General features: G+C 36.3%; 22 protein-coding genes, 5 long non-coding RNA genes and 1 pseudogene across 51 annotated transcripts in view; 16 read left to right on the top strand and 12 right to left on the bottom strand.

Annotated features, from left to right (window-relative positions):
* The window catches only part of LOC145223081 (slit homolog 1 protein-like), a 28636-nt gene extending 21997 nt beyond the window's left edge, over positions 1–6639 (bottom strand). For all 4 annotated transcript variants that reach the window (XM_080089394.1, XM_080089396.1, XM_080089397.1 and 1 more), the window contains exons 1-4: positions 6149–6639; positions 6020–6091; positions 1576–1722; positions 1342–1499 (exon numbers count right to left, since the gene is read on the bottom strand). In XM_080089394.1, the coding sequence (XP_079945520.1) occupies positions 1342–1499; positions 1576–1722; positions 6020–6091; positions 6149–6324 (553 nt within the window). In that variant the 5' untranslated portion in view covers positions 6325–6639. The remainder of the gene's footprint in view (positions 1–1341; positions 1500–1575; positions 1723–6019; positions 6092–6148) is intronic.
* A 2548-nt stretch (positions 6640–9187) lies between these two features.
* LOC145223082 (attractin-like protein 1) lies at positions 9188–27186 on the bottom strand. Of its 2 annotated transcripts, XM_080089398.1 has the most exons (10): positions 26126–27186; positions 25279–25351; positions 24359–24489; positions 23118–23267; positions 17337–17407; positions 15948–16771; positions 12381–12574; positions 10969–12302; positions 10688–10897; positions 9188–10448 (listed from the first exon to the last, which is right to left on the bottom strand). In XM_080089398.1, exons 1-10 carry the CDS (start codon positions 26427–26429, stop codon positions 10122–10124), a joined length of 3618 nt encoding a protein of 1205 aa, XP_079945524.1. In that variant the 5' UTR covers positions 26430–27186; the 3' UTR covers positions 9188–10121. The 2 variants fall into 2 exon arrangements, with proteins under 2 accessions (XP_079945524.1, XP_079945525.1); XM_080089399.1 differs by lacking the exon at positions 23118–23267.
* Positions 27187–35169: 7983 nt separating this feature from the next.
* On the top strand, positions 35170–36994 carry LOC145225295 (uncharacterized). Its single transcript, XM_080091986.1, has 3 exons — positions 35170–36316; positions 36418–36605; positions 36744–36994. The coding sequence occupies exons 1-3, from the start codon at positions 35236–35238 to the stop codon at positions 36948–36950; spliced, it is 1476 nt and encodes a 491-aa protein (XP_079948112.1). The 5' UTR covers positions 35170–35235; the 3' UTR covers positions 36951–36994.
* Positions 36995–42190: 5196 nt separating this feature from the next.
* Positions 42191–46272, top strand: LOC145222960 (uncharacterized). The gene is made up of 3 exons (XM_080089229.1): positions 42191–43098; positions 44845–45389; positions 45676–46272. The coding sequence occupies exons 1-3, from the start codon at positions 42318–42320 to the stop codon at positions 46171–46173; spliced, it is 1824 nt and encodes a 607-aa protein (XP_079945355.1). The 5' UTR covers positions 42191–42317; the 3' UTR covers positions 46174–46272.
* A 425-nt stretch (positions 46273–46697) lies between these two features.
* On the bottom strand, positions 46698–63649 carry LOC145222959 (rho guanine nucleotide exchange factor 38-like). Of its 9 annotated transcripts, none has more exons than XM_080089219.1 (17): positions 63316–63649; positions 62608–62730; positions 61418–62448; positions 57554–57713; positions 55559–55625; positions 55204–55384; positions 54464–54556; positions 52825–52994; positions 52471–52676; positions 51769–51937; positions 51508–51706; positions 49584–49733; positions 49381–49524; positions 49218–49322; positions 48753–48890; positions 47842–48025; positions 46698–47788 (listed from the first exon to the last, which is right to left on the bottom strand). In XM_080089219.1, exons 1-17 carry the CDS (start codon positions 63476–63478, stop codon positions 47340–47342), a joined length of 3732 nt encoding a protein of 1243 aa, XP_079945345.1. In that variant the 5' UTR covers positions 63479–63649; the 3' UTR covers positions 46698–47339. The 9 variants fall into 9 exon arrangements, with proteins under 9 accessions (XP_079945345.1, XP_079945347.1, XP_079945351.1 ...); XM_080089221.1 differs by having other exon boundaries at positions 47842–48022; XM_080089225.1 differs by having other exon boundaries at positions 48795–48890.
* Positions 63650–74812: 11163 nt separating this feature from the next.
* Positions 74813–81371, top strand: LOC145222418 (suppressor of tumorigenicity 7 protein homolog). Its single transcript, XM_080088529.1, has 15 exons — positions 74813–75078; positions 75314–75396; positions 75910–76042; positions 76533–76587; positions 77073–77188; positions 77342–77420; positions 78890–78944; positions 79003–79102; positions 79162–79259; positions 79343–79454; positions 79916–80091; positions 80366–80516; positions 80581–80673; positions 80916–81064; positions 81131–81371. Exons 1-15 carry the CDS (start codon positions 74883–74885, stop codon positions 81224–81226), a joined length of 1692 nt encoding a protein of 563 aa, XP_079944655.1. The 5' UTR covers positions 74813–74882; the 3' UTR covers positions 81227–81371.
* A 1280-nt stretch (positions 81372–82651) lies between these two features.
* LOC145222422 (suppressor of SWI4 1 homolog) lies at positions 82652–87087 on the bottom strand. 3 transcript variants are annotated; one of them, XM_080088533.1, is made up of 5 exons: positions 86116–87087; positions 85344–85890; positions 84551–84647; positions 84260–84370; positions 82652–82944 (listed from the first exon to the last, which is right to left on the bottom strand). In XM_080088533.1, the coding sequence occupies exons 2-5, from the start codon at positions 85871–85873 to the stop codon at positions 82669–82671; spliced, it is 1014 nt and encodes a 337-aa protein (XP_079944659.1). In that variant the 5' UTR covers positions 85874–85890; positions 86116–87087; the 3' UTR covers positions 82652–82668. The 3 variants fall into 3 exon arrangements, with proteins under 3 accessions (XP_079944659.1, XP_079944660.1, XP_079944661.1); XM_080088534.1 differs by having other exon boundaries at positions 86121–87087; XM_080088535.1 differs by having other exon boundaries at positions 86801–87087.
* A 3115-nt stretch (positions 87088–90202) lies between these two features.
* On the top strand, positions 90203–96006 carry LOC145222420 (armadillo-like helical domain containing protein 1). Of its 2 annotated transcripts, XM_080088531.1 has the most exons (9): positions 90204–90513; positions 90596–90762; positions 90997–91073; positions 91318–91427; positions 91978–92072; positions 94707–94823; positions 95182–95390; positions 95452–95529; positions 95589–96006. In XM_080088531.1, the coding sequence occupies exons 1-9, from the start codon at positions 90266–90268 to the stop codon at positions 95658–95660; spliced, it is 1173 nt and encodes a 390-aa protein (XP_079944657.1). In that variant the 5' UTR covers positions 90204–90265; the 3' UTR covers positions 95661–96006. The 2 variants fall into 2 exon arrangements, with proteins under 2 accessions (XP_079944658.1, XP_079944657.1); XM_080088532.1 differs by lacking the exon at positions 95452–95529 and having other exon boundaries at positions 90203–90513; positions 95182–95405.
* Positions 96007–99403: 3397 nt separating this feature from the next.
* Positions 99404–111847, bottom strand: LOC145222419 (serine/threonine-protein kinase STK11-like). Its single transcript, XM_080088530.1, has 9 exons — positions 110704–111847; positions 109776–109979; positions 109518–109601; positions 108760–108849; positions 107895–108027; positions 107160–107296; positions 104976–105161; positions 102364–102469; positions 99404–100384 (listed from the first exon to the last, which is right to left on the bottom strand). The coding sequence occupies exons 1-9, from the start codon at positions 110832–110834 to the stop codon at positions 100100–100102; spliced, it is 1356 nt and encodes a 451-aa protein (XP_079944656.1). The 5' UTR covers positions 110835–111847; the 3' UTR covers positions 99404–100099.
* Positions 111848–116080: 4233 nt separating this feature from the next.
* LOC145222416 (uncharacterized) lies at positions 116081–117544 on the top strand. Of its 3 annotated transcripts, XR_013859329.1 has the most exons (4): positions 116084–116551; positions 116643–116755; positions 116965–117064; positions 117393–117544. It is a non-coding gene; the product is annotated as an uncharacterized LOC145222416 (long non-coding RNA). The 3 variants fall into 3 exon arrangements; XR_013859328.1 differs by lacking the exon at positions 116643–116755 and having other exon boundaries at positions 116081–116551; XR_013859330.1 differs by lacking the exons at positions 116965–117064; positions 117393–117544 and adding an exon at positions 116919–116946 and having other exon boundaries at positions 116081–116551.
* Positions 116988–118601, bottom strand: LOC145222417 (uncharacterized). Of its 2 annotated transcripts, none has more exons than XR_013859331.1 (3): positions 118055–118601; positions 117345–117720; positions 116988–117052 (listed from the first exon to the last, which is right to left on the bottom strand). It is a non-coding gene; the product is annotated as an uncharacterized LOC145222417 (long non-coding RNA). The 2 variants fall into 2 exon arrangements; XR_013859332.1 differs by lacking the exon at positions 118055–118601 and having other exon boundaries at positions 117345–117474; positions 117551–117616.
* Positions 118602–123806: 5205 nt separating this feature from the next.
* On the top strand, positions 123807–131042 carry LOC145222415 (vacuolar fusion protein CCZ1 homolog). The gene has a single exon (XM_080088527.1). It carries the CDS (start codon positions 125425–125427, stop codon positions 126712–126714), a length of 1290 nt encoding a protein of 429 aa, XP_079944653.1. The 5' UTR covers positions 123807–125424; the 3' UTR covers positions 126715–131042.
* Positions 131043–132355: 1313 nt separating this feature from the next.
* LOC145222414 (uncharacterized protein KIAA2013 homolog) lies at positions 132356–143553 on the top strand. Of its 2 annotated transcripts, XM_080088525.1 has the most exons (13): positions 132357–132619; positions 136257–136463; positions 137803–137973; positions 138216–138371; positions 138788–138909; positions 140541–140754; positions 140844–140949; positions 141292–141407; positions 141702–141931; positions 142091–142226; positions 142289–142371; positions 142707–142858; positions 142917–143553. In XM_080088525.1, exons 1-12 carry the CDS (start codon positions 132444–132446, stop codon positions 142856–142858), a joined length of 1869 nt encoding a protein of 622 aa, XP_079944651.1. In that variant the 5' UTR covers positions 132357–132443; the 3' UTR covers positions 142917–143553. The 2 variants fall into 2 exon arrangements, with proteins under 2 accessions (XP_079944652.1, XP_079944651.1); XM_080088526.1 differs by lacking the exons at positions 142091–142226; positions 142707–142858; positions 142917–143553 and having other exon boundaries at positions 132356–132619; positions 142289–142366.
* A 4173-nt stretch (positions 143554–147726) lies between these two features.
* LOC145224711 (twinkle mtDNA helicase-like) lies at positions 147727–151152 on the top strand. Its single transcript, XM_080091271.1, has one exon. It carries the CDS (start codon positions 149052–149054, stop codon positions 151035–151037), a length of 1986 nt encoding a protein of 661 aa, XP_079947397.1. The 5' UTR covers positions 147727–149051; the 3' UTR covers positions 151038–151152.
* Positions 151153–151727: 575 nt separating this feature from the next.
* Positions 151728–152261, bottom strand: LOC145224712 (uncharacterized). Its single transcript, XR_013859721.1, has 2 exons — positions 152062–152261; positions 151728–151779 (listed from the first exon to the last, which is right to left on the bottom strand). It is a non-coding gene; the product is annotated as an uncharacterized LOC145224712 (long non-coding RNA).
* Positions 152262–156584: 4323 nt separating this feature from the next.
* On the bottom strand, positions 156585–157809 carry LOC145223453 (uncharacterized; annotated as a pseudogene). Its single transcript, XR_013859477.1, has 3 exons — positions 157378–157809; positions 157257–157324; positions 156585–157119 (listed from the first exon to the last, which is right to left on the bottom strand). The product of XR_013859477.1 is annotated as an uncharacterized LOC145223453 (transcript).
* An 8094-nt stretch (positions 157810–165903) lies between these two features.
* On the top strand, positions 165904–167451 carry LOC145225120 (uncharacterized). Its single transcript, XR_013859809.1, has 3 exons — positions 165904–166178; positions 166342–166414; positions 166594–167451. It is a non-coding gene; the product is annotated as an uncharacterized LOC145225120 (long non-coding RNA).
* Positions 167452–172947: 5496 nt separating this feature from the next.
* LOC145223452 (uncharacterized) lies at positions 172948–180129 on the bottom strand. The gene is made up of 3 exons (XM_080089877.1): positions 180015–180129; positions 175489–179939; positions 172948–175425 (listed from the first exon to the last, which is right to left on the bottom strand). Exons 2-3 carry the CDS (start codon positions 179510–179512, stop codon positions 173621–173623), a joined length of 5829 nt encoding a protein of 1942 aa, XP_079946003.1. The 5' UTR covers positions 179513–179939; positions 180015–180129; the 3' UTR covers positions 172948–173620.
* Positions 180130–185393: 5264 nt separating this feature from the next.
* Positions 185394–224686, top strand: LOC145222386 (sushi, von Willebrand factor type A, EGF and pentraxin domain-containing protein 1-like). Its single transcript, XM_080088492.1, has 55 exons — positions 185394–185527; positions 186503–186572; positions 186650–186733; positions 186831–187012; positions 187652–187798; positions 188977–189223; positions 193850–194065; positions 194544–194684; positions 195895–195969; positions 196236–196427; positions 196508–196640; positions 196992–197095; positions 197328–197465; positions 198264–198452; positions 198932–199117; positions 199300–199502; positions 199732–199886; positions 200072–200195; positions 200613–200806; positions 201242–201334; positions 201498–201728; positions 203300–203522; positions 203754–203937; positions 204023–204271; positions 205046–205238; positions 205427–205568; positions 205780–205882; positions 206362–206569; positions 206806–206971; positions 207262–207396; positions 207552–207666; positions 207883–208003; positions 208870–209068; positions 209475–209583; positions 209882–210061; positions 210210–210345; positions 212267–212400; positions 212602–212792; positions 212865–213063; positions 213133–213318; positions 213523–213721; positions 215568–215689; positions 216136–216283; positions 217163–217302; positions 218449–218636; positions 218769–218866; positions 218940–219097; positions 219220–219378; positions 219449–219537; positions 219603–219782; positions 221372–221503; positions 222759–222928; positions 223069–223241; positions 223453–223586; positions 224035–224686. The coding sequence occupies exons 1-55, from the start codon at positions 185453–185455 to the stop codon at positions 224188–224190; spliced, it is 8598 nt and encodes a 2865-aa protein (XP_079944618.1). The 5' UTR covers positions 185394–185452; the 3' UTR covers positions 224191–224686.
* LOC145222388 (lysyl oxidase homolog 3-like) lies at positions 224213–234990 on the bottom strand. 2 transcript variants are annotated; one of them, XM_080088493.1, is made up of 15 exons: positions 234762–234990; positions 234037–234217; positions 233175–233326; positions 232606–232817; positions 231608–231803; positions 231213–231399; positions 230945–231126; positions 230569–230724; positions 230334–230508; positions 228990–229076; positions 228742–228901; positions 225485–225679; positions 224783–224846; positions 224608–224719; positions 224213–224542 (listed from the first exon to the last, which is right to left on the bottom strand). In XM_080088493.1, exons 1-15 carry the CDS (start codon positions 234843–234845, stop codon positions 224484–224486), a joined length of 2202 nt encoding a protein of 733 aa, XP_079944619.1. In that variant the 5' UTR covers positions 234846–234990; the 3' UTR covers positions 224213–224483. The 2 variants fall into 2 exon arrangements, with proteins under 2 accessions (XP_079944619.1, XP_079944620.1); XM_080088494.1 differs by lacking the exon at positions 234762–234990 and adding an exon at positions 234520–234678.
* A 2886-nt stretch (positions 234991–237876) lies between these two features.
* On the top strand, positions 237877–239897 carry LOC145224834 (uncharacterized). The gene is made up of 5 exons (XM_080091422.1): positions 237877–238072; positions 238675–238853; positions 238932–239084; positions 239386–239496; positions 239556–239897. Exons 1-5 carry the CDS (start codon positions 237988–237990, stop codon positions 239766–239768), a joined length of 741 nt encoding a protein of 246 aa, XP_079947548.1. The 5' UTR covers positions 237877–237987; the 3' UTR covers positions 239769–239897.
* Positions 239898–240458: 561 nt separating this feature from the next.
* On the top strand, positions 240459–242592 carry LOC145223451 (uncharacterized). Its single transcript, XM_080089876.1, has 3 exons — positions 240459–240830; positions 241035–241881; positions 242048–242592. The coding sequence occupies exons 1-3, from the start codon at positions 240459–240461 to the stop codon at positions 242590–242592; spliced, it is 1764 nt and encodes a 587-aa protein (XP_079946002.1).
* A 1403-nt stretch (positions 242593–243995) lies between these two features.
* Positions 243996–246402, top strand: LOC145225437 (uncharacterized). The gene is made up of 7 exons (XM_080092145.1): positions 243996–244090; positions 244164–244339; positions 244522–244612; positions 244845–245089; positions 245339–245492; positions 245699–245875; positions 246180–246402. The coding sequence occupies exons 1-7, from the start codon at positions 244037–244039 to the stop codon at positions 246303–246305; spliced, it is 1023 nt and encodes a 340-aa protein (XP_079948271.1). The 5' UTR covers positions 243996–244036; the 3' UTR covers positions 246306–246402.
* On the bottom strand, positions 246138–260505 carry LOC145225435 (uncharacterized). Its single transcript, XM_080092139.1, has 18 exons — positions 260386–260505; positions 258509–258603; positions 257791–257963; positions 256061–256248; positions 255734–255978; positions 255245–255415; positions 253659–253767; positions 252907–252996; positions 252391–252844; positions 250892–250976; positions 250536–250629; positions 249761–249852; positions 249184–249397; positions 248807–248957; positions 248362–248440; positions 248060–248117; positions 246923–247018; positions 246138–246859 (listed from the first exon to the last, which is right to left on the bottom strand). Exons 2-18 carry the CDS (start codon positions 258583–258585, stop codon positions 246620–246622), a joined length of 2616 nt encoding a protein of 871 aa, XP_079948265.1. The 5' UTR covers positions 258586–258603; positions 260386–260505; the 3' UTR covers positions 246138–246619.
* Positions 260506–262946: 2441 nt separating this feature from the next.
* On the top strand, positions 262947–265771 carry LOC145225438 (sideroflexin-5-like). The gene is made up of 7 exons (XM_080092146.1): positions 262947–263320; positions 263563–263736; positions 264418–264609; positions 264681–264837; positions 264913–265114; positions 265184–265301; positions 265382–265771. The coding sequence occupies exons 1-7, from the start codon at positions 263273–263275 to the stop codon at positions 265457–265459; spliced, it is 969 nt and encodes a 322-aa protein (XP_079948272.1). The 5' UTR covers positions 262947–263272; the 3' UTR covers positions 265460–265771.
* Positions 264882–272945, bottom strand: LOC145225436 (mucolipin-3-like). 4 transcript variants are annotated; one of them, XM_080092140.1, is made up of 14 exons: positions 272527–272943; positions 272316–272460; positions 271919–272065; positions 271648–271826; positions 271475–271576; positions 267310–267406; positions 267039–267251; positions 266815–266979; positions 266647–266754; positions 266318–266448; positions 266151–266259; positions 265999–266088; positions 265794–265930; positions 264882–265730 (listed from the first exon to the last, which is right to left on the bottom strand). In XM_080092140.1, the coding sequence occupies exons 1-14, from the start codon at positions 272706–272708 to the stop codon at positions 265685–265687; spliced, it is 1851 nt and encodes a 616-aa protein (XP_079948266.1). In that variant the 5' UTR covers positions 272709–272943; the 3' UTR covers positions 264882–265684. The 4 variants fall into 4 exon arrangements, with proteins under 4 accessions (XP_079948266.1, XP_079948267.1, XP_079948270.1 ...); XM_080092141.1 differs by having other exon boundaries at positions 266830–266979; positions 272527–272942; XM_080092144.1 differs by lacking the exon at positions 272316–272460 and having other exon boundaries at positions 272527–272593.
* Positions 272946–275886: 2941 nt separating this feature from the next.
* Positions 275887–277825, top strand: LOC145224342 (uncharacterized). Its single transcript, XR_013859621.1, has 2 exons — positions 275887–276783; positions 277007–277825. It is a non-coding gene; the product is annotated as an uncharacterized LOC145224342 (long non-coding RNA).
* Positions 277826–280595: 2770 nt separating this feature from the next.
* On the top strand, positions 280596–282422 carry LOC145224341 (4-hydroxyphenylpyruvate dioxygenase-like protein). The gene has a single exon (XM_080090812.1). The coding sequence runs from the start codon at positions 281185–281187 to the stop codon at positions 282358–282360; it is 1176 nt and encodes a 391-aa protein (XP_079946938.1). The 5' UTR covers positions 280596–281184; the 3' UTR covers positions 282361–282422.
* The last annotated feature ends 3580 nt before the right edge of the window (positions 282423–286002 follow it).

Below are 286002 nucleotides of genomic sequence, written 5' to 3'. Positions count from 1 at the left end.
ATAACTGATTTAAATCTCCGTTAGATGTTTGCTTCCAAAACATGCTTCACCTGCCATGTCCAATTTTGCAAGCTTTGTAACACAATTCTATTTATGTAACGTCACAATTGAACTTCTATGTGTCATTGTTTCGTAACATAAACAACAATTGTCAAATCAGGTCACATTCACTGCTCATTTGAATTGTATTCGAATCTATTCGGCGAAAATATGTAGCAAAATATTCGCGATTACTCCTAGTCTGGAGGTAGTCGACAATTCGAATTGTTTTCGTAAAAGTGAAGTCATGTATGCGATTTTACATATCTTACGTTACCAAAGGCTGACAACAATTCGAATTGTATTCGTACAAATGTAGTCATGTATTCGATTTACGATTTGTTACTTTGACAAAGGCCGACAACAATTCGAATTGTATTCGTAAAAAATATTGTGTATTCGAATTTGCAAATTCTTAGGTTGGCAAAAACCTACAACAATTCGAATTGTATTCGAATAACTTTACTCAAGCTTTTGTATTCATGAATTGTTGGTTCAAAAGATAACATCAACTATTCGAATTGATTTCATGCACTATCGAACGAAAACCAAAATCATTCGAATACAGCACGAAGGTGGCAAAACCTGTATTCGAATGCATTCGAATACGAATTGCCCCATGTCTGCTTATTACTTTACCTTATTGAAAACATTACTATGACCTATTTTGAAACATTTATACTCCATACATTCTCTAAACTTGTTTCGCATTGGTCCTATAATAGTTAAAAATTGTTACAAGATTGTTTGTTTCTCCAGGCAGTCCTATACAGGTCGCCTTCATCAGGGTAAACTAGTCGCATTCAGTGTTATTTACCCTGATGAAGACGACCTGTATAAGATGTCGAAACGTCGGAATAAAAATACATTTGCCAGAAGAGTTCTATAAACTTGATATTACGCTTGGCAGCAATAGCTTATATATATATATATATATATAAGTAATATATTTGCCTTTATAAGACCACAGGTACATTTTGTTTATAGTGACATAAAAACAGATAAGACTGTTTCACACTTCGAGATATAACAAGTAACCGCTGGGGCTAAGAGTCAAATGAAACAGTTGGCACATCTACATGAGGGTATCTAACAGCTGGGAAAGTTTCATCCAAACCCATCAAAAATGGCATATTATAGTGCATGAACAAACCCCCTTGCAGAAAAAAAACAGTAAAATCAAGATGCAGCCCACCAGGAAAAGGAACAAAAAGTTAATTGCTCTTGCAGTCTGTAGGATATAATAATATAAAATACACATTTGCATGGTAAAGGATTAAGTCAAGTTTTGATTTTGTTCACCTGGACATGGAAGCTGACTGGTCTCAGTCAGTGGAAGTAGCTGCATGTTTTGGGGTATAATGCACACTGCAGACACAGTCAGTGTAGGTTGCAGTACCATCCATTCAGTTAACCATACAAGTTGACAATTACAGTGAAGCGGATTGGATTGAAGGTTTCTAAACAAAATAGAGGATTTGCAAGAAGTAGCTCACTGGTCAAGCAACAAATCCTCTTTTGTCCAAAAACACATACATCATTCTTAAATTCACCAACTGATCTCCAAATATTGTTGATGGCACTGCTGAAAGATTGTTGTTGTTCAGCAGAAGTATCTCTAGATTGATCAGTGATTGAAAAGATCCCTCTTGTATGCATTGTATCTTGTTATCATTAAGATGTCTGGATGCAAAAATACACGAAATTTTTTGTATCCACATTCAAATGTGTACCTATCATTTTTCCCGGAATTATAAAAAAAGCAAACAGAAACAAATGGATATTAAAGAATTACTAGTATATGTATCTTTTCTGTTTATATTTATTATTTCCAAAGTCTACATCCTATTTAATGGCTATGCACACACACTATTTGTCATACTTGCAATCATTACACATTGTTTCCTAATTTATAGTGTGTCCATATCATTATCAGATATTTAACTGTTCTAGCAGGCAGAAACGAATGGGTCCCCACACATGTGTGTCTGCAAATTTGTGACCTGTTGTTGTTGTTTGTTTCATTTTACTGCGTCATGCTCACAATGACTCCAATGTTGAGCTGCCTGTTTTTAGTCCATTGATCATTTTTTATTTGATATTTTTCAGTTTTAGGCAGTTGGTGACTTCAATTTAGTTCAACCCATCAGGAACCACTGGGTTGAGCAATGTCGCTCAAGTTTCTTGCTCAGGAAAACATTAGCGACAGAGATAGGATTAGAACCCACAACCTTGTGATCACAAGGCCGTTGCGCCAACCACTCAGCGAACTTGGCAACCTTATTAATGTGGTGCGATCATTTTAAATGCAAAACAAAGGAGAATAATGCTTTGGTCAACATCCATTACATCATTACTACGTTATACATTAGGTAGTAAAAAAGAACAGAAAACTATGTGCACAATTTGTTTGATAATTTAACCTTCCAATGGACTACTTACCTCTAAGCTTGTTTAGCAGTTAAAAATTTCACCAGACAATTAGTATTACTCACATAAACAAATTACCAAACCAAGTTGCGGAAAAGCATCGTTTCAACTGTTGAACGAAAAACAATATGTGTAAGTTGACCAGCAGTAAACTTTGGCCTTGTACGCTAGTCAAATCGAGAACGAAGATTTAATGACGTTTTAACGAGGGTTTGGTAACACGATGTATTGGAAACTTATTTAACGTTGACGAGTTAATTCACTGTCGAAAATTACGTGAGACAAATCGTTCTTAATCGTGTTTCGCAAAACGTATATGTTGACCTGCAGCTGCATCTCACCGTTCTGCACCCAAGATAGTCTCCTTTTACCGTTGTTTTGGTCCCAGGCAGTTTTTACGTTTGGCGTTTGGAGCAGTTGTGTAAATCGAAGTTTGATGAGTTCATTTCATTCCATAATAATAAATAAATATGTACCAAAACTAAAAACGCCTAAGATAAAAATATATACAACCACATAGCCCTAAATCAGTGGTTTTAAACCTTTTTCGTGAAATCGCCCCCTTTCGTCGTTTTAGTCAAAATCGCATCCCTATTTTTTATTTCCGCACAAAATTGAACTAGATTTACCAAATTAAAAGTACAGTATGGGACGCGCTGGTATAGGAGATGTGAAAGCGAGACAAGTTTAAATAAAAGCTATATATACCGTTATATTTGAAAGATATTGCCCGTCGTATACGAAGCCATAATTTAGTGTCCCCTGTTACAAACTAGAAGAGTGGCTTTCTGATATACTTCCATTTTATATATTCTATACGATATTTACCAATTTACTATACACATCATTTGATCTACACATATGATTGTTTTTGTAAACAAAAACTAATGGGTCCCCACACGCGCGTTTGTGCGGATTTACAGTAAACAAATGTTGCGGTGATTTTTACATTCAAGGACAAATTTTTAGAAAGCATTAACCCAACAATAAAAAAAATTGTTCGTATTCTTTTTGCACTATTATTGTCATGTAATTACAAAATTAAAAAAACGTAACAAAGACTTAAATCTAATCTCTTGCTTTGACCCAGATATAGTCCTCCAAGGTCGGGTTTTGAACACAATTTTGTTTGCAAGGCGAATAAAAACTGATCGTAAGTTGGAGTTAGCTAAGTCGTATAGCGTATCTCCCAATTCTTGTATATATTTGAACAACTAGTATTTTATAATCGCACCCCTAACTCCCGAAATTGTCACAATCGCCATCTCGGTGAACAAAATCGTCCCCTGGGAGGCTGGGAGGGTGATTTCGCCCTGTTGAAGAACCCTGCCCTAAACTAAGCTACTTTACATCACAGCAGCAAGATCAACTGCGAATGGAGTTATCGTACGGGGTGGTGAATCCTTTCGTCCAAAAAGGCATTTTATCGACACTAATGTAGGCCGCATGGACAATTTCTCAGGCCTAGAACAGTGGTTTCCAAACTATTGAGTATTGATTTACATTACCGTTGATTCGCAAGTTTCTGGAGTGGGATTCACAGCCCAAGCTGAATACAATTATTGTTTAAGGTTAAGCTAAAAAGATTTAGCACGAAAACTGAAGTTAACAACTAAAAAGTAATTTTCACTTTTTTCAATGTGGAATTTACTTTACTTAAATTCACTTGATTACGACAAATCAATGATCTAAAAGCAGTTTGTGACATCACAGACCTGATTAATATATTAGATCATGTACAAACAATTGCATTCTTTGTCAATAATGATGGAATAAAGGAGCATTGATCTGACATCATGTACGATTGTAGAGCCATGGGCTCTTGGCGGTTTCACGAAAGTCGCTCCGTGAACCATCAAGGGACCATGCATGGATTCTACTTGGGCCAGCGGCCTTTATCCCTGTAGTAACCCATTGTAGGGTTATAATTTACTAACGTACAGATAGGCAGTTGCAGCTTGATTTCAAACAACCCCAAAATTGTGCTGTTTTTGTAGGGCATCTTAATCTAGGATTTTAGATGAACCCGAACCCGAAAATACTTAAGTTGTTTTCAAACCGAAGCCCGAAAAACATCATCAAATAGTAACCCGAAACCTAACATGAACCCATGTGACAAGCGAAACAAGCCCTAATTGAAACGCAGGCAGAAGATTATCCAAAATTGTCACACCTTAAAGTGAATTTAAAAAAACTAACAAGAAATATACTTCCATAGTATTAGACGATCTCTCGGTAGAAGAGCAATCTGCGTAGCTTTGTATAGGCTACACTTGGTTACGAAACACACAAATACCAACATTGGCGGTTGCTACTCTAGTTACATTGCGACCACGGTGTTGTGGATAAGCTACATATTTGTTAAGTCTTGGCAAAGTTTGAACTTGAGATAAGTCAAGTCGGTAATTCTTCCTTTTAACGGAGATCGCGGGTAATACAATCGGGTTGCATATTCCTCACGCAAAAGGCCTGCTTCGGCCACATACGTACCAGTTGTCAAGTCAGATTGGTGAAAAATCTTTCATAAAACTGTACGTTCGCTGTGTAATGACAAGAACATGCCACACAATAAGGCTACTTCACATACCGTGTCTTCAATTTTCTCCCGATTTTTGCAAAAAATGCACTACATACGACCTACATGATACATACGCGCTGGCAATTTATAAAACAAATGACCTTACAACTGTGTGTAGATGGTCTTTGAATTTAATCTACGATGAGAGATATTCGATTTAACGTCTTTGTTTTTATGTCGCAAACAAACACAAATATTATGAGAATATTCAATAAAGTTTTATCATGGATCTAGGATTGATTCCTGAAATCGTCACAATATCAAACTTTGCAAAACATTGTATTCTGCGTGTCAATGATAGGCATACAACTTGTGGAAAATTCAACTACCAGTATTGTCCGAACTTTTGTCGCGTGAAAGCTGTAAGTGGGACATTTGGCACCAAAGAGGCAAAGACTGTAAGTTGTGCGTTTCAGATTGTTTAAACAGAGAACGGTTCTGCTCTAGTTAACAAGCGTGACCAAAAATTGCCCAACACCTTGCATGGCAGGAATGCGTATTTTGCTTTTGCGACTTAACAATTAAAGTTTTATTGACGGTTGTGTTGACTGATTGAAAAAGGCATTACCCGATGATATTTTTTGCAAGAAATCGTCAAGTTCAAAAACTTCAAGAATGGGTTTAGTAATAGTTTTTAAACACAAATGCAGTAAACAGGTAAATTTTTACTGCGATGTTCGTGTGAATCACTACACTCAAATGTTTTCCACCCGCACACCGTCATGGTCGGATGACAGTGGAATGCGGCTTACGCATGCCACAAACGTCTGGTTCGGCCCTAATAGCTAACTTATGTAAACAAGGCGGTTGTGGCACATTGTGTGACCACCAAGCTTCTGGTGCAGTTGGAGAGATCGCTTACAACAATAGTTAGATAATTATTACATAATTTTCTTATTTGATATGCGATAATTCTCCGCAAAACAACAAACTTTATTAAAAATATAATTAGGTATCTTAGCAACCACTTACAGTTTGCGCAGTTCTGTTTGGCCAGCAAAGTCGTTTCTCAAAACTCGTGAAATATTGTTGTGCTGCAAATATCTAAAAAAGTGTTTTCTGGTAATTAAAAATCCTTTAAAGTTAACATTAAATACCTACATTCTTTCCGTTCTGTTGGATATGCCAAAAGGTACCACATAAAGGCCCGCAGCACGACATGAAACAACCTTTCCGTTGCAGTAGCAACCTTCTGGACATGCTGACGACAACGACACAGACATATAAATGACCACCAAAGTCACGCAAACGGAAGTGCATTCAATAAACGATTTCATTTTCCTCGTCTTACTGTGAAAGACTTTTTAAAGTACATTTATCTTTGCCGTTGCCATATAACACATTCACTTGTCTCCGAGGCACGTAGAATGAGGTTTTACCAAGCTGGTGGTGGTCGTTCTTGAGCGCTTAACCTTTTTCGTGAAGTGGTATTTTTTCCAAGTCACAGTACTCCGCTTTGCTGTATGGATGCCTTTGTGCACTAAACGTTCAATTATTTGAGTTTGAATCTAACAGTAACCCTTAACGGCTTTGGTAAGGTTGATAAAGCAAACATACAGTGTCCACATGTAAGGTTCTTGAAATGATATCCGTTATGCATGGCGTCGCCGTTGTCCCCGTTGGCAATGCGATTCATAGCCAAAGGCGTAGTTTCTTTTGTTTATGGCTGTTAGTGCAAATGACGAAATAAAAAATGAATAGTTCTTGTTTAACTATCAACACTGAAACAGTTGCTGAACGTAGGCCTATAAATGTTTTTTACCTTCTCCTTTGACCATAATAGCGTATTTTCCGTCGGTGAACGAACATTATCTACAAAATGTCTTTTTTCAGAGTTTGGCTTTTTTCTATTTTATGGCCATAATAAAAAAAAGTATTCCCATTTCCAGTAGACATCGGTTATCATGTAAGTTGTAGACAGGTTTGCCATCGACATGAAACCAAAAATAAGTACAAACGAAAAATTAAATTTTCATACGAAACGATTTGAACAAATCTTTGCATTTTTACGAGCTATATGACATATCATATGCAATATTTTGGCCAGAAACAATCCGTCGCAGCAACTCCAATTGTTCGTAGAAAATGCATCTAACAGCTCGGGTCTAGGTTTACTTTTACTTGTAGCACGGATTTGATTAGTATAATTGTTCAAAATAAGACAAAAGAAGGACTCAAGTCAAAAACAAGGACATTTCTTAGAAGTAGGACTATAAATTTTTTTAAGACATTGCCCTTCAAAATATGGACAAATCTTAGAAATAAGAACGGTATGGCAACCCTGTTCATAGGTTAAACCAGTGGTTGTCAAACTTTTTTTGTTGCGACGCCTCTGTAAAAGTTTTCGGGACTTGCAACGCACCAGCAAATGGGGGGACAGTGTGCCATGGCCCCCCCGTCAAGAAATTTTGACCGGCTGTTTTAGTATTGAATCTTGCAATTTCAGACAAAACTGTAAATAGCAATGTTCGTAACGCATTGATGCTCGTCACACATCTCAATAAACAATGCCAATCTGGGCCACTTGGCGCCCAACTGCGCGTACGACGTCACAATGGATTTTATAATAGCTTTGTTATGTCACACTCATACAAGTGAAGATAATTCACAATATGATTAAGAGGCAACCAGCCAACCACTGTTAGAAACAACTGTGTCGAGTGTTAAAAAGTGTTACATGTGTACGATCGAATCGTGACTATACGTTCGTTACTTACAGCAAGAGTAAAGGCTTCACAGGGCCTTAGGCTAACCAGCATTTAGTGGATATTGCGAGTTTAGTAGGCACAACAGGTGCTAACAGAGAGGTCTACACAGTCACTTGCAAGATGGCGCATTTTCCGCCGCAAGGTGGCGCAAAATATTTTGTATTAAGTGATCAGCACTGGGCTTAAATAATAATACTATGAAACCACAATAATTCAATCAATAGTACTACAAAATTTGAGCCCAATCCGCCAATGTTTAAAGGTTTGACCACTAGAGGTGTTTTGAGCAACAACCGTTAATGCTTCTGACTACATAGGGCTGTTAACAACCCCCTAACGGCCATGGCGCAAAAACGTCCACCAAGCAACTCACAAACACAAGTAACATACGACTGGTTGCTCTTGTAACACTATTGGGCCACAGAAATCTTTCGTTTGTGGTGCCCAATAACATACAAATACGTTTTACACTTTGGGGGCTAGTGGGTTGAATGTTGGGGCTACATGGTTGAACACAACAATCAACACCTCTAAATGGCCTCTTCTTCAAGCTATCCAAATTTCAGCCCATTCCGACATGTTTAAAAACTCACCCATTTTATCAATGGGAAGCACATCTACATAACTATATTTACCATATGTGTAAGTTTCATCCAAATCCATTAAACATTTGATGGCAAAACGAGTCGGACAAACTTTGGGGGGTAAAAAAACATTTTAGGGGGCTAGCGGGGTAAATACTGGGGTTATCAACACAAACAAAGTCGGATGCACATCTACATAACTATATCTACCATCGGTGCAAATTTCACCCAAATCCATTAAACATTTGATGGAAAAACGAGTCGGACAAACTTTGGGTGAAAAAAACATTTTAGGGGGCTAGCGGGGTAAGTACTGGGGTTATCAACACAAACAAAGTGGGATGCACATCTACATACCTATATCTACCATCTGTGCAAATTTCATTGAAATCCATCAAACATTTCATGGAAAAACGAGTCGGACAAACTTTGGGGAGAAAAAAAAAGAAAAAACAATTTGAGTTAAATCAATATGTGTCCCCTTTAGGGAAGGGGACCCATAAATACAACAGGTACAAAAATACACTTTTTTATCCCTATTTTCATTTTTTTAATCAGATTTACTTATTATCCTAAAATTTCGGTTTGATCGCAAGCTGCAGGCAATGTGTCTGCAATATGTTAATAGTAAATACCCGTTGGACAGCTATAATTTTTACTTTTTGTTTTTCTGCCTAGTCCTTGTTTGTTAAGTATGTAATTGCAAAAACGCGCTGTTCACATTTCTTTTCACATTCTCTTCATCATTAGTCGCATTAGTTATTTATCTCTAAATTGCAAATGCCGCTACGATATTATCCTTCAACTCAAACACTGTTTTGGCCTACGGACAATAGGATCACCCTGAATACTACAGAGCATATTTACTGCATTTTCAAGCGTCTATAAATCTTCATACAAGTGCAGGTTTAAACAGAGAAATAAAGAACAAAATATTTCAGGCATATAAATTCCCGCCGACTTGTTTTTCAAAAAATATTTGTCATTGCAAGGGTGTTTTTGGATAGTGAAGAACGTGGCAACAACGCGAAATTTTATCGAGAACAGAAACACGCAATGTACAACATTACAGATACTTACACAGTGATATTGTACTGCTATAGAACTTCTGTGTGAAAAAATTAATAACTTGAACAGGACGCACAAAGGACAATAAAACAAAAAAATTCCATTGTTAAACAACGTGCAAAGTCAGCCCTAAAACAAATAACGTCCCAATTTTGTAGATAAGTGAAAACTTAAACCAAGTGACCAACTGTAGATAAAACGTAAAAGAGTTGTAAACCACTAGGAAACCGTGCTTCCGAAACGAAGGTATTAAATCTGCCCATGTCTAGAGAATAGAATTTTAGTGTCGTTTCTGTATTTGCACCAATTTGCCGTGAAAACCGAACTACAGCATTACCTTTTCGCCAAAGAGCCTTCAAAATGATTTGTCAATCGCACATGTCGCTGCGCCAAAAACGCTGGACATACTGAAGTATTTGTCACCAGGTTGCTGGGACAACAAAGTGATGCTTTGATTAACAATGCGCAATTGTTTTAGCGAACATCGTATTTGACACTTCTAACAATCCTAGCACATAATATCACTTCTAAAAAATACTAAACGGTTTACGATTACGGGATTTAACAAGCTGCTTTGCTGTTGTGTTCTGTTTATTAGGATGTAATTCTCTTCATTTTTTCAAAAGTTAACCATAAACTTTAACCATGAGAACTGGTGGTACAGTACTGGCTTTGTTAAAAACTTAGTTGTTGAAATAAGCTGCATGAGTGTGCTTACGAACTGTTTTGCTTGCATGACGGCAACATTTGAAGAAAGCTTTCATTGTAAGTGTTGTTTTGGGACTCACAAACCATTTTTAACCTTCGTGACTTTTCCAATGCAAGAGTCGTACCAAACATGAAAGATGACTTGCCAAACGTTCTCATAATGTTTGCTTCAAAACTATACTGTTTGGTGTTTTCTGTATCCTCACTTTCAGATGGCATACACAACACCACTGTCATCAGACATACAGAGTCTGTGGAACATTTCTCTTCACACAATGCAGTTTCAGCATTCAAGTTAATTTCTGATTGAGGGCTGCATGCGTTTTCTTTCACCTGAAAAACAAACATTTAAAGTTGCAGCTCACAGGAACCACTAAAGCTGCAAAAAGCAGCAATTAAAAGTAAGAGATTGGGCTGTCAGCTATGAAAAAAATATAAGTCATAATGTGTTCTCATAAAAAAATGTACAATGGCAAAGTGTTTTTTTGGCTTCATTGAAGGTTTTGAAGACTAATAAAACTAAAGTTGCTAAAATAAAAAAAAATGTTTGATAACACAATTGTTTAACAAACCAGTAATTCATCACAAATCAAGTTCATTCCAGCAAATGGCCTTGCTGCCATCTGTTTTAATTCAACTGCCCGCGTTGCCCGGAGTCGGTAAGCATCATACATTATTTTTAGCTTCCATGTCAATGCTGCCATAAATAGGATCACAAGAAAGGAAGAAAATAAGATCAGCAAAATGTGCAGGAGTCTGTTACTTCGCTGTATCAAGGATATCTGCAAAGATCATTGCCTTTTAAGGACTAAAGTATTCTTAAATACACTACTAACACAAAAAAATGTATTACCTTAATTCGACAAGGAACTTGTATATCAGTCACATGTATTAAGATTGTAGAATTTAAGTTGGTCCCCAAGCTGTACTGGTCTGCATTAAATGTATACTGCAAGCTTGAAACGTTTTGAGCTTCCACAGTACGGTGTGCCTCGTTTTGAGATGTCACTGATGATCCTAAAGTAATTGTCACAGGCTTCTCAGATTCAAAACTCATTTGTACATCATCCTGGGCAACTGGAGTGTTCTGAAAGTTGATCCCTGTAATGTATTCATCAGCAGGTATGGTAAAGGTAAACTGAAATTGGTAGTTTTCTGTAAGTTTGTAGTAACAAGTTCCATTGTTGGTAGCATTTCCAATGTATCCAGAACTGTAGTCACACTTTTCACAAAAATTTCCAACAACACCTTTCGTAAAGCAAAAACAGTTGCCAGACAAAGCATGGCAGTTTGTTGCTTTGTTATTACAAGCACATTCTTGGCAACTGCCACCATTTAATGCTTCCCCAAAATAGCCTTCAGAACATCTTTGGCATTGCAATCCACTTGTGTTGTTCTCACAGTGAATACATGTCCCATTAGCAAAACACTTACTATGTCCATTGCATTGACAGCTGGGACATGTTGAAAAATACCAACTTTTTGATAGACATTTCTCATTGCTATGTGTATTGCCAATGGCAATTGGCCCTTGGTCGGCCCCATTCAAACAAAATCCACGGCCAGTTTCAGTCCCATCATCGCACCAGCCACATTTACTGTTTCTTTGACACAATGTGCAAGTTTTTAGGGATGAGCAGTTGTAATCTCTACAGGTTTGTTTGACGTTTGTCCATTCAAAGCACTGACCATATGGAAAGTGGACAACATAGGAATTGGTTGGAATGCATTGATTCTTGTTAAGACACCACATGCACTTGGAGTTGGAATGTTTCGTACAGTCACTACAGGTTAATTGTTGGTAGCATGTTGAATTAATGTTGCACACTGATTGTGCTGTACTGCCATTTTTACATTGACCATTAACCCACTTGCATTTTGAATCAAAGCTTTCACACTGGAAACAGTTCTTAAATTTAGAGCAATAATTGTCATCATTGCATTTTGATAAACATGATGGATTATTTTTGCTGTAATGACATGTATTTTTATCTTCGCAGTAGGTGCAGTTGTACAAGTTTGACAAACATGCCTCACATCCTGAATATTCTTGGCACTTTTTCTCAAAATCATCATGTGACAAGTTTCTACACAATGGATCTATATTTAAATTGACTGTGTCAACAATGGATGAGGTGGAAACACATTTTCCACTGTCCCAGATGCACTGTCCTTCGTCAAATGTACCTTAATTGAAGCACAACAGTTAGACCGTTACATGCAAATGATCACTGAGTAATTGAAATGAGCAATAAGGTTATTTACCATTGCAAATTGATTCATTTGCCTGATGATAGTGACATGGAACTGGGTTGTAAGTAAGAATATTTGGTATCATTTTACCATTATATCCACTAGTAACAAAAATATTTGATAGTCCATTAGTGGTCAATACTACAGCCTTGTGCCCAAATCTTTCAAAATCAACAGTAAAATTTGGTGTTGGTACATACTTCCACCTAAACATAAGAAATATTTTTGCTTTAGGTTTATAATCCTCTATTCTGGATCAGTTGGGCAATTTTTAGTTTCTGCGGAAACCTTCATTTAAAAAAAGTTATTTGTACCAAATATCACAAGGTTAAGATCTATGCTCTCACACTAAAAACCATTGACAACGATGGATTCCACAGTGTTATAATATAAAACTAGAAAGGTGGCTTTCCTATATAGTGCCAATTTATATGTTCGATTTTCTTTTTAAAAATTTACTCTAAACACCATCTGACCTACTAACATGATGGTTTTTGCCTTGCAAAAATGAGTGGTCTCCAAGGATGAGTATGTGCAATTAAGTAACAGTAGTAATATGATGTGAATATTTCTAAAATCCGGCAAGGGCACAGGGGGTTGTAAAGGTAACCACTAGGCCGATTGGGCTAAAATTCTAAGCAGAAAACAAAAAACCCACTAAAAACAAAACAATTGTTTAAAACTTTTGACATAAAGGACCAGTAAACCTAAACGAATATTTCTGGGTACGGGTGAAAAAGGTGTCAGTCCACATATTTTTTTCAGGTTAAATGCTTTCAAACATTTTGCCCATGCATCCCGGGGATAATAAATTAATTTAGTCATTTTCATTGCTGAATATTTGTAGTTTTTTCAATACCGATCCGCGATAAATTTTCAGTTTAAAAACGGTCCTCAATACAAAAACGGTTGCCGTCCCCTGTTCAATTCGGACATTGGTGGGGTAAATGTTAAAGCCACATGGTGAAACACAATAATCAACACTAACTAGAAAAGTAGCTTTCTGATATACTTATCAGATTTTATATATTCTATACGATATTTACCAATTTAATATACTATACACAATTTTATCTGCACATATGATCGTTTTTGCTTGCAAATGGGTCCCCACCCGCCTGTCTATGCGGAATTACGGTAAACCTATGTTGCGGTTAGTTTTAGATTCTTAAGGACAAATTTTTCACTAAGCATTAACTTAACTTAAAAAGTTTTTGTCCATATTCTTTTTGCATCATTATTGTCATATAATTACAAAAAATCAGTAAAAAAAGAACGGGGAAAATATTTTTAATTTAAACTCTTGCTTTGACCTGTGTATTGTGGTTCAAGTTCAGTTTTTAAACACAAATTTTCCTAGAAAGCCTTAACTGTTATATTAGACACTATATATAAAAAAGTCGTTTGCTACAAAGGTATACATAACAACTTGTTTTTCACTTAACTTTGTTTCACAAAAACGACTGTTTAATGACCTTTTGACACTGTTTTTGACAGCATGCAGTCCTTAGTGTTCAACAATACCGTTTAGCCTAATTTATACATGACTTAAGTACTGATTCTTGAATTAATTTGTCAAAAATAAAGAAGATATGTTATGACAAAAAATTCTTAACTGTGTTGTAATGCCTACAAGTTGACCTTTAGTGACCCGTTGTTATGCGACGGCCAAGCTAACAACGAGAATTTAAAGACCATTTATCGCGGCGTTCGAAAAAGTTAAGTTTATTTTGTCATATTTATGTTGATCAGTGGTGTTTTGCCTGACATAAACAAAACCGCAGTACGTTTATCGAGTTTAAATTACGTCTTAGGTGTAAAACCTTCGCCAAAACTGAAACTGCGCGTGATAAGTCAATTAAACGACACAGCATTGCTGCACAAAAAAATAAGCTGATTTCTAATCACCCAAACGACTGTCTCGTAAAACGTCTGTGCGGACGTCAAGCTGAGCAGTGAATTCCTCCCTTGGGACTTATATCTGACTGATAGCATACACATATTATGGGTTGTAAAGGTAACTGGCAAAATTTTAAATACTAAACGAATTTTGAAATATTTCAGCACCATAGGGCTTGTATTTCTGGCCTGAAACTAAAACCGATTATTTCGGGGTTTAAAGGGTGAAAAATGGGTGAATCCGAAAAAAATAGTCAGCACAGCCGTTTTAAAAAATTTACGTTTTGGGGGCCTGTGGGTGAACCGTTGGGCCAATCGGGGTCAAACTTCAGGAGGATCAAATTTGGATTATTAACTAACATCTCTGTAAATTTGAATAAATTTAAAGCACTCTTTCTTGACCAAACGCGTCTCACAAACCAGCGTTAGACAGAAGAAAAAAAATTTGGACAAAACAATATGTGTCCCTTTTCAGGGAAGGGGACCCATAATAAATGGCAACATGCTATCCTAATTTTATAATAAATTTACATGCTATCCTAATTTTATTCAATTCGGACATTGTTAAAATGATTCACTCATTTTAGTGGCCTAGTGGGGTAAATGTTGGCGCTACAGGCTGAAACACAACAACTGACACATGTAATGGCATTCTCTGCAACAGGGGTGACAAACACATAGCCTGCACATGCAGCCCTCCAAGAGTAGTGTGGCCCACAAAGTTAACTTTTAGAAGTTATGTGTTTTACTCGGAATACCATGAGTATACTATGTCATGCTAGTGAGTTTACATGACACAAACATTCTATATTAGTGGCATATGCAATTTTTTAGGATGATCGAAAATACCTATCTTTAGAATCCGGAATTGTGATTGTTGCATCATTGTATGCCATTGTTTTCACACAAAGCAATAAAGCACAGATTGTTCTTTCACTCTGCTACACTGTATATCTGTTTGTTATTTATTACAATATTGTTTTTTAATGTAGTTAATGGCATTAACATGGCGGGAAAAAGTGGGAAAGTTGGGAAGTTCCTTCCCGGGAAATCGGTCCTACTCGCGGGAAATTTGTGTTGGCCGTTTGTCTGACAGGTGGACAAAAAGTCGAATATAGATATTGCAGTAGAATAACGTAACACCGCCAGCTTCTGTTAGTTTGTTAAAACCGCCGATATCATGATGCACGATGTCTCTACATTTTAAGCTTGCAGCAGTGCGCAGGTCAACACACTGCATGGCGTATGGGTTTGTTCGCTATGTGTGTGCACATTGGGGCTATTAAGTCCAACAAAAAACAAAACATCTGTATAACTATATTTACCATCTGTGTAAGTTTCATCCAAACCCATCAAACATTTGATGGAAAAACGTTTCAGACAAACTTTGGGACGAAAAAAAGATACAAATCGAGTACAATCAATAATTTAATACGTTTCTCCTTCAGGGAAGGGGACCCACACTAGTCAATAGTTGTTGTTTTTTTGTTTAAAATATCTTTGCCAAAACAAGTTCTTTGTGCCACAATTTTCTTACTAAATGCAATTTAGTGTTAGGAGTTTGAAACCATACTGCAATGCCTTTCACTTTTTTGCAAAATGAAAGATGTAAAGTTTATTTCTAGTTCTCTGTTCAAAATAAAGATTTGTCCATTTGTGCATCTTATATTGAAGTTTTACCTGTTACAATAGGAGTTGTATGTCAAAAAATCAGATGAGTAGCACAATGCTCCAGTGCTCTGGCTTGTGTCATTGTGCGTGTTGCCTCCAAATACATACATTGTCCAACCATAAAACACTGCTGAGTGTAAGTACCTTGGACCTCCTCCATTTTTTACTATCCTCACCCAATTTGTCCTTGGATTATACACAAAAGTGTCCTGCGAAAGACCTGACACCCCATATCCACCATGTACATAAATTTGACTTCCATACTCATCATATGCAGATGAATGACCATAAAATCCAGATATTTTTTTTCCAAACAGTTTTGGTCGACTCCATAGTTTTTGTGTAGGGTTGTACTTGTACACAAATGAACTATACTCCTCAAATGGATGGTAACCAAAAAATACAAACATGAATTCTGACGTATTAGAAAGCTTCACCAGATTTGCTGAGTGACCCGAAAGTGTAAGGCTTGAATGATATTGACCAGGAACATTATCAAAAGTAGTATTGTATGAAACCAAGCGCCATGTTGAAAGTGTTGTATCGAATTCCCATAAATCATTCACACTGGTTTCATTTTCACATAACTTTCCTCCAAATACAAGCAACTTATTGTCGTAAAACACCATACTGTGGCTGTATCTTGAAGGAGGAAAAGTTCCATTATTTTCAATGATGAGCCATTTTTCAGTTGAAGCATTATAAGCTACAAGTTCAGAGTAAGGGTCTACAAATGCAAATCCACCATACATCCACATGACATCTATATCACTGGCAACATCAAAAGATGCTCTTGGGGTAATATTGGGGGGAATGGACAGTGCTAACCAATCCTGAATACAAAATATAATTGCATTATATTGTTGTCAATTGCAATGATTTTAACATTAACTGGAAAGTTGGACTTTATATTTGTAACTTATATATTCTCCATTCTTATCCAATGCTTATTCACATTTTTCACCATACTTACAAATACAACTGCAGTAAATTTGTTACCTTATGTTTGGAAAAACATGTTGGTGAAAAACTACAAAGGTGGTATTCCTATGTATTTGCAATTCATACATTCAATGTTCTATTAAAAAAAATGATAAAAGACAAAAACTATGTGTAAAGGACAAAACAAACACCCCTCTCAGGCAAGTCACCCACACTTACAAGGAAAAATACAATTTACAGTTTTGTGCTGTGAAAAGGCACATGGACCATGAGTAGTATATAATAGTTGTACTTTATATTTTCAACGTTTGTAATAATGTTTCTGAAAGTTAAAATGGTAAAAATATCAAAATGTATTTTACACAATTGCTTTTTTATAAGCTCTGTCTTAAAGTTTTGTACTTTTTTTGTATACATATACAAACCGGAAAGCTCAGCTAACCAATTAATACTTACTTTTGTTTCAGCATTCACTTGATATTTACATGCAACTCCACTCCAACCATCATCACAAATGCACACACCATCTGTAATTATAATGTTAGAAAAAAACTAGAAAAAAGGCTTTCTGATATACTTCCATGTTATATATTGTATGTCCTATTTACCAGTTTCCTATAAACATAGTATGATCTACAGATATGATTGTTTTTGCAAGCAAAAACGAATGGGTCCCCACACGCGTGTTTGTGCGGATTTATGGTAATCAAATGTTGCAGTTATTTTTAGATTCTTAAGGACAAATTTTTTGCAAAGCATTAACTCAACCTTAAAAGTTTTTGTCCGTATTCTTTTTGCATCATTATTGTGATATAATTACAAAAAAACAGTAAAAAAGAACAGGAAAATACTTTCAATTTAATCTCTTTCTTTGACCTTAATATTATCGTTTAAAGTCAGTTTTTAAACACAAATTTTCCTAGAAAGCCTTAACTGTTGTTTTAGACACTATAAATTAAAAAGTCGTTTGCTACAAAGGTATACATAACAACTTGTTTTCAATTAACTTTGTTTCGCAAAAACAATCGTTTAATCACCTTTTGACACCGTTTTTAACACCATGCAGTCCTTACTGTTCAACAAAACCGTTTTACCTAATTTATACCTGACTTAATATTGATTCTTGAATTGATTTGTCAAATATAAAGAAGCTACGTTATGATGAAAAAATCTATGTTGTAATGCCTACAAGTTGACCTTTAGTGACCCGTGGTTATGCGGCGGCCAAGCTGACAACGAGAATTTAAAGACCATATATCGCGGCTTTCGAAGTTAAGTTTACACCTTTATGTTGCTTGACATATACGAAACCGAAACCAATTTATCGAATTTAAATCACATCGCAGGTGTGAAACCTTCAACAAAACTGAAAATGTGTGTGATAACTTAAACAACACCTCATTGCTGCACAAAAAAACAGCTGATTTCTAATCGCCCATACGACTGTCTCGCAAAACGTCTGTCCGGATGTCAAGCTGAGTACTCCCGCTCTGCTGCCTTAATCGTAAACCCGTGAATTACTCCCTTGGGACTTATATCTGGATGATAGTGTAAACATATTATGGGCTGTAAAGGTAACTGGCAAAATTTTAAATACTAAACGAATACCCTGCTCAAACAATTGTTAACATTTTCGAAAATTGTTAACAAATTTCAGCACCATAGGGCTTGTATTTCTGAACTAAAACTAAAACCGAATATTTCGGGGTTTAGGGGTGAAAAGGTGAATCCAATAAAAAGTTACAAAATTCTTTAGTATGCCTTACATTGCACCAACCAACCAAGCATGAAACTCCCAGATTATGTGCTATAGTCAGTACAGTCGTTTTAAAAAAAATCGTTTTGGGAGCCTGTGGGTGAACCACTGGGTCGTCCAGGGTCAAACTTTAGGAGAATCAAATTTGGATCAATAACTAACATCTGTCCAAATTTGAAAAAAAATTAAAGCTATTTTTTGACCAAACGCGTTTAACAAACTAGCGTTGGACAGAAAAAAGAAAACAAAATACGGACAAAAACAATATATATAATATACATAATTAAAATTGTGAAAACAAGTTATGTATAGATATATAGGGGGCCCATATCTATCTATACATAATTTGGGGGGACCCATAAACATGCTAAACCAGGGGTGGGAACCTACTTAGTACTGCGGGCCGCATGAATTGCACAACATTTTCGGGCGGGCCAAATATTTTTTTTTTTTTTTTTTTTCAAATTCCGTGTAATAACACCCTAAGCACACAAGTGATTTTATATTTCATCGCATCAGATTTGATTTTTTGTTTGCTGTACTTTGCAACAAACAAGGCATACAGGTTTATCACTTAATTCGACTAAAATCTGTCCATTCTTTCTGGAACACCCTAGCTCCATTATACCGAATATATTTTATGTAACAATATAAGGATCCACGCTAATAACTCTAAAATAAATTTAAAACTAAACTAGAAGGGTGGCTTAGCACATATTGCCCTTGCATATACACTATAACCTATTTTAAAACATGAATATATTTCCTATGCTTATTTTGTATTGGGTCCCATATTAGCCATCGTCTTTTATAACTTTAAGCCGTTTCTGCAGGCAAAAACTCATGGGTCCCCACACATGCAAAGTTGAAAATAATGCAATTCAAGAGATAACCATGAGAAAGTCGGGTGTTGTAAGGTAAAACACAGTGATCGGCACTGGGCTTAAATAATAATACTATGTAGAATACAAACTATAAAATTAGATTCACCTCAGATATTGTTTGAAGTATGTCCTATTTAACGTTTTAAAAAACTGACCCATTTTAGGGGGCTAGTAGGGCAACTAATTGGGTTCGACACACAAACTAAAAAATATATAAAAACCACAATGACTCAATCAATAGTACTGCAAAATTTCAGCCCAATCTGCCAATGTTTAAAATTTTGACCACTAGAGGTATTTTGAGCAACAGCCGTTAATGTTTCTGACGTCATAGGGCTGTTAACAAGCCCCTAACTGCCATGGCGCAAAAACGACCACCAAGCAACCCACCAACGAGCAACACTGGTTGCCCTTGTAACACTATTGCTCCAAAGAAATCTTTCGTTTGTAGTGCCCAGTAACATACAAATACGTTTTACACTTTAGGGGCTTGTGGGGTAAATGTTAGGACTACAGGGTTGAACACAACAATCGACACCTATAAATGGCATACTATACAAGAAATCCAAATTTCAGCCAATTCTGAAACTGTTTAAAAACTCACCAATTTTAGGGGGCTAGCGGGGTAAATACTGGGGTTATCAACAAAAACAAAGTGGGATGCACATCTACATGAATATATCTACCATCTGTGTAAATTTCAGCCAAATCCATCAAACATTTGATGGAAAAACGAGTCGGACAAACTTTGGGTAAAAACACCCATTTTAGGGGGCGAGCGGGGTAAATACTGGGGTTATCAACAAAAACAAAGTGAGATGCACATCTACATAAATATATCTACCATATGTGTAAATTTCAGCCCAATCCATCAAACATTTGATGGAAAAACGAGTCGGACAAACTTCCGGGAAAAAATACCCATTTTAGGGGGCTAGCGGGGTAAATACTGGGGTTATCAACAAAAACAAAGTGGGATGCACATCTACATAACTATATCTACCATCTGTGTAAATTTCAGCCAAATCCATCAAACATTTGATGGAAAAACGAGTCGGACAAACTTTGGGAAGAAAAAAAAAAGGAAGAAAAAAAAAAAATTTTCCGAGTAAAATCAATATGTGTCCCCTTCAGGGAAGGGGACCCATAAATAGTGGTTTTCCGATATATTGCCAGTTTATATATACTACATCATACTTAACGATGTATCACATATACCATTTACTATATTTATAATGGATATATATTTCGGACCTACATTTCATTGGGTAACATAATTGTTTCTGCAAGCATAATCTAATGGGTCCCCACACATATGCATATGCGATTTGGTAACAGTAAAAATAGGGCACAATCATTGTTAGATATTTACCAATTCACTATACACATCATTTGATCTACACATATGATGGTTTTTGTAAACAAAAACTAATGCAGGGGTGGCCAACCGGCCAATGCCTAAGAGCCACCTTTGTTATTGTGTTACCACAAAGAGCCACATTATAAACATTGGCCAACATGAGCGACCTGTATTAGCCAGATTTATTCTAAATGTCGCACACAAACATAATAATGACACAATCTGACTTGTACAGACCCTGGGCCAGTCATTTTTAACAATGAATAATTTGCACTGTCTTACACACAATCTCTCATTTTAACGAATCCCACAAACAAAAAAATACAAATTAAAATTTTCTTTTTTTCTCTTACTATCAGTAACGGACGGTGAGATTCATTCAGATTTTCCCTCCTTTGAACTTTGCAGTACTTTCATTTAACGTGCACGCGCCCCAAAGTAGGCGTCGAGTTTTACAAAAAAGCAAGATGGTGAAACTAAATTCATTGCGACGTCACTAATGCATTCAACACCAACAATAGTCAACTCCACGACCAAGAGACAGACTGCCCATCAAATAACATTGGTCATAACCCGAAAAACAACGGATTGAAACATTATTAATTTTGGAACACGTTGTTGCAAATATTGCTGTTGCTTTGCGTCTGATTTGCATTGTACGAAACTATGAGGAATCATTCATTGTTCAACAATTGAATATGTGCCATCATAATCAAGCCATTTACCTAATAAAGTTACAGTTTCAAGGCAAGGTTTGTGGCCTTACCGATAGTAAGTTTGTTTAAAAGCAAAATGTCATAGCCACAAACTAACCAAAATTTTTTTAGAAAGCATTAACTTAACCCAACAATAAAAATTTTTTGTTCGTATTCTTTTTGCACTATTATTGTCATATAATTATAAAAACATTAAAAAAGAACGAAACAAATACTTTAATTTAATCTCTTGCTTTGACCCAGATATTGTCTTCCAAAGTCGGGTTTTAAACACATTTTTTTCTGGAAAGCTGTAACAGTTGTTTGCTACAAGTGTACACATAACAAATTGTTTTTCATTTAACTTTGTTTCGCAAAACCATTGACCTGTAGTAACCTCTCAGGGTGCACATGCCAAATGACTGTTTGACCTATTGACACCGTTTTCAATAGTATGTGGTCCTTACTGTTCAACAACACCGTTTAACCTAATTTATACTTGCCTTGAGTATTGATTCCTAGATTTATTGCAAAAAAACGCTACGTTATGACGAAAGAAAGTTCTGAACTGTGTTAGTAATACCTACTAGTTGACCTTAAGTAACCCGTGGTCATGCAGCGGCCGACCTGACAACGAGCATTTAAAAAAAACATTTATCTTGCAAAAATGTCAAGTTTATTTTTTCAACTTTATTTTGATTAACGAGTTTTGCTTGACATATACGAAACCGAAGCACGCTTATTAGGTTTTAATCACGTCAAGGTGTGAAACCTTTGCCAAAACTGAAAATGTGAGTGATAACTTAATAAAACGAAATAGCATTGCTGTGCAAAACAGCTGATTTCTGATCACCAAAACGATGTCTCGTAAAACGTCTGTCCGACATCAAGCTGAGCCTTCCTGCTATCGTAAACCAGTGAGTTACTCTCTTGGGACTTCTGCCTACAGTGTCTTTCTTGACCAAACGAGCGTTAGACACATTTACGTTTCGGGGGCCTGTGGGTGAACCGCTGGGTAATTCGGGGTCAAACTTCTGGAGGATTAAATTTGGATTAATAACTAACATATGTCCAAATTTGAATAAATATGAAGCACTCTTTCTTTACCAAAGGAGCGTTACAAACCAGCGTTAAAAATTTTACGTTTCGGGGGCCTGTGGGTGAATCCCTGGATCATTCAGGGTCAAACTTCAGGAGGATCAAATTTTGGTTAATAACTAACATCTGACAAAATTTAAACAAATTTGAAGCAGTCTTTCTTGACCAAACGCATATAACAAACCATGTTTCAAAAATTTTGCATTTTGGGGGCCTGTGGGTGAACCGCTGGGTAATTCGGGGTCAAACTTCAGGAGGATCAAATTTAGATTAATACCTAACATCTGTCCAAATTTGAATAAATCTGAAGCACTCTTTCTTGACCAAATGCGTATAACAAACCAGCGTTAGACAGAAAAAAGAAAAAAAAAATACGGACAAAAACAATATGTGTCCCCTTCAGGGAAGGGGACCCATAATTAGGTTTTAACATACATTTCGTACCTGTACATACTCCACGATCAGAGCAGTTGTACAAACACGTATCAATGGAATATGAAATGTTGAAGCCAGACAATCTGTATGCAACATCACTGTAAAACTGTAAAAATGCTGTCCCAGATTTTGCAAGTAGTTCTGGATAGTGTGTTGTTTCTGTCAAAACATGCACATTCACACAAAAAATGCAGACAAAAGTTATTTAAAGGTTTACAAGTTTTATATATACAACCATAATTGTTTGTGATAGATTTGATTAAACTGGTTACATGCAAATGTATAACTGACACAAAATCATTTTTATTGTCAGTCATTTGCTGCTTAACTTGATTACATTTTGTATATTCGTGTAAAGTTCACAAAAAAAACTGAATGTACTTAGGAACATTAACTATACACGGACTTAAGTAATTTGATCATAAACATTACTGCCAAGGTACTGGTGTATATAGAATACATTGTTCAGAAGTATCGACAATCTCTGTTGTCATCATCACTAATGATATGTGTGAAGACAATGGCATGCAATTACGACACAATATAAAAATTTGCCCTAACAATTGGAATTGGTCATTTTCAACAGGAGGAAGTAAAATTTTGACCACCTAAAAACTTTTGACCAATTTTGCAACAACCTGTTAATGCCTCTGACATCATGAGGCTGTTTACACCCCTTTAACTGTCAACTGCATAAACATCCACCAGACAACCTACAAACATTAGTAACATTTGTTGCATTTATAACACCACACAAATCTAACGTTTGTGGTGCGCACTAACAACATTTTACACTTTGGGGGCTAGCGGGCTAAATACTGGGTTTGTCTTGACAAACGAAGCAGATTGCACATCTACATAACTATATCTACCATATGTGAAAGTTTCATCCAAATCCATTAAACATTTCATGGCAAAAGAGGGCGGACAAACTGAAGGGCGGAAAGAAAAAAAAGAAAAAAAAAAAGAATAGAATATTAGAATACCTTACATTGCACCAACCAACAGAGTATAAAACACCTAGATCATGTACTTCAGGCAGTACAGCTGTTTTTTTAATATGTTTAGGTGGTCTGTGGGTGAACAGCTGGGTCATTCAGGGTCAAACTTCAGGCGGATCAAATTTGGATCAATATCTAACATCTGTATAAATTTGAAACACAGAAGGGGACCCATAATTAGAAAGAGAAGAATTTGGACCAGATTGTTTGAACACTTATTTTACTTTTGTTTTACCACATGTATATTACCATTGATAGCAACCAATCCACTGTATGTCCCTATTAGGGGACTAAATGCTGAATCTCCATCATATATGTAGAGATAATCCCAACCACATTCCGATCCAAACTCCAACAAAGTCAATTTTAGGGAAGAATGCCTAAGTTGTACAAATTAAAACACATAAATAATGTTTCAAAAACTTGTTGATGTCAAAAAATAAGGTAACCACGCAAATCTAAATATAGTTGACCGTGTAAATTAATCAGTTTTAACATATTCAGTAAATATTATACTTTATTTTTTGCACATATTCATGATTTAAATAAATATTTTTGTCCAGGCTGTTGTTGTAGCTATTAATAGTTAAACCACAATGCAACAGACAGTCCCTTGACTAATTTGTTTTCGTTTTGTCACAATGTTTTCTTTTTGTTCATGTATGTTTTGTTTTATGATTTGTGCACAAATAGCGTCTCATGGAGTCCTAGAAAAGTTTGTCACTTGTTGAAATGAGTAACTCTCTGAGTTATGCAGGTTAGAAATGTCAGAAGACCCCTACATCATGAAACAAAAAATAACCATAGTCATCCTTAACCAATTAATTTGGATAAAGTTGGTGAAGTTTTGTATGACATGAAACTGTAGTTCACTAGTTATTATTTAAAAAAAAACGGGTAAATTAATCAAAAACTTATCTTCTTGAGTACTTGTGTATATCGAATACATCATGCAGACGTTTCAACAATGACTGATGACGACAACGGTACAAGTGCTCTGGCAGTTATGTTTTTGATTAAATTACATTTTAAGTCTGTGCACAGTAGTACCTTTGGTGATATTTCAGCATATTTATTAAATTGTTTGTAAATGGTATATATTTTAGCAATAAAAATAAACTGCCATAAAAAATCCTTTAACATAAACCAACTTTACTGTTGTAACATACTTGATTGCTGGTTTTATAAGCCAAGAACATGCACTTGAGTTGAGATAAGGATGAGGACCATCAGTTATGTAACCTGACAATAAAACATTTTTATCCTACCAATTAGAAACAACTATTTTATATGCTTTTTTGCGTCATGCAAGGTTGTGGTCTTTGAAAGACAGAGACTTTCCCACATAAAATTGATGACTTTCCCACATATATATACTAGTGATGGGACGATACCAGGTTTTGAAGCGAGTACCAATACCGAGTACCACATGTATATACCTTCGATACCAAGTACCGAGTACGATTACCGAGTACTTAAGTCTAGTGTTGTACTTAGTTGTATATCACTAGCTAATCTATCTGCCATGGTCGCGGGTACAGGCGCGTACACACACATGCCGAAAAATGTAATCACCACGTGATAGCGAAAAAGATATCTGTAAACTGGCGGAACTTTTTTCCACTTTTGTGCTGTCCAAAGCAAATATTGTCATAAAGTTGCCCGTGTTCTTATGGTATAAATTGGCCTTCGGTACTCGCACGTTGGTATCGAAAACTGAAACAAAATATTTCGATACCGAGTACGAGTATCGATACCATCGATACCGAGTACCGGGTACTCGTCCCATCACTAATATATACATATGACAGTTTAGTTGGCAATAAAAGTACTGCACTTTCAATTTTAAAAGAAACAATGGGTGCCAAAAGGGGCAACAATCAGATACTAATATATTTGACATTTGTATAAATTAAACGAATTAAAAACGGAATGGTCTATGACCACACAACAGGATGACCAAGAGAAATGTAAAAAAACTTGTCGTATGTTGAATACTAATACTCTAACACCTACCAGAGGATTGATTTACCATCACTCTGCCATGGCAGTAATCACACAATGAACCACCCCAACCATTTGTACAAATACATGTACTGTTAGTGCATGTTCCCATGAAACATTTCGATTCCTCATTTTTGCTTGCAACAATGTCAGTATTCTGACAGAATGAGAGAACATGACCAAACATCATGTTGCATAAAAATGCAGCTCCTAAACATACATGTAGGAACAATCCCATTGTTCCCTGTCTAGATTTTTTAATAATTGTAGTTTCTGCCAAAGTTAAAGCTGGTGGTAAAAACTTTCTTTTGTTCATTCTCAGCTCAATATGTTCTCTAACTATATTAAAGAATGGACCATGCAAGATGAAAATATTCAGATGATTTTAAACAAATCTACCAGTCCCACAGCCTCTATAATATTGAGCCATCAAGGCATCAACCATGTTTAAAACTAAGACAATATTCCAATTTCGTTTTTATCATTCTGGCAGAATATTTTTGTCCCAGAGTCCCAGACAACAACTAAAAATCCTTCACAAAATGTTCAAAGTGACCATACAAATTTGCTACTTTAGATTGAAAAAGAAGAAACCCTACAATTTAAAAGAATGTGTAGTGTCTAGTGTGCTTGTTAGAAATAAAGCGCTTTGAAAACACAAACAAGCATAAAATAAAAGCATCAATACAAAAAAGCAAGATAAAAAATGCCACCTAAAAATTTAAATTTGACCTGAGAGCTGAGACTGAGACCAAGTGTTAAGTTATGTGACTTTTACTTTTATAACATACTTAGTAATACTAATAGTATCACAACATTCACAATTCATATGCAAACAACCGACGTTATGGAATAACATCCTATTTTACAATCTACAACATGCCTGGCAGTGGCACCAACAGCTTATTTATACTCATTACTGAATAGTACTGATCTACATTTAAGGACATCATGCAAGTTTTAATCGGCAAACGTCCGACGTAGTACGTAAAATTCTGAAAAAGCGCAACTTGTCTAAAACCCGCAACTGCAAGGAAAGTCGAAAACCAGCTCAAATGCGTTTGCGTTCAACTGGCCGCAAGGCATACATATCACAAAAGTTTATGCATAAGCTTTCATAAAAAATTACATAAAAAGTAACTTAAACACTTGGTTTCTCACCCTTATTTAGTTCCCAACCCAGAATTTACCCTGCTCTTTACGCCATCTATCCGAATTTAGCAATCTTTAGTGATTTTTGTTCTCACGTTTATGTTAGTTAGTAGCTTCATGCGTAATCTTTAAATGCATGTCAAGCAAAAAAATGCTTTTTGACAACCGGCAACCAAAGTCTACATAAAATTCGTATTTATTTTTGCTAAATTTTTACGTAATAAAGTACTTGCAACATGCAAAAACTTTTTTTCGCTGGCACTAAGTGTTGTACCATAGTCTTTACACATGTAAAGCCCTACGAGGCGATTTTTATGCGACCGCTATGAGATGGTCTCTTCTACAAAATTGTTTAAAGTCTGGTCATACGATCCGTATTTACTCCATTGTAAGCCGCCCTCTATTGTAAGCCGCATGTTGAGGCAGGGCTGCCACTCCTTTGGGATTTTTCCCAAGATCTTGGGATTTCAGTGCTGAGCTTGGGATCTTTGGAAAAACTTTTTAAACCTTGGGATTTTTTAAAATTATTCGTTTAATACGATTAAGATACAATTAATACTATTGTTGCGAACAAAAATTATCCTTTTGCAAAAATCATCTTTTCATGTAACGATTTGCGTAACATTGCTTCATCATTTTTGTGTTCGAGGCCGTGTAAGTTGATTGAAATTCCCTGTCAAAACTAGTGAGTCAGGCCAGTAGGCTACTACAGGCTTTTCGATGTATCATGTGCCAGTAAAAAAATGTGCAAAAAAATATCTTTTCTTTTGTATTTTTCTGGTATTTCTTGGCGTCTTTTCAAAGATTATGTTGCCTGTGCCAGCTAGGATTTAAACTGTGTATTTGCCATTTTTTGGTTATCTTGGAATTTTTGGTAAAAGGAACCTTGGGATATCTTAAAATTCTCAGTGGCAGCCCTGTGTTGTATAGGGCGCCGTTGTCGAATAAATTAAGTTGCAGCAAGATGGCTAACTTGCGACTCAAGATAGCTAAGTTGCTGCAAGATAGCTAAATTGCGGCAACTTAGCTAACTTGCAACAAAACTTCGCTAACTTGCGGCAACTTAGTGTTGCAACTTAGCTATCTTGCAAGTTTTTTGCTTGTTTTCAAAACAGCCTTAAGGCGCCGTTATCGAAATAATTAAGTTGCGGCAACTTAATTTATTCGACAACGGCGCCCCATAATAATGTAGCCTAAGCTGCCCTCGATTGTAAGCCGCTCGCTGGAATTTTAGATACTATTGTTTTTTTAATATGGCAATAACTACAAGCAATTATATTGCTGTGAAGTGTAAGTCATCAGTTTGCTGAGTCAGCAATTATTGTCATAGTAAAAACTAGTGATGTACCGAATCGGCTAATTTTCGAATTTTCGGTTTTGCCGAATAAATTCGGCCGAATGAACCGAATCATTTATGACGTCACGCGAAGCTGTACGCTACGTGTTTGACGTGAAAAAATGTTTATCTACCAGGCAATTAGTGCAGGATAGTTCTGTTTCGTCCTCATTTAAGTTTTGTGAGGTTTAAAATTGCCTCAAGAATGATTGGCAACCTGCCAATGAATTACTAATTTTTTTGACTATGGGAAAAACGACAATGTGTTTAAAAAGGTAAAAATCGACGCCATTTTCGTTATGTTTGGGCTTTTGAAAGATTGCGTGGAGCTTAATAAGCAGAAAAGACACGTTTTACGCTTCAAATTTGTGTTCGTAAAAGATTCGGTTTCGGCCGGATCGCAACAAATTATTCGGCCGAAACCGAATCTTTGCAAATAATGAGCGATTCGGCCGAATAAATTCGGCAAACCGAATATTCGGTACATCTCTAGTAAAAACCTTCTCTGCTTTTAATTGTTTACCGCAGTGGTTCTTCACTGCTGGGAAACTTCCCACCATGCAGCGGGAAAATATAAAGATGCTGAGGCAAATTGTAAAGTCAATAGAACCTAAATTGTTGTTTCCATTTTTTCTTTGATATCTTAATTAAGTCTCAAATTTTGTTATTAAAGACTATTAATGTTAATGTACGGCACAAACGTCTTCATAAAAAGAACAAAGGGGAAAAATTAAACTTGGTGGCTGACTTTAATGGGAAGCTATAGGCTATTATCCTAATTTGCTATAAATGATTTGATATAACATCTACGTATTTAGTCCAGCAAAGTGCATGAACTATTAATGTAAACAATAGATTTTTTGTGTTTTCTTCCTTTCGGAGCATGAAATTATTAGCAGGACTTCTTTTCCTACCGAACCCCACCATGTATACCTAACAGGGTTGATTATTTTATTCGGACCCCCTCGACTGGATTTATGTGGCTAAATGCGATAAATGCAATGCTTGCTATGTTGGACAGACCAAAAACCCGTTTGCTGTACGATGGCGCGGACGCAGAGCATCTTGGAAAACTTTTAATTACACAGAAAAAAACGACAATGCAGCATTATTGCGACATTACGCCAGCAACCACAATCATATTTTAAAAAGAAAACCTGACATCGCCACATGTTTCTGTATTACCTTTGTTGAAAGCCCTAAAAAAGAAAATTTAGACATGTGCGAGGCCAAATGCAAAGGATATTAAACGCCAAAATAAACATTCAAGAAATGGTCCTTCCTCCGGTACGGTAAAAACTCCATCGGCCCCCACCGCTGTTGTTATCTCCCTGCATGCGCGTACCTGTTCTACCTTTTGCTTCTTATCTTTATTTTTTTTTCTCGCTCGATCCTGTGCCCAGTGTTGCGCTTGTTTTGTTTTGGATTGAGGTTGGTTCAGTTAGCTTTGACAATTAGTAACAGCATCTCTTGTTTTATTGTCATATTGTTTTCCTGCTTTTATTTTATTTATTTTAGCGTGTTTGTTTTGGCACCCATTTTTATTTCGTATTTGTATATCGATTACAGGAACTGATGATGCCACATAGGCGAAATATATATTCCTTCATTAAAAACCGACTGATTCTGTTTAACCAAGGATTTTACAGTCCACTGGTTTTAATGTATTATTGTCACAAGTTATGATGAAAAAGTAGCTGCAAACGTATTTTGGAGTTACTTTTTTTGTAGGATACTTCAGTCCCGTCTTTTAGTCATGTCTAACAAACGCTTTTCCGTAGTCCTGTCTAGCGCTACGAGAACTATATGTAAACTTTCTCACAGTACCGTCTTTTAGTCACGTTGAAAATGCTCTTTTCCGTAGTCCCGCCACTCCCGTCGTTTAGTTTGGCACTTTTCCCGTCTGTCCCTTCTTTTAGACCTCGATTTCCGTCGTCCCGCATTCTCGTATTTTAGACAAGTCCGTTAAAAGGCGCGACATAGTTGAGGGCGCAATTGGTGGATGAGATGGTAGACGCGCTGCAGCTATACACCGTTGAACGACAAATTTGTTAAAACGTATAGTAAATGATGCCTTATTTTGGCAATCTCCTTGCAAGCAAAGCACAGGAATGCGACGATTTAGCGTCATTGGTTCATGATCCTGTAGGAAACTTGAGAAGAAAAAAAACTAAATCAGCTCTTCTCAAACTGGGGTCTGTGGTCCCTTGAGGGTCCGCCACGCGATTTCAGGGGGATCGCGAGGAGCTTAGAGTTTTTCTACAATCTTATGTAATATGAGATCTTTCGTGTGTATAAGCAACAAATAGATAGACGAATTCAGCCTTTGTTTTCACAAACATTTAACTTTTCTTCAAGCGGTTCCTCTACAAAAATACATTGTAGCTAAGCGGAATACCTGGCTTCTTTTAAAAAAGTCGGATATACTTTCTCTGGTAATGCTGAAAAGGGTTCATGCAGTTACTTACACCAGGGGCGCACAACATGGGGAAATATGTTTCATGTGTGCTGAAATATATGTACTGGTGACAGTGACATAAGTAAAACTTTACATATTATAATTTTGGATTTCAAAAATGGTCTAAACACCTTTTTGGGGACTGGAAAGAGTTTTACCAGCATAGAAGCCATATCATGTTTACGCCTTTTTTTAAGACAATTGTGTGAAAAAAGGCACCACACGCGTCACAATAAGACGGTGACGTCATTCACAATAAAGACCGATATATATATAATGTTGGTTGGAGGGACTCCTATGAATTCCCCCCCCCCCCTCCCCACTCACCAATATTTTTCAATGTTTGCTTTAAAAGAGAGAAAAACGTGTACTTTTTCCCCGAAATATCCCACATACACAACGTAGCTATTTCTTATTTATCGTCGGTTTACGGGCAAGTTGTCGCCCTCCTCTATGCAGGGTGTACTATAGTCGGCCGTGCTGAGCAATATTATTATTTTATCAAAGGTTACAAACAAAGGCGATTGGTTGCGCACAATCCTTGAATTTATGTTTAGTCGTGTCTGAGATATAACTTATTGAGATAAAACTTTTAAAAGAAGTAAACTAACTCGGTAACCTTAAATTTCGTTTTGAAAGAAGTACAAATATTAAATGTCCTCGAAAATTTGGCACGTTACACATCAAAGTTCAAACATGAAATATCTGGTTAAAAAAGTTGCATGCAATTATAGATGCTAGGCTAGCTGTTTTTTTGTATTTCAATTTTGAGGTCGTTTCAAAACTAACTGATCAACTGTAAAAATAAAAATGTAACACGACAAATGTGATAGAATGTATACCCAAACGTTCCATGCGCAATCCGAAACTGATTTTAATGGTCTCATTATTTAGTAGTCAGCCCACTTTTCAACCTGTATTTGCGTGTTGTGACGTCTTTAAAAACTGTCACTTCGTCAAATTTTACAAGCTGAAAAAGTCCCGTTAGAGGTCAGGTCGCGGCTCAAATAAGAAAGTGTTGCGCGGTCCACTTATGATAGGCCTACCTTCCATCCCCCAAAAGGAGGACAGAATGTTGAAAAGAACATGAAAAAATAAAACACATTGTTGAAAAGAACATGCAAAAAAAAATTAAAGCCTTAGAAATTAGACGGTTCAGAATAGTTTCGATAAAGTACAATACTAAATTAAGCTTGTATTTTCAAAAAATGTAAAATGTACCTGTGTTCTTTAAAAAATGAGCTGAAGATGTATATTTGGCTGTTTTCAAAGGCATAATTGTCACATATATATTTGATAAATCAGAAATTCTTTGAAAAGGAGGACGTCTGGGCGTATTTTCTTGTCCTCGGAGGACAACTTGTTTTTTGTTAAAATGGAGGACATGTCCTTCAAAAAGAGGACGTATAGTAGGCCTAACTTATACTCACAAGTGTTCTAAGGCCCGCAGTTTCAAGTGCTTTGTAGCGTCCTGGATCTCAGGCCCAAAAATAACAGCGCTATATGCAACTTTTCAAAAAATCTAAATCAAAATATGTTCTGTCTCAATAGAGACTGCTTAAATTGAAACCTTTCTTGACAAAATTAGTATCCGTGCTGATGATGGCTAAAATTATTTTATCACACGGTGGCGTATGTAAGCCGCTAAACGATCTTTCTGTTTGCACACAAAAATAAGCCTACCTCACCGATCGAACTATACACCAATCTTCTCAATTGCAAAGCAAACAGATTTCGTATTTTCGCGATTGTATATAATATAAGCGTTACATTGGTTGTAATTTTTTGCTATGTTTATGCACAGTATAACCCGTTTGAAACAGGTAGTTTTTATTGCGTACAGGTATTTTGCTCCAGTCGTATGTACAAGTGAAATAGTTTTAAAGACAGTAAAATAATTTTTCTTTGAAAGACCAACCAATTATTTCCACGTTAAAAGAGCACAAAGAGAAAAAAAACTTGACAAGACTGTAGAACACTATAAAGCAGTGTTTCTTAACCTTTTTAGCGCTCGTACCCTTTGAGCTTTCATTAAATTTTCTCGTACCCCTTGTCTAAAATGGCCGACGGAAGTTAATAAAATGGTAATAATAGGAATTAACATAATTGTAATAATAGGTATTTATAACTTGCGTGCTGGATGCATGCATTAAAACAGTATTGTAAGTAGTACAAAACCAACCCGTTTTAAACATATAACAAAGTAACTTGTTACGCATTCTTTACAAATATGTCTAAATACGGTATGATTTCACCCAGCATGTCGTACTCCCTGCTTTAGTGCTTCGTACCCCCAAGGGGTACACGTACCCCTGGTTAAGAACCCCTGCTATAAAGTGTCGCTTAGTCAAATACGGTCGTTTCCAATAAAAGTGTACGATGTATCAACAACAAAATCTCTGTGGTGTACGTTTTTTTGACAGTTTGTTTCCAACGTCTGTAGCACTTCATACGAATATTTAACCTAAAAATGAGTCACAAAAGTTGAGTTTAAGTTGAAAATTTTTAAATGACTTGAAAAAAGTTAGAAATTTGAATCACCAAAGACGGTTCCGGCACAAATATTAAAATATTTTAAGAATAAAACCCCCGAAGGTTTTTATTCTAAATGCGTTTTTGAAAAGTTAACCAAGTAAGTACTGTTATATGTTTACTGCAAAACTTTGTTTGCATATATTTGAACAGAATTGCTATTAAAAAATGGAAACGTGATAATTTTAGTTTGTGACAAAAATGTCAAAAAAGCACCTTCCAAAGGGTCATAATATTCTTAACAGAAATAATAAAAGCAAAAACCAGACCAACTAAAAATTTCTGTGTCTTGGCAATTCTCGAAAAAAGTGTAGTTATATAGCCTATAGATGTCAACAATAAATGAAGATTAAAAAGGGACAGGTAGAAGCAGCTTTTACATACGTATCGCATTTATGCTTTTCTAAGGTGTTATGTTTTTCATTACTTTACGTTTACAAAACCGTAACAAATAAAACTTGAAAACAGAAACAATATTGACCATTCAACCGTGACCTAACGATAAAATGCTGGTGATTGTGTCGTAATCTGATAAAGGTTGCTATTCTTAGTCGTTTATGAAATCGTCTTCGTTCAGATTACAAGCACTTGCGGAGAAAAGTCTGATTGACAATAGTCGAAGAGATTAGTCTTAACAGCCTGAATTAAGGAATTGAAAGACACAGAAAAGTTGTCGCAAGCCGGGCCGCTTTTTACTTAGTCGTTGCATGCAAGGCTTACTTGATGCTGGCTTTTGACGAAAAGTTTAGATTTGTTAAAGTTTTTTTTTCTAGTGGTATTTAAGAACTTCTCTCTTGTCGCTGGTTCAGTAACATGGTACATAGTGTTTACAGGCAACTTGCAAGACAGCAAGTACTGTTTACGACATAAGTGGTACAAAACACTTGACGATCGAATCTGTTTCACACAAATTGAACAATAGAGACGATCAGAGACAAGAAAGTAAGCGGCACGTCCTTTTATCTTCCCGTTAAAAGTTTTATTGCCCTGCACTCGATCAGCGAGAATTATCCCTATTATTTTCATCACCTAGCAATTGATATGTGTCATTACTGTAGAAGATGGGAGGGTGTGTGGAAAAACGGTTTCTAACGTTTTTTCTGAGATTTTATCGGACATCTATTATTCGAATTGTTGTTTAGATAAGAGGACCATTTTATCCTGAATGGTGCGACGAGATGTCATCGCAAATTTCACAGTCGAAATTATCTGTGCTAGGTGTCGCAGCTTATATTGTTCTGCGGATCTTCAGTTACGTTGCAGTCGCGGTGACACACGTATCACGTTTACTGCTGTTGCACTCATTAAGTAAAGAGACAAGTTATGGCGATGATGTTAATTGTAGTTCATAGTCAATACCTTCAGTTAAAATTAGGATTGGGACAATTACAGTTTTTCTTTTGGACCTGTTACAACATTATGTAGTTTTTAGAAAAAAAGATTTTATTTTACTCGTGACGCAGCCTTAGGAAAGAACCACTCTGACAACCGTGCGCACGCCACAGGCAAAGTCTGAGTGACAAAGTTACTTGCCGTAATAATGTTTTAACATTGTATGTATTGTTTAGAGTTTAAAGCGTTGTTATTATTTGTTGCAGATCAATATACAATTGAAAAATAGTATAATAATAATTATATTTGAGTATGATTCTCAACCAAAAGCGTCCGATCAAGGACATGATTTCCTCGGGAATTTTTTTTGAGAAGCAGAAAACGAGATTTGACATTGCTTCACTCGTAGCTGGAGAAAGTAAAGATATGAACGTAACTGACAAAGTAAGTTTACTGAGTGGACCATCATCAGAAGCAAAGCGTTGTCGACGAAGTCGTGAGGAACATTACCACCCATATTTTCATAGGAGATCACCAGACAACAAGTATTCGAACTCAGTTTCAGCATACAAGAATTGTGCAGACAGTAACATAAGCGATTATAACAGCTTTATGACGAAATGGCAAGATTGCTATTCACGGGATACTCGTGGAGAAGAACTCAAAGCGGCAAAAACGCCCGGGAATTTTAGAAGCGATGAGTTTAAAGATGATTTAAATATGGATGAGAACAAAATCAGGGATATTCAACATTCACAGTTGGATAAAAATCGTTCATTTCGCGCGAGTGCGATGTCATCCCGAATATTCCCGTTTCACGCGTTTCAGCGCCCGGAGACAAGCAAACCCGCTGATTTTTTCAACAATGCTGATGTCTGCAAAACCTTAAGTAAAGTAAAAAGTGAACGGGGTCCAATGGAAACTTCAAACTCTCCGTCAGATACAACTTGTTCCTTGGGTTTGGATCCAGAAGATACAATCACAAGCAGTCAGGCTCAAAAAATTACAGAAACTGCATTACTGAATTCACAAGAACAGCAGGATACATGCATGCAGCGATTGAATGTTCCAAATCACCTATTGTCATTTACACCTCCGGCGATAAAGCCTGACAACATGTTAGAGCATTTATCGCGACAAGCATTTTTGCAAGTCGCTACAACCAACTTCCCTGGCCGTGTTGGTTTACCTTTGGCCGCAGGAATAGCGGCATCGTGTATACCCAGAATGAACCCGCTTCATACATCGTGCCCCACTACTTTTAAAAGCGGAGCTGGTCCCCAAGTCCACAGTGCATTTCCTGCACATACGTCGTTATCGCCACCGACATTTAACAACCAATGGATCCTTCCACAATCTTCAACTGGAGACAAATTTCAGTACCACATTGCAGGTAGTGGTTATTAGGCCCCACTAAAAGTGTTACATGATATTTCATTGAATAATAACGCTTTTGAAAATTTTAGCACCAGTTTTAATGAGTTTGTTTGTTAGATCCACTTCTTCGAGCGCGTTTTGGCTTTTTGATCAATAATCCGTTCCAAAGAAAACCGAAACGGATACGAACTGCGTTTACACCTGGCCAGCTTCTTCGTTTGGAACATGAATTTGACAAAAATCATTACGTTGTGGGTGCAGAACGGAAGCAACTTGCCCACACACTAAAACTTACAGAAACACAAGTAAGTAAGAACCAAGTAAAAAATAGAAAAACAACTTTCAAAAACGAAACGGTTTTTGTAACATGACACTCGGAAAAATACTTTCTGCTAAATAGGTTTACCAGAATAGCTATTAAATGTACTTGTTTTTTCGTGCAGGTAAAAGTGTGGTTTCAAAATCGACGAACTAAGTTTAAACGCCAACGAATAGAAGGAAAAGGTACCTCCCAATACGAAACCGAGCGACAGGAATGCATCCCTGAAGAAAGCGAAGTTCTTTCAACGGACGAAGAAGATATATATGACAATATACCACAAGAAGATAAAAAAGAAAACAAACTGCCATGTGTAATAACCACCGCATGAACAAATAAATGAGTTCAAAAAAAAATAAAAACGATTGCCATAAACTACAATGTGTGAACGAAATCTAAATAACAATGGTTAGTATTAGCAAGGTTCTGAATATGTCAAAGCAAAACAATACAGATTGTTGTTTGTTGAAAACAATTATAAATTAGTTGCGAAATAATGAAAAAGGCGTTTTTTGCGTTTTGAATTTTTATTTTAAGTTTAATTGCACAGTTAACAATACCAACTACACGGACAGCAATAAATTAATTACCCACTTTGAGGTTGATTTTTATAAAAAAAGATTTTCTCTCGAATTTGTATGTACGAAATACCGATAACCACTTTGGTGGCTTTGTGCCACTTGAAGAAAATTGTTAAGTAGCTATACCAGGTCTTTATACAGACCTATCACTGCCGTTTATGTAATTTCTCTTCCGGATTAAACATTTTTTGGTTAAAGAACTGCCAATCAAATTTGTTGACAAAAGGACAGATTAGGCTGTAGTTCTGCACTAGTGGAAAAAAAGAGTTTTTATGAGTTGCTTAATTATTTACAATTCGAAATAAGGTAATTCGTCTGCTTTTTCTCTTAATCTTGTTTTTTGGAAAATTCATTTTCGCAAATTACGACAAGATATAAGTGATGACGATATGGGGTATTGTCAGTAATCTTCACATTTTAGCCCTTTTATGACGACAATATCGCAATCGAACCAACTCAAATTACAAATTTATTTCAATTTAATCCACTTCTGTAATGCAAAAATGAACAAAAGTCGATTACAAAATAAATATTTTATGGGAGAAGTCGCAAAATCGTCCATTATATGTGACAGCCAGCAAACGTAGGCTAATTTTATCTGATGGTACTGTCTTGAAACAGCATATGCTTACATGATATTCGTCCCTAACGTATATTATTTACATACAGTATAAAAACAAACGCCAAAGAAAAGAACAAAATGATAGCAGTTTTGTGGTAAACCCTTTGTTTTTGTATCATATTGCAGTTAAGTGGAGCAGGAAAAGGTGCTTTGTTCGTAATGAAGTCGTGAATTATGAATTGGTCCTGGAGCCATGCATTCGTTTAAACATCAAGTAGCAATTAGTTGCTCCATTTTGAAATAGGCGCGGGCGAAAGCAACACGCCAACTAGCATATCGGTCTACAGACCCACAAAGTATTTAAAATGTTATTGCGTGGCGTCGAAGATTTTATCAGGAAGTAATCTATCTTATTTTAACACTGTTTGGGGGATGAAATTTGCATGAGGCTGCCCACGGGATCCCATCTGAAACATTAGTGCAAGGATACGCGGTTCAGCATGACCAGGAATAATGACGTATGCTACTCGACACACAATTACTTTTGCGGATGAAAGAAAATGCGTCGCTGGTTAAGCTGGAGTATACTGGCTGTTTTAAAATCATAGTGAATACTTTTAGAAAGGATACAGTAATCTATAGAACTTTATTAAAAGGTATTAAAAAATCGAACATATAAATCTCTCTGTGATAAAGAAAATAATCACCCAGCGGGGAGTCTTTGTGTTCTCAAAATAGGTACGAAACGGTGTTGGCATGTGGCGACCACAAATAGCAGGCACTTGGCCTGTTCCCGCGCGCCAAGCACTTTAACTGCTAATTACGAGGTGAAAAGTATGCGTTGATCAGTGTAAATGCGATAAACGGGTAATTACTGTGTGAAACATTCCAGTTCCAACGTTCGGACACCTGCGAAAAACACGTGCGGTAACGTAATGTGGTTATGAAATGAAGTCACGGGAAGGACAAAGGTTAAATAATGTCTACATTTAATTGTGTCCATGTCTATGTTAACTGTATAGCGCTTTCAAGAGTACTTGCCTGTGCATTACGCATGATAACAAAACAGTTTTTATTGAAAGGAATGCCGCCTTTAATGTGTACAAAATTTTCAATTGTTAGACAGGGTTTTATAGCAAACGTTCGACTTGCCGCGGGCGTACAGTTAACGTACATTTCCCACTGTAATGGCAGTGAAATTTAGATAGTATTGTGTTCGTGTCAGTAATTTGTCCATCGAATATAACGATAAAAGCAACATAAATCAGACTTAAAAAGAGCGAAGATTCTGGAGTATTTAAACAACTTAAAAAAAATAACTTCAAATTTATCCCTCGAACTTTGTTAAAACGAACTGCAACGTTGTAGACACCACATCAAAATAAATAAATAAATAAAACCACAAGCGTTTCTTGCCCTCCGAGGATAAAAAACCTCAAGATTTGTTGACGTAACTTTATTTACATAAATGTAGTCATACCAGTATTAAAATAAAAGTATGCTGGGAGTTTTTAAATATGGGACATGTGCATTACAATGTTTATTGGAAACGTACCAAAAGCCAAAAAAAATCTGTCAGACTTTTCATAACAGCGAAACATGTTGTTTTTTAATTGTCATGTTGTTTTAACCAACACTCTTTTTGCGCACACTCAAAAACAAGTAAGTGTAGCGCCAAAATCGGAAATTTCCAGGTTTTTAAAAATCGTCTTGACGCTAGATGGTGCACAGAGCCATCCGTACTAAATTCTCAATTAATCAAGGACAGGATGGGCAGGAACTTGGCCGAATGGTCCAGCGCGCTTGACCCACATGCAGACATAAAAAACCTGATCGGGATTCGTCCCCGGGAGTGTCCTGGGTTCAAACCCCGTGAAAAAAAATCAAGGACAGGATGGGCAGGAACGTGGCCGATAGTCCGACGCGCCTGACCCACTTACAGACATAAAAAAACTGATCGGGATTTGTGCTCGAAGGCGTACTGGGTTCTAAACCGGTTAAAAAATTCTCAATTACTCGAAGTGTTTGACCAGCACACCAATAAACAGGACTAATCGAGACTCGTCTCAGGACCTGGAACTTCCGACAGTGATCACAGCGGTTCCAACAAATCAGAGCTATGCGGAATAACTACAGCAAATACATATTGCATAAGTCGCTACATCGTGAGATATGCTTTTTAAACATTTTATGCAATCAATGCTAGTATTGAAAATATAAGTTTCCGACTTTTGCATATGATATCCAAGTTCTCCTAATAAAGTAATTTTGACACATGAAATAATAAGCGGTACAAAATGTAACTTTAATATCAATTTCAAACGCGTGCAGCTTATAATTTTAAACTGTTTGCAAAAAAAATGCAACTGATTTAATTTATTCACCAAACAACGTTTCGACAGGATTTCTTTGAATCTGTGTAGAATAGATACATAAATGTATACCCAGCACAGTGTTTTAGCCGTAAATTAAAAGACATATTTGAGGTCCTCATATAACGTCTCAGTCCAGGATGTGGACCACGATCCGCCCATAAAGTAACGCTGAACTCGACTCGTTAAACCAGGGGTGGGCAACCTGCGGCCCGCGGGCCGCATGCGGCCCTTTAATACAAATTCTGCGGCCCGCACAGACGCTTGGATTTCAAAAGTACTGGCAAACGAGTCCAATTATTACATATTTTTGAGCTGATTAATGCCTGATGCTAGTTTTCTGCAATCTGGCAAAATGTGGCTAGAATCAAATACGAATTATACTGGTATAGTTAAGCATATTTGGTAAGAATCACTTTGTGTGATGCACATGTGCGGCCCTCGATCAACTTTTGACATTTATAATTGGCCCTATAGTAACAAAGGTTGCCCACCCCTGCGTTAAAGGGTAAATGAGAAAAAAGCACCCATCAGCAAAAAAGATTTACAAAACATACTATACCTGAATATGTTTTCTACAAGATTATGCATCCTTGTACGATCGATTTTTGGCAACAACCGTTTTTGACAAATTTTCTAGAGCAAGTAGTTCCCCAAAAAACACGATTGTTTACAGCAAGAAACAAGGCCAAAAATTTAGTTTGCGTACAGAACAAGTCGTGTATTGGTGGAAAATATGTTTACATCATTGCTTCAAATTTTTGCCACGTTCGTGGATCACGTGGTTAAGAGGGTAGATACATTTCTTCAGGAGGCACACGTCCTGCGCCAGTGGTTCTCAACTGGTGGTCCATGATCACTTTTATAATTGGTGTCAAACTGCTTGTTGTGTATGTTGACTTAATCCTGTAAATGTAATAAACTTAAAATATTTTTTGGGAACAATAAATGATTTAAGCATTTGTCGACATCTTTATTTTGTAACCAACCCTGACAGATCAGACAACTTTGTTCTGTGTGATTGTTTTAAAACAAAGATTTCTTACATCTACATGACCAGCAAATAACGCTGTAAATATAAACAAGTTGATTCGTCATTTGTAGTGACTTGAGATGCTTTGTGCATTATTACGCGGAACGTATAATCCATTTGTTATGGATGTTCTAAACCTCGGCACAATCTGTAAAATTATATTTCTCAAGGGTGAATTAGTGAATCTCGCCTCGTGTAATTTATATCAAAGCGTTTTTATTTAGTTTGCTACGGAACTCAATGTCACATCGACTTAACCGCGTTAACATCAAACCTTGTTCACTGTTTAATAACTATTAAAACTATATTCTGTCCTCGCTACTGCCACCGTGTAACCGCGATTTCACACAGCCGCCGAGATTATAAGTGTTTCTCAGCGGGATAGCACCACGGCGCACCCTTTAATGAATCAACATTTGTCGTTGTTTTATATCGATCGAAACAATAAAGTTGATGCTATATTTTGTTTCATTGCAATATTAAAAATCTTACGCCGATTTTGTGTCGCTATATCTGTTTATGCCATAAAAAATGCAATGGTGCTTTATGTTTCCTGTCAATCCAAAAAGGCAGCAAGAGGCGCTTGCTTTTGCAAAGTCAACCGAGTCAATCTAAGTTGACAGTGCATAAGTGATGTAAACATGTTGACTTAAATCTTAGCATGCACAAGGCTTCGTAAAAACATGTCTACGACACAAGTGCAGATATAGGCCCTGCGTGGGGTTTAAATTAAGCGTTCGACATCTTTTTTCGCCATTAGGGCGTTCGTTGTTCCGCCATTTAACATTCCCCTAACGATTTGTTCTGCTCCGTCTGTGTCCCATGTATCAAGAAGTTAATTGATTTTGCGGCGCCGAGCAAAATTCGTGTGAACATAGTGGGACATTTTGTTTATGACTTATTACAGGCAATAGGGATGGTTTATGGTCGTATCTCGCGCCTGAACAGATGGGGCGCACTTATATCAGCAACCGAAGCGAATCAGTCGATCATTTGCCTGGATGTGAATGCAAACTCACAAGGTTTCTTAGGAGGTGAATCGTAGTTTAGACAGGAAAACGTTTCTCCTTGTACCCGACGTTAATGTTTTTTGTACCTTATTCGCAGCATTCCAGTTCTACTTATTAATGTGTAACTTAACAATTGGGAAATGTCGTTGATCTGCAGCAATCCCCTTAACATAGAACCGTCGGAAACAGCAGAAGAAATGATTCAAAGCGAAACAGAGAAAGTCCAGTTGTCTTCTGATTCCACTGAGTGCAAAGAATACCAGAAAGATATAAAGTCGACCAATAAAAGCGAGTTTTCCATTGCAAATATTCTTGGTTTTAGGAAAGAAAAGTTACCACAAAGCGATTACAGCGTGGAAAGTCGCCGAAACGAAAAATGGCGAGATGTAGCCTTGCTGAAAGAGTCAAAAATCAACCAACAAAATATTTGTAACTTGGGATCATCAAACTATCGCCAAACAGACAATTCAAGAAAAATGTCGCAAATCAGTCCAAACATTGATGGACGATCTTTCAGTGGTGACACAAATGAGGAGTTACAAGAAAACGTCAGAAGACACCAAATAATGTTGGAGTCGGTTCCTCATGACGCACCAATTGAAGACAGAATTCCATTCAACAAGGATGTTGGTTCAAGCTCAACAAATAGTTTGTCACATCATAACATACAAACACATGATTTGAACAAACCTCATGGAATGTCGTGTTGCAAAAAGCTGTCACCGGCATGGAGAATTTGGCAAGATTTTGCTTTGAGGCATCCGGCAACAAATGCAATGTACCTTTTGCAATCGAATCAAGGTTTCCACCCCTACTTAAATCGCTTACAGGAAATGAAGAGTAGTTTTGCTTCAACATTTATGAACCAAATCTCACCACCAACGTATCAGCAAACCACTAAAGCTAAAATTACCACGACAGGTAAGCACTTGTTAAAATGTAAAATAACTTTGCCACAGCGTTAATTTAAGGAAAGGCAGATAACAAAGCCTTTGATGTCAAAATAACAGAGTTTTAAGCACAAAGCAAACATGTAAAAAAATATACATTTATCGCAATATTTAGGGCAAAACATCGGGCAATGGTTGTTTAATATAACAAATATATTATCCGAAAAGGCGAAGATTAGGCGGATTTTTGTTCATTTCAAGCAGTAAAATAAAACTTAAATCAATTCAGCAACTGTAATCATCTTGTGAAGTGAAGCGTGTTTGATTGTGTGAAATTGGCGTGAACGGACGGCAACACCCGGCTGAGCCGAATTCAACAATCGTTTGAAACTACTGTATTAAAAATGTGTGGTCTAACCGCAACTAAAATGCGCAATGCAATTAGACCAAGTGTTTACCACTTATCGTAAAATTGCAGCAATACTTCGGTAATACGTCTATCAATGATTCGGTTAAAAATATGTCCCACATATATGTGGCATTACCTTTAAAATATTGCTTGTAATATGTGTTTTCCGCCACGATGTAAAATAAAACTAGGTCAACAATAATACTCATTCATATCATACATTTGCCAAGGCTAATGCAACGACTATTTTGTTTTGTCATAAACTGATCCGTATTTCGGAAACGTTGCTTGTTGCTTATTTCTTTGATCCATTTTACTTGCCATAGTTTCGCAATACGAAGGGCTGACATTAAGTACAGGTTATAGGCTAGGGTTGCGCAATCTGCAGCTGATGATACAAGTTTGTGCGGCCGCGCATCTGCTTTTAAATGTAGTGGCAAGGCATTAATTAACACTCTTGCACTGTTTACCTGTATATTTGACTTTTGAACCTGACGTGAATACAACCGCGAAAGTGTTGTAAGCTCATTGGCTGCAAACATAACATAACAAAATAAACAAACGACAGCAAACACGCAATATAGAATTATGAATTGTGACGTAAGAATTAGTTACGGATGATGAGCAATTAGTTTAGTTAGATCTCGGGTGCACAACCTACGGCCGCGTAGATGAATTTATGCGGGTAAATGTAATGCGCATTAAAATACACGTACTGGCGGCCGTGAATTGATTAACACCTTTTTGTTGGACATTTAGCTGCGAAAAACTGGTTTGAACGGATTTTACAGGCATGGAAACATTTACTACACCGACCCAGTAGCAATGTGTGCCAACTTTTTTGTACGACTATTATGTGCACAAACAACGTAACATTTCAGAAAAAGACGTCATACACAGTTAACACTGATTGCCAAATCGTCAGCTAAATCAATGAATAAACATCAAAAATATAAAAACGAAAAAAAATAGGAACACATGGCGGCCGTTGGTATGATAAGGACATGTGATGTGGCCGTCATGGCGAAAAGTTTGTGCACCCCTGAGTTAGATCATTAAATCTGTAATCAAAGTTAAGATAAATAAAAAAATGGTATTATTAGATAAATAGAATTTTTTTAATCGAGCTTTTACAATATTAATTTACAAAAACATATATAACACCTTCGCTTTTGTCAATAGCGAAAAGGTATGTGCACTCCTTAGTACAATTAAACGAAAAGCGCTTGCGAAATGTTCAAGCACTTTAGGACCAACTTATTAAGCAGATACAGTCAAGTTTTTAAAATAACGTGTTTTTTGAATGTATATCATAAAAACCAAAAAAGTCATAAACCCTTCCAAAGTTGTTTGTTCGTATTTTGATAGGTCGTGGTCAATCCGATGACGATTACACTGGATCTCTAATACCAGAACTTACAGAATTCAAAAGAAAAGTGGAACAAAAAGATTTACCTGTCGATCGTTCTGTGCCCCAGATGAAAAGAAAGCAAAATAAAATAATAGACCTGTTTAGTGATGAGGAAACGGGGATTAAGGAACGTGAAAAAAATCAAGATACAGAAGAAAAACTACATACAAGACATAGCTCATTGGCTGAAACTAGTAAACACGGGGAAAGTCGATCATCATCTCGTATGTCGAATTACTCTTCACACTCAAGCAGCTCTTCACCGTTGAAGAGTAACCATTCGGACATTGACAATTCCCTTGTTCCTCCCGAAACAAACAATTTGCGTGAAGGAAAAAACGTCGCTAATTCCAATTTCACTGAACCAAGAAAAAAGAAAACGCGAACAGTGTTTTCTAGAAATCAAATTTTTCAGCTGGAATCTACATTTGACCTAAAGCGCTATCTTAGTAGTTCCGAAAGAGCGAGTTTGGCAGCAAATTTGAATTTAACAGAAACTCAGGTAAGAGAAAAATTTGATTACTTTGTTTGTTGCTTTCCAATCTTATAATTTAAAAAGTCAACCCACAAAAATGATGGAACTGCTGTATTAAGTTAAAGATTGGAAATTAGTCACAAGTTAACCCCAAAAATGCATATATATGGCTCTTTGCGAATTTTCCACTGCATTTACCTCAATTAGACCATGGCCAGACAATGTGTTCTAAATTAGTCAATCGCTGAGTAGCTGTTTTTTCAATCTTTAACTTAATACAGCAGAAAACCTAAAACGCGTTAGCAATTTGCAGATAAAGATCTGGTTTCAAAACCGAAGAAACAAATGGAAGCGCCAGATAGCATCTGATGTTGATGGGATTGGATATGCATCAAATATGCCAAATCCTCTGTTCAATACCAATTCTTTAACACCGACGGGGCACATTAATCATCGCTATACAATGTTACCCTCAGTATTCAGCCAAACTACCCTTCCATGTCGCGCATCAAGATACAATCCATTGCCACGTTTTCCGTTGTCCAACGAGCAGCAAAGTTACCAGTGGCCCAACTTGAAGTTGCCCCAAACCAACGAATCTGAGCGTGGAATAACATCAACCCTAGCGTATTATCCCCGTGCTATGATGGTGGCTGCGGTTGCAGCAGCAGCGTCTAACGGTCGAGGTTTTTCTCTTGAAGGACAGACAGTTGGAAGTGTAACAAACAATTGGTGTGCTAAAACAACTTCGCCAGTGGAACTACCAGCAAAAAGAGAAGAAAATAATACTTCGCGTGCACTTTCCACCTAGCGTCATGTTTTTATTTGACTTCATGTACATCATCGTTTTTTGTTGTCTATCAATACGTACCCTAACTCACGAAACATAATAAAGTAACCAGCTGTTGAAGTGGTCACTCCCGTGAGGTCAAAGTGATCTATTATCTCATTCATATTTTATACATCGCTTCTCATAACCTAAACGGCAATTTTCTTGATTTTTATATTCATTTAATTACTGTTATTGATAAATCACTGCACGAGAACGCGGCAAGGGTTACATTAGCATTAATGGAAGGGACGGGCGAATCGATCGTTGACGATATAAACGCACTTCGACATTGTCCTCACTATGTTCCAGCAATCTATCCAGGTTTTATCTATTCTGTTCAGTTGGAGGACTAACAGCCATCTTTGTCACGCCATGTAAATTGACCGATTGGTCACCAAGGAAAAGCGATGCAGCGGTTTCCACTGTTAATAATTAATGAGAGAATATGGAACTTGCGGCTGCCCAGTGGAGCTTTTAATGGGCGACGATCAAGAACACACTGCTCAGTTAACGATTTTATTGAGTGCGTTATAACGACAATCTTGACAAGCTCATTTGCCTGTCTAATGTTTTATGATACACAAGGAGGCCAACGCGGCAAAATCACGTTCGAAAAAGAACAAAGATTTTAAAATGACTCATGGGAATGAGAATAGAGAAAGACGCAGCATGACGCAGGAACAGGTTGTTTGACATGACAATCCATTATCTCGCTCTCCGTGCACTTAATAGACGGAATCCCGGGAGTGCAACTTATTTATTAGCGACTGACAATACGACGGCTGTGAATTTTATCCTGAATTAGTTTAATTTTGCCCGGGTCCGATTTGCATTAGCGCGACATTAATGCAATGCAATAATGGGCTGCACCCAAGCGTCAGGATCGAAACTGATGTGGTGGCTTCGCGCCACATGCTTAGTAGGCGCTAATCTGCTTTAATTAGCTTAAACCATTAATGGAGCGTATCAAGCAACAGAACAAATTTTCAATCAAGCAGTGTCGACAGCCAACCACCAAAGAAGTATGAATTCTTGCAAAATACATTAGCGGCCGGAGCAACAAACACATGGGATGGTTAGCAGGATGATTGGGGAATCGATATTTGTCACTTTTACAGCAAGATCAAAGTATAAAAAATATAGATTTACAAATATTCAGCTTTTATCATGTAGTTAGAAGGAACGTATCCCTGATGACCAGAACTGTTTGACATCAACCACCATTCCTCGTTTCCTTCCAAATCTCTTGAGACAATCAGAGTTAAAATTTCTCCAGATTTTACAGATAATTCCAGGGTGGAACGCGCAGTAAAGTCATATTCAACACGGTAATACTGCTTGTGACTGATTTCGCCATATTCCAAATCATCCAACATTTCATCCTCATCGGAGTAGGGATCTTGTAAGGCGGAGGAATGTTGGGAGGAATTAGAACTTACGTTACTACCCGCAGTTTCAGTATCTGGAATGTGTAATGTGGATGGGGACGACACGTTTGTGTATGGACATGCATCATGTGGTGGTGAATAAACGCTGTCATATGTTGGTTGTGTATAGGGAGATAAAATCTTTACAGGAACAAACCCTTTGACAACTAAAAATAAAATAAATTAAACTTTTATTTTGTATTTTTTTGTAATTTCCTACCTCCACTGTCAACAAACCACCGATCTGTGTTTCCCATTGGATCCTGTTTTTTCATCACAGCCAAAAGTTCATTAACATTACAATGCAAGTCCACTTCATTGTTTGGTTGCCATTGTTGATTTGCAACATACAAACTTTCCGGTGAAAACTTGCTTATCAGAAGGTTGCGATTCTCCAAAGACTGCTGAAATTTTGTTCTTTGTTACAAATATGCATGAGTAGCATGTTCAAAGATATGAAAGAAAGTGTAACGTATTCTCTTTAAATCCCATGCTTTAATACAGGGGTCACCAAACTTTTTTCACAGAGGGTTGGATAATTTTAATAATCATTCGCAAGGGCCGCAAGGGTTACAACCCGTCGAAATCTTTCTCAAACCGGAACTCGTAAAGGCAGTTTTGACGGGACCGACAAGGACTTCAGTCGTTTTACAATCTAGTTTGTATTTAGACGGTACCGCTGTTAAGTTGCACAAGTGTCTCATCTACCAACTAATGCTCCATTATTCTATCACAAGTAACAAAAGAAGGCAATTATTCGCCCACAATTAATATTCTTTGCTCTGTCTGTGACGTAACAAACCGCTTTTGGATCATACCTATGTGTTGTTTTTTGATTAGACGAGCAAAACTATTACTAGAATACAGTCTGAAGGTTTAAGCAATCTTATTACAAAATGTTCCATACGTTTTGTTAAACCAAAAATACCTTCGCGGACCATACAAAATGACTCCGAGGGTCGGATCCGGCCTGTGGGCCGTAGTTTGGTGACCCCTGGTTTAACACAAAGCATAAACAAGACGTAGAAATATATCGGTAACTTTATTCATTTGGTTATTTTTTAGGTTTAAGATTTTCAAGTTAAATTTTCCCTATACATTTATTTAAATACAAAGCAATTTGGTGACGACCTGTAAATGAGGCGACGAAGGTTCATCCTTGACAGGTTTCACCTTATTAAATGATCCATTTGAAATTCTTCTTAATGAAGTTGTCAAGGCACCGAATGAAGGAGGAACAATGGAATATTGGGACAGATCAATAATTGCCTAAAAGTTGTGATAACCAACAGAAAATTTTGATCAACTAAAATGTTCTTTCAACATACATTGATTACTATTTTGAAACATATAAACAAACAAAACTGGTATAAAATAGACAAGCGGCTTTAAAAGTATATGCACTAAACTTAACCCTGCTTCTCTGAAACCCATTGGCTTTTTTATATCATGGTGCTTTTTACATCATGGCTTTTTATATCAACACTATAAACTGTAAAAATCAACATTTAGTTCAATTTAAACTGTGTTCAGGAAAAGTTTAGCCTTAGCCAAAGATATAGTGGGTTGTGGAGTGACATCTGTGTTTAACCTTACTTGATTATGCAAACTTCTGTATGCTTTTTCAAAATCATCTTGGACAGGTTCTGTAACCATCAATGATTCTGTTTGTGTCAACAAAGCGAGTATTGATGCAAGTTCCTTAGAAAATCGGGATTTACAACAAGGTGTCTTCAACACAAAAACAAACAATCAATACCTCCTCAGTATCCTTTTGAAATTCAATGTACAATTCCACAAAAATAGTAGAACACATCTGCAAAAGGCTTTTGGACAACTCACACAGTTGGGGCAACTCATCGAGTAGTTGTTGGTTCAAAGCTTCATAAACGTTTTTTGCCATCTGTTTGTTTAGGAGCCACAACATAAAATCATGTTTTACAAGCAATAGCAAAAAATTACCTGAATCTTTTCCTGTGATTCTCTGTTTTTTTGACAGTTTTCAAAGTCCAAAAGTTTATCAAACCTTTTTTCGATAATTGCCTGTGGGCCTCTAAAACGCGCAAGTAAAGATGTGAGTGGTGAAAGAACTCGCAGTTGTACTTGGTCATGCTGCAAAACATGTTTTATAAATATCCATTACATACTGAAACAAATCCGGTAAAGTTTACAAGAAAGGGCACAATCATTCTACAGCATACACACAAAACAAAACCTATATCAGAAACATGTAACAAATACCAAGTATTGACTAACTCAGTGGTTCCCAACCGGGGAGGAATTCCTCCCTAGTGAGGAATTTTATGAGTTTAGGGGAGGAATTTCATAAAAACTGAAAAAAAAAATCCTTGATGTTGAGGATGACTTGCGTTGTGCACTCTCACGAACTGCGCCGCATATACAACTACTTTCACAATGCAAATAAGAGCAAATTTTGCATTGAGTTGTAATGTGAAATAATTTGTTTTTCGTCTTATGGGGAGGAATAAATAGTTCGAAAATGGGCAAAGGGAGGAATGTAACAAAAAAGGTTGGGAACCACTGGACTAACTAAATAACTTCAACTTAAATTTATAATGCCAAAATCTACGTACAAGCATAAAGGGGCAAAATAAACACACAAACAAACTAGAAAGGTGGCTTTCTGATATACTTCCATTTTATATATTCCATATGATATTTACCAATTCAATATACACATCATTTGATCTACATATATGATTGTTTTTGCAAACAAAAACGACTGGGTCCCCACACACGTGTGTGTGTGGATTTACAGAAAACAAATATTGTTAAGGACAAATTATTAGAAAGCATTAACCCAACTTCAAAAAAGGTTTTTCCGCATTTTTTTTGCATCATTATTGTCATATAATAGTTCTTCAGTAACCTATTGTGGTGTAGTCACCGAAAGACCGTTTAAAGATCTTTTGACATGGTTTTAAATAGCACGCAGTCCTTAGTGATTAACAATAACGTTTCTCCAAATCTATATTTAACTTATGTATTGTTTCTGGAGTATATGTGTTAAAATTAAAGAAGCTATGTTGTCACAAAACATCATTTTTAACTGTGTTCTGCATTTCCTACAAGTTGACCTTCAGTTGTCATAAAGCGGCCAACTTGTCAATGACCGTTTAATGACTTTTTATTGCATCTTTGGAAAACATCGTTTTTTACCTTCATGTTAATCAACAACGTTTGCCTGAAATGTACAAATAAATCGAAATATCGTTTTAATCACTTTATGATACAAAACTTTCGCTAGAGCTGAAAATATGCGTGCTAACTTAATAAAACCACATAGCATTACTGCGCTGATCTCATCATCAAAAAGACTGCCCCGCAAAATGCCCGTTTATGCGTCAAGCATCGATTTCCCGCTATGCAATAAATCGCCGCTTTTGCAAACTGGTGAATTACTCCCTTGGGCTTTCCAGTGTACACATATTATGTGCTGTAATGGTAACCATTTGGCCATTGAACCAAAATTTTGAACACTAAATGAGTAACCCACTGCAAACAATTTTTTTCTTAAAATTTTACCTTTTAGTACATATCACGGGCTTACATTTCTGACCTAAGGGACTGGACCTAAGGGACTCAGTACAGCTGCTTTAAAAATTTTACGTTTTGGGGGCCTGGGGGTGAACCCTTGGTTATTCGGGGTCAAACTTCATTAGGATCAAATATGGATAAATAACTAACATATATGTAAACTGAAGCACTCTTTCTTGGCCAAACGTGTATAACAAACCAGAGTTAGACAGAAAAAAGAAAAAAAAATACGGACAAAAACAATATGTGTCCCCGTCATGGAAGGGGACCCATAAATATGAGACAAAACAACCCAATTTTCAAACGCACCAACATAAAGCAAACTTACAAAAGAGCCATAAATTTGTTCTGAAATGCGTCGTTGTGTTGTGCTTAATTGGGTTAAAGTAGCTGATGAATCAGAAGCAAACAATTCTGATAGATCTTCATAAACCAACAATTCAGACTGCAGCCATTCTTTACATCGAGATCCAAAGTTTTCCACATTGTGTGTAAAATCCTTAACAGCCCGTTCAAGGTCTTTAAACCTTTCAAAAATAGTTGTATGACATTATTTAAAAAAAAAACTGGATATGTTTGTAAACCGTACTTTCGTGAAACGTCGTTAAATTTTTCATCTTGTGTTTCTGTATTTCCCAATCCAGTTGCATGACCAATACGCAAGGATATGCGGGCAGACTTTTTCTTCACTGAATGAAGAGACAGTCGCGATATTTTTCCCGACAAAGTTTCCTGACTTCCCTTTCTATATTTCCTCACTGAAACATTTTGTTTTAAAAAATGGTTGAAATAAAAAAAGTACAATCTTGGTACTTTGTGCAAACATTTTCATGTTTTTTATGCACAGAAATAAACACTTATTACATATATGTTCAAGGTTATCAACAGGCATAAACTTAACATGCTTAAATAGGTAAATGTGGGCAATAAAACCCTTTTTTTGGTATGCAAGACAATTGTATTAAAGCAACTTTATTAGAATTATGGTGGAAAACAAATTGGTGGTGTAAGGCAAGGCACTGAGGTTGCATAAGCTGTAGCTTGGCCAAAACCTTGATCACACCAAATCAGTAACCAAGTATTTAGTATTTTATTCACCACTAGCACTAAAGTTTTTTGGCTATATGACCAATGCTTACAAAAACAGACACTGTACTAATTGAAACCTTTTATGTACAATAGCTATTGCTTGGCCCTAAAGGTCGAACAAACTACATTTTAATAAAAAAATAATAATTTGGAAAATCTGTGCTTCATTTGAAAATATTGTTTTGTGTAAAATAAGACTCACCTAAATCTTTTCTTCGTTTATCTTCATTAATACTGTTGGCAACCTCCTGCATCATCTTTTGAGCTTGTATCAAATCTGCATGACTGTTGTTCGGTCCATCACTTGCAGTAAGCTTCAGCAGCTCATTGAGCAATAATGGATATTTTAATATTCGCTGTACTGGTTTGATCAAAAATGATCCAAGATCAAAAGTGTTAACTTTCATCCTGCAAAGATAGCAGTTATTGGGAACAAAAAGATAAAGTCGACTATTGGTGGGATATAATAAAAAAAGCTAGTCTAAATAATAAATATTATATTTTTTACGAATTTTTGGTCAAGCCAATTTGATAAATCAGAAAACATGTTACTCACTTAACATTGTTTAAGCAAATTTCGACAGCAGAGCAAAGTTCCACGTCATCCTCTATCTTCTCCAACATTGCAGTTGCATCATCATGGTTGCGACAATACATTTTGTACACTTCCTTCATTTCAGGAATATGTTTGATAAAAATAGCACCAACATTTGATATCTGATTCTGCTGACATAAAAAAGTTGCAAAAATAAAAAGAATTTAAGCATTAATGGACAGACTTGCTTTTATACAGTACAGACAAATCCAGCTAATAACAATCCAGGTTAGCTGAAACTTACACGGACCTTGTAAAATCCAAACTGAAAATCCAATACCTATTATTTGTTTGAAACTTATTGCAGTTAAATAAAATGTGCCAAATTGTTTTCACGTCATTTTCAATAAAATTAATTTGAATTAGAAGCGTGGTATAGTACATTTTGCAAACTTTACAAATCTGATTCAATTTGGACATTGTTTAAAGTTTGTCGTATTTAATGTTCTATTTCAAAGGAAAGAAGGGGTAAAATAGGGCAAAACACAATAATCAACACCTATAAATAGCAAATTCTACAAGCTATCGAAACTTTATTCAATTTAAACATTATTTAGAAAATTCACCCATTTAGGGGTTAGTGAGGTAAATGGTGGGACTACAGCAGTGATTCTCAAACTGTGTGCCGCGGCACACTAGTGTACAGTGAGAGATTTCCAAGTGTGCTGCGAAATATTTCCTATTTTAAAGTGCAAACATTCCCTCGTGTTTTAGGATCCCATGACGAAATACTGGTGTGCATAACAACGTTTCCAAGCTCATATTTTTGTTATTGGTGATGAAAAACATCCGTAGCCACAGAATAAAGTTGAAAATTAACATTCTTTGAACAAGTTTTTTATGTTTACCTGCGAAGTGTGCCGCAAACGAAAATTGAAGTTTTTTAATGTGTCGCATGCTTTAAAAGTTTGAGAACCACTGGACTACAGGGTAAAATATAACAATGGACACCTGAAAATTGCACATTCTACGAACTGTCCAAACTTCATCTGATTTCGACATTGTTTAAAAAGTTTACCCATTTTAGGGGGCTAGTTGGATGACTGGTGGGGTTTCACACCCAAACTAATAAATAACTAAAGCACAATGACCCAACTACAGTCCAGTTTAATTTTCAACCAAATAGGCCAATGTTTAAAATTTTGACCACTAGATCTGCAGAAGCGTCCACCAAGCAATACACAAACTCATGCAACATATGTTATGTTGCCTTTATGACACTATTCCACCACATAAACCTTTCGTTTGTGGTGCCCAGCAACATACAAAACGTTTTACACTTCAGGGATAGCATTTTATAACTTTTCAGTTTTGTAGGGACTAGATGAGTGTCAATGTGGTTTTAGCTTTAAAAAAAGAAACTGGCAACTGTGTTGACAATATGTATTGTTATACAGCATGTGAATAAGGAAAATGTGGTGAATCACATCATAAAACTGTGCAAAGTGGAGTTGCGAATAGCTGGATTTGTCTGTGTTAAAATTATTTGCATACCAAAATGATATGTATTGTTTGTAATATGACTTTTGGGTACAATTGGTACTCCACATACATTTGCACATCACTTTTAATGTTCGATCACAGCTTGAATTTATTTTACCTCTTCTTTTAAAGAAGCAAGTAGTTTTGATGAGAAATCTCGAATTTGCTCAATGTTTCCAAACAAGACATCAATGTTTACATCAAGTGGTAACTGAAAAATTTTTTAGCAAAATATAACTGGTGATGTTGTTTGCAAATAAATTACACATATATTGCTACACTTTACGTTTGCAAACTTAATGCATGACAAAATATGTTGACAAAAGTATGATTTAGGTAAATGATTCTCAACCTTTTTTCCTTTTTGGCCCCCGTAAGAGATTTTTCAACATAACTTGCCTCATACCCCATGGCCTTTACATTACCACAAAGTGTTTTTTCATACATTCACTTTTGAAAGTAAATGTAACATTCAGCTTTTTAGCAAGTTTCGTGACTTGCATCACATACAGAACTAAAACATTAAGAATGTTTGCAAACAATTGCTTTTGTTTGTTATGTGTGACGTACATCTGACAACAGTTTACACATATACAATCCTATTCCACAACTCAACATCAAATAACAATGTACAAATACTGCACAGTCTTAAAGGTATGAGGTCGAGGATTTTTTTAAAATGCAGGTAAACTTATGGTAAGGTCGACCCCATTAAAAATGCTTGATGACCCACAAATTGAGAAACACAGATTTAAGTTGTCAGTGTAAGAAAACTGATCTTAACAGCATAGTCACATGCAACACATTAAAAAAGATTTTTCAGGCAATTACAACATTTGGGGTTTGTAAATTTCTTACATCAAATATTATTACCTCCTGTTGAGATAAAGGTTTCCAGATGTCATCAATAGTTATCTCAGTCCCTTTCAAAAAGTCCTGTTCAGTATCAATTAGCTCTTTAATAACATGTTGACGTTGTGTTGTTTGGCGTTGCTTTAGTTCTTCAAGTTTCTCCACTGATGGAGGGGTTGGTGGCTGCCTACATGTACAAACACATGTCTTTTAGCTTTAAGTTTCCAATCTGTGTGAAATAAAATCACAATAGCCCAAAACAATTTGGATTCTGCAATATTAGTTAACTCTTTTGTATTCAGTAGATTAGCTGAAGATTTAAGGATTCTGTTAAGATCCAACTATACAATGTTATTTATACCTTGACTCATGTGAGCCTTCCACTGGTCTAAAAACATCAACGCTTTCATAAATGTTGTCTGTAACATCTGCAAAAACAACAACTGGTTAATATTTGTATTTTGTTAAAATCCATGAATAGGGGGATACCTTCATCGGAAAAACAAATGCTACTGTTGTTATCAGAATCTAAATCAACCTGCTGATTTTCTACGTCACTACTGAAATTTGGGGAAGCAGGAAGATTTTCATACATTGAAACTTGAATAGAAGGAATGTTGCTATCCTGATAAACCCCAATCTCAGTTTTACTATCTGCATTTTCATCTGGTAAGTTGGTGTATTCATATTCAACATTATAATCCAATGGTTTATTTCCTGAATATGTTCCAAGTGCCAAGGTTGGCTCATACAATGGATTAACTAGATTAACTTTTTTTTCTTTCTTTTTTGGATTCTTTTTCTTGGCTTGAAAAGTGTCACCATAGACACCCCAATCCAAATTGACCCCGTCATCTTCATTCTTTTGGTCAGAAAATTCAGCACTCATAATTTGTTACTTATACAGTTAAAAAAAACCTTATACACATGAACTGAATTTTACCAGCATTTCAGTCAGTGACATCTGAAACAGTTATTGCACAAATGAGCAGATCATAAAATGTCAATGACCAACCACGGCTGTTTAACAACCTCGTGTTATTGACTAAATAAACAAGGCAGCTTCAGCTACCATGAGTTGTATGACTCATTACAAGGAAATGGAAACACATGTCACCCCCAACTGGAATGCATGGTTGATGTAATAATACAGATACATAGCATGTAGATGCCAATTTTTACAGTAGTGTCAAAAGCAGTGTTGTGGTAAGCCTACATAAAAAATATTTTTTAATTTGAAATTTGCAAATAATTGCAAAATTTGCAAAAGAAGGAAATTGCAAAATGAGCATTGGGTGTTAGCCTATTGGCTTATATATTATAACACAATTATTTGGGATTAATTGCAAAGATTTAGGATTTAGGATTCTTTAGAAATAGAGCCTGATAAGAGTTACTGGCTAAATGACAAAGCTTATGCACAGGTAACACAAAAATTGTGATTCTATTAATTAACGATGATTCTGTTAATTTTAAATTTTCCTGATAAATTCTTGGTATTTGCAGTAATTTGGACTAGTGCAAAATATTTTCACAGCAGAGATAAATGCATACAATCATACATTATAAAGAGTCATTTCTGCATGACCAACAAATACTTACCTCAAGGTAAGAAACATTATGTACTCAGAAAAAACAAAACACAAAAAAGCTAGGGTTATGTTCATGGCAAATTCAATGCACACAGAAATTTGTCATGTGGTGTAAAGGAAAGAGGTTAGATATGTCACTGACTATGACAACAAATCAGTTTTAAAAAGAAACAATATGAAAGCAAGAAACTGTTCAGGCTTTCTCTTTTAGCTCACTGTGCCAATTTCTTAATCCCTATTTTTTGTTTCATTCAACTCACCAAATGCTGAGGCTCTACACATTTGTGTTTTATGTGTTTGTTTTTTCATGTTAATGACAAGCTTGTCACAGAAAAACAGTGCCAAAATGGAGGTTTGTCACCTTTGTAGTTTCTGTTTTGTTGTTATAAATATTACAAAATGGGATAAGTATGATTGTGATGTGGGTATATGTCCATTCTACACGAATTTAGGGTGAAAATTTGAATTATTAAATCATTAGTGGATACTCCAGATGAAGAATCTTAAAAATAAATGTGACAATTTCCTAGCAAGTAAACTTGTATGCACTCAAAAGGCCTGTCCTGCTGTCTGTAAATTTTCCACTAATCTGGCGTTTAAACCTAAATCTAACAACACCTTTTTTGATTTCATAAAAAAAGAAAAATATTAGAATCAAGGTGATCACCGCCTGTTTCCACTGGGAAATAAATTTTGCACCAAGTTGACCTGGAAGAAATGGTACTTGTCAGAGATCAAATCAAAAAAAATTTAAGCATCCTTACATATTAAATCTTCCAGTTCTTTTTGTAGTCGCTTTAATCTGACCATTACAATTTCTTTGTTTTCGGCAATAGTTAGTCTTTCTTTTCCATCGAAGGATGAATTATATAAAACTTCTAGCTCTTCTTTTTGTCTTGAACATTCTTCAATATCAGTTCTAATCTAACAAAAGATAGCAATAGTATGACAATTGTCAGACAGTGCATAATATTGTCAAATAAACATTGCTGCAGGCAACAAAAAAATTTCACTTGGGTAACACAGTCCATTCAGAGAAAAAAATTAACAATTACATGGTGCTGAAGCTTAGACCAGGCCTGTCAAACTTGTGGCCCACGAGCAGTCAACAACAATTGTAGTATTTTGTCAGATTTTATCTAATTATACTAAATTTTTCTTACTTTTTAAGTTGAAAGCCATTATTTAAACAGACGTATACCGAAATTTAATTTATACATACAAATTCATATGTTATGAATAGAAACGATACAGTAATTAAACCGTTCCCTAAAGTTTCAGTCAAGAGTGTAGCCTGCAACCCGCGGCCGTACGGCCTTAATAAAATATATGTACTGGCAGGCGTGATGTAATTAAAACTCCTTTGCCAAAACTTTGTAATTTTAAACTGCCCTAAATAGATTTTGTGTTATTAAAAAGAGTATTACCAGCCTAGTAGCCATATGCGACAGACTTTTGTAGGCCTATTGTGTGCAAACAATGCGATAAAACAGGTACGAACAGCGTCACAATATAGATTATGACGTAATAATAGAGTTAAAACTTCTGGTCTTCACATTGTGGAGCCTAATCTGTACATTAAGTTGGAAAATCTGGGCTTTTGGGGCGTCAATAGATGGTAAACCTTTTTCTTGTAATTTTAAAACAAAAACCAACAGATAATTGGCGGCTGTTGGTGAAATAAGGATCTGCAATGTGGTCGTCGTAGCGAAAAGGTTGTTTAAGTGTATATAACTAGATTAAAAATCACATGCGGCCCTCGGCATAATTCTCAAACTGCAATGTGGCCCGCGAACCCCACGAGTTTGACACCCCTGGCTTAGACACTAGAAATGTTCAAAGTGGAATAATTGGGTATTCCAAAATAATTGTTTCGAATCAAGAATATCGAATCCAGTTCTTATATCATTTTAGCTGTACAATCATTAATCTTTACAACAATAAAAACAAAGCAGTTAGATAAATTATAAAACATAATTTTCATTTAAAATTTTGTTTATTGTGTAAAAAAAGAAAGGTTGCTTTCTAATATACTTCCATTTTATACATACACATCAATTGATGTTCACATGTATTTGTTATTGCAAACAAAAACGAATGGGTCTCCACACACGTGTTTGTGTGGATTTACGGTAAACAAATGTTTAAAAACTTTTGTCCGTATTCTTTTTGCATCATTATTGTCCTATAATTACAAAAACAGTAAAAAAGAACAAAAAAAATACTTTCTATTTAATCGCTTGCTTTGACCTCGATATTGTCGTCCAAGGACAGTTTTTAAACACAATTTTTTCTAGAAAGCCGAACAATTATACTACAGACACCATAAATTAAAAGCAATTTGCTACAAAGGTATACATAACAAATAGTTTTTCACTTTTTGTTTCGCAAATTGAGTACCATTGACTTGTAGTAACCTCTCACGGTGCAGACACCAAAATACTGTCTGACCTTTTGTTTTTAATAGCATGTAATGTTCAACAATACCGTTTTGCTTAATTTATACATGACTTTAGCATTGAATCTTGAATTGATTAGTCAAAAATAAAGAAGCTATATTACGACATAAAATCATTCTTAACTGTGTTTGTAATACCTACAAGTTGACCTTTAGTCACCCATGGTCATGTGGTGGCCAAGCTGACAAAGAGAATTTAAAGACCATTTGTGTTTAAAAAATGTCAAATTTATTTTGTTACCTTTATGTTGTCCAACAACGTTTTGCTTGACATAACCGAAGCACGTTTATCAAGTTTAAATCATGTATTAGGTGTGAAACCTTCGCCAAAACTGAAAATGCGCATGATAACTTAATATAACGACGTGGCATTGCTGCGCAAATACAGCTGATTTCTAATCACCAAAATGAATGTCTCGTAAAATGTCTGTCCGACGTCAAGCTGCCTTATTCATAAATCAGTGAATTACTCCCTTGGGACTTTCATCTGCCTGACAGTGTACACATATTATGCAAAGGTATATATTTGTCTAAAAGAAGTTAAAACATTCTTTAGAATACCTTACATTGCACCAACCAAGAAAGTATGAAACTCCTAGATTATATACTTTATTCAGTACAGCTGTTTTTAAATAAATACATTTTGGGAGCCTGGGGCTGATCAGCTGGATCATACGGGGGCAAACTTCAGGAGGATCAAATTTGCATTAATAGCTAACATCTGTGTAAATTTTAATAAATTTAAAACACCCTTTCTTGACTAAATGCATATAACCAGGGGCGTATCCATAAATTTTTAAAGGGGGGGTCCAACAATTTTTTTGGGGAAATCCCTAATGATGTCACACGTCGTTCAAAACGATGCGTTATGCGGCAAAGCACTTTTTCCAAAATTGGCGGTTTCTCTACCCATCTAATTGACAGGAAGAACAGGTAATTTTAGCGAAAGCTTTGTAGTTTTCTGATTTCACCGCTGCTATCTAGCTTACTCAGCCAAACTGCAGCTGCAAAATAAGCGTGACTGTCAGGTAATCAAAATCGTTGCTTAAAAAAACAGGGTCCAATTTCTAAAGAACTAAATCTCTTGCTGAAGCGGTAATCCTACTGTTAAGTTGCGCAAAGTCACGAATGCACTAAAGGTGGTAACTGCAGAAGGCATAAATTGTGCCTGGCAAGTAACAAATTACCCTAATAACATAACTCGATTTACATCGATCTAATGTTTTCGAGAAACTATTACGTGTTTGGCGGATCAAAGCAACACAACATTACACGTTTTTAACACTTTTACATTGTTGAAATGCAAAAAACAGTTTGATATGTTGCACTTAGTGCAGTTACCACTTAGCAAGAAACTGCTACCAGCGTCCTAGCCGGAACGTAACTTTCCGATTGTTAGCGCATAAACCTCCTTATTAAACCCTTGTTATGTCACAATTGGCGATTAGATAACAAGCGAAAACAAGAGATTGAAGGCTCGCGTCTATGAGATAACGACTCCCTGTTATCACGCAGTGGTAAACGGAACGATTTTGGCCTATTTAATTTACGCACAACTTTTCGAAAAGGGGGGGGGGGGGGGGGGGGACAACTGCACAAACAGGCACCCAAACAAAGTTGGGGCATTGGGTGGTTAATTCAAAACCCTATTAAACTACCTATTCTTCTGCAGTCGAAAAGATGAAATTTGCAGAGTTTACTCACTACACTTATATGTTTATCAGTGTTTAAAAAATGACCCAAGTGGAATATCTATTAATGCCATAACCGTTGATTGTTTTTTGTTTTCAAGTTGGAAAACAATCAAATGCAGACAAGACGTTGCAATTCCCATCACACAAATGTAATCATTACTACATAACAAACAAGCATCATTTGCTAACTGATAATTATGCTTCCAATGCACTTATTGTTGTGGCATTGTTATAGTATATCCTGACTTGACGCCAACAAGTTCTTTGCTGTCTTTTGAGATGGGTAAAATGATGCATGTGTTTACATTTTTACAAAGATAAGCACAAATTTATATTGGTTCCACTTACCCAACATAAACAGCAAAATTGGACTCAAATCTCACTGGATTCGAATCCAAAGGATTTGACATTCTATTTTGAACATCCCTATCAGACACTACTGTAAAAAAGACAAAATCAAATATTAATTTACTTACTTGTTCTATTTTCTTTTTTTGTGATAATACATTGTTTTGAAGATTTCTTATAGGCTGTGGGTCTTTAATAGGCTCTTGGACAATAGGTTTATTGGTATCTGTTGCTTTGGTAGGGGCATTAGTGTGCGATTCGTATGATTTTTCTTTTCTTGTGTACATTTCATCAGTCTGTTTGTCAGAAAAATCATTGTATAATTGATCAGATGGATTAGTCTTTCTGCTATAAAAAACATCTCTAGTAACTGAAGCTGTTTTTCCAGTGGTCTTTATTTCAGTGGTGGGTAATTGTTTTTCTGCATCTGGAAACAAATTAGTATTGCACTCCTCTTGCTGTGTTTGATCAAAACTTTTAGCCTTTGTATCCCACTGACATTCATTGCTTGTAGGTGGTACAAACTTTTTTATTGCAGTTTTTGCACTAAAAATGTCACATCTTTGGTCAGTAGTGTCAGTAAAGGTAATGGCGGTCTCATCAATGCAGGAAATCGGAATAAATCCAAGTCTATTTTTGTATTTGACTTTACACCACTTGTCATTAATTTGTTTCATAACTCTCACTGTCATTCCCGTTTCCACATTTAGTTCAAATTCATTCTTTGCTAAAAAAGAATGTATAACCATGACATCTTTGTCATCCAACTTTGTGTTTAAACCTGAATCAATCGGTTTATTAGAAGAAAATTTCCCAGCAGTGGTTGTTGAAATGGATAGTTGCTGAAAGTTACAAATCTGTTCAGTAAATGAAAGAGGAAAGATTCCAACATGCTCATTGACTTGTCCTTTGGCCCATTCATCGTCTATCTTTTCAAGAATATAAATTAGATCGTCCACCACAAAACTTAACTCATTTGCTTGCTGTGCTCGCATTGGCATTATTGCTGTTGCAACAGCAATTGCATTTGTTGGTTTTTGCAATTCAAAGTTAGTGGCTATTTTCTGGACACATGCAATGGGAAACACCCCTAGTTTTTTTTCACATCTTCCAAATGCCCAATTTTCATCAATTGTTCTTTCCAAAACAATAATTTCCCCTAAAAAATATTTTCAGTACTAAATCTTAAAAACACCAGGTATATATAGAAAATCATGTATTTGTACATTCATTAAAATTAAACAAAACTAGATGATTTTAATTATTACAGTGATGTTTGGTGTGCAAAACATGCAAGGAAGTTACCATATATATTCACCTTGCATAAAATTTAGTTCATCTTTGTATGGTGATTGATTTTTTTCCAAAGCAAACAAAACTTGTTCACTGCTGGAAATGATTGGAATAACCACTGGCTCAACAAAACCCTTGGGAAATTGACCTAAACAGAATTTGTCAAATCAGACAACAAATAAATGGATGGCTTAACACATACTGCCGTTACACATACACTGAGGCCTATTTTATGTTGGGTCGCATAATGTAGCAAACATTTTTAACTGCAGGAAGAAACTCACGGGTTGCCAGACATGCAAATTTTGTACACATGCATTTTAAGGGATAACCATAAGAAAGTCAAACAAAGTGTTGCCTGCTAAACAATATTCGTGTGGAGCTAGCGAATGAATCCAATTATTTTTTGTTTTCTTTTGCAAGCTTACAATGCGACTTGAGCTACTTGAAACTTCTAACCATAATTGGAAATGCAACAAATTAAATGTGCAGCAAATAGTCTATTCCTGTAAATCATATTTGACCAATGTATTCCTTTAAGGGTTACAAATTCCTAATTGGAGAATGTGAAAAATGCCATCAGTATAGTCTCAAGCAATAACCAGTGGAATACTGTTACACTTTTCGCTGACGGCACTATTTATTTTAATCTCCCAACACAAACTTTGAAACCAACGCTTACTTTGAAGAGGAACTTTTGATTTCTACATCTCCTTGTCAGGTGATAGCTTACCTTTTATTCCATTTTTTAATTTTTGACCATAATACCAAAATGTATCCTCAAACTGCAAAAGCTTCATGACATCACCAATAGACAAAGACATTTCTTCAGGAGAGCCGGATTGAAATGCCAATGTAGCACGTACATAACTTCTTTTCTTTGTACACTTTTCCATAAGAAATTCAATTTGCTTTAGGGCCAGATAGTTAATACTGTTCTTCACCTTTAGAAGAACATGCAGTCACTCAGGTCTCAGCACGATATTACATTGTTTCACAGAAATTAAACATATTTTTTTATTATCCACAGTTTTTTACATTATTTTGTTTCTAAAAAACATTTTTTTTAAATTATGTTTTACTAAATGTTTATTTATGTAAACAACTTTCCTGTACTTATTGTACTGTACTGTACTATATGTGCACATTAATAAAATGTAGGTTTTGATGTCGGGTCACTTTAGAAATCTGGCCAGGTTCAGGTCTTTTTCAAAGATTTTTTACGTATATATGTGATTGTGAAATGTGATCATGTGTTAATTATTTAAATTATTAAAATATGTCTTACGGGGCTTTGAGGTATTTTTTTCAAAGCACATTTAGGCATATCCCAAAACGCGCTTTGAAGCAAGAAGAGCTACTTATTCAAACAAATAGAGCAGGGGTGTCCAACACGTGGCATGCATGCTAAATGTGGCATGCAGAGCATTTGAAAATGGCACACAAGCTTTTGCATTTTCGGATAGTAAACATTAGGATTTGGCCTTCATCCTAACTTCAGTAACGATTATCAGTAGTAAATTTACACAACCCACTAATGAAATTGTTCGTTTTTTGACAAAACTAAGCCACATTGAAAACTATTTGTATTTTGTGTCGCATAAACAGAATTAAAGTTTCTGAAGTGTCATCAACAAGTAAACTCGCATTTGACGACATAATTTTGTTTAAACAATTTAAACAAAAAAATTTGGCCAAATATTAGGATTGAGCCCCTACCATTAGGATGTTTCATGCATGGTTTGGCTAAAGTACCATACGTTGGCAGTGGCGAGTATTAGTGATGGGACGATACCAGGTTTTGAAGCGAGTACCGATACCGAGTACGAGTACCACATGTATATACCTTCGATACCGAGTACCGAGTACGATTACCGAGTACTTAAGTGTAGTGTTGTACTTAGTTGTATATCACTGGCTAATTTATCTGCCATAGTTGGGGTACAGGCGTGCACACACACACGCCGAAAAATGTAATCTCCACGTGATAGCGAAAAAGATATACGTAAACTGGCGGAACTTTTTTCCAATTTTGTGCTGTCCGAAGCAAATATTGGCATAAAGTTGCCCGTATTCTTATGGTGTAAATCGGCCTTTGGTACTCGCACGTTGGTATCGAAAACTGAGGCAAAATATTTCGATACCGAGTACGAGTATCGATACCACTGAAATCGTTCGATACCATCGATACCGAGTACCGAGTACCGGGTACCCGTCCCATCACTAGCGAGTATATTCTAATACCAAAATTGACAGGGCGATGTGTTCGAGTTGGACACCCCTGAAGCTGAAATAGGGGCTCCTCTAAAATACGCAATCTACTTATAAAACATATGTAACTTTCAAAAAGGTTGACCGCTACCGCATGTTAACTATTGTAAGAAAATTAGGCCCAGAAGGTATCTGGGATTAAATTGTAAAGTTATTTTTATTATAAACCCTCACCCAGACCCTAATAGCCCTAAGTTCCTAACCGTCAACATCTTAGTTTTTTTTAGTAGATTGCATGTAGATTGCGTATTTTAGAGCCCCTGAAATAGAGCCATGCTGTTCAAGTCCCAGGCCAAAATTATTTTCTGAAAACACATAAAACCAAAATCTGCAATACTTCAACTTCAGCAACAACGTACTTTTTAGTCGTCTAATCCGCAATTTTAAACAGCACCCTATCTCCCTAAATGTTTAGTATTACTTTATTCACTTTTGAGTTTCGAGGAAATGCAAATAAAATGGCGTATCATCACAATAAGATCAATTTCGCGAAAAATCGATGAAGCGCATTAAACGTAACAAATGTCACGCTTGATATAACACTTCTTAATAGCGAACATAAAAAATAGTCATATCTATGTTTGGGACAAAATACTTCGCAGGCATGGGCGCAGAAATGGGTGCAAATTTTGACAAATACACATGTATCGGACTTTGGACTTTAAATTCAAAACATATTACTTGCATGCAATTATCGTGACGTATTGCCCCGGTGAAATTTGCATGGATAGATTACTTAACCAAGTATATAATTATGTACACGTATAGCAGGGTTACTCTATTAGTTTTGTAAAAGGTCTAGATAGAAAGGAAAAAAACACCGAAGGTCCAGACACTTCGGTCCAAGATTAACAAAGTTGTTCCAGTCGAATAATTATGTCAGCAAAACAAAAGCTTGAATTGGGCACTAGCCTAAACATTAATTAATCCTTGCGAAAGTATATTGGCACAATGACATACCAGGGTTGCCAGATAATGTCGACTGGATTCGGACCATATTTGTCTGAAAATCGGACATTTTAGGACAAAAAAAAACTAGAGCGTATAATTGCAAACAAGGTATCAATATCGAGGTGCCAACTGCCATTTTTGTGCGCTTACGTTCCCCACACTCATAAAAGCGAGTTTTACAAAAACACAAAGTGGCGGACGTAAACATAACAAACTTCCTATGTTTGACAAAAAATGACATGTTTAAAATAATATTTAGTCGGCAATTGCAATACGTTGCTGTCAGTGGCGTAGGTAGACGAAAATTTTGGAAGGGGCCAAATATAGTTTGCCGTCTAATACAACTTTTTGCTAATGCTCGGCGAAGGCGTGCTTTTACCAAACACGTGACTTGACAAACTTTGGTTCAACGGCACAGCCAAACGCTTTATTGATTTATTCCATGTCTACATAAATAATAAAAGCATGTATTTTAGCTTACAACTTGGTGACAACAGTCATTTTTGTTAATTTATATATTCCTTTGATAGTTGAAAGAAATCACAAAGACGAACTACACTAAATTAAAGTTTCTCAATATACAACTTTGAAAATTTGGGAGGGGCCATGGCCCCTTTGGCCCCTCCCTGGCTACGCCACTGGTTGCTGTAGCGTTTATCATTGGTTTGGTAACGTTAAAAACTGTTTCGTCAAGTTGCTGCTTCACATCACCTTAGATAACCATTTATTACAATACAATTGCATTGTACACAACAATGGCAAGACATTCACTGGCAGACAATTATGTGTTTAACGTCATAAACAAGGCACTAACCTAAACAAGTTGCAGTTTTAAACCACGTTTTGTCGTAAAAAAGGTTTGCAACCTTCAAAAAATAGGAATTTCGGACATATCGCAAAATTCGGACATATTAGGACAAAAAACTAAATGTCCTAATGATTTTTAGGCGTCGGACACAGCATGTGAAATTAGGCCAATTTATCGTTTTTTGTCCGAATTTTAGGCCACCTGGCAACCCTGTGACATACAGAATACATTATCTGTTAATGCAGGATTACTGCCGTAAGATTATGATTCAAAATACAGTTTATTACATCACAGATACAATTGTGTGCAAACAATTGCCGTTTTGTTGATTATTAAGAGCAATAACGGACCAATCTGACTTCGCATAACATTTTGAAAATACTTCAGAGTTTAGACCAGGGTTCTTCATCGGGGGCGATTTCGTCTACCGAGGGAGCGATGGTGACAATTTTGGAAGTTGGGGGGCGATTTGACTTCAAAAGGGGGCGATTTCAACATTACTGATTGTATAAATATGTACATGATCGAGCACTGTGGGACTTAGCTAACTTTAACTTACAAGCAAATATAATTCGTCTTGCAAACAAACCCTAGGGACATCAGCATGCTGCAATTTGAATACATTGTGTTTACTGGGGATTGTTGTACTTTTTGTGATATCGAAAGCAAGGTTGGGCATTTAATTAGCCACAGGGGACATTTTGTTGAGGCTATGTATGGTGACGGGCCATGCTTTTTAAATACAACGGTAACGAGCTTTACCTCAAACTTGTTTCGCTTTCACACTTCCTATAGGTCTACAAGCCCAGTAACCAGGGTTGGGTAACGAGTCCTATCAGTCGAGTCTCAAGTCAAGTCAGTAGGGGTTCGAGTCCCAAGTCAAGTCAAGTCAGAAGGGGTTCGAGTCTCAAGTCGAGTCGAGTCATTAGCGGTTTGAGTCTCAAGTCGAGTCAAGTCATTAGCAGTTCGAGTCAAGGCAAGTCACAAAAAGGTTTAGATAGTTAATCCAGCATTTGAATGGTTCATCGCGCCTTTTTTAACTTAAAACGTACACCGCTTCATTACAATGAACAAATCCCATCAACGTCCCTTTCTTAGAGTAGGGTCAACTTTAATGAAACACATTAATTGACACTCATTAAACAGTGTGGAAAAGAACGTCATCCTCTTCAAAGGAGTTTTTGAAAACCAAAAATTCATATTTTACCGCATGTGCTAGAGCGTTTGTTCAGTAATATAAGCGCTTAAAAGCGAATACTTGGCCTTGGCATGTACTGCATTCGATTACCTTAAAACCCAAGCAATAAGTACAACGCTTAATGCCAGCGTAAGAAAGTTTAGCAAAATGTAGCAGCGACTTCGTTACGTTAAAATTAAGCAGAAATAACTTCGCATCGCACAGTGAATTGCTGCTGTTGTTTGGTTGAAGTCAACTGAACAGGTTATCCATTATTTCCGTTTTGTTGGTGAAATAACGACTCCGAGTCGAGTCTCTACTAAGACGAGTCCAAGTCAAGTCGAATCTCTTCACAACTGAGACTCGAGTCAAGTCGAGTCTTTTAAAAAGGTGACTCGAGTCGGACGCTAGTCGAGTCACTGACTCGAGTCTCCCCATCACTGCCAGTAACCATTGTTTTCAACCAAAGAAAGCAATTGTTTGCTCATAATCGTAATATTGTTTTGTCTATGATTTTCTCAGATGCGTTAGAAGTCGTGAAATGGACCTTGCGTGTTGTAGTAGCAATTAAATTAGGTTTTAACTGTTAACTGAATCTTTCGTGTTGCTGAAGAATCTAACTGCCTACATCTGCTCAAAAGGCAGAACTTTTATACAAATAACAATCTCATAGGGGGGCGATTTTGAGCCAGTGCCTTGGAAAGGGGTCGATTGAGCTAAAAAGGTTGAAGACCCCTGGTTTAGACTAATCAAGTGCCCCATTTTGCCTCCGAGGAGCCGGCGCCCATGTTTGCAGATGTCAATGCCATAGGTTTTGTGAGCTCCTTCAAAGAATTTCCAACACTATGCGAAACCCCCGTTTTAGCTGCCTGTAAATACTATTAAAAGCAACTACAACATGGGCAGGAACTTGGCCGAATGGACCGACGCGCTTGACCCAGCGTCAAAAGTTCGATCCCGGTGAAAAAAAGATATTGTGGTTTTGCATAAATTTACAACAAACATATATCTGTGTGGCAGTTAGTCGTTTCGCGGTGTAGCCTTATATCAGGGGTGTCAAACACGCGGCCCGCCAGCCGCATGCGGCCCACGAAGCCCTCCAATGCGGCCCACGAACACTCAACAACAATTGTAGCATTTTGTTAGATTTTTATCTAATTATAAGTTAATAAATTGTTCTTACTTTTCATAAATAAACATTCATATTTTATGAGTAGAAACCATAGTAAAACCGTTCCTCACAGCGTCAAGGGTGTACAACCTGAGGTGTACAATACAAGCCGTACGGCCACACAGATGAGTAAAATATATGTACTGGCGGCCGTGACGCAGTTAAAACCAGGGAGTCGAACCGGAACTGAACCCGAACCCGCGAACCGGTTTGAGCGGTTAATTTCATTAAACCCGAACCGAACCCGAACCGCTAATTACGATTTTCTAAAAACCCGAACCGGAGTTGAACCCTATATTTTGTTTTGCGTTGGACCCGAACCGGAACTGAACCAGTAAAAAATAGTCTGTTTTATATTTTGTGATTTTTTTTCAAAACAGCGCACTTAAGAATACGCAAGATAACACTTATACGGCGTGTCAAAAATAACAGTGCACGGTTAAAAATCTTGTGGGGTGTGATAAGGCCAGGAAGATGATAGGTAGAATTAAATTGAAACGAATGAAAATTTGAACCGGTTTAAAAACCGCAAACCGGTTCGGACCGGATAATTTGCCCAAACCGGAACAAAACCCGAACCCGAAAATATACATTTTTAAAAACCTGAACCGAACCCGAACCCTTAAAAACAAAACGAAGTGAACCCGAACCGAACCTGAACCCGTATGACAAGCGGTTCGACTCCCTGGTTAAAACTCCTTTGCCAAAATTTTTTGATTTTCAAACTGCTCTAAACAGATTTTGTGGTACTGAAAAGAGTATTACCAGTCTATTAGTATCCGTATGCGTCAGACTTTTTGTGCGCATATTGTGTACAAATAATGCGAAAAAACAGGCACCACAAGCATTACAACATAAATTATGACGTTATAAACAGTTAAGACTGATCTTCACACTGTGCACAAGCTAGGTTGTTTAAGTGTATGAAACTAGATTAAAATTCACATCCGGCCCATGGCATAATTTCCAAACTGCAATGTGGCCCACGAACCCCACGAGTTTGACACCCCTGGCCTATATATTGTACAGATCGATTGGCGAAACATTTCGGCCGAATACTATGTTTTCGATGTTTCGGTTTCGGCCCGAACATTTTTGAAAATTCGGTTGAAACCGAACTTTTTGATTGCGTGGAATTAATGCCTAAACTTTCATTTTCGCCAATACGAAACATCATAAATTAACTAATTGTGGTATCTATGAAATACGAGCCACGTTGTCTGCAAAATATTACAAGTTTAGTAAAGCTTCTGCATTGTGAAAGTGATTTTGGTTTATCAAAATTGAGTTCATCAACAACACAAGGTTCAGTTAAGAACATCCATAGAAACGGGGATTTTCGGTTCGGCCTAATCGCCGAATAATAGGTTTCGGTCCGAACCTTTTTGGGCGGGTTCGGTGCATCACTAGGCTAATATAGACTGCCGTTAATGTTTTGACGAAGCCAGTCACATGTATCCACATCAGCACACCGTAGGCTAAACACTATGGTTTCCCTTTTTTGTGCCATGAAAGGTTGGAAAAAAAGCTCAGGCAAAGTTTTTTTAGTCACAAACTTATTGCACCATACAAACCCGTTTTTTTAAGCAAAAATGTATATTCAAGGCAACGAGTGCAAATATTTTAATACACATGTTCACGGCCGCATACATTCGTCTCCGCGGCTGCAGCTTTGTGTACCCCTGTGCTATAACTACTCCATACGTTTTTCATTTTATTTCACTGTGTTCAATAACCTTTTTTAAACTTTGAGCCTTTTTCACAAAAGAAAGTCATTGCGACACCCAATCAGGGTTGGGTAACGAGTCCTATTAGTCGAGTGCCAAGTCAAGTCAAAAGGGGTTCGAGTCTCAAGTCAAGTCAGTTCATTATAGACGTTCGAGTCAAGGCAAGTCCCAAAAAGATTTTGCAAGGAAAGGTTTAAGTTTTGGACAGTTATTCTATTTGAATGTTTTTTCGCGACTTTTTTTGCCACAAAACGGACACCACTTCATTACAGTGAACAAAACCATCAACGTCCCTTTCTTAGAGTAGGGTCAACTTTTTTGAAACACGTTAATTACCACTTATCAAACAGCGTGAACAAGAACGTCAATCCGTTCAAAGGAACCTAAGGGTCGCGACCCAAAGTTGGGTCGCCCGAATCCGATAATTCTGTATAGGGTCGCCTGTTTTTGTGACAATATATGTTGCGTAGCGTTTTTTTTTTCAAACATTTCCCAGGGCTTTAAATTGTTGTCTAATAATAATTTTATGACAACTTTGCGTGATAATGGTTAACTCTGTTTATGACGTCATAAGGTATGTGCTTAGCTCACTGTTGAGCTTTGTTTGGCTGATAATGCGTTGAACCAGCTCTAAACTTCAAGCTAAACGGAAATGTTTGGTCGAAAAAAACGAAAATTTGTTTCAAAATTTTATTTTAAAAACTGACGTATTATCAAAAACTTTACCGGCTTAAATACAAAAATACAACCAAAATAGTAAGAATACATGTCCATATGGGTCGCGAGAAACCACAAAACAAAATTTTGGGAAGTATTTGGGTCGCGTCAAAAAAGGGTGGGAACCATTGCGCTAAAGCGTTTGTACAGTAATATAAGCGCTCAAAAGCGAATACTTGGCCTTGACATGTACTGCATTCGTTTAACCAAACAATGAGTACAACGCTTAATGCCAGCGAAAGAACGTTTTTGTAGCAGCGACTTCGTTACGTAAACGTTACGTAATATTCGCATCGCGAAGTAAAATTTGCTGCTGTTGTTTGGTTGAAGCCAACTGAATAGGTTATCCGTATTAAGACATTTCCGCTTTGTTGGAGCTAGGTAGCCTATGCCGGGTCCGAGTCAAGTCAATTCTCATGGTGTGACGAGTCCAAGTCAAGTCGAGTCTTTATAGGCCTACAGCTGTGACTCGAGTCAAGTCAAATCTTTGAAAAGGGTGACTCGAAAAAAGGTGAAGCCTTTATTAAACACTTGCTTTTCTGCCTGCAAAATTGTTTAAAAAGTAAGAAACGCAAGAATTTTAAGGCCAAGAATACACTATCAAAAGAAATCTCCGTAGCAGTTGTCACGAAAAGCAGCAAAATTCCGAGATCGTCCTGTTTCAGCAACTCCTTGTTTGTAGAAAATACTTCGTGTAGCCCACAACAGCTCAGGTCTCGGTTTACTTTAACTGTAGCTGGAATTCGACTGCCATTTCACTGCATTTTGTTCCTTGTAATTGTTAAAAATAAGACAAAATAAGAACTCAGGTCAAAAACAAGGACATTTCTTAGAAATAAGGACAATAAGTTGTACTAAGACATTGAATCCTGCCTATCAGGCCTAACCGCAGAATTTTCACATTATTGTGCTTTTACTCATTGGCAAATGCTCTTTGCGCTGCCCATCGGTATTTACCAACTTTTGTCTGATGTGAGATTAGGGTCTTGCGGAATATAAGCAGTTTTCACTCTCAGTTCTTATACGTACGTTGTCATTTGTCGACTTGTCAGTCGAATAATAGAATTTCCGAACTGTTGGCGGTTCTAGTACCACCATAGTATAGTATTGTATGCAGTGTTTCATACCGGAACGGAACGAAACCAAATAACGTTATTCGTTCTGAGCAAATTATTTATTTCGTTATTTCGTTCTGGACCGATATTTTCATTTCGTTCCGGTCTGACCGAAATAAATTTATAACGGTATTTTTCGGTATTTCGGTCTAACATTAGAACATTTCGTTGTGGTCGTTACAACTATTAAGCGAAAAACGAAAGAAAGTTGCAACACACAAGAATTATTGTCGGTAGTTGTTACGTCACATAACATTTCTCAATAATGGTCAAACGGATGTAAATTGTAGGTTTTTATTATATCCTAACGGCGCGAAATTTACAGAATTTTTTTCATGTCAAATGTCCAGAACGAAATACCGGAATAAAATAAAACGGTATTTCGTTCCGTTCCGGTATTTTGAATATTTTTTATTTCGGTATTTCGTTCCGGTATTTGAGCCAAAAATTATTTATTTCGTTCCGGTATAACGTTCCGTTCCGTTCCGGTATGAACTATGAAACACTGATTGTATGCCTTTGCCTTACCACTTACTCACCACTGTCAGTCAGTATTTTATGCCATTTCTGAATTACTAATATCGAAATATTGGCAAAATCACTAAAATGTAAGGCAAGGTAAGGTACAGTAGGCAATGGCGGCTATTTGGCTTTGTGTGCACTGTGCCCTCGCCTCGGCCAGTCACAATCTTGGCTTGTTTGTGCGAGTTAAGTATATTGTGCTTTTAAGGAAGCAGGTAGTAAAAGTTTGTCTTGTAACTTTATTTCTTTTTATGATTTTAGCTTTTAACGGCAATATATATATCAATATCATATAGGTAGTAATGCAATGCTATGCGAGTTAGAAGCCTTGATTAACCACAGGCCCCAAAATGTAAAATTACAATAAAATAAACTTGTGTGTGTTTGACTACAATGGCTTTAGGTTCAGGTATTACCCACAATTTGCTATTCTGCTTTTATTGATTTTAGTACATTTTGAATCATTATAATAAACTTATGTAAGATTTTTTTTGTCATAGCTTGCTTAACTAGTTTAAAAGTGTCAGTGACTCAGTTATAATAATCTTTTGCCATGTTTAAAAGCCAAGGTTTTGTTGCAATAGTTACATAAGCACTGTAATGTTATTGTTTTCGCACTCAAGGTTCGAAACTTCGAATAGTACATTGCTAGTATTTGCTTTGTGTAGATTGCATATTTTAGAGTAACCCATTTATAATACATTTCCCACCGAGTTATACAAGTACTTGTCAGTGGTTCAGGGTTGCCATCGACTTGAAACCAAAAATAAGGACAATCGAAAAATCCAATTTTCATATGAAACATAACAAACGTTTTTGAACAAGATACGAACCATGACATATCACATGTCATATTTTTTTGCCCAGGAAAATCTGTTCCAGCAACTCCTCGTTCGTAAAAAATACTTCGTGCATCTCACAACAGCTCAGGTCTAGGTTTACTTTTACTTGTAGGAGGGATTTGACTAGTAATTGTTAAAAATAAGACAAAATAAGGACTCGAGTCAAAAATAAGGACATTTCTTAGAAATAAGGACAATGAACTTTTTTAAGACATTGCCCTTCAAAATAAGGACAAATCTTAGAAATAAGGATGGTATGGCAACCCTGCAGTGGTTAGTAAGCTTTCGTGCATAAGTATATATAACACTTTTTTTGAATGACTGCAAAGCATTTCAAAAGGTTACCATGAGAATTGGGAAGGCCTAAGTTAGTGTTATCACACCTTTAAAAAGTTAGCTACAATGCTGTAAAGTTGTTTAATGTAAGAACCATTTACACAAGATTGTTGAAGTCACAGATTAAAGCTTGTGCAAAACAAACCTCCATTGTCAATGAGTGATATATAGTTATCTAATTGCCAGTTGAGCAAAAAGTAAAGTCTATGAAGAATACCTGGCAACAACACTATATTCTCAATTTTTGTGTCACAACTGTTTAAAGTGTATGCATTTTCTCTTGTAGGAATTAAACAGTATTATTATTTTTTATTTCTTGCATGTTTTTGGTCATATTATTATGGTTCAGCAAAAAATGCCTCTAGAAGTGTGTTTGGGTGTAGTTGGGAAAAACTTTAATACGGGATACTAAATCAACTTGGTTTAATTGATTTATACATGTTGCTGTTCAATTTAATGATTACATAAGCAATTAATCAAATTTTTAAACTATTATTTTTAAATTAATGATTGTAATGCTACTGGAAAGTATATGACTGATAATAGTCTATTGTTAGCTGGTTGATAACTTTTTTAATTTATATATTTGTTGGTATTTAAAATAAAAATAACAATTTATGTTAAAGGTCGATCTACGTTCCTTAAACATGGTAACGTGTGGGAATGGCTATTTTTTCTGATTTTGCTGGATATATAAAAGCCTGTATTCTGTTTTTGTGGGTGGGCATCAAGGAATTTATCTCTGGCCTAAGTGCATCCTGGTCCTGGAGTTATCTTTGGGGTGTTTGGCTGTTTTTAGTAATATTTTTGGTGTATTTTCTGCGTGGTCCATTAAAGTTGATTGAAAATCTTGGAGCAAGTAAGTCATCTTTTTTTATGTTAAAAATCTTGCATTGCCAATTTCTTTACTGATGCTAATGAAAACATTTGTCAGTTTTTCTCAAATCAACATACTATAGAAAGGGGAAACTCTTCTGATTCCCCTTTGTTGCTTTTCTTGTGCCAGAAACATGTTTATTTGCTTAAGTGGAATTTGCAAAAAAGTTGCTGATAAAACGATGTTGATTAAATGCAACTGATTTTGTCTATTTCAGTGAGTGTGTTCATGAGTTCCTTGACACCAAAGTTTTATGTTGCCCTTACTGGAACTTCTTCATTGCTTTCAGGAATTATTTTGGTAAGTTTTTTAATTGTTCTAATTAGGGATGATCAAAGTAGATTATCGAACCCGTTGCATTTAATCAGGTAACTGGAACCATGAAACATTTGTGCTCTGATCGTTTGTACAAACACAAGGATAATGTCTAGGCATAGAAGTCCGGTCTTTTCAGGTCAAAAGGTTCAAATGCTCTAACAACGTTTGGCATAAGAATTAAGGGGGATACTTTAAGATTAGCACATGAACGTTGTTTGTAACATATCAGTGACTCTTTTATGCGATGCAATTTGCAACAGGTTGTTGGCAAAAAACAAACAAACTACTTGGTATTGTGTAAGGCAATTAGATACTCTGGGATTTGTCTGCAAATATCACAAAAAAGAATCAACTACTACCTCTTGCAAAACATCTGAAGTTTAATTACTGAATTGCAAATCACAACCTTATAGTTTTATATGAAAGACTTTATTGTATTTTGCTATTATTACAATGGTAAAATTGTTTGTTATTTTTTTATGTTTTGATTTGCAGGTGTTTGAGTGGTGGTACTTTCGGAAATATGGAACATCTTTTATAGAGCAAGTGTCTGTCAATCATTTGGGTCCTTTGCTGGGAGGTGACGATGCAGAGACCAACTCTCAAATAACAAATGAAAACAAACAAAGTAAATGTTACATTTATTTTTATTACAGGTGCAGTAATTTGTTGCCATTAGTGAAATATCTACTTTTTCATGTTCTTTTTTACCACGTCTTTTACTATTTTTAACATTATAATAATACAAAAAGAAAATGGACAACAAGTCATAAAGTTTGGGTGTGTGCTTTTTACTAATTTTTCTTTAAGAATGAAAAAAATGCACCAGGTTTATACCATTACCAATTTCAGTGATGTTAGAAAGTGTTGTGTATCTTAAATTGCAAAATGGGGCATATAATGACAAAATATAGGTAGCCAATTTTCATTTTTTTACAGGGATCTACTTGGTTGCTGCAATGGGTGGCAAACCTTTTTTTATCAACAAACTAAAATTAAATTATATTTACCCAAAATCATATCTCGAGTTTTAAATACTACATGTTTACTTTGAAAAAACATGTCATAAAGTTTAATTACTATTACCTAATATATACAACTGCAACTTGCTTTTTCAGAATGCAAAGTGTGGAAAAATCCTTTAAATCTTCTTCGAGGTTGTGAATACAACAGGTATAATATAAAAATAGACTTACCTTCCAAGAATGGTAACTCATGTTTTTATCCCTTTTTTCACTGCTCTAGCAATATCTTCTTTTTTACAAAATAGCAATTATTATGAATAACACAACTAGTAGATTTCCTGGAAGTGGGGACCCATTCGTTTTTGTTTACAAAAACAATCATATGTGTAGATTAAATGATATGTATATTAAATTGGTAACATAGGATATAGAATAGATAAAATGGAAGTATATCAGATAGCCACCTTTCTAGTTTTTACATGCATTTCTCATAATGAAACTACTATTATTTCTCCTACAATTTGAAAGACAAAACATCAAAAATTAATAATAAATTAGTTTGGTAATATCCTGTATCTGATATTCCATGACCTAAATATCTGTGGAAATCCAAATAGGATTTAAATTCCTTAGGGTTAATGTTGAATGTTGTTGTATTTAGACAACAGTTTGCATTAAATTATTTTTTTACAGATTTTTGTGGGTGACAGGAATGGAACCCCTTACTTATTATGACATGAACTTATCTGCACAGGATCATCAAACATTTTTTACGTGTGACACAGATAGTCTTCGGCATGCAGACAGCAGTAATTTGATTTATTTTGTATTCTCTTGTGATCAAATGGTTGGCAATTTGGTAAACATCAATTTTCTGTGTAGTTTTGAAAAAAAAAACACTTCTGGTATTTATTGTTTTAGTAACATGGTAAGATACTAATGTTTTTCTTTTATCTATTTAGTAATGCAGAAGGCATGGAGGGAGAGGAATCCCAAATCACGCATTAAAGCTGCACATCAGGCACTTGAAGATGATCCAGAGTAAGTTTAGAATTATGGCTTTTGGGTGTGCATGTATAATTTTTTAGCAACAAAGTCTTTACCATTGTTAAGTAATTTTTGATTTGATATTTATGAAAAAAAATTAGCTGCAAACAAAACATGGCAAATTTAGGCTTGTCTTAAACGAGTGGTGAATAATATTACCAATATATAAATCTGAGAAGACTTGCATTTCCAAAAGCTCAGAGTTAAGATATATATACATTACCAAAATCACAGAGAAAGCAAATGATTTTTAAACAAAATTAGTTGGAAATCTTTGTCAAGTGCTTTTTGAAAGTTAACTGCCATCAGGAAAAAGACCATCTTGTTTTGCTCTGTTTTTGTAATGCATGTTATTATGGGTCCCCTTGCCTGAAGGGGTAATCTCTGTTGTCTGGAGCTTTACATTGACCCCAAATTCTTACCTACCATATGCATGTGCCATTCATCCTGTTACGAATTCAAAATATATGTGTGTGGGGGGACCCATTGGTTTTTGCTTGCAACAACAATTATGTTATAACAGGCCACAAAAATATTGGTACCATACTGAATGTATCCATCAAATATATATCCCTTACAATTATGGATGGTGCGTAAATATGGCACAGTTTCTGTAAAATGGAATATATAGGAAAACCACTACTTCAGTTTAACAATGATTGTGCCCTATTTTTACTGTTACCAAATCGCATATGCATATGTGTGGGGACCCATTAGATTATGCTTGCAGAAACAATTATGTTATAAAGTGCCAGGAAAAGGGTAGGGACCCAATGAAATGTAGGTGCCAAATATATATCCATTATAAATATAGTAAATGGTACATGTGATACATCGTTAAATATGATGTAGTATATATAAACTGGCAATATATAGGAAAACCACTATTCTAGTTTTTTCATTTGAATGCCATCTACAAAAGATAGAAATGGTCATAGTAGTGTGTTTTATGGGCCACAGTAAATTGAAAAAGAAACAGTGGGTTTAATGAATGTAAAGCCAACAGTCATACATGACAGAAATGCACAGAATAATTTAGGAAACTCCAGGATATTTGAACAATGTTGTTGTAAAGTAAATCCTAATAAGCATGTATGTAAAAACATGCAAAAAGCCTGCTGGCATTAACAATTGTAGTCTTAGCACCATGAAAATATAGCACTTTACAATGTATACTATTTGACAATTATCTCATTGCTAATCTTACCACAAGACATTTTTCTACATAATAAATCTATAAAAAAGTTGCTCAAACTTCTTTTCTGTACCCACATTTCTAATTATGTTATGTAATTTGTACAGTTTTTGATAATTCCAGTGTTGTGTTGACTAGAGTGATGTGTATTGCAAAAAGCATTGTATGCTTTACGAAAATGGTTTGAAGTTAAGCACATGAAGTTGGTGACACAATATTTTAATTCCTGCATTCTCACATATCATACCTGTTTTGTTTTGTTTGTTAGCTGTTCTGCTGGCTACATTCTTTTAGCGGAGGAGGAAGCAACCAACATACTGGAGGTAAGTTATCTAAAATCTGCTGCTGTAAAAGTTGAACTCTATGATTTTTTCGTTTAAGGCTGAAAAGATGTTTAAAAAAGCTTTAAAATCGGGTGAAGTGATATATCGCAAAAGCCAACTATTGCAGCACCATAGCAGTGTGCATGAATCTGAACATAGTAAGTAACCTGATGCCAATTTAAAGCATGACACCTGCTTAATCATAGTTGTATGTTAGGACGAGATTCAAATGTGTTGGTATATATCAAGCGGAGGTTATCTATGTGTGCACGGAAATTGGGAAGAACGAAAGAAGCTGTAAAAATTATGAGAGATGTAAGTCACATATAAGGTAGTGTTGTGTCATTAAAAATCTATTTTAGTGCCCAGTTACAGTGCTAAATGTTTTAAAATTGCAGTTGATGAAGGAATTTCCGCTCAATGATCTCAACATTCATGAAAATTTGTTGGAAGCCTTATTAGAACTACAGGCATATTCAGATGCACAAGCATTATTGTATAAATATGATGGTTAGTGAAAATCAGTTAATATCTGTATTTTTATAAATCTGTCTCTAAAGGAGTCTTGGATTCTCTTTTCTGGCCACTGAAAAGTCTTGTCTCTAGCAGATTCCAGCAATGCATGTGTAAACACTGATTGCAAGTTTTGAACTATATACAGTGGTGGGATTCAAATTTTTTGCCAGCCGGTTCTATCAAAAAAGTCATATTTTTCAGCCAGTTCTGTTACAAAAAGTCCATTGACAGTAACCAGTAATGCTAACCGGTTCGCTGATCTGATAAAATTTCATGAGACGGTTCTATAGAACCGGTGCGAACCGGCTGAATCCCACCCCTGACTATATGTGTTTTTTGTAATGAGTAACTTGTAGGGCAAAGGTAAAAAAATACACAACTATTTTTTTTTCAGATGAAAAATTAGGTTAGAATGCTCCAGACCAATGGTTTGACCAGTTTATTTGTTATTACAGATATTAGTCTTCCAAAGTCGGCCACAATTTGCTATACTGCTGCTTTGCTAAAAGCTCGAGCAGTATGTGATAAATTCTCCTTAGAAGTTGCCACTAAAAGGGGGTTGTCTCCAGCTGAGATGAGTGCAGTGGAAGCTATACACAGAGCTGTTGAATTTAATCCACATGTACCAAAGGTACTTTTGCATTTATAAGACTGCTGCTAACAGGTTGTGAACATATGTGTTTCATTTTGATTGTTTACCAGTAAGTTGTTCCAGTGGTACATGTAACTGATAGCACACAGGTTAATGGGTAGAATTCATTAATATTTTGCGCTCCATGCTGAATAAGACATTAAACATGGTAAAATGACATAATGCCTTGTAGTGCATGTTGAAATATTTATGAAGCACCAATGCTTGCAAATTTGTATTGAACATGTTCATTAAAAAACACTTTTTGTCTCAGTACCTTTTGGAAATGAAAAACTTGATACTTCCACCGGAGCACATTTTAAAACGTGGTGACTCAGAAGCTATTGCCTACACTTTTTACCATTTACCCCATTGGAAAAATGTTGATGGTGCTTTAAATCTCTTGCACTGCACCTGGGAAGGAAGTAAGAGATCGTTTATTAATTTTTGTGTGATTGCTGTCATAAACATTTTGAAACATTTATTTAGCATTTCGAATGATTCCATATCCCCTAGAAAAAGGTCATCTTTTTTATCCTTATCCCAACTGTACAGAAAATGCAGACAGGGAGCTGCTTCCAAGTAAGTATTTTTTATCATGAGAAACACTATTTGACCTGAACCATAGCTTGATGTACATACCGTTTAAAAAATACACTTGTAAAATTAAAGTACCGCACCACTTCCATGAATAAATTATCATTCAATATTCAGCAGGATTTTGCCAAGCATAGCATTATATTAACTGTTTCATTAAAAAGATGGTGCTAAATTTAGCAACACATTATTCTTAAATGCAAACCAAAATATTAATTTTGATGCAGGTTTTCATTATGTGTCAGTGTACCCAAAAAAGGAGTGGCCTTTTTTCATCGTCTTTGTAGGGTGTCTCTGCTCCTTTACCGCAATGCTTGCCATCTTAACTCATCAGTACCCGGACCTGATGATAATTATTGCTCATGGAATTAGTGAGGTAAATCTTTGCAGTGAAGTATTCAACCAATAACTATCAAAGTTGTTTCAATCAATTTTTATTTAGTGTCTTGGAGTTTTAATACAACCATTTGCCTACTTGTTGGAAAAGATTGATGGTTTAATGCCGACTTCATTGTGGCATGTCTTGACCAGAATTTAAAACCAAGAATAAAATCTGTTCACAAAGTGTACACAAGAATTTGTATTGCAATGTTTTGTTGAATTGTGGATCTTTTTATGGTCACTACCAAAGACTTGGTGCCATTAATGTGCGAATACATTAAATAATGATTCTTGCAAAAAAATGCAAAATGTAGAAGTTGATGCAAAGCTGAGTAACACCATTCATAAATGTTTGCGCTTTCATGTGTAAAACAGAGATCTCCAAAGCCTATGGGGAGCATAAACCTATTAATCATATTATTTTCATGGCTCCCAGTGTGGTGTGGCCGTCAATAGTTTAGCATTTTCACACATATTTGGGGCTGTAATTACTGAGCCAATTGGGCTGAAATTTAACTCCCAATGAGCATCATATCTACAACTGCACATTAGGATTTGTATTTTTGACTTGTGGAACTGTAACACTAATCAAATATTTGGGGGTAAAAATTGTAAAAAATCACACTAGAAGTTAGAAAATGGTTTGAGACACTCTGCAATACACCAACTAACAATAAAAACTTCTAGGTTATGGATAGCAGTTTAGGAGTTTGGGGGGAGGGGAAGTGATCGACCCATCAGGATTAAACTTCAGGACAATAAACTTTGGATAACTGTTACCTAACTGTAAGGTGACCCATAATAAGAGTTAAAAATGTATGGGTATCTTCTATGATGCAACCCACCCAAAAAATTGAACTTAGTATCAGGGTAGGTCATGAAGCAGTTAAACAGATGAACATATTAATACCAGTACACACCTGTACAAATATGAAATACACAAATAAGTACAAGCTCGCCAAATGAACTGTAAAGAATCAAACCAGACTCCAAACAAATACATGTGAATAATAATCCAATGGTGGAAGAAATTAACAACAGAAGAACATCTGGGGCTTTTATTCTATTCATTGGATTGATTGACAGTTGACTTGCTGAAAATAAGTCACATATTATACTGTGAAATTCTGCTACAGTGAGAACTTGCATCACACAAAGTTTGCTAAATATGATTGGATGGTGCAAAGGGTATTGGAAAGCTAATTATGTCAAGATGCTGACAGTTAAGGCTTTTGGGGTAAGGTTTCATAAAAACGATATAACCAACTTATAAACTTAGTTCCTAACATTAAATTTAGTTCGCAACCCTATCCCAGCCTTACTGTTTATTTAAATAACTGTGCTCTTAACATGAGAAATTATCAATTTTTGATTTGAGTTCTTATGTTAGTAGCTCTACCCATATTGCAGTGTATTTTCAGACAACTAGTATAGTAACTTCACCTTAGTCAACAATTATATTCATGCAGAGCAACAACAATGACACACCTGCTGATTGCTTGCTTGCACTGTACTGTGGTAAAATATCTAATTTCTGTCATAGTGGGTATAGCAAACACCACCTTCAGCATTGCACACAAAATAAACATAATTCTTGTTTTATTTTTTGTACATTTTTTTCCTTTTTTCTTGGACACGTTTTTCTTGTTGCAACCGTCGATTTTGTTTTAATGTATGCCTGGCTTTAACTTTTTTTTCAGTTGCATGTCTCTCTTCCAGAGTTTTAGTTCTAAAGGAATGATAGATAACTTCCCCTTGACAAAGCCCAGATTCAACTTTGTATATCTGCAAAGTCATCCGTGGTCCAATTTCTGTCAGCCCCACCATTGCAGATGGGCTAGCAGAGGTCCACACTGAACCATCATTAATTTGAACCTGAATAGAAAACCCATAGGTGAACAAAGTATTTATTCCACATTTCCCTTGATGATAAAAATAGTAACTATGGGTCCCCTTACACATTTTGATTTGACTTTGTTTGTTTTTTCTTGCCTCCAGTTTGTGTGACGCATGTTGCCATTAAATGTTTCATGAATTGGGATGCAACTTTTACAGCTGCTAGACAAACTTATAGCAGTTACTCTGTTAAGCCACAAAGTTTGACATGTTTTTCTTGTAACCAGTTACCACAAACAAAAAGCATATTTGGTGTAACAGTATGTAATTATGCAACTGAACACTCATTATGTTCGAGAATAAACTACTTTCATTACTTGAATGGGATTTTTATAGCGTGGGGCTAATAACATCCTGATGATGTCAAAACCGTTACTGGTTGTTGCTAGAAGTGTTCAGAGTGGAATCAAGTCCTTTAGTAGGTGCTATAACAACGCCATAATGAGGGTGATGCATTGGAGGCATAATTAGCGATTAGTATATGGCGCTTGCTTGTTAAGCATTAGTGATTACAATTATGCGATGCAGTTTGCAACGCCTTGTTGGCGTTTGATTGTTTTCTAACTTGACAACAACAAAAATTAATGTTAATTGTGTTAGGCAGCAATTAGAAGCATGGTATTGTCTGTTAACATTTGATGTTTGGGTCAGATCTTCACCCCAGATAAATATAAAAATGTAGTGAGTAAACATGGCAAAGTTCAACTGCAAAAGTGCAGGTAGTTTAATAGGGATTTAAAAACTAATCACCTAATGTCCCAACTTTGTTTGGGTGCCTGTTTTTGCAGTTGTTTCAAGTTAACAAGCAATAAAAACTTTGTGTGTTTAATATGTTTGGGTCTTCACATTTTGGGAATTTTGTTTCAATGCAGTTATTCCAAGTTTTTTCCCAATGTTTTTTTTTTCAGTTTAAATGAAAAATATGTTTTTATGATGTATTAAACCAGGTCGCTTTCATTGTTGTCAATATTAATGATTACACAGAACTAATTCGAAATGCTCATACTGTGGAGCAGATATGCAAGATACAGATCAACTTGTCCTAAAATTCCCCTCAACTAATTTACAAGGTGGATATCGGAAAGTGCATGAATGCGATACAGCATTCAGAATGTAATATTATACAAACTGTCCAAATTCAATCAATTCAGACATTGTTTAAAAATATCACCCATTTTAGGGGGCTAGTGGGATAAATATTTGGGTAAAACACAACAAACAACATCTATAAATGGCAAGTTTAACAAACTGCCCAACACAACTTGTATTTAAAATCAAACAAGGCACATCTTACCTTTTCCTTAGTTTGTGACATCAGTAAGTCACTTATGTCAGCTAAAGGGCTTAAGTCTGGAACTGACTGTCTTTTACTCAACAAATCATCCATGTGACGGCTTACATTTGACTAAAAAATAAGAACAGAACCTGTATTCAGATTTCATAAGTTTGTTTTTAGGAAAATGCTACTGTCTTTTAGGGTGGAGCTATAAGATGATCTACCAGTCACCAACAACATAATTAGGTCTTAGTTTACCCCCTCCCCCCCCAAAATTTTTAAAGACAATTATATCTATGCTGAACTTACAGGCTTTGTTGCGACATTATAATGACGGACTTCAATGTGTTTACTATTTGCATTATAACTGAACAGTAAGCAGCGTTGCACCATTCCAGCAGACAATCTGAAACAAATACAAACAAAATTATCAAACAAGTAGCTTAGAGTCTGTAAATGGCTTGATCCAGCTATTGTGGGTTTTAGGTGTTTAAAATTTCAGAGATTAAATTTCTATATATGCCCTCAACCTTTCTACCTAAGGGGTATTAGAAATAATTTACCCTTTCCAACAACTAAAAAGCAAGTCCAAGAAAATTTACCACATTTGAATTTTAAAATTGAAAATAGTATTTGACCGGTTAAATAGAGTGCTGTCAATTGACCGGCTTGCCAACCCTAGATATTGGTAATGCAAGTTAACTAATTTATAACATCCAACAATACACTTTCTCACATATAAACTGCGCAAACCTGCAAAGCCAGTTAGCAACAATCATGTTTTGTAAAAGTAATTTTATTTATTACATTCGAATTTGTCGGTCTGAAGCTGTATTTAATTTAAATTCCTACAGTAAAAAGTTTTATGCCTGAACTTTTTTGAAAACTTTGCCCGAAACCAATTTTTGTTTTGGTATGAAACCAAACACTATTGAAACATCTTGAAAAATTGCTAAAAAATCTTAAAAAACAGATTTTTTTGGCAACCGTCATTATGGAATTATCCAGAGTTCAAACAAAAGGTACCAGTTGTTGGAAATTACAATACTTGTGCAAATAAAATTGATTAATTGGAGTTATATGAACATGATAGCCACTTTACCTGTTAATATTTAATGATGGAAGCATGTTTTGTAGCAATGTACTACATAACTTCACTTCACACTTGCCACTTTTAGATGTGTTTGCTTCAGACTGTAAAAAGTTGCTCAAAACAAGAAGTGGTGGAGATTTAAACTGTCCCTGTGAAGCCTTTGGTCTTGCTTGTATCAAGTTGACATCCCTATTTAAGCTATACTTTAAAACTTTGAAATGTACTGTTGGTCCTTGAGGCAACCTTGATATTTTCATGTTGATTCCAGAAAGAGATTTTGTAAACATAATCATATGCGTTACACCAAGTGGGGAAGATACAGCAACAAAATCTTTTAAAGTGTTAGTTTTTCTGATCTTTAAATTTGAAGCTGTGTAAGGTTCCATAAGTTTTCTAAAATCAGAAGTTAATTGTTGAACATTTGTCCCAACATGGTCCTTTGAAAATACAAATGTATGGGGAGCCTTCTGCATTTCCACCTCCAGGTTACTTCCATGCTGATTCAGTTTTTTTGCCTTTCCTTTGCGTTTTTTTGCCATTTTTTAAAAGCTCAGGGCTGCAAAAATATGTACAAAATAATATCAATAAAACATATTTATATTTTTAACAAATTCCTTCAAAGCTTTATAAAATGGATCACAATGGGTAAAAATGTTTAAAGTAGAATACCCGAAACTGACTATGTAAACATAAAACTGTGCAAATCTGCTACAATATATTAATTAACAACAAAAATGAGGAAAATATACATATACAACTAATACAAGTTTAGTCATCTTACTTTACTTTGTTTTTTGACATGATTTGTGGCTATAGCCAGTATACTGGCTACCCACATTGGATTTTATGGCACGTTTCGCCGAGATCTCGGGTGTGCACGAAGAATTTTCAAGTGTGCAAGTGTGCAAGAAGAAATTTTAGGGTGTGCACGAACCAGTCAAGTGTGCACCTTATCAAGAAAAAGCTAACCGATTTACAAATATTTAACAAAATCTCAAAATAACCGTCAAATACAATTGCGCCACTGGTTAACTAATCTGGAAAACAGAAGTTATTTGGCGCCCAGGCCTAATGTTTTGTCAATAACGCAAGAAAACAATAGAAAATTTTTGCCGAAGCCTTTTTTCGAGGGGTTGTTCAAGTGTGCAATCAAAATAGTCTCGGGTGTGCAGCTGCCATACTATCCATACCGGCTGGCTACCAGACCAGTCTGTGTAACTTAAACTTAAAGCTACCAATTTACAAAAATATTTATAATTAATTTAGATTACAATCATTTCAAGGCAGTTTGATAACTTTTTACATCAAATGTTTTAAAATTAAAAAAGCAAGAAAAAGAGAAATGTTTTTATATTGGAATATTGGTACAAAATACGTACAGATCATAAACATCGGTTAAAAAAAATGTGTGGTAATGTAATGTGGTTAAAATGACATCACAACCTGTATTTTCCGTTTAGACTCACATTTAGCAAATTTATGATATGAAAAATTTTATTATTTTTCTGTATTTCTGGAACTAATCTTCCTCTCATACAACAATCAGAATCAGAACATTTCCCTTTTCCCATCTTTTGATTTTTTTCTGTTTTTAGTGCTGTTGATTTCTTGTTTTTTCCGCAGTTCCGTTTTTCTGCTTTTTTATTCTTACTGCGCAAAATACAAGCATAAAGCCTGGTAGACCTCGAATGAAATGCAATTCATTCTGTACTGTACGCATTTACCATGCATGCCATGTGCTCCCGGAGCACAAACACATGTTGAACCAAATTTTTTTATTGACCGCTTGCGGCGCTATGTAATTGACACCAATAACCAACCGGAACGAAATAAATAATATTTGGCTCAAATACCGGAACGAAATACCGAAATAAAAAATATTCAAAATACCGAAACGGAACGAAATACCGTTATTTTTTATTCCGGTATTTCGTTCTGGACATTTGACATGAAACAATTGCTGAAAATTTCGCGCCGTTAGGATATAATAAAAACCTACAATTTACATCCGTTTGACCATTATTTACATCCGTTCAAATAGATTAACTATCTAAACCAGGGTTCTTCAACGGGGGCAATATCGCCCCCCAGGGGGCGATTTCGTCTACCGAGGGGGCGATGGTGACAATTTTGGAAGTTGGGGGGCGATTTGACTTAAAAGGGAGCGATTTCAACGTTACTGACTGTATAAATATGTACAAGAACTGTGAGACTCAGCTAACATATACTTACAGCAGATATAATTCGTCTTGCAAACAAACACCAGGGACAATAGACACATCAGATTAAACATGCTGCTATTTGAATACATTGTGTTTACTGGGGATTGTTTGTACTTTTTGTGATCTCGAAACCAAGGTTGAGCATTTAATTAGCCACAGGGGGCACTTTATTGAGGCTATGTATGGTGATGGGCCATACTTAAATACAACAGTAACTAGCTTTACCTCAAACTTGTTTCGCTTTTACACTTCCTATAGGCCAGGGGTGTCTAAAGTGCGGGGGCCAAATGCGGCCCCGGCGGCATTTCACAAGGCCCGCGGCTGTTTTTTTTCAAATTGTGTTGCGTAAGACCCGCCATAGTTTGAATAAAGATTTTGGGTTTTGTCGACTTGCCACTTCACACAAAAGCTTTCCATGGAACTTTCTTTACCGACAAAACGGAAGGTGGTGACGGAACAAAATTCCACAGGTTCCCTAAATCCCGTAAATTTGTGTTCAAATTATAAAAAAGGGCGTCTTTGCCTGGTAAATATTGACCCCCAATAAAAAAAAGTTAGGACACCCTTGCTATAGGCCTACAAGTGCTTCCCAAACCGCGAAGTATTTGCATCATTTAGGATTCACCTCCACCAAGTAATGTCCTATTGTTTTCAACAAAAAAAGCGATTGTTTGCGCATAATCGTAATTTTGTTTTGTCTATGATGTAACAAATCGTTCTCAAATGCGTTTAAATTGCGTGAAATGGACCTTGCGTGTTGTCGTATCAATAAAATTAGGTTTTAACTGGTGACTGAAGCTTTCGTGTTGCTATGTGAATCTAACCACCCATATCTGCTCAAATGGCTGAACTTTTATACAAATAACAAAAAAAAATCTCAGGGGGGCGATTAGAAGCCAGTGCCTTGGAAAGGGGGCGATTGAGCCAAAAAGGTTGAAGACCCCTGATCTAAACCTTCAACCTTTCCTCGCAAAAACATTTGGGACTTGCCTTGACTCGAACCGCGAATGACTTGACTCGACTTGAGACTCGAACCTCACTTGACTTGACTCGACTGATAGGACTCGTTATACCCAACCCTGCAACAGAACGTATATCGACGTATAATCTGTACACGCATACATGTTTTGAACCCAAATAATTTAAAATGTTGGAGTGTAGAAATAATTTCGGTATAAAATAAAATATAAGCCGCCCTCGATTATAAGCCGCACAAACGGCAGCTAAAAAACAATACAAAGCCGCGGCTTACAATCGAGTAAATACGGTATAATAAAAATTGAAGCTCCTACAATTTACATCCGTAATTCTTGTGTGTTGCAACTTTCTTTCCTTTTTCGCTTGACCTTAATAGTTGTAAAGACCACAAAAAATGTTCTTTTGTTAAGACCGAAATACCGAAAAATACCGTTACGAATTTTGTTCGGTCAGACCGGAACTAAATGAAAATATCGGTCTAGTCTAGAACGAAATAACGAAACACATAATTTGCTCAGAACGAATAACGTTATTTGCGGTTTCGTTCCGTTCCGGTATGAAACACTGCCATTCTGCCAATAACCTCTCAATTTGACCGACTGAATGAAAATTGTTTGTTAAACTGAAAAAACATTGCTTACGGATTCTTCCTCATCAGAAAAAACGTTAAGAGATTTAAATTATTTATTACCTGCTCAACTCCACTCAATTGTCGGTACATTCGTCAGACTTTCGTACCAACGAAACCTATTCTAGTTAGGCCAACTGAATTTTTAGGCCAACCAAAAATAGAGCAAAAAAATACTGGCAATATACCTAACACACAATCGAAATCTACTCACAATAAAGTAGTAATGTAAGTTGCGTATTTGCAGTGAATGGTTTGATTTAAGAGATGTAGCGTTTAGCAGGCCAGCCAACATTGCTAGCCGCAGTTCGCGTAGCCGTAGGTAGATTTGAAAATCCAGAGAACCTGTTAAATCTCAAGAGTTTACAACCAATAAATCCACAGGTTTAACTATCGCTATGTCGACTTCTATGCATATTGGTACTCAATGCATTAAAATGTTTTACTGAAACCGATTCAAAAGTTGTAAAATACTTTCGGCGCTGTTTAGATTTCTATGGTTGTTATGCCAACCACAATTTACAAACTTCAAGCCGGAGAGTGATGCCACCAGTCAAAAGATGGTTGTTCATAAACTAAGTCTTTATGTAGCTCATGTTTCAGCAAACATTTTGTGTAATTTTTATCTATTTCAATACTATTGACACAGGCGAAATCTGTAGTGAATGACATCATAGGCAGGTTTCATAGCGATGTAAATTATGGCGTGACAGTCCAATTTCGCGGGTTGCTTAAATTCTGTTTACAAACGCTTACGTTTTCTACTAAAACTTAGGACAGCAACTATTTTCTAATCATTTTATTGCTTCCAATCTGCTGCTGTAAGGGTTTTCATACTGTTTTGTGTTTTATGTAAACTTTTGTAATAAAAGCGGAACAAAAACAATTGCCACAAAATGTTGCATGGCTCAAATTGGTCTACAGTACAAAAAAGTCTGCTGACCATTCATTTAGTTTTACAGGTTACACTAATAATACAACGTTAGAAAATTGAATTGCTGATATGCAGCAAAATCAATAATTATCAACACTAATGTTTAATCCTGAGGTTCCTTATAGATTTGTTTTTCAGGGTGTGTTGATGGCCACAAAGTAATTTTAGCATGCTTTTTTTGAGAGGTTTTTTAAAAGAATGGGACAAGGGTTCACCAGCTGTTCGTATGGACATTTTATCAAAATTTATTCAAAATCACACCGGAAAAACATGTCATGAACTTGAAGAGGCATTGGAATTTTCAGCAAGTCTGTTTTTAAATAGACTAACTGCCTGGTTACGCCTTTCCTATATGATGCGAACATGTATTAGCCTGCAACTGAAAGCAATTCATATTTTTATTTCTGCTACGAATGGGTAGGTATTGTTTTATTGTTTATCATATTACAACATTTTTAGGAAAGTTATAATTCCTTTTGTAATAAAAGTATTTTTTTAGTCAGAAGTATGTCATGGAGTTTGTTGAAGTTGGTGGAATTCTGACTTTGTTGGAAATAATTGGTCTTCGCCAATCTTTGGAAGAAGATAAAGCTGAATGTTTAGTTGTACTTTGTTCAATTTGCTCAGCAGGACGAAAACACAAAGAGCTAATTTGTGAAAGTTATGGTTAGCTTTAGTTAACAGGACTTACATTGATTGCACATGTTTTTGTGTGAGGAAAGGGTGGTTTGATTTTCTTTTAATTTGACCACAGATATCTTGACTGATTTAAGAACCTTATTATGCTAGTGTTGTAATGCTCATTTAGTAACAAATGATTCAACCATTGTATGTACACAAATTATTAAAGCTATGTTTTATATGTTTTAGCAAAGCAAAATGTTTAAATTTGTTTTCAAGGGATAAGAGCAGTTTCAGAATGTTTGGCAAAGTCTACATCCGAAGATACAATGAGCCACGCAAAGCTACTTTTACAGGTTTTCATACTGTTGCAGATGTTTGTTTTTTTAGGTTGTAAGCCATAACCAAATACATTCATCGAACAATTTCATGTGTATGTTTGCAGATTTTCACTGCTTCACCCCAGTGGGGGAATAATTGTAAATTTATTGTAACATATGAATTTGTTAAACACATCTGATTAGGTTAATAGAATGATTTGCTATGTTAATAGTCTCAAGATTTATTAAAATATGTTTGTTGTTTGTTGCCTTTGTGTAGTTGCTTGCTGAAGGAAATCATAAGTATGAACAACAAGTTTACAAGGGACTGATTGCATTATTACCTTCTACATCACCAAAAGCTCAGCAAATGGCTTTGCAAAATTTAAGGTTGTAGTTTTTGCTTTTTTATTGTGGGTGTCCTTTCTCAAAAGAGACACATATATATTGCTTTTGTCTGTTTTTTAAGATGCTTTTTGTAACTTAAAGTTGGATTCACCAATTTTTCATCCCTTCACCCCAAAATATGCATTTTTATGTTTAGTCATGGTGAAAGTACAAAATTTAATGTGCAGGAAATAAATTTATTACTGTAGGTTTTGTCATTCTTGCTTGTCGCAAAAAATTGAATCAAGTTGACTCCGTAATTACTCTCACAATGCCTTAGGGCCTAGCCCTAGACCAAGATTTTGTTCAAAATTAGATATACTGATTGGGGGGAGGGGGTGAATGATAGATTTTCAACTGGCACAGTGAAAACCTTTGCTTCGTGTATAAACATGTCTGTTTTTTACCTATTTTTGCACTCTTTCAAACCCAAATGTCTGTTTTTTTTCAGCAGATTTTAAACTGTTTGAAGGCACAATTTATAGAAATTTAAAGTTAATGGTGTTAACCTTTTTTAACAAAAAATAGCTGAATATAATGTTAAATTTTACAGGATCGTTCAACGTTCAGTGGACACAGCAAACCCTAGTTTGGTTGAACCATTACTTAATTTATTGGCATCAAACCACTTGGAAGTTCAGTATGAAGGTAAAAAAAGTACACCTCATCTTTTTTTATACATCTTTTTTGTTTTAAAACGTGAACTTAGTCTGCACCTGGCCAATTATGCAACTCGCTTATGCAAGTATCAGGCAAAACTCTACATTATCAATGTGTTTTTTGTTGTATGTTACAGCATAGGCACAAATGAAAAGTTGAATTTTAAAAATGTTTGGTTTATTATTGGTCTCCTCCCCCGAAAGCGTGGTATTTTTGTTATGTTCTGATTTACTACCTACTGTAAAACATGCTAATTAGGGCTGTTATCAAATAAAGGTTTTTAATTTTTCAGAAATCAAATATTTTTTTCCTTTCAAATCAAATAATCAAATAATTCAAATAATTTAGAATACCGGATACATAAGGCCCAGAGTTATTATTATATAAGGATGGTTGAAAAAAATCTAGGCTACATCATGTTTTCTGTTTAAAACAATAATTAGTACAGATAGAGACATGTTTCAATTAATCTCTGTAATTTGGCAATAGCACATGAACATATTCTGTGTGTATTTTTACACAATTACTACAGCTTTTTCTTGGATACTGGCTGAATTGAATTGTGATCTATACCATTTTAATCACTTGTACACCACACACTTGCATGAAAAACTTGAATTATTCCTGGGTGTAACTAATACCGCAATGAACAGTAAATTGTCATGCTTTTCTGTCTAATATTTTTGGGGGAATGGGTAATGAATAGGGATGTTCAAAGTAGAATAACGAATCGTTTGGATTCGAATCCATTTAGATTTGCATCCATTTTTGCCGTTTATATCGGGTAATTAAAACCGATATAAATGTGTGCTCTGGTCGTTGGCAAAAATGTAAACACATGTGTTATGCTTTTACTTCGACGCCCGGTCATTGTACCAATTGCAAAGACGGCAAGTGTATCGTCGCCCGTCAAATCAGTGAGCGCTATACAACATTATAACGCCATGTCACGAGTCGCTATAACAACGCTATAGCGACGGTTGTGCGTTGGAGGCATAATTAACGATGAGCGCACTTGTCACGCATCTGATCACGTGATTATGCTTATGCCATTTGCAACCGGCGACTTTGCAACGTCTCACCAGCATCTAATTGTTCTGACTTTATTTCCGAGACAACAAAAATTTAACGGTCATGGGCGGCGTTAGGCAGCGATTGGAAGCATGGGACTGTCTGTTATTATCGCAAAAACAGTGACGGAATCCCATAACTTATGACGTTTGCATCATTTTTTAACCCCATACGAACATAAAAATGCAGTTATACACGCTGCAAAGTTTACATTTTGTGTTGCAAAATCGCTGGTAGCTTAATTGGAATTTAAAATCACCCAATGTTTTAACTTTGCTAGGGTGCCTGTTTTTGCAGTTGTTTTAGGTTAACAAACGTTATATATTAGTACACTAGGGAGTCTATGTCAGTCCTCTACCATCAACAAATCAAATTACCACAGCATGCTTACAACATAGTTACTTCTACTAAAGGCATTAATTATCACTAAATTAAATCGTAAAAGTTATTTTTTAACCTTATGCTATTTTTCTGGCTTAGTGGATTTTGGGTCATTTAGTTTAAAAGCAGTTGTGCAAAGTTTTTTTCCAGTATTTTCTTTGTATTGTTTGGTTCTTTTTTTACATTACAAATGAAAAATATGTTTTATAATGTATTAAACTGGTCTACTTTAGTTGTTGTCAAGGTTAATGATTGCTCAGTCAAAAATAATATAAGAATTGGATTCGATATTCTAGATTCGCATCAATTATTCTAGAATACCCAATTATTCTACTTTGAACATCCCTAGTAATGAACATTAATATTAGGCTGAAAACATATGTTTAAGTGCTTCTGTGTAACCGTAATTACTTAACAATGTCACCAATGTGTTCAAATAAATTGATTTTGCACATATATTGTGGTTTACTGCTTAGAAAAAAAATATTTGATTATTTAAAAATAAGTAAAAAATTATTTGATAAATTTTGAAGTAATTAAACATTTCAAATAATCAAATAATTACTTGTTTGATAACAGCCCTAATGCTAATGACAGTGACCAAAAATGTGTTTTTTATACAAATTTATTTTATATCTAAAAATGATCCACTGTATGTATAATGTCACATATTGCAGAAACATATGTGGGGACCCATTTGTTTCTGCCTGCAGGAACATCCATGTTTTTAAATTCTGGGAATGATGGGGACCCAATGCATTTCTGCATTAAAATATTTTTTGTATAATCTATGATTTGACGATTTCTTGGCCACATGTGGCATCAGTTATGCATTGCTTGCATTAAAGTATTTATTAAAGCACCTCTATGGCTGCATTATAATCATGAAAGGGCATAAGTGAGATCAAATGACATAGAAATGCTGCCATGAGTTTTTTTATCAGGATTTTGTGGCATTATCTTTTATATCGGAAGTCCCCCTTAAATTCTTTGATGGGGAAAAGTGTGACATTTTTGTTTGATTTTGTTTTGCTGGCTTTTGTTTTGCATGTTCCACAGAACATTTTTTTTGTCAAATACTTTTAGTTTTAAAGATATGGCCCAACAGAATGACAATAACTAGATTTTTTTCCAGTTCTGTAAATTTACAAAAGTTTTGTGATTTAATAGTTATAGAATATATTCGTGAATTGGTGGAGTTTGATATCAAAGAGCAGCTGCTTGATGCTCTGGTGCGATTACTTCATCCAAGTCGAGAAGACATTATTAAAGCCAACTCAACTGCAAGTAAGTAATAACTTAAGGGTCGAGTATGCTTGGAGCAACTCTCAGCCAAGACTTATTACACCAGTTGTATACAACAAATCATGCATAGTTGCCACTGCAAGAGAATACTGCAGGCCTGTCACATTTTTAGTGTTTTTATTGTTGCAAAAACTATATCCATACAAAATACTTAATAACTAGGAACCTTACGTAAATATTTTAGAGCCCAACAGCTTTCAGGATTTGCCACGGGTTATGAGTGACAAAAATTAACAAAAAGGTATCATGATTGTAATTTTTTTAGTTGAAGAGGCTAAGTTTCATGAAACAGCTACAGTGCTTAGTGATTTTACTTCTAATCACTTTACACTTACAATAGATGCTGCAAAAAAGGGTCTAGAAACCTCTGGAACTTTGCCTATGTACTTAAAGCAAGCAGCTGCTGCAAAAACTATTGGCATTGTGGCTCGTGACTCATCAAATAATGGAAAACTGCTTGTGAAACTTCATGCTATCCATCAATTATTGTTTGCAATGGGAAATGTTGATCATGCAGATAGCCAAAAACAAGCATCGCTTACTCTTGAGGTACAAAGCTTTAAGGTACATCATGGTTTTGGGTGTTATCTAAACTTGTCAGTATTTTTAGTACTTCATGCGCATATTTCCTGATATTAATGAGTCTGTTAAACAAGCAATGGGTGAAGAACTCTATGAAACATTTATGGTAAGTAATTTGGAGTTAGGAATAGAGAATATTTCATCAGTTGTATTGTTTCCTCGCAGGTAGATCCAGAGAACTTATACATCAGTTTAAGTGCAGTTCAAGCAGATGTTCTTGTGTCCAATAAGATTTAACACCATTGTTCTTTGAACTTGGTTTTAAATTATGCGTTATCATGTAAAGCCTATAATAACCTTAACGATAGTAATTACCTTGTTTATGAATTATTTTGTTATCATTCAAATTTTTAACGTTATTTTGTAAAAGTGAATGAGTTTAACCTTGTGCACAGTTTGTTTAACCCAGCCAGGCGCTTTCACTTACCTTTGTCAGCTAGTATTTGTAATCTGGCATTACACTGTTTTTTTGTTTTTTTCTGAGAACCAAGGTAACTAACTATTTTCTGACGTCTTTTTGCGCATATTCGTCGCGTGATAACTTGCTCGTCCGCACCAAATAAAAAAATCTTAAAAAAACACACAGAGCAAAACGTTATCAAAACCATAAAAGGATAGTCAAATCTGTGTGATCACTTCAATATTTCAATCTTCCCCATTCACTATTGTTAAGACGTGCGGAATTTAAACGTAAAACGTTTTAATTGTTTTCTGTGCCGTTTTTGACGCATGATGCAGGCTACATTCACTTGAAAGAGGTGACCAGCATGAATTGAGGAGGCATCAGGTGTTTTTTGCGTCTTAAAAGCTTAAAAGGACCGGATCGCCCTAAAACTATTTCTATTACTTTGGTTTGGTGTGGCCAAAGTCATTTATTAAAGTCGTCACTGGTCAGAATCTTTACAGATTTGTTAACCACATCCCGCAACCGATCTTTTGAATGCAAAATTCGGGCGTTTTGTTTTGTTGATACAGTCTCTATACTCTGCATCCAATTTAAGGTCCTTGAGCGTTTGATTCACACCCCCGTCGTGCCAGTCATCGACCAACAACTCCCCCAGAAGCAGGCTGGTTTTAGACGCGGAAGATCCACTGTGGACCACGTCATCCTACTCACTCAAGATCTTGAGGAAAGCTAAAATGAAGGATGATGCCGTTTTTCCAGACCTTACAGCTGCCTACGACACAGTCTGCCATCGCGGCCTCAATTGCAAACTGCTCCGCATGTTGCCGGACAAGCACATGGTCAATATGATTATGGAGCTTGTCCACAACCGCAGCTTTGTACTCAACACCAGCAATCGGGTGTGGAGGCTAAAGCTAACCGAGACTAAAACGGTTTCAGCGGCCTTTCACCTCAATAACAAGGAGGCAAACGCAAGTTGTCCGTCCAGGCCAGTGGTTCTTAAGCTGGGGTCCGCGGTCCTTTTGGGGTCCGTGAGACAATTTGGGGGGGGGACCACGAAATGGTTAAAGTAGTTTTATAATCTGATTTGGCGTCAGTTTGTGCCACTGGATAAGTTTAAATCAAAGTAGAGAATTGAGAATTGACTGTCTCAATTTGCTAACAATTGTAACAATTAATTGCCTTTATTGCATAATAACTAACAAACATGCAATTGTTCGCGCACAATCGTAATGTTTTTTGTCTTGTCTGTGATAGACGAGATGTCTTTGGATCATTAAGCGCAATTTTGCATAACTAGCTACCATCCTGCAATCAAAATTTGTTTTTCTGAAATACAAATTCAGGCTAGGACCGCGAGTCCTCATAATAATGGCAAAGGGACCGTTTTGAAAAAATAATCAAAAAGTTTGAGAACCACAGGTGCAGACTAATGGGAGACTTTCACGCCGTCCCAACTTATCTCGGTATGTAGCTGGATAGATCACTCACCTACCGCAAACACCTTCAAACGACGCGCAAAAAACTCACGCCACTGTCGAATATTGCGCTCCTGTGTGGGGCAGAAGTGCCCACGCCCATCTTATCGACAAGTGCCTTAATTACGCCATGCGCATCGTCACCGGTTGCCTGCGCCCCACACCAGTCGACTACTATCCAGACGGCTGATCTTCGTCGCAAAGGAGCCGCCTTACGTCTAGAACGCATTGCCCTAATGAAACAACACCTCCCCAATCACAAGATTATAGAGCCGGCCCACCTCAATCAAAGATTAACATCAGGGTGTCTCTTCTTACCGGCTGCTGTTGAGCTACTCGGCGACAACAACGGCTCAGATGCCACCGACTGGATGACCACCCAATGGAAAAAGAGATGGGGAAACACCAAGCACCCTATTTTATTTCTACTGCTCCGACCCATCGAACAAACCATCAGGGTTCCTTCTGTCTCTGCGGGCCTGAATCCGCTTGAACAGGCTGAGGACAGGGGTGGGTCGCTTTAGGTCGTCCATGTACAAGTAGGGTCTGGCTACTTCTGCCGTATGCGAGTGTGGCGTTGAGTAACAGACAGTCGACCACATAATATCACGGTGGTCGATGTACCGTCTACCAAGTGGAAAGAGCGGCTTGGATGACGAGACAGTGCGGTGGTTGCTCGACAACTGCCCGGACATTTGAACGGTGATAACAACGTCCAACAGAAGTCACTCGTCAGGAATTTTGCAGATTTGGTAACCTCATCGCACAACCGATTTTTTTAATTCAAAATTCGGGTCGTTTTGTTTTGTTGGTAAGTACTACTCGACGATTTCTTTCAGGCCTTGCGGCGGTGGCTTATTGCTGACGATATTTCACTTGTACACACATCAAAACTTTTTTTTAATTACACAATTGTTTCAGTTACCAGTCCTATTTGTTTCTCCTGGCAAAACCATCTGCACCCCCTAATGGAAAGGTGGTATATTTTCAGACAAATCAGTTGAAAGCATTCCAAACTTCAAAGGTTTTGTCCATATTCTTTATAAATCATTATGTGGTCATATATATACAAAAAGCAGTAACAAAAAACGGTAGAAAAAAGTCCCAAAGCTATCTTTAATAGCTTTAATCTCAATATTGCTACCCATGGCCAGTTTTAAAACAATAAAAACTTTTCCTAGAAACCCCTAACAGTATAGAACAGGGGTGGGGAACCTTTTTGTTTGTAAAGGCCACCAAACGCTTTATCGGCACTCGTTTAGGCCGCATAGACTAGTTTCCACGCGAAGGTGTTCAAACTTTTTGACGAATGGTCGTTTTGCTATTCCCTTGTAGATAGAGTAAATAAAATTCCTCACTACATTTCAACCATAACTACAACATTCAGGATTTATTTAACCTAGAAACTCGCTTGTTTACAATATTAATGATCTAAGATCAGCTTGTGACATCACAAACGAGTTTAAGACATCCCACTATTTGCAAACAATTGTTCTTCTGCATCATAAGTAAGATTGTAGAACTTTGGGCTCTTGGTAGACCTACGGAAATCCCTCTGTGTACCACTACAGGACCATTTGAACACCGCTGCCCCAGAACTAATCAAGTAGTAATGCGGAATAAAGGTCAAAAATACGTTTCTGTATATTTTTCAGTGCAGTCCGTAATATCAATCCCAACGACCGCTAATGACCTTTGACACGGTTTCACGTAATTTTTAGTGTTCAACTATAACATTTTGCCTAATTTATACATAACTCACGTATTATTTCTCTGGTTTATTTGTCCAAAAAAAGTTACGTCGTGACGAAAAAACGTTCTTACTGGGTTTTGCCATACCTACAAGTTGACCTTCAGTGACTTCTCGTCATGCATAGATCAAGCTGACAGTGACGGTTCATACACCATTTATTGTGGCTTTTCGTCTAGACTAGTCTATCTAGTTTATTGTTTGACCTTTAAGTTAGGCAACAACGTTTTGCCTGACATATAACAAAGTGAAGAACCGTTTATCGAGTTTAAATTACGTCTAAGGTGCAAAACCTTAGCCAAAACTTAAAATGCTTATGCTAACCTAATAAACCATATGGCATTACTTCGCTAAAACAGCTGATTTTAATTACGAAACGACTGCCTACTGACCATGCGTGAGCAAAGCAGAAACCTCCCTCGCTGCATTAAACCGCCGCAATCGTACACCAGTGATAATAAGCCATCGGTCTAAGTCAGGGGTGCACAACCTTTTTGCTAAGACGGCCGCATCGCAGATTCTTATTTCACCAACAATTACCTGCTTGTTTTTGTTTTTAAATTTATCATGTGAAAATAGGGCTTGTCCCACACATACATAAACCATTTAATGGCGTTCAAAAAGCCCGGATAATTTAAAACTTGATCCACAGATTGAGCTAAACAGAGTTATTTATGACGTCATAATCTATACTGTGACGCAAGAGGTGACTGTTTATTTGCATTGTTTGCACACAATAGGCGTATATAAAGTGTGATGCACAGGGTCACTAGGCTGGTAATATTCTTTACAGTCTTACAAAATCTATTTAATGCAGTTTGAAAGTCAAAATATTTAGCAAAAGAGGTTTTTACGTCACGGCCGCCAGTGCATATATTTTAATAAACATGTTCACGGCCGCACAAAATCGTCTACTCGGCCGCATGCGGCCGTACGTTGTGCACCCCTGGTCTAAGTAAAGAGTCACGTTATGTTGAAAAATATTTTAAACCTCGCAATATGTGTGCACAGATAAACAACAGTTAACTGCAAAAAAGCGTCATTAAGATACATCACAAACAGACTTGAATCGTGAAGATTTCCTTCCTTTTTTATCAAGTGGCAGTGTTAACCTTTCATTTGCAACAGATCTTGCACTGGACTGTTGCTTGGCTGGTGATACATTTTGTTTGTTTTCATGAAGTAATGAAGGCTGGTCGCCAGGTGGTGGGACATGCGCGCGCAGAGTTTTGACTTCAGAAACAGGGTAACTATCTTTCATGAAAACAAGTGTTGAAGGTGGTTTCTCTGCTTCACTGCCCAAATCATTGTTTCTTCCATGGAGCTCCTGTTCAATTTTAATACTGATTTAACTTTTTCTTTCAAACAACAGAAGCAAACTTTTAAACGAAAACCTCATAAAAAGCATGGAAAAACTGACAAATGCCAATAGAATCATTAACCCTTTAACTGCTGAATTCTTTTTTACAAAAAATAATGTTTAGACATGCTCTTGCTCTTTAGGGTTTTATGCAAAATCGATAGAAGATAGGCAAAAACTTTCTCTGAGAAAGTTGTTGGGTATAAAATTTCCTACAATTTAAAGATAAAAAATTTTTCGATGACGTCATCACTTGCGAAATGACGCCATTTCAATTGTATTTTTCCATAAAATTGCAGTTTATCGGTGTTTTTCGTTACAATTATTAGTGCCAAGTTGTTTTACAAACAATTCCTTACAAAACTTGATGTGTGTTTTTTCGATGACGTCATTAATTAGCTCATGACGTCATAATGATCAATTTTAGTTTCTTATTTTTCTGTAGGAAAGGATAATATTAATGTTTTTGAGCGTATGAAACTTGTTTTCAATAATAATTTTTGGCAATCTTGACAATTTACGGACTTATTTAAACGTTTACTAAATACCTGTACACACATAATTCATTTACAAGTGTTTGTACATGGGATGTTTATTATGTATCATTACACCACAACATGTGCAAGTTTGAAACACAGTTCACAGAAGTTAGCAGAAAAAACACAATTCTAAGCATTTCCAAGGTACTTTGCACTGATTCTTCTGTCATTTGACAATGTAAATGCAGTTGAGGGCCAGATATATTCAAAATATTGGTCAGCAACCACAAACTTCTTAAGTCAAAATGCTTCTACAACAGTTGTTTTCTTGATAAATAACTGCTGTCAACACGAATAGTAAAGCTAAACTGACTGATACAGCAGTATATTCAAGCAAACCAAGGCAAATTTACTGCCCAAAACACCCACTTTCAAGCCCAATGCAGCTGAACACACATCAAATTGTAAACAAAGATCGCCACAATGCCCCTACAGAGCCCTGAAACAAACTCCAAACAGCTGTGTGTTAATCAACCAAGCATAAAATAATAAAAAATGGCTGCAAAACATAAATTAGAAAAAAACATGTTTTTTCTGAATTTTAACTTTCTCCTTAGTGTAATTAATTATTTTCAAATACTAACATATCATTATTTTCGAATAAATTGAAGCTAATATGCATAAGCTTTCAAACACACCCCAGTTGTAAAAAATATCCGCACTAATACGATTTTTATCGCTGTTTAGAACCAGGCATGTGTCGGGGCGCATTTATGCGCCCGCCGCAGTTAAAGGGTTAATTTTACCAACACTCTTAAAAATGTGTTTCACATGTAGTGCTTATACAGAAAACTAATGCATTCATTATTATACAAGATAGTCTAATTTAAAAACAACACAGTGGACTGAAAGCACCACTTTTTTGCTTAGACAATGAACATAAATTCAATTCCTACATTTAGTTGGGTCATATTTTTGTGTCATTTCATAATGTAATTGGTTCACCAAGTAAAATCTGTAAACAGTTTTTTTAGGTTTTTGGAAACCTTAAAAAAACAGGGCACATCTTTAGTATGTGTGTCAATTTCCTTTTTTTCCGAAGTTTTTTTTAAACAATTACTCTCAGTAAATCCAAACAGTTTTACGGGCATTGAAAAATTCTCCAACATAAATTTAGTATTTAAAGGCTGAAAGAGTAAAAAATGGGTACAAACTTTAGCAAGAAATTTTTTTTAAATTTAACAGTGTAGGGAGATGTGGGTGCACTGCAGGGTCAACATTTGTGAAAATCAATATCAGTAAATTAAAAAAGTAAATTTAACAGAGCATTTTATCTGAACCAAATGTTTGATACAAATATACATTGCGCGAAAGAGAAAACAGGACAAAAACAATATGGATCTCCATTGTAGAAAGGGGCCAATTTTTACAACAGTGATACTTCATAAAACATCAGAACCTTTTTACCTCGAGAAATTGAATAACTGTCATTCCTCTGTGAGGGTCATTTGTTTCATTATTTCCTGGTATTTGGATAAAGTCTTGGAGTTCACAGTGTTTTCTGCAGTACCAACTACAAGGGAAAATAAGAAATGAGCACTTATACTTGTTTAGCTCATGGTAATATTTTGTGTTTACAAAAATATAAACCAAATCAAAACAGCCAAAAACTAGAATAGTGGTTTTCCTATATATTGCCAGTTTATATATGTTTATACTACATCATATTTAACGATGTATCACATATACCATTTACTATATTTATAGTGGATATATATTTGGCACCTACATTTCATTGGGTCCCTATCTTTTTCCTGGCACTTTATAACATAATTTTTCTGCAAGCATAATCTAATGGGTCCCCACACATGTGCATGTGCGATTTGGTAACAGTAAAAATAGGGCACAATCATTGGTAAACTGGAATAGTGGGTTCCTATATATTCCATTTTACAGAAAGTGCCATATTTACGCACCATTTATTATAATTGTAAGGGATATATGCAAAACTGTGTTGTTTGCATTTTGCATAATTTGCATAACTAACGTTTTTAAATGATCTACAAACATATCTTAATTGCACAGTGCAAAATGACTGCCTGATAGCACGTCCAGTTATGCGCAAGGCCGAGATATTCACTTTTCAGTGGGCAGGCTGGCGCTTTTCGCGCCCAATAGGGCTTTTTTTCAACATGGAGTTGTGCGTTGTTTTCACGAGGTGGAAAATGGATGAGTCCAACTATTTAAACTTTAACAAAGTTTCAACATTTTTTTCCTTAATAGCCCTTTGTTTGTTGATTTATGATTTTTAATCCGCATAGCATTCCCTGGCGCCGTTAAGTTTCTATATACCAACAATAAGATTGCTTAGCTGGGCTTTTTATGTCCAAAACCTGTTTTGAAAACAGTTTTATTAACGCTTTCAGTTTGAGAAGTCACATTACACAGGTGTAACAAATCGTGCTGCGTTGTCTCTCTGCGTTTCGAAACACGAATAAGTTGACCTACATTAACGTTTACAGCGCAATATAATTAACATCGTAACATGTTAATTCCAACCAGTGAAAAAATGGTCAAGTGAAGCATGAAGCAGAGGCATTTTTTCCATGCGCCACTATCATCAATCACTTCCATTGCGTCAGCTGTGCACTGAGCGAGCACAAATTTGACAAAAGACAGCATGTAAAAATATATTTGGGGCTGCAAGAGTAATTACTGAGCCGATTTCACTGAAATGTTTATCAGCCAACAAGGAGCACCCTATCCACAGCTGTATAAAATTTCAGCAGGTTAAGTCTTGTAGTTCTAACCTCATTAACATGTGAACAAACAAACAAATATTTGGGGGTAAAGGGGTGAAAATGGATATATACAACTTCAAGTTACAAAATACTTTAAAATACGCTGCAATGTACCAATCAAAAAAGTATGAAACTCCAGAATCATCTGCTTTAGCAAGTATAGCCATTTTAAAAATTTCACATTTTGAGGGGCTGTGGGTGAACCGAGGGATCAAATGGGGTCAAAATTCACCATCTTTAGACCAATATCTATAATGTGTGTAAATTTGAAAAAAGCATTCTTTCTTGACCAAAACGTGGGAACAAATCCGCATTAGACGGAAAAAAAGAAAAAAAAATATAGACAAAAACAATATGTGTCCCCTTCAGGGAAGGGGACCCATAACAAGCTCTGGTAAAGATTGAAAGGTCGTCTAGGCCAGCAACCATTTTTTGCCAATCAAATAGAGCAGTGGTGGCAACCCCTGACCCGTGTGCCAAGGTTGGCACTTTGATTTTTCATGGCCCATCAATAGATTTGCATGTTTATAGTAAAGTATCAATTTAAACTGTTACATTGCTTGTTTTCAATTGTATATCAATCAATTGTCTTGAAAGTCTCTATTTACTCGTGCTTTTATAATTTACTACACATAGTTTATAATTCTACATTTATACAAGAAAATTCAGTGTGAAAAACCACTAAATCTGTCGCTATATTTTATTTGTTTTATCAAAACAAATGCATTTCGCTATAAAAAGCATCATCAGTGTCTAAAAACAAAATAAAAAGCGGGATAAAAGCAAAAAATACAAAAAACACACACCCCCAGACCAACCGCAAAAAGTCTTTACTCTGTCTTACAGGACTGCAAATGCAGACCGGCAGGTATGGCGCTGATAAAAACCACGAAAAAAAGGGGCAAGGAAAAGTAAAAACTTTTTGCGGTTGGTCTGGGGGTGTGTGTTTTTTGTATTTTTTGCTTTTATCCCGCTTTTTATTTTGTTTTTAGACACTGATGATGCTTTTTATAGCGAAATGCATTTGTTTTGATAAAACAAATAAAATATAGCGACAGATTTAGTGGTTTTTCACACTGAGTTTTCTTGATCTGATTTTAATGACCCTGAATCGTCGCAGTCGTTTTACTTGAAAGGAGATTTCAATAATAAGAAAAGAATTTCTACATTTATACATTTTAATAAATACAAACTTTTTTAATTTTACATTAAAAAAACAGTAAGTCCATTACAAATTTTCAGTCAATCAATTTTTATTACTAAAGAGAATTATTTTACCTGTGGCATTTAATTTGATTTATTGATATTCTTTTGTTTGCATCATATAGCAACATTTGGTTTAAAAGATCTGCCAACTGCTCATCCAACTCTTTCGGAAGTTGAAATACACCCTTGCCAATGTTTTCAAATAACTTGTAAATGTTATCTCCTTCAAAAGGATATTTTCCAGTTGTGAAGTTAAATCTAAAAATGCAAAATAGTTTCATTTAGAAAAAACATGAGAGCATTGTATAACAGTTATGTGGTTTTAGAGACTGTTTCCTCAAAAAAATAGATTTCATCATTTATACACCCATTCAATTACTTCGTTTCCATGGCCACTTTATGTCCGTCTTATATGGCCGAGTGACCATATATGGAAGTGATGCAAATGACGCACGGCCAAATACATGGCCATAAGCGGTTTTCGTATGTCCTTCCCGCGGGGGTGGACATACGGCTTATGGCCGTCTTTACATGGCCATTCGCGCACGTTCAGGTGTTTTGTTACCAGTGCAAAAATGAAACGACTGTTAAGTTTAAGTTATCTACAAATGTTTTTCATCATAATGGGAACGAAATGGATTATATCAAGCAGCTTATTGAATTTTTGCCCCGTGGATTTGGGTTCTGAGCAATGGATTGAACTGTTGACTGGTTATGCATCATATTAGTTGAGAAATATTTAATTGCTAAGCTCTATCAAGAAAAGTTCACCAAGGCCTAAAGTGTTAAAAAAGATGCACTGGGGAGATGACCAAGGTAAATTTACAATCATCTTTTTCAATAATATTGCATTCCTGATGCAGCCAGGCCAGATTTTAATAATTGTTCTGTGTGCAGAAACTGCTAGCATTTTGTGCAAGAGGAAATTACAAGAAACTTCAAAACCTTTGGCCTCTGTTTCAACAACTAATCTTTTCCAACTATAAACACATCAGGCTCTTACAAGAGAAGCACATTCATCTTTAGATGTTTTGGAAGCCCAAATACAAGAGAATGATAAGACCTACTTAAATCAAGTCAAGCTCTGCTAAGTTTGCTTTATGGAACAAAACATACTTTATGAGGATGTTGTATGTAAACATTTTTTACTTTCATATAAATGTGACCAACATAACTGGTACACAATGGATAATTTAATAAACTACAAAACCAACAAATATTAAGATGCATCGCTAAATTTGAAACAGTAAACAATTACCCTCACTAAGTATTATGTACATATACATTTGTATGATTCATTTTATTTTCTGGCATACAATATGTAGTAAAGCATGACAAACATCACTAAACCTGTTGAATTTTATTGAATATTTTGCTTCTCATCAGTTTTATTTGTATTTTGTGCAAATACACAAGCAAGGTGTGTACATAAGAGATGTAGTTTAATGACATATCAAATGAAGCTGTGAACAGGTAAACCCTCCTCTCTCTGAGGCATGTGTGAAGTGGGACAAGTGAATTAATTTTCATGGATTGTAAAGAACACCACATGCAATAAATAAGCTTCACCAAGGTTCTCATCTGTTTGCCTCTTAAGCTGTAAGCACCAAGTATGGTTAAGAACACAGTGTGTATAAAATTAAAACAAACACTTGTCAATTTGATTACCTTTTTAACATCCAACACTTTCCCTGTTTCCTTTTGTTAATACATCTTATTTTATAAAGTACTTCCACACACTGTTGGCAGCGAGTTCCAGCTGCTAATATATTATGCAATACCAATATTTTGATATAGTTACAACTGACAAAAAATGTTTCTAAACTTTGGTGAACTGACCATTTTTGCACATAAAATGGAAACCAAGAACTTGAAACCGGCAATCTTTCCCGCTACTCGTCACACTTGAACAAACTTGCGGACATGGAAACGCATGCGCTTTTGGGCCATTCGCGTTTGTCCGACTATGCGAAATGGCCATGTTTTATGTCCATCTTCAAAATGGCCATGGAAACGAAGTAAATGTTCAATTTTACTCATTTTCAAAAGAAAATCTTTATTTGCAATTTTTTTGACTTAAGTCCCATATGGCAAGGCCAAATCGCTCAGTGTGTAAAAAATTTTGAAATAAAAGACAGGGTTATTTCAAAATGAGTAACAGTTTTCAAAAACTTTTTTATGACATGACTGTTCATGCACAAACTCGTTTTTTTCTGCCAAGCGTGGTGCAGTTTGCTATTGGGGTAATTCACTTACAATGTGACTCCTGCTGACCAAATGTCCACTTTAAATCCAGAAAAAGATTCATCTCCATTTGCGATTTCAGGTGGTTGAAAAGCTGGAGATCCTTGTGATGTAAAGCAAATGTCATCATTTGTAAACAAATCCAATTCCTAAAATATCTTCAAATAATTACTTAGTGACATACTGGGGGCATCTTAACACCATATATGTTTAATCATTAGTTTTCAATCGGCGGCATGTGTGGTACAAACAAGCTTTCCAGGTGGTCTGTAAGTAGCTTTCTGAAATTCTTCTGTGTCTAATTTATTTTAGGCATAAAATTCCCTAAAGGTTTCTTCCCCTTCCTAACTTGTGGGTTTTAACTGATCAGCTTTTATGACATCACTATTGCTGTATAAAGTGTCTATCACTCTGATAAGTCACATAACTGTCTGGAAGGCAATCAAGCAAGTCTAGTTTACTCATCAACAAGGTTTCCGAGTTGTATCCTTAACCAGCTGAACTACCCTGGAATTGGGCAAAGCTTGCATTTTGGATATTATTTTGCATATACCGTGTTGTTGGTTTCTTGGAGAACTATTTAAATTTGATTTTGGTGATATGCAGTGATGCAAAATTTGTCCGGTGTTACGGGATAAGTTAAAGAACTAAGTGTATCTGTGACCAGTTTTAGGTTGCTACTTTAGCCAGTCATTTAAACATTGTATGTGTAAAGCAAAAGTGATATGTCAAGGTTAAATATTTTACCTCAGCCACACCAAGGTCAGTTATCTTCAATGTACCACCCGAGGTCAACAATAAGTTGCTTGGCTTAATATCTTTATGGACCACCCGTTGGCAGTGCAAATATTCAAGGCCATCTGCTAACTGCACAAAATATCTAAAAAATATATACATGTTTTAATCAACAAATGTCTCATCATAAATCGAGACATCATTAAATTGCATAACTAAGTTACTTTTTTAGACAGAATTGTTGGCAACAATTAACATATTTCCTAAATAGTAATAGCAAATGCATTCACCAGCATTGTGATGTTTAAATTAGTGAAATATGCCTCATTTAATATACCATAACCAATTTCAGTTTGACATTTTTAAAATGATACAAAACTAAGAATCAACTCTGGTGAATGTTTTTGATTTATGATTTTCATTTTTAACAGCTGTCATGATAAACAAATACTTGTTACATTGCATCAATTTTAGTGATGGGACGATACCAGATTTTGAAGCGAGTACCAATACCGAGTACGAGTATAATGTGTATATAGTTTCGATACCGATTACTTAAATACAGTGTTGTACTTGGTTGTATATCAGTAGTTAATTTAAGCGCGCACACACACACACATGCAGAAGCATGTAGAAAACTGTGATTTCCACATGATAGCGATTAAAAATTTACGTAACCTGGCAGAACTTTTTCTGACTAGTGCTGACCGAAGTATTGTTATAGTGTTAACCGACCTTCAGTATCGAAATCTGAGGCAAAATATTTCGATACCAAGTACGAGTATCGATACCACTGAAATCATTCGATACCATGGATACAGAGTACCGAGTACCGGGTACTCGTCCCATCACTAATTAATTTGCACAGTAAACTCACCTGTGAGCTTGCCAATCAGGAAATTTCTTGTCAATACTGCTGTCTAGCATTTCTTGCAAATTTGCAACACAAAATTCAAGAACCATGTATGTGTACAGAAAAATTGTTGTTGTTAAGGTCACAGTAAACATGAACAAAAAAAGGAAAAAACACAGTGCATAAACAGCAGTCATTTTTCAATCTTATTTGAAATATTTAATGATTTATATTAAAGAATTGTTAAAGATTTATAACAATAAAGATTATAGCAAAAAAATTGTGACCACTTTGTTTTGTGAAATAGGCAAATCAATCATACAGACAAAATCAGTTAATCGAGACAATCTTGCGAATTGTCGCATAACATGTGTTAAGAAAACAATTGCAGCTAAGTGGATGAATTCCAATATATAATTTAATGAACCGGAATAGTGATTTGTATGTGGAAGTTTCATGCTTTTTTCTTAAATGTTGAGTGAGAAGTCTAACTTTCTTACTCTTTAAATCATCGTAAACAACAGACTTTTCATCATTTTTCTTTCACTGAAACTTACCTTAATGTTACACCTTATCATCTCCTTTAAGACTACCATGGCTACTAATGAGACAGATAGACTAGATCAAATGAAAATGTGCAATGCTGGTACAACAAAAAGGTGGTGTTGCTATTAAGACAGGGGACCCAAAATTACCACAAGAACTCCAAATTACACTTAAACCATATTTTATTAACAATTCTAGGAACTATCTTTTTACAATTGCAATTGAATAAAGGATATAGTTTTTGCTTTTCTGTGTTGTACATGACATCGACAAGTTCTATGATGTTTTCATTTCCAAGTTTTCTCAACAAGCGGATCTCTCTGCGAAAAGATACAGGTTACAAAAATATCCTGCTTTTGAGATCAATTCGTTGCAGAAACTCCAAAATTCATGTTCATTAAAAAAAATATTTAAAAATATTTTCTAACTAACAGCCTATTTTACATTAGATTGTGTGAGTGCAACACAAATGCACACACATTCTTTTTACTTACTTGTCAACGTTAATTTCACCATTTGGTATTCTTTTGAGCTTCCTCTTTTTCATAATCTTTACAGCTCGCCGGCAAAGAGATGAAGTATCCAAAACTTCTTTTACTTTTCCATAAGAACCTTCCCCAAGCACATCACCAAACAAATATTTTCCATAAATCTTTGCCTGCTTTGGTGTATGAAATATAAGGTCTGAAGAATCCACACTAAACACATAATAATAGGGTCAATACATTCATTATATAATTACATATGCTGTCACTGTAACAAAATAAAACAGGTACATCATTTCAAAGATTACCATTCACTATGACCCAGGGAGACCCAAACATGAGCCACATCCTAATACCAGTTGGCAAGCGATGTGCTAACAGGCCACACAGAATCTAAATAACATAAGCTAGAAACAAAGACACTACTATCACTCCTCCGTGGGAGCACCTTATTATAGCAAAACAACATAATGCTATGATTAGCAGTGTATTTTGCCAATTATGTCTTGCTCAAACTAATAAAGTTTTCTGCCTCCTGTTTCTATTTCTTTTAAAATGGCATTTTTTTACTATGTTGCTTCCAGTTGGTCCCACATTGTCATAGCTGGTTGTTTCTGCAAGGCTACAAGCACAAACAGATTTTTGCAAAGCTACAGTTTATGGATTACTACTTTAACATAAAACATAATTGCGTTTACGTTATTTATTGTCAACTGCTAATTACATGTACTGCTGTGTTTTATAAGGTGGAATCATTGACCTCAAGGGCTATGTATTTTAAAAGGAGGCACCGTTGAATAAATTAAGTGGATGACTGACCACTGACCAACATGAATAACAAACACTGATAAAAAACAGGTTTCATTGAAAGGGACCCATATGTAATCAAAGATGTCTGTACTTTTCTACAAACATCCATAGCTAAAAACAACCATACCGTGAAAACAAACAAGGTATATTAGCAGGAGTTATACATGATTCCTGAACATCAGGTCTGTATTCATCTTCTGAATCTCCAAGAGCAAATTCTGCTCTGCTAGCCTTGTTATTTGCTTCTTGTTCATCCATGTAATGTTGAGTGGTTACATTGGCATAAGGTACAACAGAAAATGCTAAGTGTCATCAATAATACACAACATGTATAGTTTGCAGCTTATCAAATCCTAAAATGGAACAGTATGATACATTTGAAAAACAGAAATGCAACTGCAGCATAAATTTACAGTGTCACTATTATACTTTCTAAATCATTGGTTGCCAAGCCAGTAGGGAAAGGAATGTCTCCAAACAGACTCAGCTACTGGTATAATACAAAACCTTTATACAAGTTATACAAAAGGTCGTTTTTAGGTATACAACAGCATTGCTAATGTTTCGACCACCAGTACAATAAGCATCATCATTTGCAGTTTTGCACATGACAGGTGTAACAAAGCAAAGTGGGTATACTTTTATGCTATGATAAAACAGTAAAATCAAACAAAAACAAGCTCCAGTGACAGGTTTGTCAACGACAGACTAAAATGGACCAAGTAACCGCCAGAACGGTAAAAACTCAGCCAAACTTTAAGTTTATGCTTAAACCGCCTGTTTAGCGCCCCCACCTATCAGTCTGAACTGTTAGCAAACAGCCAAACGCAAATTGCAAACAGCCAAACACCAGGGCTACCACTTAAGTTTGAATGAAACAAACGAGTTAGGCCTAAAAAATATCTAGAATCATCTACATCAGTGCTCTTCAACCTTTTTAGTGACATGGAACCCTTAAGGTATTTTGTCAAACTTTGCGGAACCCCTATAAAACTAGAAGGGTGGCTTAGCACATATTGCCCTTGCACATACACTATGATCTATTTTAAAACGTAAATATATTTCCTATGCTTATTTTGTATTGGGTCCCATATTAGCCATCGTCTTTTATAATCTTGGTTGTTTCTGCAGGCAAAAACTCATTGGTCCCCACACATGCAAAGTTGAACATAATGCAATTCAATAGATAACAATGAGTAAGTTTGGTATTGTGATAAGACAAACACAGTGACTGGTACTGTGCATATCTAAATATGCTATATGGAGTAAAAACTATTTAAATTAAAAAACTCATTTTAGGAGGCTAGTAGGTAACTAATTGAGGTTCAACACACACAAATTTAAAAGTAGGAAACCACAATGACTCAATCAATACTACTGCAAAATTTCAGTCCAATCTGCCAACGTTTAAAATTTCAACCACTAGAGGTGTTTTGAGCAACAACCGTTAATGTTTCTGACGTCAAAGGGCTGTTAACAATCCCCAAACTGCAATGGCCCAATAACGATAATTGGCATACTTTACAAGCTATCCAAATTTTAGCCAATTCTGACATTTTTTACAAACTCACCCCTTTTAGGGGGCTAGCGGGGTAAATACTAGGGTTATCCGGACAACAAAGTGGGATGCACATCTACATAACTATATCTACCATCTGTATAAGTTTCAGCCACATCCATCAAGCATTTGATAGAAAAACGAGTCGGACAAACTTCGGGGGAAAATACCCATTTTAGGGGGCTAGCGGGGTAAATACTGGGGTTATCAACAAAAACAAAGTGGAATGCACATCTACATAACTACATCTACCATCTGTATAAGTTTCAGCCACATCCATCAAGCATTTGATGGCAAAACAAGTCAGACAAACTTCGGGGGGAAAAAACATTTTAGGGGGCTAGCGGGGTAAATACTGGGGTTATCAACAAAAACAAAGTGGGATGCACATCTACATAACTACATCTACCATCTGTGTAAATTTCAGCCGAATCCATCAAACATTTGATAGAAAAACAAGTCGGACAAACTTCAGGGGAAAATACCTATTTTAGGGGGCTAGCGGGGTAAATACTGGGGTTATCAACAAAAACAAAGTGGGATGCACATCTACATAACTACGTCTACCATCTGTGTAAATTTCAGCCAAATTCATCAAACATTTGATGGAAAAACGAGTCGGACAAACTTCGGGGAAAAAATACCCATTTTAGGGGGCTAGCGGGGTAAATACTGGGGTTATCAACAAAAAGAAAGTGGGATGCACATCTACATAACTACATCTACCATCTGTGTAAATTTCATCCAAATCCATCAAGGATTTGATGGAAAAACGAGTCGGACAAACTTTGGGTAGAAGAAAAAAAAGAAAACATTTTGAGTAAAATCAATATGTGTCCCCTTCAGGCAAGGGGACCCATAATAATTTTAATGAATGTAATACAAGTAGGCTACATCAAAGAAAAAAGATGCATAAACATCCAAAGCACATCACAAAGGTTGACTTGATTATTTGGATCGGTCGTTTCTACATTAATCTTGCAACTTAGCTAGAGTGTAACAAGGTTGTATTTATTACGTCACAATTGACCAATGGTGTAACAAAGGTTAACAATATTGCACAGGCGAGCATTGCTGTTCGAAACAATGATACTATGAATCATTCGTGTTCGAATTGCTACTCCCCGTGCAACCCTTAAAGTTCACGGAACCCCTGAAAGGGTTGTACGGAACCCTAGGGTTCCGCGGAACCCCGGTTGAAGAGCTCTGATCTAGATTGAAAAATGAAACATCCAAAAATATATTTAAACATAAAATAGTCCAATTGTATGTAATATATTAGCCAAACAACAACACATATAAACATTTTTAATATAAATCACTCTATATTAGATGTTTTTTCTGTTACAGTCAAAACATACGTTAAGGTTTATGTGCTAATCTGGAAACGTTTGTAGGCTTGTCTGTTACTATGGTCTACAAACGTTTGAAAAAAAAACTATCTAGATTTTATAGCCATCATCTAGATCAGTGGTTCTTAACCGGGGTTCGAACGAACCCCAGGGGTTCGACGAAGGTCTTTTTGAAGTACAATACAAATAATACTCGTTTTTGTCAAACTTTAGGGTCTATAGTCGCTAAAAACGGCAATTTGTATTTGCTCAATTTCAAAACACTGGAAGGTGAAACTTAGGCAGGGGTGTTTTAAACTGCTCTAAACAGTTTTTGTGGTACTAAAAAGAATATTATCAGCCTAATAACCATGTGTGTCAGACTTTTTGTACGCCTATTATGTGCCAACAATGCGAACAAAACAGGTACCACAAGCATCACAATATAGATTATGACATCATAAACACTTAAGACTGATCTCCTCGCTGTGCAGCTCAATCTATGCACCGAGCTAGAAATTAATCTGGGCTTTTTGGGCGCTATGAGATGGTAAATACATGATATAAACCAAGTATTTTAAAACAAAAATAAGCAGGTAAATGGCGGCCGTTGGTGAAACACGATGCGGCCAGCCTAGCAAAATGGTTGTGCACCCCTGCACTAAGGTTTTATTTTCTTTTTTTGACGTTACAAAGAGCATTGTTCCCGTTGTTCGTAAGCAGAAAGCAACGAAATTTTGTTGGCAAAAACTTATTACTTCATCTTTTTCATGTTTGTGTACAGATGCTAAAAATACAATGCTTCATTTTGGTAAAAACTAAAAATTGCCGGAATTAAAGCTATCATGAAACAAGTTGCTTGTATTATGAAGTCAGAATGTAACAAAATGACAAACAGTAACTGTTTCCACTATGTTTGAACAAAAACTAATTATGACCCACCAAACAAAATGGGTTAAAAATCTAGGATGTAACTTTGGGGTTCGACCAAAGGCTGAAGAATATCGTAGGGGTTCGGCCGTTATAAAAAGGTTAAACTTAAGAACCACTGATCTAGATCCCAAATTTTAGATCCAGGCTTAACCAAAACTACCTAGATCTAGCTAAAAAATATCTAGAGCAGGGCTGCCAATGAGAATTTCAACAAAACCCAAGACTCACAGCAAAATAACCCAAGAATTTAAATGAAAACCCAAGAATGCAAAATGTGGTTAGAAATGCAACTAATTAGAAAATTTACGCGTTTCATTGACAAATATTTGACAATTTACAGTCCGGAAATGCAACTTTACAAACTTTTGGTAGGAAATGGTCAATGCAAGCAAAGGGAATATTATGTTCAATAAAATATGCAGCAATCGCCAGTTCACTCTTGGCTGTTTGATGATCATCATCTGTTTTCTTTTTCATAAAATTAGTAATGTCTACAGTATATTTAAAAGCTTTAAAACTTCTGTGATGGTTCGCAGTTTCTATGTTTAACGGACATTGATCTATTTGCATTTTTGAGTATAACGATTGCTTTCACTGTATACTTATCTAGAAAGAATTAAGGTCTAGAATAGAGAGAAAATAAAAGAGATGATAAAATGGCCCAAACAGTGCAGCTACCCGAAAAACTTTTCTCGTTAAAATAGTTCTTACATATATCTATTTCATCAATAAGACTCAAAACCCAAGAATTGCTATAATTTTCAAAATAAAACCCAAGAACCCAAGACGTCAAGTAAAAACCCAAGATCTTGGGGCAAAACCCAAGCTTTGGCAGCCCTGATCTAGAGTGGCACTGGCAGCCCTGCCAGCCAAACACCAACCAAGACAGACGGATTGCACATTTAGCTCTCGTCAAGCGTGACGCTCGCCGCATTTAATCGCCCTCGCATGTTGAGGTGTTAAAAAATAATGTAAGCCGCCCTCGATTGTACATTGTACGACTACGATACCATTGTTGTTTAGTATAGGGTTGGGACATTACTAATTTACGGAAAACGGAAATGACGGAAACGAAAAAAACGACATACTAATTTACGGAAAACGGAAAAGTCGGGATTGACGGAAATAATTCAAATCTAATTCACGGAAATAGGAAGTAATTTCCAAATGACGGAAATCGACAGAAAACAATCTCTAAGTATTTCGGTAGAGCTACATCCAAAAATGCTCACGGTTAGGGCTATTAGGGTCGGGGTAAGGTGTGAGCGTTCAAAAACGAATAAAACTAGCAATAGGACCTAATTTCTGATGCAAATTTTCTGAAAACTTATGTGCTATATAGCATAAATTTTGCATTACAAATTAAGTTCTATTGCAAGTTTTATTGAATTTTGAGTGCTAATACCTTACCCCTACCCTAATAGCCCTAACCGTGAGCATTTTAGATATATATATATATATTTTTTTTTTCACGGGGTTCGAACCCAGGACTCTCCCGGGGACGAATCCCGATCAGTGTTTTTTATGCCTGTATATGGGTCAGGCGCGCCGGACCATTCGGCCAAGTTCCTGCCCAGCATTTTAGAGATACATCGTTTTGAATGGCTAAAATGCTCTTTGCGCCACCGTTTAAAAAATAGCTAAATAGGGGTTTGTCGTGAGGTGTGTACTGTGCATAGATACTACATACACAAGATGGCAAGCGCATTGATATTGAGTTGGCACGTAGCGCCGCTAGTGGTAGCGGTACAGTTTAGCGTTGTCTGTTCCTCCTGGCTACTGAGTAGATTGATTTAGATCGGTCGCAACTGTTTTAATTCGGCTATAAAATGTCAACCACTTCATCTGCCGCTTTTGTGAATCTTAATTTGTTTGAAACTAACCTTTATGAAGCATCAAAGACGTGTTTTATATCTTATATAAGTAATACTTAGAGAAAGTAATCACCCAGAATGAACTGATTTTAATCTTAGTCAAGAATTACAGCTCCACACTTGGAAAAAAAATACTTTTGCTGCTGTTTCCTGTAATACTTAGTCAAGTTTTAGTTAGTGTTTGAACAGCAAGGGAAAAACGTTTTACATTTCATGACAGATCAGCAATACATGCAAGACACAACAAAACTGGATATTATCATATTACTGGACCTGCTGGTAATTTTTGTTTTATATTTATTTTTTTACCACAAGATCTAATCTAAGGAAAGTAATCTTTGTATTGGAATACTAAGTAAATTCATTTCAGAGTTTGAAGACACAGCAACTCAGAGTAAGGATCAGTTTTAAAACAAGGTGGAAATTGACAAAAAACGGGAACACACCGACAGTGCAATTTTTGTGAAAATTACAGCTTACAAAGTATGCATAGTTTTTTGGCATTCCCTTTAAACACACAAAATTATCCTTATTATTGCTAAACAAATTTAGTAAAATTAGATTTTTAGTCATTTTTGCTTCTCGCTTCTGCATGTTAACCTATGTGTGACAAAAACAGTAATATGCTATTTTGTTTATTACACAGAATGAGAAATGGAAGTAAACAATAAAAAGCTCTTTATATCAAACAGGATTTGGCCAGCATACAGAAGCAGCAAAACTTTCTGGGATCCCAGTGCAACTTGTATGATACCATCTCCAGCATCTGTCACATCCACACTGCAAAAAGTGGTACACACTTACTATAATTTTTAAAAATAAGCACATTGGTTACATGTATATCCAGTACCTGACCCCAAGAAACTAATAATAATAATGTCTGGTTACTGACAGTTTTCAATATATTGATGATCATTACATTGTACTTATAACACCTCCAAGTAGTGGTGATGATGGCAGTAATGTAGTTTTTTAACCTTACATATATATGTGTGAAAATACGCTCAAGTTTATCTTACAGATGTCAAGTTGTTAGCAATTATTAATGGCAATGACATGCCTTTAAAAATACCTTGATTATTTAGAATGTTTTGTAAAAGCATCTTCTTGCTATTTGCAGGCTCCACGAAATACTTGGAAAGTACATTTCCATTGGCTTGCTAGAATCCAACTTTGTGGCTTTAATTCAAACATTCAGCAATCTGAAACAACATAATTAATGACAGCATTGAACTTCGGGGCACCTGCAATACACTTTGTTTTGTGTAAATATCTTACCTCTTAATTCCACAATATCAAGGGGAAGACTTCATCAAATGGTTCATCAAGTCATGGAAATTTAGCTCTTTATTTTGTTGGAAAGTTCCAGGGTTGACAAATGACACACTTCTTATAGATTGTTAATAACTTTTTTGCAGATTATCATTAGGGTGATTATTTTTTGATTTCTTTAAAAAAAAATCAAAATTTGTCAAAATTTTTAGAAAAGGTCAAAAATTGTCAAAATTGTTTACATAGTCAATTGAAAAACATACAGTCTAATTAGCAATATATACATTAAACAATCTTGTCCCATAAAAACCCAATCTATGTGCAACCCATGTTTTTCTTAAGTAAATCTGTGTATGGCACATTATGTGTAACATTACTTTATTAAAGTGCAGCATAGGTTTAACAATAGGCAACATAGGTTACCGTTAAACAATGTGCAACCTACAAGTTTAACAATATGACAAAATCGCTAAATCTGTCGGCAAACAACAAATTGACATAATTTCTTACATTGGTGGAAGAATTTTGAGAAAACTTTATCACCAAACCAATATTCAACTGAAAGATTTGTTTTAAATCCAATTTATATAACCATATTTTTCCATTAGTACACGTTGAAGGCAATTCATTAAGACACTGAGCAGTGGCAAGCTTCCTGCAAAATATCAGGAGAGAAATCATGGTGGTTTATGGTCAGCTTGTTGCAGCCTTGTCAAACTTTTACAAGAAACACAGCAATTTTTAAACAGATGTTTTTCTAAAAATAGTAATTTAAACAGATAGGTAATTTATACAATAATTTTACATTGGGACTTTTTAGTTGATGCATTTTAATTGCAAAAACAACAACAATTTTAATCAGCACAAGATTATGCTAAACACAAAAATTTACATCTTCTTATCAGAAAAAAAGCAATTCTTGACAAAATAAAGAATGCTGCAAAACAACATGTAGAAAATATATTTGTCAGTTATTTTACAACTGAATGCACACAATTTAATAAGTTAAAAACTGATAATTTACGCAAAACGTCGTGAAAGAAATCTCTAATCCTCTCGCAAATGGAAATCTGTTTTAGGAATATAGACTTTTTATTTACTGCAATGAAGAATTTGAAACAGTTTTAGTTGGTTATTACCGCGCTATAGTTGTTGTCACTGTATTATACTACATTACACGATACAATAAGCATAAAATTTGACTGAAACAAACTTTATTTAACTAAAGCTACACTAAGCTGTCTGCAAAATCTCGACAAGTGTACCGCTACCACTAGCGGCGCATAGTGACAACTCAATATCTAATTGGTTCACAGAGAAACATAGAACTTTGCCTTATATCTTGGGTATGTAGTATCTATGTACTGTGTATACTGTAGTGGCTCTACGGGAATACATAGCGAATGATCTCTGTCGATGTCCGTCATAAGAAATGTATAGAGAATGCTCTCTGTCGATTTCCGCCAATTGGAAATTATTTCCTATTTCCGTAAATTAGATTTGAATTATTTCCGTAATTTTCGTCTTTTCCGTATTCCGTAAATTAGCATGTGGTTTCTTTCGTTTCCGTCATTTCCGTTTTCCGTAAATTAGTAATGTCCTAGGGTTGCCATATTTGATGATACACAATCCCTGACAAAATATATCTCAGTTGCGTTAACCCAGTGGTTCTCAAACTTTTTCGTTATTTTCTCTAAACGGTCTCTTTGCCATTATTTCGAGGGCTTGCGGTCCTTAAGCCTGAATGTGTTTTTCAGAAAAAGGAAAATTGATTGCAGGATTTTAGCTAGTTATGTAAAATTCTGCATAACAATGATCCAAATCTGACATTACAGACAAGACAAAAACATTACCATTGTGCGCGAACAAATGCATTTTTTGCCAATGGAGATGGTCGATTCTCAATTTCACTTTGATTTAAACTTATTTAGTTGCACAAACTGACGCTAAATTAGAATATAGAACTACTTCCAGCTTTTTGCGGTCCCCGCAAAATTGCCTCACGGAGCCCTAAAGGATCGCGTACCCCAGTTTGAAAACCGTTGGTTTAGCCGTTTGTTGGTTTAGCCTTTACTTCTAATGCGGAATAAATTTATAATATTCGGAAGTCATAGCGATACGAGAAAACGTTAGATACGATACTCTGATCCTTGTTAATTAACTTTCTGCGTAGGCTTCTGTTTAGTTAAGTTTATTAGGCTATAAGCTTACTACTCTCACTATCCTTGAAACAATAAGCACATATTACAGGGTCGCCAACCTTTGCAACTCTAAAAACTATACGGATCAATTTCAAATTGTCACAGAAAAAAAAACACTGGGAGCCTCCCTTTTAAATTTGAAATAAAATGCCGCTGTAAAAACGTTTTTATATCTCACGACATTCGACTTTTGGTTGTTAGTTAACTCCTTGCATATTAGGTACACAGATAAAGCAAATGAAACTTCCCACGTTCCCACGTAGCATCGAACGCTGTGTTTTCTTGAGACGCGGATTTTTATTTCTGTATTTAACGCGTACACACACTGCAAAACGAAACAGTTCGTTAACCTGCGCGCCGCAAGTTTAGCCTACCTCTTTACGTTTCATGGTATAGACGCGATTGCAGCTAACTACTAGAAATTTTCTCCGTTGGTACATTAATTTCATAGTAGCCTATATGTATATTTTTTTCTTAAATTCCTGACTTTTAAGTAGCCTACATTTTAACATTTCTCCCTGACGCAGATCTAAACACTAAATTCCCTGACATGTCAGGGAAAATCCTGACGTATGGCAACCCTAGTTTAGTATCGGTAATAAATCTTTCTGTTTGTGTCACTATTTGCCCATATCTGTTAGATACGGCTGTTCCGTTAATAACCGTACCCATCACCACGTTTATCAACGTATAATCTGTACATGTATACAAGTTTTGAATCCCCAAAAAATTTAAAAGTTTGAATGTCGAAATAATAACTGCATAAAATTTAAATGTAAGCCGCCCTTGATTGTGAGCCGTCCTCGATTGTAAGCCGCACAAACGGTAGATAAAAAAACAATATAAGCCCCAGCTTATAACCGAGTAAATACGGTAATTAAGGTATCTTAATAAAATAATCTAACTACAAAACTTAGTTCCTATTGTAAAATTTCTAAAACTTCCCGACTCAGGTTCCTTTCACTTGTCAAAATTTAGCTAAATGTGGACCTGACGTAATCGAGTTACGTTGTTAGTAGCTCTACCGATGTGAATAGGCTAACTGCTGCCATTCGAGAGGTCCTAGAAACTAGTGATGTATCGAATTAGCTAAATTTCGGTTCGGCCGAAACCGATTTTTCCGCAATTTTGCCGAAAAAATTCGGCCGAATATACCGAATCATTCATGACGTCACGCGCTCTCGTAGGGTACGCGTTTGACATGAAAACACAAGTTTATTTACCAGGCAATTAGTGCAAATGATTGTGTTTCGTCCTGTTTTCACTTCTGTGGGGTTTAAAGCTGCCTCAAGTATGATTGCAAACCTGCCAATGAAGTACTGATTTTTTGTCTACAGTAGAAAAAACGAGAATGTGTTAAAAAATTACGCGATTTTCGTTATGGTTAAGTTTGAAAGATTGTGTGGGTAGGCTACTGATCCGTAGGCTACTGATCAGAAAAGTCACGTTTAACGCTTTAAATGTGTGTTCGTAAAAGATTCGGTTTCGGCCGAATCTTTGCAAAAATGGCCGATTCGGCCGAATAAATTCAGCAAAGCGAATATTCGGTACATCTCTACTAGAAACCAACCACCCGTGCTAGGGAAAAAAGGTGGGGTTCAGTTTTTAAATTAGTAGTTGAGATAGGGTTAATTAGGATTTAAACTAAGGGTAGCAAGTTTTTCACTTAGTTTTAATGTTAACATAAACCTCACCCCAACCCAAATGGCACTGTTCCTCTTCGTTTCGGCGAAATGACAATATTAGCCTATATTTCGAAAATGACAACTGCATGATCTCTATCAGTACAAATAGTTTCATGTTTAAAAAAATAGCTACTATAGCTATATATACCCACTACTTTTACTCCAATAGCATTAATCACAATCAACTTTCACCGATATCTTAAAAACACACAAACTTGTTCGATAAAACGGACGACCCACTGTGGGGTCGCCGAAACTTTTTCTTTTTTCAATTTATTACCAAAAAAGGATATGTTTTTGGTCTAGTTCGCAACCGTTGCTCATGTTTCGCAGTACAGCTGAAGCTTGGTACCTCGTGTCATAATCTAAGCATTCGTTTTGCTTGCAAAAACAATCATATGTGTATCAGTCGGTCCGCGGTGCCTTAGCGGTCCGCCACGCGATTTAGAGGGGCCGCGAGAAGCTTTAAGTATTTTTACAATCTTATGTAATTAGAGATCTTACGAGTGTATCAGCAAAAGTTAGATAGACTATAACAAGTTTTCTATGACCAGTGGTTCTTTACTTCATTTTCAAATAACATAGGCGATTGTTCGAGCACTATGTTTATATTGTTTTAGTCTTGTTTGTGACGTAATAAATTGACTCTCAAACATTCTCACGCAAAGTGATTTTACGAAACTAAACTAAATTCATTCTGTATGTTGTTGTGGGAATGCTTTCGAAAATAATAAATTAACTTTTAGTTTGGTAACTAGACAGTTTTCTTTTGCAAAGATATTTTAAATTTTCTGAATGTATGGCCCAAATCGCGAGTGTTCGAAAAAAATGCGAAGGGACCGTTACGGCAAAAAATTAAAAAAGTTTGAGAACCGCTGGTGTAGATCAATGGGATGCAGCCTTTAGTAAATCAGTTAATAGGATACAGAACAAATAAAATGGTGAAAGCCACCTTTCTAGTTTGTTACTTTGTTTAGCATTACACCAGCAGTCGAATGACGAGTTTGTTTAATATGCAACCTGGTGGACGAAAACGTTTTTGCAGTATTTTCTGTTCAGTGAGTTATTTGTCATTTAATGTAGCGTTTCGTCATAGCGCCGTTCTTCATTCTTTTTCTTTTGTTTCGTGCGTCAGGAAACTTATTAATTATGTAGCCTATCCAACAAATTGGGTCTGTCAATTCGAACTAAAATCGTACCACGTTTTTGTGTGATGTTTTGCGACGTTCGGTTAAAACAATTTTTATTTTTTCGATTATTTATTTAAATTTGCATGCATTTACAGTGCATATATGTGACAAAAAGTGTGTGAAAACTGTACAATTGCACAAAATCCAACACCCTTGATTTTTCTAAAACGTTTTTGCTTAGGCTATTCGGAAAATAATTCAACAACTTTTTTTTATCTTTGCTGCTCCTTCTTTAGGGCCAAGTAAGGAATTGTGAAAAAAAGTAGAAATCAATTTTCATTGTAGTTGAATTTTAGAAAACTGTTTTGAATACATTGGTATAAAAATATTAGCATAAAATTTTTAGCTCACAGGCCCCTTGTAGTCAAAAACAATAAAGTTACCTTGCAGCTGATTACAAAAGTACAAAAAAGAGAGGCATAAATGACTGAATGATTTGTTGATAATGCTATCTACACTAGAATAAACAGACAGATAGGATAAAACTGAACATAACTGAAGAAAAACAAACTTAATAGGAAAGATGTAGCCTAAGATTTTGCAACATCATGGTTTTGCCTCAATTAAACGAGCCCAGCTTGTCGGGAAATGGGTCAGAACCGCTTGCAATTAGTGTTATGTTCGTTGACCATGGTTATGTTCGTTTTTTTTTGACAATGAAGCTTTACACGAGTAGCTGGCAATTTGAAACTGTTTTCAAGAAATTTTAAAATAAAAAGTTCCACTATCGTTTTTTTAGCATGCGCACCTGATTGTGCCTCATCTACCATATGGGCCGTCACAAAGGTTTTTACAAAAAGCGCATTTCTAAAAGCGACCACCCACGTTTTCTCACATTTTACCGTGTTTTACGTGGTAGAGCTACTAACACCATACGTTTCTCCTGATCCAAAAGTGCTTAATTTTCGATAGGTGACGTAAAGAGCTGAATTATTTATTTAGCGGCTATAAATGGGTTGGGCTGGGAAATATTTACATAAAATTTTTACATTAGTAACTAATTTTTTGGGTTAGTTTTATTGAATTTTAAGTGCTAACACCTTACCCCAACCCTAATAGCCCTAACCGTTAGCATTTTTTGAGATATACCGTTTTAAATGAAAAAAGTGCTCTTTGCGCCACCTGTCGAAAATTAAGCACTTTTGGATCAGGAGAAACGTATGGTGTTAGTAGCTCTACCGTTTTACGTCCGTAGCATTTGGTGGCCCAATGTATGTGCGTCCTGCTTAATATAGCCTATCGTTCCATCTAAATTATATCTGCGTGATCAAAATTACCATATCTGCGTGGTAATTTTGATCAGGGTTACCATATCTGCGTGATCAAAATTTCGGACGGTTTAAATAAATATGTTTGGCGGCGCCAAAATTGCGTTAAAATGCATGATATGATATGTTGTCACACGTGATTGTAGCCTACGTTACCATCCTAAACGGTGCCATTTTAAAAAAAAATCTACCATCACAGAGATAAAAAGCGCAGTTTTGTTTCTAAAAAGCATCGCATACTTGACGAACATACTTTAAATTTAATTTTGTTTGTGCATTGTGTTGAAATGACGCTATATTCAGATAAATGTGAAACCCACCCTGACAACTTTAAAAAGTAATCATCTTCTTTTTTTTTATCAGCATAAATAACTTTAGTGTTGTCTCTGGTATCAACAAAATCGGGGGATTTTTTTAGCGAATGCTCATTACGTCACCTATTGGTAGTCGGTACTTGCAAACTCGAGTTCATTTTTGTGTGTGTTATTTGTTAATAATACTAGATTTTCAAACCGTTGTTGTGTGCTAGATCTGCTGCCTGCATTTTTGTTACCGAATGCAAACATGCATTTGTTTAGGATAAAATTACAATGGCGACTCAGTTATATTTTTTTTATTTTTTTTCATGTTTGAATGAAAAACTGTTTGTATGTTACAGCCAGGGAGTCGAACCGGAACTGAACCCGAACCCTCGAACCGGTTTGAGCGGTTAATTTCATTAAACCCGAACCGAACCCGAACCGATAATTACGATGTTCTAAAAACCCGAACCGGAGTTGAACCCTATATTTTGTTTGGCGTTGGACCCGAACCGGAACTGAACCAGTAAAAAATGCAGTCTGTTTTATATTCTGTGATTTTTTTCTAAACAGCGCACTGCAGAATACGCGAGATAACACTTATAGAGCGTGTCAAAAATAACAGTGCACGGTTAAAAATCTTGTGGGGTTTGATAAGGCCAGGAAGATGATAGGTAGAATTAAATTGAAACGAATGAAAATTTGAACCGGTTTAAAAACCGCAAACCGGTTCGGACCGGATAGTTTGCCCAAACCGGAACAAAACCCGAACCCGAAAATATTCATTTTTAAAAACCTGAACCGAACCCTTAAAAACAAAACGAAGTGAACCCGAACCGAACCTGAACCCGTATGAGAAGCGGTTCGACTCCCTGGTTACAGCAACTAAACACCTGTTTGTATGTTAACTGTATAGTCCAGCGGTCAGGAACAAAAATAAAAGTTAGTAAATCAGTTGATGATGCACTGCATTTGACAGAAGATTTTTGGTCATAAGCAACATCTTTCTCTTTAAATATGTTTTTTCTAGAGTTATGTTTCACTTTGAACGACCTGTTTGCTTATTTTAGTTTAGAGTTGGATTATCAATAAACTATTCAGTCATTTTATGCCACTCATTTTGTACTTTTGTAACTAGCTGCAATGCAACCTTATGTTTTTGACAATAGGGTTTCTGTTAGCTAAAAATTTCATGCTGATTATGCATTCCAAAACGGTTTTCTGAAACTCAGCAACAATGGAAATTGATTCCTACTTTATTTACAATTCCTTACTTGGTCCAAAAGAAGGAGAAGAGATAAAAAAGTTGTTGTTTTATTTTCCGAAAGAGCAAAAACTTTTTAGAAAAATCAATGATGTTGGGTTGTGTGAAGCAATTGTGCAGTTTTCAAACACATTTTTGTCACATGGGCACTGTAAATATATGCAAACAAATGATCGAATCTATCTGTTTCACGAACCAGAGCCCTCTTTCTGGATTGTGTTAAGCATGCGCAAACCTTCAGGAAATGAATTTGGAGGCATTAAAGATGAGGCATTACTTTCAACGTATCAGTTTATTTTAGAAGAATCCTATGAAAGATTTTGTTTGTGGCACAACACCTTTGCTGCTCTTTTGGAAGCTTTTGGTACAGCCATACTGATAAGCAAGTGCAAGTTTTTCTTTGAAGAATTTCTTGAGCAGTTTGGACGCACACCAAAACTTGAAAAAAATTTGTTTGGTGGGTTTCAATATTTTAGTCAGGACAAAAGTTCTATTCTGAATTTTAGGTCATTGCTGAGCAGGGTTCAAGAAACATTTCCAGAAGTGTTATCAGTGACATTTTTCCACAATGGTCAATTAATTTTGACAGACCTATCGGATGGTCCCTGTAGTGTGCTTTCAAAGGCTTTTCATTCTCAACTAAATCCTACAAATTCGTCAAGAAGTAAATTCAATAAAAAAAAAGTTGTTCGAAAACTGAAGTATGGAAGTATTTATGTTCATCTTAAAAGTGTACATTTCCCTGCATTGTTTGGTGAATGTCAAGTTTGTATATATTGTGTGTCAAATTTTACTATTATATTTTTAATTTCTTGCGGCATTGAAGCAGATGATTATTTTTCAAAAATTGATATGGTTGTTGGAGCCCAATTGACATCATTGGTATCTTCTGTTTTGTCAATAACTGAGAGCAAAAAGTCTTTGCCTGAATTAAATTTAAAATTTTTATATTCGAACAAGCTAAACAAGTCATTGGTGGCATCGAATTGTGGTAATTTAAATGACGTTGCGATTGAAACACTTACAATTCCTAATGATGTACTACAAAAAATGTATGTTATGCATGAATTTATTTTAAATCACCGAAAGCATGACTATGAAATAATGGAAAAGGTGCAAGCTGACTGTTGGTTGTCGCTTAAGGTCTTGCATGGCAAGGAGTTGTACGTTGTCATTCATCATAAAAATGCAAATCTAATATGTGTAAATGATGACATAAAAAAGCTTTCATTTCAGTTTGATAACATATCTTTTGCTGATTAACATGTTATTTGTGCAAATATCCATTGTATGTTTTTACACAGCTTAATAACAAATTCATTTGGGTGGCGTGACCATATTTTCTTTCCATCAATGCACTATAGTGTAATTAAAATATTTTTGTAATTACTAACATATTTTTCATGATTAGTAGATTTCGTATCCTTGGTTTGTTTTCTGCATTGACACAAGTTTATTTTCAACAAACACAGCATTATTTCACAGAAATCTTTCAAATATTTTTCCTTTGTCTTTTTGTACAATTAGGGTACCCTCGGAACTTACTGCACATGTCCACAATTATGGAATAAAATTGGTAGTGTTCGAAAACAGTCGTTAAAAACACTCCCAATGCCTAGAATTTGAAAGTTAAATAGTTCAAAAAAATTGGGAAACACAACCAATTGCGTGATTTCTACGTTTCTAGTACTGGTAAAGATAAATAACTAGGCAACGGCGGAAATATGCTTTGTAAAAGCATGCTTGCAAGCTTTGTTTTAAGTTGTTGAATGTTCAAAGTAACCATCGATCTGATGCAATGACTTGGAGATGGTATATTTAAGAGAGGATGTCGTCGCCAACGATATGTTAGGGCGACTATAGCTCCCTGTTGAAAAGGATTATACGTCGACCAAATTCCCATGAACCATGTGAAAAAGTTTTTTTGTTTTAATTTTACGGAATTCGATCCCGAGATTCTTCCGAGGACACATCCCGCTAAAGTGTTTTATTGTCTGTTTATATCAGGGGTGGCCAAACTGCGGCTCCCGAGCCGCACGCGGCTCTTTAATGTTGCACACGCGTTTACCCATCTTGCCGAGTTGTTTAACCTGATTATAAAACAATGCATTCTACCACGTATTAACAATAGACTGACTGTTTGTAATAACCAATGTACATTCCGAAAAGAAAATTATTGTACAGAAGCGTGCTAACCTGTGCATTGTAGTCAAATATATTGTCAGATTGAAGCTGTAAGTCAGGGCTGACGTAAAAGCACGGTGCATTTAAAATATACAGGATCACTTGGGTCGCTTGGTGCAACTTTTTATCACTTGGTGCATGTTTATATCTGTCACAAATATTATAGACCGACTCATGACAATACCCAGCGACCTAATTACCACGGATCATGTGCAATGTCGGTTTGTCTAGAACAGAGGTTCTTAAACTTTTGCGGACGTACCCCACTTGACACTATTTATTTAATCTCACGCCCCCCTTAATAAATATTAGCACTGATGATGTTTGTCTTGTTTTTCGGAAACAACATACATCGTAGGTCCGCTTTAAGCTACTGTCATGTTATAGTTCCGAACGTTGGAAAAAGTCACTTCAACACTGATAAGTTGCGAAAAAGAAGGCTTTTGCGCGCACAGAGTCACGTTGCCTATTCTTGTAAACTACGCATATGTCGCCCAGAAATTGTTGATGCACTAAAAGTCAAGGCAATCTCTGATGCGAATTTAAGAATAAATAAAAAACGTAGCCTACCGCCGACTATATAGCACAGGGGTCATCAAACTACGGCCCGCGAGGTCATTTCATCCGTCTCGTATTGATAACTTTGTTACATTCACAAATTAATCTACTCCATATGAAAGTTTACTGTCACGACATGTAGAATTAATATTACCGTACCTACTTTCATGGGATTGCAACGCCCAGGATTGACCAAAGCTAGTTTTGTCATGTCACAGACAAGACATAAAGTGTTAATTCTGCGCGAACAATTGCCATTTCACAGTAATGAAGAGTTTACTTTTATTTCCAAACAATAAGTTCGAAATCAGCGCCGACATATTTCTTTTGCACAAAACCCTTCACGCCCCCCAGTTTGAGAACCCCTGGTCTAGAATCTATCGTTGCAGGCGCTATTGTATTGTTATTGTTCTAGTGTGCCAGTTTTATCGCGTCGACGTTGCAGTGTTCATTGTTTATCTGTAGGAAATGATCACGGCAAGTTAGCCCCTTTTTCCGCGATCGTTGTAATGCAAGATATAAAAGAGCCCCCATCTAACGATATATAAAAAAAATAAGATAGAATAAAGAGATAACTGCGAAGTAGTGCTGGATTGTTGTTTTTGTTTTTTTTACGTGTGGTTGCACGTGAATAAATGTAAAAGAAAAGGTTTGCTGCCGATCAGAGTACACGTGGGTTAGATGTTAAGGAACTTCCGATAGTCAGTCCCAAACTTTTGCCTACCCGTGAAAACGGGAACGTGACAATATTCTTTGTTGCACCTTGATGTAGCATGGTGCACATTCATATCGCTTGGTTCACCCTTATATTGCATGATGCACCTTTATGTCGCTTGGTGCACATGTATGTCGCTTGGTGCACGTATATTCCACTTGGTGCACCTTTATTTTGGCCGGCGCAACTTTATATCGCTCGGTGCAGCTTTGTTTTGCTTGGTGCACCTGTACAATGCTACGCGCACCTTTACCTAGCGATATAAAGGTACGCCAAGTGGCATAAAGGTGCACCAAGCGATACAAGGGTGAACCAAGTGATATACATGTGCACCAAGCGATATAAACGTTCGCCAAGCAATAAAAGTTTGAACCAAGCGGTATAAATGTGCACCAAGCGATATAAATGTGAACCAATCGATATAAATGTGCACCAAGCGATATAAATGTGAACCAAGCAATATAAAGGTACGCCAAGCGGCATAAAGGTACATCAAGCGATATAAGGGTGAACCAAGTGATGTAAATGTGCACCAAGCGATATAAACGTTCACCAAGCAAAAAAAGGTTAAACCAAGCGATATAAATGTGCACCGCAAGCGATATAAATGTGAGCCAAGCGATATAAAGGTGCACCAAGCTGTGTTAATACTGTACCAAGCGATCCTATATATTTTATATGCGGCTCTTTTGAAACTAGGTTTTGTGATATGCGGCACGAGCATGAAGCAGGTCTAGCCACCCCTGATATATATGGATCAGGCGCCCCTGGACCATTCTATTTCCTGTCCCCCAAAAAACAAGATTTATTATATTTTACAACTTAAATGAGGAAAGTAAAATACAAGGCAAGAGAATATCTAAGTAATTTATATACGAGACAATCTAAGCTTTAGTATCATATAATAAACAAAACTGCGCTTTTTGTCTCAGTGATAGTAATGCTATTTTGCCAAAATTAACCTTTCAAGACGCAAAAAAGCCTTTAATTTTTGCTAGTAAGCTGTGTTAAATGAAAGTAGTTATCATGCATCATAAATAGCTATCACAGCAGACAACTGTTATAGTTAAAACGTAAACTTTTAGTCCGCCAGGAAATAGGAAAGAACTATCCACTAAAGGTTAGGCTACAAGAGTGTTTTTAAAATTTATTTCCTGACACTGATTTTACGCCCCAATTCCGGACGTCTGGTGAGTTCCATTAAATCAGATTGTAAAAAGTTCACCAAAAGGGACCGCGGGACCGAGTTTGAAAACCAAGGTTATACACATTGTCCCTGCGTGCTACCCATGCTTAGAAGAAGTATTTTTAATCAGACAACTGTTACGTTCTAAATCTAAAAATGTAGCACAACGAAGAGCTCAGCACACTAGCATATAAATGCGCAAAAAACTGCTTTCCATCAGCTGATTAATGCGAGGCAAAACGTTATTTTACGCAATATTTGGTAAATCATGTTTTAGCTTTGACGTTGTACAAAGAGAATTTAATACATCCAGTGCGCTTTTTGCGCATAATTGTTGTTGTTTTGCAGTTATGGCGAAACAATTCAAGACACAACATTTTGTTTACAAAACGTTAATAGCGTCAAAATTTTGCACCAGCATAGCAAGTGATACCCGTATGATAATACAAGTCGCTACGGACGTAATCGTACACGAACGGAAAATACTGAGATATTAGATCTATACCAAGTGATCAGGAGGTGTTGCGGCTTTGAATCACATCGGGGTCACTACTTAAGGTGACAATGCACTATATCCGCAAATGGAGTTCAAAATTTGTTAAAATTCAGCTCCGTATTTTACGTTATAGAAGTCATAGACTACGTTAACTTACAGTTTACACAAGCTAATCAGTCGACATAACAGGTACAGAGACAAACACTAGACCGAGACCACGCGACAGTTCAAGCATAGACGTGCCGAACATCTACCGGTTGTTGTGCAACAAGTTGCTGCACAGTCTTGGTGCTCACGAATTAACTTCTTATGGTTTATTTTGATCCAAACTCCACGGTGTTAAAACAAAACTTAAAAAAATAAATTAAATAATGTTTTTGTCTCTGTGTTTTCTATTTTGCACGCATGGCTACACACATACTTAAAAACAAATATAATATGCGTGGATTGCGTGCGTAGATAAGTGTTAAGTGAGTAGTTTAAGTTGCGTTACAGGTAAAACGTTTCAGGTTTTGGTAAGAACCACACACGTGTTAACAAATAGTTTAGGAGTGTGCAAGCTTTACCACTGATTGGACAAATACAATTAGCATGATCATCCCAGTTGGAACGTTTTTTAGTTGGGACTTGCAAGCTCCCATGGGAGCGTACTAAAATCACAAGCAAAGTAGAGTACCGACTGCCGTGTCTATAATAGAGTACGACTATGCGTAACGCAGATTCTGATACAGATTTATTTAAGAGACAGTTTATAAGAGATTTAAAGGGAGGGATTTGATCTCATAAAATTTTGTGAGACGGTTCTTCAGTTTCTTTGTGAACCAGCTGAATCCCACCACTGGCGAAACTACACATGGAATTAATGCGTAACGGGGACGCTGATTTACAGTAGGCGCACAACTTAATACAAAGGGAAACAGCGACTTGTCGGGCACAGTGATGTTCTCAAAATAAAAAACATGATTTGTTGTTAGCACTGCATCCATATAGTGTATAGCGGACCAAACTTTATTTCAAACACACAAGTATCCACTGGCCACATAAACCGTATTTAATCCGCAGGGTGCAAACAATCCAATAGCCACAGTTTTAAAAGAGAAAAATAATTTCATGAAGAAGTGTAATGGTTGCACAGCCACAGTGTTGTACCCCTCAACATACCTGAGATAACTAATGCCAAAATTGAATCTGAAACATTTTAATGCAACAACATATATACATTTTTATAAATGGTAATTGAAGTGCTTTGGTTGGATCAGAACTATAAGTCACCCGGGTTGGTAGTCTATCGTCACCACATGGGTGGCAGATATCATAGTCATAGGGTTGTCAACTTTCAACATGCAGCCTTTATTGCAGGGACTTAAGTTTGCACTTTGCGTACAAGATGCTGTTTTAGTCAGTGATTTTAATCTTTTGTCTGGTTGGCACCCCCTGAGGTGCACCAAATAATTGCACAAAATTGTATTTTGTCCTGCAATCTGGCCTGATTTTAAAGAAATCATGTGTGTGTGTATCTACTTTTTATTGCTACATGTTAAATATGACTGTATCTGTTTTCAAACACAAACTATATCGACAGATATCAAACATTCTAAACCTAATAAAATTGAACTTTCTTCCATTTTGCTAGTTTCTGCTTTATTTGCTTATAGTGTTTTTGTATTGTCAGATGTATATGATACCAGCTGCAGTAGAAAGCAAATAAGTTAGTTATTTTTTGAAATACTCTGGTTCAAAATCATTCTCTACAGTAAATACATTATCTTAATTTTAACCAACATACAAATTTATGACAGGAAAGTTGCTTGTGTATTAAATATTTGGATGTAAATAGTTTGCCAATACGGACCATGCAAAGCAAAAGTGCTTTCCAACTCCTGTACAATTCAAAGTTGACAAATGTATCATTAAGACGTGTATTATTTGTCATAATTATCTCATGTCCTTTGGTTTACTATGTGTTTCCATCCATTTTTCATTACCTAAGAGGAAGTAGCACATGCAGTGTGGAGTCGTATATTAAAAGGTAAGTTAAACAGATGTTTCATGTTAAAGTGAGCCTTTTATTTCAGAAACTTTCCAGATATTTCCCTGTATAATTATGCTTACCCAGACCTTTCCTGAAATGGAGATATCATTATGTTTTTTTTACTATGCATTATTCTTTGCCATGATTGATTTAAAGCAGTGGTTCTCAAACTTGTACGGATCACGTACCACTTGACATTTTTTCTATTGCCGTGTACCACCTAAACCTGGGTCCTTAACCTTTTTGTAGTCACATACCCCTTTTGTAAGTCTGCGGATCCCCAACGTAATTTACCGTAAGTCTTTTCGTGTTCTTTGCATTATAAGTTATTGAAGCATTATAATTATGGGTCCCCTTCCCTGAAGGGGACGCATCTTGATTTCACTCTTTTTTTTTCTTTTTTTTTCTTTTTTCTGCCGAAGTTTGTCCATGCACTTTTGGCATGAAATCTTTGGTGGATTTGGATAAAACTTTCACAGATGGTAGATATAGTTATGTAGATGTGCCATCTGCTTCGCTTGACTTGATAACCCCAATATTTACCCCCCCAAAATGTAAAACGTTTTTGAAAGTTGCTGCGCACCACAAACGAAAGATTTCTCTGGTGGAATAGTATAATAAAGACAACATAGTACTTGGTAGTTGTGTTGGTGCATTACTTGAGGACGTTTTTGCACATGCCAATCAGAGGTGTATTAACAGCCTTATTACGTCAGAAGGGTTAACAAATGTTGCTAATAACACCTCTAGCGGTCTAAATTTTAAACTTTGTCCGATTTGGATAAAATTTAACATGACTGTATATTGGATCAGTGTGTCATATTTTATACTTTTGGGTGTTGAACCCCATCAGTTACCCCACAAACCCCCTAAAATGGGTGAGTTTTTTAACGGTGTTAAAATTGAATGAATTGTGGTCAACTTGTAGAGTTTGTCATTTATAGGTGTCAATTGTTGTGTTTAACCTTGTAGCCCCCAATATTTACCCCTCTAGCCCCCCAAAAAGGGTGAATTTTTTAAACAATGTCCGAATTGGATTAAATTTCGACAGTTTATAGAGTGTGCTATTTATAATTGATGATTGTTATTTTTAACCTTGTTGCACCAGCATTTACCCCGCTAGTCCCCTAAAATGGGTGAATTTATAAAAAGTGTCGGAATTGACTGGAAATTGGATAGCTTGTACAATTTGCCATTTATAGGTTTCAATTGTTTTGTTTAACGCTGTAGCCCCACTATTTACCCCTCTAGCCCCCTAAAAAGGGTGAATTTTTTACACAATGCCTGAATTGAATGAAATTTTGAAACTTCTAGAGTGTGCTAATTGTAATTGTCGATTGTTATGTTTCACCCTGCAGCCCTATCATTTACCGCACTAGCCACCGGCAATCATGAGCAATTCGCCATTGGGAGCTGATTGTTGTGTTTTAACCCATTTTCTTACTATTTCATATTTTTTCTCAGATATACCATATAATAGAAAAACCGTCAAAAATGTATGAATGGAATGAATTTGAATAGTTTGTACTCCATATAGCACATTTATTGATGCACAGGTCCGATCACTGGGTTTGACGTTACAATACCAAACTTTCTCATAGTTATCTCTTGAAATGCATTATTTACAACTTTGCATGTGTGGGGACCCATGAGTTTCTGCTTGCAGAAACAACTAAGGTTAAAAAAGCCGTAGGCCAATATGGGACCCAATATAAAATAAGCATAGGTATATAATATATTATTGTTTTAAAATAGGTTATAATGTATATGCAATGGCAATATGTGCTAAGCCACCCTTCTAGTTCACTTTTACAGTCCTTTAATTTCAATGAAGTTTCTGTACTGTAGCGGTCAACACAACAAATCGATAAATTTTCTGGTATATATAACTTGACTCAACGCTTATACTATAAAGTCTATTGTCCATGTGTGTTATGATGATGTCACAATAGGGTAAACAATTACAAAAAGTAATTGTTCTTGACCCAATTAAGGTTCGATATACCGTTACCCTTCTTGAGAAGCTTAAAATAATTTTCTGTTGGTTAATGATACTCAACATATTTGACTCCATCGATCTCACGGACCCCCAGGTTCATTGACCTAAACCTGTTTGGATGGATCCTAGAAATAGGCCTATTTTCACCCAAACCAGGATTGATCTGTTGGGTCATTTGAAATTTTAGAATGGACTTGAATTCACAGAGAGCTTGATATCACAGAATGCTACTCGCATACCACCTGAAAAGCTTCGGCGTACCACTAGTGGTACGCGTACCACAGTTTGAGAACCACTGATTTAAGGATTAGGTTACTTACACAACTATTAGATGATTCGTCATGGAAACTTGTATATGTGTATATGCTATGTCAGTGTTGTCCAAGAATGAGATCATGAAGGACTGCATTAAGGTTAAAACATTACTCTGCAAGCAGAAAGTGATAAAACTGTTTTTTATCAAAGTTTGCTGGTCTAACCAATCTATATTCTTAGTCATAGTTGTTCACTTTGTGTTTTCCTAATTATGTTCAGGGAAGGGGACACATATTTTGGTCAAGAAAGAATGGTTCAAACTTTTTCAAATTTACACACATTATAGATATTGATCTAAAGATGGTCCATGTGAATTTTGACCCTGTTTGATCCCTCAAGTTCACCCACAGCCCCCCAAAACGTGAAATTTTTAAAATGGCTATACTTGCTAAAGCAGATGATTCTGGAGTTTCATACATTTTTTATTGGTACATTGCAGCGTATTTTAAAGTATTTTGTAACTTGAAGTTGTATATATCCATTTTCACCCCTTTACCCCAAATATTTGTTTGTTTGTTCACATGTTAATGAGGTCAGAAATACAAGACTTAACCTGCTGAAATTTTAAACAGCTGTGGATAGGGTGCTCCTTGTTGGCTGTTAAAAATTTCAGTGCAATCGACTCAGTAATTACTCTTACAGTTTTACATGCTGTCGTTTGTCAAATTTGTGCTCACTCAGTGCACAGCTGACGCAATGGAAGTGATTGATGATAGTGGCGCATGGAAAAAATGCCACTGCTTCACGCATGAACTCAGTCGTCACTTGACCATTTTTTCACTGGTTGGAATTAAGATGTTACGATGTTAGTTATATTGCGCTGTAAACGTTAATGTAGGTCAACTTATTCGTGTTTCGAAACGCAGCACGATTTGTTACAACTGTTTCAGAACAGGTTTTGGACATAAAAAGCCCAGCTAAGCAATCGTATTGTTGGTATGTAGAAACTTAACGGCTCCAGGGAATGCAATGTGCGGATTAAAAATCATAATTCTATTCCAGTTTAACAATGATTGTGCCCTATTTTTACTGTTACGAAATCGCATATGCATATGTGTGGGGACCCATTAGTTTATGCTTGCAGAAACAATTATGTTGTAAAGTGCCAGGAAAAAGATAGGGACCCAATGAAATGCAGGTGCCAAATATATATCCATTATAAATATGGTAAATGGTATATGTGATACATCGTTAAATATGATGTAGTATATATATATAAACTGGCAATATATAGGAAAACCACTATTCTAGCTTTTTTATTGCATGTGGTTACATGTCAACCAGCATTTTGATAATGTAAATTGATGTTTTGTTTTGCAGTAACTTTGAAAAAAACACAAGGTTGCTTCAAAACTATGATGCAATGTACTTTTCTACTCTGGACAAAGAAGTGCAGAATCATGGATTTCCATTTGTAGGAAACGGCAAACTAGGTTTTGTTGTTGATTACAAAAATCCAGTATTTTCCTTGTTTTTGGATTTGCAAGACAAGCAAAAATTGGAACAGGATGTAATAACCCATGTAAAGTAAGAAGTCAATGTGTGCTTTAAGTGGACACACCTTCCACAGGACCTTAGACCCCTAGATCTACCATTTCCGAAAGTGTGGTTTATACCACTAAATTTATAGTTATATTAGTGATGGGACGATACCAGGTTTTGAAGTGAGTACCGATACTGAGTACGAGTACCACATGTATATACCTTTGATACCGAGTACTTAAGTGTATTGTTGTACTTAGTTCAGAGGTGTCCAAACTTTTTTTGATGAGGGCCAATTTTTACCAGGTGAAGATGCCTGCGGGTCAATTAGAATTAGACCCAAATATATGGGATTTAGGGAAATTGTGGGATTTCATTGCGTCAGCACTATGTATGCTTCCGTTTTACTGGTAAATAAAGTTCCATGGAAGGCCTTTGCGTGAAGTCGCAAGTGGTCAAAACCCAAAAACCTAATCCAAACCATGGCGGGCCATACGCATTACAATTTTAAGAAACAGCTGCAGGCCACGCGCAATGCCGTCGGGGGCCGCATTTGGCCCGCGGGCCGCACTTTGGACACCCCTGACTTAGTTGTATATCACTCGCTAATTTATCTGCCATGGTCGGGGTACAGGCGTGCACACACACATGCCGAAAAATGTAATCTCCATGTGATAGCGAAAAAGAAATACGTAAACTGTCAGAACTTTTTCCCGATTTGTCCGTCCGAAGCAAATATTGGCATAAAGTTATTCTTATGGTGTAAATCGGCCTTCGGTACTCGTACTTTGGTATCGAAAACTGAGACAAAATATTTAGATACCGAGTACGAGTATCGATACCACTGAAATCGGTCGATACCGAGTACCGGGTACTCGTCCCATCACTAAGGTATATACAAGTCAAGTTTATGGTTCAAAGTTTTTAATGATTTATACATCAGTTTTCAATCCCATAATCAGCTTAAAATACATACAGCCAAAATTTTGTCTGTGTTATTATTTTTGGAGACAAACTACAATCTAAAGTAAACCCCACATCTATCTGGTTATTCACATGTGTATTATCCCAAGAATGTTTTAGGCATTTAAGCAGATATAAATTAGACAGAATATACACATTACCAGTTACCACATAAATATCACAAATGAATGATTGCTTTAGAAAAGTATCAAACAAATGGATAAATGAATTGGGAAATAGGTTCGAAGTTGTCTGTGCTATTGAATTTTTCTGCTTTCAGCAGTTCAATGTTAAATGATAACAAAGACAGCAAACCCAAATACATACTTATGTCCTGACCAATTGTCTACCAAGCTTTGAGTGTAATCTAGTGTTTTAAAACATATGTATTTTGTATGTTCTTTAACTGAAATGTATTTAGATTGCCTATCAACCTGTTGGTAAGACCAGAACATGTCTCAAGAAATGAGGAAAGGGATGATTCTTCTTTTGTTAATTTTCACCATGGAATTGTTCAGCATTTTTCCTGTTTCAAAATGGATGACTCAAATGGAAATTGCATACATGTAAATCATACTGTTGTTGCACACAGGTAAAAGGTTAAAAACATCGGTAACTGTGCAAGGGGTGAAAAAATCGTAAAGATTAAGTTTATTTATTGTATACAATCGGTAGTTAAAATCGCTTACTAGAGACATATCATTCAAGCTAAGTCTTGTATATGTTTATGTATGTTCGGTAATTTCTAGAAAACAGCCAGTTTGTTTAATGTAATTTGAGTTTCAGTGTCTTGTGCCCTTTGAAACCAATATTTTGAACTTAATTTTGTACCAGGTCAAGGCCACATTTATTTTTACAAAACATTGAATTGTCAACGGAAAAACATTTAACCTATCTTGATGAAACTATTCACCTGGTAAAGCATGACTGGACGGCAAATACAAACTTCAAACAACTAACAAAATATGTTCACCCATCAAAAGAGTACAAGTATGAGATTGTTTATTGTTTTAAAGTGGCAAAAATACCTACAAAAGCCAACTCGTAATTAGTAAAGTTCTTTACTGGATTTGATGGCAATAGTATGTATTTACCAGGATGGTTGAAACCTAATAACGGTTTTATAGAACTAAGTACTTTTTTACTTTTGTTCAAATTGTTGCACGTTTTAAATCAAAGGCTTTTACAAATTTTACTTTTCATCAGAATTAGTGTTTGAGCAAAACAAAGGCGAGGCAATATGAAAAAGGAATCTTCGTGTCACAAAGGTTAAACCAATAATCTTTCCAAAGCTTTGTATGAACTGTAGTAATCTGAACAAGACATCAATAGAAAACAAAATCTATTTAACTCTAAAGATTACAATTTCCTTTGCCAAACTGGCATAATTGCTTGTTTGTTTGTAGACTTTATAGTGGAACTATTAAAGTTTCCAAAAAGATGTGGATGGTAGTGATTGTTGCAGTTTGCGATACTCCTGAGTTGATAAGTTTAAAAAATGGTCGTACATCCATCCATCAACTGAATGGTGAGATATCAAATTGTACCTATTTCTTTTGCAATTTAATAAAATATATGGGGGCTAGTGGGGTAAAAAATATATACATAGTTTTAAACAGGCTTAACTCAAATGATATAAAATGGACGGTTTGAGATTAATCAGGAATTGTTATGTCACAAATAAAGCTGTCAGTGGCTTTTCTCTTTTTGTTCTCATCAAAAGGCCTTTGTTTCTCATCAATAGGCCAACATAATTTTACCCCAATTATTTGTTTGAACCCCATAATTAAAAGGTTTACAATAGGAAATGGTCTCTGCATGACCACTCATGCCACCAGACAATGTTATCACAATTGCAATAGAGCTGCAATGTGTTTAGTTAGCACACTGTAAAGGTGGTTGTAGGTTTTCAGTTTTAGTATGAGGTTGCATATTTTACCACATGCATATTTGTATAAAACTTGAAGGAATCATGTCAAACTATGATTCAGTTTTATACACACCCAGTGGCGCAACTAGCGGAAAATTGGGGGGGCAGGCAATGAACTATCAATACGACTTTCCCAAAAACGATTGTATTGCTAAGTGCGTATCATAGATTGGTCGAATGGTCCGACGCGCTTTTCCACAAATACTATAAAAAACTGGGATTCGTCCTTGGTTTGTACGGCTTCTAATGCCGTGAAAAAGTAACACTTGTAAGTCACAAAGTCCATTGTGATCGTATATTGACGTTTTGAACTAAGGTATTGTTTCGTAACAAATAAACTGGTTCGACTGGGTGTTTACATGTTAATCTTTCAATCTGTCTCAGCGGAATTGCAATAATAGCCTTACATAGAGACGTAGACGTAAATTACAAACAAGTTGTTGAAAGATTTTTGGTTGAAGCTCCACGGCGATAAACATTTTATTTTTGTGTGTTTACATGTAAATACGTTTTCAAGTTCCAACAAAGATCGTTGTTGTATTTAGGTTGTTGTATAAATACATCGCAGAAACTTCGTTTTTACCATCGCAATACATGCCGATGAAGCGATTTACTGCTGTACCGGCTTCTCCTGTGAGTTGAAAGTTATTTTTAGCTTTGATGCGAACGAACGTGTTTTCGGCGCTGTACGAGAGCCGTTATACGCAATAACGCTGATAGAAAAGGGACCTGGCATGCCGACGAACCTGCCCCCCTAGTTGCGCCCATGTACACACCCGACAAAATGTTGTGATTTCTGTTGAACAAAGCAGTTACTTGCATACCATAGCGACGGGCCGACGGCATAAAACCCTTTAATTTGTCATTATCAGCATTTTCAAACATGTAGAACTTGGGTTGGGACCCAATCGTTTCTGCTAGCTGAAGCCTTCATGTATTTTAATGTTATAAAGGTAAAAACCAAATTAAAATTCTAAGGTAACAAGTAGGTATTAGGTTACATGTTTTGCAATGACTACGGTAAAATAGTGTGTATGGCTAAAAAATAGTATATATACAGTGTATATGCACAAATGTATTTACAAATATACAGCAAATCCACCTTTTAGTTCAAATGTATGCACAAATGTATATGTACGAATTGGGTAAGCATTATTTTACTTTTTAATCCACTTAAACCTATTTTCTACTATTTGATTGATAACTTATGACCTCTTTGCACTTACCAGTTGTGATGCATTCCAAACCAGTCAAAGACTTGTCAAAAGTGCAAGCACTTACTCAAAATGTGATTGAAAAGACACTGAATCATATGGATGAGATTTCAAAAATTGATGTTCGTACCTTATTTCAAGAACATAAGAATGCTTGGGATGATATATGGCACACAGGGTTATCTATCAAAATGTCAACTGGATCAGATCCCAATATACCAGAGCCAAGGTAAAACAAATTAGAGCGATTGGTTAGTCGGTTTAAATGTATTTATTTCTGGTAATTTGGGGCCAGTACTTTATCTCATATATATGTAGGTTGATAAATGCAACACTGTATTATATTCTTTCAACCTTGCATTCAAAACTTCATGATGAGCATATTCGTGATGATCAAAAACAAAGTTTGTTAAAACGACTGCAGGTAATGTAGAGAATAGAGCATTGTTAAGGATTTCCTTTTCTGAAGAGGATATGCATTGTTTTTTTTGCCTAACATTGGTTTGTTTCTGCTTGGCTAAAGTATTGTGGGGTGTATGGCGATCTCTGCTAACTTGTCCAATTGATTCTAAAAATACTTGCCCATAATGATACTACAGTATTACTAATTTGCGTACACATGTGTGTGGGAACCCATTCGATTTTGCTTGCAAAAAATCACAGATTAAGTCAAAACAGTGTATGTTGTGAATGAATAAATAGGATTTAGAATATTAAAATTTTCAATATATTTTGCAATACCTTTTAAACAAAATGTTTCTTTTAGACTCCTGACTTTTGTTTCACTGGTCACCCTACAGTTCATGCAAAAAAACTGTGGCAGTATGTTTCCAATACAGAAGAATTAATTGAGTTGGCAAGACTATGGTCAATGACACTGAGGTTTATAACACTGTTTATTTATTCACTGGTGCTAAAACATATTTATAGACTTGTGGATTAGTGGTTGGTGCCATTTAGATAAAACTATTTTTGGGTCACAGCATCTATGAGGTTTAAAAATTTCGAATTGTTATATAAAACATAGGTTCTCAGTTTTTTAAAAAAAAGATGTTCAGTAAACAGAACAAAACAAAGAAATTGTGTTCAGTAATTCCCTGAACTTAGGCTTAGCAAGATATGAAACTGACAATAGATTTCACCCACCAGTTGTAAACAAAATGTAAAATTTTGCAGGAAAAAGGGATGTTCAATTTTGTTAAGTGAAGGAGCAGAGGGTTTTCTTCAAGCAATTGTACTCAGCTTTGGTGGCTTGCAGTTTACAGAAAATGATTTACAATTCAACACAAATCCTGATATTCTGCATAATCAAATAACGTTTCATCATATTATCTATAAAAATGATACTATTGATATATCTATAAAATACATTGCGGGAGAAACATCTATACAAGTTTCATTGACAGGTATGGCAAAGAGTTGTAAAAAGGACCAAGGCTGAAAAATAGTAGGGAGACACTATTATTTAACAACATTAAGTGTTATGTATGGCTTCAAAGTGTTGTTAAGTCTAATTTTAATGGAGTCAATCTAAGTCATATTATGCAATTTAAATATTTTTGAAGATGACACTGTGCTTCCTTTATATGCATGTGAGGCTGGATGTTCGTTACCTGTAGTAAGATTAACAAAAGATGCAAAGACATTGCCAGTATATGTCACAGATCCATTGACATCTATCCTATACATATCACATGACCGGTAGGCTTATTTGAAAATTAACGGCATGATATTACTGACTCTAATCATGTTATTTTTTGTAGTCAGCATCTTTTGGATTTGAAAGATACTCTTCATATTAACAAACTTGTAAACCATTTGGAACACATGGAATCAAAAAACTCTGGTAAGTTCCAAACCTTATGTATATATCTGAAAATGTCTTAATGGTGGACTTGAATTTCATTCACTGCATTGTCTTCCAGTGGGTGGAAGCAATGTTTTAACACTTTGTTGTGGTAAAATCACCAATCATCTTGCCACTGTGGTGACTAAGAGTTTTTTTTTTTTTTTTTTTTGGGGGGGGGGAGTGTAGTGTTTTTAAGTATATATAGTAATTCATGGAAATTTGTTTAAACCTTGGAAAACAAAAACTTAATGATTTCCAACAAAGTGGTACCCACTATCATTTGCTGTGAGCTATGAAAGGTAACTACAGAGTAACTAATCTACATGTTTCAGGTCTTCCAATGATTTTCTGGGTCAGCATTGGAACATTAATTGTATTGTTCCACTTGTTTTTGATAAGAATAATCTTAAAAGAGTACAGTTCAACAACAATATCAAAGTCCAGCAGAAACTATTACTCAAATAGAGGAAGACTTGCTTCATAGGTATGCACTTCTATTGTGAAAATTAATGGTCAGTATCCAAGTGTTGTTGTTTTTTCAGCAAAATCCAGTGTTCATTGCTTTACCATTGAATTCACCGATATTTTTGATAGCTACACTGTGCAAAATGTTTGTAATAGTGTTGTTGAAGCACAAGTTGGTTCGTTGCAATATAAGATACAACATGGATGTTGTATGTCTTAATGTGATGCCTTTAACATTTAAAGTTTTAATATGAAGCTTCCAAAACGTTTTGAAGCACATGCTTTTTTAGTGCTACCTTTTGTGATTTAGGTTCTCAAGTTGCTTGTGGTGTATTTTCCTTCCTTGGCTGTGAAGTGTGTAATATTTGATCATTTAGATGCAGTGCTTAAACTGAATATTAATTTCACATAACACAAACAAAATTAAACCATTTGTACCACTTTTCAAATGAATACAGTGGAATTCACCTGCATTTTTATTGCAAAATACTACCAAAAAAACACTACAGAACTTGTGCATCCACTGTCAATGGCACCTTTGCATATGTTTTTACCATGGGATGAAAACTAATTTCCCACCGGCGACCTTTAATTTCCACCACTGTGGTTAATCTTTCCCGTTATGGTTCACTGACCTGACATATGTCTTATGTGTGTGTGCATAATGAATCAGGATTATTAAGAAGGAAACTGAAAAATAAATAAGAAATGTGAGATGTGTGATGTGTGAATTCTTGGGTGAATTCAGATGTTTTTTTTATATTAGAACTACACGACATATGTAAGTGCAACAAATATCCGCAATTTGTTTTTTTTCTATTTTCCAAACAAATCTGTAACATCACTAAATGTCGTTTTACTGCTTGAACGAAACCATCAAATAGACCGTAATCCAATAAACCTCAGTAGTTACATTTTAGTAACGTGGCTAAAAACGGCAACAAGATGTAAAAATCAGTCAGCCCCATTCACGTATAGTTGGAACAACATTTTTGGTATTTTTTAACGCATCATGGACTGTATGCGGCGAATTTTATTTGAATTGTCGATAAATGTGTTTTGCTCAAATGATCACGTATAAGAAGAAGCATACTTTATTTGTTAAATTTAAATAGCCTACAACTCGAATTGTGCGATGCTTTTGTTTTTCTAGCCATTCATGATTACAAATACCCGATTTGGTAGGCTACATTCGAATTGTCTGCCTCTTTATTCGAATACTGTTCGAGTTCTGGTTAACTATTCATAAATACGATCGAATAATTAACTCGCTTAATCAAATATAGTATAAGGTGTTCATGGATTCGAATACACCCGTGCAGATATGCGTATACATTAGAGATGTACCAAATATTCGGTTTGCCGAATTTATTCGGACACTTTTACAAAGTTTGAAAGTTTGCTTGGTACCTTACTATAAGCAGATAAGACTCGTTTAACGGTAAATTTGTGTTCATAAAAGATTCGGTTTCGGCTGAATCGCAACAAATTATTCATCCGAAACCGAATCATGGACGATTCGGTACATCTCTAGTTGTAATACGGCGTGTGAATAACGTTATTTGATATACGTAACGGAGTGAACGTTTCGATTAGATTATTTTGCGACATAAATAAAGCGTTTTGATGTAACGTTTTTATGTGGTTATATTGATTGGTTTACGAAACGTTTTTAAGTTACCTCCCAAACCTTACGTTTTAACAACTTCACAAAGTGACGGAATAAAAAAGTTTTAATTTAACGTTTTTACTCGGTTTCCAACGTTTTCATAACCTTACTAAGTTACACAACGAATGATGAACACGTTCCAAATGAACGTTTTTATATGGTTACAATACTTTGTTTTAGAAACGATAGCAAGTTACGAATGAAAGCCAACGTTTTGTGACCTTACCAAACCACGAAGTAAAATCGTTCCAAATGTCACAATACTTTGTTGTAGAAACGATATCAAAGTTACGAATGAAAGCCAACGTTTTTGTGACCTTACCGCACAACGAAGTAAACGCGTTCCAAATAATCGGTTCTATATTGTTACAATAATTTGTTTCAGAAACGATATCAAAGTTACGAATGGATGTCAACCTTTTTTGTCACCTTACCACACAACGAAGTAAACACGTTCCAATTGAACGTTTTTATATGGTTACAATAATTCGGTTTAGAAACGATATCAAAGTTAAGAGGCACTAACTATCACTTGTGTTGGAAACGCAGGCTATATCAGGGGTGTCAAACTCGTCGTTTGCCATAACTGGGGGGCGCAAAAGTCTTTGATAAACGTTAAAAAAGTAGCCTAAATGTTTATCAGCAATAACAAATGAAATCATCTAAATAAGCAATAAAACAGTCAAACCATATGATTTGAACTTATTTTGTATCCCATAAGTGGTGTCCAGCCAGAGGGGAATTCCCGTACTAGGGGGGAATTTTGTAATTTGTAGGGGGGTCTTGTGTCACAATATTATTCTCTTACTGGTTGTCTGTGCTATGTGTTATTGCTGCATTTGCCATGAGAAAAGGAAAGTTCTCTAATCGATTTAAGTTTTAAGGCAACAATGCAGAAAGTGAATGTACGAAGAAATTCCGAGAAAAGAAAAAAAGACCGAGCTTATTTGCACTTGTTTACATATTATTGTGCATGTCTAGGTCAGGGGTCCGCAAATACTTTTTGGCGCGACCCTAAAAAAATTGCTTTAAATTCTCGCGACCCAAGCATTTTGTTAGTAGGTATGTAAGTTTGTGGAAAATACTAAGAAACTAAATATCAATATTAGAACTGTTATATGCTATTGTCAGTTGCTAATTTTACATAAAACAGTATAGGTAGCCTACCGTATTTACTCTAGTGTAAGCCGTGGCTTATATTGTTTTTTAACTTGCGTTTGTGCGGCTTTATAATCCCGGGAGGCTTAAAATCGAGGGCGGCTTACATTTTTATTTTATACCGGTATTGTTTCTACACTTTAACTTTTTAATTTATTTGGGGGTCAAAACATGTATACATGTACAGATTATACGTCGATAGTACGTTCCGTTGGGTACAATTATTAACGTGACTAACAAACAGGGGCAAAAAGTTGTACTACGTAGCAACATAATGATTTATGATGAAGCAATAGTATCTAACATCCCAGCGTGCGGCTTACATTCTTTTTTTGACACCTTAACATGCGGCTTATAGACGAGGACGGCTTACAATAGGCCTAGAGTAAATACGGTAAACGAACGTATTTATTCTAACAAATGAGAACGAAGGACTCTGTGTTGAAAACACAACAAATCAATTCGAGGTTTAATTTGAGAGACGGCAAGCAGAAGATCGTCCTCTACTTCTAATCTTGATCTGTATTTGCTTTTAATATAAGGTAGTGCAGAAAACGCATGACTGCTTGCACAGGTGCGCATAACTTATTCCATTGTTACATATCTGTATGTAACAGTTACGTATTGAGTTGAGTTGAGTTTATTTCGCTTGGTGAAAGACAACATAGCAACACAATTGCACTAAAACAATCACCAAGCCGGAAATAGCTGCGCAACGTTAAAACGTTATGAAGCGCAAAAAAGTGTCGGGCACAATTGGTGGAAAGTGGTACAACGCGCTGCAGCTACACCGTATTATAAGGCGTTATATTTCGGGTGCTCACAAGAAAGTGAGTGTGGCGCAAAATGAGATTAACACAGGAGGGGGGGGGGGACCGATGGTGCGACCAGTGCCGGGGCCCTAGAATCTAACCACCCGTGTTAGGGAAAGAGGGTGGGGTTCGACAGGAAAAGAAACCACCGAAAGAAACCCTGCCGGATAGTTTCAAGCGCCGGAAGGAAGAACATTCATGTAACAATTCAATGCATTGTTACATATCTGTATGTAACAGTTACGTATTCATGTGACAATTAATGCAATAATAATTTTGAAAGGTTGAAAAAAGCCGAAGTTCATTAATACAGCAGATGCGATAGCTTATTCATGGGAAATTTTGAAATATTTCGCGACCCAGACTGGAAGGTCTCGCGACCCAAATTTGGCATCACTGCGGTCGCCTCCGCAATATATCACTACTTATTGGCCCGCGCATTCAAAAGGGTTGCCCACCTTTGTTGTAAGTAGTGTAGACCCAGACACCATTACGTTTTCGACCATGGTCTCCCTAATATAAACTTCATCACATCACACATTTTACAAAGTGATTAAATGTTTAATTTGAGTGCTTGTTTAAGAATATAATTCTGTTCATAGAAATATAGATTAGAAACCAGGGCCCTTGAGAGCAAACAATATGCTGGTGCAAGTCAATTTCTGGGCCCCCCTCGCCCAAAATTTTCTGTTCACGTGAATAATTTCTGTTATAAGAATTACATTAAAATGTTAATGTAAACGAAATTTTAGCAAACTATATTTGTAGGAGGAATTAGATTTGAATATCGACTAAAAGGGTGCACAGGTCAAAAAAGGTTGGGAATCACTGCATCAGGACGATCACAATACAAATGCTTTATTACGTCACTATACCGTCATTCATTCAATGCACGTGGGCAAACTAACATCAAACACTTGTAGTAGGTAAAGCGTGTACTGCAGTGTGTAGTAACAAGATACTTTATGTATGAAAAGTGAAAGAACCGGCAAGCTCAGACCCTTTCTCTTTGCCCAAAGTGAGAGTATATTCCAGAGATTACAAAAACATGAACTTTTTTCAAAGAAGGTCGCAAGTTACATTTGGTTGCTAAAATGGGTCACGATATGAAAAAGGTTTCAACCCCTGATTTAAAAAGACATTTACAGAAGTTAAATATATGAATAAAATCATATGTTATGAATAAAAACGATAGTAAAACCGTTTCCCTGACTAAAGATAAGCGTTAAGTTTGAGTGTATAAAAATCACTTACGGTCCTTGGCATAATTTCCAAATTGCAATGTGGCCCTTGAACCCCCACAAGTTTGACACCCCTGGGCTATAGGTTTTTTTGCGAGAGAAACCCTGTCGGGGAATCAAAAAAAGTGTGCAACAATTTTTGGCTTGAGTTCCGATGGGGAAGAGTAAAATTTACAATTGTGTATCATTCCTGTGCGAGCTGCAAGAAAGGCAGTAGGTAGGCCTACACTGCGTTCGTCTCCCTAAAAATAATTATCACATCACACATTTTACAAAGTGATTAAATGTTTAAATTCGAGTGCTTGTTTAAGAATATAATTTTGTTCATAGAAATATAGATAAGAAACCACGGTCCATGATCGATGTGACGTCAACCAAACCTTTCTTTAAAAAGGGAAAGTACCAGTATTAAAATCAACATTGTGTTTGGGGGTTGCCTTCTAATACTACAGGTGCGCTTGGTAACCTTTTTTCGTGCAACGTAACTTAAAAATAGTGCAGGTAACTCTCTTTGGTGCGATTAAACTCAGAATAGGTACGACGTAACTCGAAAATACTACAGCTGTCCTGTTTTTATGCGACAAATCGTAAATACTGCAGTTAACGTTATAACACGCAAATAATGCTGGAAAAGTGTTACGATAGTCCCAACACACAACCAAAACCCTAAACTCTGATCCCTAACCCTAACCCTAACCTCAACCCTAACCCAACCTTAAAAACAGTACATAGTACTACATACAGCATTATTACGTTACGTCGCAGTAACTACGAGTTTACTCGTTTCAAAAAAGGTTACCTGCACTATTTACAGGCTTTGTTGAATTAAAACGAGTTACCTGTAGTTTACCAAGCGAAGTACCTAGCGCACCTGCAGTTTTCGAAGGCACCGGTGTTTGGGCACAAAACTTTTACAAAAATTTGCATTTACGTAAGATTAACTTATAAAAATATTGATTGTACAACAACTAAACAACATATGAGTAAAAATGTGAAGTACGATATTATAGGGCTTGTTATAAATGACAAAATATAGCGCACTATAGCGTGTCAAAATTGTTTTTCATGGCACAATGATATTTGACTTGATAAATAAGACATAAGTACAGTTGATAAGATAAAAGATGTTACATCACATACTGTTATCAATTTGTTGTGATAGAATAGTACAAAAACACACCGAATGCCTTCTATTTAATTACTATTTAAAGGTATCTATTGAAACTCTCAATAATTTTTCTCACTCAGATATGGCAATACTTATGTGGTGTAATATTTGGGCCATTAAGTGTTCCTATTTATGTCTGTGACACTGTGCTTAAATGCAAAGCAATGTTAAGCATTTTTAAAAGAAGGTTAGTTCAGGTTGTTTGGTATTCCACTGCAAGTAAGTTTTCAGAAACACATGCAGATTGGACACCAGCTATTAAAACACTTGAATCAGAAGTGGGGCATTATCTACATAGTAAACAAATTAAACACCAAAAAGGTAAGACATGCTTCTTGTGCATGAATGTACTTCAACAAGACATGAAAAAAGAAAACAAAAGCATGACCTGCTACATCAACAAAACAAATGGTCACTTTTACTGTAGCGATACTGAATATGGTGGTTCATGGGACACTTTCAAGACTTTATTTAGTTTGTCAGAAAAAAAGCAGTGGGATGAATACAAAGAAATTCTGAGTGGAACAATCACATCTTCAGCAACTGCAGAAAGTTCTGTACTATTAGATTGGAAAATAAACACCAAAAGCTTGTATGATGTTGAGCACTGCAACTTGGATGGTTTGCTTCATAAATATGGACTAAGCACTTTCACATATGATTTCTTACATTGTAACCAAATAAGAACTAATATTGAAGAAACATCAGTTATATATCCTTGGCTTAAATGGAAAAATCATAATCAAACAAAAGTTGTTGGGATTGAAACTTTGCGAGGCTACTGCAACAAAGATCGTGTTGTAAAACCTTCAATTTCACCAATGGATAATTACTACTCATCATCATTTTTTGGATGTTCAGGGGGTAAATTATCAGCAAACTGTTCACTGGTAATTACTCTTAATGTTTATGATGCTCTTTCAATCAATTACAAATCATCAAAGTATCAAGCCATTTGTTTACCATTTGGTAGTTCACATCTTTCTCTTAATACACTGCCATTGTTAGAGGGCTTTTCAAAACTTGTTATTTGGTTTGGAAATGGCCTTTCTGACATAGAAGCATCAGAAAGATTTGCCAAAAAGCTTGGTGTAGATCGATGTAAAATTGTGAAGTTTAGATCAGCATTCATGACACCTTATCAAGCCTTGAAGGAAGGGCTAGATTTGGATCAAATAATTGACACTGCCACTTCAATGAGAATCAAAAACATTATAAAATTTGAGGATATTGAAGATGAGGTAAGAAATCAAATCGAAAATAAATCAATGTATGCGGGAGTTCCATGGAAAAGGTTTGAAAGTTTAACTAAAAAGCTAAAAGGTCACAGACGTGGTGAACTTACAGTTATTACAGGAACCACAGGTTGTGGCAAAACAACATTAGTCTCAGAAATGTCACTTGATCTTGCAATTCAAGGTGTAACAACATTATGGGGCAGTTTTGAAATTAATAATACACGTCTTATGAAATGCATGTTGCAGCAATTTTCGAAAGTTCAACTCGAGCAAAATATTCAAAAATATAATGAAGTTGCTGACAAATTCAAAATGTTACCGTTATACATGATGACTTTCAATGGCGCACAAGATATTGCTGTTGTATTGGAAACAATGTATCAAGCCACTTTTGCAAATGATATTCAGCATGTAATTATTGACAATCTACAGTTTATGTTGGGAAACCGGAGTGAGCAGATGGACAAATTTACTTACCAGGATTATGTAATAGGAGAGTTCAGAAAATTTGCTACAAGAGAGAAAGTTCATGTAACTATTGTTATTCATCCCCGAAAGGAAGACTCCAATCTACCTTTGCAAATATCTTCTATTTTTGGATCGGCAAAAGCCACCCAAGAGGCTGATAATGTTTTAATTTTGCAAAGTACTAAATCAAATTCCAGTCACTACTACCGAAAATATTTAGAAATCTGTAAAAATAGATTTGATGGTGATGTTGGAAATGTCGCACTTTATTTTGACAGACAAACATTGTGCATGTCACTTCCTTCAGTAAAAAACAAATCAACTGAAACTGTCCACAGCAGTGTAAAAAATGATTTTGTAGCCCAGAAGAAAAAATATAATGTTAAAGGTGAGTTCTCTACACCTTCATCATGGACAGAAAAATGGGTTTCTGACACCAACTGATATTTGGTATTGGGTACATTAAAACAAACTATAAAGGCATAAAACATGGGTGGCACACCTTTTTTCGTTTAGTGTGTTTTTGTCTATTTAATAAAAGTGAATATTTCATACAAAATAATAGTGTTGAATGAATGTGACACTTGAACGGATTTTTCAACAGAAATTGTTATAATACTCTTTCCATGTATGCAGAGTTGTCTTGTAATCAAAGTCAAACCCTTTTGGTTGGAATATTTGGCCTATTTTCTGAGGTAAAACTTAAAAACAGCCCTAAAGCAGTGCTACTTAAAGTGTATGAAAATAATAAAGTGATGTAAACTAAACTGAGCAATATCGCAATTCATAAAAACCTTTACACATCATAATACTGTGAGGATGGTTGTGAAACTTAGCTGAAAATGTGTATGACAAACCTTTCTACATCAGGATTTAGGCAGCCGAAAACGTATTACTATTACAACCTTAATATATTCCTTTTTTATTATTATTTTCAAATACATAACAAACTAAGAAATCATTGTCGAAAATAAGCAACTATAATAATCGACAAATCAACAATATTCAGAAAAACAGAAGTGTAGACGAATACGGTTACCTCCATAAATCATTTAATTGCATAGCCATGTGCAATGGGTACACATGTAATACAGTAAAACCAATGGACTATAAAATCCTTGGTAAAACAGAATCAGCCGGTTCAAATAAAGGAATACATATTTCTCCAATGTTGCATCATCAGTTCCTGTAAATCGACATAAAAACGAGAAAAAAATAAAACGTTTTTGCGAAGCCCGTTTAGGCCCGAAATTTTTATTGAGAGGCCTATCCACGAAAGCAGTGGTTCTCAAACTTTTTATGCATGCGGCACATTAAAGAACTAAAATATGTTGTCGTGGCACACTTTGCAGGTAAACATAACAAAAGTTGTTTAAAAATGGTAATTTTCAACCTAATCGTGATGGGTAAGGATGCTTTCAATTAACAAATAACAAAAATATGAGCTCTGAAACGTTGTCATACACACCAGTCTTTCATTCTGAAGTCTTAAAACACCAGGAAATGTTTGCACTTCAAAACAAGAAGATTTCGCGACACACTTGGAAACCTCACACGGCCGCGGCACACAGTTTCAGAATCACTGCACGAAAGCCTTGCAACAAAGGATGAGAAAGAAAAAAGAGATAGACAACAAACACAATGAACAATAGTAGACAAAGAGTATTGTGGGCATTAGGTCAAAGCCAGAGTTACTTAGCTGAGTGATTTTTTTTTGAAAATGGCGGACACGGAACATAGGGGGGCGTTCGGTAGTTGCACACATGGCCCGTCGCGATTGTGGACTGAGGCCAGTGTGTTCCCAGTCACGTAGAGTTCACTCCAGAGCGTAGAGTGTTTTATTTAACGAAACGCAAAACCTTATAGTGCAAAACACGTGGTACAAAATTCAGCAGGCGCACGGCTGATAACACAAGCTTCCTGAATACATACTATGAAACTAATGTACCAACGGAGACAGTTTCTAGTAGTTACCCACAACTGCGTCTATACCATACTAGTTGTCTAAAAATACGCGTTAAATACTCAAATAAAAATCCGCGTCTCAAGAAAACACAGCATTCAATACTACTTAGGAACGTGGGAAATTTCATTTGCTTTAACTGTGTACCTAATATGCAAGGAACTAACTAACAACGAAAAGTTGAATGTCGTGAAACATAAAAACGTTTTTTCAGTGGCATTTTATTTCAAATTTAAGAAGGTATTTGTGGCTCCCGTTGTTAGTTTTTTTCTGTGTAAAATTGGTCCGAATGGTTTTTAGCGGGGTAAAGGTTGGAGACCCCTGATATATGTGCTTATTGCAGTGGTTCCCAACCGGGGTTCCGTACAGCCCTTTCAGGGGTTCCGCGAACTTTAAGGGTCGCACAGGGGTTCGCAGAGCTTATGTGTAGCAATTCAAACATAAATGATTCATAATATCATTGTTGCGAACAGCAATGCAATCTAGTTAACCTTGGTTAACTAGATTTGCTTCGCGGAACCCTGAACGGGCTGTACAATCTAGTTAACCTTGGTTACACCATTAATCAATTGTGACGTAATAATCAAAGTCTTGATAATCTCTCTTTGAATTCTGAGATAAATGTACAAACGACCAATCTAAATAACATGACAATGCGTTTCAGTAAATCGTTTAATTTAATTGAAGTCAACATTTGTTATGTGCTTGGGGTGTGTTACGTAAAAAATGTATGTTGCTTTGATTCAGCCTACTTGAGTTACATTCATTCAAAATGATTCTATGGGGGGTTCCGCAAAGTTTGACAAAACACCTTGGAGGTTCCGTGTCACTAAAAAGGTTGAAGAGCACTGGCTTATTGTTTCAAGGATAGTAATAGTAGTGAGCTTAGCCTAATAAACTTAACTAAACGGAAGCCTACGCAGAAAGTTAATTGACAAGGATCGCCGTCCGTGTAACTTCCGAATATTCTAAATTTTTTCCGGAATAGAAGTGTTTGGATCGCAAAAATGGCACCCACATGTTATTCTGAACCGAACTGTAATTCCGGTAAGATTATTGTTGCTTAAAGTTTTGCCGTCTGTCACTAGTGTGATTAAGTGATGTTTTTATGTGATGTTATTTGATGCTGTGTTTACAGACCTCCTACAGATCGCTTGCATTTAAACGACTCCAGTCCTTTTGGTAAGCGTAAATGTCATTGAAATTCTGTCTGTTGCCCTGTCTTAATTTGAACATGTTTGCAGAAACCGCCTTTTGGCCCTTGTACTGGACCCCTTTAAAACATAAAGTATCGCATGTATCGCATGTATCGCATGTATAGCATGTATAGCATGTATAGCATGTATAGCATGTATAGCATGTATAGCATGTACACAGCGTCTATACTAAATCTATCGCATGTACCCGGGACTTTCCCCAACTTGTATTGTAAGTAACCGCATGTACTTTACTACGCAGTTGCAATGCTATAACTACATGAGGTACGAGTTTTTTGTCTTTTGTCTTGGTCTGCACTGCAGTTGACTGATTTATTGAGTATGGTTTAGGCTGAATGTAACAGTCTTCATGTGCTCTACTGCTGCAATTGCAACTAATATCTAAAGACTTTTGTCTTACAGGATGTCTATTACATGTGTTAGGCAAGCAAGGGTATAGAAAACTAAAGCAAGCAGTGTTTTATTTCAACATCCTTTATTGAAGAATCAGTTTACAGTTGCCGATGCAAAAACAAGCAAACAACAAAATGAATGAAATTCAAATCTCAGAACTCTAAAACATTCATTTGTGTGTTTCCTGGCTTTTTATCAGCTTGTTTTGGTGGCAATTTTATGGTCATGGTTCCTTCAGAGAATGTGGAAACAAACTTGGCAAAGTTTGGTCCATTAAAGTTGGATTATACAAAGAAGTGTGATGATGACTTGCATTGGAATTTGGCTTTAAAGTTTGTTGCTTATCAGTCTCAACTTTTATCTTACTTTCTAATTGATTGTCAGCTGGCAAAGATTAGTGCATTAGAATGGAGAAGACGCAGAAGTCTGGTCATCATTGATGATAGGTTCTGGAAGTTGGTCAGTGTGATAAAATATGATTTTTTCTATCCTTGCTGGTCCACAAGCAAGAAATGGTTTGGAATGCATATGCTTTAAGCAGTACCTAGTATTGTCTATAATTACAACAAAATAGGTGCTGCTTTGTTGTGCATTTGATAAAGTCCTTTTTGATTCAGTAGTTCTGCGGCATATATATCAACCTCTATCTGCTGTGTTTCACCTTTTTCTGGTACTAATGGTTTATGATTGTCAAAAAGTATTCTTTCCTTTATCCCCACTTGTTTTACCACATTATTTTCCACGTCTGCTAACTAAATTTAGTATGTTTTTGATGTGTATTTGGTATTTTTTACTGCACCTTCTGACTAAAAATTGAATAAATTATATTATTACCTATCTGCACGTCGTTTATGATTTTAATGCACTGACATACTAGTGGACATTTTTTTGAATTTTCTCCTGTCAACTATTCTGCATTGTTATATAGTTCAAAACCCGTTCAGCATCTGTACAATACTTTCCACTTATGGACAACTGATACATTATGCAGTCATTAGCTGATGTTCTGAAATTAAATTTACCCTAGCCATCTGTGCAGTACTTGCAAACCTAATTCAAGTTTCCAACAAGTATTTTAGGTTTTTAATTTATTTTAATTACAATTTAGTCTTTGGGGTTACAATAAAAAAATACAAAGAAGCACCATAAAAAACACAAAATATTATTGATAATGTCAGCAAATGAGTAAACAGTACAATCATAATTCACAGCTGGAATCTTTGTACTGCTACTAGGACAACACTGTCAATAAACTAAAACATGATAACCAAATATGTTTTCAGAAAAACTGTTGGACTTGTCTAGCAGTAACTTTTTAAACATTTATCTTGAAAGTTAAGCTGAAAAATGGAATCATGAATTAGTTCAAAAACATATAAATCCTGCACCAGAAAGCATAGTAAAGTGTACACACTATAATTAATACAATTAAAATTAACACCACTCTGTTACGAATCTGCTGCATGAAAAACAATGAGACTAAAATACCAGACTTTTAAAATGAAGTTAATAAAATGACTGTCTGAACTTGTGCAACAAAAACAGCAACAATGAATGATTTACTATTGATCGCAAAAACTTTACCAATCTGCAATACAAAATGTAACACAGAAAGTAGTACATTTTATAAAGTAAAATTGTGCCTGCAGTGGAGCATTGATCAGTTTCGTAAAGCAAGAGGTTGCACAAAGTACTGACTTTAAACCAATTACAACCACTTCACCAGTCAAACTCCTATCAATTTTTATCTTAATTTTGTTGTTACACACCAATTAAACTAGTGACTAGTGAGCCTAGGTCTTTTAACTGCAGGCACATTTTAACAACATTACTTTGTACAGTCTACTTCTACTCACATTTAATTTTCTTACAACACAAGTTAGGGAAAGTCCCGGGTACATGCGGCAAACGATTATACATGCTATACATGCTATACATGCTATACATGCTATACATGCGATACATGCGATACATGCTGTACATGCGATACTTTATGTTTTAAAGGGGTCCCTTGTACTCGCCGTGCTGTTGTAGGTAGAGCTAATAACACCATCACGAGAATCACAACTTCGCTTTCACAAGGGGGCGTAAAGAGCTGAATTTTTATTTAGCGGCTATAAATGGGCTGGGTTGGGAAATATTTACATAAAATTTGTACATTGGTAACTAATTTTTTGGGTTAGTTTTATTAAATTTTAAGTGCTAATACCTTACCCCGACCCTAATAGCCCTAATCGTGAGCATTTTTGGAGATATAACCAATCAAATTTTGGGTGTAATTCTCGCTATTGTGTTAGTAGCTCTGTGGTGATCGGTTTTATGTTAATGTTTATGCTAATGAGTCTCAAGGTTACAACCGCGTCACTACAAATTAAAGAGGTATACCACTATCCTTAACCTCCCAAGCTCCTGGGCTTGTCAGGACAGAGTCCTGGAAACTCCACACACGTGTCTTGCACTTAGGACAGTTAATTTTCCAAACTTACTATCATTCAAGGCTGAAATTAGAGAGGTTTCTGGCACATCAACATCATCATTTGTCAATTCATTTAAAATCAACAATTCATTTTCAGACTGACTACGTTTTTTTAGTTTTTGTAATATATAACCACCAATATATTGTATGATCGTTTCATCATCCTTGCTTAATTCCTCGAATTGATGCAACTTGGAAAGGCTCGATTTTTGGGAGAGATAATTTATGTATTTATCAAACATTTTTCTTGTTAAACCTAATGATAATGTTCGTTGGATTGAAAACAGACTGGGAATTATTGATATACCATCACATGCAAATTTATGAAACAAGGTATCTGGTGCTTTAATCGTTAAAATCGTAAAGTTTCCAGAAAGTATTTAATGGCATTTGCTTGTAGGTCATTTTTACTGCCACCAACTTCTATCCACCATGTTTTAATTTTGTTTTTATCAATATCATTGGATTTTCTTTCCGCTGAAAAAAAGAAAAACAATATCTAGGTTGTGCAGTAAAATCAAACAAATTGAAATTAGGAAAGTACCAACTATAAATATGTACAAAACAATTACCAAATAATAATGTTTACTCATATACATATTTACAGTTATTACCATGGCGGCCTTTTTCATGCCATAGAAGACCTCTCTTTGTAGAAAATTCTTTTTTACATTTTTTACACCTACAAAACCAAAAATATGTTGACAAATTCTTAACAGCAAAACAAGTTCTTACCTTTTGATGTCCAAGGAATCCAAATCCTCACAATCAATAACAATTTCAATATTTAAGTCACAATTCATTTTATTGACTAATAATCTTAAAAGCACAATATTACAGACTTTTACAAGAATATTAAGGTAAATTGTGACAGATTTTAGGTGAATGTCGCCACGATCCACAACGTCACTTCAACGTACATTAATCGCACGCGTATTTGTATATTTTGTCAATACTAGTACATAAAACAAGTCAGCATACCTAAATTCGTAACTGTGCTGATGTTCCTGGAAACGTTTTCTGATTAAAAAGCGTAGATGTGAGCATACAACGAACTTCGCAATCAAAAATTAAGATTTCCCGCTTACCCAGCAAGCACTTTCTTGTCATGCAGTGAAGCGTGTCTGTGTCCGAAACCAACTCTATTGTTACGTCACGGTTTCTCATCATTACTTTTGAGGGACACACTTTTTTGTGCACTGCTTTTTTTAATTCAGTCAACAAATCTTAGTTAAAATGGGCCAAAAAAAGTATTCCAAAAATTTTTGTTATGTAATTTCTTAGTTTGTTTATTTTAGAGCATGGTACATATACGTACCAGCAACCGTTTGGGGAAAAAAATGTTAATTTTTTTTTTTTTTTAAATTTTTTAAAATTTTTTTTAAAAATTTTGGTGCAAATCCATTTTTATAGTAAAAACTGTTTTCAAGGATCACTGTAAGCAAACTCTGTTTACTGAAAGCACTTGTATTCCATGTATTTGATTAGTAAATACAAAACCACAAGCCAAGTCAACAACATACAAAAATGTAAAAAACCCAGAAAAGTTGTAAATATAGAATAATGGTGCAGGTGTTTCAACAACAGATGTTGTCATTACCGGTGTAGGATTTCAGTTTAGTAAACTGAGCTTCACAAAAATATAGAGATGAAAAGGAAATGCTAGTTTTGTATGAAGAAGTCATAGATAGCAAATGGCAACAGGTCACAAAAAATTAAAATACAACAAAATCAAGCACAGCAACTTATTTTTCATGATAAAGTTTGAATTGATAAAAATATACCATCTCAACCGTTTCACAAGGTAAGCATGTCTTTCTTTTTGTGTTAAAGGTGCCTTTGTATATAGTGGACTGCAAAAATCGACCAGAATATAACTTATTTACTACCACGTTTATATAGGATGTTCCTGTGGAAATAAATGAGTTGAGAAAAAAGATAGCTTCTCCAGTAAGAGAACGGTTTTGATATGAAATGTAGGGATTTTCTCCAAGTTTGTGGTGTTTTTGACATGTCGCATAAAATACAAGGACGTCAGTGAATTGTGATGGCGGATGTCCACCGAGCTTTTAACGATCAAGAGCAGGAGTCACCAAACTACGGCCCGCGACCACATTTTTTGGTTTGTCAAATCGCATTGATAACTTTGTGACATTTAAAAATTAATCTACTTCTTACGAAAGTTTTCCTGTCGCGATATGTAGAATTGATATTACCTTGTTTTATGGGATTACAACTCCCAGGATTAACCCAAAGCCAGTTTGTTACGTCACAAACAAGACTAAAAGTGTTAATTGTGCGCAAACAATTGCTTTCTTTGGTCACTTGTGACGTAATATACAAGCGTTGCTTGTAAGATGAGACCAGATTATAATGGGATTATACAAAGACCATATCTTGGCGCCCCCTATCAAAATCGCCTTGCGGGCTAAGTTCGCAAAGACGGCGCTGGGGCATGTAAACTGTCCGGCCCGCGCGAATTATTATGAAACTTCTCCGGCCCGCAGTGAAAAAAGTTTGGTGACCCCTGATCAAGAGGATGGAAAGTCTACTGAGATTGCTCATGCCGAGGTTAAATCAATTCTAATGTATGTTCAAATATTTATTCGAAATGCAGTTGACCGATTTGCTCATCTCTGGCCTGATTCACCAATATTATAGTTTATTTATATGTGCAGAATAAAGCAGACGAAACCTGGGCGAGTGGAGATCCTGGCTGTCAGAGTGAGAGTTAACAAACATCTGTTGTGAACTCTGAGGACCCACAGTTATCTAACTGTGCCTGTTTTAAGTTTGTTAAGGTTTTCAAAATACAATGTGTTAGTTCTGTTGTAGAACCTCTGAGTCTGTTGTATCTAAAATAAATACATATTCGACCCAGGGTCATTATTCAAATACTATCAAAATCTTCGTTCAAAATGAAACTGATAGTTGGTAGTTTAAAAACGCTTCATTGCTTTGCAGAACAAACTTCTTCCCTATGCCGTTGCATTTTCGGTTCATGCTGAAGCACCAAGATGTGTTTCATCGAGCTGGATAAAACTCTACTCAAAAAATCGAAAACCTCCCGAAAATTTAAGCAAAGTCCTGCTCATTTAAAAAAACAATAAGCGAATGCTCGCGAACAATTATTTTTTTGTTTTGCATGATTAATTTATTTATTAATAAAATGTTTTTTCTGACACAAATAAAATCTCTTTTTTTAAATCAATTGTAAGGAGTTATTTTACCTCGGCAACAAGTGGTTGAACTAAAGAGTACTTAACACAAAATGTAGTCACACTCTTATTAGAACTGCTTGTAAATACCCATTATACAGTTGGTTTGAACATTAGTAAACTGCTACAGACTGCCTTGCCTAACCAGTTACACTATTTGTACTGTGGTAAGTATTATAGGTCCTATTCGGTTACTTATCGGCTTCTAGTTAAAGCAACATGATCTAAATAAACACATCAAAACATCATGGTGATGTATATTGCATAATTTAAACTCTGTCTAATATAGGGTTGCCATTCGTCCGGATTTTCCCTGACATGTCAGGGAATTTAGTGTTTAAATCTGCGTCAGGGAGAAATGTTAAAATGTACTTAAAAGTCCGGAATTTAAGAAAAAATACATATATATATACCATGAAATTAATGTACTAACAGAGAAAGTTTATAGTAGTTAGCTACAACCGCGTGTATACCATGAAACGTAAAGAGGTAAACTGGCGGCGCGCACGGAAACGTACATCTTACTGTTTGGTGTGTGTGCGCGCGTAACAATACCTGTTTGTCACTAGATGTTTAACAGTATGCGTTAAATACACAGAAAAAAATCCGCGTCTCAAGAAAACACAGCATTCGATGCTGCACGAGAACGTGGGAAATTTCATTTCCTCAACTGTGTACCTAATATGCAGGGCACGTACCTAATATGCAGACATTTTGCGGGGACCTCGAAAAGGTGGAAGTAATTCTATATTATTATTTGACGTCAGTTTGTGCAACTGGATAAGTTGAAATCAAAGTCAAGGGGGAGAATCGACCGTCTCCATTGTTAAACAATAGTCTTTATTGCATGACAATAACAAAAATGCAATTGTTCGCGCACAATTGTAATGTTTTTGTCTTGTCTGTGATGTCAGATTTGAATCATTGTTATGCGCAGTTTTGCATAACTAGCTAAAATCCTGTAATCAAGTTTCTTTTTTCTGAAATACACATTCAGACTTACATTAAAACATTTAGACCCAAAGTTTGAGAAAAACTGGGTTCATGCAACCGAGATAAATTTTGTCAGGGATTGTGTTTCATAAAATATGGCAACCCTAGTATAATATGTTTATTTGTGACATCAGGATCATTCATGAAGTTGACTGACTGGACAACGTAGCTTACCTTTCTAATAGTCCGTGTTTTTAAAATGTAATGTCTTTTTAAAAAAAATATTAGGCTATATATTTAGTAAAAATCTAAGTGGTTACCCTCAACCCACCATGTACTTTACATGGCAAAATTCTCTCCTTTCTCTGTAGACTTTTTATCAGATAGCCTATAAAGATTCCAAAGATGATTGCAGCCTCTCACAAACTTTTAGATTCTACACACATTGAAAACAAAAATTCTTGTTGTGAATAAAACTTTTGAATCTCGCGGGCCATATTTTGCCCTGGGGCCTGTTGTTGGTCCAGACTGGTGTATACAAAAAGTTAGGCATGATTAATTCTGGTTTACCTAAATCCTGCTGCATTCATCAACCGGACTCGGACTGACATCAGTTGTTCTGCGTCAACGTTACGAAAGGTTTAATAGTGATGCTGATCGTGGTAAATAGATGCTTTACGAAATCCCCTTCAGCAAAAATGACCGTGTTGACTTGACGATTAAGAGTCGAAGCTGCTCATTGGTTTAACGTTCCAACATTTTTTGGCTGAAATCGTTTTTACTGTAATAAAAGAAGGCCCAAGACCAGGGGTGGGGAACCTGCGGTCTAAAGGCCGCATGCGGCCTTTTAGGGCACTAAGTGCGGCCTTCGATGTCAGAATACAATTTAGGATGTTGATAATACACACTATACCAGGCCCTAAAAACTGGACAGAAACGTATTTTTTTACCTTTATTCCACATTACTATGTGGTTGATTTTGGGGCAGCGGTTTTGAAACTAGAGTTGCGTACCGTTTGCGTACTGGTACATAAAGCGATAAGGTTCTACAATCGTACTTGTGTTGCAAAAGAACAATTGTTTGCGCATAATCGAATGTCTTAAACTCGTCTCGTCGTCTGTGATGTCACAAGCTGCTCTTATATTGATGATAGAGCTACTAACACGATATGTTTCAGGAGATCCAAAAGTGCTTAATTTTCGAGAGGTGGCGTAAAGAGCTGAATTATTTATTTAGCGGCTAAAGAGGGGTTGGTTTGGGATGCAAGTTTTTGAAAATGTTGCATTAGTAACTAGTTTTTTTTACTAGTTTTATTGAATTTCAAATGCTAATACCTTAGCCCGACCCTAATAGCCCTAACCGTTAGCATTTTTTGAGACATACCGTTTTAAAGGAAAAAAGTGCACTTGGCGCCACCTGCCGAAAATTAAGCACTTTTGGATCTGCTGAAACATACCGTGTTAGTAGCTCTACCTATATTGATATTGATAAACAAGCGAGTTTCTATGTTAATAAAATCCTGAATGTTGTAGTGAGGGTGGAAATGTAGTGACGAATTTTATTTAGCTTGGACCGTAAGTCCAATAGCACACCAACCATTCTGTAAGTCAAATAGTTTGAATGCCACTGTCGTTGGCCTGAGAAATAGTGTGTGCGGCATGAACGAGTGTCGATAAACCGTTTGGCGGCCTTCACAAACAAAAAGGTTCCCCACCCCTGGCCTAGCATATGTCCTCGTTTTGGAGGACATGTCCTCCTTTTTAACGAAAAGCAAGTTTTTCTCCAAAAACAATAAAACATGCTCAAATGTCCTCATTTTTGAATTTTCTGTAATTACTGAATATTGAAATAACAATTGTGACTTTAAAAACGGCCAAAGAGTGTGAGTTGTGTCATTGTTTATTGAAATTGACAATTTATTTCATGGTAAGTTTTACTTCATCCAAATTGGCCTTTAACAATTGACTGCGTGGAATTCGTCAAATATCTTGTGCTTTTATTTTCTCGGGCACAAAAGTAGGCTAAGTGTTAATATTCTTTGTCGGGAAAATGTCCTCCTTTTTGGTGATGAAAATATGGTAGGTCTATGTATGGTGGCCGGGAGCTGCTGGTGCCGTTGGGAGCATTGTCGGCCAGATCGCTAAGTTTTTGTTGATTGCAGGACTTTAGCAGGTTATGCAAAATTGCGCATAACAATGATCCGAAGACAGCGTGTGACATCACAGACAAGACAAAAAGCATTGCGATTGTGCGCGAACAATTGCATTTTTTTAAGTTTTTATGCAATTGAAGTTATTGTTTAGCAATGGAGACAGTCGATTCTCAATTCCACTTTGATTCAAACTTATTCAATGGCACAAACCGCGGACGTCGTGGCACAAACTGATCAGATTATAGAATTACTTTCAACCTTTTCGCGGTCCCCCTAAAATTGCCTCACGGACCCAAATAAACTAAAAGGACCGCAGAACCCAGTTTAGGAACCTCTGATTGTAAGAAAAAAAATTGCAGTTTGTGGTTCTGTTTCTACTTACAATAACACAGAAGTCCCACAAGGTGTTTATTAAGAAAATGCAAGAGTTTTGTAATTGCGTAATCGTTTTAGCTCCAGTTCTTCGGGAGCATTTTGTCGCCTGACCATATATGACTTTCTAGCATTGACCTGCAGGACAAAATATCCACTTAATCAGTGGATCAAAGAAGTAAGTAATGTAATTTTCGACAACATTTGACCTAAAACATATCAACACACATTTCCTAGGGACAGATGAGACGGTGACAAAAGCGTTCGCTATGTTAAAGGGTGAAAACATCGGCAATGTAGTTGTTATGAAAACTCACCAGCAATATGTATTCAGCACAAATGCGCACCCAAAGCCCGATACTTGTCTGAATTACAAGGTAGATGCTAATTTAAACCATAACTTACACGACTTATAGTGCAATAAATGTTTCAAAAAGAGATCTCGCTGCAATTCGCATATGCGCCGACGTAACAATCATAAAACTTTGTCCCATCGAGTTGCCCGGTGCCGGTCCGCGAGGAGTTAGTTACGGGGTTTCGGCCCCCTTTGCATGAACTATATAGGCTCGCTAGTTCGGGACTACTTATTTTCACAGCTGAAAAGAAAGCTGGTTGAGCTGGTGGTGCATTTAACTGCTTTCAAACGTTTAAAATGCAAATATAGGATATTTGAGGATTGGAGGACATATGTTCTCCAAACAGCGGACGCGTGATATATATCATTCACTATGATCCTAAATTCTAAATGCTATACGTCAGTGGTTCATAATAGACATTTTAGCTCTGGGTATATGACCTGTCAAGTTGATAAAAGATTGACCATATACCAACAGGTTTATAAAAGCTGTGGAACTTTTGTTTACGTTTTTATTTGTCATAATAAAGGTACCTAACTAGCAGTCTTTTACCTGCTAACGTAGCTAGTCCAGGTGGAAGCGGTGATAAGAGTCCGGGGGACAACGACTCCTTTTTGCGTACGAAGTAGGCGCTCTAGTTCCTCGACTAACAGTAGAACTAGAGTTAAAGTAACTACGCAGCTCGCGCGTCTTGCTATTCAACAGACAGCACAGAAGCAGGAGCTAGCCAAACGGCACGAAGAAATGAAAAGGCGAAGCGCCGAGGAAGAGATTCGTCACGCTGAAGAAGATATGCGTCGCGCTGAAGAGGAACAGCGCCAGAAGGACGACTTGGAGATGCTAGAACTGCAGCACCAGCTACAAGCCGCAGAGGTTGAAGAAAAGGTTTGGGACGAGATGTCAGGAAACACGGAGTACGTGACAGTGAAGGAAGGTTCTGGTGAAACGACCACGCCTCCCCAAGAGAAGACTCTCGAGGACCAGCGTCGCGTTCTGTTCACGTCACCACCTGTCACGTCGCAGCGAAGCAAGCCCTCCGGACCAGCGGTATGTGGTTGACTGTATTGCTCCGCCTAAATCCCTGTCGCAAAATGCGCCTAAAATTTAGGGCTACCATATTTCCATCCCCAAAAAGGAGAACACATTGTTGAAAAGAACATGAAAAAATACTTAAGGGGCCCAAAAAATTAAAGCCTCTAAAGTTAGACGGTGTTGAATTATAATTCGGATAAAGTTTGAAGTTTATCACATCACCACACTAAAATAACTTTGTTTTTTGGAAAAAAAATCACCATGTATTCTTTGCAAAATAAGCTGAAGATTAATATTTGGCTGTTTTCAAAGGCATAATTGTCACTTATGTAGTTGATAAATTATAAATTCTTTGAAAAGGAGGACATTTGGGTACTTATTCTAGTCCTCGGAGGACAACTTGGTTTTTGGTAAAAAGGAGGACATGTCCTCCAAAAAGAGGACGTTTGGTAGGCCTACTAAAATTAAATCTTCGTTTGACGAAAGAGGTTGTTTCACAGCTACAAACCCAATTGTAAATAATATTTGTACATGTGATTCAGTCAAGACAACTGGCGTGCATGACACTGAGATTGCATCACTTGTAAAGCACATAAACATACCGAAGCCTTAAGTTGTCGTTTTTGATGGCAATCCAATGGACTATTAGAAGTTTGTTCGCAATTTCGATTCTCGTATCGACGACAAGGTCGGTGACGACGGTGCCAAATTGTCATATTTGGCGCAGCATTGTGATGGCAAGGCCCGTAAATTGATTGAACACTGCTTTAGACTAAAGGAAAACGGGTACCAACAAGCGAGACAGTTACTGTATGACCACTTTGGCAAGTCACATATAATCGCTCATGCATGTGTAAGGTGTGTTGTCAATGGTCTAGAATTGCGACCGAACGATGCTGCTGGTTTAAAATATTAAAATGTGAAACCACACAAGCCAGGATATTTAGGTATTTAACGTACAGCAAATGACATATCAATGTTTTTCAGGCTATACAGCATATAACATTTATATTTTTGCAGGCTTTACAGCATATAACATTTATATTTTTGCAGGATATAACATTTTAAATTTTGCAGGTTTTACAGCAAATTCAATTTAACTTGTTCTGTTTTTTTATTTTTCAGGTTAGAACTTAATTTGTTTTAGTTTTAGGAGTGTTAAGAACTTGTTTTGTTTTACAGGATTAGGGATTTTAGTAAAGTTTATTACAAGCTGTTTTTGTTTTTCTGGATAATGGGTTTTTGCAGTTGTTAAATGTTGTTTGGTATTCGAAACCTTTTCTTCTGTTTTGCAGGGTCTTATAGTGTTTAAAAGAATGTATTTTTCAGGTTGTATGTTTGCTGTTTTAAATTTTCTTGTTTGACAGGTTATAGAATATAAGCTACTGCCATTTTAATTACTAATGTTTATTGCTTTTTTTACAGGTTTTACAAAACATCATGTTTTGTTTTTCAGTTCAATACAAAAATAGGTAATTTGTTTCTATAGGTGTTTAGTGTTACATTTTTTGTGCAAGCATTGAAACCAAATGACAAAGGAAAACCAAAGGCCGCGAGCTTTTGTCAATCATTTTCTCGTACATGCAAGTTATTTTTAAAAACACATGAAAAATCAGTTTTTCGATTTGTATTTAGATGCACCAGGCGAAATGACGTCATACCCATTCGAGCGAATACTGATTGCAACGAGGATCTACGCAGAAAAAAGGTAATTGTGGTTGACATAATTATGCTTGGGATAATAATGTTAGTTGTTGTAAAACCCTTCTTTAAATGACTCTATTGTATTTTTAAATTGACTAATTCTGGGTGTACTTACATGAATGTGTTAACTTTACTTGTTTTAGGTTTTGGTTTATTCCAATAACAAATGTTGTTTTGTTTCAGACGCCTACACCACTTGTTCGAGCTCACCGTTCGCGCATAGCAGTCTTCAACTGGGGAAATCCTCTAGTGACGTTTCTATTGTCGGCCAATCCATCTGATGACGTCAACCGAACCCTACAATCCAACTGAACACCGACCGTTATTCGGGGCTAGGCAAGTTCTTTGTCACATGGGCACAAAGTCATGACTTCCAGCTACGGTTCTATTCGGTGGTAATTCCAACAACAATACCTACAGAGAAATGCAACGCAACCGTTCCCATGAAACTGGAACTTTAGCCAATAAGTATATAAATGTTATTTTATTGTGACATGTTTCAAACGTGACATCACTAATTTTGATGCTTAGAAACATGTACAGATTTTAACTTTATTTCTGCAGTGATATTATTTGTAAAGAAAAGTTGTTTGTAACAAAGTTTGTGTTTTTATTCTTGGAGGTGGTTGAAAAGTGTTTTGTGGGCAGCTAAAATTGTTCACTATGCTGACAGTACCTTGTTCCTTTGTTCTGTTTGTATTTAATTAAATCGCTAAAAGCATGCTGCTACTTTCCTCATTCCATATTTCCGCAAGTTCCTAAATTTACTTCGTTCTAATTATCGGGCTATAAATGAGTCCTTGTGCAGATGTATGATTTAGCGTAGTGTGTGCAGATATTCGAAAAAAATGTATTGCTGTTTTGTTAAGCAGCCGCGCTACTTCTGGTAAGAGCCAGCAATGCAAAATATATTTTGTAAATAAAGCACCAGACACGCTTCGGTGCAAACGATTGTTAAATCGCCACGAGCTAACCCATGATATGTAACGGAAGCTTGTCTTAACGCAAAACCGACGTTGTAATTAGAAAATAACAGCCAATTTTAAGCCTCCGGCAAAGCTACCACCACACGCTCAGACCACTTTATTTTCAGTCATTAGACATGTTTAAATATAATGCAGAACAGGAGTGGCTAAAAAAATTTTATAAAAGAGTTTTTGACCAGTGTCAAACACGTGACGCCCGGTTGTTGACAAATATTGCTGTACATGTTAAGATAAAGCAGGGTTCACCAAACTTTTTTCACAGCGGGCCGGATAAGTTCAATAATGAATGGGAAGGGCCGCTTAGTTTACATGCCGTAACGCCTTGTTTCCAAATTTCGCTCGCGCGGCGGTATTTTTAGGATCGCCTAGAGATGGTCGTGACAATCTTATTTGGAGTCCGATAATGCGACTGTTGAATTGTAATCTTTTGAACAATGGTCCCATAATACGTCACAACAACAAAGAAGGCGATCGTTTGGGCACGATAATACTTCTAGTGTGACAACTATACCTTGATTATTACTTGTAGTCTTGTCTGTGGTGTGACAAACTGGTTTTGGATCCTATCTTGGCGTTATCCTTTGGAACTAGTTAAAATAATTCTACATGTCGGGGCAAGATAAAGGATTTAAGTACCAATTCGACCCCTGGGATAAAGTAACGAAAAGTTACGTCAGTAGGGATACGTTCCTTTAGGTTTTTACTTAGCTGGGTTCCCAGCAAGAAAACCTTGTTGGTAAAGATATTGTTAACCGTACATTTGTGACGAACCATAGCTTTTTGCCATTGTATATAACTTTCCTAAACGCTGGTGGGTATGGTTTCGAATTCTCTCCTGCAATTTTATATTTGGATTCAACAGAATATGGCAAACATATAGAATCGATATATAGCGAACAACAATCATTGAAAAAATGCGTCAGGAAAGAAAATAATATTATTCAATGCCTTCGGGAACTACACATTTTCTTCGTCATCGCTGCTTTTAACTATTTTGGAAATGTCTGTATCAATTGGAATTCCTCCTATAACCAGCATTTCGTCAACTTTAATATATTCTTCGTATGTTTTTTCGGTAAACCCATGTGGAATTTCCTCAGGCAAAAAAACAACAAATGGCTGATCACAAACTGTTGATGAAAGAGCACGAAAAAAACAAGATTGAATTGTTTCTACAGAAACATCGTTCCACGATGCACTAATGAAATTGACCGCATCAGCAATGGATACAGATCGGACCACCTCCGCTGCTGTGGCCCTTTCGTTTGCTTCTATTAAAGTTGAAACTTTTTGGAGCATACGGCCTCGGTAACGATGCTTCAATTTTTGAATTATGCCCTGATGAAGTGGGTGAACAAATGGAGATATGTTCGAGGGAAAAAAGACAAATTCAATGCACTTGAATTCTTTACCATCAATTTTATAAGTCAAGAAGTTGTCTAAAAGGAAGCAGATTTTTTTGTTTTGTTTTTGCAGATGGTCGTCAATGCCTTTAAACCAATCCTGGAAGAGCACTGAATTCACCCAGGCATTGCTATTGGACGAAAGTTTCTTGATTCCAGTGATACGATGGGTTTCCTTGTGCTTTCCAATTACTAATAGCTTTAGTTTATCGGATCCATCCATGTTCGTCGCTATTAAAATATTCAGGTGTTCTGTGAATTTTTGGTCGACAACCAAAGTTTCTTTCTCAGGAAGCTTACGAAAATAGGGGCCCGTTTCATCACAACTGTAAATGTCTGAAGCTGAGTATCGGGTTTTGATGTTTGCCCAAATAGAGGTCTTCCAGTCTTGGGCGGTTTTAAAGTCACAGTAACTTTGACTTTCACAGTGTCCTAATAACTTAATAGCGTGGCGTTCCCTCCAACGAACCACCCAGCTCAGCGACGGAACAAAATCCACGCCCAAAATTTAAATAGCCAGGTCCTTCGCTTTTTGACGCAACATAGTACCATTTACGACAAGCCCTTTACTTTTGGCTAGGCTAAACCATTCAAGCAATGCATCACCAATATCTTCATGCGTCTGTCGTCTAGCCCTTTTTCGACAAAGTTTTACGCGACTTTGAAACTCAGTTAAAAGCTTATCTTTTGAATGTACAATACGAGAAACCTGGGTTTGGGACACCTCAAACTTTTGAGCCACTGCGCGTTGCGTTGCTCCCTCGTTCGTTGCTTCAATAACTTGAATTTTTTCGTTTAGAGAAAGTTCGTGTCGCTTCCTTGGCATTGCACTTTTCCTAAGTTTCCACGTTACTATTCAAGTCTTCAATTTACCTGCAATGGGGAAAACAAAAAATGCAGCTCAAAACGACAAGGCACAAATCATTTAAAATACACATCCTTCTATAACACAAACACGGTTTATCCGAACGACCTATTAAAAAAATAAAACCAATCAAGTTGGTTTGATAAAAAAAGTCCTACGAAAGGTATTAAAAAAGGTCAACAAGCAGTACAATCTTCTGGTTAGGTGATACAAAACGGACTGTTTATCGTTTTTATCGTGGTTTCATAGGCCTGCTGAATGTCTTGTACACCAATTTTACGGCAAAAACTTGAATATTAAGTTTAATTTGACGTAGGTATGCAACTTTCAGTCTCAATTAAAAACTTGTGCGCTTATTTCACAGCTGAAAACATGAGTTAAGTTCAGACGCTTGCCGCAGTTTTTGCTACTGCAAACCCAGCTGAATGCATGCGACTGTCTGACTGCAACCCTGTTTCGGCAAAAAACAACCGTCTTACACCTTTCACAGCGCCGGTTCAAAGCGCTAAAATCTTATCGCTTGAACTAGCGCGAGGGTGTCAAACTAAAATTGCTACGGGGTTGAAATGAGAGTTTTGCTTCAGGAAAGCACTCTAAAACCTATTCTCATTTTTCTCTCTCAACCAATATACTAAAAAATAGTTCATCTATTCTAAAAGAAATTATTTTAAGTTAACTCAGAAACAAGAATATGTCAGTTACGGCAAATTATAAAGTTTCAGTGGAATCGCATTGTTAGCCCAGTGATGATGATACCAAAGCGGAAAAAATCCAGCCGAATCTATTTTACGGTATCGCTATCCAATAATGCAAACTTTTTTTGGAACATTTTCATTGTTACGACAGAACCACAAATCGTCCATGTGTCCAGTTTACGGTTTCCTTTGTCTCCGTACGTTCTGTTTGGATATACTTTGTTGCAGAGATGAGCTAAATTAGTTGTAAGTAAGTTAAGTTGTGCTGTGGTGGATGAATTTTAAATGCTGTCAGTTAGATTATTTTTACTGTTTGCAGTGTAACGTAGGAAACTGAAGAAAATAAATTAGCAAACTGAAGAAATAAAATTAGAATATTCCGGATAATCGAATGTTCCGGATAAACGAATATTCCGGATAAACGAATATTCCGTTTAATCGAATATTCTGGATAAACGAATATTCCGTTTAATCGAATATTCTGGATAAACGAATATTCCGGGTAGACGAATATTCCGGATAATCGAATATTCAGTTTAATCGAATATTCCGGATAAACGAATATTCCGGACAAACGAATATTCCGTTTAATCGAATATTCCGGATAAACGAATATTCCGTTTAATCGAATACTCCGGATAATCGAATGTTCCGTTTAATCGAATATTCCGTTTAATCGAATATTCCGGATAAGCGAATATTCCGGATAATGGAATATTCCGTTTATTCGAATATTCCTTTTAATCGAATATTCAGGATAATGGAATATTCCGTTTAATCGAATATTCCGGATAAACGAATATTCCGGATAATCGAATATTCGGATAAGCGAATATTCCGGATAATCGAATATTCCGTTTAATCGAATATTCCGTTTAATCGAATATTCCGGATAAACGAATATTCCGGATAAGCGAATATTCCGGATAATGGAATATTCCGTTTAATCGAATATTTCGGATAATCGAATATTCCGTTTAATCAAATATTCCGTTTAATCGAATATTCCGGATAAACGAATATTCCGTTTAATAGAATATTCCGGATGAACGAATATTCCGGATAAGCGAATATTTCGGATAATCGAATATTCCGTTTAATCGAATATTCCGTTTAATCGACAATTCCGTTTAAACGAATATTCCCGATAAATTTCGGATAATCGAATAAAAACAAAAACAAATGGCTGATCACAAACTGATGATGAAAGAGTACGAAACAAACAGGATTGGATTGTTTTTACAGAAACATTGTTCCACGTAGCACTAATGAAATTGACCGCATCTGCAATAGTTACAGATCGGACCACCTCCGCTGCTGTGGCCTTTTCGTTTGCTCCTATTGAAGTTGAAACTTTTTGGTGCATGCGGCCTCGGTAACGATGTTTTAAGACTTATACCCTGGTGAAGTGGGTGAACAAATGGAGATATGTTCGGCGGAAAAAAGACAAATTCAATCCACTTGAATTCTTTACCATCCATTTTATGAGCCAAGCAGCTGTCTAAAAGGAAGCAGATTGTTTTGTTTTTGCAGATGGTCGTCAATGCCTTTAAACCAATCCTGGAAGAGCAGTGAATTCACCCAGGCATTGCTATTGGACGAATACTTAACAGAAAGTTTCTTGATTCCAGTGATACGATGGGTTTCCTTGTGCTTTCCAACTACTAACAGCTTTAGGTTATCGGATCCATCCATGTTCGTCGCTATTAAAATATCAAAAAATTAAAAGTTTTATTCGACAACCAAAGTTACTTTCTCATGAAGCTTACGAAAATAGAGGTCCGTTTCGTCACAACTGTAAATGTCTGAAGCTGAGTATCGGGTTTCTCCTGTTGTCGCTTCAACTTCATAGCGTGGCGTTCTCTCCAGAGAACCCAGCTCAGCGTCGGCATAAATCGACCCCCGAAATCAATATAGCATGGTCCGTTGCTTTTTGGGGTCACCGACAAGGTCCTTACTCTTGGCAAGTACCATTCCAAAAGTGCATCACCAATATGTTCGTACGTCTGTTGTCTAGCCCTTTTGCAGCAAGGTTATACGTTGCTTTGATACTTGGTAAAAAGCTTATCTTTTGAATGCACAATGTGCGACACTTGCGCCTGTGATACCCCCAACTGTTGAGATACTTTCAGAGCTCCCTGGTCCAGTGCTTTAATTACTTATTGTCATTCAGTGGAAGTTCGTGTCGCCTCCTTGCCATTGTGTGGATTCTTTGCATTAGGTCGCCTCCTTTGCATTTTAAGTTGATGGCTACTGTTGCGCTGTCTTTTGTTATCGGAAGGCGTGACTCCATGCGCCTCCAGACAGCACAGCAGGGGCGATCGCTTGTGTCCTAAAACTGTCTTTAACGCGCCTTTCCTTGCGCTCAAACTCCAAGACGCCAAGAGCTATATAACGAACTCTTTTATTCTACAATATGGCCGATAGATGGCGCTCGAGATTACGGCAGCACGGCAAGTACAAGGGTCAAAAGGCGGTTTCTACAAAAAATGTTCAAATTAAGACAAGGCAACAGAAGTCGAATTTCAATGACATTTACGCTTACCAAACTATTAGAGGACTGGAGTCGTTTAAATGCAAGCGATCAGTAGAAGGTGTGTAAACACAGCATCTAATAACATCACACATAAACATCACTTAATCACACTAGTGACGGACGGCAAACTTTAAGCAACAATAATCTTACCGGAATAACACAGTTCGGTTCAGAATAACACGGGTTGGACGACGGCGGAATTCACGTCTGAATACAGGTTTCACATAAATTCAAATCCAAAAGGTTAACAACAAGGTTTAACATATGCTTACCGATCACTAAATATTCAAGTCAAACATTGGACGATTCAGTTTCTAAACAGCATAATTTTCCTGTTCGTTACACAAAAAACAAACATAATTGACCAGTTAAAAAACGCATGCAGACGCTGTAAGTTCCAGTCACTAATAAACACGAGGCGGTCTCGCTTACAAGACGTGATACCAATAAACAATGCCAAAGTTGTGACATCACAATCACCGATAGTGTGACAAACAATGTTGCAGGTGGCACAACACTGCGTCATACACAGGAATCAAGACCACTGGCGGGAAACAGAGAAAACATAAACATATGTACAAGGCGATGTAACACTCCCACCCAAAATGTGGGAACAACGTGACACATTTTTTCAAAAACAACATCGCCAATCGCGCGTGCATCGCAATGAGGCGATGATTTCTTGTCGGACAGTTTCTGTTGTGAGAACTCAATTCGGCTTCCATCTAGCAGTCCGAGCTGCGAATGCTCGGTGAGGTCGGTGTTAAGCTCTCGTCAGAATCAACGATGCGGCAAAGCTTGGCGATCGGCCGTTGGAGCACACCACCGCTCGTCCGTACAAGCACAGTGCGTACCCTTTGAGATTCGTCGGGATAAGTGCGGACAACACGGCCGATCAACCACCTTGAACGGCATTTGGAATCGTCCACCAGTAGAACGATGTCGTCCTCCTTAAAGTTCGGCTGGCTCTCGTGCCATTTGGAACGAGTAGCAACGGCGGGCAAGTACTCCTGCACAAATCGGCGCCAGAACTGGTCGGCTAGAAACTGTACTTGCCGCCACCGACGTCTTGTGTAGCAGTCCTTCTCATCGGTAATTGTCGGTGGCATATTCGGGGAACTTCTCATCAGCAACAGATGATTCGGGGTCAGCGGCTCTTCATCCCTGTGATCAAACCTCACAGGTATCAGGGGTCTAGAATTGATTATAGCCTCAGCTTCCACAAGTAATGTCTCCAAAGCTTCGTCAGTCATCACTTGGGAGGACGTAATTGAAGACAGGATTCGGCGAACAGACCGTATCATCCGTTCCCATGCCCCACCCATGTGGCTCGCAGCAGGGGGATTGAAAATCCACGACGTTCCTTTCTGGTGGAGAAATTCAGTAATTTGACACTGGTTCCAGGCTCGTAGTGACTCTCGCAGGATGCGCTCTGCGCCAACAAAGTTTGTACCGTTATCGCTGTAGACGTGAACGGGTGCTCCACGGCGCCCGATGAAACGACGAAAGGCAGCAATAAACGAATCGGTAGACAAACTGTGGGTGACTTCCAAGTGTACAGCACGGATTGTAAGACAAGTGAATATGCAGCCGTACCGTTTAATTTCACTGCGCCCTTGTTTCACCAAAAATGGTCCAAAATAATCAATTCCGACATTTGAGAACGGAGGTTCAGCAACACCAAGACGGGCCGGTGGTAGATCAGCCATCATTTGCTGTCCTGGTCTAGCACTGCGACGACGACAGGGCAAACATCTTCCAAGAACGCGACGAACAGCAACGCCGCCCTTTGCAATCCAGTATTTTTTTCTAATAGATGTCCAAGTGTGCGCTAAACCAGAGTGTCCAACGCTTTCATGGTGCGCCTGAATCAATAGGTCAGTAAGATGTGAAGAATCAGGCAGAATTGCCGGGTGGCGGGAATTGTAGTCAACAGGAGCCTTTGCTAAGCGCCCTCCAACACGCATGAGTTGATCTTTGAGGATAGGGTTTAGCTTGTACACTGCGGAACTGCAATCGGACCTTTTCGGACAGCCTCGTTGAGTCAAAGACGATAGCAGTGAGCCGAAGTGTTTCCGTGGCACATACTTGACAAGTTCCAATTCAGCATTTTCAAGTTCACACACATCAAGAGCAGTGCGTTTGATTGACTGTCTGATCCCAGGACTCAGATAAGCCTTAAATCTGATCAACCAAGCCACTGCTTTCTTTAGCCGATGCAGATTTGAGTAATGATCGACAATGCGATCAACAGGAAAAGTCGATCTTGAAACATCGACTGCAAAGGACCCAGCAGTCCTTTCGATAAGAGGCTTAAATTCTGCGGGAAGTTCAGGGGTTGGAACTGATTGCACAGGCCAATTTTCTTCAGACTCAAAAAGGAACGACGGCCCTTTTAACCAACGACATGACCCGACGAAAGATGTGGCAGGGAATCCTCTGGAAGCATCGTTTGCAGGGTTTTCTTTAGTTGGAACGTACCTCCAGCGAGAAACGTCAGTCAACCTCTCTATCTCGGCCAAACGGTTGGCTATAAACACAGGAAAACGTTTCGTAGCGTTACGAATGCTATGTAAAACAGCAGTGGAATCACTCCAGAAGGTTGAACGGGTAATTGGCAAGTCCAGTTCCTTTCTCATCAAGCGATCAAGTTTTGCAGCAAGCACAGCGGCGGTCAATTCAAGTCGCGGGATTGTCGTGGTACTCAGCGGAGCCAGTCTGGATTTTCCAATAAGAAATGAGCATTTGACTGATCTGTTCCGGTCTTCGATTCGCATGTATGACACAGCGCCGTATGCTAACCTCGAAGCGTCGGCAAAATGATGCAGCTCGTATGTGAGTGGTGCCCTTAAGACCAATGTCTTAAAACAGCGTGGGATGGCAACGTCACGCAAATTCGGAAGGTCGTCGAGCCATTTTTTCCATTGACATGAAACCATTTCAGGAATATCATCATCCCAATCCAACTGCAGTTTACACAATTCCTGCAGTAGCAATTTTGCAGTTAAAACCACAGGAGCAACAAATCCCAGTGGATCGTATAGTGAACTGACAGTCGAGAGAATTCCTCTGCGCGTATGTGGCCTCCTCGGTAGTTCAATTTTGAACCCAAATTCATCATCGAACGCGGACCAATGCACCCCGAGAACTCGTTGCTGCGTCGTGTCGTCAAGGCAGTGTAATTTTACAATCTTCGCACGATCATCCTCGGGAATCGAGTCTAAAACCAGAGTTTCGTTAGAAAGCCACTTCGTAAGGCGAAATCCTCCTCTGGATAAAGGATCCTTTAGCTGTTGACGAACAACAATCGCTACATCTGCACTGTCAACAGATGTTAGACAATCATCAACGTAAAAATTACGTAGAACAGTCGAACGAACACGACTGTCGAAGTCACTGCCAAATTCTTCCGCAGTTTGCCTTAAACAGAAAGAAGCGCAGCTAGGGGACGATGTCGCGCCAAACAAGTGCACTTTCATCCGATGAGGTGTCGGGGAGCAGCTCAAATTCCCATCAGGCCACCACAGGAAACGGAGAGCATCGCGATCAGTGGGTTCCACGCGCACCTGATGGAACATTGCCTCAATGTCGGCAATTAGGGCAACGGGATGTGTTCGAAAACGGGTCAGAACTCCTACCAAGTTATTCACTAAGTCAGGACCCTGCATAAGACTGTCATTAAGGGAGACTCCGTTACTCTGAGCAGCACAGTCGAAAACAACACGCAGCTTGTCCGGCTTATGGGGATTAAACACGGGATGGTGTGGTAAATACCAGATGTGCTTGCCAATAGATATTTCCTTTTCAGGGACCTCTTCCGCATAGCCCCTTGATATGTAGGTCTGCACTGTATCTACATACCTTTTACAGAGGTCTTCGTTGCGCAACAACCGTCCTTTTAAACTGGCCAGACGTTTGTCAGCCATTGTGCGGCTGGCTGGTAGCGTTTCTACCCCAGCCTTCCACGGCAACGGAAGTTGAAAATGATCATCGCGGTGTTTGACAGACCTTTTCATTAAGTCGTATGCCATCCGATCTTCTCTGGATGTAGGCGCATCGAATACCGAGGTCCCGTCACTAAATTCGTTTTCCCACAGACACTTGACCTCCTGTTGGTGCATGACCCGAGCCACTTTCATGTATCGAACGTGAGCCTCATCTGTAGCGGACGAATCAAATGTAGGACCAAAGAGTGACCAGCCAAAAGGGGTTTTTACAGCACACGGACCCCCCTGTGGGTCTGAACGCGTACACAGCACGTTAAAGGCTGCAGGAACATCAGCGCCTATGAGAATCGTGACTGTTCCTCCTTCCAAATGAGGCAGGTTTAGATTTTGGAGATGTGGATATTTGTGAAGAACATTTGGCGTAGGGAAGCAATTTGGCGATACAGGAATTTTATCAATAGACAGAACTTCGTTAAGGACCAGAGGCTTTCCTCCACCAAGCGGAGTAACAGTGAAAGAGATCGTGGAACCTTGATACACTCTAGATTGATCGGTAAGCGTGCTTAAGCATATTTTTCGACCCTTACACTGTAGGCCGAGTTTGTCAATTAGTCGTTGTTCGCAAAATGTTGAAGTAGACCCTTGATCCAGGAAGGCATACGTATTTACCTCGATACCGTTATGTCTGACCGTCACCGGCACGACGTTGAGGTAGACTCCGCAGTTATTGGTGGACGCCTTCATACTAGAAACCGTTTGGGTAGTCGTTTCCATGACAGGGTTCTCAGCATTTCCGACGACCTGTTTCCTTTGAAATGCACCATGCAGCTTCGTATGATGAAAGGTGCTAATGCAACCTTCAACGGAGCACGATTCTCGACAGGGACAATTGCCGCAACGATACCCTGAACAGAGACATTTGAAACAAAGGCCATTAGAGGTTACAACCTCGCGACGTTTTTGTAAGGTCATTTTGTCGAAGTCCGGGCACGTTGACAAATCATGTGACAGTTTACAACAGACACAACACGGAGCGGGAACAGGTGGTGTGTCAGAACGTGCCCTATTAAACTTTGATGATGAGACGTTGTACGTAGCGGCTCTTGAACTCCGTTTTGGCTCGATTGGCGTTTTTTCGCGCACGACTTCGTAGACCGCTTCGGACCCAAACAGTGAATTGGCAACACGGGCGCACCGCACAACGAAACTTGTAAACACAAGGTATCCAGCTTGTCTCCCGGTTTCCTCAAGCACCTGGAAAGAGTGTTCCACCCATCTCTCTCGATACTGAAATGGAAGTTTCCGGATGAGTTGCTTCAACGTATCTAGTGAGTTTAAACTTGCGAACTCTTGGATGTCTTCCAGAGAACTACGGCATTTTTCAAGCAAGTCAGAAAAATCCATAAGTTCCTTTGGTCGACCTTGTCTAACGGGCGGAAAAAGCTTTAACCGGCGTTCGCAAGCATTGGCAACAATATGTGGTTGACCGTAATCATAATGCAGTCGGGAACGCGCCTTTGAGTAACCAGAGACTGTATCCTTGCTGTAGATTTCGAGCTTGTCTGCAACAGAATCTTCACAGTATTGGAGCAAGCAAACCAGTCGCGATTCTTCAGATTTTGTTCTGCGGTGAACATGCGACTCAATGGCTCGAACAAACGACCAGTAGTTCAACGGGTCGCCGTCGAACTTCTTGATGGCCGGCTGAGGCAGGACTATTTGTTGTTGAACGAAATCGGTGTCGGGAGCACATCGAGGCGGGGAAGAAGCACGCGGTTTGTTCATGTATGGAGGATAGGGGTCGGAATCGGTACGCGACCTTTCGACAGGTGGAACAACAGCAGGAGCGAGTATAGGCTTTATATCCATTTTCGAAATTTGCGGGCGTGACATTTTTACGGGATTTGTCGGAGTCTGGGCCACAGCGGATGACCGTGGTGGAGAATACACGGGCTCCCTGGAACAATTGCCAAGTGATGCAACCGGTGGCGACAAGTCATTAATCTGTGGTTTGTGGACGACCGGTCTACCTTCGTTCTCCAACTCCTCGTCCCAAGCAAGGACCTCAGCTTCGGCCAACGCGACTTCATTGTCCCTATTTTTTATTCTTCGTTTGGCATCGATTGCGGCCTGCTGCTTAGCGAAAGCGGCTTGCATGTCAGCTTGTTGGGTCACTAAGGCGACATCTTCGTCGAGTTGCTGTCGCGACAAGCGAGCTACGCGCATCCGTACCCTGGCCGCTTTTCGGCAACTTTCCGTCGAACCGGACGTTCGAGTACTTGCCGAACCGAGATGGGAGCTGGACGTGTAACTCGATCGAGTTTCGTGGCGACCCATGGATTTCTCGACGTTTACGAACCATTCCTGTACACGGGAATCCAGTTCACGTTTATCCTGTTGACATGCCCGTCGTGCTTGAGACATGGCTTCGTTACCTTCCTCAAAAGGGGCATACGCGGCGACGAGATCGCTGAAGGTTCTTTCAATCACTAGAACAAACTCCTTTACGAGGGTGACATTTTCGGTTTTTAGCATTAATTCTTCAATTCGCAAACAAGCTTGTTGCCAAGCGTATGAACAACTGGAAATTTTGTCCTTGTCAGTGATTTCGACAGTGGAAAGTGAGTCATGTGACTCAGGCGCAGGAATGGCGCCTTTATGAGTTTCCATTGTGAAGTTTTCCAAGCTTGACGTCGATCAACAAGCCGTGGGTGTTCAAGTGTCCAGAAGTTTGAAACGATGTTGCGCTGTCTTTTGTTATCGGAAGGCGTGACTCCATGCGCCTCCAGACAGCACAGCAGGGGCGATCGCTTGTGTCCTAAAACTGTCTTTAACGCGCCTTTCCTTGCGCTCAAACTCCAAGACGCCAAGAGCTATATAACGAACTCTTTTATTCTACAATATGGCCGATAGATGGCGCTCGAGATTACGGCAGCACGGCAAGTACAAGGGTCAAAAGGCGGTTTCTACAAAAAATGTTCAAATTAAGACAAGGCAACAGAAGTCGAATTTCAATGACATTTACGCTTACCAAACTATTAGAGGACTGGAGTCGTTTAAATGCAAGCGATCAGTAGAAGGTGTGTAAACACAGCATCTAATAACATCACACATAAACATCACTTAATCACACTAGTGACGGACGGCAAACTTTAAGCAACAATAATCTTACCGGAATAACACAGTTCGGTTCAGAATAACACGGGTTGGACGACGGCGGAATTCACGTCTGAATACAGGTTTCACATAAATTCAAATCCAAAAGGTTAACAACAAGATTTAACATATGCTTACCGATCACTAAATATTCAAGTCAAACATTGGACGATTCAGTTTCTAAACAGCATAATTTTCCTGTTCGTTACACAAAAAACAAACATAATTGACCAGTTAAAAAACGCATGCAGACGCTGTAAGTTCCAGTCACTAATAAACACGAGGCGGTCTCGCTTACAAGACGTGATACCAATAAACAATGCCAAAGTTGTGACATCACAATCACCGATAGTGTGACAAACAATGTTGCAGGTGGCACAACACTGCGTCATACACAGGAATCAAGACCACTGGCGGGAAACACAGAAAACATAAACATATGTACAAGGCGATGTAACAGCTACTTTTTCTAAAAACCTACGATACATTTCAAGTTTTTTATGTACCTATGAAAAGAAATACAAACAAATCGAGCTCATGTTAAATATGAAGCGAAAAGTCATGAAGCTGGAATAATATCATTCAACTAAACCAAATCATTTAAAAATATACATCGTACTATGCCACAACACAACCACGTTTTACCCCAAGTAACCATTAAAACAGAATATACCTGTTCAATTCTTAAAGTTGTTGTTTTTAGATCACACACGGACAAAAGAATGATTCAAGGGAACACACGCAGTATTAAATATGGCAACGAGAGGTAATTAAAACCACAAAACTACACCGGATTAAGAAATGTTGTGCCTGTGGACTTTATTCGAAATCTATAGCCTTTCCGTTTTTTCGATTTTTGGGGGTCAAAAAATCAAAGAAAAATCCGTTTTTCGGTGGATTTTCGCCGGAATATTCCAGTTTCAAACTGGTTTTGACCGGTTTCTGCCACCTACCGAACCTCCAAACCGGTTTAAACCGGCTTTTAAAATCGAAAATTTTGAATCGATTTTTGAAAAACCCTAAGGCTTTCCGTTTTTTCGATTTTTGGGGGTCAAAAGATCGAAGAAAAATCCGGTTTTCCGTGGGTTTTCGCCGGAATATTCCAGTTTCAAACCGGTCACAACCGGTTTCTGTCTCCTACCGAACCTCCAAACCGGTTTTTAAAATCGAAAATTTTGACTCGATTTTTGAAAAATCCCAAAGGGCTTTCCGTTTTTTTGATTTTTGGGGGTCAAAAAATCGAAGAAAAATCCGGTTTTCGGTGGGTTTTCGCCGGAATACACAAGTTTCAAGCCGGTTATGACCGGTTTCTGCCTCCTACCGAACCTCCAAACCGGTTTAATCGAGTTTGCGCAGTCGCTGCGCGATTGTTTACTTACACTTTCAGACATTGACGAACATTCCGAGATAAATAATTACCCTATGTTGATTGCTGTTGTGAATCGTCTACCGTTCAAGATGCAAGAGGCTTGGAAAAGGCGTGTTGAGAAAATACTCAGGGATACTGGCCGTTAACCTTTATTTGAGCATCTTGTAGATTTTTTGGAAACTGAGGATCGGATTGCAAATTCGTTGTTCAGCCGCATGCTTGATGAGCATCGCAACGAAGCTAAAGGACTCTGCACACCAGACGCGGTTGACGGTGGCGGCTAGCGATGTCAGTGCCGGCGGTGTGTGTGTGTGTGTGTGTGTGTGTGTGTGTGTGTGTTTAATGACTCCAAAATGTGAATTACTATGATGATTTTCTACACTGTCGCTATACATAGCTTGGTAAGCATTGTGTATGACGTCATAATGGCATATTGTGGTCTCATGCTTTACGTATGCTGACGTTACAAAGAGAATATAAAGACGAAGAATACAGGGGGATTTTGAAAACATTTGTAAAACAGCATTTATAATCTTTGTGACACCTTTGCCATGAGACTGTTTGGCTGAACACTGTTCCTATGCCGTTTTCCAATGTTTCGGTTTCGGCCCGAACTTTTTACGCATTTTGAGTGACTCTTTGGAATGTCATAAATGAGTTTCCCTGCATCAACAGCACAATGTTTAGTTGTAAACCTCCACCAGAAAGAAAATTTCGATTCGGCTGAAATTATTCGGGGTCATGGCCAGTGGCGTAGGCAGACGAAAATTTTGGGAGGGGCCAAATAATTTGCTGTCTAATAAAACTTTTTGCTTGTGCTCGGCGTAAGGCGTGCTTTTACCAAACACGTGACTTGCCAAACTTTGGTTCGCCGGGACAGCCAAACGCTTTATTGATTTATTCCAGATCTACATACACAGTGGCGGCTCGTGCCTAAAATTTGTGGGGGTGCTGCCCCCACAAATTTTAGCCTCTACTGAACATATATAAGTTGGCAATATATTGAAAAGCTACATTTCTAGTTTTCTAGCCATTTGTTTTGTGCAGAAAAACAAGTAATACAAATCTTAATTAGCAACTCCATTGTGACGTAATTTTTGTTACGCAATAATGTACACGAGTGTAAACAGCAGACGGCATCATTTGTGTATTTTGTTTACTCGCACAGCGACCGTTCAGTAATAATGAGAAAAACAAAAGCACACGTGGCACAGCTTCGAAACGAAGCGGTTGTAAATACGGTAAAACACAACAGGAATATAGAAAAAATAGATATAAATGAGATCGAAGTATTTCAGTTCGACAACAAAAATTGTCATGTTTCATTTAAGTAAATTTAGTCACAGTCTGCGTTTTCAACATATTCTATGACACTTCACAGATTATTGTGACAAAAAAAAACTAGCCATACAGCTTTTTATTGGTATCATAACTAACAAATTTAACAACCACATTACATTGGTTTCAGAACTTGTTATTTTAAACATCTTTCTTGAATTTTTGTGTACAGACTATTAATTGTATTTTAGTTTCTTAACTGCTATAATTGCTGCTTGCTGGCAAATAGCTTATAATTTCTTTTTTAAGTGCAAAACGCCTTCAAGCTTTAAAATTTACAACACTCTCACTTAAATTTAAACCATATTATTAAATCTTGTGCTTCCTTTTTCCAACCAAAATGAATCATGAAGTTATAGTTTGGGCATGATATTTGATAGCTTCTTCCTTAATCCCAACTGATAACTAAGAAACTGTTTTTCTATTTAGTACTAGCACTGCAAGTGCAAGTCTTTTGGAAATATTGGTGTTCCCCAGAAAAATTGGCATCTTTTTCAGTGTTAAAAAGAACTGTTTTGCCTTTGAAGGAATTATGGAAACAGCAAAAAGGATTTTTCATCCTAGTAATTTAACTTGTCAAAACATCATCTCTAGATTAATTATTTTCAAAGTAATCATGAACCTCAAACCCGATATTGAGCGGTTTCCGCGACGTCCCGCCCATTCAGCGTTTTAGTGTCACCCCATCACATCTACAGAAACATTTTCATTTGAGTAACTAGCTTTTCTTTGTCAACAATAGGATGTGCTTGGTGTCACTACTATCTTGTCTGTAGAATGTTCATTCTTAAGAAACACTTCCTGTGAAGCAATTTAGCAGCTACTGTTTAGACAAACAGTACATGCCCATTATATCAATACACATGATTGCACTTGGTTGCAAATACTGTCCACATGGTGTGTTAAGAAATCCACACTTTAAATTGTCTTCACTCTTTTTTTGTCTTCATTTCAAAATTCCTGTTGCTTGCAGTTGTTTGTTCTGCATTTGATATTGCCTGAATTTCAGTGAGGCATTTAACTTCACAGTCACAAATTTAATTTTTCTTTGGTAGCATTAGGAACTAAAACTGAGTATTTCTTGTTGTTGCTTATTCCTGCATGACATTTGAGTAGCAGATTTTTTGTCCCATACTTTCATAAATCTTTTTAATTCAGTTATTTATTATAAAGGTTAATTGTGACTTTAAAAGGTGTTAGATGACCTTTTTTCTTTTTCAAGGTGTTAGATACACTTATTCAATTCAATGATAACTGTAAAAACTGAAACCCACTTACAGTCATCTTAAAAAGTCACGACTAACAGTCAAACAATAAATTTAATGATAGCAAAATAATTATTTAACTGCACTCACTGTCGAACTTAAAACACAGTACACGGGTTTGGCTTTGGAGCTCACTGACGCGAAGCAGACAACACAACTAGCGCTACGTCACGGGAGGGGCTGCGCGAGCCACAGCCCCCTCTCGCCTATTTCGCCCGGCATGTAGCTTTTCCAAGTGCGCATGCGCACAACTGAAAAAGTCATGAAACGTCACGAAACTGGAGCTGCAGCTCCGCCATAGATAACTTATTATTATTATTATTTTATTTTATTTTTAATTTTTAAATAATACAAAATTTTTATTAATTTTATTTTAATAAAATGCCGTATAATGCCATAAAAGTTATTCTTAGTATACACTGATCAAACATAAAAACTATATGTAAAGATTGTTTTGTATAACAACTTGGAATAGGAATGTCAAGTAAAAATACTGGGGGTGCTGCAGCTCCGCAGCCCCCTCGCACGAGCCGCCCCTGTACATACATATAAAAAAGCATGGATTTCAGCTTGCAACTTGGTGACAACAGTCATTTTTGTTAATTTATATATTCCTTTGATAGTTGGAAGACGAAACCATAATGATGAGGGACAAAACTACACTAAACTAAAGTTTCTCAAAATACAACTTTGAAAATTTGGGAGGGGCCATGGCCCCTTTGGCCCGTCCCTGGCTACTCCACTGGTACCTATGCGAAGAGTTGACTCACAAAAAGTCACATGTTTCTCGCATGTATTCCTCTTTAATTCCTGCAAGAACGCCTGAAATTTTCTTTGTCGCACGTTAGTTTAAAAACAGAGAGCCGAGTCTTGTTTGATTATGGCTTTGAACACATTACACTGCCCTGTCACATTACACTCCCTGTCCCTCCCAAAAATTACTTCCTTATGGGTGTATTAAATGTTTTATAAATTAAATTCCTTGTCGCGTCATAATCTGATCGCATACGACGTTGCGACTTACAAATTTGGTGCTGGTTGTACACGTGATTTTAACACACCCGCAATCAAATATCATGTTTTGTTTCATTCTAGGTAACCTTACACATTGTTTAAATTAAAAATTGTGGATGTACATGTGTTTATTAAACTGATGAAGTTTATTTTTTTGTCCATGCTGTGGAAGTAGGACATTTCGTGCATATGACTTTTTAAAATTTGAAATTCATCACACATTGATTGGAAGTTGTAGTTGTAACAATGCAAATAAATAGTAAAAAAATGTTTTACTTCTTTACGCACTGAACTAATTAACTATTCTAACTATAACTAACTGTTACAGTTCCAAGAAAAACGTAGATTGAATAGATTTGAATTAGATTGAAGTCTTATGCTCTTAAGAGTTTGGAAGTGTTTCATACTTTTCTTGCATAGAATAATATAGCTTTATGTATATTTTTTGTGGGAGTTTACTGACAGATAATGGAAACCAGTGACATACAAATTGAAGTAGATGACAAAACTGCAGATCCAGAGAAAAACGATCTGGAAGTTGAGGTGACATTTTTCACTCACCATTATACTGCATATGTCTTAAATTTCATACTGGTCAGGCTGGAAAATGCCTGGATTTTTGTCTGTGAGATACAGGTGTATAAATAAGACAACAGTACTGCAGTAACAATGCCACTTGCCTGCTGTGGAGTTTCAATATAATCCTAAATGAGAACACTTGTATTTTTGTGTAGTGTATAAAAGTTAAATCTTATCCGGCACTGCCAATAGAATGTTCAATATGGACAGTATAGCTACAACACGCTCAATCATGATCCACCAATCATACCATCCACCATTTTGTGCTGCATAACAATTCAGTGCAGGGCTGTTATTTCGGCTTGGATAGAGCAGTGAAATTGTGTCACTGTGTGTTCATTCACAAAGCGAAATAAACTTAACTCAGATTATATACACTTAATCTTGATATCATATGCACAGAAACTTTTTCAGATAAACTGCAAATTGCAAAAATACAAGCAAAATTGTTGTGGTAACAAATGACAAAGAAAATATTTTCCAGGTGCCATTAACAGCAGTTAACTCATAGATAAGTGTTGGCGCAATGCACCTACAACATTAAATCCACTTGCTTACTATAAGTTATCTTGTGTTCATAAAAAAATATATATATATATATTTGATTAACAACTGTGCAGAGACCAATTATTGCCTGTAGATGCAATAATGTCATAATATACTAACATATCATCATGACCGAATGCAAATTAACATTATTAGCATGTAAAATTAAAACTACTTACATTTCAAACAAAACAGTTTACAACCTGTTATGGAACACCTAACAACTTTGTACAAGATAAAATAATCTTATCTATTTTTTTGACAAAAAAAGATGTTTTCAATAAAATGTGAAAATGAATATGCTGCAGCTTGCATTTAGCTTCAGCAGATTTTGTGCTTTACATTGGTACGATCTGTCATTTTTTTTATATTGTACATAATCCTATATTTTAGCAAAGTCAAGATGAGCAGCTTGAAAAAAAATCCAATGATGATTTGAGTACAAAAAGCGACCATGATGAAGGTTTGTTCTGGTTACTTTACTTACTGCACCACTTTTATGTTGATCTGGAAAACAGAGAAAAAATCTTACAATTGCAGGTTTAACTACACAACAAATGCTGAAAGAATATCTTCCATTAATTTTATGCATTGTTGTGGGTGTTGTTTTGTTAATTGTTGCAAGTAAGTAAGTTTCTGTAGCTATGTACTTACTTTTTTTCTTTTTAGTTTTTTGTGATTATTAATGTATTGTGAGTTTAAAAACCTATCTTTCTCATAGTTGTTCTATTTACTTCAAGTGGAGGTTCTCGAAAAATCTCTATTTCCAAAATCAACATGCCTGCATTTCAAGGCTCTGTAAAAGTTTTGTCTGTTGATGGAAAAAGTTTAAAATACACCAAAAACCTAAAATATATTGGAAGTGTTGAATCAAGAAGTTTACGCCACAAAGTTGAACCAAAGGTTGGTGCAAAAATATTCATATATTTCAAGTGTTTTGTTATGCTTTAAGCCAGTGGTTCTTAAACGGTGGGAAATTTCCCACTATTGGGAAATTTAATGTTTTTGGAGGGAAATTATGTGAGTCAGAAGTCACCAAACTCGGGCCCGTGGGTTGAAATTAACCGTTGAAAGTTAAGTTAATACAATATTTTCCGCAACAACATGTAAAATTAACTTCACCTAGTTTTACGAGGCGCATAAAAATTCAAAAAATTGTTTGTTACGTCACAGACATTACTAAAAGTATCAATGACTTTGTTATTGTACGCAAATAAATGCATTTGATCTGTTGATTGTGATGCAATAAATGACTAATGCAAGCACATGAGATTTTTTAAAATTCCACCTGATTTTACTTTTTCACGAAATCACTATTCAAACTAAATAAGATTGCAGTATCCCTTTAAGGTCCCGACCAAATCGCTTCACAAAATTATTTCGATTAAAGAATATTTTTTTTGTTAATGTTGGGCACAAAACATTATTATAAAAATAACAGAGGGGGAAATTCAAACTTGGTGATTCACTTAAGTGGGAAACCACACCAAAAAGGTTAAGAACCACTGCTTTAAGCCTTATCAAAAATCCTTGAATTTTCAGCTGTTGCAAGTTTACAAGAAAGCAAGTTTTGATGCAAATTCAGTCCTGACTTTGGCCTTTAAATATGGTGGTGCTGGTGATAGTAAAACGATTTCAGCTCGCTCATCAGCAACTACTACAGAAGATGGTGTAGTTGTTGTGCACTGGGTAAGATTGTTTGTAAAATTCTTTTTTTTTTTGGGGGGGGAAAACTTAAATTTGCTAATTATTAATTGGAATATATGTTTGTACAAATTTAAGTGATATCATTTTATTATACTTAGGTCATTATCAAAAACCAATTTTGTACATGTTTTATTTTTGCCGGGTGTGTTTCACCTGTTTTTGTTAGGAAAGAGTGATTACACCTTTTACATTTGTGCATGCCACACATATACCTTTCTTGTACCCACAGAATGCCCAAAAGGGCTACTGAAAAGCAACCACACTTACTATAGTACATGAGTAGTTTCATGGTCTTTAGTGATAGTTGATAAACAATGTGTTGGACCATCGCCATAATAACACGTCTCAATTGTCATTTTCTGTGATACTATTTAGTTAAATTTTTTTCTGTTTTTCTTGTTGAAATATAAAGTAGAGTAAAAACAATTTTTTTATTTCACTAAAAAATATTTGACAAAAACTGTTGTTTTTTTAACCTAAAAATGGTACAAAAAATGTTGGGGGGAAAACAACAAGTGGATACCATTAAAAAAATGTAAGTGGCAGGTGGAACTTTAATTGAAATATTTGAACTTAATGAACCAACCCAAAGTCAAATTTTAAACAGAAATTTTATTAATAACTTCCTTACAATAAATAAGACACAACCAACATAATTTTCTTTGTTTTTGATATACTGCAAACCAAACTTGCAGCTGTTAGCAAACTGTTTGTAAACTAATTGAACACTTTCAATGGCTTTGTACCTTTTTTGCACTTTTTTCCCCCTTTTTTTCCTTTGTACATGCCCACAGGAGACTAGCAGACTACCCCACAACTCTACTTCCATTCAAACTTAAAGGGCTTTGCCCTAATCCCTGTAAAGCCCAATAGGTTGAACTAAATTGTAAACACCAACACTATAAGTTAAAAAACATGTGGATATAACAGACTTGCAATATAATAAAGAGCATGATTGTGGAAATAAGGAATTTTCACCCCACCTAGGATAAAAATGAAGGAAACAAACAAAAAAAGCATCAAAAAATAATAGTAAATGGATTCCTTAAGGGCAAAAACATTTTACAATTTTTCAAAAAAGTAGTTTGGTCAACATCGAATGTACTAAATTTTTAACACTTTAGAACCACTTGGTTGATATGTTTGTCTTTTTGTGACAGGTTTTTCTGAAGGCCAACACAACAATTTCACAAAGTGATGCTTTAAATAAACTAAAAACTGCGATCCAGGATTCCACAGATATAGTTGTTGATTCTGACAGTGTTTCTTTGACAAAGTTGGAAAATTTTACTAGGACTGACACTATAAAACTTCTTTCTCAATATGGGTTTTTAAAAGATGGCTTAAAAAACCTTGATATGCGAGTACTTGCTGTTCTGGGCTTAATTAATGGTCCCCAAAGTTTTGGTAAGAAAATGTTGCATATATTTTAACAAAAACATGTGTTTTCAATATTTGTTATTAAACAACCAATACATGAAGACAGGAGTAGACTATTTAATAATTGTGCCCTCTTCCTCCTTGTGTATGTATTGGCTGAACAACATTTATAACATTACTATTTCTGTACAAGGTGTGTAACAAATTACTAAGGTCATGAAGAACTGTTCGGCAGGCCGAAAGATGGGCCTAATATTCTGAGCACTAATGATTCATTATGGGTCCCCTTCCCTGAAGGGGTCAGATCTTAATTTTGCTCTTTTTTTTCTTTTCATTCTTTTTTCTGCTTGGAAGTTTGTGCACTTTTGGCATGAAATGTTAAATTGATTTGGATGAAACTTTTACAGATGGTAGATATGGTGTTTTGTTTAAATCTATAGCCCCAGTATTTACCCTGCTAGCCCCCTAAAATGCCTAAATTTTTAAACAGTGTCCAAATTGGATGAAATTCGGACAGTTTGTTCATTTGCCATTTATGGGTGTTGATTGTTGTGTTTCAAACTGCAGCCCTAATACTTATCCCAATTGCCCCCTAAAATGGATAAATGTTAAAAAATGTCCGAATTATTTTGCATTTAGAGCAGGGGTGGGCAAATTTTTCAGTGCAAGGGCCACATTCAAAAATTCTCAATTTTCTGGGGCCGCATAGTATATTAACCCAGATTATAAACATACTATGTTTCCAGCTAAATACAAATACGTTCGTTGTCACTTCATTGATCATACAAACATTGGTTGAAATGCTCCAATGTTTCAAAGTAAACAGGCATTTATTGCAACATAGGGTACTCAACATTTTTTGTTAACAAGTTCCTTGCGCCAACATTAAACAATGCAACTTACTTTTGTATCCACCATGTTGTGCAGGTAAGATTCCAAAGTAATATTCCATGTTTAATGTCCGTTTGTACAGTACTGCAGGCCTAACTTGATCCAAGGTGAACCAATTTGTGACGTGAAGAATGCAAAGCTGCTGGATTTAATCGTCATTAAAATTGCTGATTCGGCAAATCGTCTATTCAGTATACGTACTTTTTTTCCTAAAGACCTACAGAAAACATCCGCAACAGAACGAAAAAATGTTTGACTATTTGCAATATACTTTGACAAAACCTATTGGCTAAAGCGTGTAGAAAGTACCTGTATTTAAAACTCTGCGCCTGTGCACATACCGTATTTTACGGACCATAAAGCCCACCCGATTATAAGGCGCACTGTCAATAAATTGCTTTGATTAGTTTTTTGTTCATACATAAGGCGCACCGGGATATAGAACGCAACATATTTTAAGGAGTATGGGTTACCGTATAAAGCTCATTTTGACTTGTTACGTAATAAATGTAAGCAAGTCACAATAGTACAATGAGCAAAAGAAAAAATGAGCCTAGTGAATATCACAGTTGCTAATTGCTTTTACCGTAGTTTATTGTGTAAGACGGTGGTTTATTTATATAATAATAGTATCGGTACTGGAGTGTAGGCAATAAAGCACTACTTGATCCATACATTAGGCGCACCGGCTTATGAGGCGCACGGCCAATTTATGAGGAAAAAGAAGGATTTAAATCGCGCCTTATAGTCCGTAAAATACGGTAATACTATTCAGCGTTGCTCGGTATCTTTCTCTTTCAAATTTACTAACTTTTGGCAGACCACATTTTGCCATGCATCGGTTTCCTCATTTGCATGCTAAAAAGGGTAAACTTTTTAAACATCAAATTTTATAAAATTTGGACAGTTTGTAGAATATACCATTTTGGTGTGACAACTGTTAAGTTTTACCATGTAGCCCCACCATTTACCCCACTAACCCCTAAAATGGGTAAATTTTGCAAACAATGACAGAATTATGCGACTTGTCTAGTTTGTACCTAATATAGCCTGATTATGTCTGACTTTTTTATCGCCCTGTTTAAACTCATACCACCAAAATTTATGATAGTTGTTTCGTGAAATGCATTGTTTACAAGTTTGAATATGTGGGGGACCCATGAGTTTCTGCTTGCAGAAACAACTAAGTATATAAAAGACAGTTGCTAATATGGAACCGATTATTAAATAAGTGTTGGGTGTATATATATGTTGAGAAATAGTACACAGTATATGTGCTAAGCCACCCTTTTAGTTTGATATCCAGCCTCACCTGATCAGCCCTGGTATTAGGCAAAACATGTATAGTTAAGTGGGGTAAAAAAACAGTTTTTTGAAACTTTTTTGCCAAACTTCTTTTTTAGGCAACAAAAGGTCAGTTTTTTTTCCAAACGAAGCTGATGGGATTACATTTATAGTTATGTGACAAGTTTTTGATTTTACTAAAAACAAAAAAATATTTGACAAAAACTGTTGTTCTTTTTTAACCCGAAAAAGGTACAAAAAAACAAGTGGACATTAGGACCATTTTTTAAAAAAAAGTGGCAGTTGGAACTTCAATTCAAATATATGAACTTAATGAACCATCTTAAAGTCAAATATTAGACAGAAATTTGACTAATAACTTTGTTACAATGAATAAGCCAAAAAAACACTAACCTCTTTTTCCTTACTTTGTAGCATTTTTCTTTAGGCCTGGACCCCAATTTGTACTGTTAGCGTTGCAGATAAACTTTTCGGTAAAAACTTTCTCCAAAGCTTGGTCCCCAAAGCAATTGTATACAGCTTTGGTTTAAGTACATGTTTTATGGGCTTACTGTCAGACATGGGGTCGAATACATGCATCCTGTATTCGAATACTTTACGAATACTTGCATGACTGTATTCAAATTCATGAATACTTATGGTATTCGAATAAAACGAGTCAAGTATTCGAATGGTATTCGAATAAAACGAGTCAAGTATTTGTATTCATGAATTGTTGACCAAACTACAACGACAAGTAATTCGAATAATATTCGAATAAACCAAGGCATGTATTCGTATTCATGAATTCTACGCACTTAAAACAACAACGTGTAATTCGAATACTTTTTGAATAAACCCCAAGCGTGTATTCGTATTCATGAATACTTCGTACTTTTTGGGATGTAGCAATTCGAATTAATAATTCTAGTTATATGTATTCACGAATTGTTCAGTTGTTGTAAGAAGCAAACAATTCGAATGCACCGATTCGGATATTTGTAGTTGCAGAAAATAAAAGAAATAAAAGCGCTCCGAAACTTAAAGATATTCGATCAAAAAGTAACATGGGTTTATGAATTGCAAATTTATTGGTAAAAATGTAAACCAACGAGCTTTTTTTGCCACATTAGCTTGACTGATTTAAGTCTCCGTTATATAAATTTCACCAAATTTACAAGAGATGTTTGCTTCATGAACACGCTACACCTGTCATGTGCTGAGAACAATCCAATGTTGCAAGCTTTGTAACACAATTCCATTTATGTAATGTCACAATTAAACTTATATGTGTCATTGTTTCGTAACATTAACAAAAACTTGTCAAATCAGGCACATTCACTGCCAATTTGAATTGTATTCGAATCTATTTGGCAAAAATATGTAGCAAAATATTCTCGACTACTCCTAGTTTGGAGGTAATCGACAATTCGAATTGTATTTGTAAAATGTACCGGTAGTCGTGTTTTTGATTTTACATATCTTACATTGCCAAAGGCTGACAACAATTCGAATTGTATTCGTAAAAATGTAGTCATGTATTCGATTTTACGAATTGTTACCATGCCAAAGGCCGACAGCAATTCGAATTGTATTCGTAAAAAATATCGTGTATTCGAATTTGCGAATTCTTAGGTTGGCAAAAACCTACAACAATTTAAATTGTATTGGAATAAATTTACTCAAGCTTTTGTATTCATGAATTGTTGGTTCAAAAGATAACATCAACTATTCGAATTGTATTCATGCACTATCGAACGAAAGCCAAAATCATTCGAATACAGCACAAAGGTGGCAAAACCTGCAAAAAAAATTTTTTGGGTGTAAAAAATACATAGTTTTTTATTACCCCATTCCTATAGAACCGTTTGGGGTAAAAACGAACAACAAGATATTTGAAAAAATATAGAAGCTAGCCAAGTGGAGTCTTTTTTGTTTAATTGGTCATAGTTATGACACAACACAGAACAAGGGTCATTGACACCAAACTTGTAATAAAAAATCTGCAGGAAAGTTTCTAAAGGTTTTTGAAAACTTTTTAAAATATTAATTTAACTGCTGTTGTTTCAACCTGCAGAACATTGCCTAGAAACAAAATCTGAGAATGGTTTATAGCTTATTGTTTAGGCACAGAATAATTACATCCTTTGAAAAAGAAAGTATTTAAACACAATTTTTGGTTTAGCTGTGAGGATATTGTTTTTTTTACCCCAACTTCGGCAATTTTTTTTACCCCCTTTGACTATATCTGATACATTTTTAAATACTACATTGCCTGTTTTACATCTCTGTGGAATAGAAATATGTCTTACTCTTTTAGTAGTCGGATAAGGTGCTTCACAGTGATATCAAAAGTTCACAGGAAATAAGTGATCAAAAAGAAGTTAAGAACAACCAACTACAATCCAATACAATTTGCTGTTAACCCAGATACACTTATGCCTTATTGTGATGTACAGATTTTTATTTTTTGTACAGGAATTCAGTCAGAAGGTGATGATGAAGGTCTTTGTCCTGGTTTAAATAAACCAATGTTTGGTCATATTAGCCCAGCTGATTGTATGAAATCAAAAAAGACATACTTGGGAATGAGTTGTATGACTGAGTGTGGGGAAGGATCTGAAATAGTTGGTTCATCTCTGCAAATTTGCCTTTCCAGTGGAGTATGGAGTGGACAATCTCCATCATGCCAAGGTAAGTTTGTTGGGAGGTAAAAAAAATGTTGATAGGTTTTTATGTATTATACGGTTTGCATAACAAAGAAGAGTTGTGCTGTATAATTTATTTTGTTTAAGCAACAACCACAGATCTTAACCAATTAATGTAATAATTAAAAGTTGTAAGCCATTGTTTTGTTCGGAAACCATTACTTAGAATAATGTTCCACATCAATAGTCTTGACCAGTGAGTTAGGTTGAGCTTATTTTGCTTGTTGAAATGTCATACAAGTGGTGTGCAAGTTGACCTAAATTAACAAGAACACAAAATAATATGACTTGGAAAGAGCCGTAGATTATTCAATTAATGTTTTAGTTACTTATATTCTTTTTACATGTAAAAAATGCTGATTTGTAGTGGAGTCTATTTTCTGGATCTTTAAGTAATGTTACTGAATCATTTACTTTTTTATGGGAGGGGTTTAAATTCATCTTTCACTTTTTACGCATTTCAGCTCGCTGCTCTCCCCTAAGTGGTTCCAACTTGGCATCTTTGCACCCACCATCTTGTGCATTTCAAAATATGTCTGTGGGAGACTTGTGCTTTTTGCAATGTCAACAGTCCAGTCGATTGCACTTCATTGATATGAAATCAGGTTTTTATGTTTAATATTGTTTCTTGTGGTAGAGTTCATTCTGAAAGACAGTACACTTTATCACAGTTTTTCATGCATTTAAAATGTGTGGTGCATTTGAGCGGTTTACTGCCTCTTAAACTATTGGTTGACAAAATATTTTTCATATTATTATGGGTCCCCTTCCCACAGCCCCCCAAAACGTAAATTTTTTAAAACGGCTATACTTGCTAAAGCAGATGATTCTGGAGTTTCATACTTTTTTATTGGTACATTGCAGCGTATTTTAAAGTATTTTGTAACTTGAAGTTGTATATATCCATTTTCACCCCTTTACCCCCAAATATTTGTTTGTTTGTTCACATGTTAATGAGGTCAGAAATACAAGACTTAACCTGCTGAAATTTTAAACAGCCGTGGATAGGTTGCTCCTTGTTGGCTGTTAAACATTTCAGTGCAATTGGCTCAGTAATTACTTTTACAGCCCCAAATATGTTTTTACATGCTGTCTTTTGTCAAATTTGTGCTCGCTCAGTGCACAGCTGACGCAACGGGAGTGATTGACGATAGTGACATATGGAAAAAATGCCCTTGCTTCACGCTTGAACGCAGTTGTCACTTGACCATTTTCTCACTGGTTGGAATTAAGACGTTACGATGTTAGTTATATTGCGCTGTAAACGTTAATGTAGGTCAACTTATTCATGTTTCAAAACGCAGAGCGACAACGCAGCACGATTTGTTACACCTGTGTACTGTGACTTCTCAAACTGAAAGCATAAATAAAACTGTTTCAGAACAGGTTTTGGACGTAAAAAGCCCAGCTAAGCATTCATATTGTTGGTATGTAGAAACTTAACGGCGCCAGGGAACGCTATGTGCGGATTAAAAGTCATAATTCTATTCCAGTTCAACAATGATTGTGCCCTATTTTTACTGTTACCAAATCGCATGTGCATATGTGAGGCGACCCATTAGATTATGCTTGCAGAAGCAATTATGTTATGAAGTGCCAGGAAAAAGATAGGGACCTAATGAAATGTAGGTGCCAAATATATATCCAATATAAATATAGTAAATGGTATATGTGATACATCGTTAAATATGATGTAGTATATATAAACTGGCAATATATAGGAAAAACACTATTCTAGTTGTTTAAGTTATTGTGACATTAAAGAATTTTGAAAACAATGCTGTAACACCGCAAAGTATTAGGCATCCTTTTTAGATTCATCTGCATCAAGCTACTTTCGTCAATGTCTTTCCAGTGGTGAGTGGTCAGGTGGATATGGATTTTGCAAAGGTTGGTTGTACTTGTAGAATAAGTTGATTATGCAATGCTCATTTAAAACAAGCCACACACACACAACATAACAAATATTTGTGTCATTGTTTTTAAAGTAATACACGGTACTTTCCCACTCTTTTGCGACTTACACATATAAATCAGTTATCTGGTCCCTCCAAACAATGATTATGGGCCCTCTTTTCTGAGTAGCAAGATAGAAAAAAGTCATATATTTCCATGTTTTCTTTGTATTGCTTTAACCTATTCAATTTTTTTATCAGCTATCTGTCCCAAGATTATTAAGCATCCCCATCAAACAACTTCCCCATCTTCATGTCTTGATTCCCCTGTTGAAGGAGATGTATGTATTACTGAATGTAATACAGGATATGTGCTAGATGCTGGTGGAACAACATACCAAATGGTTTGTGATGTTTCTGGAAGATGGGATCAGGAGTTCATGAAATGTCAAAGTAAAACACATATTTTAACTGAATATCAACATGTTTTTGTAATTTTCACTACAAGCTTACGGAAACTTTTTTTTTTTCAGAAAAGTGCCAAAAAATTATGCCACATGCAAATCAGAATGTGATGCCTGATATATGTACAAAGGATCCATACAATGGAATTAAGTGCAAATACTCATGTGATTTAGGATATGAATTGATTGGAGATGATATGAGGTGTTACGCTTTTTTGTGTGTGCAAAATTTTTCTTTCGTTTTTTTGTGATTGTTCTTGGGGCACCTGTCATTGGTTTGAGTTGAAATGCAGGTTCATTTTTTGCAGTCCTCCCATTTCTGTATGAAATGACTGGTGTGATTTACTACACTGCCTTGGCAACCTGAGTGTGTTGTGTGGCATAGTTTCAAAATTCTTATTTATTCTTTTTAAATTATCAACTTTTTCAATTTATTAATTATTTTGGAATGTGATATTTATGGTAGTTGCTATTATTGACTAATGTTGTTTAGCTCATTTTATAGTGTTCCCTATTTTCCCTTTATACAAAAAAACGGAATAAATGTTTGTAGCGATTGCATGTCGGATGGAACCTGGAGTGTGGAACAACCAGAGTGCGTTCGAACCTGCGATTCAGTTCCAGATATAATGGATGGTTTTGTACAAACTGATTCCGGTAAGTGCTGTAAAAGTTAAGAATAGCCAACATACAAAACTACACCATAGTTTTGTATTATTATAGAAACCATTTTTTCTTATTACTTGTCTGGAACTCTAAACCAGGATTTTGTAATAGGGGCGATATCGCCCCCTGGGGGCCATCTAGTCCACCAAGGGGCGATTAAGATTTCGCAAAAAAGGACCACTGCCCTAAACCCTAAATTATCATTTCCAACATTTGCAAATAGGTTCATGTCAATCTGAATCTCCATCTGCTGGATCTGAATGTTCAGTATTGTGCAAGTGGGGGTATGTTTCAACAATGGCTAAAGCAACATGCAGTTCAACCACAGGACAATGGTCCAATGATATTGGAACATGTCAACGTAAGTTACAGTCAGTCTGTGTCCGTTTGAGAGTTTGTTAATTGTAAGATACTGTAAGATGAAGGGAATAGATATTTATTTTATCCTATTTTAAATAACTTTATCCTTCTATGCTACACAAAAAATACAGGTTTTGTGCTTTAAATTTGGGTTTGCGAAAGGTTGGGTTTCTGCCCAATCACAACAAATTATGAGGGCAAAAAATTGCTGATTTGACTGAATGATAGCTTGCAGAAACGAACAAAGCTTATAGAAACACTGACTACTATGGGACCCAATATAAAATAAGTATTGGGAATATATGACCATTTTAAAATAGGTTTTAGTGGATGTGCAATTGCAATATGTGCTAAATCACCTTTCTAGTTTTGATCTTATTTCTTAACAAAAGCCGCAACATACACTGCATAAAAAGTGCAAAAAATTTTTTCCAAAACTTTATCTTTGTTATTTTAACTTGTAAAGTGTACTGCAAACAAAAATCTGACTGTTGGAAAACACATTTGGAATCAACAAACAACTATTTTATGAAGTTTTAATTGATCGGTTGTAAAGTTTAGGTGTCAATTTAGTACTATTCCAAAGTTTGGTTTCAGATGAATTTTGTACAAGTAAAAAAAGAGGTAAAACCAAACCTTCACAAAGCGTTATATTCGACTGAAATGTTTTGACCAACAGAAACTCCATGGCATTACTATTTATTACTTTTGCTAAATTATTTTTTGTTTCTATAAGGTGGTAGATTTTATCATAAAATTGAATTAACCCACTATTAAAATTGCAATTTCATGTTCGTAGGTTCTTGTGGTAAAGTTCTTTCCACCGTTGGAGTTTGGAGTCCTTCCACGTGTTCACTTAAGGGGCACCATGAGGGACATTCTTCTTGTTCATTAACATGTCCACCATCTTTTGATGTTTCTGGTAATCCTGTTATTCAGTGTAATATGATGTCGGGGATGTGGAACTCAACACCTGGATTCTGTTCAAGTAAGTATGGCAACACACTTGGTATGAGGGCCATCAGACATTAGGATTTATAGGTTTATTTGTACGCTAAATTGCAGAATACTTTTGTTGCTTTGGTCAAAATTAGAAATCTCTGAGTTGGATGACGCTGAGAAAATATAGGTTTTAATGCTTTTCTGCAAAACAGTGCTGTTGTTATTATGATCTTTTTCTGAGTATTTATCATTTTTTGGTCTAATGCAGATTTGTTCGCATGTTTATCCAAGAAAGAGTTCTTCCAACTTTTTAAAATTTACTTATAGGTAGTTATCTGAAGTTGATCCTTCCAATGGTTAATCTTGGTTGACCCAGCAGTTTATCCAAAAGCTCCCCCAAATTTATTTCTAAGCTTACTAACTATATAACTCAGAGTTTCATACATTGTTATTCAAATAGTTTGTTTACTTCAGAATAATTTGCTATTTAGTGAAATTCTACATTTGTCACATCTTTTATGTCAGAAACATGTCCTGGACTTTCTGCTCCAAGCAATGGCATGATTGATTCAAGCATGCATTGCACAAGTTCTGTCATTGCCAAGACAGCATGCAAATTTTCTTGTGATGCTGGTTTTACTTTGAACGGTGACAAAACACTTACATGTATGCATAATGGAATGTGGTCCTCAAGCCCACCAACTTGTTCAGGTATGTATGTCACTGTCATTCCTCAATATTAACTGTCTTTTCGTTGTTCGGTGTATTTGTGTTACTGTTTGGAACATAAACAAACAAGTTACAATTAATCAATCTACCATACATCCTTTATTTAAGGTTTAAATATTCAACTTGTGAAATTGTTTTTACAAGTTCATTTATCAATTTTGCAGAAGCGAAACAATTTTTTATTCAACATAAATCAGAACAACAAACTTTTTGTCTGGCCAATAGTCCTGATGGAAAAATTGTCAAAATTTTTAATGACTCCTGTTCATGTAATGAAAAACAATATCATTGGTTTTTACTGGGTGCCCACAACATTCAGAATGTGCTTTCTGGCTTATGCATAGCATCATCCAACAGTTTTGTTCATGTGAGAGAATGTTTGTGACTTTATTATGAGTTTTGCTATCAGCTTAGTTTTGATATATTGCCTTTGTTTTTGCATATTATGTAATAAATATCATGATAATAGTATATTACTGTGTTAAAAAAACAAAATTAAGCACTGTGTTTCAATTAATTAATAGAATAACAATGAAGTCTAAGATGGGTGCACACAACTTTCGCAGGTTATGTGTATCTTTTTTGTATTTTTTTAGATGTCCAAATGCAACACAAGTGAAAAAAGCCAATATTTGTCATCAATGGGCCAGTACAAAGTTGTTAATAACCAAGGATTCTTTCTTGTTGCTGGACATCGAACAACCTCGAAGTTGCTAGTTTCTAAAACTGTCCCTTTTGATGTGCAATGGAGGTCAGAAATTTTTTTACTTGACCCGCATAGAACAATATATTTGTTAAATTACCACCTGTTTTACAATTTACTTTAGATTTTTTGCTTGACAAACCATTTTCCTTAATAAACAGTCCAATTAGTATAGGTTTGAAAAGGTGTTACCAATGCTACATAGTTTGTAGCAACATGTTCATGTTCTTTAGATTTATAAATGTATCCAACCACAAGACTTTAACTTTATATGGTGCACGCACTGATGCTTCATGTTTGCCACTTGATGATACAGCTAATGAGGAATTTTCAAATGCATGTAAAATTGGTGTTCAGGTAAATATTAAAATTTTTAGTGGTGCAATGCAGTGAAGAATACTTAATGGGTTTGATGCAACTAGTCATACATGTTTCCCAATATGGCACACAAGCCATGTACGCATTTAGGACATTGTTGAAAGTTTTAAACAGTGTTAAATTGTATGAAATTCAAACAGTTTGTAGAATATGTTGTGGGTTGTCAATTGTTGTGTTTTATCAGTAACCTGCAAACTTTTTTTAAATGGGTAAGTTGTTTAGCCAATGTATACAAATATATCTGTTTGATCTCTTTCATGTGATATTATGATGAATATTTAATGTTTAAAAAATAGACCATGGTTTTATTGTAAACGATTTTGGCAAAATGTGTTTCAACTTTTTTGAAGACTTTTACATGATTATGTTTGAGAAGCTTGTTCAATCAATTAATAGATGGAAGGAACATTATGCAATGTGGTATGTAAAACTGGTTACAAGCTTGTTGGAATGTCGAATGTTATTGAATGCATGAACGGAGCATGGAACATAAGTGAAATCATGTGTGAACCTAATGGGACATATGTGGTACAGTGTCCATCTTTGAACAACACTTTATCAACAACTCCCAACACTTGTGTTAACACTCTGTAAGTGTGAGACAACATCAGCCAACTACATTTATTTGGTTGTTCTTAAATATTGTGATTAAAGCCTTAACGTTTGTGTATAGTTGATATGTACAAACCTTTTACCTTGTTCAAAGAAATACTTGCTTCAGTCCAAAACTTGTAGAATAGTTATCAGTTTAAGGATCTATAATGATGTGAAATTATTTAAACAATACTTTGTTGGTGAGTAAAAAATAAAACCATTTGGAGCTTCTATCATTAAAAACCTAAAACACTATAACGCAAGGTTTAAATAATAATAGAGACTGTAACTTAAGAGGCCAAAATAAATCCTTATAATTTGCTATGATGCAATGCAACTTTGACAACACAATGCATTTAACTTTCAAACAGAGTACAATTGATCTATTTTGTCATTTAGCATTTCTACTCAGAGATATAATTATTTTTTAGTCAAAGTGCGGGGGCTGTATGCGGGGTATCATGTATGAATGAAAACAAGTACTTGGATGGCCCAGACACCCTTGTTTGTGACGAAAGTGGCAAGTATGTTGCAGATGTTTTCACTTTATGTAGTACTTGAGCTATTGGATGAATGATTATTTTCATGTTATTTATTTTAATACTGTGTGATCATACCTGCTTACTATTGTATACATTTTTAGTTTTTTTGTATAATTTAGTTGTTACACTAAGATTTTTTTGAAAGGTGGATACCAGATGAGTCTCCAATGTGTCGGGATTATTGCAGAGCATTGTTTCCTCAAACCAATTCATATTACATTTCTACTGAAGCAACTCGGTGTTGGAATGGAAAAGCTCGCAGTGGTGACACATGTGGTTTTCAGTGTAACATGGGATATATGATGATGGGTGAACCTTTGCTCACTTGCACTGATTTAGGGATTTGGGATAATATGGAACCAACATGTTTTAAAATGTGAGTAACATTTCCATGGATAGTTTTTTGTGTATAATAAACTGTAGGGATGAGCCGAGCCATGCCGAGCCATGCCGAGCCAGAACCCAAGTGACCAGTACCGAGCATTGCTATTTTTGATTTTTGCACAAACTGACCCGAGCATTAAATTTGCATATTCATGTCCTGTATAGAAAACTAGTGTTCGAAAGGGTATCAAAGAACAAAAATGACTGTTTTAATAAATATGCCAGATGTTGAAATATTTCTGGGGTCTGTACAGCTTAGCATGGTAGTTCTCAAACTGTGTGTCATTTTAATTTTCCAAGGGCATCGCAGAATAGTTCCGTTTCATGGCATCTTGTTGTTGTATTAATAAACACAACTGTTACGCCATTTTATGACATAACACGGTATATAAGTCGAAGGAACATTTGAATTAAGCAACAAGAAATTGGTCACACAAATAGCCACAAACGTCATAAACACTCAGAACCCTCATCTCTTTAATATCCGGTTATGTAGATAAAGCGCATTTGTCCAATCAGCATCTCTAGGTGAATGGTCTTTTGTTTGTTAGATTAACGTTTTTAACACGTGATTTGGTTTGTATGCAATGTTTTATGCGTCGCTAGAACTGCTAACTTAGCCGCATTATCGTTGCCAAGTCAAGTGTAGCTGAGAACTTCTTGAAAGTCTCGAGTAAATGCCTTTCTCTCTCCTCTTTCAAATATTGCTCTCTCGTTTTCAGTGTATATGAAGTGTAAGATTTGGAGTAAAAGTCTCCATTGTGCATTTCTTGTTTACGTTGTAGTTCGCTGTATTTCATGTCTCTTTACAAAACTCCTCAACTGGTCTTTTGCTAAATATACTTCTAACCATATAATATGCAGTGGCGTTGTACTTTACTTCAGGATAGGCAACTTGAAATATAACAAAATAGAACTCATGTGCATCCTTATGGCTATCGTGTGGATTAATTGAGACTCATTTGCTAGCTGATATTTTCGTAAGTCTAAACATCATTCTAATGGTGCCCCGATGATGTTCGAAGTTGCCCGTAGTTCTAGTTTTTGACAGTTTCATCACCTTACGACTGTTTAAGCCGCATTTAGGCAGTTTTTCGGTTAGTGTTTTGTTTGTCTGTATGTGCATTGAGACTTTCAGTCGGTCTTTTATTTGCTGGTGCATCGCAAGTCCAGAAAACTTTTTCAGAGGCGTCGCAACAAAAAAAGTTTGAGAACCACTCGCTTAAAACATTGTTGGTGACATAAGGTACCTAGGAAAGTTACAAAACTAACATGGAATTATGAATGTTTGTGACACCACAATGCATCGAGCATTAACTTAAGATGCACGGTGCTGGACCATTGGGGGTTCTGGGTAATTGTACCCAGTAGAATCATTGTTGATGAACAAAATCTAATGCAAAAGAGTTTTGAACCAAAAAAGGACTCACAAAGCAGGGATGTAGAAATAATCTTGGTGTGAACTTTAATTGCAAGCCACCCTCAATTATAAGCTGTGCAAACTGTAGGGTATAAAACCTCGTAATAAATATGGTAATTTATAATGACTCCTGTTTCTTCCAGTTGTGATATGATGCATGTTGCTGCTGATGTGACTGTCTCATGTGACATGTCAGTTGACAATCTGCTAGCTGAAAATTCAACCTGTGATTTTGCATGTCCTGCTGGTTTTGAAATTGCTGGCGAGAGTTCGATGACATGCATGAGCAGTGGCAAATGGAACATTACTGAAACACCTCACTGTGTTGAAACTTGTCCACTCCTCTCAAATTTATCGGACATTTTGGTTTGTGATGAATGTTTAGGCCTACTTTACAAACTCTGCTGCAATATTAGAAATATTTGTTAGAGGTATATATTTATCAAACTTGTTGCCAATTATTTGAATACAATTACCACTTTATTTTACATAAGTTTTATTTATTGCACCTCAAGCGAGTGACTATTCTATGTGATCTTGTTGGCCTGAAGCGTGTTGTTCCTGATGATTTTTAAAATTAACGTTTTTAACATTTAGATTGATCCTCTTGATTGTGGATTGACTGAATCTACTGTTGGAACAACATGCAAGTTAACATGCATGGATGGTTACTTTATGTCCAAAAATATTCTAGTGGAAACTATTTCACTGATGTGTAAAGAAAAACATCTTTGGTCTGGACATGTTCCACATTGTGTTCAGGCATGTCCTTCTCTTAACGGTACTATTATACATAATGTGGGACATTATTAGTGTGTAAGTGTTATCAGATTTTTCTGGCAAACGTGTTTTTTAAAAAATTGCAGAAAGCATGGATGGTCAAACTGTTCAACCATCTTCGTGCATTTCTGATCCCCAACCTGTTGGTACAAAGTGTACACACCTGTGCCTGTCTTCTACCCTGATGAATAATGTGGTGACATCAACATGTTTAAATGATGGAACATGGTCTTTTGATGGCCAACTTAACTGTTCTGAAAAATGCGAAGCTTTAGCAATCCCAAAACATGCTTCAGTGTTGCCAGACATGTGCTCAATGGGCTTCGTTGACCAAGGTAAGCATGTGTGTATGAATTACATACCAGATGATTAGCAGGCATAAACAAAGGTTGTAGGGTTTCTTATTTCATAGAAGGCAGAAATGTAGCGCTCATGGGGGTGTAGTTTTGTTGGCCTTTCAGGTTTTTTTATCTGTCTGCCCCTTTGTGTATACATTGTTTCAAGCAACGCCAATATATATTCTGCTGTCACGAAAGGATCGATTTTAGATGAAATTGAAGCACCAGTACAGCAGACAGAAATTGAAGCACCAGTACTAAAAACCTCTTGTAAACATATTTTGCAGTACTACATTGGTTTTACATGCTTTGGTTTGTTAACAGGCCTTTAAAAATAATGGTATTTTTACACTGTTACCGGAAGATTGCCACCCATGCATTAAAAATAACCACAGAAAACTAACACAGTATGGTATAATAAAAGCAGGCGGTCTGAAACAACATGATATTTTAAATCACTGCAAACATGCTTCCGGTTTTGTGTATTTGTCATGATACATGACCTTGGTTTAAAAGCGTTACTATACCAATTAACCTTATGACTTGAAAACTTTTTTTTATTTTTTATTTACTTGGTTTGAGGTAGCAACAGACAATTTGTGATTACCATTACGTCTATCTTTTGGTCAGTTTAAAAGGTTTGAGAAAAAATAGTATTTCCATCACAAAACAAATCCGTAGAAAGAGATTAACTGTGTCTGAATTTTGCATTAAATTGTATGACGAGTCTAGTTGTTAGAAATATGCATAAAAAAACTTTTTGACAAATAGGTACAATCTGTGACATCCAATGTCCCATGAACATGGATACAATGGGATCTTCTATTCGTGTGTGTCTTGGTTATGTTGATGTAAATACTGGATTGAGATGGTCTGGGCTGGGCAGTACAGTTTGTGTGCAGCGATGCCCAATGTTACACACTCCCCCTAACACTAGAGTTTTTCCACAATATTGCTCTTACAGGTGCATCTTGATTATACATTGTTATGTGTTATACTGTTCTGTAACTTCTGGCACTGAAATAAGAAGCTAGGGTTTTGACTTTCCTAAAATGCATTCCTGATTTAAGAAAGTAAGAAGTCCAGAAAAATATGTTTTATTGTAACCAAATAAATGGGTAAACCATTTTACAACTTTTCTTTTATGAACAGAACAATGGTTGAAGGAGAAACTTGTTCCTTTGAATGCGATCGCAACTTTTACTTAAATGGTCCTAATATTTTGAGATGCTTGGAAAGTGGTGTATGGAGTGATTCAGTGCCCATGTGTTTGCAATACTGTCCAGCATCTCAGGTACTTATGTATGCCCTTCTCTAAAAGGGGACACATTTGATTTCACCTTTTGCATCATCTTTTTTACACTATGTTGTTTTTTCATTCATCGTATGAGAAAAACATCAAATAAATTGCATATAGATTGCAAATTATTAAGTGCTTGTGTGTTGTTAAGCATGTTTGCTTTTTCTTTTGAATGTTATTATATGTGTTCTTTTTTTCCTTTTAGCCTACAAATGGATACATGACATGCTTCCAGGACATCTCTCCCTACTCACCACAGGGTTTCATGCATATTCCAGGAACCGAATGCACATTAGTTTGTGATCCAGGTATAAAGTTTTGTAAAAAACTAAAAAGAACTTGGTTTTATTGTGGCTTAAAGTGGTGTTATGTATAGAAATGGAAGACCAGTCAGTGTCAATAAAGTATCACACTTTATTAAGACCTGTTAAACAATATGGCATGTAATTAATGTTTATTTTTTCCAGTTTGCTGAATGGTGTAAAGTCCTTAAACTAACATGCCATTGTATTCTGGAAAGGACCATTCCTATTTTGTACATCTGTCTTAGGATCTAAATTTTTGCATCTTGAAAACATGCAGCATAGCCTTTTTTATTCCCACTTCAGTCATGTCCCTGTTGCCCTAACAATCATGCAAAGTTGTTCCTTTCTCTAAAACTAAACTTTTTCTAAACTAGGCCATATGGCTGGACCATTCGCAAGCAATATTGTTGTTTGGCCACACTTGTCCATATTGCATGCATGCTCTATCCGAAAAGTTGTAATTTAACTTAGCTTTATTAAAGGATATACGCCTATTAAAACACACAAAATAAAATGTCGTGATGATGGAACGTGGAGTGAACAGCCTATTTGTGAACAAGTTTCGGAAACATTCTCTATACTTCAACAAATTGACAACAAAACTACTTGCCTGGTAGCACAAGCTGAATCTATGGCCGTGTACTTTGTGAATTCATCTGAATCATGCATTTCAAGTGGCAACACTGGACTGTATGTTTAAGTAACTTGTATTGTTATGCTGTTTCATTTACTGTAAAATAAGTTAATGCAGTTTTCGACTTTTAAGCAACCTTTTCTGTTCCAAATGGCAGGTTATATTTTTTAATTATCCATTGGTTTGTTGAATATAGTGAAAATCCAGCTGTTCAGATATTTTTTTAGTTTAATATTTGTTTGGATTTGAATTATACTTTGTCAGGCGGATTTAAAAAAAAATATATTTTAAGGTGGTACTGGATGAATGATCAAATTAAAAATGTAGGAACTGGACTCTGTTTGTCGGCAAAGGACATTGCAGATGACTCTGGTTTAACCCAAATGCCATGTTACTTAACAGTTGCAGCCCAGCAATGGAACTGTGATGTATTTTTTCCATACAGAATAATCATTAAGGTTTGACTTTAATATATATCAGTTTTGTTGATTATGCTTTCTACTGAATATTGGTGATCAGGATGACCAAGATTTTAAGCAGACCCAGATTTGCTGTACACCAAAAAACATTGGCATTTAACATACGAACATCTAAAATTTTAATTTTTTTCCAAAGCCCTTAGTATTTAAAAAGCCACTTTTTAGTTAATCTCATAGTTTCGATTTACATGCCACAGCCTACATACTGCATCAAACTTTTTGCAGGCTACTAAACCTATACCCGCTACAAAAAATATATTTTTTTGCAGAATACTGCTATTGGCATTGACTCAACTTACATGGAAGCAGGCCCGATGTTGCAAATGTGGACACATGCAGAATCATATTGGATCACCTTTAATGAAGACTTGGAAACCACAGCAACTATATGTTCACAAAAAGCAGTTAGTTTATGTAGTTTGTTTGCTTTTGTTAGGAATGTAAATTCATGTAGATAACATTTTAAATTTTTGTTAACTGTGAATTATACTTGTATTTTGAAGGCAGATTGGTTTTCAAATGGAACATGCTAGGATTTAATCTATGTATTAATTTCCAGACTGGTACTTGCCCCGCGATTGTTGGAGACAATTTGTCAGTTGAACCTTCTATTTGTGGAACTGACAAAGTGGAGGCTTGGCAAAGTTGCAGAGTTGTTTGTCAGGCCAATAATGGTAAACGATAGAAAATAACACTCACATCCAACAAAATATCCTCGTATTTTATTTAATTTCAATTGTGTTGATAATATTGGTCCATTAAAAACAATATTTTATCAGTAAATTGTTGGGAGAACTATCACTTGAAAATATACCAAAACAAAGCACCAAAAAATTTGGTTAATTGTTTGCAACAAGCCTGTACAACATTCATTTCTTTTCTTGTTCTAGCTGTAGTGGAAGGAATCCAGTGCTTACCAACAGGCAACTGGAAAGGAATTGATGGTGTGACCTGTAAACATGCTTGTCCGGCCTTAACTGACACAAAAAACAAGATTCTTGTTCCATCAAGGTTGTATAGTTTCGCAATTTATGTTTAAAATCATGTATTGAGAAGAAACATCCACCTAATCTGGATAAGAATGTTAACACCGTATGGATAGAGACACAATGACATTAGCATAGATTTGTTTCCAGTCTAAAAAGTATAAAATGTGTAACAAAAAGCATTTACCATACCTAATAAAGTTTACCAGAGAACATTCCATGAAGACAAATTTTGATTCTTTTTTTCTGTGGTGAAGTTTGTCTATGCCCCTTTGGCATGAAATCTCTGATTCGTTTGAATAAAAGATTTTTAAACAGTGTTCGAATTTGATAAAGATTTTTTTTAAATGTCCCATTATTTAAAAAACTCCATCATTCACCCCGTGCCCTTAAAATGGGTGATTTTGGATGCAATGTCAAAAGTGGGTAAAATTTAGACAGTTTGTAGAGTTGGTCTTTTCTGGATGCTGTTTGTGTTTCACCCTATAGCCCAAACCACCTTTCTAGTTATTTGTTGATGTAAATTCACTTGTACAAATATTGGTGATGAAAGTTTAGCTAATCACAACCACTTGAAATTATTGCCTTGTTGAAGAATGAAATGTTAAAGACCCACCTGAATGTGTGAAAGCTGTTTACTGTAACTGATTACCGCTGTGTGTTAGATGAATGACCATCAGTTATAGAGAGTAGTGTCTTATGTTATGAACAGTTTATTAAATTTAAATGTCACACCATACAAATTTCTCCGGAATAAGATGTTAACATTTTAATAACATAGTAGAATAATGTTGTGTATCCTGGATTAATTTTTATAGTCCAGTATGCATTTCATAAGAAGTATGATATCCTAGTTGTGCAGTGAAATCAGTAACTCTAATTGGTGTAAAGGTGTTCATTAGAAGATATGGAACACCTGGGTACTTGTTCAGTTTCCTGCACTGATGGGACACAAATGAGCAATGGAGAAACTCAAACTTCTTTGTTGTGTGAAGATGGGAAATGGTCTGAGCCAGACATGAGCTGTGAAAACTACTGTGATATGAAACCAGCATCACCAAACAATGGCACTGTATCATGTGAAAATGGGGTATGTACTAAGCAAGGTTTATGTAGTGTTCCAATGCTGTATGTCATATTGTGGTTTAAGCTTTTGATCCATTTTTTGTGCAATCATAATAATTAGGTGTCATTAGGGGATGGTTACTCAATTCAGCAGGAATATTGGTTACTTTGATGTACGCCATTTGAACAACATATTTGATATTAGTATGGTAATTGGTAACCAACAATATACATTCCAAGCAATTTTTTAGTTTTAACTTTTTTTCAAATTTTGTTTTCGATTTTATTGACTAAATCATATGCTTGCTGGGAAGGTTTTACACAATAACACATTAAATATTATAGCTTTCATGCTGATTGGGGCAGAGGAACTTGTTATCACGATTTTATGCAGGTGCAGAAGGCACTTAATCAAACATATTTTTATGCAGACATGTAAAGCGATGTGCAATCCTGGGTTTTCCAAAGTGGGAACCAATGATACTGTGATGTGTCAAGCTAATGGGGAATATAGTGGCATGTTCAATGTGCAGTGTGAATGTAAGTAGCCTGTTTTGGTGTTTTGATTAAAAGTAGTGTATTTGGTATATTGTGATAGGTCACAGAATTTGTTTGTAAACCATCTCCACTGTATAATTGCATATTCAGCATGCCAACTTTTTTAGCAAAGTTCTGCAAAGGAAGTGGACTGACTGGAAAAACCTTTTCTTTGCTATTAAGATCTGCCAAATTTTAATTCTATTTTAGTTCTTTAACTGAATCAAAATGAACTCGACAAAACCATAGTATAAACAAAATTATTGATGGAAAGTGAGGCTTAAAGATGTATGTTTTTCAGTTGATATTCTCCAGTTTCGGATTCAAGCACTTGCGGCAACTAGTTTGGGTCTTGCCCAAGCATGTTTGTCTGTAATGGAGGATAATGACATTTTAATAGTAATAAAGGAAACCTGCTCAGCCAGTAGTATGTCTCAATATTGGAAATGGAAAGAGAATTCTTTACAAAATGTTCAAACAGGTACGGCTTGAGAATAGATGATACTTATCTTTACGTTTCTTTAGCATTGTTGTTTTTAAAATAATTTTAAACATCTGATTTTGATATCTGAATATCATAGTTATAAAATGTAAAAGATGTCATTTTGTGTAATTAATTTTTTTGGCAGGAAAATGTATGTCAGTTTCTAGTCCATCATATGGAAGTATTGTGGCATTGTTGCCATGTCATGATAACATGCAGCAAAAATGGTCATGTCTAAGCAATCATCATCCTTATCATGTTACATCACACTTTTTAGACGGGTAAGAGAATGTAAAATAAATATACTTATAATCAATAATGTATTAAAGTTTGAATCAGACCCATTTTCTTGCTCGGATTTATTGAAAACTGTGGTTTATGCAAGGCCTTACAGACAAAACAAAATTTTGGATTCAAATTGCCAAAAATGTGTGGTGTAAAAGAACACATAGATGAAAAGCATTTGATTAGCTAAAAGTGTCAAAAAAACAAACATTCATAAACCAAAAATGTTCCCAAGATGGTGATAATAATTTTAACAGTGTCAAAAAATTTTAGGTCTTAATGCACTTCCTTTCAAATGCTTTTTATGGATCCCCTTTCCTGAAGGGGACACATATTGATTTTACTCGAATTTTTTTTTCTTTTTTTTTTTCTTTTTTTTTCTTCCCAAAGTTTGTCCGACTCGTTTTTCTATCAAATGTTTGATGGATTTGGCTGAAATTTACACAGATGGTAGATATAGTTATGTAGATGTGCATCCCACTTTGTTTTTGTTGATAACCCCAGTATTTACCCCGCTAGCCCCCTAAAATGGGTATTTTTTCCCGGAAGTTTGTCTGACTCATTTTTCCATCAAATGTTTGATGTGTTTGGCTGAAATTTACACAGATGGTAGATATAGTTATGTAGATGTGCATCCCACTTTGGTTTTGTTGATAACCCCAGTATTTACCCCGCTCGCCCCCTAAAATGGGTGTTTTTACCCAAAGTTTGTCCGACTCGTTTTTCCATCAAATGTTTGATGGATTTGGCTGAAATTTACACAGATGGTAGATATATTCATGTAGATGTGCATCCCGCTTTGTTTTTGTTGATAACCCCAGTATTTACCCCGCTAGCCCCCTAAAATGGGTGAGTTTTTAAACAGTGTCAGAATTGGCTGAAATTTGGATTTCTTGTATAGTATGCCATTTATAGGTGTCGATTGTTGTGTTCAACCCTGTAGTCCTACATTTACCCCACAAGCCCCTAAAGTGTAAAACGTATTTGTATGTTACTGGGCACCACAGACGAAAGATTTCTTTGGAGCAATAGTGTTACAAGGGCAACCAGTTGTATGTTGCTCGTTGGTGGGTTGCTTGGTGGTTGTTTTTGCGCCATGGCAGTTAGGGGCTTGTTAACAGCCCTATGACGTCAGAAACAGTAACGGTTGTTGCTCAAAACACCTCTAGTGGTCGAAATTTTAAACATTGGTGGATTGGGCTGAAATTTTGCAGTACTATTGATTGAGTCATTGTGGTTTTTATATATTTTTTAGTTTGTGTGTCGAACCGAATTAGTTGCCCTACTAGCCCCCTAAAATGGGTAATTTTTTTTAAAACATTAAATAGGACATACTTCAAACAATATCTGGGGTGAATCTAATTTTGTAGTTTGTATTCTACATAGTATTATTATTTAAGCCCAGTGCCAGTCACTGTGTTTTACCTTACAACACCCGACTTTCTGATGGTTATCTCTTGAATTGCATTATTTTCAACTTTGCATGTGTGGGGACCCATGAGTTTTTGCCTGCAGAAACGACTAAAGTTATAAAAGACGATGGCTAATATGGGACCCAATACAAAATAAGCATAGGAAATATATTTATGTTTTAAAATAGGTTATAGTGTATATGCAAGGGCAATATGTGCTAAGCCACCCTTCTAGTTTACAACATATTTTTTATTTTGTGTGGTAAAATAGTCTGGTAAAAATAAATTGCTTCTAACAATACTGAAACAAAACATAAAAACTGTATCCAACCTATACACAAGCTACATGCCATGTTATAGATTGTAAAAAATCGGGGGTCCTTGATGTGTTAAAGTTTCAATGTGTGAAATAATTAAAAATTGGGATTGTTAACAAGTTAAATCATTTATTTAATTATTTAATCATGTTTGATACCATAAATATTATTTTTGATGGATTTTTTAGCTTCATAGACTATGGGGGAGTATCAAATAGTGCTGCTGTGTTGTACAATGGCGGCGAACCATCCTCTTCAGGAGAATGGATTGGTATTCAAACTTCAATGATGCAAAAGACAATCTGCTCATTCATGGAAACAGGTTATTATTATTTTACAAATTATGTCATGAACACATTATTCAGGAATCTGTTGTGGTGTGAAAATTAAATCTTTTCTAATCTTAATATTGCATAGATGTTTTTTCAATCAAAATGTTTTTGTGTACATCTTGCAAGCTTATTTGGAGCAAATATCAACAAAAAAACTGTTGAAAATAACATAACTCACAAATATTTTGTAGTGGCTTGTGCCCCTCTAATTGTTGGTCCAACATCCACTGCTAATCCACCACAGTGTGCACAAAGTCAATCCCAAGAATCACAATCATGTACAGTCACCTGCAAACCAGGTTACATGACCTCCAAGAATGGTACCCTTACATGCTTATCGACTGGCTTGTGGGATAAAAAGCCACCGGAGTGTTTAAGCAAAGTATGTTGTTTTTAATTCATCTTGTGTTTTTGCTACTGTATAGTCAATGTGAAATTAAAATCTTTTTTTCAGACTGCTTTGAGTGGATCTTGTCCGCCAATTAAACCACCGTCGAATCTGAAAGTAAATTATCAATGCCTTTTGGGTGAAACTGTTCCTAGTGGAACATTGTGTGGTTTTACATGTGCAGCTGGATACTATTTGAACGGCCCAGAGTACATATTTTGTAATTCAACTGGTCTATGGACAGGGAATATGCCTGAATGCAAAGGTTCACAGGCTTATTTTTGTGGTTAATTTGTTTACGGGTTATGAAGGGTTTTCATTATATTTTTTGCAGCATTTTGTTTCGGACTTTTTCCTGCACCACACTCTATGCTTCCAGCAAGTTGTTTAACCTTGCATGTTCCTGCTGGTGAAGTATGTACACAAACATGTAAAGAAGGATATGCATCACCTGATCAAGATTTAACACGAACATGTAAAATGGATGGTGTCTGGTCTTCTAAACCAATTAATTGCCAGAGTAAGAATTAAAGTGTGGTTAAATAACAATGTTGTTTGCTACAAACCTAACATGCTTTAAATGTCTTAATTTAAGAAATGACCTGCTTTGATAAAACCTCACAAATCGGATACGTTTAGGGTTTGCAAACATTAATTGATTAGTTTTTGTGCTACTAGTGACACTTTAGATTCTACAAATATAACAAAGTTCACTGTATTTCAGGCTTTTGCCCTGCACCAGGTGCAAATGATTCGGCAGTGGTCAAACTAATCCCCAACATTGCTTTTGAATCCACCAAATGTATGAGTGAAAATCATTTTCCTGAAAGTAAATGCATTGCATCATGCCAAAATGGTTTCTTTCTGGATGGAAATGCAGAAATAACTTGCCAAAGTAATGGTACATGGCATGTGAATGCAAGGTATTGCAAAGTTCCATCACTGTTTAAAAAATATTTATTTGCCAGCATAATATATCAATGGCATGATTTCTTTGCCTCCCAATTCACCACATTTCTTTGATGTTCCTTTAAGCCAGCGTTAAGTGACCTGCTAGTCTCTCAAACTTAACTTTGTTGCAATCCAGGTAGGGTTTGATATAGACCAGTGGTTCCCAACCGCCGGTCCGCGTAAATATTTTGCCGGTCCCTAAATTATCTTACTTTAAGCCAACCTCCTTTTTAAAATGGAATAATAAGGCATATTGCAAAATTGTTGGTACCTGCGAAACTCATTTTACGCTTGGCTGTAAAACTGAGGTAAATTGTTTAATAAAGCTTTTGTGACGTTTATCATTGGTTTGTCATAAACTGTGTCTAGCATTCAACAAATTTTTTTAAAACAAAGTCATTCTTCGCTTTTGAGATGAGATTCATACTGGCAGCAAAACAACAGCAAACATCCCACTAACATTGATTTTGTATGTAAATGGATTGACGTTTTGTTTGAGTTGAGTTGATTGCCGTTTGGTTGTAATTTTTCGTCCTACATACATAGGCTATGACCAAATCTTGCATTATGTTGTGCAATGACAACTTTGGTGAACAAAAAGCTTACAAATATCCATTGCATTTACTATGATCTTTTGTTGCCGGTCCGTGGAAATTTTTTACATTATTACCGGTCCCATGTTGTAGAAAGGTTGGGAACCACTGATATAGACCACCCTCCCTGTCAGATTTAAACCACCCAGGGCTTTAGAGTGGGAAAGGTTCTGACAAAGTGGGTTGGCTGGTTTGACACCGACATTCACTTTGAAGTCAGTTAACATGCAATGAAGCTTGTGTGTTAATTTAGGAATCAATGGGAGAGTAACGGAAAATCGCTGAAACCTCAGTATGCCTTTTTACATGGAGCGTTTAAGCATGTTCAATACGCATTTCTCTCGTTTTCGAAAAAGAAAAAAGGCAAAGCGTATTAGACTTATCCGATTGTCGATATGCTCGACACAGGTGGTTTAAATACACTTAGGCGCCAATACGCTTAGGAGAACTCTTTTGCGAACAAATAGGTCAACTTGAAATGATTGCTAGTTTTGACCTAAAATGAAGTCAGAGTGATCTATACATTTTAAATGTTTCTTCCAACTATTCCTGAGGGTTTAACAGTTCACAATAAACAAATTTATACATTTGGTAAGTCTAAACTCGACGCAAACAACTGCTGCCAAGGAATTAATTAGATTTTTTCGGAAGAATAGACAAACAGTTAAAAAAATACTTTATAATTAACAATTAACTGGCCTTATGTTTGCATATCACTTCACAATAACCACCATATCTTTTATGCACAAAACTGAAAACCTTGAATGCGATTCGGTTCGGCAGCCATGTAATTTTACGCTTTAGCAAATTGAAAACGTGACGCCACAAAAAATATAGTGACAAAATAAACAATATACACACAAGTTATAACTTTCTTTGTTGCAATCCAGGTAGGGTTTGATATAGACCACTCTCCCTGAATTGAAAACGTGACGCCACAAAATGCGCATCAGCGATACAATTCGATTCGGTCATGTAAAAAGGCTTAGTAACTAAAATTTGATTCAAGCCATTAGATTCTGCTGGATTGGAGCAATGTCACCCAGTTTCTTGCTCAGGATAACACAGGTCGAGTAAAGGTTAGAACTAGCAACCTTTTGAGCACACCTACCAGTTATGCCAACCACTCAGAAATCGGGGGTCCAAAATTTGAAAGGGTTATTCATGAAAAACCATCGATTTTTAACAGGTATTCATTTTAAATTTTGTTGCATTTATCTTTTAGATGCATTGAAAAATTCAATTGTCCGGAGCCATCGGGTGTTGGAGTGCTTAGCAGCAAATACACACACAAGCAAGGAATGGCTATAGTTCCCGGGACAACTTTGATGTTGACCTGTCAAAATGGTAGTTATAGATGCTGTTTTTTTTCACAAAGGCAAACAGATGTGCAAAGACAAAACCCAAAATTTGTTTGACAATATTATTGTTACCTAAAATAACTTGCTCATTTACAACAATCGAAATCCACATGTTTTCAGCAATTTGCTTTCAAGAGGGTGTTCACATTTTTTTAGTTGATGATCCAAAATAACTTGTGACAATACTTTTCAATATCCTTTCCATGTTTTGCTTTATCTTAATTCTGCTGTCATGTAAATTGGAAAATATAGTGACGAAATAAACAATATACACACAAGTTATTACCTTCATCACTTCCCACCTGACTAGCCAATGGAAGTGCATTAAGACCTATGCAGTTTTACACAACAAATAAAACAAAAAGCACATCCATATTTGACCAGTGAAAAATTAAAGAAAGTTGGTTCTTGAAATTAATAAATTTTGTCTAGGTTACCATCCTGGTGGGGACATGATGAGAGTTTGCCAGTCAAACGGGAACTGGTCTGGTTATGGCCCCCAAATTCCTGGTTGTGCTCAGAACTGCCCACCTCTCTCAAGTTCCTTGGGTGATATAAACCCTGCCACTTGCACGACAGAGTGAGAAAACTTGTTTTGCCAATAATGACAAATGATTTAGCTTAATCCCATAATTAGTGTATAACATAGAGAAGGTGCCCACCCTTGACATGGAGCAGGGGTCACCAAACTTTTTTCACAGCAGGCTGGATAATTTAAATAAATACATGCGATTTAAATAAACACATTGCATACAAGCCCGAATCTGGCCTTTTGCAAACTGGAATTCGCAAGGTGATTTGACTCGACCGCCAAGGGCTGTGGTCTTTACACAATCTTATTTAAAGTCACATGGTGTTCATGACATGTAGAATGTGTGCCCTTAACTGAGTCATATTTCTTTGTTCTATCATAAATAACCAAAAAGGCAATTGTTCATGCACAATCACCATTCTTTGGTCTTGTCCATGATTCAACAAACTTCTTTTGGATTATACCTAATGCCCTGTAATCCTGTGATACTTTTGGATTATACCTAATGCCCTGTAATCCTGTGATACTTTTGGATTATACCTAATGCCCTGTAATCCTGCGACAGTAAAATGAAGGATGAAATCCATTCAGGTTTTCGCCAGATGTAACGTATATTAAGTTACAAAATGTTCCACGTGTCAAAAATACTTTGTCAGCTGAGCAAAATGATGCCCCCGGGTTGTAGTTTGGAGAGGTTGAGGCCTGTATTATTTAGTCACCAAAGGCATGCAACACACATGGTTTGGGTATAAAACCTTGTCAAAATTAGGTAAACACTTGAGCTGGTTACCTGAAATAACATACTTTGGTTAGTATCACATTTCATCAGCAGTTTATGTGATGTTTTTAAGCCAAAAAGTTTGGTTATGTCAATACTGTAAGGAAAGATAAGTACAAGTAGCTGTAGTTTGACTGAGTGCACTTTAGGTCAGCCACAGAAGGACAGATTTGCATTCTGCAGTGCCCTGATAACTCCACAATGAGTCGTGAGGTGAAATGTGTTGGCAGTCAGTGGATTGATTCAAACCCAGTTTGTACACCATACAATCTTGTAAATAATTCTGAAGGTTTGTAGTTAGTTCAGGATGGAAATCACACCAACTAAATGTATACAATTGTAAATTTTTGCTGTTTTGACATACTTATGACATATTATATCAGTGGTTCTTAACCTTTTTATAACGGCCAAACCCCTACGATATTATTCAGCCTTAGGTCGAACCCCAAAGTTACATCCTAGGTTTTTAACCCATTGTGGTTGGTGGGTCGTAATTAGTTTTTGTTCAAACATAGTGGCAACGGTTACTGTTTGTCATTTTGTTAAATTCTGACATAATAATACAAGCAACTTGTTTCAGGATTGCTTTAATTCCGGCAATTTTTAGTTTTACCAAAATGAAGCATTGTATTTTTAGCATCTGTACACAAACATAAAAAAGATGAAGTGATAAGTTTTTGCTGCCAACAAAATTTCCCTTAGTGCAGGGATGCACAAGATTTCGCAGATTTTTATTTCATCGCAGATTCTTATTTCACCAACGGCCGCCATTTACCTGCTTTTTTGTTGTAAAATACTTGGTTTATATCATATATATATACCTCTATCTAGCGCCCCAAAAGCCCAGATTAATTTCTAGCTTGGTGCACAGATTGAGCTGCACAGCGTTGAAATCAGTATTAAGTGTTTATGATGTCATAATCTATATTGTGATGCTTGTGGTACCTGTTTTGTTCACATTGTTTGCACACAATAGGCGTACAAAACGCATATGGTTATTAGGTTGGTAATACTCTTTTTAGTGCCACACATAAGCAAAAGAATTTTATTTACGTCACGGCCGTCTGTACATATATTTTAATAAACATGTTCGCGGCCGCACAAACTTGACTCTGCGGTGGCATACGGCCGCAGGTTGTGCACCCCTGCCTTAGTGAAACCTTCCAGCGTCTTGATATTTGGCAAATAGAAATGCCATTTTTTAGCGACTATAGATCCTAAAATTATACTTCAAAAAGACCTTTGTCGAACCCCGGTTAAGAACCACTGTATTATATGTTTTGGCCAGTTTGCTTTGCGGTCACCTTCCAAATAGAATTCACTGCTTAACGACTTAAAATCAGCAGTTGTGTCTAGCATTAAAATAAGATAAATATAATGAAGTGTCCAAAGCATTTTAACCAGTTCAGTATTTTTTTTATTTTGTGCATTTTAGTTGTCAATGAAAAGCAAGGATTTCTAATTATTACACGCGAACCAAATGTTGGATGTTTAAGCATAACAGAAAATAACACTGTCAGTTGGATGGAAAAAAGTTTGTGTGACCCACAACAACCACAAAATAAATGGAAATGGATGGATGAAAAAAGAATTATGAATTTAAAAAACAATATGTGCATGACGGTTTGTCATTTGAGAGCATTTTGCTATGTTGCGTTTTTATTTTCTAAATACCGTAAGTTTTAAGGTTTTGTTCTAGCTGTGTTTAGTTATATGTTTTTGTCAACATTAAATAAAATTGCTGATTTTTTTTAGGCGGTTGCTTCAGGCAATAAGATGTTGCTGGGTGTGGGAAGCTGTACTTCAAGTCCTTTTTATATGAATTGTGGCAATCCTAAAAGCTCAAATCAAAGGTGCTCAAATAGTGATTTTCCATTGCTAGAGATGTTTTAGTATTAACAAAGACTGAATTTTTGAACATTGAAGGATGGCAGTTTATGCCTCAACAGACAGAGGATGGAGAATGCAGCTTGATTTTAATTTAACAACTTCTCTTCCAAATAATATTGTTGTTGAAGAGCTGTCAGATGAGATAAATGCTTTGCCACGAAATCTGGTTGACACTCTGTGGTTTTCAGCAAATGGTAGGAAATTATAGGAGCTGAAAAAAGAATACAAAACTTTTACTGTTTGTAGTTTAGAGAAATGACACAAGCCAAATCCAATGAATTTTTCAAAGCTTACCATTAAATATTTTTAAAAACAGATGACATCGAGTATAGTCAGAGTCTTGACAAACCAATATGCTCCTACATGTGTGGTGGAACTATTTCTGAAGAGACGAAACATGGCTTTATTTTGTCTCCTGGATACACTAATGACAAACATTATCCCTCTAATATGGAATGTGAATGGCTGCTCCTGGGTATGTTTCTATTGTAATTATTGGTTGTTGCCAATGTGGCGGTTGGTGCCATAATAATTTAATTGTGCAGGGTACAAAACATTGGTCACACTGACAGTAGTTGACCTGAATTTGGAAATGTCAACCAATCCTATGTCGTGTTCTTCTGATTGCCTGGAGGTAATTTCGAGATTATTTGATAAAAGTTTGTGAATTTAAAACATAAATGACCTTTACATGTTTAGATTTACAAAGGCAGCAATGTTGCACCGTTTGAATCTGAATTGGTGCAAGTGTTTTCTGGTCAAAGTTTATCATCATATGGCACTGGTGGCAATGTTATTCATTCTGCTACTGGTAATATTCTTGTTAAGTTTACATCAAACACAGCAATTGAGAACAAAGGTTTTGCCTTGAAATTCGAGGTAATATTTTAGCATTAGCTATTCTGTTTCTGCACAAAATACTGTTTTGAAGGAATATGTCGTGTGACACTGACAACTAATAAACCATTTCAATCAACTTAATGCGTATGACAGGGTTCCCGCGGGTATGGAAAACCTGGAAAGGTAATGGAATTATGGGCCCCCTTTCCTGAAGGGGACACATATTGATTTTACTCAAATTGTTTGTTTGTTTTCTTGTTTTTTTCTTTCCAAATTTTGTCCGACTCGTTTTTCCATCAAATGTTTGATGGATTTGGCTGAAATTTACACAGATGGTAGATATAGTTATGTAGATGTGCATCCCACTTTGTTTTTGTTGATAACCCCAGTATTTACCCCGCTAGCCCCCTAAAATGGGTGAGTTTTTAAACAGTGTCAGAATTGGCTGAAATTTGGATTTCTTGTATAGTATGCCATTTATAGTTGTCGATTGTTGTGTTCAGCCCTGTAGTCCTAACATTTACCCCACAAGCCCCTAAAGTGTAAAATGTATTTGTATGTTACTGGGCACCACAAACGAAAGATTTCTGTTGCTCAATAGTGTTACAAGGGCAGCCAGTTGTATGTTGCTCGTTGGTGGGTTGCTTGGTGGACGTTTTTGCGCCATGGCAGTTAGGGGCTTGTTAACAGCCCTATGACGTCAGAAACATTAACGGTTGTTGCTTAAAACACCTCTAGTGGTCGAAATTTTAAACATTGGCGGATTGGGCTGAAATTTTGCAGTACTATTGATTGAGTCATTGTGGTTTTTATATATTTCTTAGTTTGTGTGTCGAGCCCAATTAGTTACCCTACTAGCCCCCTAAAATGGGTCAGTTTTTTAAAACGTTAAATAGGACATACTTCAAACAATATCTGGGGTGAATCTAATTTTATAGTTTGTATTCTACATAGTATTATTATTTAAGCCCAGTGCCGATCACTGTGTTTTACCTTACAACACCCGACTTTCTTATGGTTATCTCTTGAATTGCATTATTTTCAACTTTGCATGTGTGGGGACCCATGAGTTTTTGCCTGCAGAAACGACTAAGGTTATAAAAGACAATGGCTAATATGGGACCCAATGCAAAATAAGCATAGGAAATGTATTAATGTTTTAAAATAGGTTATAGTGTAAATGCAACAACAAAATGTGCTAAGCCACCCTTCTAGTTTAAATTTGTATTTTTAAGGCCTGGAAATTTTTTTGAAAAAAGCCAACTTTTGCAAAAGTGTTTGAAAAAGTATGGAATTTGGCACCTGTTTTACTCTGAAAATGCCAGATAGAGATAGGAATTTCAAATTACGTAACGTTTGTATATTTGTTGCAAGTATGGCAAATTGGCTACTTATACCAAAGCCTCTTTTCTAGTTTTACTGTGGGAATTGCTCGATTTGTTTCAATTAAGGTCATAGAAATTGGGAGTTTTTTTTCTTGAAAAGTTTTGGAAAAGTCATGGAATTTATAAACGAAAATTGTGCGGGAACCCTGATATGATTGGGTGTACTACTGCCACAACACACCTAACATGCATGATGTAAACATGAAAGTAACCATCTGTGTACATTGCTGTGTTGTATTTCAGTTTAATGAAATTACTTCACCTGGAAACTGCGGCAAACCTTCAAATGTCACTTCATCAAACATCCAGGAAAATTCGATTGTTCATTTCCCATGGCTTGTTTCAATCAAAACTGTTGATCCAAACACACATGAGGTATGTTTTCAGGAAAGGTCATCTAGTTTAAGAATACTAAGTGCCATTGTTTCAGTTTGAATTTTTTGCCGTCAGCTTGGTAACATTTTTTAATTTTGTCTGTTTATCCTACTAAAGCAGTAGTTCTCAAACTGTGCGTCACGACGCCCTGGTGCGTCATTTTAATTTTCCAAGGGCGTCACAGAATAGTTCCGTTTCGTAACTTTTTGTTGTTGTATCAATAAACACAACTTTAATAATAAGTTTCCTCATTAACTTTTATCTGCTGGTGCGTCGCAAGTCCAGAAAACTTTTCCAGAGGCACCGCAACAAAAAAAGTTTGAGAACCACTGCACTAAAGTATCATCAAATGGTCAGGCAATCGAGAATAATATATATGCCTCAAGTTTTTTTGCAAAAGTGATATAAAATTAAATCCTATGTGTTTTCTACTTTAAAGGGATTAATAATTCTATTCCATAAATCTGGACTGCAACAAAATATTTCAGTTTTGCCCAAAATGTATTTGGGTGAATCAGCCGAACCCTTGTGGCTTCTTACAAAATTGTAAAACTTGTTGCCTGTTTAAAATCACGTTTTGGATTTAATTCTGGATTAAAAATTTTAGGGTTGGATCTGTGTTTTTGAAACAGTGTTTTTATCTTTAGCATTCACTCTAGTTATTTGTAATACATTTCATTTTTGACCTGTATACAAAAATACTTTTAAAAGTTTAAAGCCAATGAAATTATGGTTATAATTCAAAGGAACCTAATTGAAAAATATGTTTCAAGTTGTCAACAATAGGGATGGGCCAAACCAAGCCAGAATCCGAGTACTTGATACCAAGCATCGCTGTTTTTGATGATCGGTGCTCGGCTGAGCAGTTGCACAAACTGAACATTAAATCTGCATATTTATGCCCTGCTAACATACTAGTGTTTGAAAGGGTATCCAAGAAAAATGACTGTGAATTGAATGTGTTAGATGGTGTACAACTTAATACCCTGGTAGTGACGTTAGGTACTTTTACAAAACTAGCATGGAAGTTACAAAACTAGCATGGAATTGGGAATGATTGTGACGCCACAATGCACTAAGCTTATGCATGAGATGCCTGGTGTTCACCTAACAGAACTCTTGCAGTTTTGGCCCTTTTCTAGTCAACAATAGTCCCTACTAGAGAACTGGACCACATCAGTAGAATAAGCATTTGTTTCATAGTCTTAAAGTATTTCTGAGATGATGCTATTCCTAAAATATATTTTTTAAACAGTTGACATACATCTGTTATGGAGCATTGGTGAATGAAAATACTATATTAACAGCAGCACATTGCTCCAAAGTTATGGGAATGAAACCAGACTGGGAAAACACTGTCATTGATGTTGGAAATTTATCTTTTGCTCTCATGGAAAAATCAAGTGATTTTCTTTCAATAAAAAGGTTGTTTGAAATTTATATTTTTTCATCCTTTGAGAGTAAATGAAACCATATGTTTTAGATTACTAACAGCAGAACACTAAACTTGAGAAACAAAAACTTTTTATGAGTTTTTTATGACAAAATTGTCTTGTTCTCTCCAGGATATTTATGCATCCAGGATATGACAGAAACACTCGTCAACATAATTTTGCCATGTGGAAGTTGTCAAAAAGTTTGATGGTTAATTGGTTGCCATGTTTACCAACAATGGGATTTACTGTTCATGTACCACAAGGATTATGTTATGCTATTGGTCAGATGAAACTTAAAAATGGTACCTACACTTGTTATCAACTTCATCTTAGTTGACAAAATAAGCAAATGTAAAAACATCAAAATGGAAAATGTACAAACATCAAAATGTATATTGTCGAAAACTCAATTTTTGCAATTTGTTTGAAATTCTTGTGAATGTAGTTTATTATGTATTCCACCATTTGATTTTCGGTCGGCATTGCGTAAATGCATAATTAACATTTTTTCAGAAATGAATGTCAATGAATTTGTACAATTTCCGATGAACATCGACTCTTCAAGTTGGTGCCAAGCTGAATTTGGATTGTCTAACAAGCATGGTTTTATTTGTGCCAACAACCATGAAATTTCAGCCTCATCTAAGGTATTTTAAGTTTCCAATTAAACAACCTTTTTATATGTGTATCCATGGTGTTAAATAAGCAACAATATTGTTGTGGGTTAGCAATTTGAACATGTTCTTTTATTTATACTTTGTTAAAAATAATATTTTTACCCTAATTTAGTCCACCAACATATAAAATAAGCAAGTTTGCATATTTTACATTTGTAAATGTCCTAAAAAGTTTTCAATTTTGGTGGTTGGCACAGTTCAAATTTAATTTCAGGAATATTCATCTGTGTAAAGTAGTGACCCATTCATAAGAATAAATGTTCCTTGTTATAATAAAATATGACATGTATCGAAACCAAACTGATTGCATAGTTAATGAAATAACAATTTAATAGATACTTACTCTTCCAGTTACTTGCTAGGAGTAAAAATGTACACAGAAAATCTTGCTTAATGTTTTTATTATTTTTTTAAACAGCATTCAGAGCCACTAATTTGTTCCTTCAACAATATGTGGTATGTGGTCGGTATAGCCAGTCACAACCAAGTTGGATTAAAAACTACCCGTCGATTGTATGCAAGTGTTCAAAGTGATGAGATGTGGTTTAAAAAGTTTGTGGATGTCAACATTTGAATTTTGTACATTCTCAACTCTGTTAGCTCTGCAGGATGTTTTATTTATATTCAATATACGTTCATTGTCAATCTTTTTGACAAATAAAAAGCATTAATGGCAAAAGAACATAAGCAAAAAAAAGCTTTTGGGCGCGAGAAATATTTTACATTCAGTTCAAAAATGATAAACATGGTTTGCAATAAAAACATCCCCACTTCATCCACTTATGGCAAACTGTTGCATTATGAATAAAAGTAATGCTTAGAAAGGAACTCCTCATTTTTAAATGCTAGGCAAATTAAATGTGATCTTCATGGGTATATACTTTCCTTGTAGTATTGTGCAATTGTAGCTGGGTCATAGTGATCAGCTGCAAAATAAATAATATAATAAACTAGTGTTAACTTGAACAATTTAGAGCTGCACAACACTTACGAATGTGGCAGTTCCATGCCCATACTCTGTGGCCATCATATTTCAAATTGCAATAAACTTCATTGTTTTGAAAGTCTGATTCTGCTACTAGTGAATGGGGATTTACTCGAACCTGTAAATAAATAAAAAATCTAGTTTAATTGCCACCTAAATTTATTTATATTGCAGCAGTTACACGCAGCAAGTAGTTTCCTTTCTTCACATCAGAGATGTCAATCCACTGGCAGTCAATGTTGTATCTAACAATCAAACAAAAAGGCACATTTCATAATCCCATTCAGACTTTTGTAAAATATTTGTGCGAATGCATTGACACTTCAAACAAACTTAAATAGTTTAATCATAAACATTACTGCCAAGGTAATGGTGTATATAGAATACATCGTGTATACCGTGTTCCACAGCTTGATTGAAAACATGTACTGATGATGACAACAGAGATTGTCGAAACGTCTACACGATGTATTCTATATACACCATTACCTTGGCAGTAATGTTTATGATTAAACTACTTTTCAAGTCCGTGCATAGTGTTCCTAATTAAATAGTTTAAATTAGCACTATCGTATGTCTTGTAGTGAGATAAAGTGTTTGAAAGTAAATTACAGTCATAATAATAATAAAGTTATAGAAATGAAACGAAAAAAATGTGCAATATGAAGTCTCATTAATTGTTGTAATAGCACCTAAACTCTTCTGCTGTTTACATTGCAAACATAAATAAAAATGCGTAAGGGAGGGGATTAAAATCGGTAAGAAACGGAATGCCTAGTGTGGTCAGATTATTTCCACATATTCATCAACATGTCTAGTCTCTTTTCAGATGTGCTCGTTACAAATTTTACAATGCTTTTAGTCAGTAGTTTGTACTGCTTACTGATAGTTATCTGCGCATCCAACTGCAATGCCTTGATTGCCACCACCAGGTTGATCACAATCAAACCTCTTTGGTACACCAGGGTCGCACTCTGTGTCCTCCAGACAGAAACTTGCTTTGTGACCCTCTGCAACTTCGGTGCGGTTCAAGTCAAGTATGTCATAATGAGTAAATTGTGACATGCTGTGATAATGCCTGTAAAGTATATTTAATGTGTGTTAAAAACTTCTAAATGAAGTAACACATTTGTTCTGATCAACATAAAAGATGTGACTATGAGATTGAAGGTCAACATACTCTTGTCACTGTTGGGTTTAGGATTTTGGTCGTTGGCATCCTTTTTCGGTGATTGTGACAAAAAAAATTCTGGGTCCCAACAATAACATGACATTTTACAAAATAATTGTTCCTGCAAGCAGAAACGAATGGGTTCCCGCATAAACGTATACACACAAATAGATCGTAGGATGAAAATGGTGTGATCATTTTTATGTTTAGAAAGACAAATACGCAAAAAGGAAGAAATGCATTAATTAAACTCAAATCAAAACTTATATCTTCCCAAGTAGTGAAAAGGCACAAAAACAAAACGTTACTAATAAAATGGTGTATTGCCAGGAAATTCAAATTGTTTCACAAATAACACTGACAAACAGCTGCAGCACATCCGTTTGAGCGCGTGTTATTACGTAAAGCCAACCATATCAGACAACTGCAAATCACAGTAGCCTACGCCAGGCCCATCAAAGGCGTTTTACCGTATTAGTCGGTCACCATGCATTCACCACCATAGCATTCAAGGCGTAGGTTAGAAACATCAAGTCTGCGTTTTCCCATCAAAGGCGTTTTACCGTATTAGTCGGTCACCGTGCATTCACCACCATAGCATTCAAGGCGTAGGTTAGAAACATCAAGTCTGCGTTTTCCCATCAAAGGCGTTTTACCGTATTAGTCGGTCACCATGCATTCACCACCATAGCATTCAAGGCGTAGGTTAGAAACATCAAGCCTGCGTTTTCCCATCAAAGGCGTTTTACCGTATTAGTCGGTCACCATGCATTCACCACCATAGCATTCAAGGCGTAGGTTAGAAACATCAAGTCTGCGAAGGGACTCGAACCCACGACTAAAGTCTTTCCAGAACTCGCGCTCTACCAACTAAGCTACGCAGGATAAGCGGTAAAGCCCCTAAAAGTCGAATCACAAGCACCATTGCCGGTCCTGTCTTGTATACTGCACATGTCAGCTTCGTTAGGGCAGGGGTCCACAAATAATTTTTGGCGCGACCCTAAAAAAATTGCTCTAAATTCTCGCGACCCAAGCATCATGTCTGTGGAAAATACTTATCAACTAAATATCAATATTATGCTATTGTCAGTTGCTATTTTTACATAAAACATGAGGTAAACTAACGTATTTATTCCAGGGAGTCGAACCGCTTGTCATATGGGTTCAGGTTCGGTTCGGGTTCACTTGGCTTTGTTTCAAAGGGTTCGGGTTCGGTTCAGGTTTTCAAAAATGTATATTTTCGGGTTCGGGTTTTGTTCCGGTTTGGGCAAATTATCCGGTCCGAACCGGTTTGCGGTTTTTAAACCGGTTCAAATTTTTATTTGTTTTAATTTAATTCTACCCATCATCTACCTGGCCTTATCAAACTCCAAAAGAATTTTGCCCGTGCACTGTTGCACAGTTTTGACACGCCCTATAAGCGTTATCTCGTGTATCTTCAGTGTGCTGTTCTGAAAAAAATCACAAAATAGAAAACAGACTTCATGTTTTACTGGTTCGGTTCCGGTTCGGGTCCAACGCCAAACAAAATATCGGGTTCAACTCCGGTTCGGGTTTTTAGAAAATAGTGATTTTCGGTTCGGGTTTAATGAAATTAACCGCTCCAACCGGTTCGCGGGTTCGGGTTCCGTTCCGGTTCGACTCCCTGATTTATTCTAACAAACGAGAACTGTGGGCTCTGTGTTGAGAACACAGCTAATAAGAAAACGCATGCTTGCATAGGTGCGCCTAACTTTTTGCATTGTTACATAGACTGTATGTCACAGTTACGTAGTCATACGTAACAATGCAATCATGATTAAAAGGTTGAAAAAAGCCGAAATTCATTAATAGGCTACTGTAGATCAGTGCTCTTCAACCGGTGTGCACGGTGCACCAAAACAGGTTTTTTTAAGATTTGGTTTGGGTGACCGCTAAGTAGTTTTAAGAGACCGCAAGTGTTTCATTTAAATACGAAAAAATAGCCATATTTGCTTAAACGAATTATTTATTAGGCTACTGGCAAATTTTGGGAAACCGCTGGAGAAATTTGGGGGACCGTTTCGGTCCCCCAAAACACATTGCACCAAAATATGCATGGGGTGCACCAGTACGAAGGGGGTATACAAGGGTGCATTACAAACTTTTAATGAACCATTAATATTTGACTGTCAGGATATTAGAAAAAAGATGTAGGTTTCAAATGATGTGAGCCAAGGTAGGCTAAACTTTTTTAATGTTTTATCACCGTGTCCAAGTTTGATAGTGCGTTACAGTCCGGTTATATTAGGACATCGAGTTTAAGCTTATCGCGAACATATGCTTGGAGTATTTGAAGCAATTCAAGCATTTTTTTGCCAGCTCTGCTCGGTTTGATTGACATGATAATACGCATAATGATTTTTCATATCGCTTTTATCTCAGTTAACCGTTTTAAGTAAACAGGGTGCATGAGTTCGTCACAACAACTTTAAGGGTTCACCAAGCCAAAAAAGGTTGAAGAGCACTGCTGTAGATGCGATGCTTATATTCATGGGAAATTTAAAATATCTCGCGACCCAGACTGGAAGGTCTCGCGACCCACTATTTGCGGACCCCTGCGTTAGGGGATTGCCAGTTCGACCATATTGGTTAAGATGAACATAAATTCATAACTGAGGTTAGCCCTAAAGCGTCTATGGAAACCACGGGTCACGGCACACTGATATATAAATCACAGTAAAAATAAACAATTAACGTGTGAAAGATTAGGCCTAGACCCTTTAGGAGAGGAAACCTATTTTAAGTATTCATTTTTGGGGATCAGTGCTTTAGCGCTGAATCAGTAAAATGCAATATTTAGTTCATAGTCCATGCAAAAGTGAAATAATCTATCATAAGGGGAAAATAATTTACTTACATGCAACGTAAAATTGGAAAAAAAGCTTGTAACACTTGGGACAAGGCCTAGCTTAGTAGTTTTAATTTCAATTTCTTGTAAAAGTTTATACCCATGACATTGATGCCATATCCAGTCCCTTGGTTGCTTTGCTGGTTGAAAGTCGGTTCTGCCTCTGTTCCAGACCCGTGTTGAAAACCTTAGCAATCTTCGAGTACCATACGGGTCATCAATCATCTGATCTGCCGAAGACGCCAGGCAGTTTTCCTCCGCTGTATCCAATAAACATGTAGCCTATTGTTGATGTTAAATTTTCGGTGTGGTAGTAGGCCTACTCTTGTGACTGATAGCAAGCCATACCTGCGCACCGAAGGTTGTGTATTGGCTGTTCATCAAGATGTATTGATTGTTGTAGGAGTGGAACGTCCTGCACCAAATCTGGTGACACTACAAAATACAAATAATATTTAATCGGCGTGGTCTGGTGTCTATCAGGCAGTGATGGGGAGACTCGAGTCAGTGACTCGACTCAGGTCGCCTTTTTAAAAGACTTGACTTGACTCGGGTCTCAGTTGTGAAAAGACTCGACTTGACTTGGACTCGTCTTAGTAGAGACTCGACTCGGACTCGGACTCGTTATTTCACCAACAAAACGGAAATTTCTAATAATTAATAACCTGTTCAGTTGGCTTTAACCAAACAACAGCAGCAATTTACTGTGCTATGCGAAGTTATTTTTGCTTAACTTTAACGTAACGAAGTCGCTGCTACATGAACAAACTTTGTTACGCTGGCATTAAGCGTTGTACTTATAGCTTGGGTTAAGGTAAATCAAATGCATGTCAAGGCCAAGTATTCGCTTTAAAGCGCTTATATTACTGAACAAACGCTCTAGCGCATGCAGTAAAATATCAATTTTTGGTTTGAAAAAACTCCAGATTGACGTTCTTTTCCACGCTGTTTAATGAGTGTCAATTGACGTGTTTCGTTAAAGTTGACCGTACTTTAAGAAAGGGACGATGATGGGATTTGTTCGCTGTAACGAAGTGGTGTCCGTTTTTAAGGTAAAAAGGTCGCGATGAACCGTTCAAATAGATTAACTATCTAAACCTTTAACCTTTCCTCGCAAAATTTTTTGGGACTTGCCTTGACTCGAACCGCTAATGACTTGACTCGACTTGAGACTCGAACCTCATTTGACTTGACTCGGCTTGAGACTCGACTAATAGGACTCGTTACCCAACCCTGCTATCAGGTGATCCCATATGTGGACTAAAACAGCGCGTCTTCAATCTATGTCCTACGGTGAAAAAGGAGAAAAAGTGTCCGTTATACTTAAAGAGCAACAGAAAGATTATAACCGTGCCGCGGCAGATGGTAAATACATGGGAGACATATAAAGAATAAATTCATTTCTAAAAATGTTAGCTATAATTTTGTAATTTTAAAAAAATCCTTTAAAATAAACGAAAAACGTATCACATTAAGAAACTTAAGTGAATTTTGTAATGGACTCTACTGAAACCTTTCCACGTTATTCGCCAATGTGTTTACAAATCAGACAGCCCTGACCACATCTGCTATCTATAAAGTTTTAGTTTGTAGTGATCAAACATTCTATGTCAAAAAAGCATTGACAAACTTGCAGCAATATCGACACATATCATGGCTTTTCACGCTTACAATAACTGCAACAATACCTACTTTCAGTACATATCACACCAGCAAATGGAGTTAGTGTATGAGTTGCCGCACCACAAGATTGCAGGTGCCTGCCGTCGTGGTGACAGTGGTGAACTGCGGATTCATCTCCCACACAATTTACACCAGTCATTTTAATAACTGTAGCATTTTCACTACCAGGAAAGAAATATACATCCTGTCGAATAAATTTATTGTGACCTCCTCTATTTTTCCTCTTTGAATCAGACTTTCGTACCTTAAGCGCGTGCAACGCGAACCCGAGTCCAAGTTGTTTGCACACAACTTTTGCCTCTGTAATTGTCCAATTATCACTGCAAACCGGACCCCAACTTTGCTTTACCCTCACTTCAACTCTTCCTTCTTTGGGATTTCGTCCACCCACCAAGCGAATCTGAATGTGAATTTGAAATATTTAGTACCGCAGTCAAGTAGCCCAAAAATGCATGTCAGATTTCGTGGAAGTGCATCCTGTCCGCTTTTTGTCCGAGCTGTTGGATATACGTCTACGCCGTACTATGCTTTGAAAGGGTAAATTTTTGTTTTTTACCCCTTTAGCAGTTTGGACAGGAACAAATTGGCATTTGTTTGAAAGAAAACGGAGATACTATAACCTTCTTGTGTGTTCCTGTGTTGGGAACATGACATGCAACGCCAATTTCTTCCGAATGCGTACACGCATGTGGATCACTATCGTCATCAGGATCACGCCTATCCAGTACCGAGTGCTCACAATTGAGTAGACTCGTCTCATTTCCAATACATTGGACACCGGAAAGCCAGACGGCACTTTGCCCTAAAATGTTTAAATTTAAATGAGTTGGTTTATTATCTTATTAAAACGTCGTTTCAAAAAAGACTTTGATAGAAGAAAATAATTACCTTGCCCGAAATATGAGTCGATCAAAACCCTCTTTGCAGAACCGAATCCGAGTTCCCTGCAGGCCACGTTTGAGGCGCGAAGATCAAAACTTCGATGACAAATAGTTCCCCATCGTCCTGACATTTTGATTTCCAACCGACCTTCTCCTTCTGACGCGCCAGCTTTTAACCTCAGGTTTCCGCTGAACTTTTTATCACAATTTAACATATTTGAAGTCATTTGGGAGAAATTTATTTTCATTTGCTAATCGGTGTTAAAGTTGTATACACATAGTTATTTTATACGGTAAATTATAATGCAATGGAACACTCAAAAAAATGGCTGACACGTTAATCTCAAATTATTTTTTTAATCAATGAAAAAATGTTTCCACAAAGACAGCCGTGTATGGTACCTTTTTTCTTCTTCTGCTGTGACCTGAACTGGAATATCTCGGAGACAAACATTTGATGGCGAGGGGTCCACTACCTTCGCATCGGTTGTGCTTGTCAGCATTGTGTACGACGTACGAGCAACGCTTCAAGCTGTTTTCATCACCGTAACATGTGACATTCGATAAAACGTAATTGTGCCTTTTTCTTGCTTTTGCCCTGACGAAACAATACAATGTTGATAAAGTTAAAGGTTAAGTTGATTCTAAACCAAGGGTGTGCAACTTTGTCACTGTGGGGCCAAATAAAATTACCATGATCGCACTTTTATGATTTTACTTTGCAGAAGGTGATTTTACTTTGTTTGCTGCATCCTGCAAGTTAAATTCGCATTTAATTCTAGCCGTATGTTGTCAGGTCGCAGAAATGCTCGAAAATATGAAATAATATTTGGATTCGTTTGTCAGTACATTTGACATCTCCGCGGGCTGCACAACCTTTAATCAGTTGGCCACATTTGGCCACAGGCCGCAGGTAGCACCCCCGTTCTAAACAGTACCAGGAATTGTAAGTTCCATTTTTAGAAAAGAACAGTTTTCTTTGTGCAACCAAACCGAAGCACAAGACCTTTCCTCTACGGCTGTTGATAGTCAAGTGCTCCATCGTGACCAAGCAGGTGAACAGTGTCATGTTTCAGCTTAATGCTTGTCGGGCACAAGGTTAAAATTTTTTCATTTTTTGGGTGTTACTCAGTACGCAGAGGGTGTTTTGCTTCTCGTTGCGCTTGAATTTTGTGGCATTTTATCACTATTAAATGTCGATGTAACATGTTCTATTTTGTTTTGGTTTTGTTGCGGTTATGTTACGACATTTTCATACTTTGCGCGGCACGTAATACCTAACATACTTAAAAAATTTCAAAATTATGCATTTTTTAATAGGCAATTACTTTTGTGTAAGCACCGACCAATACAAAGCGAAAGCGCCCATACTACCAAAGTAAAAAATCGTGACCACTTACATGTACTTTTTGAGGCCGTGTATTGGAGCTGCTGTAGGAAAACCAAGTTGTCCGCAAACCACAGTTGCTACATTCTTGTCCCACTCATCGGTGCATATCTTCCTCCATTTATTTTGATATAAAATTTCAACAAATCCATGGGTTTGCAGAATACGACGCCGTTGACCCCGAGGTGGTTTTAGCCTTAGAAAGTCGAGTTCACCAGACGAAACCTACAATTTGCGATTATGTTTTACCGATTTTGCCGCAATGAATATTACGACAAAAAGGTAACAAACGCACTACAAAACTACATTCGAATGTTTGTGCCCCAAAAATCTAACTAGACACAAAACAAAAAGAGGCGCAAGTTTAGAACTCACGCGTGGTGCCGCAGTTTGTTTGTTAATCTTATTAAGTATGAAGGCATTACCAAAGTTATAACTAATATTGCTTTTTAAGACAAACTTAGGTTTTCACTTTTATGTTTAACGGTTAATTGTTTAGCTTTAGTGGGTATGTGTAGTTCAGTTTGTTTTATATTATTGTCAATGCCTCGACATTGTACATCTTTATTTTTCAAAACTTACACTACTTTTTGCGCCATATATTCTTCTACTATTACATCGAACGCCTGCGTCTTCATGGTGAGAACAATCATGTTCTCCCCAACCGTTAAACGGGCAGTCGGATATATTGTCCTCTTCTCCCGTGCACAATACGCTATCCATCCAAATATTACCTGAAAATCGGTTTTATTGGGTTGTCCGTCATTGTGACTAAGTAAGTTGAAACCAAAATCCGCTATTTTAGTGTTTTATCACATAAATCAAACTCCGGCCCTCGAGGTCATTTCATCCGGCCCGCGTCCACATTTTTCGGTTTGCCAAATCGTACTTTGTATAATTCAAAAATTAATCTACTTCTTAGGAAAGTTTTTCAATATGTATAAGTATATGTAGAACATGTAGAATTAATATCACCTAGTTTCATAAGATAACAACGCCCAGAATTCATACAAGGTCAATTTGTTACGTCACATACAAGACTACAAGTGTTAATTGTGCGCAAACAATTGCCTTCGTTTGTTACTTGTGACAAAACATACAAGCATTGCTCGTAAGATGAGACTAGCATCACCAGATTTTAAATGAGATTGTAGAAAGATCATATCTTGGCGTCCCTATAAAAATCGCCTCGCGGGCTAAGTTTGGAAAGACGGCGCTAAGGCATGAAAACTATACGGCCCGCGTGAATCATTAATAAACTTATCCGGTGCGTAGTAAAAACTAGCATATAGTTAACAAACGTCGGTGTGACGCCTAAAAGACATGTTTAGGCGATTTCTTTTCTCTACACTGAATGTGACTCCTTGTAGGCTAAACCACAATTTGAATTGATCGAGTTTAAACTCGTGTAAGTAAGAGTAATTAAGATACTAGAAAATCACACCTTCTCCAGGACCAAATTTGCCGCTGTGGACATATTCTAATGCTCCGTCGTATCCAACCATTCGACAAACGACAGAGGCACTGTCAATATTCCAGTCATCGTCACAAATGGTGCCCCATTCACCGTTGTGAAATACTTCAACCCTTCCATCCGTGGGTTCATCGCCGCCCATAAGCCGCACCTACATGTACATCCCGATTAGACTATATAAAGCATCATTGAAATATTTCCTCTAAATACGGCAGTCTATAGCGGCAAAATAGCTTTTCGAAAGCGCTTTAGATTACTATACTTGGGTTTTAACGGTTTTAGTTAACGTTTTTTTTTAACGGAATGTAATGTGAATTAAAACACAATTTATGTCTATAAATCGGCAAAACATCGTCCAACAAAATAATTTTCATTACCAAGGGGTAACTGCCGTGTAAAACGTGTTACGGTTCATGTCAAAGTTCAATGCAGAGATTGTGTGCTGTAACTCACGTAGGCTACACTGCAAAGTTTTAAATGGCCCCGAGCCATCGAAGGAACTTGCCAAGCATCATAATATCCGCCATACAGAGTATTCACTTTTGATATTAAAAGGTGTGAAATTCGTCACTTTTTGTGCTTTACATAGCGTTACGGTAACCTGGTAGAAATTAACATCTCTTACTCTGTTACAGCCCTGCAAGACATTACCGATCCGGCGTTAAATATTTAGTCCATTTAATACATCCACTTACTTTTGTAACGTTTTCGCTGGCCGATACAAATCCACATTGCAATAGTCCACAAATCAGAAACGTGACAACCGTACACTTATCCATGTTCCAAGCAGTGATGTTGGTTAATGATCACCACACCGTATCTCTCACATCTGTCTCATTATTAACTTTATGCTGGCTAAAAGCTAATGACACAATCTACAGGTTTCCTGTGTTAGACGTCATTCCATTGCCACGTACATGTGAAATTACTGGCTAATGTCAATTGGCACAAATGTAGACGTTCTTGGGTGCAGGCACGCGGAAACCACGAGTGTGTGGCTGTCTGGTGAAGTTGCCCAAACATTTTTTTGGGCTATTGCGTATCTCTCATCACTGTTCTTTTATCAACATTCGATCTTTTAACAACATTCACCCAACATTTCATTCTACTAATTCTTATTTCTTTCCACGTAGGCCCCGAAAAATTTTGTACCTAAGACTTACTTTACGCAGTTGCCTCAAGAAATCCCCGTAAGAATGCGAAGTGTACACGTTGGGAGAATTTAACACATCTTCAAAAGTTTTTTTTTCGCTTGAGTAAAATTGGATAAGTTTAGTTATTCTTAATACCGCCGTACCGTTTGGTTTGACACCATGTTGACCATGGGTGTCAGGTTTTTTTTAAGATTTGGTTTGGGGGACCGCTAAGTAGTTTTAAGAGACCGCAAGTGTTTCATTTAAATACGAAAAAATAGCCATATTTGCTTAAACGAATTATTTATTAGGCTACTGGCAAATTTTGGGAAACCGCTGGAGAAATTTGGGGGACCGTTTCGGTCGGTGGGCTATATAAACAACTTCCGACATCAAACGAGGGCCATACAATATGTTTTCATGTACACAATAAATTTTAAACTCTACCAAAGCACCAATACATTTATTTTCTAAGACAGTGGTCGGCAACCCCCGGTCCGTGTCCCGGTGCCGGTCCGCGAGGTCTTCGTTACCGGGCTGTATCATTTTTCAGGTTAAACGCTTTAAAACATTTTGTCCATGTCTCCCGAGGATGGTAAACAAATTTAGGCGTTTTAATTGCTAAATATTTGCATTTTTAAGGCCGGTCCGCGATAAAATTTTAGTTTCAACAACTTTCCGCAGTACAAAAAAGGTTGCCGACCCCTGTTCTAAAACAATCAGAGTTTCGCCGCAACACTGGCTTTCACAACTAAATAATTGTTTACCTATGACGTCACATTCAGTGAAGTACTTGCAAACTGCTGTATATGGCCCAACGGTTAGAAAACGCTGGTTTAGGACTTATTATGTATAGCATAGCAACTTAGGAGATTTGCCAAAAACTAGTGGAACATTTTGCTGAATTCCTAGATGATTTGCATGTTTTTCTCTAAACAGTGTGTTGGTGACTAAATAGCATGACGGACCGGATTGTGGCCCGCGGGTCGCCTGTTGCACACCCCTGATGTAGATCATATACTGCTAGTAGTAAGGCCTTCAGGACTGATGTTGCGATTTTATGCACCGTTTTGTAACAAGTGACCGTTTTTTAGCCGGTTTACTATGTGAAGTGACATTTTTTAAAGAACGATAATATTTCCATACTATATGTAAGGTGATACATACATACAGACACCTAAATTTTATGCAGCAAATTGCTACAACTTGTACGCCAACACCAAATTTCATTTACCCACGGTCCCACCTAAATTTGTAGTCATTGCTTGTTTTGAGTTCGATATTAGGTAATAGTCTTTAGATCGTCACACAAACAAACCTTCTGCTTTCTAATGCTACTTTAATTAGTCGGCTCAAAGTTCAAACCACTAAAAATGTTGGCAATCGAAGCTATAACAATGACAAAACAAGTAAATTGGCACGCGGCGTTAAAAAGGCTACCGATATCTGCTCGCTCCAAATACAAACCTGAAAGTTGTTAATGTAAAAATCACACCACACGAAGGTCGCAGTATTTGTCCGGGAAAATGTTAGGACGACGATTGCAAGCTTTTAATGCGGTTCAATGGTTAGCACAACCGCAATTGTTCTGGTCATTGAGTGTCTGTCATTGACTGAGCGCAGAATATGTGACGCTCTGACTATTATGACGTGACATATATATATCACCTACGATATTTTTTTATTTTTGAAAATTGAAATATTCCAGATTTTGAGCTTTCGATGGATATGGAAAACGATCTTCGATGATAAGTGCTCCTATCAGCTCATTGTTTTTTCACACTGGAAAGATTTGGCAAATCACCAAGCATTATAAATGGCAATGATCGACATCTAAAAGATGTCATTCATTTCTCCAGCTGCAAGTTGAGAAACGTTTAAGTGGCAAAATATTATTCACTATAACAGAGTTTTTTTGAACTTGATCACAAAACAATTGCATGTAAAAACAATGAGCCAATACATTTTTGGATATTTAGAAGTCAATTATAATATATGGCCTACTAATTTTATCCATGGAGTCACCGAAACTTGGCAAATGTTTTCAATGGGTCACGGCTCCAGAAAGGTTGGAAACCGCTGATTTAAGGCATTCAGTTTTCCTTTAACGTTGTCGATACGGCGTCACAGTATGTGGAGAATTGATTGTTGTATTAACCACTTGGTAAATATTGACATTTACGAATAGCGAAGGATGCTCTGTAATTACCAAAACAGGAAAATTTTTGCTATATGGCTGACGCATATATAGTTATTATGTACGTGCCATCATTGTTTATGTTGTTTCAACGACCACTGAAAGTCAAACTCATTATTGTTAAAACACGACCTAAGTTCTGAGCAACTAAGTCGACACACGACCTTAGTTGTTCTTCCAAGGTCTTACGTGAAAAGTAACAAGTCCATTCTCGTGAAATGTCGCTTGTTTCGGTTTTGTTTTTGTTGCCAAATTGTTAAAATCCAAAACTGTTTCTGACATTGTTGAACATTCCTTCGGGCTAATACAATTGGGACTGGGGAAATAACATAAATGGGTAAGAAATCGATGGGTAATGTAAACGAAAATTCGTAGCAATGTTCCCGACATATCAATGTAATGTTTGCGTCAGACTTATGGGAAACCCTGAGACGATGTGGGCTTCCGAAAACTGAATGTGCCGGTAATCATCTGCTAACAAGAGATCGCCGAACCAAAGTCCACTGTTTCAAGGACAATTTGATGGAGACGAGCCACTCAACAACTACAGCACAAACTGTCCAACCTAGATTGCAGAAGTAACAAGACAAAATGGTAAAAATAATATGTGCGGGTTTGCCAAAAACTGGAACCAAATCTTTGACAGCTGCTCTTCATACTCTTGGCTACAAAAAGAGTAAGTTCTGTTGCATTTGTGTTTTTGTTGTTATTGTTTTTAACTTTTCGTGATAGTACGTGCCTAAAAATACCCAACCGAAAGCAATGTAGTGTATATGCGTTAACTTTGGTATCACGGTGCCAAACCAGTACGCAGGTAATTTTAGATTTTTATCTTCGAAAACTTTGACTGTAAGGCATGTATACATTATAATTTAAAACAATTTTCAATTACCGACGTGTGCAACATGCTTCTGCCATGAGTCTAAGTCTACAAGACATAAGAAAGATTGGTAGTATCGATTCCCATTTGTGCTTTTTTAAATCGGGTTTAGCTGATCTAACCCATTTCATTTAACTAAAAAACTTTAACAAATACACCCAGTCTATGTTTCAACCGGGAACTCTGTCTCATAAATAAAAATGCACTAACTTTAAGTGATTGTCAGCGCCAACAGAACCACCAATTAAATCGTTAAATACAAATCTTGTATTATTATACAATCGAATTTAAATGAAAATAAAAACGAAAAGTTTAAATGATCGAAACATAATGAGCCATTTCAACACATTTGAGAAAACGAACAAAATTACTAAAATTGTTGGCTCTTATATTTCTAGTCTACGATTACTTGGAGCACATAGATATGTTTATGGACGATTATCAACGATTTTTTGATGGAACAATGCCGTTGTCAAAAATATTGGATAAGTATGAAGAGCACGGAGTGGAATGCCTTGTTGATATGCCACCCTCGTTTCTGTTTGAAGAATTTTACAAGCGCTGGCCCGATGCAAAGGTTAGCTTCGTTTACACGCAACTGTGACTCTGTTATGTCAGCAATAACTAAATATGTTAACATTGAACAAAAAAACAGGTTATTTTGACCGTTCGAGAAGAAGATGCATGGTACGTTAGCATTAAAAAGATGAATGACGCCATAATGTCAGATTATTACTGGATGACTTATCTTTCTCAAGTGTCCAAAAAGTTTGACATATTCATGAGACAACTCTACCAATACATGTTTGTAAGTAGTCATTAAATTTGTGATCATTCTAATGCAAACAAAGCAGTGATTCACGTTTTTCACTGAACATCCTTCATGTATTTTTATGCGAGAATTTGGGAATATACAGCACCAAAACGCGATAATACTTAGGGGAAATTTACGTCACAATGAATCAACAAATGGCTGTCTATTTAACAATAGATCAAAAAAACACTTTTAATGTCATTTTAGTCTCGTAACTATTTAATGCTAATTGGCCTACTACTGTCGCCAACCGGAATCCAAGAATTTTTTGTAAGTTATTTCGTGTAAACAACAGGGATGTGGGCTTGAAAAATCTTGGCTATGGAGGATTCATTACAGACGCCACAACGCTTACGTGGAAAAAGTTATTCCGCCCAAAAACCTTTTGATACTTGACGTTGGCAAGGTAGGGAAGGTGTTTAAAGTTAAACAATGACAATTTGAAATAAAACTTAAATTTTAAAGGGATGGAAACCGCTTTGCAACTTTTTGGATGTAGACATACCGGACGTGGATTTTCCATTCGTAAATGCGGCTGGTTCGAAAGGCAACATTATAGAAAGATTGATCACCACAACGAACATAGCTAAACAAGCCAGATACGAAATTATAATGCGGTTGATTTTTATTGGAATTATCTGCTCAGTTTTCTTCTATGCAATATATAGCTGTTTTTGAATATTTCAATTTCTACTCATATTTTTATATTTTTACGCTTCATATGTACGATGTGCAGATATATCATCGTTTTTTTGAAATTTAGGCAGGCAAAACTTTTTCTGAAAAATACATCAAGACAGTCAAGAATACACGTCATTGTGTCTTTGACCCAATTGCATATTTTTTGGTTTGCCAAACTGCAGCTTTATTGTGGTATACATGGCTCTATTACCCACTAGGCAAAGTGAGCACATGCTCAGAGCATTAGTAGAAAGCGCACCACAGAAAAAGACGAATCTTCAGGGATGTCCCTTTATTTAAATGTGCCGCCAAACCGTTTTCTTTTTCGATTGATGTACGTCGGCTTGTATAAAAATGTAAATTTCATTACAACAATTTTGCCTTCAATTTTGCCTAATTTTGCTTATTTCGCTCGCCACAAATCAACCCACCATCTACGAGCTATCACTGCATTGGCAACCAAAATTCTAAAAGCTTTTTAGGGTCACTAAAAAATTAAATCTGGCTCTTATATGGTATGAAATTGCTGGAGTGTAAGTTTGAGGCTAAATAGCGGATAAATTTCACAGTATAACATATGACACAAGGTGCACCTTTTTTCAACCATAGATGCCTTATAGTGACAATGTGTTGCCTCGGTCGCTTCGGTTTAGATCGCCTCATAATTCGGCAGCGGGTAAAAAGATAATGTGGAAATGTGGAATGTCCTTCATTCGACTGCGCATAGGCCTCTCTCATCATCGGATAAGGGAATGCTCTGAGCTCTCAAAAGAGCTTTTGCGCAGATTAGCCGCAATTCTTTCACACCATCACATGTGTCGCTTTGAATTGTATGTTAAATCGGGTAACGAAGCCCTTCAACGTCAACTCACGATTAACACGGAACGTCATCTTTGTTCGAATGCCCCAAAACGCAAGGAAGCCACAAATGCAACCGGAACGCTTCAGAAGAAAAATTGGGTCGTTAATCTGTCCAGCTATCAGCCAAACGAAGTGGAGCTAAAGCTTCTGCAACTAGGAACCAACTTTGCAGTTGCACCAAAAACAGTTCGAAGGCAAGTATGTCGGCCTGTGTTGAAAAGGTATATATTCTTTGTCGATGCATGTTAAAACTTTAATACAAAGCAAGCTAGTTAATTGTATTAAAACTCACAGGGGCATTCCTTGTAATCTTACGACATCCGAGCGTCGTGCAGTCACAGATCTCAAAGCCAATGATGACATTACTATTTCTACCCGTAATAGTTTTTTTTGGACCGCAAGGTTTATGATGACAAAATTCAAGAGCTTTTGCACGACTCAAGCACGTACAAGAAACTGCCACGTTACCCGACCCGAAGAACGGGACAAGTTCTCAACAAGTTTGTTAGTGCTTTGAAGAAATGCATTTCCGGTGCGATGTTTCACCTGCACAGTACAGATGGTTCTGCTCCACGGTTATATGGACTGCCGAAAGTCCACAAGAAGAATGTGCCCCTTCGTCCGATCGTGTCGTTTATTGGAAGCCCCACTTACAACCTAGCCAAATATCTAGCTCGACTTTTAGCACCGTTGGTCGGAAACACGGAATTTGCCGTCAGAAATTCTGCAGAGTTTGTGAAAGATTTGAAAGCCCAACATTCATTGTGTGAAGTCGAAACGTTGGTTTTATTTGATGTTACTTCATTGTTTACCAACGTACCAATCGATCTAGCATTGGAGATAACGGAGTCTCGTATACTCGATGATTACAGCCCTAAAGACAGGACCACATGGACTCATGAAGACATACACAGGGGGCTTGAGATTTGCTTGGAACAAACATACTTTAGATGCAGAGTTTCGTTTTACAAACAAATGTATGGCACGGCCATGGGCTCTCCTGTGTCAGTGGCCGTTGCCAATATGGTCATGGAGTCTGTGGAGGAACGTGCCTTGCAAACTTTTGCCACACCACCACGGTTTTGGCGACGGTATGTAGATGATACATTCTGCATCATTGATAAACACCAGGTAACAGAGTTTCTGCGACATTTAAACAATGTGCAACGAGGTGCAACGAGCACTATGGAATTGGAAAGCAAGAACAGTCTTCCGTTTCTAGATGTGGAAATTTTGAAAGCGGCGGATGGTAAACTCTCCTCGCGTGTGTACCACAAGCCGACCAGTACCACGCGCTATTTACACGTTAAATCCCATCATCCATTAAACCAGAAAAGGGCTGTTGTCAAAGCACTTAAAGACCAGGCCGTACACTTGACGACAGACCCTGCATTGCTCCAAACGGAATTGCACAGAGATAAATGAGGCCCTGCGGTTAAATGGCTACCCGAACTGGATTCTCCGTGATGATAAAAAGGTTTCACGGAAACAGATCCAGTACAAAGAACGTGCCTTCGTCACCTTACCTTACATACCAGGGTTAACAGATATAATCCGTCGTATATTGACCGATTTCGGTGTATCGGTTGGGGTTAAACCAGCAAACACCCTACGTCAGATTCTGTCGCACCCAAAAGACCCGCTAGATCCTACTGCGACAAGGGGTGTGGTGTATGCTATACCGTGCGGAAAGTGTGACGAAATTTACATCGGTGAGACGGGCAGAAGTCTAAATACGCGCAGGAAGGAGCACGAAAGGGATGTGGGCAAGAATGATGCTAAGAAATCAGCGTTAGCAAACCATTCAGCTACTCACCACCTCAGCATTAATTTTTCTGCTGCTCAGGTGTTGGTGAAGGAAACTGATTATCACAAGCGAAGTTTCCTAGAGTCTTGGAGCACCCATTCACATGCCAACACAATGAACGTTAACACAGATGTTCTAATGCCGATAAATTAATATCGGCCGCTTTTACAGCACTGAGCTTGTGTTATCATTGCGTTGGTGCGAGTTTGCAGCCGCGCGATCTTGTTGTCGCTGTTTTTTGTGAATGTGTTTTGCATTTTGTCGATTTATAAGAATTTTGCCCTGCAAGATTTGTCATTATCCTGATGAAGGCGTCTTGTATAGGACGTCGAAGCGTCGATTGTTTACAATAAAACTGCTGGATGAGCAATACTTACATTGCTGTGTCAATTCTTAATCGCCATTAGTGCAAGTTATCGTAAAATCTTTGACCCATAAATTGTTTTGCTACTTCCATCATTAGGTATTTTATGGTTGTGGTGCTCCACAAGTTGAAAAAAAATGAAAAAAATGACGTCCTAGGTTAACCCACCATTGCCGTTACACAAACAAGGCTATAGCCTAAGCTCGATTAATAATTTTTACACAAGTTAAAAACATTTTTAACACAAGTTTAACACAACTGTTTACATTCAACGTTGACTTGACATTTTACTAGTTTTATGAAACGTTTAACGTTTATAATCTTTACAAAATTTCGGAGTTGTTTAAAATGGTAAGTGATACCGGACCATCTTTGCAGTTTGCACTTACAGTAGTCTATAGCCCGAAGTTTGCAAAAAATGCAGGTTTTGACATAAATTTCGCTCAGAATGAAAACACAACATTTAAGCCAATTTGAACATTAAGATATTTTAATTCATGATGTTTAAATTTCTGATGCTAGCAAAATGTATTTGTTAAAATCAGTACACTCCCTCTTGATTACAAGATTTTGACGATGCTTGCAATTGAAAAAGACAAGATTACAAGATTTTGACTAAGCTTGCAATTGAATAATTTCATCGATCAAACATTTCGTCCACAAAGTTTAGTAACGCTTTCGTCCAACTTAGGCCTAGTGTACTGATACACAAAATAGTCCCACACAAATAGGTCGAAAACCTTATTTTACCTTGTGGGCTATTTTGCAACAACCAAAAAATATCATGTGTTTCTCATGGAAATAGAAATCTTAATAGCAGTATTGTACAAACAATATTTTTTTACTTGTTTCGGACTACATGAAACACACAAAACTCAGACAAACGGCTACTGATCTTCTCCGTTAATTGTACGCTTAAAAAAATTCTTAGAAATAATGTAAACGTATAATTTACTTAATAATATGTGCCAGTTAATTTTACCAGATGGGTGGCCATACCGGTAATTTTTTTGTTAGTTTAATAGGCGGATTTGATGGCCTAAATTGTTTCCTTTGTATTCGTAATTGTCCGACTGAAAAGCGACAATAGTCGAAAAAACTTAGAAGTTAATCATGACAGGGACGTCTAAATTTAATGCCGCGGGCAATTGATTGACACGTGTAGGCTAGTACAAAAAACTGCTGCAACATACCACAAGTGTGTTAGTCCGTGCTGCTGGTGACAGGAACAAGATGAAAGTTTTCAAAATATTTTTAATCGTCGTGGTCATTTTGTGGCCCTCTGCGGTTAGTAAATATAAAAATACTGGCGTTAAGACTTTTTTTGCGCTGAAACTTATGTTTACTTACACTGTTACAGGCAAAGGAAACAAGAAAAAGTCTTAACATGGACCCTATTGACGTGTCAGTGTGGAATTTGCCGTTAGATGAAAAATATCCAACAACAGTTGAACTAGACAAGGATAACTTTGAACAATTGTTGTTACGAAATGACGACGCTTGGATAATATTATTTCACAAAGGAACTATAAGCAAGTAAACAAATTAATTTTATAATTAACAAACTCAGTGGTTAAATGCGTTTAAGCATATCTAGGCTAGGCTACTGTACATAAATACTGCACATAATACTAAAGTCCAATCATGTCACAAAGTTTCAGTACGATTTGCTGTGATTGGTAATATTGAAACTGAAACATATACGTATGATTTGATAGAAAATGGATAAGCCACGCAAAGTATTTAAAAGGGGCAGTGTGGCATGGGACTGTCGACGTTCGGACAAACAATGAATTAGCCAGTACATGGGTAAGTGTTACTTGTTTGGATATTCAAGTTAAATAAATGTAGGCCAAACGTAGAAGCCAATACTGGTAGTCGGGCCACAGAAGTTATATATGTGCGTACCCAAACCTGTGTGATAATACCACTGTTGCATGCCATTGAAACAAGGTGGTTGGCTAACATCATCGTCATTTTAGTCTTTAAAGACTCTACTGAATCACTGTCCGTCGACTTCAAATTGCATTACGTTTTCTAGGTTCCAAACTTCCTTACTGATGAATCGGAATCAACAACGTCGATTGTGTTTCCTTTTGGCAAGAAGGAAAAAGGGAAGGTGTTGCTGTCTAAAACTGCACATCAATTTGATTCAACGAAAAAAGCACAACAAAATATCGTGTCAACGAGTTCCATCGTATTTCCGGAATTAGACTTTTCTAATCAGAGAATTAAATTCTTTCATGATTGGGTTATTTCCACATATTACAAACCACCAAGATCCAGGTATGATGTACCGCTACGAAATGATTACACGTTTAGTAAGTTTTCCAGCTATCCTAATATTATAAGCTTACATTCCGTTAAATCAACTTAAGTTTTAACATAGGCTATACCATCCACTACGATTGTAGCGATACAACCTAAATAAATTGTCTTTCTCGAAAATGCAATATAGCTATTGGGCAAATAATCGAAAACTTTGCGAACACATGGCAGTAGTTTCGGGCTAACCACTGGGTCATTCCCATTTAGGTTTCCGGTACTCTGCCTTACCGATGAAGAAAATCCTCCGCCAGTGTTACACACCCTGCAACTATACTTCAAGGAACATTTTTCTTTTGGAACAGTTTACAAGAAAGACGTAGCATCACTTCGCACTCGATTTCGTGACATACCGGAACCTGGGGTAATTTTTAGTGCCAGCTGGTGTAATAAAATAGTAACTAACGTTTTTCAATTTTAACATGCCCTTTCGGGACTAACGTTGTTTTAGTCATAGTCATTTGTTTTCCGGTATTCTAGTTTTAGATCCTTTCGAGATATAATGAAGGTGTCTTATACATCAGTAATTGATAACTGTGAAACAAAACAATAATGTCGAATATTTATCAGATGTATCCACACTTTCTGATATTACTGGGCCGTGAGCCAAGTAAAAAGGAATATGAAGCGGGAAAAACCGGTTTATTTTTCGACGTCTTTCCGTTCATTGAAAAAAAGTACGGAAACCCATCCGACTTCACCGCGATCGTAAAATTCTTGTTTACCGCCAACGAAGACTACCGGAAGGTAAGCTGATTTTGAGGGATTTGTTGGTTTGCCTTTTTTGTAAGTATAAAAGATAATGTACGAAACTGTAGTAAGTAGTGGGTCCATACAAAATAGGCTACGCAATAAAGTCACATATTCTAGTCATGTTGGTGTTGCTACATATTTTTGCCCTGTATAAATTCTTCCCCACTATAGGTTTCCAGCAAAAATGGTTTTAAATTCTGTGACATATAGCTTCGTTTAACTTGGACGTGTAGCTGCGCAATAAGAACTTACCAAATAAAATAAATATTGTATTACACCAACGATTTTGCAATTGCAGGATCTCCCCGGCAGACGACCTGACGAATCGCCAGAAATGAGCAAAATGGAGTCAGTAAGAAAAGCGTTGCGGCGACGAGTTCAAATGAAACGCGTGCCAAAGCGAAGTCAAAAGGAAGAACTTTAGTTGAATCGGGCATTGTCGTTCAAATTTATTTTGTGTTCGCAAATTTAAGTTATGCCACGGAGCAATAGTCAATTAATAAAGAAGTAAAACACGTAAATTAGCTTTTTGAATCTATTGCAAATTATAGGGTTGTAGTGGTGACAGTATAGATAAAGAGAAAAAATGTCAGGAAGCGCCGAAGAAAAAAAGTGCAGTGGTTTGGTTGTGTTTGACATCGCACAAATACTTGGAACTTCACAAATTGTTGTAAAGCGATAACTTCTTCCACTGTTATGTCACATGCGATAAGCAGTTCAATATTTCACAGGAACACATTAATGTGCTTCACCAGTGAAGTTCTTTCGAGCCGATTTTGGTGATGAAGACATTCGCCGTGTTTGTTTCTCCGCAAGTAAATGAAGAAATTGTGAAGATAAAATACGTCCTGTGGAGTTTGATCTCCTGTGATCCCGAGAAATCACTTCAGAATTAGAGCTAAGATTAACAACATTGTCACTTGTTTGTTTTTGAATTCCATCCATAGATTTTCGACTTCGATTGGTAATCCAGTTGTTCTGAAACGTTTGCTAGGATTAGCGAACTATCAATTGGTTTTGGTACATGCACACACATACTACCTCAAATCTGTTTAATGTCTGCAACATCTTTGGATGCAAAATTTCCTTCACAGTATCACCAACACTTTTTTCCAGATCATCAGATAAACATTCTTCCTAAAAACAATTCATAATTTTGGAAAAAAAAATTTTTGATTTGTCAGACAACGATTAGTTGCACAATAGGTTTGAGAATAATATAAATTGTAATTTTAGATTTGATAAACTTTTCAATGCAAGAGGTAGTTAAAACAACTGCCAATAACACAAAATCTTTAGTTTTGTAGAAAATGCAAAGACTAAATGCTATACAGCAGGCCTGTCAAACTCGCGGCCCGCGGGCCGCATGCGGCCCACAAAGCCCTCCAATGCGGCTCACGAACAGTCAACAACAATTGTAGTATTTTGTCAGATTTTTATCTAATTATACTAAATTTTTCTTACTTTTCAAGTTTAAAGCTCTTGTTTAAACAGACGTTTACCGAAATTTAATTTATACATACAAATTCATATGTTATGAATAGAAACGATAGTAATTAAACCGTTCCTTAAAGTTTCAGTCAAGGGTGTACAACCGGCGGTCGTATGGCCACATTAAAATATATGTACTGGCAGGCGTGATGTAATTAAAACTCCATTGCCAAAATTTTTGATTTTCAAACTGCCCTAAACAGATTTTGTGTTACTGAAAAGAGTATTACCAGCCTAATTGTGTGCAAACAATGCGAAAAAACAGGTACGAAAAGCGTCACAATATAGATTATGACGTAATAATAGAGTTAAAACTGCTGGTCTTCACATTGTGGAGCTTAATCTGTACATTAAGTTGGAAATTAATCTGCGCTTTTGGGGCGTCAGTAGATGGTATATATATGATATACCTTTTTCATGTAATTTTTAAACAAAACCAGCAGATAATTGGCGGCCGTTGGTGAAATAAGGATGTGCAATGCGGTCGTCGTAGCGAAAAGGTTGTTTAAGTTTATAAAACTAGACTAAAAATTACATGCGGCCCTCGGCATAATTCCCAAACTGCAATGTGGCCCGCGAAGCCCACGAGTTTGACACCCCAGCTATACAGTATAGTTTTTCACATATCTAAAAAAACAAAATTCAATTTCTAACATAATACTAGTCAAACAAACAGTCGCAACATACATCTGATCGTGTCCATGGTTCTTCACAAGCATCTTCGTTTTTCAAAGGTTTTGTTTTGCTAAAAATGTATTACAAAAAAACTTGGGAAATAAATATTAAATCAATTAACATTAATAGCTTGAAGACAGTCTGGAATTTTTTTATATCTTTGGTCTAATCTGGATAAGTTGTTTTTTTAAACATCAAAAGAGGATATATAGCATCCCAAGACTGAACACAGATAATATTAGTGTCTATTTTTTTACAATGTGTTCTGCCCAAAAAACTCCTAAAACTGCAATTTATTGATGGCAAAATCTTACACATTATCTTTGTGAAAGTCGTCCAATGGAAGAAAGCCTTGTTTTGCAGTATTTGCAGGTTGTCTCATCATGTTCCTCGCTAAAATACACAAAGAAAAAAAATATTGATGCATGTCATCTTTTTAACCCTTACAACTTTTGAAACTATATTATAAATTTTAAATAATGAACAAAAGTTTGAACTAAGACACAACAGGCTAATTTATAATAAAATATATAGCACAAGGGGCTATGACTGCAAAAATGATGTCATAAATCAATAGTGGTGTTAAATTAAATTTATTTCGTAAGTTTTAAAGCCCCTTCACCACATTATAGCATGTTTACCATGATTCACAAAAATGTTCATATTATAATGTATGGTGTTTGATCATGTCTATTCCTTTCAATCAAACATTAAATTTCCTTAATGCACATCTATTTGTAACATACACCTATCACTTACAAGGTTGCATGACTTCATCAGTGTCTTCTTTTTGACCAAAAATAGTTAAATTAGTCAAACCATATTTTTGTAGGTATTTTTGAGTTGCAAGGGAAACATTGCTTGGTGAAATACTGTTTGCATTTGGATCAAATCCATCGGAATTTGATTTCTACAAATGCAACATTGCAAATTTTAGTTACAGTAACTCATTTAAAGAAAAGACAAAAAGCAAACATGTTACTGGTAACAAACATTTGCAAACTTAAAAATTGTGTCTAAATTAAATAAACAAAAACGAGTATGCCGAAAAAAATAATGAAACGTGTTATAAAACAGTGATGTATTCTTATATTACGAACTGCATGATTACAGTACTAGAAAAACATAAAAATTACCGGTTGACACAACAAGTGTTTGGGCTGTCTCAAAATGTCCTTAAATTCAGGAAAGCGGTCATCAGTAAGATATTTTAAGGCAATTGCATTGGCATGCATGCTTAGTTCGGATTCATTCTGACTGTGAATTAAGCTATCCACTTCCTTGTCATGTAACAATCCTTTTTCATTAAGGAATGAAACAAAATTAAGTTCTGGTGTAGAGGACTCCAGTCTGTATAAACACAGAATCTTGTTGCACCAGTGTAACTTATTTTCCAGTATTACTACTTAAGTACTTACTATCAGTTTACAAACTTATTCTTAACCCTTTTTATGGCCAACAAAAAACACTACAAATAGTTGCCACTTAGCACAATGCTTTGCATTTAAAAGTGCAATTTATTTGAGAGTTTTATATGCATAAAAATGTGGGGATTGTGTCTCATATTAGATAGAGTATCATATTTTACTTCAAATATTCAGCAATAAGAGTGAAAAAATTGTTGATACATTATGCCTGGCAGCAACAGTTTATTCATTCAGCAACACCTCATGCATTTTGACCCAATAAAGATACATTTGTGTTTAGTGTTACCTGTCACATGTGTTTTCTTTTATGGTCGTACTGTTCCTGGATGTGACTTCAATATCTTGTTGTTGATTTGGTTTACTAAGGACCGCATTTAACTAGAAAACAATATATATAACAGACATTGACATTTAATATTCTTCATTCACAGGCTTTGCTGCCATGATGATACATGTCATGTTTAATAAAATGTACTGCAGTGAAATGATGTCACACACACATGTGACATAAGCATGTTTAGTTTTTATAACACATTTTGGTATGAATAAAAGTCATTGATTTTGTTTGAATGGCTACTATGAGGTTACCGATTGTGTAACAATAGCAACTAGTTTTTGTATTCAACTGACAATTGTAGAGTAAAAATTAGTGTATATCCACATGTATCTTGATTTTTTTTCAGCCTTCTGCAGTTTTGACATCAACGTAACCTCAAAAACATGGAGGCATCACCTCGCCATCGTCCACTTGGCGCTTGTGCATACAAAGGGCTGTACATGATTACATTTCTATAAACTCAATTTAATTTGTGACACAGATATTTTTGTCTGTGATGCTAGATGAATATAATTGTGGTGTAAAGCAGGCAAGTTTGTTTACACACAGTTCAAATTGCTTGCACTCAAAGTATTAATGAAGAAAATACATTTTGCAATATGTGACTTAATTGGCTCTCTCAGGTTAAACTCCCAGCGAATCTTATGTATAGCAAATTTTAGCAAAACACTATCGAAAAACTATATAAACCTAAGACGATTATAACAAGTGTCTACTACAGTACCTGATTCAGCGTTTCTACCAAAAATTCGTCAGTAGTTGTATTATCTTCTTGGGCAGGTTTTTTACATGTACTCGCACTTGCCCCCAATGAAAGGCTGTCAAATAAAAAAGGGTGTTCCAATTGACAGTTCAGTTTGATTATTCAGTGGAAAGATGATGTTATATATGCACCATGTTTGGTGGTAAATAAACAAACTAATAAATGTTGGCGAACAATGGCAATCAGTTATGCACAACAAAGTAAAAAGGGAAATAAAGCATTAGGTTAGTGGTTAACATGATTGCTTTGAACAGACTAAATATTTAGCTCATCGGTATAGCTACTAAAATTACTGTATTATTAAACAATATACTTACCTTAATGCACAACTTTTGCTATCATTTACAGTTGTACAAATACTTGGGCATGAATTAAATTCATTTTCTTGATTTGTTGATTCATCTGAAATGTATTGAAAAAATCAGTGATTCTTCACCAGTGGTTCTTGCCCATCCTGCTCCCCCAACAGGAGTTTGACTCGACTTCTAAGCATATTTTTTTTACATAACTAGAAGGGTTGCTTGGCACATATTGCCATTGTACATACACTGTGACCTATTTCTTAACAATTATTTTTTAATCGGTCCCATATCAGCCAGTGTCTTTTATAACCTTGGTTGTTTCTGCAAGCATAAACTCATGGGTCCCTCACACATGCAAAGTTGTATTTAATCAATATTACAAAATAAAAAGGCAATAAAAGAGTCTGCAGAAAGAATCATGCTATATGAGGTACAAGCTATACAAGTTGCATTCAATTCCACCATTGTTTGCAAAAGTTACCCAGTTTACAGGGTTGGTGGGGTAAACAGTGGGGCACTTAGCAATCAGCCCCTCAAATGGCATATTCAACAAATTTTCCATTTTTTATAAAATTTAGACAATTGTTTTTTAAACTTAACCCATTTCGGGAGCTAATGGGGTATCTGATTGTACTGCAAGGCAAAAGTAAACAGGCAGCTAAAACACTCAATGAACAGGAATTAATGCATAAACCAAAACCAATTATAGTGGCTAAGTAAACTTGTCCTGATTTCAAACTATACAGACCAATCCTGTTGCGTATTTAATTTGCCATGTTTTTTTATGGGATTAACAAGTTTATGCAATAATGTGGTTGAAGTATGAACAGTACACATTGTCAACCTAACTGCCCAATTACACTTCTCAAGCTACGAAAATACCATGCAGCTCATGCACCACAAAAAAGAAGCTTGTTTGTAGCTTGGATAAAAACTACTCTCTAAGAACCAGTCTCACAAAATCTATGTTTTAAAAAAACTATCACAGTGAAAGTTTTACATAGAAATCAAAATTCTGGTTAATAACAAATTTCATTTAAAATTTATGTGATAATCTAACCCTATGTACTAGGCAAATGTGAGTCACAAGGTATTCTCAAACACTATAGTTTGGGATTCATAGATCAATGCAATTAAACAGAGTATGCTATTAACCTGGTTTGTTTGTAACACTTATTTCTGCCTTGTGTCAAAAATTATCTACTTTTGTATAAAGCTTGGAAAAGGTGTTAATTAAGTAAGCATACAAATATTTTGTATTGTACATTTTCAGTTGGTTAAATGTTGTTTTGTTTATCGGAACAGACACACAACAATAGAGCAAACAATTTGGTGCCAATCTTAAAATGACACTAAATAGAATGAAATCAAATTTTTCTGGAGACATATAATGAAATAGAAGTGGATAATGGATTTTAAAATTTTGAAATTAGCACTGTTTTGCAGTAAACAAATTCCTAAAGTATAAAGAAATTATAAATCAAAGTGTAAAAGTAACAAAACAAATAACCCACTTGAGAAATTAGATAATCTTGTACATTCTTTTGACTGTTTGTTTTCCTCGATTACTGGCACAAAATCAGTTTGGGTTCCGCAAGTCACTGTTTCCTTTGCATTGAATTCACTATGAATGCCAGTGTTTGGGTGAGACAACCCATTTTGAACTGAGTTATTTGTCGGAAGAAATATGTCATAATTACAGTCCTGCAAATGTGTTTTTTCAGACGCAGAGGTCACATCAAAAGATATTGGCAACAGAACGTTTGATGTAGCAAGTTCATCACTTGAACTTGAGATTTTTTTACAAGTCTGAATGGTTTCTTGCAGTAAAAGTGAAGGTTCCGGCACAGATGGTAATAAGTACTGCTTTTCACTTTTATTTTGGGCATCATGTTTGTGTGAAAAAATGCCTTTGTTTTGTATAACTTCTAAATTCAAGCATAACTGACCAACACTTTGTGTGAGAGACTAGAAACAAAAACTAAATTAATAAAATGTTTGTTACATTTTAATACATTCAATCGCCTTACCACAATAAGATCCAAAATACTGCAATTTTCGGATACCATTCCAATGTTCATTTGCAAAGCATCACCACTGTCATTATTAACAATATGACACTGAAATAAATGGACAACATATAACTAGAAAGGTGGTTTTCCTACATTGCAATTTATACATACTGCATCATGGTTACTACATACAATTGGTTGTAGTATTACTAGGGTACAATCATTTTTTGTTTGCAAAAGCATTAAATTATTTTTGAAAATTGAAGCTAAGTGTGAATCTTTTTTTTATAATACAAACATAACATTGCTTTTGTCAGGATATTTATGTCCGAAGCCTGTGAAGCGTTACAACCTCTGCTGAAAATCTGGCTGAAGATTTGACAAAAAAACAATGCATAAGCAACTGTTTAACATTTCAGCACTTTATTGTTGGTGTTTATGACCTAAATGACTTGTAACCCGAAACACGAATATTTGGGGGTGAAAAATGAATGAATTTAATTTAAATTTTCAAAATACTTTGCAATGCACCAACCAACACATGTACAACCCTAGAGTCATGTACTTTGATAAGTGTGTCTGTTTGTGAATTAAATTAGATTTAATCATTTTTTATTGACAAAAACATCATCCCTGTTCCCAGTCAGAAAAAACATCCCTGTTAGGTCGAAAAAGTAGGGAAACATTATGTGTCATAAGTAAAAGGAACCCTTAAAATTGTACTGTGACCAACAGTGTATGGATCAAAACTGAATTCAATTGAAACATACCTCAGAAGAAAAGTAAGAAAATTCTGACACAAAAGAGGAACATGTACAGTGATGGTAGGATGGCTGTGCCTCTGTGTAAATGACTAACAAAAAGCTTTCATCTGGTCCTCTGCAAATGACCAAAAACATAATTGTTGCATACTGCCTAATATTATTAGATGACCAGGAATCAAAAATATTATGTTTTTGATGGAACAGCTTTCAAATCATGTCAAAGACATTTTGTAAGTCTCCCTTTTGTATCCATCATGAACACAATTTTCAAAATAAACTAGAAGGGTGGCTTAGCACATATTGCCCTTGCACATACACTATGATCTATTTTAAAACATAAATATATTTTCTATGCTTATTTTGTATTGGGTCCCATATTAGCCATCGTTTTTTATAACCTTGGTTGTTTCTGCAAGCAAAAACTCATGGGTCCCCACACATGCAAAGTTGTAGATAATGCATTTCAATTGATAACAATGAGTAAGTTTGGTATTGTGAAGACAAACACAGTGATTGGTACTGTGCATATTTAAATATGCTATATGGAGTAAAAACTATTTAAATTAAAAAACTCATTTTAGGGGGCTAGTAGGATAACTAATGGAGGTTGAACACACACAAACTTAAAAGTAGGAAACCACAATGACTCAATCAATAGTACTGCAAAATTTCAGTCCAATCTGCCAACGTTTAAAATTTCAACCACTAGAGGTGATTTGAGCAACAACCGTTAATGTTTCTGACGTCAAAGGGCTGTTAACGACCCCCGAACTGCAATGGCGCAATAACGATAATTGGCATACTTTACAAGCTATCCAAATTTTAGCCAATTCTGACATTGTTTACAAACTCACCGGTTTTAGGGGGCTAGCGGGGTAAATACTAGGGTTATCCGGACAAACAAAGTGGGATGCACATCTACATAACTATATCTACCATCTGTATAAGTTTCAGCCACATCCATCAAGCATTTGATGGCAAAACGAGTCAGACAAACTTCGGGGGAAAAAACATTTTAGGGGGCTAGCGGGGTAAATACAGGGTTTATCAACAAAAACAAAGTGGGATGCACATCTACATAACTACATCTACCATCTGTGTAAATTTCAGCCGAATCCATCAAACATTTGATAGAAAAACGAGTCGGACAAACTTCGGGGGAAAATACCCATTTTAGGGGGCTAGCGGGGTAAATACTGGGGTTATCAACAAAAACAAAGCGGGATGCACATCTACATAACTACATCTACCATATGTGTAAATTTCAGCCAAATCCATCAAACATTTGATGGAAAAACGAGTAGGACAAACTTCGGGGAAAAAATACCCATTTTAGGGGGCTAGCGGGGTAAATACTGGGGTTATCAACAAAAACAAAGTGGGATGCACATCTACATAACTACATCTACCATCTGTGTAAATTTCATCCAAATCCATCAAGGATTTGATGGAAAAACGAGTCGGACAAACTTTGGGGAGAAGAAAAAGAAAGAAACAAAACAAAACATTTTGAGTAAAATCAATATGTGTCCCCTTCAGGGAAGGGGAGCCATAATTAACAATCAATAAAGAGACTGGTTTACGTTAATTACCTTTGCAAAAACAATTGGCTGTTTATATAACGTAGACATGTTAACCAAATCAAAGGATGATGTATGTTTTCGATTCCTTCCAACCAAATTCCCACTATTGGCAATTGATAAATCTTTGGATCAGTATCCAATAGTAACATTAAACTTCCATTTTGATCCTTTGTTAAAAAACTGCAAAAAAGTATGGTATGTCTGGTGTTTGTACTGATGTCAGGGCACACATTTACAGCCACCAGTTTTATTTAGAAATTGGAATCTTTAGGATAGAACAACAAGTTAATTGTGTGCCTGTCAGCAGGAATAAGAATGTCTCCCTGTAAGTTTTAGGCAAGTTTGGACATTCATTTTAGAAAGCATTTAAAAATTATTTACCAAGTTTTTATTGAAGTTTTTATTTTTTTATATGTGTAAACATGCAAGAAAAGCCGAAACAATATAACTTTAAGTAGAACTTGTACTTTATTCAAGTTTTTGTGTTAACTGCCTTACCCTGATAAAATGGGTCTTTGTCGGGATTCACAAACACTGGTAAAAGATTTTACTAATGCAGTGTGAATAATGGGAGTTGATTCAATTGGCAGTAAAAAGAAACTGCACTTGGAGGTTGTTGCAAGCGTAATAAACTTAACGAAACTGTTATCTTTTGCTGTCTTGCAATAAAGTGTACAAAATCTGGGCTCAAGCAATAGGTTTGTTCCATTTCTGTTGTGAAACTTCATTTGATCATAAATCTTCTGTAAAAGTTATCAAATATTAAGTAGCACAGAGAAAATTAAATTCAAAAATTGTGATGTTCAGGCCCTAAAGGGGGCTTACCTTGTATTTCATAATTTCGTCCACCATAGAAAGATAGGGAGCATGGTCTGAACCAAGCAATAAGTTATTGAGTTTAAACAGTGGGCATATAACTGCATTTTTACTGTTATTTGTTGGACATAAAATTCCATTTTTGTTTCTGGTTCCAGGATCGAACTTGTCAAGTTTTACAGATAGTTTTAATCCCCCTGAATAAATACAAATGTGCACATTTTAAGAGGTGTGAATGAACTCTGTTTATAATTTATCCAAACAAGTTTGCATCACATGAAAGCAAACAAAAAACCATAAGGATTGTTTAGAAATAGTCCAGATACAGAGTTATTATGGGTAGAATACAGTAATTTCCATAATGTGTTAATTAACGATTGGGTTACAAAGTTACTTGAACTTTAAATTGCATGGGTTTTCCACAAGCAAAAGTAAGTCTGATAATGTTAAAAAGATTGTTAGTTAGCAGTTTTTAGTTTTATTAAAACTAGGTTGTGGACTGGTTATAAAAGAGATAACAAACACAGAGTATACTTTGCCTCAAGTGACTATTGTAGGTCACCAGTAACCACACTAAAGTGACCCTGTCAAAGTGAACCTGCCAGGTTAGATTCAGTGTCATGTGTCATGTTTTGTGCTTTTATTGGGACTAAACATTAAGAGATTTGCAGTGACAATATTTAAGGCACAACAAGATGTATAAACATTACTGCCATTGATTTGTTTGGTTTAAACCAGGGGTAGGGAACCTACTTAGTACTGCGGGACGCATGAATTGCACAAAATTTCGGGCGGGCCATTTTTTTGAATTTCGTATCAAAAACCCAAAGCACTCAAGTGGCTTGATATTTCAACGCTCCTGATTTTATTTGCTGCTACATTTGCAACAAACAAGGCATACAGGTTTATCTTATATTTCTATAAAAATAAGAGTTTGTCCATTCTTTCTGAAACACACTTGCTTCACCACCGATCTTTCTTTTTTTCTTATTTTAAATAGGAAATTTTTTAAATAACAATATAAGGATCCAACAACTAGTACAGTAAGCCAATAGCACTAAAATCAATTTGAAACTAACACCACATGGCAAATGAATTGTTACTGCAAGGAGAGACAATCGAGTGGCTTATACATCACAAATAAAGCACGTGGTTGAATGTGTGTCATTTTTTATAATGAAAGTTTGACGTCATAATGTTGAAAGGAGAGATATTAAATATAAATCACCGATAATGTCGAAGTCATTCAAGGAAATATATCTAACATCTGTACATCAAAATTTTATTCTTTAGATCCATTTTTGTATACTTTTTAGCAAAATTGTGACGCGGGCCACAAGGGAAGCGGCCGCGGGCCACATTAAAAAAAGGGAAAGCGGGCCGAAGGTCACATTAAAAGGTTCCCCACCCCTGGTTCAAACGGAGGCTTTTTACTGTGTCAATTAGCACATAGTAATACCTTCATGAAAGGTGGTTAAAGTAAACATAAATAATAATTTACTCTTTTGGGATAAACAGGGTAACTACAGTGAGTTATGGTGTTGAATCTAACAGGAAAGACTTAAAAGTATTACTAAATAAGAACACAAATAGAATAAGGAAAAGGGACACAATGGCACTTAGTACAAGGACTTATTTTATTTATATTCTCTAAAGTGCAAGGTAAAGTATTCATAACTTTGATTGTTAAAAAATCACATGTGTATGTGTTCTGGAGGTATGTATGCAGGAAACATTACCTGGCTCATAAGATATTGAACCCACAAAAAATCCTAGAACTTTTACTGGGCACAGTTCACCAATTTCAGTTTCAATATGGTTCTCCACAGATTGCAAACATGTTTTATCATAAACAACAGACCATGCAGTAGGCTTTTCAATCTTGAAACCTCTGTGTTTTTTATGGGGTAAACTGTAAATAACAAATACCAAGTTTTACAAAACAGAAGATGTAAAAGAAAAACAACAATAAAACTGTCGAAATACAAAAAATTAATACCAATCAAGTTCATCAGTCATTTTTTGTTTCTGTGACATAAACTCAGATCCAATGTAGATGCAGACCATACATTTCAAACTTTTAAATTCCTAATCTTGCCTTGAGCAATATTTATTTGTATGTTCAAAAAAAGTTTAAAACATTTACAACTGTATCATTAACAGTATTTTTTTACTGCTATACTTGGAAACTGGAAAAAAACAAACAGCTTAATTTATCAAAAATAGTGTAAGATCAACTAGTCCTGTGACTTAATAAACATGTTTTCTTGCAAGATGCAACCTTTATGTTAAGCGAATAATAGTATTTAGTTATCCAGTACCACTAAAGCATTGAATGACAGTTCAACTGTATGCCACACTTTCCATGTTTGTTTTTTGAAGCTGATGTTTATATTATATGTAATCATTCCATATTCATACAAACAACAATTTGTCACCTATTACAAAATCACCTACCATAAATTAGATTCTTTATTAGGAAGCAAAGAACATGGAAATGTAGGATCACAATGATTTGATTTGTGTAAAGACATATTTTCTAGCAAGTGTCACTAAAAATACAAACTTGTTAAATTTGACAGGCCCTTTCCAGAGTTTTAATTTAGCTAAAAAAGTAAAACATCTTTAACTTAAACACATAAAATATTGTTCATGATCGATGGGAAGATATTTGTTGTATTTTGTAGGCAATACTAAAAGGTGGCTTTGCTATATATTTCCAGTTTATATTTCCAGTATATTTCCAGTTTGTGTACCCTATTTGTCAATTTACTATTCACACTATTTGATTTACACACATGATTGTTTTGGCAAGAAAACGAATGGGTCCCACACATGAGTTTATGCAAGTTTGTCATGATAAAAAGGTTTATAAATTCATTATTTTTAGATTATTTTTTAAAAGGACAAAATAGTAGAAAGCACCAACCCAAAGTTTTGTCTGTAAAACCCAAACAATATATTTATAACAAAATGTTCTTCAGTAGCCTATTGCCATGTAATCGCCCAACGACTGTTTAATGACCTTTTTACATGGTTTTCAATAGCACGTTTCCTGAGTGTTTAACAATAATGTTTTTCCTATTTTAAGTATATCTCACATATTGTTTCTGGAGTATATCAGACAAAAATAAATAAGCTATGTTGTTACAAAAAAGCATTCTCAACTGTGTTTTGCGATACCTGCCAGTTGACCTTCAGTGACCTCTCATCATAAAAGTTACATAATTCTTTAAGAATATGTTTTGCACCAACCCACATAGCATGAAACACTTAGACCAGTGGTTCCCAACCTTTCGTAGACCATGGCTCCCTTAAAGTAACTTTTTGGCCTCATGGCCCCCTTCAAGTTACCATGTAGGACCTGTGGCCCCCTTAAAATGTAGATAGCAATCTCGCGTTGGAATGCGGTATTAATTTTGGCCTTAAACAGGTCAATAGAGTAAATGAGCATGACAAACCTATAAACAAATATAAAACAAATAGTATGTGAAATAGTTGATTAAATTCGGGAATAAAGTTAAAGTGAAAATGACTTTTAGTGGGTGTTTCTTGTAAATCTACGCCTGTGGCCCCCCGGAACACAGCTCGTGGCCCCCCTGGGGGGCCATGGGCCCTGGTTGGGAACCACTGACTTAGACCATATACTTTAGTCAGTGCAGTCATTTTTTTTTACATTTTGGGGGCCTGTGGGTGAACCGCAGAATCATTCAGAGCTAAACTTTAAGAGTATAAAATTTGGATCAATCACTAACATGTGTGTAAATTTGATTAAATTTAAAGCACTCTTTCTTGACCAAACATTAGACACAAAGAAAAAAAATTGGACCTATTAGGGATGGGGGCCCATAAAAACAATAAAATTTGAGATAGGTTTGAGAAAAGTCATGACATGAAGATATCAAAAGAGATATTTACAACATAACAAGTTGCTTAAACATAAAAAAAATACAAAAGCACCCTGACAACGCCAGTAGTTGGCGTTTGGGTGAAGAAATTACAATCCAGCACCTACAAGGTAATTTTATGCTTGTCAGAAAAAAAAGGTTTATCTTTGAGCTTAGATTAGCACTAAATGTTAAGATTTTGCACGAGATAGGATTGATGGAATGTGATTTGCAGCAGAGCTTCAGCAACATAAATCCTATTGTATAAATAACAAATCTACAGTAATAAATAGATTAAATACTGCAACTGCTTTTTACAAAACGTATTTTTTAATCCGACACCGTAATTCGCAATATAGCTCATGACCAGCTACAGTTAATAAAAATTCAACCTTAACATTTAAAACTGTTTTAGTATTCATTGCCAAAATAAAAATTACCACTTACAAACAAAGATTGTTCACAAAACAAGAAGTTTCCCGCAACTCGTACCTTAACCACAGGCAATAAACACAAAACACTACTTTGTTTTTTCACGGTAACTTATTTCAAGCGGTTTAAGAGAATACCGGTAAACTGAAATGAAAAACATGCGATTTACCGGTAAATATTTTTGTTAGTATGTCTTTTACAACGCTTTGTGTTCCTTGCAAAAGTATATCTCAATTTTTACTACTGGTTTTTGAAATATTTTTAAAAATGGTATCTCTTAACCAAAAAACAGAAAAATATTGTAATGTTGAAACCGCTGACTCATAACTTCACTCATTTATGTAATTTTTTTTAAAAATTGTTTTTCACAATTGTGCTACACTACAAAATATATTCCGAACCTGATCGTATTTTTTTTCTACGCTTTTTGGACAATAGTCACTGCTTGTTTGCCTAAATACATTTTGGATAATTTAAAAACACAATGTAGGGTTTTACCCAACGAAAGAGCGAAAGCAGAGGTGTACAACCTTTGTCATTACTTATATCCCGTTTCCATGGCCGTTGGTCCGATCGGACTTTTCCGCTGTTTCAGTCCGATCGGACGCAATAAGGAATGACTCAGCATTTTTTTCAGTGTTTTCGCGGACCTCCTCGCGAGGAAACGGGATAAATGTCAAATACAATTACTTATACCATGTGACTAGTATGTAGGTTAAGCATACGACCGGGTAGTTGTCTTTCACCCTTCAATACTAACATCAAAGCGTCAACGGCATGTACGAGGATGCAGCAATAAAATCAATTCCTTTGAATGTCAGTGTCCTCTCGAAACCACCGGACCAAACTGCGAATACTATGGTGCCGAGGCTTGCCTCGCCCCAATCCGACTGTGATTGGTGGAGGCGGAGCACAAACTGATCCGCTGCAGGTTGGAGCGTTAGGGGGATTCCAGAGTCCATTGGAGAGACAGATCAGAACAGGAGGTCCCACTAACGTTATAGTGAAGTCGGATTGCATGAGTAAGTAATCGCGTCGTCGGCAGCATATACAGTTTTAACTGGATCATGCACAACCTCCGGTGATGGAGCACTTGGCGATGCACATCCAGTTACACATGTCGGTGAGCCGTAAAAAAATTTCCCACCAAAGTGGGAATGTGGGCCGTGCCTGGAGGTATAGTGCAATACCAGGACAACCCGTGGGCAGGGCGAGGCAAGCCTCGGCACCATACCCCCTGGGTCCGATACAAGGACAAACAGGAACGGCTACAGGCCCACAGCTACAAACAAACGTAAGTGAGTAAGGGTAGCAGACTTACATTGAAAAGTCCACACCCTGTGCCTGAGGCATTATGGAAGCACATTTCGAAAACTATATTAGACGAAAATATACAATAGACACAGCAGTAACGTTAATTGTTAGGAGATGCAGCATATAAGTCAGTGCTTCCCAACCTTTTCCAGCTCACGGCCCACTTTTAAACAATTTTTTTGGCGGACCACTGTTTTAACACATTGTACTTTTGCCTCAAATTTACTTCCTGCCTTTATGAAACCAAACCATATTTGATGTATTCTGGGTCCAAATGAAGCTAACATGAGAGTTCTGGCATCAAGATTTTACAACTAATACAAGTACTGTTGTGATGCGACAATTGCAGTTTATTTACTGTTGTGACGCGACAATCGCAATTGGGGTGTGTAATAAAAGCTTTGTTTAACGTGAAACCTTATTCGGCTTTCATTGTGAGTAATATGTTTGTTTTTATGATAATATAGGTAAACTTGAAAGTATGTTCACACGAACTGTATAACTTTTCAACTTCTATTTTAGTATGATAATACTTTGACAAGTTTCGCGGCCCACGAGAAAGAACGTTTGGAAGCGCTGATATAAGTGACGCAAAAGGATTAGTGTTGCATTTTACTACAAAACTATTGTTGTCGGTTGCTAAATAAACACAAGAAAAAGGCGAAAAAATGTCGATTCGCTAATTGCAGACAGATTAATGCGTTTGCGAATGTACTTTTAGTGATCAAACAATTATAACTTTGTAGAAAGCTTCAGAGCTTCCTATAACAAAGTTCAAGAAATATTCTGTGAAATTAAGTTCTAAAAAACGTGTTGTATTCGAACTGCAAGTTTGGGTTTATTATTATCAATGGTGGGATTCAATTTGTTTGCAGCCATTTCTATCACAAAAGTCATATTTTTCAGGCGGTTCTGTTGCAAAAAGTGCAATGACGGTCCCCAGTAATGCTAACCGGATCGCTGATGGTAGGATCGGTAGCCTGCCCTACATCATGCACGTTTATTCCATTTTATATGTCTTTGTCTATTTTCTTTTAATAAAGTGGTAACATTATTTAAAAAAATTAGGTGCAAGAATTATGTATTTCGAAAAGTAGTACCAGTATTTTGAAAGTCAACCTTTTTTTATTTACGCGCGCAAGAATTGCCAACCGCTTTGTGGTACGCAGCTTTTGTAAAAAAAGATTGCCTCTTATTGCTGCGTCATACTGATTTCTCTTATTGCAGCGGCATTTCTGTCCAAACTGGGAAACTGCAAACGTCATGTAACTTGCTAAATGTTTGTTGATGCTTGTATTTTCTAAAATGGTTTGCAAATATTGAACTTTGAATTCGAAATTTGTGCACGATTAGCAGTAGTTTTTATTTTTAGTCGCATTTAAGGACTGTAATTGAAAAGTTTATTATTCTGAACTCAACACAGTTTCTTATTTTGTGTTTTTTTGTCGTCAGACCTGGGTGCACCATACAAAACTAACGACTACTGGTGAAATACGATTTAAAATTTTTAATTTTTAATGTTTTTATGCTCTCAGTTTAGTTGGAGAGAGAGTTGTGGTTTGCTCCTATCATTACTTAGTTTCAGAAGATGGAATCTGAAAGAAAATTTGTTCTCGGTGGTTCAAAATATGACCAGGTTAGATTAGAGGTTACAATAAACATAATATTTCACACATTGACCTAAGACTGTGTCGACTTACCTAAGACATTGATTACTATGTATCGACTGCATGCTAATTTTATTACATTTAATTTTCACATTGTGCACGTAACATACTATTCTCAGGGACTGTGGGCAAAAAGTATTGGTACATAAGCAACAACAATATTTGTTACTGAATTGCTCTTCAATGCAATTAAAATAAACTCTTTTCTCAGGCAAAATTTTCAGGAAGATTTTTTCATTTTTTGAATGTTATCGACCCAAGAACTTTGTTTACATCTAATAAAAAACTTGAAGAAGCAGTTTTACTCTTGGAGCAATACAAGCTGGGCACTATTCCAACTAACACCACTGATGATGACCTGTGGAGTGCTCAAAAAATTAAACAAGTTTGTCTGCATTTGAATGCCTGTCGTAATTTTCTTTTTTACAAAAATCAATTTACATCCCATAAAATGATTTGTAACATATGTTAGCCTTAATGTTTCAGCAAATTACTTCTCAGTTCGTTAGTGCTAAAGCTGTGATACACCAAAAAGAATGACAACAATGTGGAAAAAGTTGATGATTTGCAGAAGTAACATACAGTCAGATAAGTTCTGTTTTTTCACTTAGTTAGAACACATTAGACCAGTGGTTTTCAACCTGTGGGTCATGGCCAAGACTAAAAATAAAAGGAAATTTTGTGAGGGAGTTGTCAGTTACATCTGGACCGTTGGATGAATAAGTTTGAAAACTAGTGCATTAGACCAAGCCAAATCTGAAAAAAGTCACATTAATTTGGCTGAATTTACTTTGAGCATGTTTGAAGTAACATGAGGCCATGTAATTAAAACGACAGCACATGTTACCATGTTAAATTAAAGACGTGGTCAGTAAGCTAACTTCCAATGCAATCAGAGGCAGATAAGTTTGGTTTTATAATTTAGTTAATCTCATTGCAGAAAAACCTGTATGGTTAAAACTAAACTTACAGTAAAGCTTGTTTATAGTACCTTTGCAATACAAACAACAACAACAATAATTAGGGCATGTGGTGGCATTATGTCAGTTTAACACTATGTTGGTAGGCTATCATCCATCCAGACACCGGGAAGAAAATTCCGATGCCATTTCGAATGTCTGGATTTGTACCTTTTGGCTCTCCAATAGTTGTTGGTCTGCTATTACCAAACCAAACTCTACTCACAACAACATTTTGGCAATGGTTGAATCAAAGTCACAATGCCTGTGTTAACTACTGCAACCGAAATGCCTCACAAGTAAGTGTTACAGCAGCGGCATTGTTTTAGCATTTTGTTACAAAAAACAATACCTGGCGATTTTTTGCTAGAAAACAACAACCCAGGATATTGCTTTGGGATACTTTGGAGCAGTCTCATCTGCAGTTGGCATTGCATTAGGTTTAAACATTCTTTTGAAAAATTCAAAGGGCCTTAATCCTGCTACTCTAAAGCTCATACAAAGGTTTATTCCATTTCCTGCAGTAGGTAAAAGAGGATTAAATATTCTGTCTAAAAAGCAAAATGTTAAATGGTTTAAAATTAAAATTTATTGTTGGCCAGCAACTGCTAGCGTCTGCAACGTTGTTCTCATGAGACACACAGAATTATCCACTGGAATTGAAGTTTGTGATGAAGATGGAAATGTTATTGGGGTGTCAAAGATTGCAGCAAAGAAAGCATTACAAGAAACTGCAGCAACAAGGGCTTTTCTACCAGCACCTATTTTGCTTATACCTCCTATATGTATGTCAATTTTGGAAAGGTATTTTATTTAATAGTTGTACATAAGTCCTAAATATAAATGAAAAATTCTTTGGTTATTTTTTTGCAGAAAGCAGTGGTTTAAAAGATTTCCAAAATTCCATTTGCCAGCACAAGTGTTTTTTGCAACAGCATCGTTTGGTTTAGCTCTGCCCTTGGCAATTGCACTATTTCCACAAATATCTCATGTAAGTGTAATATAAAACAGTTATTGACAATTTTTAAACTAAAATGGAAGATAAAAAAACTAATTGCAATCCATATTCAGATACCGACTTCGCAGTTAGAAGAGGAAATACAAAATAAGTCTTCAAAAGCAACACTTTTTTACAATAAAGGCCTTTAACTTCAATCAAGTGAAATGCTAAACATTTTAGATGTTTATATCAGTGTTTTAACATTCCACTTTACTGCTCTTCGTAAAGGTGCAATTGTTCTATCTGTAGTGTGGGTGCTGTTGTAATAATATTTTATGTTTTTGTGATCACAATGTTGCAGTAATATGTGGCAATTGCACAATTTTGAAGAACACATTTTATGCATAGGTATAAAAACATCTCAGCAGTTTGTTTTATGCAATTAGATGTTCGTCATCACTTTCTCCAATAATGAGAATACTGAAAAAAAAATGAATAAAAAGTCATTGTTAATTGAAAAAGGTCTCAAAAATATATCCTTACTCTGGATGATCGTTGTGGTAGAGACAGCAGCAGCAATAAGTGTCTGCATTTGTGTAACCATCATCTGTTTGGTCTAAACCAGAATTAATAAACTTTTGCAACTCTGTTTGTGGGGGAAAACCATTGGCTTGCCACTCCTATGCATAACAAATAGGTTTTCAATAGAAGTCATATAGAAGTGCTCATGCAAAAAATAGAAACAAACCTTTATTGTCTCATATGTTTCCATGATCACAGCGATAAACAAACTAAGAACAATGTAGATAAAAAGGGATATGAAGGTGTATAAATATATCTGTCAATTTAGATTTGTTAAGATATTAAGTTATATATGGTAGATAAATATATATCACTTACTTGTGAAAATACCCATGGGGTGACCTTTCCATGAGGCATTTCTTCATACGTCATGTACATATCATCACCATTAATGAGGGAAAATAAGGCTTCTGAGGTCACAATTGGGCTGCAATATTTATAGAAATAAACAAATGCAAAAAACAAAACATGTCTGCACAAAATACTTTCGAAACTTGTGATGATAGGGACCTAGGACAACCCATCCACAAAACATGAATCCTAAATAAAGTATAGATGCACATACCATAAAGCGGAGAACATGAGGTAAAGATCGCTTCATGGTAAGAACAAGAATCTGTGGAAACATGTAGTTATTAGCATGACACAGCCTAACTTACAGTTACAGTTTATGAGTTGGATTATAGATGCATGTGAATTCTAGTTGTAACACCACTTGATTATTGAATATTTTGTTTTTACTGGAAATACAAATAGGCAAATTTTCAATCTTAACCAGATAAATGCGAAATAATTGACCTGAACATGCACTTACATTGTATTGGTGAAAATAACCAACATATCGCAAAACTCCAATCCATACACAAAGGCATCCCAAACCAAGAAATAAACTACAAGCATTGTAATCCAATACACCCACCCACTAAAAATAGAGACATGTTAATAACAAACAACAAAAGTAGAATAATCAATTGTATCATACTTCACATGAAAGTACCTGAAAATCATTTACAATTTTGGAGATAGATCCAGCAATTGTTAACACATCGCTGACAACTATCAAAAAATACCAGCCATTAAAAAATTCTGTCCTTTCCCACCAATCCAACTTTTTGTTGTTTTTCACAAAATAAAAACGTTGGAAAGACTAAAAATAAAATAAACATTATCACCAGCCCACAAACCCAACTGAATTAAAAACATTACCCAGCGTAGTCTTTGTGCTCGCCAAATCGATCTACAGCACAGTAAAATTGATATTACACATATCACAACGATAGCACAATCGAACACAAAAACAGCAACCACACGTCCAGTAAACCATTCATGGTGAATTTTATTGTCACATTCAACTCTGCTGAAAGTTGTGTTCAAGGATCGAGTTACCTTTCCACTGTGAAATGTATTGTCAAACAAAATCTAAAAAAAAATATTGCTACTTTTTTTGTTTGACTGCATAATCAGAAAAAGTACTCACAGTTGTTGCAACTTTAAAACATTCTGGAAGCTCTGGGTTTCGTGGTGATACTAGCAATGCAGTTTTTACAGCAAAAAGAAGTTTCACCGTTATAATCCTGTGAACAAAGAATAGAAACATACCTATCCTACACATTGCCCATTCATATGTTCAATGTAATAAATGTTTACTTATTACCCATATACACCATTTTCTAAACTTACAACAAATATTTATTAATACTTAACTACGATTTGATCCCTATCTTTACGATACATTTTAAAACAGGATTGCTTCTGCAATCAGAAACAAATGGGTCCCACATGCATGTAGATTTAATGGGATCCCCCTAGGGAAACTAGTGAGCCTTATGTTGACACATGCACAAAAACATGATTTCTAAAAAGTCTTCTAAACTAGAAGGGCGGCTTAGCACATATTGCCCTTGCATATACACTATAACCTATTTTAAAACATAAATATATACCCTACATTTATTTTATATCGGGTGTCCCATATTAGCCACTGTCTTTTATAACCTTAGTTGTTTCTGCAGGCAGAAACTCATGGGTCCCCACCAGACATGGGGTCGAATGCAAATTTCCTATGCTTATTTTGTATTGGGTCCCATATTAGTCACCGTCTTTTATAACTTTAGTCGTTTCTGCAGGCAAAAACTCATGGGTCCCCACACATGCAAAGTTGAAAATAATGCAATTCAAGAGATAACCATGAGAAAGTCGGGTGTTTTAAGGTAAAATTCAGTGATCGGCACTGGGCTTAAATAATAATGCTATGTAGAATACAAACTATAAAATTAGATTCACCCCAGATATTGTTTGAAGTATGTCCTATTTAACGTTTTAAAAAACTGACCCATTTTAGGGGGCTAGTAGGGTAACTAATTGGGTTCGACACACAAATTAAAAAATATATAAAAACCACAAGGACTCAATCAATAGTACTGCAAAATTTCAGCCCAATCCGCCAATGTTTAAAATTTCGACCACTAGATGTGTTTTGAGCAACAACCGTTAATGTTTCTGACGTCATAGGGCTGTTAACAAGCCCCTAACTGCCATGGCTCAAAAACGACCACCAGGCAACCCACCAACGAGCAACATACAACTGGTTGCCCTTGCGCCAAAGAAATCTTTCGTTTGTGTTGCGCAGTAACATACAAATACGTTTTACACTTTAGGGCAGGGGTTCTTAACCAGGGGTGCACGCACCCCCAAGGGATGCGAGAACTGTTCCTAGGGGGTGCGGGGATGCTGAATCATTAAGGTTGGTTAGGTCTATTCTATTTAAGCAATTACAGAAGGGGGAGCGAAAATTGGTTGGTGATTTAAAAGGGGGTGCGAAAATTGGTTGGTTAGTTGAAAGGGGTGCAGCAAGGAACAAAAGGTTAAGAACCACTGCTTTAGGGGCTTGTGGGGTAAATGTTAGGACTACAGGGTTGAACACAACAATCGACACCTATAAATGGCATACTTTTCAAGAAATCCAAATTTCAGCCAATTCTGACACTGTTTAAAAACTCACCCATTTTAGAGGGCTAGCGGGGTAAATAATGGGGTTATCAACAAAAACAAAGTGGGATGCACATCTACATAACTATATCTACCATCTGTGTAAATTTCAGCCAAATCCATCAAACATTTGATGGAAAAACGAGTTGGAAAATCTTTGGGAAGAAAAAACAAAAACAAAAAAACAATTCGAGTAAAATCAATATGTGTCCCCTTCAGGGAAGGGGACCCATAATTATCTGAAAAGTTAATGACAATTTAGTTCAACCCTTCACTGGGTTGGAGCTTTTGGTCAGGGCTGTAAACTGAGTTATTACAACTTCATAAACAACATCACACCAGAAGCATCAGTGTAACTTTTTTCCCAACCACAACTCTCAGTTATGTCTAGGTCATTTTTCAGAAAGGGGCATATCGAAATTGAATTGTATGAGATCTTTGAACATCAACTTTAGGAAATCCCTCCCCCTAATTTTTTTTCCAGATCTGAACCTAACCCAACTTTTTTTCCATGCCTGTTCTGCAGTCTGGGAGCCAAAAAAAGCGTGGCTTAGCACATTTTGCCATTGCACATACACTATAACATATTTTGAAACATTAATATATACCCTACATTTATTTTATATCGGGTGTCCCATATTAGCCACTGTCTTTTATAACCTTAGTTGTTTCTGCAGGCAGAAACTCATGGGTCCCCACCAGACATGGGGTCGAATGCACGCGACCTGTTTTTCGAATACTTTACGAATACCTGCATGACTGTATTCAAATGCATGAATACTTTAGTAATTTTTAAGTGAGAGCAATTCGAATAAAACCAGCTAAGTATTTGTATTCATGACTTGTTGACCCAAATACAACAACATGTAATTCAAATACTATTTGAATAAACCCAAGCATGTATTTGTATTCATAAATACTTACACACTTTTTAAAGTCCAGCAATTCGAATTGTATTCGAATAGTGCGAGTCTAGCGTTCGTATTCAAGAATTGTTGAAGTGGCAGCAATTCGAATTGTATTTAAATAAAACATGTCAAGTATTTGTATCCATGAATAGTTGACCCAAATACAACGACATGTAATTACAATACTATTCGAATAAACTCCAAGCGTGTATTCGTATTCATAAATACTTATATACTTTTTAAAATGTATCAATTCGAATTACCAGTTTCAGTTATGTGTATTCACGAATTGTTTGGTCGTTGTAAGAAGCAAACAATTCGGGTATTTGTAGTTGCGGTTAGAAGGTATTCAAACCAAAAGTAGCATTTGGGTTTATGCATTGCAAATTTATCGGTAAAAATGTAAACCAACGAGCTTTGTTTTGCCACATTAGCTTGACTGATTTAAATCTCTGTTGTATAAATTTCCCCTAATTTACATGAGATATTTGCTTCCAAAACACGCTTCACCTGTCTAATGTGCTGAGCAACTTAATGTTGCAAGCTTTGTAACACAATTGCATTTATGTAACATCACAATTGAAGTGTCTGGTTACTTTTTTATAACAATTGGTTTCATAAGTACCATGTATATTTGTGAGGAACCCATAACTTACACTCAGATTTATATTATGACTAAAAATGTTTATTTTGTTAGTAATTATTAACTAGTAAACTTTGAATCAGCCTAAATGTCAATGTTCACTGTTAAGCTAACAACACACTACGATGGATCAACACATGATTAAGAAAATTTAAACATTGTAAAATTATATTGCAATGATGAGGGGTTAGTTAAATAGAACAAGTGATCTGATGTTTAACGCTTTACTCAATACACGCAATTCAACTTTAGTTAAATAATTTGCCGGTATTAGCAAGATAACCACAATGACCTGGTTTTTACAGACTCATGCAATGTAAAGATATAAAACAAAAAAATCTCAAACAACAATCACTTAACCTACAATCTGGATGGAAGACGGTTCAAGGTAAGCCATTGGTTTGCAACTTGTGGGTATTTACCCCCAAAATGGTATTTTTAATTTTTGGAGGTAATTCTCACTTTCTAGACTAATGGACGGAGAAAATGTGTTCCCACACATTCTGGGTTCTTAATTACACATAATATAAAATTAACAGATTGAGATTTGGTGCTGTGGAGTCAAACACGATCCATGTACTTCTAATTTTATCATGTTATATGAGTAAAAAAATATACATTTAATTTAAATCAGACATTTTTTCAAATTATCCATTTTAGGGAACCAGATTGTTGCGATTATAAGGTGAAACACAACAAATAACATTTCAAAATAGTATACTGTACAAAGTTTTAAATTCCATTCAAATAGTGGGGGTATAGGGTATCTTCAAACCAAATCTCTTTTAATCCAGACATTGTCAAAAAAGTTTACCCTTTACCCATATTATATTTACCAATGTACTATACACATCATTTCATCTACACATATGATTGTTTTTGCAAGCAAAAACGAATGGGTGCCCCCATGCGTGACCCACAATTATGCAGGATGATTTGTGGACACAACCTGACACCAGGGCAGAAAATGCAACATACACAACAAAAAGACTCAATCATAAAGCTGCCAACAAAGTATAGTAATATGTAATTCTCTAAATAAAAAGGGACCCAATGACAAGAAAGACTGTACTTTAATGATTAGAATGTAACAAAAAACTTACCCTTCATAATACATATCAAACATAGTTCCATTCTTTAATGGAATTGAATTGCTTATATTGTTAACATCCTTTTCAGACCATGGCTTCAGAAAGGTGCAGAAGCTAACCCATGAAAAAACAAACAAACAACATTTTCTTTAAACATTACATTACAACAATAATACATTATATACCTGTTCTGAAATTTGCTGTCGAATTCAAATGAAAAATTTTTCAAATTAATGTCTCTGTATTGTTTCAAGCAGAAACATAAATTGTGGTGTTGAACACTGTTATTATACACACAGCCTTCATTCTTGTCCACTTTTGCATAACCATAAACACCCAATGAACTATTCTTCAACTTCTCATACTAAAAAGATTGTTTTTTCCATTACCCCCCAAATTTTGTAACATCAGAAGTAAAAAGCACGTAAGTACTGTAAAATCATGTCATTCTCTAACCTGTTGCCTTATGTGGTATATTTGACTTGAGAGTTCTTCCACAGTAAAAATTTCAGAATTTGGTGGCATAACAATCTTTTTTAGGCCTTCAATGTTATCATTCATGAAACTGACAACATGCTGATTTGACTGCCCAAAAATAATCAGCTGTAACAAAAATAAACAGAAGACTAAAATTTATAAAGACAAGTTGTGAACGATTTTATTGAATTTATGCTGTTTAATTTTGATTACATTTGTTGTTTACTCATTTGTGAAAATGTTTAATAAAATTAGGGGAAGTTATATCATTCTGTTTTTAGTTGCTGGTTGCACAGTAAGTGATAAACCAGGCATTCAGCATTGGAAATAAAATATTATTTGTTAACAGTTAACACACAGCAAGTGCCTATTGTACCTGAACTGTAATCATGGCAATTTTGAATATTTGAATTGCCAATTTGTATGGTTTGCGCTTTCTTGCACGGTATTTGTCACACGGATTTAGAAAAAAATATTTCAGCTCTTTTCGAAGTCTAGCTTCTGGATTGCAACAGTTTGTTCTATATATACATTTAAAAAGTATAAATGTATGTCAAAACGAAAAACCAATCTGTGTTCAAACTTACCTCTGTTGTGCTAAAGAAACATTGCTTGAATTCCTTCTCCACATTTTTATTCTTTGTTTAATATTGCCAAATGAGCAACAAAGACTCCGCAATAAGTTGCAGTGGCAGTTGACTTCACAGGAATTATAAAATTCATCTGAGCTTCCATTTATTGCATTGTGACTACATGTGCACGCCTGCATTGCATCTAATGCTAATCGTGTTCCACGAACAATTAATAATTTTGGGTGAAATCCGTGGTAGAAACATAAAAACTGGAAAAACCCAACACAGCTGTGTGGATCGACATCCGAGTAGAACCAAGAACGACCTAATTACACCCCAACCGCGCGACCAGCTATTTCTTTGAATACAGTGTCAAATTCTTTTGAGCGCAGCTGCCAGCAGTTATTGTGTTGTCAATTGTCACGCGACTTGCAACAAACAGTGACGTCACAAAACCATTCATTTGAGACCAAAAAGTTCCCGTCAAAAGTTACATTTTTACAAAACAGTCGCATATTGCCGCGACTATAGTCATGTCGTTTAGAAGATTTTTGCCCCAAAACAATCAACGTTTGATTCACCCTTTTCTCTGGGGTATACAGGGATGGGTTAATTATTAGGTAAAGGGTAAAGCATGTACTCGGGTCTGGGTTAATTTTTAGTGGTGTCCCAGCACTTAAATGTAGGCTACCCCCAAGTTGGGTCCAGTTGATACTCCGTTGATCGTCTTTATGAATATCTGTAACAATCCAGCAATAATTTCAGCTGGTTCGCTCGTCACCAACCTTTTTTTCCTTAAATGTATACTAGCTGTTGTGTATGAGGTTGCGAAAAAAGTTATTGAGGTAAAGGGGGCGCAATCGAGTTTTGAAAAGGAAACCTGGCTATATATAAGTAAGTGTTCCATGGTTCAGCAATAGGCTACGCGTTGCGTATGTTTTTAAGTGTGTGGTTCCGCTTAAATGCACCATACTGGCTTCGCGGCAATTTCAAAATTAAAACAAGTATAAAGTGGTACGTTTGCGTGAAGCGAAAGCTTTTAAATAAAATGTTGCAGTTTAGGGGCTACGAGTAGCGTTTACATTATTTAGTAACCTTTTTTTACACGGGGTTCGAACCCAGGACACTCCCCGGGACAAATTATTCGGCCGAAACCGCATCTTTGCAAAAGTGGCCGATTCGGCCGAATAAGTTCGGCAAACTGAATATTCGGTACATAGTTAATTATAACCTCTATATCAGTGGTTCTTAACCAGGGGGGGCGCCAAACAATTTCAAAGGGGGCGCGAGTCTAAAGGTAAATAAACAAATTTATTTAACTTTCGACTCACCTCCCCATAAAATTAATTTTGCAAGTGTTTACGAGCACAAACGGTATTCAAAAAGAAACGAATATTATGATGCAATACCTTCTAACGCAGGGATTCCCAACCTGTGGTTCGCGTGCCACTAGTGGTATGCGACGGTTTTTCAGGTGGTACGCGAGAAGCTTCGTTTTTTTTTTCAACCAAAAACTGGATTCACAACGTTACATTTTATTTATATGGTTTTGTTTGCACAAAAAATCTCCAAGCCCATTCTTATTGTTACGTAACTACTTCTGTTGTTTCGTATCATTACGATCTTCAAAATCCAGTTCATGTCAATTGTCAACAAGAAGTACAGTTGCTTTGAAAAGCCGTACGACGCTGTGGTACAGTGGGCGTAAATTATGTCCAGCAGCGAAAATGCAAGATCTCATTAAATTTAGTTGTGGTGCTTTAGTGTTATTTTAGTAGGCCAATATTATTCTTCTGAATAAAATATGATTCGATCAAATTAGCTGTTGTGCAAGAAATGGTACGCGTGGCAGTACAGAGCGTCCAAGTGGTACGAGATCGTAAAACGGTTGGGAACCCCTGTTCTAACGTATAACACACATTTTGAACAATGACATACGTGACAAAGTTTTGGGATAACCAAACTATTTATCACAGCGGGCCGGATAATTTTAATAATCACGCCCGAGAACCGCATGGGTTACAAGCCCTGACGCAGCCATTTCCAAGCTGGCACTCGCGATCAGGAGAACACTTTGACAAGACCGCAAAACGATCTTATTGGTATTCCGATGGTACCGCTGTTTAATTGTAAAATTATGAAAAATATGAGAGTGTCTCACCTACCAACTAATGCACATTTATTCTACCACAAACAATGCAATTGTTCGCACACAATCACCTATTCTTTGCTTTTGTCTGTGACGTAACAAACTGCTTTTGGATCATACTTATGCCTCGTAAGTCGTAAATCCAGAACAAGTAAAATTATTTTATAAAATGTATTATGCATGTTTGCACGATCCTTAACCCCCACGGGCCGTAATTATGTGCCCCCTGGTTTACAACACAGGCAAGGGAATTTCAGCTAGTTCCATCATGACAAGTGTTCGAAGAGGGGCCGTGAAGTGCCGGACAAGCATCTTAGGGGGGCGTGGACAAAAAAGGTTAAAAACCACTGCTATACATAGTGTGTCACCGTCACCGATGCAAAAGGATTCATGCTTTTTATTGTTTTGGGCGCATTTGTTCTATATATTTGTTGATTGGCTAAATACACACCTGACTAAAATGAACTTGTGTTGTTTCTGGGTATTTTGCATTTTTGCAAATACAATTCTGTTCCGCAGTAATTATGTGTTTGTTGGCAAGTAGTCGTTCGGCTTACCTTAAAGTCCAGTGGTGCTGTGTTGGTACAACTTTGTCACATACTTTTCGCAGTTGCAATGATAGGTGAAAACAAATACTGGTTATTTTACTATACTTGCCAGATGTAATTGCTAGGTCGATTGAGTTAATAACATGGATATAACAGTTATCGTATGTGTTAACTGGACCAAACAATAAGCAATGCTGCTTTGTTTAATTGTTCGCACACAGTAGTTGATATTGTTTAAAAGTTGTCTGTGATGTTGCAATCTGTATTTGGATCGTTCCTGAAATATGCAAAATGCATGCCAATCCAGGCCACTTGGCGTCCAACTGCGCGTATGACGTTACAATGGATTTTATAATAGCTTTGTTACGTCACACATCATACAAGTGAAGATAATTCACAATATGATTAAGAAGCAACCACTGTTAGAAACAACTGTGTCGAGTGTTAAAAAGTGTTACATGTATACGATCGAACCGTGACTATAACGTTCGTTACTTACAGCAAGAGTAAGGGCCTTAGGCTAACCAGCATTTAGTTGATATTGCGAGTTTAGTAGGCACAACAGGTGCTAACAGAGGGTAGAGCTACTAACACTGAGCTTGGGCTGGCCCCCGGCCTAAGAACTTCTGGTAGGTGGCGCAACAGAGCATAGGCGTTTATGGTGCTGTTATAGCAATTTGGGTTTATGGTAAGAATAATTGCTGAGTCAGCACCATAAACGCCTATGCTCTTTTGCGCCACCTACCAGAAGTTCTTAGGCCGGGGGCCAGCCCAAGCTCAGTGTTAGTAGCTCTACCCCAGGGGTTCCCAACCTTTTTACGATCTCGTACCACTTGGACGCTCTGTACTGCCACGCGTACCACTTCTTGCAGAACAACTAATTTCATCGAATCATATTTTATTCAGAAGAAAAATATTGGCCTACTAAAATAACACTAAAGCACCACAACTGGATTGAATGAGATTTTTGTTTTTGTTTACTGTAAACAAAATACAAAGTTGTGAAACCAGGCTTTTGTGAAAAAATAGCAAAAACGGAAGCTACTCGCCTACCACCCGAAAAACCTTCGCGTACCACAGGTTGGGAAACCCTGCTCACCCGATCCGTCTGGAAGTCCCCGATTAAAATCGGCTGTGTTACGCAGAATAATGCGTTTCTTATCGGGCGGGATTAGAATCTTTAGAACCTGTGTTATAACACAGCCCGATTGCGGACGGTTTTATCGGTAATGGCAGTGGAGCATTAAATTTGTTTTTTATTGGCAAATATTATTTTTGCTGTGATAATAATCGCAGGTAAATTGGGTTTTATATCAAAATGGCAGTTAATTGTAAAACAGCAAGACAAAAACAAATGCATTCTAAGCTGTAAAATGAATATGTTAAACACTAAAATGAGCCAAGAATCGAAATTGAAGTACCTGATTGGCATCAAGGTTCTGGCAATGAAGCAATGCAAAGAGACCTTTCAGTGAGAAGAATTTCAAGTTCTTACCTTTATATGAAGCAAAGTGAGGACCACCACACTGTCATATGAGGGACTTGTAGATTGAATTTGAATTGAAATGATTCACAGTAAGTGGCTGCCTTGTTACTGCCTTTCTGAACTCAACTCTTTCTGTGTTTCTGGCTGATGTTATTTTGAATTTTAGCACAGCTAAAACCCCCAATATTGAATATTAACTCTATTTTATAACACTTAGACTGCTTATTGGTGACCAAACTCAAGCCTCTTTTGTTTAACCCATAATTGTCAAGTCAAATGAGCATACACTTTATCTTTATTTTTTTATTGCAGTTCACCATCTGGAAAAATGCTTAAAGCTTGAAAAAATCAACAGGAACATTCCATATCAAAAAAATTGAAGAAAGTCTTTCATTGCTGAAGAATTTTGTCGACAAAAACAGCACTCTCTTAAAGTGTCAGCAAAATCATTGATGTATACAACCTGTTACTTGCCTCACAGGAGAAAATTGTATGTCGAGATATGCACCACATACTTCAGTTTTACATGAATCAAATCCGAATATGTGTTATTTCTTTTCCACTGTTCTACCTGCCTGCAAGTTTATTTATTAGTTCTTATCCCCAAATTAAGAATTTGTATTCAAACATTTGTAGGCGTTGATATTATTTTACCTCCATGGTGATTATGGTCTCATGTAAATTCTGAGAATGTTTTGCACTCTGATGTAGAATCGGACAGTAAAAGTGATTCATCAGAAATAAATTGAGAACCTCTAGTTTTGACCAGTAGTCTGCATGATAGCATGTTGTAACAATTGTGTGGTTCAACCTCATTTTCACATGATATCTGGTTTAATTTTCTTGATAATTCAGCAAATCATTGCATTTTCAGCTGTACAATATTGTTTCACCTTTTTGTTTTATTTTAGTCTGTTTACTTAAAGATCCTTGTTTAGTATGTATACTACGTACTTGTAAATGCAGGTTTTTAACTGACCAATCAACCAATTGCTGTGAATGTAATTATTTATTCTCTTCCCATTTATTTCTGCTTTCATATAACTATGGGACTCAACTTGAAAATGTTGAAGTGTGGAAATTGGGTTCATAAGGTGCTTTTTCCATCAATAAAGTGTTGTCCTCACTGTGCATTTGGTGTTTCATCATTTTCATTAGTACAGGCTTTAACGTGTTTGAGACCACTAACGGCTTGAGGTATATGGAAACGGTTTTTACACGCCAACTCTAAACAACATTCAGTAAACGCTTGCAAAATATCGTTAAAATCTGATCATAACGTCGAAAATGAAAGGCGTACGTCTCAGCGAATACATGGCATAACCGCTTTAAAAATGATTTTTGCGATGTCGAATTATGTAGCCTATAAAAGCTCCAGATGACAAACGGTTTAAGGTAAACGCAAACGGTTTTTACAGGTCAACTCTAAAATACATCTAGTAAAGCCATACAAAATATCGTTTAAATCTAATCATAACCTCGAAAATGAGAGACGTGCATCATAAGCGAACGCAGGGCATGACCGCTTTAAAAATGATTTTTGCGCTGTCGAATTATGTAGCCTATAAAAGCTCCAGATGACAAACGGTTTAAGATAAACACAAACGGTTTTCACAGGTCAACTCTAAAATACATCCAGTAAAGGCATACAAAATGTCGTTTGAATCTGATCATAACCTCGTAAATGAGAGGCGTGCATCATAAGCGAATGCAGGGCGTGACCGCTTTAAATATGATTTTTGCGCAGTCAACCAATGGTATAAAAGCTCCAGATGTTAAACGGTTTAAGATAAACACAAACGGTTTTCACAGGTCAACTCTAAAATACATCCAGGAAAGGCATACAAAATGTCGTTTGAATCTGATCATAACCTCGTAAATGAGAGGCGTGCATCATAAGCGAATGCAGGGCGTGACCGCTTTAAATATGATTTTGCGCTGTCGAATTATGTAGCCTATAGAAGCTCCAGATTTTAAACGGTTAAAGATAAACACAAACGGTTTTCACAGGTCAACTCTAAAATACATCCAGTAAAGGCATACAAAATGTCGTTTGAATCTGATCATAACCTCGTAAATGAGAGGCGTGCATCATAAGCGAACGCAGGGCATGACCGCTTTAAAAATGATTTTTGCGCTGTCGAATTATGTAGCCTATAAAAGCTCCAGATGACAAACGGTTTTCACAGGTCAACTCTAAAATACATCCAGTAAAGGCATACAAAATGTCGTTTGAATCTGATCATAACCTCGTAAACGAGAGGCGTGCATCATAAGCGAATGCAGGGCGTGACCGCTTTAAATATGATTTTTGCGCAGTCAACCAATGGTATACAAGCTCCAGATGTTAAACGGTTTAAGATAAACACAAACGGTTTTCACAGGTCAACTCTAAAATACATCCAGTAAAGGCATACAAAATGTCGTTTGAATCTGATCATAACCTCGTAAATGAGAGGCGTGCATCATAAGCGAATGCAGGGCGTGACCGCTTTAAATATGATTTTGCGCTGTCGAATTATGTAGCCTATAGAAGCTCCAGATTTTAAACGGTTAAAGATAAACACAAACGGTTTTCACAGGTCAACTCTAAAATACATCCAGTAAAGGCATACAAAATGTCGTTTGAATCTGATCATAACCTCGTAAATGAGAGGCGTGCATCATAAGCGAACGCAGGGCGTGACCGCTTTAAATATGATTTTGCGCTGTCGAGGTTCTCAATTTATTTCTGATGAATCACTTTTACTGTCCGATTCTACATCAGAGTGCAAAACATTCTCAGAATTTACATGAGACCATAATCACCATGGAGGTAAAATAATATCAACGCCTACAAATGTTTGAATACAAATTCTTAATTTGGGTATAAGAACTAATAAATAAACTTACAGGCAGGTAGAACAGTGGAAAAGAAATAACACATATTCGGATTTGATTCATGTAAAACTAAAGTATGTGGTGCATATCTCGACATACAATTTTCTCCTGTGAGGCAAGTAACAGGTTGTATACATCAATGATTTTGCTGACACTTTAAGAGAGAGCTGTTTTTGTCGACAAAATTCTTCCGCAATGAAAGAGTTTCTTCAATTTTTTTGATATGGAATGTTTCTGTTGATTTTTTCAAGCTTTAAGCATTTTTCCAGATGGTGAACTGCAATAAAAAAATAAAGATAAAGTGTATGCTCATTTGACTTGACAATTATGGGTTAAACAAAAGAGGCTTGAGTTTAGTCACCAATAAGCAGTCTAAGTGTTATAAAACAGAGTTAATATTCAATATTGGGGTTTTTAACTGTGCTAAAATTCAAAATAACATCAGCCAGAAATACAGAAAGAGTTGAGTTTAGAAAGGCAGTAACAAGGCAGCCACTTACTGTGAATCATTTCAATTCAAATCCAATCTACAAGCCCTCATATGACAGTGTGCTGGTCCTCACTTTGCTTCATACAAAGGTAAGAACTTGAAATTCTTCTCACTGAAAGGTCTCTTTGCATTGCTTCATTGCCAGAACCTTGATGCCAATCAGGTACTTCAATTTTGATTCTTGGCTCATTTTAGTGTTTAACATATTCATTTTACAGCTTAGAATGCATTTGTTTTTGTCTTGCTGTTTTACAATTAACTGCCATTTTGATATAAAACCCAATTTACCTGCGATTATTATCACAGCAAAAATAATATTTGCCAATAAAAAACAAATTTAATGCTCCACTGCCATTACCGATAAAACCGTCCGCAATCGGGCTGTGTTATAACACAGGTTCTAAAGATTCTAATCCCGCCCGATAAGAAACGCATTATTCTGCGTAACACAGCCGATTTTAATCGGGGACTTCCAGACGGATCGGGTGAACAGAGAGGTCTACACAGTCTACCGCCAGATGGCGCACTTGCCGCCGCAATATATTTTATATATGGCCATGATATCATGGGGTTTGTGTAAAAGCGCAAAAGAAACGTTTATGCATACACAAGCTATATGCAACCATAGAGCACTAATATTAGTGCTCTATGAAGCAACCGACCGACATAGCGAGCAATCAAACAGACAGACGGATGTTTTTGAAAGTCCCCCCAATGTGATACCCATGCCGAGGTTGTGGAATGTGACATCATGAATGTCACATCAGATGTCGTCGATGTCGATACCATTTCGTCAACGGTTTCACACTGTTGCGTCAACCAAATATATGAGTGAAAGGCTTCTGACAATGGACTTAAAAACCAGCAGCATAAGCACTGCCAGCGTAATTATCAGTTTAAACTGTAAAACCTATATTTGCAAAAAGTAGAGTAGCCTGTTCAGCACAGTTGAGCCATTGCTTTGTGCTTTTGTCAAGATGGTATATAGTTATGATGGGTTTTGGTTTATATGTGTGTTAATACACATTCTTGCAGTGTGTCACAGTTTAATGTTCTATTAATCTGTAGCCTTTACTTAATGGTAATGTTTTAGAAATGTCCGAAGGTGGTGTAATGAAAAATGCACCTTGTAATTCATCACATAAGATTTTGTGTCAAGGACAGTGTCGAATTTTCCTTGTTGTTAAGGGATAAACTTGGATTTTCTCTGTATGGAAACCGAAAATCAAATAATGCCAACTGCACCTCTGGAATAGTTTTGAGACACAACAATATTACATTTGTAATTGATGAGCGAAATCATAGTGCAAATGGACCCAGTGATCACCTTTGTTCTGGAAATTTATCACAAAATGTTGACACCGTATGTGATATATGTTTTGCCTGTACCAATATTCCAAGTTTTTTTGTGGAACATCCCCAACTGACCAAAGAGCTTGTTGTGGCACCAGTTACTGAAAATCATTTGACTGATGGAATAGTATCATATGCCGTTATCAAGTCCCCCATTGGAAATCTACAACACACTTTAATTGACTTATCAAAGTTTAAAGGGGCTTTTTTACCTGGATTTGAAACTTATGACCATCAAAGTATGAATAACTATTTTGAATCAATTGATCACATAGCATATGCACTCAACACTGGAAGATCACAGAATGTTTTGAAGTGGTACAGAGAATTATTGGGCTTTACTCGTCTGTTTATAAACCAAGATGATGATGAAGAAGATGGGTTTGTTGTAAAAGTTGGCAGTAAAGGTATGAGACTAAAAGCAGCCCATGCTAGTGTAGTGGATCATTGCAATACCACACAAGATTTGCTATACAGCACCCCCAAGTTTGTGGTATGTGAATCATTAAACGCCTCTGCCCAAAGTGATCAAATTGGCCTTTTCCTTTCAAAACATCTGTCTGAAGGTGTTCAGCACATTGCCTTTAAAACAAATGATATTATAAAGTCAGTGTCACACTTACAAAGCCATGGTTTAAATTGTATCTCACCACCCAATTCATACTACTTAAATAAGTCAAAAAGTGCTGAAATTCAAGCATTAAAATTTGATAAAAACCTTCTCCAGTCTCATAATGTTCTCGTTGAAAGTCACTTAAGATCATGTGCTTCAAAATCTGATGAATGGTTTATTTTACAATGTTTTACACGGCCAGTATTTCCTGAGGACACATTGTTTTTTGAAGTGATACAAAGATATCAAACAAATTCTGGATTTGGTGCAGGAAATATTACTGCATTGTGGAAAGCAGTCCAACACGACATGTTTAAAAAAAAATGTTAAATTATTTGTTGCCTTAAAATAACTGTTGTAATATGCCAATAAATTGCAAACGACAGTACAAAGTATCTTTCTTTTGACCCATCTCGTCAAGTATGACAATGCGTTTTTCCTCGTACTACTTTTCACGTTCTATGACGAAGTAACCTACTCATAGAAGGCTTTGATGCGCTGCACAGAGGATATTGGGTTGTCGACCCCGAGGTGAAACATATGCAAATTTGCATTGTTGGTTTTAATCAGGTTTTCAACCTAATGGTTTTTTATCTATTTCGTAACGAGTAACAAACAATGGTAATTGTTGGCGCACAATTACTATTTTTTTGTCTTTTGGATCCCGGGAATATTTTCGCAAATCGTAAACTAACTTTTCGAGTTTGACTCAAGCTTTATGTTGGACAGCGACTACCGCAAAAAAATCAAAATTGAACGCGAGCAAACACAACACATGTGCTGCCCTTAATTACGTATGCGGAGGGCCGGACGAAAAAATAAATGAACCACATCAAGTTCAGTCTGGACCGAAAAAAAGACGCCGCGGAACGGATTTGGCCTGCGTGCCGCAGTTTAACTTTATTTAAACAACAAAGCTGAAAATATGCCCAACATTTTGCAAGCCGAAAAAAACAGCTTTGTTTCGGATTCGAATGTTCAAGAAGTTACAACGTACAAGTTACACATGATTCATGTGACATTATTTTGGGATAGGGCAGGGAAAATATTTTTGAAAACTTTGATTAATTATAACTTAGGCTACATGACTTGCTTCCGACCACAACCCCTATTCTTCATGTTGAAAAATGCGCACCATCAGTGTAAAAGCCGGCTGTTCGTTTCAGATTTTTATTCACTCATCGTGTTGTGTTTTCCACGACCTTTGGTAGTAGGCTATTTTTAACTTAACTAAAATGCCTTGTTGCATACCATGTTTTCAGTAGTGCAGGTTTTCGTTTGTGTTTTTGCCCATATCCGAAACAAAATCCGAAATACGCATAGTGGAATTGTCATGCTGATCTTTTAATCGTTACGATGAGAACATAGCGAAATCAGTTGATACACCAACTGGCCCTGTAACAAAATGTTTGAAACGATCGACTAATATTGTTTTGTTTTGTTTTGTTCCCCGCAAACAAAATTCGTACAAGTTGACAAACTGTAGCACACCCATGTTTTGCCTAATCGGTAGAAGTTATATAGCCATGAGCCTTGGCGGGTATAAAAGACGGTTGTTAAGAGATCGTGTTTTTGCGTTTTAAATGTTTTTTCAGGAAAAAAATATTTGGATTTATAAAGTAGTATTTCCAAGTTATTTATATAGCCTAGTTTGTTTACTAAGCTTAGCCTATGTTGGATAACATTTTCTTAATTGATTCATGCTTCAATAAGGGTAGCCTAGCCTAGGCTAGATCTTGTACGATCCACAAAAAACACACGCCAAAAATACAGGGCAGTCAACTTTTTAAAATGTTGTCAACCAAAAAAAGGACATATTTTTTATTGTCATTCGCATCACCAGCTCTTATTTAACTAACGGCCTACAGCAGTGCTGGATTAACCATTAGGTAAAGTAGGCACGTGCCTACAGGTCATTTAAAAATCCAGGCCACACGATCTTTGTGACAATGATTTGGCAACACTGATAATTCTAATTTTTTAGTTGGCATCCCTACACTTATATAAAACGTGCCTACAGGCAAGGGTTGGGTAACGAGTCCTATCAGTAGAGTCAAGTCATTAACGGTTCGAGTTAAGGCAAGTCCCAAAAGGTTTTTGCAAGAAAAAGTTAAAGGTTTAGACAGAAATCTATTTGAATGGTTCGTCGCGACTTTTTACCTTAAAAACGGACACCGCTTCATAAATATCCCACATACACATATCCCATCAACGTCCCTTTCTTGGAGTAGGGTCAACTTTAATGAAACACGTTAATGGACACTCATAATTTTCCAGCGTGGAAAAGAACGTCAATCTGTTCAAAGGAGTTTTTCAAAACCAAAAATTCATATTTTACTGCATGCGCTAGAGCGTTTGTTCAGTAATATAAGCGCTTAAAAGCGAATACTTGGCCTTGACATGTACTGCCTTCGATTACCTTAACCCAAGCAATAAGTACAACGCTTAATGCCAGCGTAAAAAGTTTGCGCATGTAGCAGCAAAAAAAAAAAACTTCCCATAGCACAGTAAATTGCTGTTGTTGTTTGGTTGAAGCCAACTGAACAGGTTTTTAGTTATAAGAAATTTTCGTTTTGCTGGTGAAATAACGAGTCCGAGTCCGAGTCGAGTCTCTACTAAGACGAGTCCAAGTCAAGTCGAGTCTTTTCACAACTGAGACTCAAGTCAAGTCAAGTCTTTTAAAAAGGTGACTCGAGTCGGTCTCCCCATCACTGCTACAGGCCGGCAGACCCTTAATCCGGCACTGGCGTACAGTCTGTCTTGTGGCTCTATAATGAATGAAAAGGTAGCTTAAACGCCCTATAGTTTGCGCAAAGTCCAAAAAAAGTGTTTATTTATGTACGTTAACTTTTTGTGTATGTGCGCGCAATTAGGTAATGGATATGTTTGATTATGCAGTCACATGTCACTGTACGGCCGCGGGTTGTGGGCCTTTATACAAATAAGATTTAGCCACGTTGCGATATATGCGCCGCTTGGTGTGTTCTTAAATTCAATTTTAATTGTGTGTCTATTGTTTTTCTCTGGAATAAGAAAATGATAAGCTTGAATTAATTGGCGCTACAGATAAAAGGAAATAAAAATTAATAAATAAAATGTAACCCACTATTAGATAAAATTTAGGGTGATAAAATTTAAACGTTTAAAAATTACCCGACTAGCTACGTTGTCAACAAAAACTAAATGATCAACATTTCCTTTTTAATTCTGAAATATTCTGGACCAACTTCTTTGCGTAGATCCGTAGTTAAAATAAAAATGTCTACTTAAAAAATACACAACAAATAATGATTACTACGTGTTCTATTGCACATATTAACAAGCCAGAGTAAATAAATATTCATTTCAACAACTAAACACATAATGTTTTGCAACCGGATGCACTAAAGTCAGTTTACTTTCTTCCATTTTGCAATCCACTTGGCGGCTGCGGTTGAGCGCACCTGGAAAAAATATATATGTCTGCAAATCTTTTCAAAGTGAACCGCAGTGATTTGTTCATCGTGTTTGCTTTGGTAAAGGTGGTTGTTACAAACAGTGGGTTTTCATGTTAATCGCAAATTTTTTTTGTCAATATGTATACAAAATGTTAAAGCGGCTTAATTTAAACAGATTTTTTAAGAACCATTTAGGACGTTTTTTAGTGCAGCAGGATAAAAAAAAACAAGCACATACTATATTTGTCAAAAAACGTTTCACCATGTTCGAACCTTGATACTTTTTTATTAGGTCTATATACCTCTCACTGTCGTGATCACACAGCAAACGCATACAATGTTCAGCATTGTCAGTATGAGATATGCAGTCTTCTGAGGTTATGCAGTCTCGATCATATTTTGCACATCCGGAATAGTCATAGGAACTGGCCTAAAACAAAACGCACATTTTAAATGTTTGATAGTGATACTTTTAACGTAGTGCGCCTACCTGGCAAGTCATCAGTACTGTCACAAAAACAAAAAGACACACCAA

Source organism: Phallusia mammillata, chromosome 4 (assembly GCF_965637545.1).
Source record: "Phallusia mammillata chromosome 4, kaPhaMamm4.hap1.1, whole genome shotgun sequence".
In the NCBI taxonomy this organism is placed as follows: domain Eukaryota; kingdom Metazoa; phylum Chordata; class Ascidiacea; order Phlebobranchia; family Ascidiidae; genus Phallusia; species Phallusia mammillata.
The sequence above is the reverse complement of the archived record's forward strand: the minus strand, read 5'-3'. Positions and strand labels throughout refer to the sequence as shown.

What these genes read in the sequence shown, in the direction of transcription:
- LOC145223082 (XM_080089398.1), bottom strand. Translation starts at nt 26,429, where the DNA reads ATGAACAAAAGAAAGTTTTTACCACCAGCTTTAACTTTGGCAGAAACT. An exon ending in TGGATTGGTTGCTATCAATG is followed by an intron (nt 23,268 to 24,358) that starts GTAATATACATG and finishes ATGTTTTGACAG; the next exon opens with AAACAACACACTATCCAGAA. An exon ending in AAATGAATCAATTTGCAATG is followed by an intron (nt 12,303 to 12,380) that starts GTAAATAACCTT and finishes GCTTCAATTAAG; the next exon opens with GTACATTTGACGAAGGACAG.
- LOC145225295 (XM_080091986.1), top strand. Translation starts at nt 35,236, where the DNA reads ATGATTCTCAACCAAAAGCGTCCGATCAAGGACATGATTTCCTCGGGA. An exon ending in ATTTCAGTACCACATTGCAG is followed by an intron (nt 36,317 to 36,417) that starts GTAGTGGTTATT and finishes TTTGTTTGTTAG; the next exon opens with ATCCACTTCTTCGAGCGCGT. An exon ending in TAAAACTTACAGAAACACAA is followed by an intron (nt 36,606 to 36,743) that starts GTAAGTAAGAAC and finishes TTTTTCGTGCAG; the next exon opens with GTAAAAGTGTGGTTTCAAAA.
- LOC145222960 (XM_080089229.1), top strand. Translation starts at nt 42,318, where the DNA reads ATGTCGTTGATCTGCAGCAATCCCCTTAACATAGAACCGTCGGAAACA. An exon ending in AGCTAAAATTACCACGACAG is followed by an intron (nt 43,099 to 44,844) that starts GTAAGCACTTGT and finishes GTATTTTGATAG; the next exon opens with GTCGTGGTCAATCCGATGAC. An exon ending in TGAATTTAACAGAAACTCAG is followed by an intron (nt 45,390 to 45,675) that starts GTAAGAGAAAAA and finishes AGCAATTTGCAG; the next exon opens with ATAAAGATCTGGTTTCAAAA.
- LOC145222959 (XM_080089219.1), bottom strand. Translation starts at nt 63,478, where the DNA reads ATGGAAAAGTGTACAAAGAAAAGAAGTTATGTACGTGCTACATTGGCA. An exon ending in AGAACTGGAAGATTTAATAT is followed by an intron (nt 55,626 to 57,553) that starts GTAAGGATGCTT and finishes TTGTTTTTGCAG; the next exon opens with ATGTTACAGACAACATTTAT. An exon ending in AATCACAGGAAAAGATTCAG is followed by an intron (nt 49,525 to 49,583) that starts GTAATTTTTTGC and finishes CTAAACAAACAG; the next exon opens with ATGGCAAAAAACGTTTATGA.
- LOC145222418 (XM_080088529.1), top strand. Translation starts at nt 74,883, where the DNA reads ATGGCTATTTTTTCTGATTTTGCTGGATATATAAAAGCCTGTATTCTG. An exon ending in AACAAATGAAAACAAACAAA is followed by an intron (nt 76,043 to 76,532) that starts GTAAATGTTACA and finishes TTGCTTTTTCAG; the next exon opens with AATGCAAAGTGTGGAAAAAT. An exon ending in TCTTCGGCATGCAGACAGCA is followed by an intron (nt 77,189 to 77,341) that starts GTAATTTGATTT and finishes TTATCTATTTAG; the next exon opens with TAATGCAGAAGGCATGGAGG.
- LOC145222422 (XM_080088533.1), bottom strand. Translation starts at nt 85,873, where the DNA reads ATGGCAAAAAAACGCAAAGGAAAGGCAAAAAAACTGAATCAGCATGGA. An exon ending in ATAATGTCGCAACAAAGCCT is followed by an intron (nt 84,371 to 84,550) that starts GTAAGTTCAGCA and finishes CTTATTTTTTAG; the next exon opens with TCAAATGTAAGCCGTCACAT. An exon ending in TGTCACAAACTAAGGAAAAG is followed by an intron (nt 82,945 to 84,259) that starts GTAAGATGTGCC and finishes TTTTCTATTCAG; the next exon opens with GTTCAAATTAATGATGGTTC.
- LOC145222420 (XM_080088531.1), top strand. Translation starts at nt 90,266, where the DNA reads ATGCTTTTTTTGAGAGGTTTTTTAAAAGAATGGGACAAGGGTTCACCA. An exon ending in ACGCAAAGCTACTTTTACAG is followed by an intron (nt 91,074 to 91,317) that starts GTTTTCATACTG and finishes GCCTTTGTGTAG; the next exon opens with TTGCTTGCTGAAGGAAATCA. An exon ending in TAAAGCCAACTCAACTGCAA is followed by an intron (nt 94,824 to 95,181) that starts GTAAGTAATAAC and finishes CACTTACAATAG; the next exon opens with ATGCTGCAAAAAAGGGTCTA.
- LOC145222419 (XM_080088530.1), bottom strand. Translation starts at nt 110,834, where the DNA reads ATGGATGAACAAGAAGCAAATAACAAGGCTAGCAGAGCAGAATTTGCT. An exon ending in ATACCTTGTTTGTTTTCACG is followed by an intron (nt 109,980 to 110,703) that starts GTATGGTTGTTT and finishes TTATGTGTTTAG; the next exon opens with TGTGGATTCTTCAGACCTTA. An exon ending in GGTGAAATTAACGTTGACAA is followed by an intron (nt 109,602 to 109,775) that starts GTAAGTAAAAAG and finishes ATCTTTTCGCAG; the next exon opens with AGAGATCCGCTTGTTGAGAA.
- LOC145222415 (XM_080088527.1), top strand. Translation starts at nt 125,425, where the DNA reads ATGGAAATTGATTCCTACTTTATTTACAATTCCTTACTTGGTCCAAAA.
- LOC145222414 (XM_080088525.1), top strand. Translation starts at nt 132,444, where the DNA reads ATGCAAAGCAAAAGTGCTTTCCAACTCCTGTACAATTCAAAGTTGACA. An exon ending in CATACTGTTGTTGCACACAG is followed by an intron (nt 137,974 to 138,215) that starts GTAAAAGGTTAA and finishes ATTTTGTACCAG; the next exon opens with GTCAAGGCCACATTTATTTT. An exon ending in TATACAAGTTTCATTGACAG is followed by an intron (nt 141,932 to 142,090) that starts GTATGGCAAAGA and finishes ATATTTTTGAAG; the next exon opens with ATGACACTGTGCTTCCTTTA.
- LOC145224711 (XM_080091271.1), top strand. Translation starts at nt 149,052, where the DNA reads ATGTTAAGCATTTTTAAAAGAAGGTTAGTTCAGGTTGTTTGGTATTCC.
- LOC145223452 (XM_080089877.1), bottom strand. Translation starts at nt 179,512, where the DNA reads ATGGAAACTCATAAAGGCGCCATTCCTGCGCCTGAGTCACATGACTCA. An exon ending in TACCCGTTCAACCTTCTGGA is followed by an intron (nt 175,426 to 175,488) that starts GTGATTCCACTG and finishes CTGTGTTTATAG; the next exon opens with CCAACCGTTTGGCCGAGATA.
- LOC145222386 (XM_080088492.1), top strand. Translation starts at nt 185,453, where the DNA reads ATGGAAACCAGTGACATACAAATTGAAGTAGATGACAAAACTGCAGAT. An exon ending in AAAACGATCTGGAAGTTGAG is followed by an intron (nt 185,528 to 186,502) that starts GTGACATTTTTC and finishes CCTATATTTTAG; the next exon opens with CAAAGTCAAGATGAGCAGCT. An exon ending in AATACTGTCCAGCATCTCAG is followed by an intron (nt 205,569 to 205,779) that starts GTACTTATGTAT and finishes TTTTCCTTTTAG; the next exon opens with CCTACAAATGGATACATGAC.
- LOC145222388 (XM_080088493.1), bottom strand. Translation starts at nt 234,845, where the DNA reads ATGGATAAGTGTACGGTTGTCACGTTTCTGATTTGTGGACTATTGCAA. An exon ending in CGACTCATATTTCGGGCAAG is followed by an intron (nt 231,127 to 231,212) that starts GTAATTATTTTC and finishes TAAACATTTTAG; the next exon opens with GGCAAAGTGCCGTCTGGCTT. An exon ending in GGATGCGCAGATAACTATCA is followed by an intron (nt 224,847 to 225,484) that starts GTAAGCAGTACA and finishes TTTGATTGTTAG; the next exon opens with ATACAACATTGACTGCCAGT.
- LOC145224834 (XM_080091422.1), top strand. Translation starts at nt 237,988, where the DNA reads ATGGTAAAAATAATATGTGCGGGTTTGCCAAAAACTGGAACCAAATCT. An exon ending in AACTCTACCAATACATGTTT is followed by an intron (nt 239,085 to 239,385) that starts GTAAGTAGTCAT and finishes TGTAAACAACAG; the next exon opens with GGATGTGGGCTTGAAAAATC. An exon ending in TGATACTTGACGTTGGCAAG is followed by an intron (nt 239,497 to 239,555) that starts GTAGGGAAGGTG and finishes TAAATTTTAAAG; the next exon opens with GGATGGAAACCGCTTTGCAA.
- LOC145223451 (XM_080089876.1), top strand. Translation starts at nt 240,459, where the DNA reads ATGTGGAAATGTGGAATGTCCTTCATTCGACTGCGCATAGGCCTCTCT. An exon ending in CAAAAACAGTTCGAAGGCAA is followed by an intron (nt 240,831 to 241,034) that starts GTATGTCGGCCT and finishes TTGGACCGCAAG; the next exon opens with GTTTATGATGACAAAATTCA. An exon ending in AATTTTGAAAGCGGCGGATG is followed by an intron (nt 241,882 to 242,047) that starts GTAAACTCTCCT and finishes GGAATTGCACAG; the next exon opens with AGATAAATGAGGCCCTGCGG.
- LOC145225437 (XM_080092145.1), top strand. Translation starts at nt 244,037, where the DNA reads ATGAAAGTTTTCAAAATATTTTTAATCGTCGTGGTCATTTTGTGGCCC. An exon ending in ATGAATTAGCCAGTACATGG is followed by an intron (nt 244,613 to 244,844) that starts GTAAGTGTTACT and finishes TACGTTTTCTAG; the next exon opens with GTTCCAAACTTCCTTACTGA. An exon ending in TACAAACCACCAAGATCCAG is followed by an intron (nt 245,090 to 245,338) that starts GTATGATGTACC and finishes ATTCCCATTTAG; the next exon opens with GTTTCCGGTACTCTGCCTTA.
- LOC145225435 (XM_080092139.1), bottom strand. Translation starts at nt 258,585, where the DNA reads ATGTCTTTACACAAATCAAATCATTGTGATCCTACATTTCCATGTTCT. An exon ending in AAGATTATCTAATTTCTCAA is followed by an intron (nt 250,977 to 252,390) that starts GTGGGTTATTTG and finishes AATACATTTCAG; the next exon opens with ATGAATCAACAAATCAAGAA. An exon ending in TGATGAAGTCATGCAACCTT is followed by an intron (nt 248,441 to 248,806) that starts GTAAGTGATAGG and finishes TGTGTATTTTAG; the next exon opens with CGAGGAACATGATGAGACAA.
- LOC145225438 (XM_080092146.1), top strand. Translation starts at nt 263,273, where the DNA reads ATGGAATCTGAAAGAAAATTTGTTCTCGGTGGTTCAAAATATGACCAG. An exon ending in GTGGTTCAAAATATGACCAG is followed by an intron (nt 263,321 to 263,562) that starts GTTAGATTAGAG and finishes CTCTTTTCTCAG; the next exon opens with GCAAAATTTTCAGGAAGATT. An exon ending in GTGCTCAAAAAATTAAACAA is followed by an intron (nt 263,737 to 264,417) that starts GTTTGTCTGCAT and finishes CTATGTTGGTAG; the next exon opens with GCTATCATCCATCCAGACAC.
- LOC145225436 (XM_080092140.1), bottom strand. Translation starts at nt 272,708, where the DNA reads ATGCAGGCGTGCACATGTAGTCACAATGCAATAAATGGAAGCTCAGAT. An exon ending in TATACCACATAAGGCAACAG is followed by an intron (nt 271,827 to 271,918) that starts GTTAGAGAATGA and finishes CAATCTTTTTAG; the next exon opens with TATGAGAAGTTGAAGAATAG. An exon ending in GAGCACAAAGACTACGCTGG is followed by an intron (nt 266,980 to 267,038) that starts GTAATGTTTTTA and finishes TTTTATTTTTAG; the next exon opens with TCTTTCCAACGTTTTTATTT.
- LOC145224341 (XM_080090812.1), top strand. Translation starts at nt 281,185, where the DNA reads ATGCACCTTGTAATTCATCACATAAGATTTTGTGTCAAGGACAGTGTC.